Source organism: Notolabrus celidotus, chromosome 15 (assembly GCF_009762535.1).
Source record: "Notolabrus celidotus isolate fNotCel1 chromosome 15, fNotCel1.pri, whole genome shotgun sequence".
Taxonomy (NCBI): domain Eukaryota; kingdom Metazoa; phylum Chordata; class Actinopteri; order Labriformes; family Labridae; genus Notolabrus; species Notolabrus celidotus.
The window spans coordinates 21029761-21318118 of record NC_048286.1 but is presented as its reverse complement, the minus strand read 5'-3'; the positions used below and the strand labels follow the sequence as shown (position 1 = coordinate 21318118).

The 288358-nt window shown below is 40.9% G+C and overlaps 3 protein-coding genes and 2 long non-coding RNA genes across 5 annotated transcripts; 3 read left to right on the top strand and 2 right to left on the bottom strand.

Annotated features, from left to right (window-relative positions):
* The first annotated feature begins 26542 nt into the window (after nt 1-26542).
* On the top strand, nt 26543-31129 carry LOC117826547. Its single transcript, XR_004634061.1, has 2 exons — nt 26543-26622; nt 29740-31129. It is a non-coding gene; the product is annotated as an uncharacterized LOC117826547 (long non-coding RNA).
* A 78479-nt stretch (nt 31130-109608) lies between these two features.
* epha4b (eph receptor A4b) lies at nt 109609-229748 on the bottom strand. The gene is made up of 19 exons (XM_034702670.1): nt 229562-229748; nt 208225-208289; nt 199203-199403; nt 197476-197583; nt 195545-195896; nt 167284-167439; nt 163119-163454; nt 161144-161256; nt 157786-157948; nt 153435-153543; nt 136438-136505; nt 134346-134471; nt 133894-134079; nt 125018-125079; nt 120370-120579; nt 117658-117807; nt 117305-117498; nt 114937-115077; nt 109609-114700 (listed from the first exon to the last, which is right to left on the bottom strand). The coding sequence occupies exons 1-19, from the start codon at nt 229674-229676 to the stop codon at nt 114601-114603; spliced, it is 2955 nt and encodes a 984-aa protein (XP_034558561.1). The 5' UTR covers nt 229677-229748; the 3' UTR covers nt 109609-114600.
* Nucleotides 229749-259184: 29436 nt separating this feature from the next.
* On the top strand, nt 259185-260730 carry LOC117826546 (regakine-1-like). Its single transcript, XM_034702673.1, has 3 exons — nt 259185-259420; nt 259539-259653; nt 260281-260730. The coding sequence occupies exons 1-3, from the start codon at nt 259354-259356 to the stop codon at nt 260525-260527; spliced, it is 429 nt and encodes a 142-aa protein (XP_034558564.1). The 5' UTR covers nt 259185-259353; the 3' UTR covers nt 260528-260730.
* Nucleotides 260731-266463: 5733 nt separating this feature from the next.
* On the top strand, nt 266464-270347 carry LOC117827317. Its single transcript, XR_004634186.1, has 3 exons — nt 266464-266568; nt 269236-269250; nt 269731-270347. It is a non-coding gene; the product is annotated as an uncharacterized LOC117827317 (long non-coding RNA).
* Nucleotides 270348-281275: 10928 nt separating this feature from the next.
* Nucleotides 281276-283552, bottom strand: LOC117826942 (C-C motif chemokine 8-like). The gene is made up of 4 exons (XM_034703370.1): nt 283414-283552; nt 283188-283305; nt 281923-282000; nt 281276-281803 (listed from the first exon to the last, which is right to left on the bottom strand). Exons 1-4 carry the CDS (start codon nt 283535-283537, stop codon nt 281656-281658), a joined length of 468 nt encoding a protein of 155 aa, XP_034559261.1. The 5' UTR covers nt 283538-283552; the 3' UTR covers nt 281276-281655.
* Between the last annotated feature and the right edge of the window lie 4806 nt (nt 283553-288358).

Sequence of the window (288358 nt, the reverse complement as noted above, 5' to 3'; positions counted from 1 at the left end):
TGCTCCTATGTGTGTCTCTGCTCCCCCCTCCGTCACGGCCAGTACGCCGCTAACTCTCCTTATTCCCAGGCTGGCAAATACAAATGAATTGAATGCTACGCCCCTTTGCTCAGTGTATTAGTTCCCTCTTCTGCTGTCCAGTCTGAACTCAGAAACCAGAAAACAGAAAAGAAAACAGTTGTCCCGGTCATGTTTCTTCCATTTACGAAACATTGCTAAACTTAGGTCTGTTGTGTCACATCCTGAACTGGAAATGATCATTCATGCTTTTGTTCATCCCGACTGGACTATTGTAATCCACTTTTCACCTGTCTCAGTCTTCCCTCCATCGTCTTCAATTAGTTCAGAACGCTGCTGCAAGGCTGTTGACCAAGTCCAGCCAGACAACCCACATCACTCTGATTCTATCTTCCCTACATTGGCTTCCAGTTAGATTTAGGATTCATTTTAAGGTTCTTGTTTTTGTGTATAGAGCTCTGCATGGTCAGGCTCCTGATTGTATCGCCGACCTTCTCTATCTTTACCTCACCAGTAGGTCACTCAGGTCTTCTGACCAGGGCTTGCTGGTTGTCCCTCAAGCTATAGTCTAAGGATAAAAGGTGACACATTTATTTAAACAGGCCTTCGACTCACCTTGTACAGACTAATGTTTTAATTATGCTATTGTCTGTTTCCTTTAACTGTTTTATGATTTCATTTTAATTTGTATATTTTTCCTCTGAAGCACTTTGGGATTTTATTCTATGAAAGTATACTAAATAAAATGTACTTACTTACTTACTTACTTTGCAATCTCAAAGATATGAACACAATACATTTATGTCTGTTGCAGATAGACTGCAGATGAAGGAGAGAGACCACTGGTCCCTTTATGTTTTCTATTAGTCCCTGACCTGTGTATTGTTGACACAGAGCTTCACATCAGAGAGACACTAATAAATACCAAATTAGTGTGAAAATGTTGGGTGTTGGGTTATGGACACAGGTATCAATATTCTTTGATTTCCACTAGTGTCATGTTGAAGTTAAAAATTCTGGTATAATGACAACTCTAATGCTCATGTAGCCCCTGTCATGGCCATGGACTTTTAGCCCTCTGAATAATTAAGACAGAGCCTGGCTAGAAACATTTAAAGTCTACGAATAATCATGCAACTTTTTGGAATGATGGAAATTGACATGACGCATTAAAACACACACATGCACAAACAAACAAACAAATGCCATCGATCAGGGTTAAGCTTTGATCCCTGTGTGGGAGCATGCCACGGTCGATCGATAACTTTAATTCGGCCACCAGTGTGTGTTTGCACGATTCTTTCTCCCACGCCTCGCACTGCTTTACACTTTTTAACCCTGCGCACACATACAGAGTCATAGTCTCCCTTTTGTCAACCCCTTGCACACAGAATTAAACACACACTCAACACACGCACATACACAGCAACCTGATTAGGTGAGCCACAGGGGTTAGGCCTAATGACAAACAAACTCAGTGTGTGCACAAACACCTCTGCTTCTCAGATGAAATATAGATTTTCCTCTCTCCCAAAAGCTGATGGGTATTAGGTGAGGGCATGTATGTGTGTCAGGGAGTTATGCATGTATCCTTGTGTGTGTGCGTAATCTTATTCTCCAGATTGTTTCTATGGAAAGAGGAGGCACCAGGGAGAATTATGTAAGTGATTGGACACTGCTTTGTTACTGTTAAAGACCCTCTCTCTTGGGAAATAGTGGGTTGAATAACTATGAGTCTTCTGTGTGTCAGTGTGTGTGTGCTCAAAGGTGTGTTTGTCTGACAAATTAATAGGACTTCTGTCTTATCCCAGGGGAAATGCATCGGTATTGTTTTTACTGATGGTTAGTCTGTCAAAATTACTTCAAATGCATCAACTGTTTATGTGTGTTTGTTTATGTACCTCTTAATATACCTTGTTATGAATGAATTAAAAACAAGTGGGCCCTTAAAAGCATTGCAAAGTGGCACATGCTTGATATGAAAGAAGCTTTCATTCACATCAAGTATATTTCACAAAAGGTGCATCAGAAAGGTGATGCATATAGTAAGCTAATCTGCTCTTTAAATTTGCAGTATTGAATTCAGTGGTTGTTTATCTTCATGACAAGCTGTTAAAAATCAAAAAACAAACATGTTAAATAAAAACACTGGAGAAAAGGTTCTTGAGTCTGTCAGGAAATAAACAAAAAGCCATTTCTTCTCATGCATCTGAAAACTAGCCCACCAAAAGTCTAAAGCACACTGCTTCAATACATTTCATAAGTTAGAGCCATGCTGAGCAATATATTATAATAAAAGTGAATCACAGCTTTATCACTTCTATGAAAGGTGTCACTCTCGGGTGCCAAACTCAGAGGATAACCGAATACGGCATTTCCCCTCAGCTCCACAGAGCAGTCTGAGCATTCTTGAGTTACTGTGTCCGGTTTTACAGTAGAGGTGTGAAAAAATATTGATACAGCAATATATTGCGATATTTTCACCTCCAATATGATATTAATATTTCAACTCTTAAAATCTATATTTTTGTAATAATAAAAATGCACATTTTAGCCGAGTTGGAACTAAAATACAACTTCAGTATTTCAAAAACAATAAAGTGGAAAAGTTGTTTTCAATCAAATAGTTTTGACTTAATTTGTCCTTTCAATTTTGAGTAATATTGTGTGATTTACATATACACCATCTCTATTTTTCTTAGTTTACTGTGTAGAATATCACAATATATCACAATATTGTGATATATATTGTGATATACAATATTGTGATATCATGATATAGCATGATACTATCGTATTGTGACCAAAGTATCGTATTGTGTATCGTATTGTGAGGTTCTTGGCAATACTCACCCCTATTTTACAGCCAGCAACTTAACTGTTTGCCTTGGTCTTACTTATCTCATTCGTTAAGTTTGCTTCTTCAAAAAGATTTTTGTTTTAAGCAAGGAAAGCCCTGCAGGGCACATCATAAAGCAAGCTTATCATACCCCAGCATTCTTTGAGTAAGCTGGCTCGACAAAGCCAGACGCTTCAGTCAAAGGTGTCAAGTATCTCAACTGCTTATGACTTCTGTTAACTCAGGCTTTCTGCTTTAGGCTTTGTGTATGCAATGTTTGTGTACAGTTAATTCATTGATTTAATTTAATCTGTGATAAATGCCTGTAGTCTAATCAAGTTTATAATCTGTGTTTTTGTGGGAAACCCAGCTGAGTTAGATGGGATTTCCAAGGAGCAAACAGGGCAAAATGAGCAAAGGAAAAGTTGGGTTATGGGGGGCAGATTATTTTTTATGACTTACGAAAATGAATTTGATCAGATCTAATGCATTTAGGATGTAATGCAACTGATTTCAAGCTACAGCTCTGAACAAAGCCTGGTCATGAGCTATGGCGATTTAACATGGTTAAAAGAGAGCTTGCTTCATGACATAGAAAACTCTGACTTAAAACTCAAGCTTGCATGATGATTCTATCTGTATACTTGTGAGGTAAACCACTAAGAAGGTTAGCAACTAGCTGATTACCGCAGTGAAACATTTAGTATCCAAAACTATGTATTTTTAAGGCATGTGGAGACCAAACAGAGCTACAAGAACAGTAAACATGATTCTACTATGCGTCGTGATGCCTTTAATGACTCTTCATCAACCTAGGACAACAGCACATCGAACTCATGTGACACCTTCACTTCAACTCAAAACCGTATCACCCTAAGCAACCTTAAAGAGGCAGTGCAATATATGAAATAGAAGTCTTTTGAACTTCATTAAAGAACTCAATACCAATAATAACAATAATACCAATAAAAGTCCAATTAAATAAGGACTATTTGGTGACACTTAGACCAAAATAAATCTCATCTTACAATACATTAAAATTGTGTGTATAACCTGCGGTACTGCCTCTGAGTGGTTTTACATATGAAGTAACATAACTTTATAAAAGCCTCCTTCAGTCAAACCATTACAGACACAGGATACAGCGACTGTATGTGCAAATTTGTGCAGTAATATCTGGTAGTTTTTATAGGAGGAATATGGCACATGGCAAGAATGTTGAAGTTCCTTTAAATGAACTTCTCAATTAAGCTGAATCACTGTCTGTTATAAAAAAAATGACAAAGGAGCTTATGTTCATGTTGTAGTATTCAACTCTTAACTGTTCTTTTTGTAAATATTTCTAAGTTATGTATTTAATCATTAATTTATAATATGATTTCTCTATCAATATATGACCCTGATGTCTTTTCTGCTAGTTCTGCAATAAAAACGTAAGAGTTAGCATACGAATTAAGATGATCTTCACCTTTTATTTTAATCCATAATCAGTTTTACTTGCACGCCGGCAATCATTTTGTAAAAGTCAATTTTGGCTCTCCCTAATGTTGGGTATCTTAATTTGGAATTAACTCTTCAGACTGTTCTAAAGCATCCAATATCAGTGTTGTGATGTGTGTAATGTCTTTTGTGTAATTGTGTGCTTGTGTTTGAACATGCTCAGCTAACTATAGGTTAAGCTAAGTGGCTGTCTGGCACAAGCATTCTTGATTATCCTTATTTATCCTTCCCTCCCACTGTTTCACTGCTCACACACACACACACACACACACACACACTAACACACACACACACACACACACACACACACCCACACACACACACACACACAGACACAGACACACAGACACACACACACACACACACACACACACACACACACACACACACACACACACACACACACACACACACACACACACACACACACACACATCCTGCTAAAAAGCTAATCTTTTTGTACTAATGAAAGGTATTGGGTTTCCTAACAGGCTTTTAAAGGAAGGTGATGGATTGAGGGATGGATGGAAGGTGGGTGGGGAGAAGGGACATGGGGAGGGGAAGAAGTTTGGTGTCAATAAGCACATCAACCTGATCCCTTTCAGACTGCAAGGTGTGTATATGCTGCTAATGTATGCATACACGCACACATACACACACACACACACACACACACACACACACACACACACACACACACACACACACACACACGCCTTTGGTCACTCATAAATCTCCGGGAAAAGCATAAAAGCAGGTCTTTTGGTGCCAATAAGCTGAGTGATGGATTGCGTGAGATGTCTCCACCTTGACCAGTGCTGTGATAAATGCCTGCGGTTGGATATGCATACACGCCAATGTATTACATCAGTTTGGAGCTGTTGCTGTGTGCAAATTGGTGCAAATGTACTTTTATTAAATATATTTTGTGTTGCAGAGAGGAATTCATTATTAGATACTTAAAAATCTCACCACATTTGCAGATCAAGAAACACATTGCTTCAGAACAAACTCCAACTACATAAAACAGTGAAACATGTTAATAAATGATGGCCATTTGAAATGCAATGCTGTGGGCTACATTCAATACGTGAAAATAATGTTAATCTCACAAATAATAAACAACAGAATAATTTGAGGACCTTGGATGATCTCCAAAGTCCATAATTATTTTGAGTTTTAGACCTTGGATGGTGTCCAAAGTTGAAAAATCATCCCTTTCTCACGTTTTTAGATTTTCCTCTCTGGTCCCTGACACAGTCAGGGGGGTTATCCTGGGATCCTGAGCCCCTGCCCTCTCCTGCTCTTTCCCCTCCCTAATAAAGCAGATAATCATTAGTTGCCCAATCGTATTAGCATGCCAGTAATGAGAGGGGTAAGTCAACCATTAGAATATGATCCATAATTCATTGTTGACTCCCGTTCATTACCCCAAACTCACTGGGATGAATGTTTAATAGGTCTGTGTTTGTGTGAGAACGTGCATGTGTATGCATGTGTGACTTAGCATCTCTGTTTATCGTCTGGGGCACAGAGGAGTGTCAGGCTGCAATGGATTGTTTGTGCTGATGGAAATTTACATGATGGACTGTGTAATCTCCCTTTTTTTGCTTATGCATTACGTAACTTCTGGATGACGCAAGCAACATCTTTAATTGGAAATATATGCAAGGGTGCATTATTGTGCATCTGTTAAGGTGTGTGAGTGTGTGAGAGTGTGTCTGTTACCCTCTCTGTCTCTCACTTCCTGTCTGTCTCTCTCATGAGTGAAGCAGACAGCCGTTATCATCCGCTGACAGAATCCTCCCATCACCCTCCTCCTCCTCCTCCTGTCAATCACAGCACATTGTCACAGTCGCCATTTAAACAGCCTCTTTTCCCTCTGTTTACTCAGGAAATATGTGTGTGTGTGTGTGTGTGAGATTGTGTGTACAAGAGTGTAATGTAAAAGCTCTGCCCTTGCTCCTTTCCCCTCCTCTCCAAACACTGCAGGTTGATAACTACAAAAAAAAAAAATCCCCAAACACCTTCATCAGATTCCCCGTACTGCAAAATGACTCCCTTAATAAATAAATAGTTGTTAAAACCAGCTGGAACATCATTAATGTCCGGCTCCCAGCCAGAGGAAAAGTTGCTTCAAGTGAGTGTTTGTGTGTGTGTGTGTCTTTTGGCAACCTCCTAATGAGATGCCTGTGTTTCCCTCCATTAGTAGTTTATTAGATAGCCTGGGTCGCTGAGGTTTGTAAAATACAGTAAGCTTAATTTAGCACATTTGGCACTACGGGGGCATAGGGGATTTAAGGGAGTATCGAGGGCATGGACAACTGTGTTGCTTGGGATGTAAATTAGAGCTGCTAGCAATAACAGGTGAGCTGTTGGGCAGAGCATTCATGCCCTTCAACAAAGCATTTACTTATTAAACTGCCTTGGAGGTGCTGATGACTGTGGATCTAATTATGTAACTGCAATTTAAGCCAACTGACAACTGCTACTTAATTTTATAGTGCTACGATTCTAAACTCTCTGCTATGGTCAGAGAGATTACTGATGAGGAGACATTGTGTAGGTGGTTCTCGTTGGAGCAGTGCACCAGTGCTGCTTAGGAAATATGTAGAATTATTTTTGGAGATATTAAGTGTGGCTCTTTTGGAAAGACTTACCTGACAGTGGATTTTAAAAAGGCATAGGCAGCAACAGAAGCAAAGAGGGTAGGGATGCACAGAAATTAAAATTCTTGGCCGAAACCGAAAACTGAGAATGAAGAAACCAAGGCCAAAAACCGAAACACAGAAATAAATAATTATGCCAATTATTAGTAGGGAGACCGGGGACAGTTGTAACATTTCACTCCTTGTATTTGAGATTAAGGAATGCATTTTCTGTTTGTGTTGCACAGGCATTTTCTAGGCCATTTATTAGCAGACACTTGAAGCTAGTTTGTGTAGCAGTTTGAACACACTGGGTTAAAAGAGCTCAAAGTTATAAACAGAAATATCAAAAATGTTACAACTGTCCCCGGTCTCCCCTACCATTGCATTTATGGCTATGACTGTGTGCTAACCTCACTAAAATCAAGGATCTCATTGAACATATCAGACAACGAGGGTGCGTGGCCCTCATCTGGTTCAGAGAGACCAGTCCTTTTTTCTGTTCTCCATCTCCTGTGCTGTGCACTTCTCCGTCTTCAATCGGGTTCTCTGCATCCATCGCAGCCTGGATCATTTCACGTGCACGTTGCTCTATTCCCACATCCGAGTCATTATCTTTATAACGTGGATCAAGTACAGTCGCGATGAAGTGCAGAGGATCTGAATAGATCTCAGTGAAGCGTGTGCTGACAGACTCTAAGAGTGTACTTTTCATTGTTTTCACTCCATGGTCCGTCTCAACCTCTTTGCTTAGAAGACGCTTTAGTGCCGAAAATACACTTCTGGACCGGTCTATAACAAGTCTACCAGTGCTAATGTGCAGCAGCACAGAAAAAAACCCTCAATATCCTTCAGTAGGGATGAAGGAGAAAGTATATAAAGTGATTTTTATAGGTAATAATTTATTGTTAACATTCTGGGGATGAAAGAAAGATACACCCTGTTTTCTTTGTCCGTTTGACCTCAAACAGACTCACACAAGCACACACAGGCACACAGCATCATTTATAGCGAGCTGGTAAGTGACAGATAGACCCATTTTCTCCACCATTCATGTAACCTTTTCTGTCTGGGACTATCAAAGGTCACTCCGTCAGGCCTGATTTACTGTAGGAGCACAGTGCTCCCCCTCTCTCTTCTCTCCCCCCCCCCCACCCATTTACATTAGTCTGTCCCTCTAAAGCCCCCATTAGACATGCACTGTATGTAATTCATAAATGCTCCGTCAATTTAATATGCTGGTGTCAAGTTTAAAAAGGACCCGGAGTCATTGTTATGTAAAAGTCACTTTGGCAGTGTGCCTACTTAGGATGCATTTCTCTAACATTTGCTGCTCAGCTCAAATGACAGTAATGGGTCACATTGCTTGTGAAGGTATGCCTAAGATTACACTGTTCTCATAACAGACTGAATATGTGGCGTTGTAGCCACGCTAGCAACATGGCCTAAGGGTTATGTCCTTCGCTTTCTTCATTCCATACTCCAGACTCAAAAAAAAAATTGATGGTTCCGAGGATATACCCTCATGACTGTTCACTGACTTGCAGCACCATTAGTTTGACTTTTGTAGTTATTTAACAAATGTTCTAGGAGCAGCTCGATGGGTTATCAGAAGCTCTATAATTAGCTCAAAGTTTTCTGTGGTCCATTCATCTGGTGAATGTCCACATACCTGCAAAACAGTCCAATCAGTGTTCGCTATACTTTAGTGCAATTTGACAAATAATTACAAACAAATACTCAAAACTAAATGATTGACATGGTAAACAATAAACACGCTGTTTGACCAGACAATAGATAGCTAGCTAGCTTACTATTAAAAAAAACCAGTCAGAACAGTCAGAATTAAGCACAATTAATTTAATACGGCTTAAAGCTAGGGATGGTAGTCACGGAAAACTAACATGAATTTGAATGTAGCATTTCCTTGGGTCTCCGTCTAACCCCTCCCCCCCTATCTCCGAGCTCCTCCAAAACGATGCCCCCGCTCACACCCATGAGCGCCGCTGCTTCGCGACCATATGATGGTGACTGATTGAAAACCGGTCCTCATCACATCGGTTGTGTTTTGAACTACGTCAACTCATGTCTCACTCAGCGGTAAGACAACACCAAAACAATATCATACTGAAAGTCAAAAACTGAAACAAACATGAAATGTACTCGCGGGAGGCGGGCAGGACGTTAAGATGGGATTTGATTGGTTTTATATTCCGGCTCCTGATGGCAGGGATTGGTTGGTGTTTTCCCAGGTTTACTCCGGCTGTAGATAGCAGCTTTTTTTCCCGCTCTTTTTTAAGAACACATAATGTATTGATTACCATCGGGACATAAAGATCATTTTAACCAGTAAAACAAAAGTGTATCTAAATCTGACTACCAACCCCAGCTTTAACACAGAGTCACAGATGCAATATTGTCAAATTGATTTGCTGAGTGTAATTACCATCAGCAGAGCTAGCACCACCAGAATTCAGTCCGCCTTGCAGGTTAACATTTACATGCATGTGCTGGTGATGCATTGCTCCTGTCAATATGCTAGTTTAACCAGACACAAACAAATGTATCTCCATTTTTTTTAGATAGAAATATTGCCAAACTGTGCCGCTACAAGACGCCATCTCTCATCTGTGCTGGTTTACATTCAGGTTGTGGAACATTAGAGCAGTTTTGCAGTAGCCATTAACTGGAGCTAAAGCTTGACTACTGGGTGGTTGCTGTGCTACAGATTAGACACTACATATGACCATCATTTTGGGCTTACAATAATAAGAAAACAAATGTCAGGTTTGTGAGTGAGAAAGAATGCAGGCATTAGTGTTAAGCTTGGCTGTAAACTTTTAGTCCTTTTCTATTAGAAAAACAAGAAAGAGACGTCATATTGTTAATGTGTTAAAGCACTGATGTGGAAGTGTCAGTTTTCCTCTAAATCAACACTCTTTTAATGATTGCAAATGCTTCACGAGGATTGTCATTTTTCATTAATTGTGCTGTCTTGTCCTGTAATGTGTAAATTGAATTATTAAAGGACTTTCACACAACATGGATCCACCATAGTTTACCTCCTTTACCCTATGCTTACATCCTTTTCCCCTCCTTCTACATTACTCTTTTTCCAATTCTCACCCTTCGCACATATTTGCCATGTCAGCTATTCTATCTCTCACTTTTTTCTCCTCCTCTCCGCCATGTGGGGAAGTTGTTTTTGGAGGAAATACGAGCAAAGGTGTACTCATCACTTATCTGACAGAAGGAATGATGGGTACAGTGCCGAACAGTACGAGGAGCAGAGGGGAAACAGCTGAGGCAGAGAGAGGCAGGATTTAAAACCAAACCCTTTCATCACTCTAATAGTTGCGTCTGTGTTATGTGAGCTGGTTTGATTAATGCCACTGCAACACAATAACACAATTGACACGTCATTGTGTGCTTTAATAGAAGAATTATACTTGAGCTAAAGTAGTAGTAAAACTCATTCATGCACAAAGCTGTACAGTTCTTTCCATCACTCATGATGTCTGGAAATGTAAGGCAGCAGTTAGTGTACAAAAAAAAAATTGAAAGTATTCTCTGGGTGACAAAGACATTTATTTCCTCTCTCAACACATGTGAGATTACTATGTTGAATCCTTACTGCTTGGGAGTGTTGCAACAACCTTTCTACATGGTGTTATCCTGGTTGGAGCCTGGAGCTAAACAAATACAGTCTGATATTTTAAAACTGAAAAGAGCAATGTCTGACTGCCTCCAAACGAGAAACAGAAAAGCTTGTGTATGCATGTTTGTATTGAATGTGTGTGAAAAAATGAGTTGTGGCTTTATTGGATCTAAATACTGTTTGCCATTGACAAAGCTATAACAGTACATCTGTTTTAAGTGACATAAGGAAATGCAAAAAACCCATCTCATGTTGATGGAGAGCTGTTTGCACTCTGCGAGAATGGAGCCAAGAAAGATGGAGTTGATGGAGGAGAGGAATAAATTTGGCATTACTCATCCTTTGATGCCTCCGTCCCTCCATCTCTCGGTTGCATCGCCTCCTCTGATGTCATGCTTCTTTGCATCTCATCTGCATCCATTCATGTCCCATTTGTCTCTTTTGACTCCTTTCTCAGGATCAGAGGCATATGTGTCCTTGGATTTTCTTCATTACCTCATTGCATCATATTTTCTCCCCTGGCTATTCCTCCCTTTTTCTGAGTATTGCAGATCTTTCGATATTCACAAGGTGTGGCCAAGGCCTTTCAGAGCTTTAATCTCCTTAATCAACTTGTGCTTCATTCTCTTTCATAATGTGTGTTTGTGAGACTTTTATTTTCTTTGTTTAGGATATGTGCCACATAAAATTACTTCATTTGGAGTCTACTGCTCACTTAGCATATTGATTCATCAGTCAGATCTTCACATAGAAGTCTGTTGCTTTTATTTATAGTGTTTTCTGTTGTGTAGGAAGTTTCCTCTAGCTGTGTCAGGAATTGTCAGTCTACAGTATGTGTGGGCAACATAGCTTCCCCCTCAGTCTCTGGTCAACTGCCTCCATGCCATAAAAAACCTTGATGACAACTAAACTTCTCAAACTCAACAGTAAAAAGACAGAGCTCATGGTTGTGGCCCCCAAGCCACTGCTCAGGAAGGTTGGAGATCTCCTCCTCCATGTGGATGGCTGTTCCATCTCCCAATCTCCTGAAGTCCGCAACCTGGGTGTCATTCTTGACTCCACCCTCTCCTTCCAGTCACACATCAAATCAGTCACCAAGTCTGCCTTATACCACCTGAAGAACATCTCCCGCCCGTGTCCATCTCTCTCCGATTCAGTTGCCAAGACCCTCATCCATGCTTTCATTACCTCCTGGCTGGATTACTGCAATGGAGTCCTGTTCGGGTACCCAGCAATGCCTTGGACAGGCTCCAATACGTGCAGAACTCAGCTGCCAGGTTTCTCACGCACAACAACCCCTGGCAGCACATCACCCCCACTCTCATTCACCTCCACTGGTTCCCTTTTAAGTACCGCATCTCCTATAAACTCCTCCTCCTCACCTACAAATCCCTGCATGCCCTCGCCCCCCCAATACCTGGCTGACCTCCTCCACCAACACACTCCATCCCGGAACCTACGGACTTCGAACCTGGGTCTCCTCTCCAATCCCCCAGACTAAGCTGCGGACTTGTGGAGACAGAGCCTTCAGTGTGGCAGCCCCCACTCTGTGGAACTCTCTCCCTCCCAACATCTGCAGCGCCCCAACCCTGGACACTTTTAAGAAAGCAGTCAAAAAACACCTTTTCCTCAAGGCCTTTCCCCGTTAGATAGTGTTATCCCCACCTACCCCCCCAGACCCCCTACCTGACCCTGTGAAGCGACCTTGGGTTTTATGAAAGGCGCTATATAAATACCAGTTATTATGCTCTGTACAGTTCATCAAGCTGTGTGTGGCGTTGGGATAGCACAATAAGAGCGTCATTATGGTCTCTTGTTGAGCCTTCCTCGGAGTAAACAAAAGCATCAATAGAGCACTTGTTGAGTCATCTGCATCCTCTAAGCTCCAACACAAGCTTACATAAAATTACACTCCTACAGATTTCCTCTATTGTGGAGTATAGTGTGATAACTAAGAACTGTGTATGTTGGTGTGGGAATGTGTACATGTGCTCTGCATCAAACCACTATTCATTAAAGAGGAAGCATGTGACATTTATAAAGAGCCCAGCTACTTAACAAGCAGCTGCTCTCAGACTCTCTCACTTTCCCTCTTTATGAATTATTATCCCTTATGGGTCGAAGTAAGTCTTTGAAAAGGCAATATCGCAGAAACGCTATATTACACCATTTAGTCCTGATACATTTACACGTAATCTATGAGACTGTTTAATGTGAGACCTGTCCCATAAATAACTATCAATACTTCTGTTCATTGGAATTATCGCACTGAGTGTTTTGCGTCAGCAGGCTACCTCTGCCAAAGCAATCTACGAGGCAGAGAAGGACAATCTGTCACTCTACCTTACAGCTCGGTCTCCTGAGACTTTGTGAAACGAGCTCAGTGTCCTCAAATGCAAATGTAAACTTCACACACAAAGAGTGTGAAATGTACCCATCCTGAAGGATTACATGAGGTTGGTAAAACCAAAAAGGGGTACAATTTGACATTAAATAAACCCTGGGGTGAGATTAATATAGTTGATGGTAGAGCTGGGCGATATTGAAAATGATGTTACCATGATAAAATATTCCACATCAGTCGATATCAATAATTATCATGATATATATCAAATCATTATTTCATTTAACTTTAAATGCAGATTTTTGGTCCTGAGTGAAAGTTGAAGAAACCAGACAGTTTGTTAGTTTGTATCTGGATTTAGTTTTTTGATAAACTTCTTGAATCCATTATTTGTGATGGTGCTAATAGGAAGCAGGTCTTTTGTGTAGGATTAGATTTTTGTGAAGTGTCGCTCGTCTCAGCTGTGTTTACATTCCGCTCTGAACGTCTTTAAGCCCCGCCTACCTCTTACCCTGAGACATGATTGGCTTTCCAATGCTGTCTTCTTCTTCTGTCAAATGTTGGGTGGCAACTAGCGTTCAAGGCTCATTAGCCCAAACTTTGCAGAAGAGTTTAAAGATACCTTAATGTCAGTAGTTTCCTTTGCTGTCAGTTTTCTAACCTTACTGACCTGCTGGGATTAGGTGTTTCAAAACTGCCTGTTCTGTCATTGGAATTAGCAGGGCAGTTTCTTAGATGATAGTTTTTGTTGCTGTCAGAAACCTACAATCTGAAAGTGATTGCCCCCGGCAACTGGCCATGCCTGTAGACATGCACACTGGGCAAGATTCAAAACCTATCTTCAGTGCGATATTCTGTCATTTAGTGTAACCACTCTATCATCATAAATGTCTTTGAGGAGAGATGGTCCAAATGAGAGGGTCACTGTCTCATCATTTGTTTGATGGATCATGTTGAAATGATAAAAACTCATTGAGTGTTCTTTCCAGTAGCTACTCTGGATCATAGACTGTATAAGATATGGATCCGTGACGTCACCCATCTGTTTCTGAAGAGATGTTTTGAGGCCAATCGTTGGCGGCAGCCATATTGCTGCTGTGGAGTGATTGTGAAGTAAAGAGGCGGGCTTTGAGCCTACTAGCCAACAGCTACAGTGTTCCCGCAATTAGCTGTGCCTCTCATTTGAAGAATCGTAATCGCAGTATCTTCGAAATTGCTGCGTTAAAAAAAAAAAATCACCCCCGTACAGTGTGAGCCGATCGAGAAATTAGCTATCCAGACTACACTTGTCTTTTGTACCAGGCTGTAAACATGTTTATTTCTGCTGTAAAGATCAGCTTTTTGCCATTCATGTGTATGTGACTTCCGGTACTTCCGGAGCCAGCCTTAAGCGGATCCTCGATGGACTGCAGTTTTTCACAACCGCATTGGACTCATATTTTTAGACCGGGGTTTGCCGCTTGGTTCTTTCCAGTAGCTACTCTGGATGTAGCAGCAGCTGCTTAGTTAGCATAATTCACTGGAATAGATGGCTTCATTTCTGGGCGTCATCCAATTTAAAATGTTTTTTATACAGTTTTGACTCAGTTGCCAATTGGTCTGTTGTATAGTCAAGATTTAACATCACTTATCTTTTACATCAGCAGTTATAAACTGAGTATAATTTGAGGCAGAATGCAAACATGCAAGTAACTTAGCATTAGCAACTCTGAGGCTAAAATGTAGGAAGTGTGAACATGTTTTCATTTTAATTGTGATCAGTTGGGCGAACCCAGAACGCTTGGTTATAATACCAATTTGATATGACATATAAAACCTAAACATACAATGGAGAACTGTGCATTCACTAAAGCAGCAGGAAAGGAACAAAGTCTGTACTTTAAAAGGAAGGACAAATATCAAGAGAAAAGGCAAAGAGACCAAAATGGTTTACAGAGAAGGAGGTTGAATAAATTGCTTTTGACATATGGACCATCTCTGGGTTAGAGAATGCAGGTTTTTGTCGTCCTTTGGATCTTTGGGATCTTTTGGATCCATGGTAAACCCTGCTTATTTTTGGGACTGAATATGACTGGTGTCTCTGTTAACATTTTACAGCCAGCTCACTCAGTCTCTACAATGTTCTCTGTTCCTGAATTTCACAGCACTACACACGCATATCTAGTAACTGTCACAAATGTTACTTTTGCTGCTGGATTTTAATACAGTTAGAATTTTTCTTCTTCTGTTATTTCATGCAGAAATCAGCTTTGAGAATTGTATAACAATCAGGTACCGGTTAAAAAAGGGGAAAATTATTAACCGAAAATTAAAATATTATTTGCATTTACTTTATGATTTTTATGAATGAATTAATATTAAATTGTTCGAAAATCATTTGAAAATGAAACCCTATTATCTATACAGATACAATTATATGTATCGGCAGATATTCTATATTGAAAATTGGATCAGAGGCAAAAAAAAGCTGACTGGTTCATCCTTCAAAACTGGCTTTCATTACTTGTCTAATAGCAGATGAGTGGGAATTCCTTTTTGGCTGTAAAGAATCTATTTTTAGATTTTTCAGACTATACTGGAGCAAAAGAATTTGGATTTTTTAAAGATGACTAAAAGAAACCTGATTTTATCCAATATAGCTAAAGTGCATAGAATAACTGAGTGGGTCTAAAGTAACATCCATCCCAGACTCACACAGACACACTCACACACAAACACGTACACATGATGGTCATACATAAAGCATGGGTTTTCGGGGCGCTGGTGGCCTAGCGGTCTAAGCGCCCCACATACAGAGGCTATAGTCCTCGTCGCAGGGGTTGCTGGTTCGATTCCCGGCCGGTCAACCATTTCCTGCATGTCATCCCCCACTCTCTGCTCCCCACATTTCCTGTCTCTCTTCAGCTGTCCTCTCAAATAAAGGCAAAAGGCCAAAAATATAACTTTAAAAAAAAAAAAAAAAAAAAAAAAAAAAAAAAAGCATGGGTTTTCAGAGTCAGACGGGTGCATCGAGTAAAGATGTAAGTCATTTTCTAAATGTCTAATGTGATGTCCAGGGATACTGTCTCAGCTTAAGGCTTCATGTTTTAATGGAATCAAGTATTGCACTATTCAGCATCATCTTTTCTTTTGTTGTTTTGACCTGAGAGGTCCTACCTCAGAGTAGAGGTATTAATTAGCATCTGTAGCCTGGATATTACTGTCCCTGCGCCTTGGTAGGAGATCCAATCAGAGATGTGTCGAACAGAGCCTGAGGTGACTTCACCCTCTCCATCTCACACTCACGCTGTTGCTTCAAGGTCAGTCTTTATGTCAAGACGTCTCTGTTTGTCTCTGTTTGTCTCTGCCTTTCTCTAAAAGGCTCTCCCTCCATCCTTATCTCTCTGTTTCTGCCTCAGATCAATGAGCTGGATGACTAGAGTAAATCTAAATGGTCATGGTGTGTGTGACAAAGTTTAGATGTTTGTGTGTGTGTGTGTGTGTGTGTATGAGAGAGAGAGAAAGAGAGAGAGAGAGAGCGTGTGTGTCTCCAGTGCAGGTGAAGTATTGCTCACTCAGCACTGTCCTGCCCCTTGGGCACCACCACACGCCTGCCTGCCTGCCTCCTGTCCAGCCACAATCAATTTCACAGTCCCAAACACACACATACCCACACACAAGCTCACAAGACAACACACAAACTCCCATTTTGTGATTGTATTTACAGATCCACGACCATATACAAACAATATTATTGTTAACAGGAATCTAGTTTTTAAAACCGATGCAACAACATTATGATGGACATGAAACTATCTATAAACGAACTCATGCGTTTAATTTTCTCTTTTAATTAATGTGACATTATTGGATTTATTTCATTTGATGGAAAATTACCTACTGGCTGTTAATGATTTCAAAATTAATGATTACTGCAAGCATGAAATGCGCACATTAAGACTGTATCGATTCAATTAATTCTTGCTGTCTGTGACCTGCTTTAATAAATGCAAACCTTAGATTTAATCTTTTTAATTTGAAATATTCCTCCTGATACACAAAGATAACTCTTATGACTGTTGACACAAAATACCCTTACTAGTCACTAATCATATTTGTTCAACTGCGTAAAGTAATTAGAGATATTTCTAAAATAGAACTTGAAACCATTTGTAGCTTTAAACACTTAAATTAAAAATGTTCCATATTGATCTGATTGATCCCCATCCGATTTTTCAATATTGAATTTTTGTAGATACCGATCTGATACTTGTGTTTGCCTAGAATAGATAATAGTTGCACAAGAGTGGTTGCATGCCACGGTATAGAGAACTAAACCGCTATTTTAGGAGCTACATGCCACAAGGTTAATTTTGTAGCCTTTTTGAACCATATGTCCCTGGAGAGTTACCGTAGGATGCATAGAGCAGATGCTTTTTTCTGTAATGTGTTTGGCGGTGCACATGCAAGTTCCTCAATAAAATTTAAATGATGGCTTGAGTTCTACATCAATGTCCCATTTATTATTTTCTCATTATACACAGCTAAGCGAACTAAGAATGCTCAACTACACTTGCGCCTTCAGCTGCAAATTATGTTCAGGGACAGCTGACGTAAATGATCGGATGAGATGATCGGCTCGGGCAATTAAAAAACGTCCAGATCGGCTCCGATCCGATAGTTGAGATCGGGATCGAGACATCCCTATTATCTATTATGTTCTCAAACCATTTGCAGTGAGGCTGAGAGGACGCTGGCGCTGCTTGTTCATCGCTTCTCCACTTTTCTGCCTCTTTCACCAGGACAAAACTTAAAAAAGGTTACGGATCTCCCGGTGTTTATTCTGTGCTACAGCACGCTATTTAATGAAGAAGTTATATCTGTGAGCGGAACTTTACATGACAACTTGACTGCTTTCACGGGCTCTGGCAGCTGCATCTTACCTGGTGCTATCCCTCTCCATCTTGGACGGACACCAGGCTACGGAGTTAGTTTTTATCTGACCTTCCCTGCTGCTTTACTTGTTTTTATTCAACTACAGTGTCTTTAACAAGTGTCTACATTTTACTGTTGGTTTTTTAACCCTGTTTTTATTCTTACTGCCCTTTTATTATGCCCTGTAGCACTTCCAAATGTAAAGTGCTTGATAAATAAAATATATTATTATTATTGATATTATTATTATTAATATAACAATCATGGTATTGTTAATATTTTCCTACCTATTGTTGCACCTACAGGAAGCTGACGGAAACACAACTCATAACAGGATAAATCTCCAGTGAACTTTTTGTTTGCTTCGATTTTGCGGCCCTGTGGACAAAGCGGTACTTCTAAAGTTGATGCTGATCTTTTCCCTAACATGGGTACATCATGTTATCTTAAGAAAAATCAACAGAGGCCTAAACAAATTTCAAGCATTGCTACAGTCAGATTTTAAAAAACAAAGATGAAAATGTGTGGTCTTGGTTCTTATATGGTCTGAAATATTCAGTTTATAAAAGTTTTGCCAGATATGAACAAAGCTGGCAGTGTGTTTTAAAGACCTAAGGTAGATGTTTATGAAGTCTCGCTGAAAAAAGCACTTTCTACATTATACTTTATTCTATGACACCTCCAGACTTAGCTTAGTTTTAAGTATGTATATATTCAAAGTCACAGACTGTTTGGAGTTCCAAATGAAAGGTTAGATACACAATTAAGATTCGGCATACACTGACGAATTCTAAGAGTTAACATCTGATTTTGGTGTTTTCTTCATGTGAGTGTGTGTGCAGCGAGGCAGCTGCAGCATCTCGCCTCTGATTTTATGATTATCACATTTCATATTTCCTGCCCATAATTGTAGACTAAGTCTTTGCATATCTATATTGGTCTGTGAGTGCACTCAGCGTGGGCCCTCGCTCCAATCAGTCAGAGTTTTTACTGTAGACAGATCTTCATCACATGTAAGTGAAAAAGAGCCTGATGAGCTGTAAATCTGCCTCATCCTGAGGAAGACAGAAATACAGAGTGAGAGACCCCACTGTGAAAAAGATGGCATGGGCCAGGTGGTGTGAGTGCAAAGTGAGATGAGTTGAAAGATGTGTGTGTTAGTGTGTGCGTGCGTGTTTGTGGGGTGGGGAGTGGTATTCAGCGGGCACCTGGTGCTGACAGGCTCTCATTGAAACTCTGAGATCCAATTCAGATTCGGCCCCCCTATGTTGCTTTGAAGGGCCTCGTGACAGCTAATTCCTCTCCTCTCCTCTCCTCTCCTCTCCTAGGTCTCATCCGTCTTCTCTCCTCTACTCTGTCTCCTCCACCCTCGTCTCCTGCCCTCTCCTCTCCACCACTCTACCTCTCTATGGGGGTCCCATCATTACCTGCTGATTACAGAGCTGTCATTCCTTGCATCTGACAAGCTTGCTGATTGGCATGACTGTGTGTGTGTGTTTGTGTGTGGGATGGATTCGGTGTGTGCTAATGTGTTTGCTCCTGCCCACATATGATGCCCTTCCTGCATGTGTGCTTCCTTGAGTCTAATTCAAGTGTTTTTAGCCATCTGTGTGGGCACCTGTGTGTGCATGGAAGTGTACCTGTCCCTTCCTCTGATTGTGATTGCAATGTGAAAGAGTGTTGGAGCCGTGGAGGACAAGGAAAACAGGTGAAATTAAGCTTTTGTTCTTAGGAGAGCATCCTTTGGGCTAGCATTGTATCTGAACATTTGCACTGATGTAGGACTGGGCAATAATTTGATAACAATAATTATCGTGATATAATTTTTCACAGTAGAAACATAACAAATGTTCGATAAAAATTTGATCTATGTGAATCTGTAATTACACCCCCCGATTAATAGAAAGGGAGAGGGCGCTCATGTGCCTTAAGCACTAGTTGCCGCCCAACATTAGATAGAAGAAGAAGACAGCATTGAACAGCCAATCATGTCGCAGGGTAAGAGGTGGGCAGGCTCAAGCGGAATGTTAACACAGCTGAAACGAGCGACAGCAACACTGAAGAAAACACAAAACATACCAGCTCAAAGCAGAGTCATTAGTCTGACACGGTGCTGACTCAGCGTTAACTATTAACTAAATACACTTCATTAAATATAATTTAAGGATGTAGGTAAAGGAAGAGCAAGGAGACAACTTCTACTGTGCATTTTCAACATGTTCAATGTCCACCGTGACCATAATGAATAACCGTGATGCCTTCACTGCACTGCGATTAACTATATCACTCCGCCTTTAACCCTTAGTAACCTTAAAGGGGAGTGCACTACTCAAAACAATACTCTAAATCTGATACACAGGACACAATTTGATATACATTGGTTACGGAAAGTATTCAGACCCCTTCACTTTTTACAAAATGGATTAAATTAATGTTTTCCCTCAACATTCTACAAACAATACTCCATAATGCAAAAGTGAAAAATGTTTTGTAGAAGTTTCTGCAAATTAGTTACATAAAACATTCAAATATTGCATGTACATAAGTATTCAGACCCTTTACTCAATACTTTGTTGAAGCACATTTGGCAGTGATTACAGCCTCCAGTCTTCTCAGGTATGCTGCTACGAGCTAAGCTCACCTGGATTTGGGGAGTTTCCCCCATTCTTCTATGATCCTCTCAAGCTCGATGAGGTTGGATCGGGAGTGTCAGTGCACAGCTATTTTCAGGTCTTTCCAGAGATGTTCAATCAGGTTCAAGTCTGGGCTCTGGCTGCGCAACTCAAGGACATTCAGAGACTTGTCCTGAAGCCACTCCTTTGTTATCTTGGCTGTGTGCTGAGGATCGTTGTCCCGTTGGAAGGTGAACCTTGCTGAACCACCTGCTTCCTGTAAGCACCGTCAAAATAAAGGATTCAAGAAGCTTATCAGAGAACAAAATCCCAGATACAAACTAACAAACCATTTGGTTTCTTCAACTTTCACTCAGGGGCAAAAATCTACCTTTAAATTGAAATGAAACAATTATTTATTGTGATAATTATCGATATCTGATATGCAAAAATGTTATTGTGATAACGTCTTTTCAATATCACCCAGCTCTACACTGATGTCAAGTTTTTCTGTCTATACTGTAGAAGTGTTCCCCATCAGTTTCATGTCATTAATTATGAACGCACTAATTTGTTGTTTCAATACAGAATATGTGTTGTTCATGTTTTGACAGATTACTACCTGAACAACATGAAGAAGGGGGAAATAATTTGGGCCTATATATAGGACACTTATTAAACTGATATCACATCTTAGTGCAGAAATTGAAACATAGAAATGTACATTGTGCGAAGCAAATTGATGTACAAAGGTTGAATGAGAACGCAACATTAAGCATCTCCCAGGGATTCCACAGATACCCATCTCATTAATGTGTGCCACAGCAAGGTCATTAAAAAGTGCCAGTGGAGGGAAGTGGCCTGATTGGCTGTTTGACCTTTAAAGGGTAATTGCCACTTTTAAAAACTAATAAAGAGTCTGGGAGGCTGAAAGGAAGCCAAAGTCATTTTACTGGACACAATAACCCCAAACAATAAAGGTATGTTTCTCAATAAAAAACATGGAGCAAGTTATTGGGAAATGGCTCTTAAATGGAATCAAAGTGAAAACTGCTCATTTTTTATCCCCTCTGTGTTCCTTTACCTTTAGCTCTTAAATATTTCAATCACATAAAGTCAAACTCCTGTATGTTGTAATGTGCACTGTTCTTATTAATAGCAGAGGTTGCTGCATTTTGGCAAAGTTAACTCTTAAATACCTTCCTCTGTGTTAAAAAGATTAGTTCCTCAAAGCATAATATCTCATTTTCCTGTCTTCCAAAGTGAATGGGAGATTTAAGTAAAAAAATGTCATGACGGTTTTAATGGATCTGAGTTAAAAGGTGCCCTCTATTCAGCTAGCCTGAAAGTCCGACTTTGAAAAGCAGTATTTTGGAATATAGATTGCTTTCAGCACATTGACCATTGTCGCTTCAAAGCTGCAGAGTTCCCTCTTCCTCATCTTTGGCTCCCCAGCCTTGGAAATGGGTTCTTGTAAAAGAAGAATAAAAATGGCATGATATCAGACTGGGACCAGGGATGATAATGGCCTGAAACTAGAAGACAAGAAGAAAGAAAGAGAGAGAGAGAAAATTAGTGGGGAGAGGATGGTCAAATTAATGATGGAAAATAGATGACTTGAAGGAACTTGAACTGCAGTCGACAACAGGGTCTCAGAGGAAATAGTCATGTTTTCAGAACAACCTTAAAACATAAAAGCCAAGAAGATAGAGATAGGTGAAAAGATACACAGAAGAGGAGCAGACAAGGTTAGAGTGTACCTGTGAGGCTTCAGTGAGTAAGAATTGACAAGAATAAAAAGAGGGTAAAGGCCGAAGATGAAAACATCTACAGCTAAAAAACGTCCTAAGCTTATAGAGAGACATAAGGGAGGGAAACAAAACAGATACCAACACAGCAATCTCGGGTGTTGAAAAAATGAAGTCAAGTTTAAAAGATATCTTTAACAGATTTGGGAGCTGGCGTTGACTTAAAATCAAGCCTTGGATGTTTGGATGGATTGGCTCCATCTTGGTCTGCAGTTTCACCTGTTTCAGCTGTGTTCCTAGTGCTAGACTTTCAGGCAGCTAGCTAAGTAGATGCGTCTTGTTTGGTTAGGTGCTTCTTGAGATTAGAGTTTCTCTCCTTAGCGATGGAAAATGTTTTCCTTCCAGGACATAGACTACATGTCACCATCAAGCGGCAACCTCCGACCGAGAGAATTGAAACCAATGCGGAAGTGTTAAAAACTGCAGTTTCTCGAGTGTCCGCTTGAGGCTGGCCCTGGAAGTACCGGAAACCACATACAAACCAATTCAAAAAAGACGATCTTTACAGCAGAAATAAACATGTTTACAGCCTGGTACAAAATAGTAGTGAAGACTGGACAGCTAATTTCTCGATCGGCACACACTGAATTAATTTGGGTGAATTTTTTCATAATGCAGCAATTTCACAGATATTAAGATAACGATTTTTCCATTATGAGAGGCACAGCTGACTTGATTGACAGGCAGGAACACTAACTGTTGGCTTGGAGGCTCAAAGCCCTTCTCTTTACCTCACACTAGCTTGACAGCAGTTGGGTCGGGTTCAGCATTTCCAATATGGCTCCCACCGACGATTGGCTTTAAACAGTGCTTCGGAAATAGATGGGTGACATCACAGATACCAAGTCCATTATTTACACGGTCTATGGTCACCACTAAATTCTTGTCCTTTACTTCGTGGAGGGAAAAATAATGCAGGTATTCCCACAACAGAAAGTTCCCTACTGAATGATCATCAGTCAGTATGTGTGTTCACTACATCTCCCAAGATAAACCCCTAGATGTCGGATATTTGTCATAAAGTGACAAGTAACAGGTCCTTAAAAATGTCTGTAATTAACAGTGTTAGTACATTTAAAAGCAACTAGATATAAAACTAGTTACTGCAGATCAGATAGTAGTAGAGTATGTGTTACTTATGGCTCGTTTCCACCAAGTGGTCTGGTATGGGTCAGTACAGTTTGGTACAGGTCTGATCGGTAATGTCGGATCCTGTTTGCGTTTCCACCGCCAACTGTGCCCTACTTGGTAGGCGGCGTGTAAGCCGGATGCCGATAGCCGCATCAGCTACGTAATAGTGTGACGTCATGGCAGCGCGACATAGTGTACCCCGCTAATAAATGCAACAAAGAAGAAAAACGCGAGGAGTCTGCAACACCGCGGTCAACCATGGAACGCTGTTTCTTGACGCCATTTTCCAAACAAAAAAAGTTATCTTCCCGAAGTCCACCGGAGATTTAAACATGGCGGGGTTATGTGTTGTTCTTTATTACTGCTGTCGCATGGGAAGTGACGATTCTTCCGACCAATCAACGGACTGCAGTGTTTCTAGCTCCACCTTCCGGGGTCGGATCGGTATGTCTGGCACCCCAACAGAAGGGTACCAAAAAGTGGGACGGTACGGCTCTGTAATTTGGGGACCTGTCCTGGTTTTAGTTAATGGAAACGCTACAAAATGCGTGCCGTACCGAGACGAACTGAACTGAACAGCTTGGTGGAAACGGGGCTTTAGTAATGACTTACTTAAACACTGTTCATATCTCCTCTTCAGAAACCAGTGGGCGACTTTTCTGATTCTAAAAGGACGACAGCTTTTACAGACTTCAGGTTGGCTGGTGTCACCCCTCAATGGTGTGCCTGTGCCAGTTCAATAATTACAATCTAAGTGTTTCTCCTTAACTGTGCCCATGACAAACATCATCACCACTGACACTACCATCACTAGAGTGACTAGCGCACACCCTGTGGTGGTGATTCAACATCATTAGTGAACATGACTGGCTGTGGGCATTAGAGATGCAACATTACACCGTACCATGCCGGTTGCTAATGTTCTGGAAAACTAGATACCATCTCCTCACTTGCCGATACCATTCTTCACTTACTGAATCCTGTTGGAAAAAAAAAGAAAGCGTGAAGGCCTGGCAGGAAAGAGAGGACAGAAGAAACAAAAGGGGTTTAATATAGATGGTCAGGTTTTCGTGTTGCAGAGAGAAGAAAACGGACAACCAGCACATGCGTAGGGTTTAAAGTAATCCACAGATGCATCTAGTCCTCAATGTTTTCATTTTGCTGAATGTTTCCTCACATCTCTTTTTCTTATCCTCCATCTCCCTCAATCATAATGTATCACACACAGGTAGCCTCCCAAAGAGTCAGCCTGCTGTCTGCTAGATCTGTCTTTAATGGTGCTCCTCCCTGCCACTAGATGCAACATCTGTGAAATAGACGAAATAGTGGAAAATCCCATTTCCAAAAAGACATCACAGCTTGGGCTCACTTATCTGTAAGGACTGATACAGCAAAGGCATTTAAGCGTGCATGTTCATGCGATTGTGCGAGTGTGTCGGTGTGACTCCGAGTACTTCATACTATTCATTTTCGCCAGACCCAGCTTGTTTGCATATGTGTGTGTGTGTCCGTCCGTCTGTGTGCGCATGCATGTGTGCACAGGAGCACGCCTCAGCAGCTCACAGTAAGCACTCCCACGTCAAAGCTATCATCATCTCACCTCCTGCTATTATCACCACTTCTGACAGCCCACTCCCAGCTAAATTAATTTCCCCTCGTTCCAAGTGTTCGGCCCCTCTCCCTTGAATCTCTCCCCCCTTTCCATCAGCACCCTGACCAACGCATTTGTGTGGTATTTGTCCTCGTTTTCTTTCCTCTTTGTAGTTTCCTCTGTGTCTGACAATTCAAGGAAAAGCCAGTTTTCCACTCTGTTTTCCTTTCGTTTGTACCTCCCTAAGAGGTTGCTACGCTTTATTGAGATGTGTCTGTATCCAGAGTCCAACAGTACCTGCTGGACACGCTCCTCATCAACAGACAGAGAAGAAAAAAAAGAAAGCAGAAATAAAGATTGGAATGGTGACAGGGATTGTTTGGGAACCATTTGGTTGTTCTGGCTATGCGGAAACCCATTTGCACATCATTTCCATTAAAAAGCAGTAGACAAAGACACGGATGGTGGCTACACAGTTGCTCAAGCTTCTATAATTTACATGTTTTCAGGGACTCTATGGAATAGCTTTTAATTTCTGTCACATGCCTATTCTACTGGAAAACCCACTTATGACTGCTACACGTGCAATTTCTAAGTAAAAATTAAGTCAGAGACGGCTAAGAAATGGGATCCAGCTCAGACAATTAGATGCACCATCTGCCTCGTCTTCCACAAGTCCCCCATGTGGTACCAGTAAATACCAGCCAAGTTATTTAAGTAAATGCCACAGACCCACTGGTTTATGCTTGGAATGATCAGCTGAATATGAATAAGGTTGTATTTGTTGGTATGTTTATATAAAGTAAGACTCTGTTTGGTAATGTTTAACGAGAAAGGCGGAGGAAATAGTTAGCTTGATTAAGCCGAGCCATATGCTCCAGTCATGACGGAGGATCCGAAAACAACTGAAACCAAACAACAGCCCTGAATCACAATGAGGATGCATTCATCCCACGTCTGGCCACAGTGGATGCACTGGATCAACAAAGGTCTCTCTGCCTCTCTGTATGCCTTTATTTGTGGGCTTTACTCCTGAGCTCGTATGTAGTGCAATATGTAGCTGAGTACCAACAAAGTAACATTTTCCTGAGGCTGCCCCATGTTTTTCTTTATCTGTGTTCCTTTTGTGTTTTTGTGACTCTTCCCCTGTGCACCAATTTGGGGGATGAAGCACTGTGTAGGGAGTGTGCCAGAGGCTCACTGTGATCTTATGTCAAGGTGAATCAACTTTTTTGGTAACTGCTGCTTGGCTGCTTGGAGTAAGTCAGCTGGACAAAGCACACTGTGCATTCATTTTTCAAACTACTGTCATGGAGTTAAAGAACTTTTTGGTGACAATGTTTTAATGATTTGTGACAATCGCTGTAGGACATAAGGCAAAAGACATTGGATCAGAAGAATAACTATAACTCTTGTTATCTGATTATGTTTACATCTATGACCCCACTTTCACTTAATACTGTCCTGCATAGGACAGTACACACTTGGAAATGGGCTTTTGGGACCTTCCTCTGCAAGGCAGGTCGGACTTTGTTCAACTGGAAAAGAAAACCTTAGAGGTAAGGTTCAGCAGGATCCATGTAAGGGATAATGTATAGTGAGTGAGTAGGTGGTTATGTGAATTAAAATCCTGACGGGCTGAGCAGGACTCAAACTTCTTGCAGAAATGAACATTTTTGCCAGTGTCAACAGGTGAAATGTGGGTTAAGACCAATCAGAAATAGGGTTGCAAAATTCCAGGAATTTTTAAAGTTTGAAACTTTCCATGGGAATTAATGGGAATTTATGGGAATAAACCAGTAATATACTAAATTGAAGGTTGGCTCTTAATAAGGGAACTTAGGAAGAGCCCAGGAAGTGCCTTTTGCCTGAAAGGGTTTAGCAAAAATGCAGAGGCTAGGCTTGAGAAGCTTGAGGGAAGATGCTTTTTTATTTGCATGTTGAATGGGACTTTTTTTGGAGGGAGAGGGGCTCTTTTCATTTAACATCTTGAATGGGACTTTGTTGGGATTACATTTTTGTTAATTTTTGAATGGGTTGGGTCAGAGGGATGAACTCAACATTCATTTTTTTGTTCTTCAGTGAAATAATTGATTGTTCAATAAAATATTTAACACTTGATAAAGTTCTACTTAAAGTTCTAAATCTGTTTTAATTGTATTATTTTGGGTGGAAGTCTGCTTATAACAAAACAAATATTTATGCTATGATATGATACCTTTCCATTAAATTACCCTCAATTCAGACTCTTTGCTGCAGAGATTTGCCTAGCACACATAACCCTCTCCCCATTATGGATCTGTCAGTAAATCATAATGCAACATTGCTTAAAATGAATAAAATCATCTGATCCTGATTTGATATTCACAGATGATATATTCCTCCTTATTCAACTCATTGGTGCTGCAGGCAGGATTATCAGCAGATATGAAAATGTCAAAAATAGAATCCCATGCTCGCTGTTTTGTGTGCTGTTGGATTTGCTTGATAGTATGTGCCATGATTTATGCAAATAAGGAACATGTCTCTTTCTTATCATGTGTTTCCCATCTGTCTGTGTCCTACAGTTTTTCCCTTTACAAAACTGAATGTGATAGCTGAGTGTTGGCATCAGTTGACATTGAGTACTGAGCAGGTACAATTGTGAGACTTAAAGAATACCAGCTGCTCACTATTTACTATTGTATGTGCTATAAGTGCTATCATTGAATAGATCTATAAGACCATAAACTATTTTTTATATTTGTTGGCTGCAACTCTTCCACTTGTGTCTTGTGAGCATTGGAAGATAGGAATGGGATAAATACAACCTTTTTTTTGGAATAGGGGCAGTAGATGACCGTCTTGCTAATAATCCATGATCATAGAATTACTGTATCATAATTTTGTCATGTGGGCAGTAGGGATGCACCGATCCGATCCTGGTATCGGATATCGGCCAGATCGGACTCAGACAGCTAGATCGGATATCGGTGACAAGGCGCTGATATATAGTGCCGATCCATATGGCAGATCTATTCATCTCAGTTCTATGCGTTTCTGTGTTTACAACAGCCATGTGCGTCTCTTGGTCATCAGCGCCTGCCGGTCTGTGCATTTTTGCCCGGTGGAGCATGATGGAAGATAACTACAGAGACTCTGCAGTTTAGGTGCATGCTTCTTTTGCTAACAACTCCGCCGGAAACTTGCAACATGTGCAGCGCTAATGTTCCGACGGATGGCAGTCGCGCTGAAAAATATAATGAAAGCCCAATGAAGTTTACGTCAGCTGTAGCCTACTGCAAAGAAGGAAGAAACCTTCTATTAATGGATTCAAAGTGTGAGAAAACTGACAGGTTATTGGATTTAATTTTTCCGGATTCTTGAAATAAAGGGATTCCAGCCTCTGGTTTAGTACTTGGAACCCAGGTACAGTTCACCATCACGTAAATAATGTTTCTGACACTGCTCTGCCTGAACCCCAGCCTACCTCATCAAACTGCTGGTACACATATTATTTTATTTTGGTTTACAAAGTCAAAAAAGCCTGAAATTGCCTAAACATTATTCTTTCCTCACAAGGAATAGAGATTGTTAAATCAATACCGGGATCGGATCGGCTAGTATTGGTATTGGCAGATACCAAAGCCCCGGTATTGATATTGGTATTGGGACCTAAAAAGTAGGATCGGCGCATCCCTAGTGGGCAGTGTATTGGACATCAGTTACCTTAGCCCTCATGGCATACTGGTATCATAATCAGAGGCACTTTCCAATACAGGTACTTTATCAACTCTAGTTTGTTGTTTTCTTTTTGTTAATTCCTTACTTTCTGCTTTATCACATTATTCTTTTCGCTTTGGTTTATGTATTATACATTCTTTCTACACATTGCAACCAAGCGTGCCGGATACGGCCCTGGTGGTGAGGCTTTCAGCCATGTGTCTGCCCCCTGGTGGCTGGCTGCAGTATAGGTAAAAAAATCCGGTCAAACTTTAAAAAATAAATACACGTCGTGCGAATGTTTCTCACATCCGTATGCTGTGCTGATATGTAGTTAGTATTTGACTGTTTTGTGTCCAAGGCCTTTTTTTTCTGAAAAGTTTCTTTTTCGTTAGTTATTAGAGTTTAAAAAACGGGGTTTTACTTCCGGGTTTCCTTTGATTCACAGCCGCCGTAGAACGAAACTTCAAAGGACACACAGCGTCTTGTGATGTTACGCTGTAGGGTGGAGCTCGTTACAGTGGCTTTACAGGCTCTGGCTGCACAATGGCTGCGCCCAGGAGTAGGATTTTTTGGCTTCAGAACTGTACAATGGGAAGAGGCGGAGCAACGCTGTCCATTTTTATTTACAGTCTATGATTGCAACACTTTTTTCCTTTGCGCTTTTAGTGTAGCTCTACCTCGATCTCCCTTTCGTCCAGCGCTTTATGATGAATTGGGATGGACGACCCTTTCTGAGGAACAATACCATTATAAGCATGGATGCATCCAACTATATGTTTGCATATGCATGTGCTTGTGTGTTTGTGTCATACAGTGACTGTGGGCGTGCAGTCACACAGACTCATCCTAGGGGAAAACACGGTTGCAGCCCTTTTGTTTTTGCTCTTGTTTCACATTACAGTTTGCTTTATTAATGCTATGGTAATCTGTTTTCCCCTCCTCCTTTTGTCCCTGCTCCTTTCAAAATGGAGGAAAGCTCAAAGGACACCCATTGATCTAAGCTGCTCCAGAGACCCGTGCCACTCAGCCAGATTCTACCGTGTCAGTCTTTCATGAATGCTGCTGGAGGAAAGTGGCCGCTGGGGAACCGCTGCAGACAATATGCTCAAAACAAAGGGGCGGGAACAGAGAGGAGCTACCTTTGGAAAGGCCAGACTTCTGTGTACCTGCATGGCCAACTTGTTTTTCATTATATATGTCATTTGCACCACATATTTACAAACTGATTTTCAAAATGCCCAAAAAGAAACATGAAGCATTAACGCTTTGGGGGAAAAATGATTGGTTTTAGCTGCTGTCTTACCCCTGTTAGTATCAATTAATTACTGGACATTTTTAATGACGGAAAATATAACCTCAAGAGAGATGTATTTGACTTTTTAACTGACTTGTCTCTACGGTTTTAGCACAAGTTGTCTTCATTAAAAATGTAGAGGGTGTAAGAGGATGGATCCCCGGTTTAACCTCCAGAATATTCACATGCACACACATACCCTTCCACACACACTCAGTATTGTGTACCAAGAAAAACACCTGGAGTACACAAGAGTGCATACAAATTTGCACGTGCACATATAAAATCATCTTTGCTTATTTGTCCCTCTTTATCTACTTATCTTTTTCACAAAGCATCTCTCTATCTTGTTTTCATTTCCCCTCACCTGCAGAAGACAGCCTATGAAATATTAATTACGATGCACCATCAAGATGATGTGCTTAGCCTGCTGAGGAGCGCTGTGTGTGTGTTTGCATATGTGCCTTTCTTGGGGGCTTGTGTTCTGCCTGCTAATGACTACTGTTTTCAAGACCTCTTGCCCTTTCCTTCTCTTCTCTTGTCTGTCTTTCCCTTTTTCTGCCCTTCTCACCTCTAATCGTGTACCTCAGCCTCCTGTTTCTCCCACCACTCCCTTTCTCTCCCCACTCCCCCCCGCCTCCCAACTCAAGACGCAGGTTTAAACAACTAGCTTTGAGCTGCGCTGACACCTCGTCAATGCAAATTGAATCTCCTCCAACTCTCTGTCTCACTCATTTCTTTTCTGTCTCACGCTCTCTCTTTTCACTCCCTTTCAGAGATTATGTGGTAATGAGGGTGTCTTGCTTGTACAGTGGGACCTTGCTAACCTCCCGTTCTTTTGCTCTCACACTTGTTCCTCTCTCTCTCTCCTTTTTCGCTCTTCCTTGTTGTCACTCCTGTGCTGTCCTCTCCTTCTTTCTCCTTCTTGTTACATCAATTAAGAGTGAATGTGGACCACACATGACCTGTGTGCTCTTGGGCCATGAGACTGGTGGCTGCTCTGGCTCATCAAGTGTTTTCCAATGTCTCAGTGTAGAGTAGACTACAAAATAAAGCTATGAAGCTTGTTTATAGTTCGCTGTAATTGAGAAAGCTCAATTAAAATGGATGGCTAGACAGAGCAAAAGCTTTGGAGAATACAGCAGGGAAGAAATTACCTTGTTTGCCTGAATATGGGACACCCTTGATTCTGAGACAACCGCTCATCCAGCAGGAGATATACGTTGGTCCAGTGGTGCCTCAGGAGGGTCATCAAAGACTTTACCCACCTTCACAACAGCCTGTTCCCCCTGCTGCCCTCAGGTCGGACTATACAGGAGCCCAATAGCACCCCCAAGCATGCTTAGGAACTTCAACAGGCTATAAGACTTTTTAATAAACAAAACTTAATTTTTTTCATATTTTCTGACGTACATATCATCTACATTTGTTTGCTATTTGTTGACAGAGTAAGCTACAGCGGCTCAGCATAATGAACCCAAAAAATATCAAGCACAGGTTAAAAGAAAATACATCGACTGGAGACTCTCTGCTTCTGTTCCTCATTCATCCCGACAACTGGTTTCAGCTGCGGGTGCACAGCTTTTATTAAAGACCCCCACATCATGACAATCAGTCAATCAATCGGTACCAAGTCAAACTCAATTAATAAACAAATCATAACATTAGATTTGCCGTCATGAACACAAAATAACAAATAACATTTAATATTCAGAGCACTCACTCAACACCCCCACTTGATCTCATATTATTACATCAGATCAAATGTACACTTTTTTTCTTTAGTTATTTCCAAACATAAATTTTGGCAAATTTATCCAACTTAAATTTTGTTGCAGGTTTTGTCATCAAATCAGCAACCATTTGATCAGTGGGACAATACTCCAAGAATAATTTCCTATCGTTTACAGTGGACTGTATAAAGTGGTACTTGATGTCCACATGTTTACATCTCTGTCTACTGACAGGGTTTTTGGCTAAAGCAACTGTGCCTTGGTTGTCCTCATATACCTATTATTATCTTTCTAACTGCTTACTTGTAACAATTTGTGTCAAGTTAAACTGTAAAAATAAAATAAGTAACAATAGAAAAGATTAATTAAGTAGGCTTTAAAGCTAGGGTTGTGTAGTCACGGAAAACTAGCATGAATTTGAATGTAGCATTTCCTCAGGACTCTGTCCAAAGATGACTGGACTCTATTTTTTATTTTCGTATATCTTACATGTCTGTTATACTTATTATTTATACTCTCAAATGGAGCCTACCTGCAAAAGATTCTGCACACGACTGTACCCACTTTTGGGCTGACTATAAAACTTCTTGAATCTTGTAAAAGACTGAAAATGTGAGCAGAGTGGGAATACAAGAGCATTTAAATCACTGAGAAACAGTGATATGAGTACAGGAACACTTCACATAGATAGCATTGCACACATTTAGACACTGACTAAGATAAGCTCTCTCAGACACTCACACACATACTGAAAGTGTAGTCGATTCCTGATATGAGTCAAGTGACTCACCTCTTTTGTTAAGAGTAAGTTCCCTAATAATTGAATGTGAAAGCAATATTAAAACAGTCCTCGTAGAAAAACTATCTTTTTGAAAAAGGCTTTTTACAGCTTTTGTTGAATGATGGTAGTGGAAAGCCCTGCTATTGAGATACATGGAGATGAATTTTGATTTAATGTATTCAATTAGAATCCCGTCTTATCAGGCAGTAGAAAAGTTACATTAATAAGTCACACCTCCAATTTCTGACTGAAACCGCCAATTTAGCTTCTAAGACAACACCCTGAGATGAAGAGTTATCTGAGCTGTACATTATTTAAAGCTACTACAGAAGAGTAGCAAAAATCCTGAAAATAAGCATAATACCCCTTTCTTTAGGATTCAACTGTGACACCAAAATTACATTCAAATGTAACCAAATTAGATATTTTTGGTACTAGCATTAACCATTGATACCATAGATAACATGTAGTATATTACTCCATAAGCCAGCTGTCACTGTTAAAAAACAACCATATGTAGCATCTGTATTTTTGCTCTATTAGTGGGTAGGGATGCAATGATTAGAGATTTTGGTGGTACGATTATTGGGAGAGAAATAATCACGATTTCACGATAACCCTGATTATTATGCGTTATGTTTTATTTTCAGACACAGGTGTTATAGAGACGACCTCACCTGTAGAGAATAAACGAGACGCATTCTGCAGAGTGTTTATTAGGTCCCTTTTCTTCTTGGGCAGTTTTGGCGGCACCTTTTCTGCTGCACTGGACTGGTTTCAATAAAACGCTGCGAACAAGTCATTTTAATGTTGCAGTTAAAACTGAAAACTGTGTGCTTTATGAAAACACCATCTGATTCTGATGGGATCAGGGGCGTTACAGAAATGGGCGGGGGCGGCTGCCTTGCACTATTAAATGACGGAGAAACTCTGCAAAGGTGTCACTCATTTTTCGTTTACAAGTTGCGCCGAGCATAATGTACCGGTCCCTTTTTGACTGAGACATTAGAAAAACTCGGTGTAGCGGAGCCTTCACGATTAGATTAACCGTGACATTCTCCTGCCAATGTTATCTTGGAAGCAAATGCTTTGAGGGCAACCATGAGATTTACTCTGCCTTTAAGCTTTTAAAGACAGCTTTTTTTGTTTCCGCCATCTTCAGACATACTCTGTGACATCATACTTTTGGGGCTGCTTGACATTTGTTTGATGTCTCTTTTGCACTGACAACCATTATCTTAAATTAGGCATCATAACTTCCCATTGGTTATTAAATCATTTGGCCTGCTTTTGCACCGCTTTGTTCTGGACGATCACTGTGACTCTCCTCCTGTCATCCATCTTGCACTGTAATTGTGAGCGACAGATGGTACACTCACTTTACAGATAAATGGGGCAATGGACTGTCGTTGAATATCTATCATCATTAAACGCTCTAGACACCCATGTCTAGAGTTTAGAGTCTACACTCCTGCTTACAATGATACCTGTCTGTCCGTCTACTTCTCGTGTCATCTGTGATGAATGGCATTTGTCTTTGTTTTACCGCTCTCTAGTGGTCTGGTGGTGTAGTGCCTTTACTTTTTATTTCCTCCATACGTCACTGGCCTGATTTGCACAATCTACCCGGGACTTCAGCCCCGTGGTCGAAACGTAGACAACAATGGGGGGCACAGAACCTTTTAGATCAGGGTAAAGTAGTTCTGGGGGCTGAAAGACCCAGGAAATCTTGGTCAAAATTAACCTTCATATTCTCAACAATATGGTAATTCAACTAAAGGCAACATACTTATGTTTGAATACACAGTTTTGTGTTGGTATGTGATGCAAGATTGTGAAGTGCTTACTTTTCCTGCAAGGTAGTGATTTTAATTGGCTTAATAATCTCTTTGTTTGGATTTTGAACATCTAAGATAGTTTCTATCGAGGCTCTAGTCTCATTCTCAGCACAAGGACTTCTCAAAGATACATTTTCCACCCAATGCTGCCTGTGTGAAACCACATCCCAGTAAAAATTCCATTACCCCCTCCCTTTTACATATAAACACACTCTGCATGCTATTCACAATAAAGCACTGAACTGATACCCAATGTGTTTTTGAGTGCCGTCTGGAGTAAATAGTTTTTTTCCAGTTACTCTGTTATCATGCATTTGAATCCTCAACAAGAGGCTGGCTCAGTATGGTAGAAAATGTCACCTGTCACATTAGATGATAATTGTACCAAGATGAAGGCAGCAGCGGCAGAGGCCCCGCTAAGCTATTCAGCTCTTATCTCCAGCGTGGCGTCATTAGAAATGTAGCATGAAGGATTTGCAAATGGCTCCCCACATAGGAAAACAAACCAAAAGATGATGTTCTTGGTATGGTGGGGTTTAGCGCTATATGTGTCTGAAAGAGATGGGTAAGAATGGAAGCGATGTTTTGAGGGTAGCTCATGTCTTCTAAAGGTTTCTGTGTGTTTAGCCTAATCCATGTTGCTCTTTTAGCATAGAGCCAAGGATTCCCATCGTGATCAGGGTCGACTGACGGTCACTGTTTTCAGCTGATGTATGACTTTCAAGTGTGTGTATGTGTGTGTGAAGTATGATGGGTTAATTAAGGTCATAACCATGTGCGGAGAAGCTGTCACAGCACAAGATGCAGTGAAGAATGTCTCTTTACATATGCATGCATCTATGTGAGTGTTAGAGTGTTAATATACTGCATATCCTTTTAAGAACTACCTCTTCTTTCCTGTAAGCACGCCCTACTCTCTCCACACATGTTGTTAATGTGCAGCATTAGATCAGGAGCAGATCAAGAATCTGTCTTACTCTCCTTGACGTCATTAGTCATTAGTTAATGTGTGGTTCTAGCAAATTCAGCAAGCAACCCTCTGACTGATTCTCTCTGGGTTTTGTGTATGAGTAAAGGGACTGCATGAAATGGGTGTACAAGTTGTCTGAACACAGTGAGCTTTTTCTTATGGAAAAAGTTAAGACGTCTATGGCCACCTCGACAAAGCATTGCAACGTTTATCACACAGTCACGTAAGACTTTTAGGTCATTATTAAGTAACCTCTTTCGTACACAATCACCAGCAGCGGGAGCAATTTGGGATCCAGTTTCATGCCCAAGGACACTTCGACATGTGACTGCAGGGGCTGGGATCCAATCCCAGACCTTCTGACTGAGAGACGACCAACTGAGCCACAGCTGCCCAGAGGAAGAGTAAAGCAGATGTATAGAAAGACTTAATCTTTTCATACTCTATATTATCTTAATAAATCATAATCTGTTCTACATCTCTAGGTTTTAGATAACATATCTAAAAACTTGCAACAATTAATATCTTAATTTATTTTTTCACTTCAGATCTTAAAAGTCCTGTGCACTTTTGCATTGTGTCACCTGAGCTGAACAATTGAAACCACTGTTCTGTCAGTTCAAAAAGTTGTTTAAACCTAGTTGCCATGTAACTTATTTACTGCATTCCCTATATGAAGTCTTAACTGTCCTCCTGTCATTACTTAGAGAAAGATAAAAAGCATATGTGAAGAAAAAAAAGAAGTCTGTCAAAAAAAGCTACCCACAACCATTTTAGTGGGACACTGTGTTAACAAACACTATAACTTTTCCTGTATCCCTCATTCTGCCCAAGCGTATACACTCAGTTGCCAAAAAGGTTCACTTTGCTTGGCTGAAATAATGTCAATGTATCACAACAGTGCTGCAATAAATCAGTGTGAAAGAGTCATCACTGTGTGTAAGTATGAACTGACAGGATACTCTCTTTATGTCCTAACTCATTTATCAATACAAGGAAACCATGCCTTTTCTTGGTAGAACCTAAATGATTCTCCTATGATACTGTCTCTTCATAAATCAGAGCATGTGTGCCACACTGGATGTTGAGGCCATTCAGACACTTGGAGTTGTGGCATATGTCTGGCTGGAGTTGGGGCATCTCTGTATGTGTGTATTCAGTTATTGTGAATAGTTAAAGCATGCTGATGAAACCAAAATGCAGCATGTGTACAGAAGTCTGCAGCCATTTGCTTTTCATACTTAAAGTTTACCCATTGGTATTGAATACCTGAATTTCTCATAAGCCTTGTGAGCATTGCCCGGCTCCAGGGAAATCTAAAATACATCTCAGTAAGAAATTAGCTTTTGCAGATTATAACAAACACAGTTGTGTTTGACGCAGGAACATGTGTAGACATATTGCTCACCATGCATAGTCAGGAAATGTTGTTTTGACTGCATTGCATACAAATTATGTGGATGCAATTGTTAATCCAGACCTGAAAATGATTGCATCTTTTAGGTAGCGGAACTTCCACATGAATCTCAGAGCAGCAGAAGGGCTATAAGGTCAACATTTTTATGTCGTTCTCCAGGTTTGGCCTTGTGGAGGAGTCATGTGCCCCATGTACACAGGGCTATGGTCCTCAAGCAGGTGGCCCAGGGTTTCATTCACAACTATGGCGCCTTTCCCACATGTCTCTCTCTCTCTCTCTCTCTCTCTCTCTCTCTCTCTCTCTCTCTCTCTCTCTCTCTCTCTCTCTCTCTCTCTCTCTCTCTCTCTCCACCCACTGTCCTGTCCTTTCTGATTTAAGTCACAAAAGCCCAAAAAGAAAACACTGACGCTGATACTAATGAGTTGAAATTACTAGCAGGGATGCTGATTATGCACTGAACCGTTTATATCCTTTGTCCTAGTAAAGACTCTGAGTGAGAATCATGGGATACCCAAGCGGCAACCTCCGCTCTCAAAATATGAAGCCCATGTGGAAGTGTTATGAACTGCGTCCACTAGAGGCTGGCTGTAGAAACAACGGAAACCACATACACACCAATTCAAAAAATACGATATTTCAAGGTTCAAGGTTAATTTTATTTTCATTCAGTCATATAAAATATATTTGCAGCAATGATAAACATGTTTACATCCTGGTTCAAAAAACGGTTTATCGGCACACACTGTAGGGGTGGGCATTTTTTACAACGCGGATTATGAGTTTTGCCCATTTAAGGTCATGACTGACTAGACTGACGGGTGGGGACACTGTAGCAGTTGGATAGGAGGCTCAAAGCCCGCCTCTCTACCTCACATCAGCTCGACAGCAGTTAGGTTGCGTTCAGTATTTCCTGTATGGCTCCCTCCGACAATTGGCTTCAAAACAGCGCTTCAGAAACAGATGAGTGACGTCATGGATACTACGTCCATATTTATACACTCTATGGGGATACCTTACGATACGATACCTTATAGATATCCCACAATTACAAAAACATCACAATACAGTATTTCTGTTATGATTAATAAAGGCAAGGCAACTTTATTTGTATAGCGCATTTCATACACGAGAGCAACTCAATGTGCTTTACATTAAAAGATTAAAAGCATTGGAAACATTCAGACAAGCATAAAATAACACAATTAAAATGACAAACATAATAAAACAGAAAAGAAAAGGAAAATTAGAAATATGTTAAAAATAAAGTTCTGGCTCGTCCAGTCATTGATTTGTTTACTCAGTGTTTGTATGACTATAATCCCCTGGTGATATGGTGATGTAAATGTGTGTGTCATCTGCATAGTTATGGTATTTTATTTTGTTTTTTCTTGTTATCTGACCTAAGGGGAGCATGTAGATGTTGAATAGCAGAGGCCCCAGAATGGATCCCTGAGGTACGATTTTCATCCGCTCAGATGTGTAGTTACCTATAGACACAAAATAGTCCCGGTCATTTAAATAGGACTTAAGCCAATTTAGTACTGCACCAGAGAGTCCCACCCAGTTTTCAAGTCTGTCCAGTAGTATCTTGTGGTCAACTGTGTCAAAAGCAGCACTAAGATCAAGTGATACCAAAACTGAAACTTTGCCTCTGTCTGTGTTTAAATGAATATCATTGAGGACCTTGACAAGGGCGGTCTCTGTTCTGTGATGTGATAGGAGTCCTGATTGGAAGACATCAAAACAGTCATTTATCATTAGATAATTGTTCAGTTGTTGAAAAACAGCTTTTTCAATAATTTTATTTAAAAAAGGAGGTCTAATATCGGCCTTTAGGTGTTCATTTCGGATGCATCTAAGTTGTTCTTCTTCAGGAGTGGTTTCATAATTACTGCTGTTTTCATGGACTGGGGGAAGACACCAATACAGTACAAGAAGATCTAATAATGACTTATCATGATATCTGGCACACTGAAGAATACTAAATGCCTGTAAAAGGTAAAGTGTTGGATTAAAGTCATTAGCGCCCCCTTAAGAATCATCAAGTAATGACCCAGTGAGTCACATTGAGCAATGTATAGTTTTAAAATGAAAATACCAATATTTGGAGCCAGCAGTGCAGTAATTGTATTGCAAGATTTAGGTCAACACAATACTGCTGTATCGACACTTTGTCCCATCTCTCCTGTTGACCTTTCATTTTATTCTAACAGCTCTGTTCCTGCGCTACACCAATAACAACTTCACTGCTCTTTGTGTCTTCTGATCTTATCTCTTGCTGTACCTCGAGTATACAACACAAGAGCAAATGGACCGTTGCAAAAGCAAGAATGACTAAGTCAATTTCAACAAGGTGTTCATCACCTGGAAGAAGCTCCTGTAACAGAGTGAGCATTTAACTCTGATCACATCACATCAGAGGACTCATTACTGTGATTGCTTGTCAAGCGTTAAGACAACAATCAAACATTTCATCACAATAAGGCCCTTTTATTGAGCCTCAGCGGAGCATAAGGCACATTGATGGTCACTTTACGCAGACACTGTTGTGTATAAAGCTATCAGACAAGCAAATCACATAAACAAATGCAGAGAGGAGCATGCAGATGCACAGCTAATCACTTAGACTGCAGGAATAATTGGCCAACATTGATTGTTCTTATCTGGCCTTCCATAAACTCAGCTACAAAGTGTATTGTGTTTGTGCCTGTGTGTGTGTGTGTGTGTGTGTGTGTGTGTGTGTGTGTGTGTGTGTGTGTGTGTGTGTGTGTGTGTTTGTGCCTGTGTGTGTGTGTGTGTGTGTGTGAATGTGAACGATAGAGTGAGAGCATGTTATTTCCCCTGAGTTTTCAGCTTATTTGCATGATGAATCTGTTTGTCGTTCCACGGTGAGGCAAAAGATCAGAACAAAAGGAGAATATTTCAATTTCAATTTGCTTTCACTCGATTCCCGCACCTAATATGGAATAGTATCAAACTCAAAGAATAATTTCTGATCATTACAAAGTGAGTCTTCAAATCAGAGTTTTCCTTTTGGAAATAATAACAACGTAGTCTAAATTAACTGCTGAGAGCTGAGAGAACAACAACATTTAATGTGACAGAGATGAAAACTACACAGCATATCTTAATTGTAAAAACAAAACAAAATGTATGCTTTAAATTTGTCTTAAAGGTAATAATCAATCAGATTTTGCCATCATCTTTTCACAGCTTATTACTTTTAAGTGAGTCCTTTTCGACTGGAGGAACTTTACCCCGGAACTAGGAACTTTACCCCTGAACTACGTGCGTTTCGATCGACGGACCCAGGTCTAAAAAGTAGTTCAGGGTAGATAATCTCCCCCCTGAAAAGCCCCTGCTAGGGGGGTAGTACTTTTCAAAGGTCCCAGGCTTTTGAGGGGCAGGGCCTGCAATGCTGAACGTGTCTGATTGGTAGATTAACTGCAGTGTTTTTATTGCGCCCACCGTCCACAATAACATCGCACAGATCTGTGGTTCATTTGATTTCTCTTTCTTTCATTTGTTTTATCTTTATTGTATGTGTGTGTACTTTTCAAAAGAAGAAGCTGTGATTCACTTGATTTAGAAGCTTGTAACAGTAGTCTTCTCTATACCCACCACAAATGCGTCTCTCCCGGTGTTACGGTTTTAAAAGTGACCCTGTAAACTGGAGACCTTCAGCTGAATGTAACAGTGTTTGTGAAGTTTACACAGCTGTTGAAACACAGAGTGAGTTTTAAGATTCAATATCCTCATCAGATAAGTATTTAATGATCGTCTAAAAATGTTTATGAGGGATGCATCCGGCTGAAAGTCTCCAGTTAACAGGGTCACGGTTTAAACCAAAACACAAACCGATCTCTTCCAAGGCCTTTTGACTTAAAAATGATTTTAAAGCTGCGTTGAAACATATTTGCTACTTGCGCTTATCTCCTCTCACGTGTTGATTCTGTGAATCCATCTGTGATGAAATATAGCACAATCTAAAGCAGCACAAGCTGAGTCTCTTCCATGCTAACAGGCTAACATAGAACTTCTTCTATGGTGTCATTTGTGATGAATGGCATCTGTCTTTGTCCTACTTCCCTCTACTGGTCTGGTGGTGTACTGCCTTTACTTTTTATTTCCTCCATACGTCCCTGGCCTGATTTGCACAATCTATCCGGGGCTTCGGCCCTGCAGTCGAAACGCAAACAACAATGGGGGGCACAGAACCTTTTAGTTCATGGTAAAGTAGTTCTGGGAGCTAAAAGACCCCGGAACTCTTAGCTGAAATGCACCTCTTGTGTCACTAAGGAAGGCTGGAAGCAGAATTGTCTTCATTAGGGGTGACCAAAGTATGGATTCAGGAATATAAAGTTGTCCTTTTTCGCATTTGTGTATTCTTCAGATATCCTGATGTATCAGTGTCTATTGCATCAGTTATCACAGAATCAGTGTACCACTATATTACCGTAGTGGAGGTCAATGTATCAGGTAATGTATCGTGAGTTATTCTAGGACTTCCACTCTTTCATCAAGAATGAGAGTTATTTTTATTGGAAGGGTATTTCAAAAATGTGAGTTTTCTTTTTGCAGCGTTTCCTAGAAAGAGTGAAAAAGAAGCAGAATAGGAGGCAACAGAATAAATAAATCAGGGTCATCCCGCTTTTGCTCCCTTTGCTCGGGGTGATTCATGAGCTGGTTTCACCTCAAACAGAGGCTCCGCATTTGAAACCCTTGAAGACATCTCCGTCCTCTCCCACGGTAGCTTGCATCCACTGCCCCTAATGCACAGTGAATAACCACGTTTACGGCCAGTTCAGGTGTGCTTAAAAAGTGGAGGAGGTGGAGGTGGCTAGACTAGGATGCCAGAGGATGTGGCAGGCGGGAGGAAGACTCATGAATAATGGATGGAAACAGAGAGGCTGTATTGGGCTTGAATATGAATGGCCTTCCCTGCAGTCACCTGGCTTCACTGTGGCTCATACTTAAACCTGAGAGATGTGTGTTGAATGTTAACTCTCTCTTTGTTGAAGACCATTTCACTGAATCTGATTGTTATTGGTTCCTGACTGAGGACGGCTGTGGTTACTGTTAGGTGTTCCACTGAAAGTAGACCCTGCAAACGGTAAATTACATTCAGGAGTTGAAAGAGTATGAGAATATTCTACTAGTTACTTTTATGTGATTTTACCTAAGTCAAACTACCAGTCAATAATTAACTTAACTTTTTGATTTGAGCGTTAGCATGTTTGTTTTTCTCTGCTAGGTGTAAGTTCAACAGGCTATCAGGTGGTAGATGTCAGCCAATCAGCTGGCAGTCACACAGTTAATTGATAGCCTGTGTCCATTTTGCATTTTTCTTTACTTTTTTACAAAAAAAACTGTGAAAGTGAAATTACTGCTTTTAAAAACAACTTTTAATGCACAGTACACAAAAGGCTGCCCAGTTACAGTAACTTGAGTAAATGATAATAGTAAATTCCACCCCTGGTTACCTTAGAGGACACTTTAGATTGATAATAAGCATGTACTGATGTTTTAGCAGCTTAGTATGACTTACTTTAACTCAAACATCCATCCATCCATCCATCCATCCATCCATCCATCCATCCATCCATCCATCCATCCATCCATCCATCCATCCATCCATCCATCCATCCATTCAGCCATCCATTTACCATTGATCCATTTACCATCCATCCAATTGCCATCCATCCTTCCATCCATCCATTGATCCATTTACCGTTGATCCATTTACCATCCATCCATCCATTTATCATCCATCCATTCATCCATCCATTTCCCATCCATCCATCTATTTACCATCCATCCATTTACCATTGATCCATTTACCATTGATCCATTTACCATCCATCCATCCATTTACCATCCATCCATTCATCCATCCATTACCCATCCATCCATCTAATTACCATCCATCCATTTACCGTCCGTCCGTCTGTCCGTCCATCCATCCATTCAGATGAGTCTGATACTTATGCTAATGCACTGTGGCTACGATAGGTTCGCCCATTTATCCATTCCAAATGAATTAATGTAACCATCTATCATCCATCCATATTTCATCCATGTACTCATGTATCCATCCACCTGTTCCTTCTTCTTTTATCTTCTTTTGCTGTTTGCGCATACAATAAAAAGTGATAAGAATTTGGATTGATTTAACAAAAGCGTTAATAGGATTTTACCTAAAAGGGAATATTCAAAAAGTTGAGAGGATAGATAAACTGTGGAACTTGAAAAACTTTTGCTTCAGTGTTCAAATTCAAAACTGTTTTGAAACACTCTGCAAATACATCCTTATTGCTTTAAATTAACCTTTGTCCAAATCACATCAATGTGTTCTCTCCTACTTGAAACCCTGCTCACCCTGTCTGCTTTTGCCACAGTATCACTAATAGAATACTTTTGAAAAGTTCAGTGTTCACCGTTTCAAATTGAAATCACTTAACAGTTATGTATAGCAAGAGGTCTTCTTATGTTTTATTATTTGAACAGCTCAGTGCTCCAGACAGTCAGTCACCTGGTTGTGAATCACTGCATAAAAGAAATAAAAGAAGATATGCAGACAGGTTTGAGTGGTTCAGTCATTGCCAAAGTAAATGTTAAAACTCACGAATATGATATGACATTGACATTACTATACTCAACTCTGTCACGTTGATAATATGAAATAGATGTTGTAAACTTTATCAATAAAGAAGGTGTTGTTGAATGGTTCTCAAGAGGAGTTTGTTAGATGTTTGATGACATTTAATTGTAGATCAGTTTTAATGAGCTGGTCTGGACTTGTTATAACACACTTTGTGATCAAAAAGAAGCAGGAGATAGAAAATGTTACACCATCTGCTCATTTTTTTCAGAACATAAAAACATATTAACAGACTGACATGGTTTGTCAATATAAAACCAAAGCCATACGTGCTCACATATGTCCCAGTTATTGGGTAAACTAGGGCATTAGTATCACTTTGGAGTCAGGGCGAAAATGGTCCCGGTAGAATCTGTATGCCCATAGTTAGAGAACTTTACAGAGGAGAAACCCAAGAGGACTGAGGTGTCAGCTATTTTAAAAGTAAGAATAAAATAAGCATTCATTCTTAAATTCAGTCTCAAGTCAAGTATTAAAGGTAGAAGAAGTCTTTTGGTGTAACACATCATCTAAAATGTTAAATAGTCTCTAGTTTCATGCAAGCGGCAAACTATGAAGCCCATGCGTAAGTGTTATAAACTGCAATTCATCGAGAATCCACTTGAGGCTGGCTGCACAAACACCGGAAACCACATACACACCAATTCAAAAAAGACAATCTTTGCAGCATTAATAAACATGTTTACAGCCTGGTTCAAAAAACAGCTTGGCTCTATGTAGCTAATCTGTCTATCGGCACACACTGTACAGGGGGTGAATTTTTTTCTAATGCGATGGTTCAGAAGATATTAAGTTTCAGTTTTTGCCCAAATAAGAACTTCACTGACTCGACTAAAGGACGAGAACACATAGCTGTTGGCTAGAGGGCTCAAACTCCGCCTCTTTACGTCACACTTTGACTGGTTGAGTTCTGCATTTCCAATATGGCTGCTGCCGTCAATTGGCTTCAAAACAGCGCTCAGGAACAGATGGGTGACGTCACAGATACTACGTCCATTATTTATATTGTCTATGGTTTAAGGCTCTGTATGTAAAGTTTTCAGCATTTTGTGTTTCATATAATTTTATATGAGATGTCTTTGTGTTTTGAACCAATCATTTTTGAAAACAAAGCATTTTAGGATTTCACTTGAGAGTACGGGAAATTTTCTCAGACATGCCTCACAGTTTGTGTCATTTCATAAACTTCAGTAAGGAATCGAACAAAGAAGAAATTAAATTTCTGTGATCTCTCTTTAGTGATCTTACTGAATCCTCGATTCAAGGTTGTCAAAATGTTTGATGCTTTTCAATACCATGTGCTTTCAGTGTTGCCAGATGTTGGGCAGGTTTTTCGTTTTATTATACATTTCAGTATGTTAAGATATGTGTGAGGAAAAAAATATTTAATTAAATAATCTAATCCAATCCAATCCACTTTATTTATATAGCACATTTAAATTAACAATCCAGTTGTGCTGCACAGTGTGGTAAAATACGTTAAAATACACAGAACATCGGGGCACTGGTGGCCTAGCGGTCTAAGCGCCCAACGTACAGAGGCTACAGTCCTCGTTGCAGGGGTTGCCGGTTCGATTCCTGGCCGGTTGACCATTTCCTGCATGTCTTCCCCCGCTCTCTACGCCCCACAATTCCTGTCTCTCTAAAGGCCAAAAAACACAACCCCCCCCCCCCCACACACACACACAGAACATAAAACGCTGTCAGAAAATGAAATAGAAAAAATTTAAGAATCAAACAAATAAAACAAATAAAACACTTAAAAAAAAAAATAAAAAAAGTTGCATCCAGTCACTAAGCACAACATTCTTGTGGGAGGAAATAGGTCATAGGTCCTAGGTAATAGTAGTTACTATTACTTTAACGCTCTCCCAATTGTGACGTACATTAGTGATGTAAACAAAAACACAAACTATTTGCAATGTCATCTCCCAGTTCCTTCCCGATGCCGAAATGGGGAAAATACAAAAAAGCTATAGAAGCGCATTATATTGTTGCTGCATTGACATGAAAATGATAGATCTCTGCCGTTATTTTGTTCAGCTCTGTCAGACTTGCCGCTTGTTAAGGAATAGAGAAGCGCAGCAAATTTTGGCAAAGCTATTTGATGACTCTTACATTCATACGTGGAGGGTAACATTTAGTCCAGAAGGTTGCGGTAATGGACCGGAAATTGGTATGCTGCGAAGGCTGGAAGCTGCTGTATGTCATTATTAGAGTTTTTTTTTATGTTTGCTTTGGATGTCAGTTCATGTTTATGGTGTATTTTATGGCAGTTAAAATAGCATTACAGAACTTTATATTGAATATGTATTTTGGGCGTTTTTTTTGTGCACTTTTTGTGGTTTTTGGAAACGATCAGCTCTGGCAATGCTGCGTGCTTTAAAACAGAAAAGTGTAATTTATTTTTATGTTTGATGATATCAAAACAGATCAAGAGTTGTATTTTCCCCGTAAAGCTGCTGAGGGAGAGCGGGAAAAAGAGAGAGAGAAAGAGAAAGCAGCGGTGGTCCATTGATGAAGATAAATTAAAGAGAGAGATTGACGCTGAAGAAAACAAAGCAGTCAAATGAAGAGAATTAAGGTATTACTTAAGTTTAAAATTCTGGTGTTGTGACAACCCTTCCTCTATCTGCTTTTCTTTTGGTTAACGAGTTTATATTTTGTGAAATTATACTTGGTAATGCGGCATAAAGAGATGAAGCGGCCAGTTGATCCCTCTTTCCCAGTAGGTGCACATGCAAGTACACAAACAGCAGAGACACAGGGATTAGGTTTTTTCGGTCAGAGGCCCCTGATTACAATATGTTTATTACTCTGCAAGCCCACTGCAGAGCCCTTATCAAACACACACACATGCACACACACACACACACACACAATTTTTGCGCTGCTTGTGAACTGCAGAGTTCTTATTAAAAATTGATCTGCAAGCTGTTGTGTGTCGCTGCTCTGCTGAGGAATTCATTACCTCTTTGCCATGCACTGCTGTGTCTCACATACATGAGCATACACACAAACACACACACACACACACACACACACACACACACACACACACACACACACACTGTCCTCACGCACAGAACGCCTGCAAGCAATCCCGACCTGTCAAGTAAAACAACACGTCACGTTTAGAATATTTGAGATGCAAACAAACAAATGCTCCGGTGGGAGAGAAGGAGATAAGAGACTAAAGCAGAGTTGGGCTGCAGAGAGAGAGAAACAAACAGGCACCTAGATAGTGATGATGAAGAGGCAGATGGAAAATGGTGAAGAAGAAGAAGAAGAGAGTCTTGAGAGCTTCTCTTAGTATCACATAATTGTTTGATTGCAGCCTTTAAAGGTAAGATTGGTCAGTGTATGTGACAGTATACACCTCTCTCTTTGCATTTCACCCCCTCATCATTCTTCCTTGTCCTCTATATGGCGCTTTCATCTTCCCAAACCCACTACTCCCTCAAATCAGTACTCTATCTTCTTCAATCATGTTCTTCTTTCTATCTCACTCTCCCTGTCTCAATCCATTCTCTGTCTCTGCCTTGACAACCGCCACTCTTCTCCTCACTCGCCTGTTTACTTTAGCTCTATTTTCCAGCCTCCAAGCTGTGATCGTGTATAAACAAGACAGAGCTATAGAAATTGAATTTTGGGTTGAATGATTCCCTCCATCTTTTGCCTCAGTTCATGTGTGTTAACTAAGACAGCCCTGATTGAAATTCAGCCCCATGCCTTGGAACCTGCCAAGTGTCCCTGAAAACCTTGTTCAGAGTGGAGTGCAGATGAAGACACAAAGAGAGGGAGATAAGGGAAACGGAGAAAATGAGGAGCGAGACCAGCCGGTTTGTCTGCCTGTCTGTTCCTCTGTCTTTCAGTCTGCCTCCTTTGGCTGTAATGACCTTTCCATCTGATCAATGCACCTCAAAGAATAGCCGTTCACCTTCTTGTGGCACTGTCATTTTCCCTCTGTCTGACACTTCTAAGTCACTTTCCTTTTTCTAGTTGCTCTGCAGCCATTCTGTCTGTCTCCTTGCCTCCTTGTTTTTCTCGTATTTTCCGTCCTTTTCCTCAGTGAGCCCCTTGCCCCTTTATAACTCAGTAGGCCATGTTATATCTCAGTATCTGTGCGTGCTCCTTTAATGTAAGCCCACATCTCTATAAATCTGCCCAAATCTATCGTTCTGCTTGTTAATTCAATCATGGCGTCCTAATGTTGACTAAAAACTTCCCTTAACCTATCAGGAATGAGGCTTATTTGATTGTTTCATAGTATTATGTGAAGACATGAACTTCTATTCCCCTGCTACAGCCAGGGGCGTTTATTTAAGCATGGCTTCAAGACAGGAAACGAGGAAACAGTCAGGCTCAGTCCAGATGTAAAAGTTCATAGATCTAACAAGGGGTGTAAAGACAACAGACTCAAATTAGTACTGATCTTGACGTCCAAGTGCATTGTTTTGGGGTACCCTGGATCGTAGTGCTGGGCGATATGGCCTCAAATTAATATCACAATTAATTGAACAACTTATCCTTATTATGATGGTCTTTTTTTACCCTGCATAGACATTGTTAAGGACATGACCGACTTGATTGACAGGCGGCCACCCTGTAGCTGTTAGCAAAATGCTAAAGACCCGCCTCTTTACCTCACGGTAGCTCTTATGAAGTTTGGTTGTGTTCCGCATTTCCAATATGGCACCCGCTGACGATTTGCTTCAAAACAGATCTCAGGAACAGATGGGCGACTTCATGGATACTACGACCATTTTTATACTATGGTTCAAACTAGGGATGCATACAATTAATTGATTATGGATTAATTGATTGTTAAGAAATTACTCGAAACACACATTTTTGTTTTCAATTTTCCGTCACGTGGATCAAACATCCTGTGGTCTCATATTACACTCAGCTATCAGGGAGGTGTTTAAAGTTTAAAGCATGTTTTGATGTGATTCAACTGTTAAGGTGTTGCGCACAGGGGAGATTCACAGCTGGCGGCTGCGGCTGTGCGTCAGGTCCCCACGTGCGCTTTTTACAGAGGATCAATATGCAACTGCTGCCAACAACGACACAGACACGAAGGTTGACAACTTTACACAGGACAGTTCCACCTTTAGATACAAATCCAACAGACTGGTGGGAATTGCTAGTATGCTATGTTTGCAGACCAGCAACATCAGAGCTGGCTGAGCTTTTCTGCAGCTGGACTGATTATGACCCGGTTGCGCTCCCGGCTGACACCTGACCGCGTCCACATGTTCATTTTTCTCAATAAGAACAAGTAGACAGAAAGCTGGACACTGTGAGTCTGAAGTACTTTTGTTAGTATTATGAGCCTTCACTTTATAAGATTATGTCCGTGGAGAATATTTTTATGAGCCTGATCGTTGATAATCAATGTTAAACATGTATCCGTATTCAATCCAGTCAGTTATATGCGTTTTGTTACTGTAGAAAATATAATCTAGGGGGAAAAAACGTATTTGGCCTTGTTTTTGACATAAGAATAATAATGTTTTTTGCATTGATTTATCACTAATTGATCGTTAAAATTTCCAAAAATCAATCCCGGAAAAATACTTAAAATGTACATCTCTAGTTCCAAGTGTTAAATGACCAATGGTTGTTCTTTGGCCATGTTGCTTTGATCCTTAACTTTTTTCCTCACTGAGCAGTTGCAGAATTTTGATTATTAATATTAATTTCAAAGCGTGCCATGTATGTTTTTACATGTTTGACAACTGTCTTCTGCTTGCCATTCAGGTATATTATTCTCTTCTAAAGCACCCTTGCATATATTGTGTTTGTTCCAATGGTTCATGATCATTACTGGACAAAACAACAGTGTCTAATAAGTGTTCAGCCAGGAAACAACAGATTAGGCTCCATTGTTTCAACAATTACAAATCTGGATTGCAAAAAACTGTGACTGAAGATCAACACTCTGATCTCCTGTTGCAATAATACAGCTTTGTACATTTATTTTCTACAAGATAAGCAAAATAATCTTGATCACAAGCATATTCCACACTCCCGCTGGATTTTCACAGCATGCTTTGATTTGGAGCTGATTAGGAGCTTATGAAATGGATGTTGAAGCTCTTTGGTATGTATTCTTGTTACACATTGATCTGTAGTGCTGGCTGCATGCTGCATTAGAGCCGCTGCTTATCTACAAAGCCAAGGGCATGGGAAAATCTGCTAAGTCAACCTCCAGCTGACTTACAGTTGGAGTGGAGAGGTCCCACAGTGCCACAGTACACCGCTGGTAGAATTGGTATGAAGTATGGAAGTCTACAGTTTCCCCTTGTTGCATCTGCAATGTCTTCTTTAGGGTATGATTTTTACGGGCTGTGAGTCATGCTCAACTTTACAAACATTTTTTGGCAGATTTGGGGGATTTTCAGTATTCTCAGTTCAACAACACAAGAAGCTGTGCAACTTTTACAACTCATTCGCATAGCAGAGAAAACTTCAAATTCTTGTCCACAGTTTCAAATCTTTGTGCCAGAAGTCTGATTCCTACATTGCCCAGAAAACTTTGAAAGCTTACTGGCAAGGACAATTCCCAGATTTTGAAGCAGTGGCCTTATAAATATTCCACTGTCATTGATTTTAATTTCACAGAGTGCGAGGTGCCATTTAGCGTCTTTGTACACAGATGAAGGAGCACACATTTTAAAGTTTGTAGACTTTCTTTCTTCAGTAAACAAAAAAAGCTTTTCTGTGTCTTAAAGAAAGATGGAAATCACCCAGAGGAGAGGCCCTGGCATGCTAAGATAATAGGATCTCTGCTCGCATATGTGCTGGTCTTTGGTCTTCACGTGAGCCTAACCTGCCACACTAAACACTTCTGCCTTTCCCCCCTCATGAAATATGGATTTGTGTACAGCCGGGCACAAATGCTAATCATCGTGCAAGGATGTGTGTGTGTCTCTTTTGGGGGCGCTGTTTAAATTTGTGGGACTTTGTGTTAAGTATATGCATGCGTACGGCGATGCACGTGTATGTGTGTGTATCGCCAGGCCGAATTAGATTTGGGTTTCGAGGCGAGAAAGGAAAGAGACGCATGGAGGAATTTAGCTGTGAGGCTCATAAATAGTTTAGCCACCCAGAGCAGATTCATCAAGTAGCGTGAGGGATAAATCATATTCCTCCCCTCCTTCTTCACTCCTCCTCCATCCTTCGCCTCTCTCTCACCCTGAGAGAGGGAATAAAGGATGTTGGATGGTAATCCTGAGAATTGAGAGAATCTAATACCTACCGACACTCCTGCTGTTCTGATCTAAGATATGCGTCTAATTGTGTACTTCGATCAGCTTAAGCACATACACATGTATAGCACATATAAGGGGAAGGCTATGCATCCACAACCACACACATACCGCTGTAAGGGATTAGTGCACCTTCTGGCCTTGTAAAGCTGTATCAGGGAATAGGATTGGGCAATATTGACAGTAATGAAAAAGCATCATCATCAGCATATAGGTTAATAAACTCCCATGTCTGCTCCCACACACACATAAGAGCTGACTTCACACAGCAACACCTTCCTTTGAGGCATGCCACGTAAAACCTCAGTCGAAAACCCAATCGATTGTGATCTGTTGCCCCGCGTCGTCCTGTGACGTGACAAATATCCTCGTAGGTTGCCGCAAGCAACAATTTCCCCCAAATTGAAAGGCCCTGAGGCCCTTAAGGCTCTGGTGTTATTTGGCTGCTGTTTTCCCCCTCATGGCCATCCATGAAGGATGAACCTCTCTATATATCATCTCTGTCTCTTTGGATAGAGACCAAGCTCCATCACCATAGCAATGGGCGCTTAGCCTACGCCCCAAGAGACACAGTCATTCCACAGATTGCCTGAAAGAAAGAGATTGTACGTGTGGCAGTGGATTTTGAGGCTTTCAGAGTGTGTGTGAGTGTGTGTGTGTGTGTCTGTGTGGACGTAGCTTTTTGTTTCTTCTGGTGTTGCCTCCATTTGTTGTTATGAATTATGGATCAGGATGGCCATGGATTTATGATAGATCTTGAAGAGTCTCCCGGTCACACACCTGAGCCTTCGCTTCCATTCTGAAGCAAGTGGAAACGACTTAAACGCACACTGGTCCAAAAGAATAACGCTCATGTGGCTGCATGCTTCTGCTCCCGAAGCCAGATATCGCTTCTCCGTGACTCTTCAGGAACCCTGCTCTCCTGCTACACCCTAAATGTGTAATGCATGCAAATGTCTTTACATCCATCATGGCACCTCTTTTCTCTCTTCAACCCCTCCCTTCTCCTGTGTCTCCTTTCTTTATCCCCTGCCTCTGCCCCTGTTCTAGCAGTCCCAAAGAGTCACCCCTTTTTCCAAAGTGTGCGCCTTAGAGCTGTTTGCTCCTTCATTACTTCATTACTCCTTCACTCTCTCGTTCCTCTCTCTGGCCCTGTCTCTCAGAGGACGGCTGCAGTGGGTTTTCATTACTCAACGAGTCAATCTTCATCATGGTGTCCTCTGTGTACTTGCATTGACTCAAACACACAGTCGCTCACCCCTGCATACAGGTGGACACAACCTGAAGTGCCCTATGGCCAGTCCCTCCAAGATTTTGCAGGGTTTTTTGGAGATTTTTCCGGCCCAAAAAGCCTGATTTTGCGACATCTTTTTGAAAAATTGCGGTGAAAGTTGCTATTTTTTTATTTATTTTTTATTTTTCCCAATAAAATCTCAGGGGCAAGTAAATACACTAAATTACAGTTGTTTTTAGAAAACATTCTGGATTTGGCCACTGTGACTGTATTTTGATTCTCTTGATCCACAGAAAAATGCCATGAAAGGACTGTATTGCACAATTACGGTGGTCCTTGAATGTTCTTTCATATCCTTGAAAATTAAATCAAGCTCCAGACGCGGAGCTTTTTACGGTAATAGCTGCAACAACGTCAAACCTCAAATAGTAAACAGACGTCCACCGGTTGTGTCTTTGTCACTAACGCACACCGGGGTTAAAATCCTCAATGAAGATAAGACGGATGCATTGAGGCGGGGAGAGCTGGTTCATAAAGCACACCTGCTGCAGGTAGAGACCAAGCCCACACTGTGCCCCTTAAATAATAATTCTAGTATCTATGAATAACAACGTAGTCATTGTCACTTGTCCTGCCTGCTTTCCTCGCTTTTCACCCATTGCTGTTGAAAAGTGCCGATCAAGTGAGGACTTACGTTTATGTTCCAAGGAAGTGAAATTGATGACAAAACCGATGAAGCACAGGGGCTGAGGTTAAGGTAATTGGTCAAATTTGCAGGAAAGTTGCGGTGATTGTATAAAATTGCAATGCCGCGCAAAAATCACGCTGATCGATTGAATTTGCGTTGATAGTTGCGATCGTGAAATCGCAACTTCCTGGAGGGACTGTATATCTGAGTGCAAACTCTGAACTGCTGACTTTGTTTCATCTTTTGATTCTGATGATGTCCACCGAATCCAATAAGAACAGGCAAATTAGTGAGAAAATTAAAACAAAATGCAGATTTGTGTGAAACTTCTCACTAGATATTATAATGGATTGTATGCTAATATTGAGCTTGATGCCTTCTCCCAGAAATATATGATGTTGCTGTTGTTGCTGGTTTGCTTATCGGCAGTCCTGTTTATTGTAGCTGTGGGTCTGTGGGGAGGTAAGGATGCCACATAGAATATCAATGCGGACACAACCTCATGTAAACACTCGGTCCCTTTTCTCTGCCTGCACAGAGGCATCATCATTCAAGCTTATTGTTGAATCAGGGAGCTGATTTCAAAAGCTGTATTATCATGCATGTCTTTTTTATATTTGAGGATATGTGTTTTTGGTTTTTTTTGGGTGTGTATTTGTGGGTTCTTTCAACAAAAACACACACAAACACAGACTTTGTGTTTATTTGAAATCTGCATTATTTTTTTCTTTTCTCTGACTAGGAATCACTGATGGAGAGAAAATAAAATCTTTTTAAGCCCGTGCCAGAGAGTGACCAAGAGACTGAGGTTGTGAAAATGCAAGGGGACGAAATCCTGCACCACACACACATAGAAACACACATCAATTTTATGTCCCCTTGTGGAGTGCCTCTAGAGAGGAGACAGTCTGCAGCCGGCCAGTGGTTTACTCCTGAGACAGATTCTTGTTTAGCATTTAGATTGGCTTGATCAACCACCAGTTAGCCAATATACTGTGTGTGTGTGTGTGTGTGTGTGTGTGTGTGTGTGTGTGTGTGTGTGTGTGTGTGTGTGTGTGTGTGTGTGTGTGTGTGTGTGTGTGTGTGTGTGTGTGTGTGTGTGTGTGTGTGTGTGTGTGTAAAGGCATCTATGAATGTGCACATGGGATTGCACACATGCACTTTTTTAGTCCATTATGCTGCAGCTTTAATGTCTGCCTCTTTGTGTGTATCTGTGCTCACATGTGTGCATGTGTGTGTGTGACGAGCCATGACTAACAGCTCTCAGTGAACACAGGAGACCTACTGTACTTTGCCAATCAGACTTAGTGAGGCAGTGAGCCAGGGTCACACAAAGTTACACATTAATCTTTGATAGGGAACCCCACTACCATCATTACCTACAACAACACCACACTGTACCAGATATTTCCCCGTACAACAAGTCCTCCCTGAATTCTTTATTTCCCCCTAGAAATATCTTGTTTTTTTTTCTGAAGATGTTAATGTTTTTGCTCTCCATGTTTTGGATTTCCTTAAAGTATCATGTGCCGGATGTGTAGGCTGACGGAACTGTGTGGCCTTGTTCTGTTCAATAATTAAAAGGGGATTTCAGACACACTCAATCATTCAAACTGTATTTAAGCATGGGGGGCTCTGAAAAGGTTAATGGGATTCTGACTGTGAGCTCTGACGTCACATGTGTGCAAACACACACAGGCAGGATCAAACTGAGGGGCTGTTTCCGGCCTCCTGGGTGTATTTTTAAATTAATATCACATCATATCAGATCAAATTGTTCGGGACCATCTGCATTGTGTCTCCAAGAACCTTTGTGCCTTGTGGGTTTCTGTGTATTCGTCCTGCTTCTCTATGGTGTGTGTGTGTGTGTGTGTGTGTGTGTGTGTGTGTGTGTGTGTGTGTGTGTGTGTGTGTGTGTGTGTGTGTTTGTGTGGATCCGCTCGTGCATGTGAGTGCCACTGTCTCTCACCTCTCTTTTACCCCGAGTTCAACCAGAGTTCACCATCTCCCCTTCACCAGTACTTAATGTGCGTTGGAGAGGAGAGAGAGACACACACACATACAAAGTGTGTGCGTGCGTGTGCGTGTGTGTGTGTGTGTGTGTGTGTGTGTGTGTGTGTGTGTGTGTGTGTGTGTGTCTACAATTCACTGCCTGGAGTCTCCCCAAAAGCCACTTATGTGCTCACAAAGTTATGACTGTGTGGAGAGAGACAATTAGTGTGTGTGAGTGCGTGTGTGTGTATGTGTTCGCATGTGTATTTATGTCTGCGAATTTGTGACAGATGTCCAGCCTTTTATGACTTGGGGTAGTGTGATGTCGTCGCCCCTGAGTGTGTTTTATAGCCCGATGTGACATTAAGGTTTCAGCTCTATTTGCTGAAGGATGTGTGGTGTTGTGACAAACTGCGTTACCCTCTCTCTGTACGACGACAACAGCAGCATTCAACCTGCTAACAACATCAGAATCAGCCACCCCCTCTCCATCCGGATCGTGTAATGTTTCGCCATAGGGTATACGAGCTGTGTGTACAAGGGGGGTGATAACACGAAGAAAAGGTGAGGATAATTCATTTATTGTGTCTGCATGCGTGTGTCTGTTCGGGCTTAAATAATTCAGCCCAGAGGTGTTGTGCTGATAATGGTGCCCCCAATAGCAACCTACCTTTCCATCCTTTCAGAGAAACACACAGATGCACACCTGTTGTGGCCTTTGGGGAGACAGACAGCTTGTGTTGATGTGTGTGTGTGATGGCAGCAGTGTGCAGACAGGACTGAGAGCTAAAGCAGATTTGACAGGCTGTCCTAGGCACTAACTCTACAAATGGCTGCCTGGATGGAAATATCTTCATCATCCCAAACAAATAGGATGTCAGTCAGCGCTCCAAAGCTGCCATTTCTTCTCAGTCTCTCCTCCTCAGTCTCTTCTGCAAACACATTTTCTGTTGATGTCATCACTTCTTTTATTTCTTTATTCTAATGTCATTCTCCTTTCCTTTCCTCTGGAGTGAGAGCAGTCCCCCTTCTCTGTTTCTGAGTGTCTATGTGTGTGTAAGAATGTGTGAGGGAGATCATAAATGAGGCTGTAGCTTGGCCTTTGTTTGAAATATGAAACAGCTTTCAGCTGTATAATATTACAGCAATAGAACAGCAATCAGATGTTAATTGAATCTGGGTTATGACTTTTCAGTGTTCTCCCTCAGCTGAGTATCTCTCCCGTTTTCCCACTCCATCTTACTTCCTCCCTCTTTCCACCCTCTGTGTGACTTTCATTTCCTTATTCACACTGTATCCCTAACTAACCCATTTTCTGTAGCCTACTATCCAATGTACGCACCATAATTCTAATGGCTTGTCTCACCTCGTGCAGCCTGTCAACGCCTCCCTTCCTCTTTCTCTGCTGTTAACTGAGGCCGCAGCGAGCAGCGAGACCCCCCTCTCTGCCTCTCTTACACCATTCACGTCCCATTAAAAAGCCCTGTGGTGAAATGCTACCATCGTAACTCCCCTTCGACATGGGACACTGGCTTTCAAATGTAGAAAAGTGATGTGTGTCCATACGATGTAAGTGTGCATGTTAGGGCCCACATGTGTGTCACTGTCACATTTTCTGTTGCTTGGTATCTGCAGCACATTTGTGTACCTTAGATACTGTTGAGAAAAAATATTAAAATAAAGCCGGCCGAAAGTGCTTCTTCAACTGTAAGGATTTAGGTAATATTACAGGCAGTCTCAGAACCCTTTGGCTATTTTGTGACGATGATATACGCCTCTGGGAGCCAAGGCCAACTAGTCGGGCATTCTGCTGTAGCGCATACACAGCTTCCAGCATAGAGTACCTTTTCTGTGCTCTGCATTGTTTATCTAATGAGCAACTCAAGAAGCCAGTGTGTTCAGATCAAATGTGACATGAATTCCACTCCCCCTTCATACAGTATATGTCTGCGAAATAAACTATCATTTCTCGGTTCATTACAACTGCAGAAGTCGTGCCATAGGATGTGTTCCTGATGAGTCTCAGCTTCACTGTAAATAGTAAGTAACACAGAGGTTTCACTCTGGCTGCTTTGGACTGTGTTATTCTGGCTTACACAAGCTTCAACCTCCGGTCTCAAAGTATGAAGCCCATGCAGAAGTTTTAGAAACTGCAATTCACTGAGAATCTGCTCGAGGCTGGCTGCAGAAACACCCGAAACCACATAGACATGAATGGGAAAGAGACGATGTTTACAGCATTAATAAACATGTTTACAGCCTGGTTAAAAAAACAGCTTGGCTCTACGTAGCTAATTTCTCTATCAACACTGTTCGGGGGGTGAATTTTTTTCTAACGCGACGGTTGAAAAGATGTTACGATTATGAGTTTTTGCCCAAATAAGGACATGACTGACTCGACTCCCAGACGGGAACACATAGCTGTTGTCTAGGAGGCTCAAACTCCGCCTCTTTACGTCAAATTCTGCCTGGTTGAGTTCCGCATTTCCAATATGGCTGCCGCCATCGATTAGCTTCAAAACAGCGCTCAGGAACAGATGAGTGACGTCACAGATACTACGTCCATATTTTATACAGTCTATGGGCTTACATCAAAGCCAGCTGTTATGTAATTGGCCGATAGCACTTGAACTAAAAAACTGGAGCACTGCTCATACTAAAATGCAGAGCCCTTCATTTGTATTCCACATGTGTTTAGAACCTGTGCATAGAATATTCTAATGTTTAGGCTGAAAATGCTGTGTCAGATTTTCAAGTCAGACTTCTCTGTAAAGGAAGTCGATATATTCACTGACCGTACTTGTAAGCCTAGTAATGCTACTTATCATATGCTTAAGTGTGTGTGTGTGTGTGTGTGTGTGTGTGTGTGTGCTCCCTCGTCTTCCTGAAACGGGAGTCTATCTATCCAGTCTGACCTTTTCCTTAATTGGTTGGTTTGGGTTCTGTCTCTGCTCTTTCAGGAACAGCAGTCCCCCTGAAACGACTGCTGACTCCAGATTGTCTCTGGCAAAAAAAAAACTCACTTTACCTGTCGCAGCTGACAACCCACAGACCCACTTCTAAAATTACACACATTTTGCCAGAGGTGCGGAGACACTTCTGCATCAGCTGTTGCCTGGGAAACTAGAAAGTAAGGCAATTTTGTTGTCAATGTCACTCAAGGTCGTATAAAAAAAAAGTAACTATACAGCATTGCTTTATGTAAGAAGGGATTTATATTTTCTTTGTGTCCTGCTGTTCATAGAAATATAAAATGTCCTGTCCTTGTTATTAAGGTTTCCTTCTTATCATATATCTTTTGCTTTGTCACACACTCAAGCCTCTGTGCTGCCTCACTTACTCCTAGACTTCTCTACAGATCCAACCTTTACAATCTCAGGAAAGAGCTATGATGAGATAACATTTACTGAACAGTAATGACATTTCAATTCGAGGCATATAATGGTCATCAAAGGTTCATTATGCTGAAGTAAACTGCACCATATTAGCCATTTCCTCATACAGTTTCTTTGTTACAAAACCTTATTCAAGAGTCTGTCCCAAATTTTGAATTGTCGGGACGCTGGTGGCCTAGCGGTCTAAGCGCCCCACGTATTGAGGCTAAAGTCCTCATTGCAGAGGTCGCTGGTTCGACTCCTGGCCAGTCAACCATTTGCTGCATATCTTCCCCACTCTCTACTCCCCACGCTTCCTGTCTCCCTTCAGCTGTCCTGGCAATAAAGGCAAAAAATGAATAAAGCCCAAAATATAACTTTAATTGTTGGCTGTACTATTAAGAGGAAGGGGGAGTAATGGTAATTCAGCTGCTCCCAGCCAGGTACCGGCCTTACGACTGAATCATTTTCTGGCATTCTAGAAAATGTTGGTCATCATTATTAGGCTCTTACACAGTTTGAGCAGAGCCATGGAGAGATCCCCGAAAAATGTTCTCATTGACTTTGTTAAAATGTACAACTGAGATTCTTAATGTGTAATGGCTACACTATGCTATCCCAAGCCACACTTTCCACATCATTTACAAGTCTACTTAACCAGTGTCTCTTCTCTTTTTTAATCTGTCTTTGTAACACACAGGATGACACGGTTAATAAAAGCAAAGCATGGAGCTTTCAACTGAATCCTTATTGACACCTGTAGTCTGAATAAAGTTCCATAGCATGGAGTGTAGAATAAGATGTACAACATAACAGCTCCCCAAAACTGAAGCCAAACTATTTGGAGCTCCCACTACTCTTTAGCTTCAGTATTGGCCATAAAGCTGATCTAATCCATGTAAACAGAGGGGACATCGATCAAACTATACACCTCAAAGACACTTTTGTCAAACATGGTTTGTTCTGTTTATTATTCAAGAAGTTTGTTGTTCAGTGCTTAAGGCCAAATTCCACCTGGTCCGTCTCCGGTACGTCACTGATCCGTCATGGCACCGGATCTGATAGGTTTCTATTCTAGTCAGTCTGTTAACCCCCACTGGATCCACTCCGTTGCGTTCCGGGTGCGTCTCTGATCCGGCAGGTCGGAACGCAACGGACTTGTTAATTTTGTCGGATGCCGGAGCACGAGGCAACAATTCAGCACAGAGCAGATGGAGCAGGACAGGAAATCCGGCACCAAAACAAAATAAAAAACAGGTTAATTTTCAGAATAAAACACTGTGTTATCGTTGGATCGTTTTTAACTTAACTATGACAAAAAAATGTCATTTAGAGTAGAGGCAGGTCTGGAGTCAACAGGTCAGAGGTTTTCATAGGCTGATAAAGACAACATGGACGAGGAGAGGAGGAGGAGGAGAATCCTTGATTCAATGATTGCCGTGGGGAAACCTTGGTCACATGACTCCAGCTCTCTGGCAGTCCTGCTCTGTGCTGCGTTACGAAAACGCAACCAGTAGGTGTTGACGGACGAGAGAGCACGGAGCCGGACCACAGCGGATCGGAGACGGACCGGACACAGATCTGGTGGAAGCCCCGTGTTAGGATTACTACTTATGATGAATTTATGAACAGCTCTACTGAAGAATGTGGCACCTGTGTGTAGGGATTAGCAGAGTAGAGGGGGAACGATGAGAGACAATGTAACCAACACCAACACAAGAGTCATTAAACTTTCCATAATAGTGAGTCTGCGTCTTAAAGCCAACTTAAAGCTGTTCTGCTGTAGACTGTGCTGATCTTTACAGTTTTATCAATAAGTTAAATGTGTTTTTTTGGTTTGTGGAGAGGTCAGGATTTCGTTATGATGGTCTCACCAGCCTGCGCTGGGTGTGGGTACAAACCATTGAATGTATAAAATATGGAAGTAGTATCCGTGACGTCACCCATCTGTTCCTGAGCGCTGTTTTGAGGCTAATCGACGGCGGCAGTCCGTCCGGGAGTCAAGTCAGTCATGTCCTTATTTGAACAAAAACTCGCAATCTTAATATAGCAATAGCAATTTTATTTATAAAGCACATTTCATTACACGTAAGTTCAATGTGCTTTACATGGGGAATTAAAAACATAAAGACATTTTTCCAAATAGAATAAATAAAAATAGAAAAACAATAGATACACCCAACATACATCAGACACAGCAATCAAACAAACAGAAGTTGTTGCTGCACATGCATCCATTCACAACAGTCATATCATTCATACGCTTGTGAAAATAAGTATGTTTCTGTCTTTTTTTTAAATTGGAGACAGTTGTGATGGACCTGAGGTCAGCAGGCAGTTTGTTCCAAAAATATCTTCTGAACCGTCTCATAAAAAAAAATTCACCCCCCATACAGTGTGTGCTGATAGAGAAATTAGCTACGTCGAGCCAAGCCGTTTTTTGAACCAGGCTGTAAACATGTTTATCAATGCTGCAAATATCGTCTTTTTTGAATTGGTGTCTATGTGGCAGCCTCAAGCGGATTCTCGATGAACTGCAGTTCATAACACTTCTGCATGGGCTTCATCGTTTGAGACCGGAGGTTGCCGCTTGGTACAAACGTCATCACCAGTGCAATATTTTATCGCTTAACATTTCATTATGTTGGCTTCACTTTTGTTCAAGAGAACAAGGTGGAGACACATTGTCCAACTTTAAATACAGTTAACAATCCACAGGGGAAAATGAGCTGCTTTCAGTAACCATACAGTGGCTTTATAAAGTACACAGTTTGCTTAGAGAAGTTCCTTTAACACAACATTTCTATTTTCTTTCACGTTGGCCCAATTTTTGCCCATCCTTAGGAGGGAAAGGTTGGCATTTTCTATTATTAAAGTTTCTCCAGTTTTTCTGACTTCAAGTTCTTATCCTCTTTTCAATTGATTTTGACAAGAAATTTGTTTGAATGTCCTTTAAAATACCAATTCTACACAAAAACCCAGCAAAAAATGGCTAGTGTGAGATAAACGGAGAGTTTATCTAGAGGTGAATAACAGATTACAGTTTTTTTGTTATCTAGTTTTTTGGTAATAAATGGGTTAGAGACTTTCTGAATCTTTGGAAACATTTTCAAAATGTTGCTCAAAGGAGCAAGAGGAAATCTCTTTGTCAGCTGCTCTACTGGAAGAACGTATGTGCCGAACTGAAACCAAATCAGCAGGCTAGCAAAAGACATCACTAAAAGGTACTGAGATTTAGTGAAAACTGAAGCAGAGAGTTATTAGCAAGGTCAGCTCTACCGGCTGCATTAGAGAGAGAGAGAGAAAATGACTTTATTTGCCATACTTCCTCCTTTGCTCCTTTAATCATTATTCCCTGGCTCTGGCTCTGATCAGTTTCACTTCAAGAGGCAACAACTTTCTCTATCCACTCCTCTTCTAAAGTGAGCCTATAACCTTTCGCTCCTCTCTCAGCCCACACAGGAGCCAGTCTCTGATCAGCTTTCTCTTTATTAACCCTATTAGCTGCACCTGTAGCATGCTGCCTCCAGCTTTTTGCACTGGCGCCAACGTTTAATCTGTAGAAACCCAAACCAAGCTGGGGTGTAATGCTTCGGCTGATTATGAGGTTCATCTGAGATTATGGGCATTAATCACAGATGGAGACTCCACCAAAAAATTTAATAAAGCTGTCGTCAACCATGCTCTATACTTGCCAAAATGACCCTCTCCTGACTCAAAAAGTTCAATAAATGAAGTCCGCTTGATGTGTTGTGGGTCCGAGTTGATTACCTGTAATGATCTGTTTTGGGATTGAATTGAATTCCTTCAGTTTGACTCTAACTACGTCTACTTTGAGTCTGAGCTGAATGATTTCTGAAAGGACTACAACACACTCAGTAGGGGAATTGTCTCGGCTTGTGTTCACCTCCCTAAATGAGCATTTCAGCACTGCCAGCTTACCTGAGCTGTGTGTTCACTATCTCGTCTTCCCCTCTTCCTCTGTCTGGCTGACAGTCTAATTGTCATGTGGGCAGCCTCCGCCGCATGGATTTAGTGTCGCGCTTGCCTTAATTTAATTGAAAAGCTGCGGAAAGGAAGGAGGAGGGGGGAAAGGAGGGAGGGGATGAAAAACAGATAAATAAAAAGTGGAACCAATCTTTGCCGGGTGCGTTGGGCGGTAAAATGGCTGTGTGCGGTGAATAATGCATGGGGGAGATGGATAGGTCTGCGTGGTTAGAGCCTAGGACTGCTGGCGCTTCATTACCGAGGTGTTTGTATGCTGATGCTGTGATGCTGGCTCCCTCACTCTAAGAAGTGGCTGCAGAGGTGGCACCTCCCTGAGCTATCTCTTAGTTTTTTATTCACTTTTTCTTTTTAAGCTCTTTCTCCCTCTCTCTCCTCTTTTAACACTCTGGCCCCAAACACACCCTTTCCTATTATCTCTTTGTGTTTGCCTGGTTGTGTGTCTGAGTCATCTCTCTGTGTTTGGATAGCAAAGCACAGAGGCAGATGGTATTTAAGCCTTCCTCTTGTTGCCAGCAAAACACACACACACACACACACACACACACACTGAGATCCTGTTGGTTTACATGAGAGATAACCTCTGAGACACGAGACAACTTCTGTCTCTGACCTCTGACTCATGCACCTGTCCTGCCTTTCCTACAGCTGTCCCATAGATGTTTATCTCTGCCTATTACTACTGTTGTTAATTCTCTTGTAGAGGCCCGATAACAAACGGTTGTCATGTTTATACAGGGCTCTCATCTTTTGATAGAGCTACACACTGACTATGTGGATTATTTGCTTTGGTTTAAGCTCTACAGGAACATTTGAGGAACATCAAATACCTCCTTTATTTATTCTCCTTTATCTCCTCAATCATGGAATCTGTCTCCCGAAATTGTCTCTAAAGTTACTTAAATTCAACTACCTAGTTACAGTATCTCACAAAAGTGAGTACACCCCTCACATTTCTTCTAAAGCTGATGCACAAGAAAGCCCGTAAACAGTTTGCTAAAGACAGCAGACTAAGGACATGGGTTACTGGAACCATGTCTTGTGGTCTGATGAGACCAAGATAAACTTATTTGGTTTAGAAGATGTTAATCGGTGTTGGGGCAACCAGGTGAGGAGTACAAAGACAAATGTGTCTTGCCTACAGTCAAGCATGGTAGTGGGAGTGTCATGGTCTGGATCTGCATGAGTGCTGCCGGCACTAAGGAGCTACAGTTCATTGAGGGAACCATGAATGCCAACATGTACTGTGACATACTGAAGCAGAGCATGATCCCCTCCCTTCAGAAACTGGGCCGCAGGGAAGTACTCTAACATGATAACGACCCCAAACACACCTCCTAGACGGCCACTGCCTTGCCAAAGAAGCTGGGGTGAAGATGATGGAGTGGCCAAGCATGTCTCCAGACCTAAACCCCATAGAGCAGGGGTTCTCAAACTTTTTGGAGCCAGGGAACCCTTGCAGGTGAGAAAATCCAAGGACCCCCTCATAATTGTAACACAGATTAAGCACATTAGTGATGTGTCATGATCAAAAGCTGTGGCTCTGAAAGCCGATGCTTTACAACAGAAGAGCCGGCTCGCATCGAGAGAGAGCCGGCTCCCAGTTTTTTCCTTTTGCTGCTTAGCTCTCACAGTGCTCAGCCCCAGCTCTGCTCACAGCAGAGCTTTGTTTTGATTGGTCAGCATGGCGGCCATGCGGCCAATCACATGTGAGGATATAGGATACAGGTGATGGAGGGGAGGCTGTGTATCGTGGCTACATCTGTTCCTTCTGAGAGGGTTAGGGTTCTTCTCAAAGACAGGGCAAATTCTCACTGAGAGGATCAGCCAATCCAAGCTGGGGCATCAGATTTTTCCTCAATGCCAACCTGAGGACATTAATAATATTTGCTCCAGTTTGGTTCTGGTTCTGTTTGCTTGAGTTTGGTTCTGGTTCTGTTTGCTTGCATTTGGTTCTGGTTCTGTTTGCTAGAGTTTGATTCTGGTTCTGTTTCCTTGAGTTTGATTCTTGTTCCTGTTTACTTGTGTTGGTTGTGGTTCTGTTTGCTTGAGTTGGTTCTGGTTCTGTTTGCTTGAGTTTGGTTCTTGTTCCTGTTTACTTGTGTTGGTTGTGGTTCTGTTTGCTTGAGTTTGGTTCTGGTTCTGTTTGCTAGAGTTTGGTTCTGGTTCTGTTTGCTAGAGTTTGGTTCTGGTTCTGTTTGCTTGAGTTTGGTTCTGGTTCTGGTTCTGTTTACTTGAGTTTGATTCTGGTTCGGTTGTGGTTCTGTTTGCTTGAGTTTGGTTTTTGTTCTGTTTGCTTGAGTTTGGTTCTGGTTCGGTCCGGTAACCCTAACCTGAACCCTAATCCTAACCCTAATCCAAATCATAACCCTAATCATAACCCTAGCCCTAACCCCCTAACCCTAATCCTAACCATAATCCTACCCCTAACCCTAACCCTAACCCTAAACCTAACCCTTACCACTTACTCTTAACCCCAATCCTAATCATAACCCTAGCCCTAATCACCAAGGGGCCAAGAAATGTGACAGAGAAAGAGCTCTTAATTGCTTGAAAAGTCTTTAAAATGTCAGAAAACCAAGCTTCACTTCCAAGAGCCTGACAGGCAATGTGTGAGACAATTTTGATGACTTTGGATATCAAAATATCTTCACCATCGTGAAATTAAATTTCAGAATAAAACCCATTGTGTTGTCGCTATTTTACTGAACAACAACATCAAACGAACAAACGTTCTAATGAATGGCGCCAGGCCTGGAATCAACAGATCTGAGGGCTTTAGAGGTCCATAAAGACAATATTGATGAGGACAGGAGTCGGATAATCGTTGATTCAGCAATGAAAGCGGGTAAACCTAGGTCACATGACTCCAGCTTCCCTGCTCGGTGCTCTTTTCTGAAAATGCAGCCAGTGTGTGTTGAAGGATGAGAGAGAGCTCAGAGCCAGACCCAACGGATCAGAGACGAACCGGACACGGATCTGGTGGAAGTCCGATGTCATCAAATCAGCCAAATTAAAGAGTGAAATTGGCCCTGTCCGCCTGCTTTCTCAACAAGAATGCTAAGCTGACTGGGATCCCCTGTTAGTAATACACTTCCTCCTATTGACAAGTACCTCACTCAATCATACCTCAGAGAAAGAAAGACCTATCCCTTTAATATTGCAACAATTACTGAAGAATTTCAGTAAAGGAATACCAGTCTATCAAAAGTATGTTTACTAGAGGGTATTGACAAGTTGGTTCTTTAAAATGTTCTGATAAAAGGACCAGCTTAGAGCAGCTATAAATCTTCTTTAACTTCTCACCTTGATGTTGTGATGAAGATATGCACCTAGTAATGTGTCTGGACCTCAGAACATCTCTGTTCTGGTTGTTCACAGATGTGTCAGCTGCCTTTTTGAACACTACCAATCAGTGTTTGAACATTATGTGCTTGTTACTCATGACTATCATTGAAATCATGTTATTTAAAAAACAAAACAAACTATATTGATATTTTTTTTTACAGTTTAATAATCTACTTCTTCTTTTTTAGTAAACTATTCAGACTACAGAGGTATTCACATGAAAGGCATATGTAAATTTCCAGTGTATAAATGCTTAATGTCAACAGTATGAGCAATATCATTAACAGTATGAGAAGTGGGGCGATGTTGTTGTCTCTGTTGTTGTGGTTTGAAGGATCTCTCACCTCATTTGTTTTTGTTGCATGAAAGGAAATTGCAAGGAGCTCAAATATAAAAGGAGGTTGTCATTTTGCCTTTATCTCTGATCCCAAAACTGGTAGCTTTTAATGATCTTTGGTGCATCATTTTATTTAGGTGTCATCCCCATAGACTGTATACAATTTGGGCGTAGTATCCGTGACGTCACCCATCTGTTCCTGAGTGCTGTTTTGAAGCCAATCGGCGGCAGCCATATTCAAAATACGGAACTCAACCAGGCATAGTGTGACGTAAAGAGGCGGAGTTTGAGCCTCCTAACAAACAGCTATGTGTTCCCATCCGGGAGTCAAGTCAGTCATGTCCTTATTTTATTTTATTACAGTGTGTGCCGATAGAGAAATGAGCTATGTAGAGCCAAGCTGTTTTTTGAATCAGGCTGTAAACATGTTTATTAATGTTCATCCCCCAAAAATCTATACCGATACACGCAAGTTGCATTTTTCTTGTTCCTTCTAGGAGCATACAACAGGCGATGTGATCCCCCAAAAGCACAACATCAAGCTACTTAAGCCTAAAGAATTATAAAGAAATAAATTATCTTCCGAAGTCGCAGAGGAAATGTTATGTGAAGCTCTTGGTGTGTTATACTGGAGCAGCAGGTCTCTAGAAGGCCTGGCCTATGACGTGCCGGCATCCTGTGTAATGTATTCCATTTCATTATATTCAACCTCCCAGCCTGCTCTCATCAGTGGATCAGGAGTGTGCCGTCTCGCAGGCAAACTGAGATATAATTACATTCTAACACATGAAGAGCAAAGAGAGGGGAGAGACTGAAAGAGAGAGAGAGAAAGAGAGAGAGAGGATGAAGGAATGAACAATGAAGTTTAATTATGCTTTATGGCAACAATTATAGAACGAAAACAGAAAGTCAATAGGCAGAAACATCATCTCATTTTCTCTGCTGAGGTGGACCGGGTTTTGCACAAGGCCTGAGGCAAACAAAAATAAGAAACAGTCAAGAGGAAACAAAGAAAAGAGGAAGAATATGCCTGATTATATTTATTGAAGCAAGAAGGGAGCTGGTGCAACTCCAAAATCCTCCTGTGATTTCCCTCCTCTCATATTTCTCTGTGCAAACCCATCACACCACTTCACTAATTGCAACCTTTGCAAGTAATTAGGAGACTGTAATGGATTCCACTTGTACTCCCTCCACCTTGATAATTGTAGATGTCTGGTTTTACCTAGCCTTTTTTTTTTTTTTTGAAGGTCAGAGAAAAAGAAGAGTGAGGAATTCAAGGAGCTCCACATGTGCAGCTTCAAACTCAACCTGACATTTTTCTTTTTCTATCACTCACTCACAGGAGTATCAGGATCAGTGGGATTAGCAGTCTGATTACCATGCCTCGTTGGCAACACACACACACACACACACACACACACACACACACACACACACACACACACACACACACACACATGCACAAACACCCGCTCAATCAAGAACAGATTGATTAAAAGGAACAGTCTAATTAGTGTCATTAAGGAAGGAATAATAAAAAGGCTTGTACATACAGAAGAGAACTCAGGCAGGCTGTCTTTGTTTTTACACAAACACACACACACACACACACACACACACATATGCTCGGGTATACTCCTAGAACTAGAGCACAATGAGAACGTCATCAGGGTCCTTAGGAAAGAAAAGTCTATCGATGTGTTTAATGGTGTTGAATCATATTTAATCATTGAACCATTACATGGAGCAGGATTACCCTCTTCTCCTCTCTTTGTGTGTGATCATGTCTTTTCAAGTCAGGAAGGAGCAGACAAAAGTGGACACAACTGAGTTGCCATGAGCAACAAGCCCTCATTGGAAATCTGGAGTTACTCAATCGCAAAAAAACGCCTTGGGTAGAGTTTTGAACAGAGCAGCTACAGGAACCAATCGTTAATAGATTAAAATTCACAAGGACACAAACAGGTAGATGTGACTGCACAAAAAATACAAAAGAACACACACACATGCACGCACTCACTCACACACACACACACACACACACACACACACACACACACTGGCTGGGGTTACAAGAGCCAAACGAGAGTCAGTGTTGGGATGCCCTGTAGCTCTGTACCTCGGAACACTCTACTTTCTTTTCTTCTCTACTTGTACTCCCTCTCAGGCAGCCAGGAACAGAGAGACCAACACACAGACACATGCATACACACACAAACCCGCACACCTGATTTTATGCTAGAGGCTGCATAAATATGAATCAGGGGTGACAATGGCGTGCAGAGTGGAGCCCTGTGCATCCTATTTTCATCATTTACCCTAGGCTAAATGGATTTGGAACACTGTTGGATAGCTCACCTCTCACACTGGTTTGCCTACTTAACTGTGAAAAATGGTACATTTACAAACTCAACTCAATGTTCTTTCATTTTTTTCCCAGCACTCTCACTCACCTCTGCTCCAGAACCCACTATTGCGTGACCCGAGGAATTTTTTGTAAAAAGAGAACCAAAAAATTGCGGTGTTACACAACTTAAGAATGTGTTCCTAGAGAGAGAACTAGTTTTTATTAAATGTGAATTTTATCTGTATTCAGAATTTAAGTCCACAATGGGAAATTGAAGAAATGAGGGAAAAAAAAGTAAAACAGTCAGGCCACCTAAAAAGTGTTGTTTCAGCCAAATTGCCTGAAGCATATTTTCTATAATCTTCACTGCTCAGTGTGTTTGGGCTTTATTTGCCCTTACTTGTGAAATCTTTCTCTCTGGGATTTATGCCTTCACCCCAATGCAATGGAGGTGACTGTAATTTCATTTTGTAGTATAGTGGATTTTCCCAATGTTAATTAACTATTAATTAAATAACACGAAGACAGGATCAACTTGCAGCCTTTGCAGGTTTATTGAAGATACAGCATACAGCTCACATCTCTGATCATCCTCGACAGACAGACAGACAGACAGACAGACAGACAGACAGACAGACAGACAGACGGACCCATACCCAAGAAAACCCAAAAGAATCCTTTCCTCTACTTTTATGGTCTTCCAGTGACGTCACTGTTTTACATTCACCCTGATAGTTACCATGGCGACAACCTTTCGGCATGGAGGTCTTGCTTCATACTTGGCTCCCTTCTCGTATCCTGTCAACATATTGTATAACTATCTGTATCTGTTTGTATCTGTTTGTGAGAAAGTGAACTAATGAACCCCTTTAAGCACAAATTGAGGAAACATCTGGTTTTTGGGAAATCAACTTTTTTAACGTTCTCTTGCACATCTCTGGGAATTTAGATCAGTGGAGCCCACAACATTGGGAAATGACATTTAAGAAATTGAGCAGTGACATCTCTTAGGACTGGGTGTCTGAGTCTCCTGGTTAGAGTCACTATACAGAATTTTTTTTAATTTTTTTTTTATCAGAACTACACTTAACAGCTCTGACGAATGTAAAAGTCAACAAGGCTATTGTTTTCAAAAAAGCTGTTGATATTTTAAATATTTGCTTTTTTTGAATGCTGAGCAGCACCCACTCAATTTCATTCACTCCCATTGTATCACATTTAGACCTGCCTGACAGGAGACAAATATGCAATGTAAGATAACACTGTTTAAAGGGCTAAATACAATACTCAACTCAACTCAACTCAACTTTATTTATATAGCACCTTTCATACATAGAAACATGTAGCCCAAAGTGCTTCACAGAGTAACAGACAGTAAGAAAACAACAGCAATGGTAGAATTATAGAAGGCATGAAAAAAGAAGAAATACTTAAAAAAGAAAAGAAAATCAACACAGTAAAATTAATAAAATAAGTAAGAGTGGAAATAAAAGTTAAAAATAAGGTAGAGTTAACGAGATCAGGTGAACACAATAAATAAATAAGATAAATAAATACATGTTAAAACAATGGTTTAGATAATAATGATAAAAATAATAAAAATGATAATAAAATAATAAAATAATAATAAAAATAATAATAATAATGATACTGATAATGCAGTCCAGGGCTAAAATAAATTACTCCACATTAAAAGCTAGATTAAAAAGGTAAGTCTTAATATGGCGATAGATAGTGATAGATAGTGAAAGCTTCGTCTGACTAAAAATGTTAACCAATACAAGGATAGCGATATCATTGCCGTTGTTCCTTCCTAATTACATTTGATTCAGACTGAATTGCTATTGCAATTTCATTGTTATGGCTATATCAGCGTTGTTTTATTCACTCCATATTGTAACTACAGTAATGTTATCACATCAAATATCTTTCTTGGATTGTGCAGGCTTAAAACCCTTAAAGAAAGCAGAATGGTGCTGATGTTGCTTTAAGTACAGCTGTGACAGGAAATAACCATAGACTGTATAAAATATGGACGTAGTATCCGTTACATCATCCATCTGTTCCTGAGAGCTGATTAGAAGCCAATCGACGGCGGGAGAGGCGGAGTTTGAGCCTCCTAGCCAACAGCTGTGTTCCCGACCGGGAGTCAAGATAGTCATGTCCTTATTTGGGTAAAAACTCGTAATCTTAATATCTTCTGATCCCTCGCGTTAGAAAAAATTCACCCCCCGTACAGTGTGTGCCGATAGAGAAATTAGCTTTGGAGACCGAAGCCGTTTTTTTAACCAGGCTGTAAACATGTTTATTAATGCTGTAAAGATTGTCTTTTTTGAATTTGTGTCTATGTGGTTTCCGGTGTTTCTGCAGCCATCCTCAAGTGGATTCTCGATGAATTGCAGCTTTTGTTGCATCAAGTCTTCGGTCAAAGCAGAAAATACAGTGTCGGCATCACAAGGTAATGTAGCACAAATATGATCTTGCATGAATCTGATAGGTCACTCCAGCTTCTTGCTGTATGACCCTGTGTTTTCTTGCGTGAGCCCCCTGCAGCCGCTTTCAAATGTTTGTCCTTACAGGGCTAAAGTCACTCTAAATGTGGCCTTAGTATGGCTTCCCAAACCACAGAAATAGATATATCCTGGGCAGATAAAATTGAACCACTCTGCATGGCTAGATAGCACTTAGCATAAGTAAGAAAATATGTTTTTCCTAATTTGGGTAAACTGATCCTTTAAAAGCAAATGCCCTTGACTCCGTACACATCTCGTCTCACTTCTTCGTGGCTCTGAGTGTAACTATTTTTCTCTTCCCTCCTGTCTCCATCAGCTTCTCTCCTCCTCTCTACCCTTGTCCTCAGTCCTCCCTGTTTGCCCTTTTTTTCAGGTCCCCTCTCTCTCTCTCTCTCTCTCTCTCTCTCTCTCTCTCTCTCTCTCTCTCTCTCTCTCCACATCTCTTTCTCCTTCAGCTCCTCCTGATGGCAACATGTTTATCTATTATTGATATTCTGACTAGGCTCACTTCCCGCCCCCCTGTCGCCCCACTTTCCAGCAGCCTGCCCTACTTCACTGGAGCCCTCACGAGACACACACACACACACACACACACACACACACACACACACACACACACACACACACACACACACACACACACACAAATATAAGACAAAAGTTGTGTGTTTATTGAGGTACGTGTGTATGTGTGTGTTCAAGTCAGGGAGACAGAAAGAGAGAGACTAAGTGAGAGTCCACACACAGCAAGAGGAAAGACACTATATTTAGATCCATATAAGAGACTGTTCCCAGAATCCAACTGTGCACGTACAAAGCTCAGCAATACATTACAATCTGGCGCTCGACCGCCATACAGCATTGTGATGCTGGTTGTGTGTGCACGTCCTCCTCTCCTCCACATGGCACTAAAGTAAAGCAGCTTTTAAACAAGTCTTTGCCAAGTTTTAATTTCCCTCGTACCATTGATCTCCTCAGCTTCTTTTATTTTGAAAGGAATTAGTGTAAAGTGTGGTTCACAAAGTGTCCTTCATTTGACTTAGTGTTCTTTGGAAAGCTTTTGGAACATCAAGTGTTTGCTAGTTTTTTTCTGTGTTCCAGCCAATTAGCATCTCCAGCATTCTTTTTTCTATTACATTCAACTCCCCTGGCATCTCATATACCAGAGACTGTGTGTGTGTGTGTGTGTGTGTGTGTGTGTGTGTGTGTGTGTGTGTGTGTGTGTGTGTGTGTGTGTGTGTGTGTGTGTGTGTGTGTGTGTGTGTGTGTGTGTGTGTGTGTGTGTGTGTGTGTGTGTGTGTGTGGATGCATGATCAAGAAGCGAAACCTTCAGAAAAACACTCACGCATTCGCAAAGGCTGCAAGAACACACTCCACACATACTGACTCACATGCACGCGCACACACGCACACACACACACACACATACACACACACTCACAGAGTTTTTGAGCTTTGATAAGGCAGACTGTGGAGTGTATTAGTGTGTGATCCTTTGAAGAGAAAACATGAAACCGTTTGTTGTGCTTGGAGCAAAGGTTTGTTTGGTGCTGTCGCTCGACTCGGCTCCATGGGGCCCTCGCAGTAGTAGGTTTTTTTTTTGAAGCAGTTATCAAATAAGATTTCTCATCTGCTGCCTTCCTTCAGCACCAGATTGGCTCTAAGCTCTGTTGAATCCTCTTCCACATTATTATGTGAGTAGGTTTTGTTGTTTGCATGTGGGAAATGCCTTCGACTTCTCCTTGAATGTCCCCTTGATTGTGTGTTGTTGTGCATGCATGTTTGCTCAGTGTATTCATTAGTGTGATCTACATGCATCTGCACTCTTAGCGGTGTTGCATGCCTTGACCATTTTAGGTGTATGTGTGCATCCATGTGTGTGTGCAGAATTTCCCCTGTGTTGCCCTGTAATTGTTCTGTGCCTCTGAGAATGTGTTCAGTTTAGTCCTCAGCAATTGATCTAGAGAATAGCGGTCAGAGGAAGGCCCCAGGTCTTTTGACCCACTGTCTAAAACCCCTTATAATTACCTCTGAGACCACCTGCAAGGATGAAGAGAGAGAAGGAGAAAGATAAGATGACTGACAGGTAAAAAGAAGAACCAAACTAATAGATATACAGCATTAATATATGAGCAATCCAAGGAACACATGCAAGCCTCATCGCTTGGCCGGGAAAATTCAGCAGAATTAAAAAAACAGCAGATGGGTATTAACAAACTTTTGCCCAGATTTTAGGACACTTAATTTATTATTTGATGTATTTTGTGCTGAAAGAACACACTAATTACTGCAGTTCATCGCTAATAAGGTCTTAGTGTGACAAGAAATGCTCAGAAAAGGTTTCTGGTGTTAAAAATTAACATAAAATTGCAGAGAAAAGGGCATGTTATAAAATCACTTTAGGGGAGAATAAACAGAACTAAATGGTTTAACTGCAGATTTGTTGTACTACGAAAACTTTCAAATAGAGATGCTCAATATATTTGGATTCGATAAAAAAACAACCTCACCTTCTAAAAAGTTGGGATGCTGTGTAATAATTAACTTCAATTTGATGCCAGATGAACATTTCAATAAAACTGGGACAGGGACAACAAAGCCCTGGAAAAGTTTTGTAATGCATTAAAAACTGGATGAACATCTCCCAACTTTTAAGGTCAATTTGAAACAGGTTGGAAAGATGACTGAGTAAAAAAAAGGGCACTCCAGAGAGGCTGAGGCGAATGAGCAAATAATAAAACAGTTTAAGCACTTTGTAACGTCTGTTTTGATAAGTGCTTTATAAATAAACTTTATTATTATTTTTATAAGAACAACTGAGCGTAAAATTGTAAAAAGAAAATTAAAAAGTGGATATTTTCATCGACAATCCGTTATATTTTTTAAAGATTCAGCGAATCTGCAGAGTCCCTCTCTACTTTCAAAAGACAGCTAAAGACCCAGCTCTTTAGGAAACACTATGCACTTAGCTAGACTGTCCTCCACTGTTGTCCCCAGTGGAAGATCGTGTCTTCCAGCTACAGTTGACTCGCACTGTCCTGCTCTACTCTGGGAATCAGTGTTCAGCTCTGGAGTGACCCAGCACTTGGTACTTTGGTCATTATTGTGGTGATGCTAATTGTTGATGATGATAATGGAGGGCCTTAAATAGTTTGGTTGCTTCATTGTAGATGTTACTCATTTTACCAAAAAAAAAATATATATAAAAAAATTCTTATTTACTTTTGTGCATTGCCTTTACACTGCTTGGCAGAACCTGCATCCAAATGGACTTGAAGCACTTTGTTACTCTTACTGATCTTGTTTCCTCTTGTCTAGATCTTTGCTTGTGTTGTTCTTGTTCTCGTATGTACGTCGTTTTGGATAAAAAGCGTCTGCTAAATTACATTGTAACATTGTAACATTGTAACATCTGGAGACATCTATGTACAGAAGGGACAATGCCAAAAACCAATACTGAGGGGCTGTGATCTTCACTGCATGATCCAGAAACACTGGTGACTTCTCCGGCTCGAGCCCATTTAAGATGGACTGTGGTTAAGTGGAATAGTGTCCTGGGATCTGACAGATCAAAACTTCTTTTTGGAAATCATGGACTCCACATCCTTGGCTCTAGAGAGGAAAGGGACCACCAGACTTGTTATCAGAGTACAGTTAAAAATCCAGTATCCCTGATAGTATAGGGGTGCATGGGCCCATGGAATGAGTAGTTTACACATCTGGGAAGGCTCAATTAATGCTGAACAACATATACATGTTTTAGAGCAACACATGCTGCAAGCCAGGCAATGCCTTTTTTAGTGAAGACTTTGCATATTTAAACAAGACAATGCCAAACCACATTCTGCACTTATTACAAGAAGACGGCTGCATAGTAGAAGAGTGCTAAAGTGGCTTCCATGCAGTCCTGACTTGTCATCGATTGAAAACATTTGGCACTTCATGAAGGAAAAGGTAAAACAAAGGAGACCTCAAACTCTTGAGCAGCTGAAATGCTATAACTGGCAAGAATAGGACGATATTATACATTAAAAACTAGGGGTGGGAATTGATAAGATGAAATTAATGTCAACGCCATTGGCGATTCTGCTCATCAATTCAATTTGTTATAAATTCTCCTAACGATTCCAGAATGTTTTTTAGGGGGAAAAAAGTAGTTCTACACAGTCTTCCGCACCAAAAGGAACCATTTTATTTTTTCCAAAATTATGTCTGCTCAAGACTGAACATGAACATGTTCAACTTACTGAACAATAGGTTGACCTCATTCTCGGCCGCATGAGTCCGGACGTGGACCCTTGAGCCTGGATGTAAAGACTTTGAATTTGGAGAGGAAAAACGCTTTTCCTCCGGAGGTCAGGTATTTTACCCGCTCTCGGTGCCTCATTTTCGGCCGTGTGAGTCCGGACGTGGCCCCTGGAGCCTGATGGGAGGTGTCCGGATTCCGAAAGGGGAGAGGTAGGCGGGAGTTAGCCTCCCTGATGCGAACATGTTCACCTAGAACCCTTCTCCACTTCGGCCCGACGCAATCCCCAAGCTTCTGCTTCGAAGAGTGTGTGACGTAATGCGACGTAATGCAACGTAATGCAACGTATCGCGGCGCGACGCAACGCAATGCAACGCGACCGTTAAGAAGAAGAATCGATAACATTTAAGGTGTACAATTCCGATGGAATTGATCAATTGGGACTAGTTCTAAGTTGGATCCTGTTTTTGATTCCCACCCCTAATAAAAACTCCAGGAATTGTTCTCCTTGGTTCCCTCATCTTGACAGTCATTAATAGAAGAGGTGATGCATCATAATGGCAAACATGCGTCTGTCTCTACTTTTGTAAAACATGTTTGTGGCGTCAAATCTGAAATTTGCAAACCATCAAAATCTGTTTTCAATGAATTTTACAGCACTTCGTGACCCAGCTTTTTCCAAGGAAGAAAAAATGCTAGTCCAGTGAGTATGCATAGTTTGACTCCAGTCAGGACAAAGACTTTAACAGGACAAAGACTGTACTGCATGCAGGAGTGCTCTGGTTCAGTTAAAAAGATAAATAATGATTAAAGAGTTAGAAGTGCGCTCAGTTCTTTGTGCGTTACCAACAGTGACTTCAGTTACAATTGGTAAAATTAGAATATGAACGGCAGGTGCATCTTTGCTCACTAAATCTAAGTCGTGCTTACCTTCAGGTTGTGCATAAATTACTGATTTGAAAATACAAAAATATCTGTAAACGTTTCTGTATTGGCCACCATGAGCAGGCTATTACTAGTTGTCAGTATCAGCTCAAATAATTAATATATACCTTTCAAAAGTTTGGTTATAGATCATTCTTTTTGTGTGTGTCCATTAATCCTGTTGGATTTCAATCCTTCAATTAACAAATCTAAATCTGAGTTTATAGTACTCTCTCTCTCTCTCTCTCTCTCTCTCTCTCTCTCTCTCTCTCTCTCTCTCTCTCTCTCTCTCTCTTTGTGTGTGTGTGTGTGTGTGTGTGTGTGTGTGTGTGTGTGTGTGTGTGTGTGTGTGTGTGTGTGTGTGTGTGTGTGTGTGTGTGTGTGTGTGTGTGTGTGTGTGTGTGTGTGTGTGTGTGACTGCTACAAAGGGGCTGTATTTTGTGAAGGCAGCCTATCAATCTGTTAGTGGATAAAAGTCAGTGTCAGCATACCAGTAAGTCATTTTAAAGATCTGCCATGTCTCCACTAAGTTGTTAAGCTGTTAGCAGTGTAGAAGCCCAGGCTGTGCGTGTGTGTAAATGTGTGTGAATGGAGATCCAAGCAACAGGAGACATGCTTTTTGCAGGCAGAGGCCAGACACAAAAAAACACAGGATCTGGTGTTATCAGTGCTAACAAGGGAGAGGCTGCAGCAAGCTCCCAGCAGAGTCGCAGCTTTTGGAAAAAATGTTTAAGGTCATTGTTATTTCTTTGTCTGCCTGAGCATACTGTTTTCATTCTGCAGCACAACATTCAAATCAGGGCTGATTCAAATCTAATAGAAAAAGGACCGGATTGATTCAGCGTCTCTTGCAAAAGCGATGATGCTTGTTTCAGGGGGTTTAAATATAGACACCAACCCTAGCACGCACAAGGACAGGCATACAGATAACTCTCAAATGAAGTTTTCACCTGCGAAAATGAACATCATCATTAAGTACAGCAGCACAGCAAATAGCTTTGTGTCTTTTTTGAGGTATCATCATTTCTCTTCTCTCTCGTTCCGTAGCAACAAAAAGATTGCATCTGAGAGAGGATGCGTATGAAGCAGGGGAGCAGGGGAGCAGGAGAGCAGGGGAGCAGGGGGATGGAGACAGCAACGGTGCTGAAATGAAAACAGGAGATTACTGATCAATGCATAACACAGGATGAATATTTGATTTGGCCTTATGTGATGTTTTCTTATCTAAAGAACACATAATACTTTTATATTGGTGTGTTCCAAACACGCAGTGCCGCGGGTTCAACGCAGACGTAAAGGATTATTGTCTGACGGAACATAAAAGCTGGCAATTCTCAGAGTTACTGCACTACGGGAGAGGCTGTATTGGTGGCATCATGGTGAAATTGTATTTCATCCCACAGAGATATCACTTAGTGCTTTTGTTCCCCTCTGAATAAAGAAAGCCTTCTGGGACTTTGAGTCACTTAATGCTGAATCTTCTGGACTACCAGATTGTTGCTGAAATCACTTGTGCCAACGTGAGAAATATTCACAAAATTCACCAAATAAAGGGGTCTATGCTGTTTTGGGAAAGCGTTATCGCACTTAATATGTGTGTGAGAGAGTGTGGATCACATTAGATGGATAAGGATTATGTCCTTGTACAGGAGATCATCAGTAAGCAGCAGTGCATGTCCTCAGGCTGATAGCATTTTAAACATTGATGCGACTTTGAAAATACCACATTAGAAGTTTATTGGCTTTGAGAGGTAAATGCTGGCAGGTGTGTGTGTGCGTACCTACACACACACACACACACACATACACATTCACACACACTCAGTAGATAGCAGCGTCCTTGTAATTGCTCCTATCATTGCCGGAAGGCAGCGTGAGCTGGCATATAAGCTATATAATAAAGCATATTATCCCGGCTGGTAATGCATTTCTGCCTCCTCCAGCATGATGACAGCTGGAATTGAGCTCTGCATGTTGCAGAAGGTAATCCATACTAAATTCCTCCAGGCAGCATGCAGCTTTGTGTCACAGCCCTGACCTTCTGGTGACAACTAGCATAATGAGTTTTGAAATAGCAACGTCTTCCATGAATGAGGGGGGTTGATGTTTCGGTTTTACTTTGATGTTTACACATTCAGGACTGGAGTGTGACCCTACAGCCGGTCCAGGAGATGTTTACATTAAGCGGCTGATCCATTTTAACAAAGCAGAAACTTTCCCTCCATCATTGATGTATTCTCTAAAGAGTAATCAAACGTTCTTCTCCCCTCAATGAAGACTACTAGGGGCCTGCGATATGACGATCTTAGATCGAGAAGGATTAGAATGTGACGACGATCTGCCAAAGCACAGAGATCATAGAACCGGCTGTAGTGCACATTCTATCTCTCGTTGTGCCGTGTCTGTGCCTTCAGTCTGTGTGCCCATCCAAATTTGTATTTCTCTCTGCCGAATCACACCATTTGTTAGTCCGCTTCATGTATGCACTACAGACACACGGATGCACCAATCAGAGCGAGCTGTAGGCAGTGTCTTGGTTTGTTTATTCCCATTTTGACCCAACTATGTGAGAGAAAGCATGGCTGCTAAAGAAAGCAAAAGTGAGGTGTTGGTCCCTAAAAGAAACTCTTCCTCTGTAATATGGAACTGCTTTGGATTTTCCCAAAGCGACACAACGCAAACAACTGTTATTTGCAAAGTTTGCAACAAGAAGGTCTGCAGCTCGGATGGAAACACAACTAACCTTATTTAACCACCTGAAGAGACAGCACCCGAAACAGCATGCAGAAAGTCAAAAGACGAGGAGACCGGTGTCGTGCCGGCATCCACACAGGCAAAACAAACAAATTTGACACAGGCGTTTGATAAGGGCGCTCCGTATGAGAAAAACAAGTAAGCTGGAAAGATGTAACTGAAGCAGTAACGTTTTATCTTGCAAAGGACATGATCCCCAAGCAAGTGTGCACCTTACTTTAATGTTGTGTTTGAGTTGTTTTTAATTTTGAGTTAAGAAAAGAAAAAGACTATGACTAAAATAACTTGAAGTTATGCATGTCAATATTTTTGTTTGATGTTAATTGTACTTGGCACAAGTATTCTAAATTGCTTAACTAAATTTGAAATTGTTTGAACAGTATCCTGTCTTAAATGACCTTATATCAGTTTGAGGCTATGATTTTAAAGAGGTAAATTGGTTTGTTTTACTGGTAAATGACTTGTAAAATAGTCTGAATAATCTAAATTAAAGAATCGTGATAAAAAATTGTGATCGTGATTTTGCAAAAAAAAATCTTCATATGAATTATTTTTCATATCGCACAGCCCTAAGTACTACTGATGACATTTAAAGGCAGCAGCAACCAGATAAACAAAGTTAGATACTCCACTCTGCTCTTGTCTATTTGTTGCATCAGGATCAGCGCCAACCCACCTGCCAAGTTGTGAAGGGAGTAGGAAATAATGTTCTCCTGCCACTCACCCTGAAATCAGCTGTACCAACCAGATGTGCTTTGACACACTACAATACTTTTCCAGGGAACAAAAAAGCCTGCCGTTTGGCATTTCTTTGATCTGAGTGAAGAAAACTGTCAGCTGTGCCGGGATGAGTGTTACAACCATGAGACAGGTGAAGTCAGCCAGAGACGGTTAGAATAATGGCGCAAATAAAGTATTAATACCTTCATTTTAACATGAAAAATACATAAAATATGATCGATCTTTGTAAATCTAACCTCTTATTTATTACTATGAAGTAGGTAGTGGGAATTGCTGATGGTAACAGAGGAAGAAGTTATATAACAATGCATTGTGATAATCTGATTGGGTGAAGAATACAGAATAGTCCTAAAAAGGCACCTTGTTTACCTTCTATGATTAACTGTAAATTATAAAAGCCTTGATTTTAAACTCCATGACAATACAGCTGAGTCTTTTTCACCCAGCTTCCATTCCTCTGTAGCATTCAGTGAAATTTCCGCCACACGAGCACCGCTGTAAGACACGTGTTAGTTTGTAGCACGTCAGAATGCATTTCCTTCTCGTTGTCAACAAAATGAGCAGTAATTATCACGTAGCGCTCAAAGGACCGTGAAGTCCACACATCTCAGGTGAGTGACACTCTCTGCGGATTTGAGTGCATCCTCCACCTTTCCTCTAGATACAGCAACAACTTATTTCCCTACTGTCCTTCATCCCGCTGTCATCTTCCTCTGTTTTGCTGCTGTCAACTTCTTCTTCAGCCAATTAACTAACTCTCACATCACCCTGATTCATATCATACGCTGGAAGTGAGGAGCCACGAGGAAGTGGCACAGTGAGTGAAGATAGCAGTGAAATCTGTTTAAAGGGCAATTTTTATACAAAATGATCAATATTTGGTGCTGGTGTATGATAATTGTATCACATAAGTTGGGACGAGGATATATTGCCATGTTGATATTTGTCCCACTGCTATGTACCTTGGGGGACCGGGCCTTTGCCATAGCCGCCCCCACCCTCTGGAACTCTCTCCCCCACACATCCGTGCTTCTGACTCACTTCATTCATTTAAGAAACAGTTAAAAACTTACCTTTTCAAACAGGCATTCCCCACACATTAATTATTCCACCTCTTCCCTTGTCGTCTGCTTGTCTTATATGTCTTTATTGTATTTATTTATTGTCTCTCTTGTAAAGCGTCTTTAAGTTCTTGTAAAAGCGCTGTATAAAACTTAGGTATTATTATTATTTGAAGCAACTACACATTTTGTGACAGGTGCTCTGGTCAGTGAATCAATCAACCAATCAATCAATCAATCAATCAATCTTTTATTTTTATAGCATCAAATCACAACAAACGTTATCTTAAGACCCTTTCACAAACATAAGAGGTCGAGACCACACTCTATGTTAAATTATTAACAAAGACAGGATACAATCCAGTCCCCTCTTACTGACAGGACTTGATCTTATCTCATCTTAATCCAACATGAGCATTGCACCTCACATTATTTAGCTAGTTAGAGTGGCGAGGAAAAACTTCCTCTTAACAGGCAGAAACCTCGGGGCTGAACCAGACTCACGCTGTCTTCTTCCTGTGCTTGCCCGCATAATTCATGTATTGTCTTAACTGCATTATACTTATTAATGTATCAATTTATTCCATCAAAAAGGTAGTTATTTACTTTTTAAACAATTGAACATTGAAATAACCGACTAACCTAACTACAGGATGTTTCTCATCATGTTTTACATCATCACACTAAAGTTTTTGGTGGTTTAAGTTGAAATACTCAAGTTATATTTAACATCCTACAGATGAGATAAGTTATAAATCATGTATTCATATTGTTTGAAGAAGTTTTCTTATAATACAGTCTAACAATTGACCCTTAGATTAAATCCATTTACTGGGTAAGTGGATCGTTGAGTGTTATTTTCTGCACACAGAGCCCTGCTTGTCCTCCAAAAGTGTTAAAAGCAAAGTGGAGATAGTAATACAGAAGCTGTGGGAGACTGTGTGGAGAAAAGAAAATCCCATTATAAAAAGAAGTGTGGCTGACACCGAGTGTGCTAAATTTTTCAGAGGGTGTGGAGAGGTGTGAATCTGTGTGGGCTAATTTTTACTTGAGCAAACTGATACTTGTGTAAACTTCTGTGGGTGTGTTTTTGTGTGTGTGTGTGTGTGGGTGGGGGGGGTGAACTTTTGGGCACATTTTTAGTGTGTGCCATAAGAAAGTGCTGCAAAGAGAGCAAGATGAAAGCATGAGAGGGAATGAGTGTGTGCATGTGTGAGAGAGAGAGTGCGGGAACAGGGGTTATTTAATGATCAGAGCAGTATAATTACCTCCCAGTGAGGTTCAGCCTTTTAGACAGATGATTATTCAAGGGGATAAATCTCATTTGCATCTTGTACAGTAATATGTAAAAGTGTTCACTCTACACTAAATTAAATTGCCACATTGATTTTTTTTCATCCTCACTAAAAGTACATTTTTGTCCTTTTTCAGCAGAATTATGGTTTTACACGCAAATTAATTTATCTGTGAGACATAAAATAGAAGATAGTCTATCTCTGTCCTGGAGTGCTTGTATCCAGTCATGTCTCTGCGGCTCATGCAGATCATTAACAAGGTGTTAAACACACTGTCCTCTGTAATAAGATGGGAGGCCATGCAGTGAATAGTGTGGTTTTTAGCCGTAGCTCCTCAGAACAAAGCAGGGAGTATCACTTTGAACGTGTATTTGCTTGGTGTAATTATCCAAACTATTGCAACACTTAAAACAGCATTTCTTCTTCTTCTTTAATCTCTTTTTTTGACATACTGATTACACACACTCACCCCTTTCCTTGGCGAACACACCGCTGGCTATCACTATCTTCAAAGTATGAAATCAAGGGCTGTGCTTTTCAGTCACAGCACCCCCAATTACAGTGGGAGCAAAATAGCACAGAGTGAGTGTAATGACAGCAATCTATGCCGTGTGAGGAGTGGGGGGGACACCTGACTGAGCTCATGTCATATTCACTGCTGTTCAAATGGGAGTGTAACCAAGGGATAAAAGAGATTTAGAGTGAGAGACAAAGAAATAAGAGAGTAAATAAAGATGGAGAAAATAGAGAGACTCCCAAAAATGATTGACAGAGAGCCATCTGTTGATCTTCATGCTTATTTGTGTTGCTTTGTGCCTTTCCCCTCCCCAAGTTGTCCCCTTGCGTAGCTGACTGGGGGTCAGCTGTGACTGATAGTCCTCGCTCCTGTTTTCGGCTGACAGATGGGCGCAGGGACCGACTCTGGTGCAGCTTGAAAAAAGGATTCTCCATGCCTCTGTGTGCTGCCACAGCCATTTTACTCAGCTGTCAGTCACAGGCGGCACGGTTGACGTTATCAGTTGTACCCCGCTTAACGGTGGAGGTCTGCTTCTGCTTCGAGCCGCTGCTGCAGCTCAGAAGGAGCTGGCGGGGAGAGGAGAGTGAGGAAGGGAAGATGGGAGACAGGGGAGTAAATTGGTGGAGGCAAAAAATAAAGAAGAGAAAATGGGATCTGCAGAGGTTAGTAGCATGAGGCAGGTCTATAAGGCGAGGAATAATAAAGAGAGGGAAGAAGAGGTATGGTGTGCAAGATATGAGTGCAGAGTAATTAAAATGACATCAGATGGAGGGGCCACTAACACCTTCTCTGCCCGTGGATGGACACATAATGAAGATGGCTTCCAAGGGCCTTGGCTTGGCACCAAGCGCAAGAGCAGAGGGGCTAAAGATGAAGTGCAACAAGAGAATCAATTCTCTCCACCCTCCTCTCCTCTTCCACTCAGGGAGAGATTTACGGGCCAAGTTATGACAGCGCACAATAACGACAGCCATATTTTACTCCGGCAGTCTGACAACAGCATCCGTAGCCAATCAAATCTAGCGCAGAACAAAGTTGTTATCTCCACTGTGCGTGTTGAAAAGTGCTTGTCATCGCTAAATGTGATTGTGCTACATCGAGTCGATCCGCTCAATTTATTGCTCTCAGAGATAAGGGATTCTGAGGATAGCTAAGATGGACTTTTATGGGAACTACATTAGAGAAAATAAACATCCATAAAAGCACCGGTTTCACTCACTCAGAGATAAATAGCATAGAAATATAATCAGGAAATACGGCATGCTCTTAAGAGTTCACCTAACTCCTTAAATAGGGGCTGGGGGAAATGGAGAAAGTAAGAAATATGAGAGTGAGAGAAAGAGTAATGGATGATTTAAGCCTAGGCAACCACAGCAGAGTGATGAGAAAACAAAAAAGGAGAAGTGGAGACAGAATAAAGGGGCTGAGGAAACCAGAGAGTTACTTAAAGCTGGATAAAAGTATGCACGGATCAATAGATATGGATGAGAATAGGGAGACTTTTAAATAAGCCTCTTGCTCGTGTCCTCTGATCTTGTTTCACAAAGAAACTCTAACTCTACAGATCAATACCCGGCTCGTCTCTCTGGCCTGTGTCCTGTACAGCCTGTAGGCACGGACTCCTCTTGTTGCCACTGCCTGTGTGTCTTTGTGTGTGTGTCTGTTAACAGCACTTGAAACCCACTCAAACAGCCTTTTTTACCCCTGAGGCCCAGGCTTCCCTCAGCTTCTACATTACCTTTGCCATCACCTGGATGTTTGTCTTTTTTTTTTTTTTATTCCTCCAAATCTCTGCCAAGTTACAAACTGCCAAGTTTTCCTTTCCATTCAAGTAAATCACAATCCGGCTATTCTATGTCTGTGATGAGATATAACAGAAGCAATAAGAAGTCAGCATGTGCCCAACTGAGGAAGCATTTTCTGTTCACACAATTGTTACTGGCTCAGACATTTCCTCAAAGGTTATTCGACCATTTCTTGCTACATTTCTGCCAGAAGTATAAACTCAAGCTGTACTTAAAAGGAATAATGCTTCATTTTGAAAAGTAAAAAGTTGACTCACTGCTTGTGTCTGTGTAGAAGGATGTAGGTTTTTTTGGCTTGCTGTGCAATCTTTGTGTCATAAGAGGTTGCTAGGTGTTATAGATACTGCATTTCTCGACTAACAGTTTTAACATTCTGCTTTGCGTGAAGGGAATACACAGTCGCAAATTTGTGTTAGAAAATACCATTGGAGTTGCATTAGGCGTTTTTCAGCCAGAGGGACTTTAGGTCTTGTGGCTTTCGGGTGGCAGGGCGGCAGGCTGCACGTTTCTTAATGGTAGATTAACTGCAGTGTTTTTATTCCGCTCGCTGTCCACAATAACATCACACACATTTGTGATTCACTTGATTTCTCTTCCTTTAATTTGTTCTATCATTTTTATATGTGTGTGTACTTTCCAAAAAAAGAAGCTGTGATACACTTGATTTAGCAGCTTGTAACAGTAGTCTTCTCTCATCCCACCGTGAATGCATCTCTCCTGTTGTCACCCTGTAAACTGGAGACCTTCAGCTGAACGTAACAATGTTTGTGGAGTTTACACAGCTGTTGAAACACAGAGGGAGTTCCTGGAAATGCATATTTAATGATCTGTATTTAATGATGGCCAAAGACGTTTATGAGGGATACATCCGGCTGAAGGTCGGAAGGTCAGTTAACAGGGTCGCGGTTTAAATCAAAACACCGGCGATCTCTGCCACGGCTTTTTGAGTTAAAAAGGATTTTAAAGACATGTTGAAACGTTTTTGCTACTCGCGCTTATCTCCTCTCACGTGTTGATTCAGTGAATCCATCTGTGATGAAAAACAGCATGATCTAAAACAGTGAGCTGAGTCTCTCCCATGCTAACAGGCTAACTGTTGAGTTGCGCATATGATACCTGCCTGTCCGTCTGCTTATATGGTGTCATCTGTGATGAATGGCATTCGTCTTTGTTTTACTGCCCTCTACTGGTCTGGTGGTGTAGTGCATACCTTTTTTCCCCCTACATACGTCACTGGGCTGATTTGCACAATCTACTAGGGTCCCCAGCCTGCGGTCGAAACGCAGGCAAGTATGGGGGCACAGAACCTTTAAGTACGGGGTAAAGTAGTTCTGGGGGCTAAAAGACCCCTGAACTCTTGGTCGAAATGCACCTAATGAAGATATTTAAACTTGAAAGAAAACCTAGCTGGCTGCTTAGTCCCATACTGTAAGCTAGACTAAGTGTCTGCTAGCTAATTCACACATAAGAGTCCTTATGGTACTTTTATTTTTTCTCATTTTTCCCTCTTAAACAGAATGTAAAAAAAAAAAAGAACATTTTCCAAATAACAGAATTATTTTTGTTCAGTGGAAAAGGCTTTACTGTGGACACTTGGAGGACACTTGATTATTTGGAAAGCCTTTATTTATAGCAAGGAGTCTCATTATGATCATGCCCTATTAGTCATCAGACCTGTGTCCAAAAAAGCAAAAACATGTTGTTGTTTTTTAAATGTAGGCAGACAACAATCAGACATATACAAAAAAAGTAGACTCCATGAGGAGTTTTTGCTGCTAGCATGATAAATAATGAGTTTAAAAAAAAAAAAAAATGACCTTGACCAAAATTGACTATTTTCAAACACAGTTTTCATTCACTCCTGAATAGATGTGTGAGTCATGGATAGCTGTAGGACATGTGTTACTGAGATGCAGACACAATGCCAATTCCGGGTTTAAACAGACACTGTGCTCGATTGGCTCATTGTAGCCTCTGGTCAAGTGAGTGTCAATATGCTGAGAATGCTACATTAGAGCTTTGTTTGACCAGACAGGTTTGAAATGAGGTGCATCTGCATAAACTGGTTTGTGTGTATGAATATTGTGAACATCAAGTGCAAGATTTTGTTTCTGCAAATCCAAAACCCCAACTCTAAACATAAGGATGCTAGGCTTTCCTCTCATTTCACCCCCTCCTTCCTATTTGTCTCGTTAGAAAAGGGAGACTTTGTTTGTCATTATGCTGCCATGGTGTGCCCCCCACTGTGAAAATGTCACCGTAGTCTTCTCCCCATGTCACCTCTGTCTGCTCCCTGCCGCCCCCTTTGACACCCTCTCTGCCCTTTTCTCAGACAAGGAACCCTGTTGGTAATACTCGCACACACACACACACACACACACACACACACACACACACACACACACACACACACACACACACACACAAACACAAACAAGCATTCACACCTGCAGACATACACGTGTCGGATTTCACATGTCCACGAGCACACAGGGGAAAATCTCACAACAACATCCTCAGACAAAGATACATGCATCACCACAAAAGACATCCAAAATATGACATATTGTGCTTCTGGTTAAACAATGTTCAAATGCGTCAACTGATAATGTTATGATGTTAGTTAAACAGGCTATATCCATTCACACAGATGCTCCATCCTCGTGCATTTAAGACTCACTGCAGGAGTAGCTGTTCCTCCTCCGTTAGTTACACTGTATAGATCTGTGATGTAATTCAGATGTTCTTTTTCCTTGAATAGCCTCTTCTTAAATAACGTGGAGAGCATCATTTCCATTCTGCCTGCTAATCAGTTGATTGCATCTGAGCTGGATGAGTACTGTATGTGCATGGATTTACAAATGGTCTTTCAGTTACAGGACAAAAAGACCCTGAAGCATGTTACAGTGTGCATAAGATGTTGTGAAAGCTGCTATTTTTATGTAACATGCTATATTCAACAAATGCAGCAACAGCTACTCTTCCTCTTCGCACTGGGCTTTCTTTGAATGTCAAGCTTTTTTTCTGTAGCCTTTTACTACACTAACAGGCTGCAAGAGCTCTCCATGAACGCTCACAGTCTGATAGCAGTAAATGAAAATGCTTCTACTAACGTTACATCGGCAATGACAACAAGGAAGGAAAAAAACTCCCACGGCAACCTCAGCCGGAAACAAATCCTGCCCTATGTTATTTACAGAGAACACTGCAAAAAATCAAAATCTTACCGAGTGAATTGTCTCATTTTTAGTCAAAATTTCTTATCCCACTTGATTTAAGATACAAGTAACATTTGAGCAAGATAGAAGGACTTGTTTTAAGACAATGCATCTTAAATATCTTAAGTCAAACAATCTTGAAATTATCTTGTTTTGAGTTGTAATTTAGAAGAAACAAGGTTTATTTAACATTTCATACATTTTTCAAGCTGAGATCTTATTTGTAGAAGACGGATAATCTTGATTTAAGTAAATGCATTTTATTGGAGAATCTATCAGAAAACTGCTCCATTGATAAAAGAAAGAAAGAAAGAAAGAAAAGTTGTTGGTTTTAAGGATGGGTTACAGTTTTCGGGCACTGTTTCTTCTAAATCAGATAAAAATATATATCCTCAAACTACATGCACACAATGAAACACCTACTTAGCATAGCTGGCTTATCCTAAAAAACAACATGACTGAATATTAGTATATCCAGTTAACTATGAGAAGACATTATATCTCAAAATGCTCAAATTAAACTTTCTTATCTTATTAGTACAAGATGGTCTTAAACCTAGAGAAGTGCTGCTATAATACAACTCAAATTAAGGTGAATATATCCCAAATTAAGAAGTTGACATGAAATTTATTAGTGCAGAAATCTTTTTTTGAGTGTAAAAATACTAATTGTTAGCATTCCTGGCTTATTCTGAGACACTAATCTTTAAAATACTGGTAAAATATTGCTTAAAATAAGTTTTCCCTGCTAATTTTAAGATCACAGTTTTCTAAATATTACATCTTATTTTAAGAAATCTTACCAAGAAAATTTTCACTTGTTCTATTGGCAGATCTTTTTGGTTATTTCAAGGTAAAAGTACCTTGAAGGTAAAAGTACCTTGAAATACGTTTTCTTTTTCTTGTTTTGGGGCGGCATTTTTTACAGTGAAGGTAGAGAGGACTATTCTTCCTTTAAGACTGGGGTTTACATTCATAGAGGGAAAAGCTGAATAAAATTGTGTAAATATTTAACTTATATAATTTGTTTGAACAGATAAACATCCAAGCATGTCATTCCATTAGTGCTAAACCATTATAAACTATTTTTCCCCATTAAATTTGATAGCAGAATTAGATCAGGGAGATTTACTTTTATTGTATCATATTGTTTTCCTCTCAGCATTGTTTGTAATGCAGCGGGCGTTTGCTGCCGCGGGTAAGGAGTGAGAGGGAGGAGATACACCTGGGTCGTCTCCCACTGGTTGCTAAAGGGAGATAAGTGTTTGACTCAGACAGTTGATCAAAGCCTGACTGCTGGGTAGCATGCCCTTGCAGTAGTCTGGTTTCTCGCCTTCCATCTTGTTCATCTTGGCGGTGCAGCAGCAGCAGCTGCTCAGAGCGGAGTACAGAAGACAAGAGAGCTTTGGGGGGAAATCTTGCTCAGAGCGTTTGGAGCTGCGGGAGAGTGGAGTTCAACGAGAGTGAAGATTTAGATATGTGTGGTGAAGAGTTCATTCAGAGAAGAAAGATCTGTATTTTAATGTGGATGAATGGGAGAAGTCTTTTAATGAGATCTATTACTTTGTGTTAAAAGCAAACAGCTGGTGTAGCTCAGAGAAATGAGAAAAAGAAGACATTGTTAAGGCATTATAGAGGGTTATCTTCTATTATGACTTAGATGATAACAAGCCTGTACCTAACATGCAGTATGACAGCCTCTAATGGGTTGATTCTTGAGTCATCACTGGTTAACAATACAGAAAATGAACCTTTTATTCCATTTTACCTTCATTTAAACAGAAAGTTCCATTGAAATTGAATTATCTTTTACAAGAGAGGCCTGGCCAAGGTAACAGGCACACAAAACAACAAGTGCATTAAGAAACAAACAAGAGGAAATCACAAAAGATATTCAAATGCACTCTGGGCTTAAGATTATTTCATGTCAAAGGTGCATTATTGGAAAACGCAGTTTGCCCCACATCTGTCAAATATCTGGATACAGTGAAGAGCAGCAAATAAGAGGATCATAAATGGCATAGTAGAGCTTGGATAGTGAAGGGAACAAAGGTAAGATGGCAGTTTTCCTAATATGGCTTTGTAAAGAAAAATAAACCAGCGCTGTTCTCTGTGAACTGCTAATAATGACCAACCCACCACCCAGAGAGAATTCACTGGTGAGTGAGGGGTTTTGTGTTAGTAAGGTAGCAAAGAAATGCAAGATACACAATCAAGGGGACTGTACAAAGGATAGGAATGCATGTGTAACAATATCTCATCAATACCAATCACAGACAGTCATGTAACCTTGGTACACTTTTTCTTGGAATTGAAAGTAAAGCAGGCTTTATCTCTAATAGAAAAGCCAGTCTTCACTTTGAGCTTTTAAGTGTATTTGTAATATCTATAAAATGATGATCTCCGTATGTACCAAAGTACTTGTAAAGGCTGATTTATACTTCTGCGTTGAATCAACGGCGTACCCTACGCCGGGGGTCCGCGTAGCTCCCGTACCTACACCGAGGCCTATGCACGTAGCTGACGTGCACCTCCTCCAAAATGTAACTCCCCGTAGGGCCGATGCGGACCGCAAGCTCTGTGATTGGTCCGCTCGGCGGCTTTGTCTTTCCCGCATTTACAACACTTCCGGGATCCCGGACATCGGCCGCACATCGGCCGTGTATTTCATCTCCTCCTCTCTATTCTTCATGTAATCATGTCTGTATGATAAACAGCAACATGTATCAGCTGTAGATTAACATAACACGCTCTGAATCGCTGTGGAAAAGTAAACAGAGATCGTAGCGGGACCGGAAGCAGGCGGCCGGCTATCAGAGAGACCGCACTGCCCTCAGGCGTTTCGGCTGAGAATTGCTGCGCGACACGGACACACCGACGCACAAGTATGTGGGGCTCATGTCCGCGTCAACCCCTGCTGCGTAGGGGAGACGCAGAAGTATAAATCAGCCTTAAGAGGTCACATTTTCAACAGGTTTACCTTTAGAAATAAGAATATTAACATCTGCTGTAAAAGTGAGCTTTTCAGAAGACCATGAACTTTGTTTTTTGAGCTTTTAAAACATGTTTATTTCTGCTGTAAAGATCGGCCTTTTCCCATTCATGTATATGTGACTTCCGGTACTTCCGGAGCCAGCCTCAAGCGGATCCTTGATGAACTGCAGTTTTTAACACTTCCACATTGGACTCATATTTTTAGACCGGAGGTTGCCGCTTGGATGATCATCTGCATAGACCTGTATTTTTCCGTTGATGTCCCTACCGAGGTTATATATAAAGATAAAACTTGTGCCTTCCTAACATCAAACATAGTTAGCTGTTAGCGGTTAGCTTGTAGCAGAGGTGTTTCAGCTAAAACGACACATTTTCTCTCAAGAGCTTATAAAGAAGAGAAAGGAAACTGAACAGTTACTATTGAAATTAAACACAAACATGTAAGATAACACTGCTTGGGGACATGTACGCACCTGTTTGTCACCATAGCACCTTAATAATTTGATAATGTGTCAGGATTGATATGTGTTGCTTTTAAAGGGCAGTCAGATTTTATTTTAATTGATTCTTTACTTAGTCTTACCTGCACAATTTAACTGCTGTTACTTACATTGTCCTTTATTGAAGAGTGTCTTATCTCAAAGAAAAAAACAACAATAACAAATCTTACATTCACCAGTTCAGAGAAATCCACAGAATACGGAGCTGAATTGAATAAATAAAAATAGAAGAGAGAGCCAACACAGACTGCCAGAAAGTAATGGATTCCCATAACTAAGTGTTCATTTTTTATAGCTTTTCATTGTGTCCTTGTACTGAGTAGTCAATACTGTTTGTTATCCATAAAAATAACACCCAAATGATGTCTTTACTTGCAGTGATGAGTGCTACAGAATTGGTTGCCCTCAACTAAAACAGATAGAAAGAAAGAATGCAATAATTGCCGGTGGTCTGTCGGGGGTCAATTATTCCTTATAGAGTGAACATGAAGAGGGAACGACAAAAGAGTGATTTCTAGTTGTGTTTAATGGCGTATTAACCTTTCACCTCTAGGCAATTATGAATTTCCTTGCCAAGTTTAATCAATGTTATCGATCGCTGTCGTTAGGTCCGTATTAATTGGACTTGTCAAAACATATAATCCTGGTCGACGTCAGCCCAGGAGAGGTTATCAGCAGGCATCAGACTGAATGGTAATGAGGGTGTATGGGCGCAGGAGATAATGCCAGAGAAGTGTGTGAGCGTGTGTGTGGAATTTTAATGAAGCTACCAACTAATGTAGATTGCACTATTGTTCACAAACATCAAGATTCCTCTTCACTCTTTCTGTTTTCTCATTTTGAGTGTGTGTGTGTGTGTGTGTGTGTGTGTGTGTGAGTGGCTCTTGTGTTAATTCAGTTGTGTGGACAGATAAATATTCCAATCAGTCTTAATTAAAAAGCGTTCTTTTCTTTCTTTTATTTAGAACTAGTACCACTAATTGAGAGAAAAGCTGTCCCCCAAAATCTAAACCCTTAAACGTTAAGGTCAACACTAGAGAGTTGGCTATAGCTAATAATCAATATTTCTATTTGAACATAGATTACATGACTAGTTGTATGTGAGATGGTTCTCACCGAGGTATGAACCTACAGGGAATTTTCTCCCACATCTGCAATTACCCTCAGTCTCAGACACATGTCAGCACCTTTTGATTGTTTTACTTAAGCAGCCTATTACGTCTGTATATACTTTCCACTCTTATCAGAGTCCTCTGCAGAAGGGATGAGCCTGAATCATAAACTGTATAAATAATGGACGTAGTATCCGTGACGTCACCCATCTGTTCCTGAACACTGTTTTGAAGCCAATCGACGGCAGCAGCCATATTGGAAATGAGGAACTCAACCAGGCATAGTGTGACGTAAAGAGGCGGAGTTTGAGCCTCCGAGCAAACAGCTATGTGTTCCTGACCGGGAGTCAGGTTCAGGTTCAGGTTACTTTATTTGTACCCATAGGTAAACTTGTTTTGCAGCCAGTGAGATGTTAGGTCGATACAAAATTACAAGACAGACTTCAGACAGAACAATCTACTTAATGTGCAAAACATACAAAAAATATCCTAAAACTAATCTAACACTAAAAATGGTAAAATGAATAGACATGATAAAATGATAAAATGATAAAAGTGCTAAAGGTTCCATTTAAAAAGCATATCAGAAAACAGTCAACCAATAAAAACGATAGAATCACATGAATAAATAAGACAATCTGGGCTCAAGTCATAAGATTGGGGGCTGACTGTGTGAGAAAATAAAAGCTATTGTTTGTTCAGCTCAGTAATAGCAGCAGGAACAAAGCGTTTCTTGTGACGCTGTGTCCTGCACCTTGGAACTAAAAATCGTCGTCCAGAGTGTAGAAGCTGGAAATCACTGTGCAGAGGGTGAGGCATTATTTAAAATAGAGGTGGCTATCCGCTGTAACTGATTAGTGTACAGGGATGCTGTGGATGCCTGTGGCTCACCAATCAACTTGCTTGACAATCTGGTTTAATGAGTTCCTTTCCTTTAGAGTGATTTGGCCAAACCACGAGACTAAAGAAAAGGACACAACAGATTCGATAAAAGAATGGTAGAACATGGTCATGATTGTTCGATCACTGTGAAAGAAAGCTAGTTTTCTCAAGCAATGCAGACGCTGGTGAGCCTTTTTACACACTGCTGCAGAGTTTGCCTCAAAGTTCAGTTTCATGTCAATGATGGTCCCAAAGTATTTATAAGTTTGCACAGACTCGATAGGCTGACCCTTGATTTGAGTCACTTCCCTCGTGATTATTCCTTCTGAAATCAATAACCATGTCTTTGGTTTTAGAAACATTGAGCTGAAGGTAAGACTCCTCACACCACTCAACAAACTGATCAACGACTGGACCGTGGCTGGTTTCATTTTCATAGAGCAGACTAACAATGACAGAATCATCTGCATACTTTATAATGGATCTGTTTTCATGTCTGCTCTGACACATATTAGTGTAAAGGATAAACACTAGAGGTGACAACACGCACCCTTGTCAAGTCAGTCATGTCCTTATTTGGGCAAAACTTGTAATCTTAATATCTTCTGAACCGTCACGTTAGAAATAAATTCACCCCCGTACAGTGTGTGCTGATAGAGAAATTAGCTACGTAGGGCATAGCCGTTTCTTTTTTTAACCAGGTTGTAAACATGTTTATTAATGCTGCAAAGATCATCTTCTTTGAATCGGTGTCTATGTGGTTTCCGGTGTTTCTGCAGCCAGCCTCAAGTGGATTCTCGATGAATTGCAGTTTTTAACACTTCCGCATGGGCTTCATAGTTTGAGACCGGAGGTTGCCGCTTGGCCTGAATCCAAATATGAATATGTGAAGGCACGGATAATGAGATGCATATGGATATTTCTCACTTCTGAATATGCTCTTTATTTTATATGTTATGTGCTTCACTGACGCAGAATGTACTGCCTGAAGCCTGCAGCTTCAGTCATCTTCCTTCTGCTCCTCCCCGCTGGATTCAATGAGCCTGTGGCTTCATTGAAGTCAAATCTCACCAAAATACATCAGAGGAAAGCTAAGAAAGTGTCCTTTTAGCTGAATTACATCCATTTGAAAAAAGCCCCAGTCCAAAGTTATTTGATTTAGTCCACTTTATTGAAGTTATTCACTACATATAATGAACATAATCTCTCTAGTTTCAGGCAGAGGGCTGCACACTGGCAGTATATGCGTCTATCACTGTATTGCACTTGGAGAAGGAACGTCAAGTAAGGCAGTGAAGCTAATTGCAAAAGTGTTGCAATAAGAGCCATACATCTGCTGAACTAGTGGTGGCTTGATTGCATGAGTCTTTGGCTATGTTCACACTTTAGGCAAATCTGACCCAAATCAGATTTTTTCAAATCCGATTTAGACCACTTCCATATGTGGTCCTGAATAAGATACAGATCTGATCTTTTCAATGCGACCCCAGTGTGAACGGCCAAGGCGGATTTGATGCGCATTTGATACTTTCACGTCACTTTATAGATGGAGATGGAGCGCCTCAATTGAGTATCCTGCCGAAGGAGTCTTGGGGAGAGCCGCTCACAGATTTAATTGAAAGTTGCCCTCGACATCTGGAAGTTTTGAATAAACTCTGTCCTCGTGAAACTATTAACGTTGCAGACCCACAACTCCTGACTCCGTGTCCGCATCCACATAGACCTTTCAATCGTATTTGCGGCCACAGCTCCACAAAAAGCAGAAACAAGCAATTTGGCTCTCTTTTTCTTTATAGTTGACCTCCTCCACACCTGGTTATTCATTCTCCGGCTCCCACTGCACAGAAACTTAACAAAGGCGAAAATGCTGACTTCCTCCATGTTTACGTTTGTGAAACAGCTGCATGTGACGTCATTGTTTACTGTTCTTTTGCACATGCGGGGCAGTTCGGATCCGCAAACAGTTCATACTGGAATCAGATACAGGTCACATTATAGATGGTAATGTGAACAGGCAAACAAAAAATAGGATCTGAACAAAAAAATCTGAATTGAGCATTAAGCCTTGCAGTGTGAATATAGCCTTTGACATCAGCAGGGGGAGTGTATGTAAAAAGGAACAAATAGGAAACATGTACATTGATTTTTTTTTTTTTTTCAATTGTTGGTAAATATGGATTGATATTACTTGCACAAAGCTTCCTCTTGCTGTCTTCATGTAGGCTCAAACTGATGATTCCTTCCCTTGTGTATCAGAATATTGATGGTGTTTTGTAGGTTTCGCTTTCAAACAATCTGCAAGTTGTGGTGAATCTGATATCATACTTTTGTGTTTGTCATTTATTGACTCGACTGTGGTCAGAGACACTTCATCTTCAGGCTTTGGGTCCTGTAAAAGTCTGCCTCTGTATGTGCAATAACTAACCCCTCTTTCACTTTTTCTTTCTTTATTTCCGGACCCTCCTCTCTCGTTTGCTCTGCTGCTCTTGTTGACTCATGCACCCACACATGCATGCACATGAACACATGCTCAACTATATACATGGCTGAAATTTGATCAGGTGTCTTTAAACCCCTGTTCCAGCTGCAGGGCCCTAAAATCAGCTCTAACCATCCATCATGCTTTATAGCACACTACACATTACTTCATGACAACAGTCAGAGAGACTGAGAGGAGGAAAATTGTGAGACAGCTACAGAGGGCGGGCGAGTATTAAAAGGAGCCAAACAGCAAGGGAGAGGTGGAGGGAGTGTTAGAAAAAAAAGCGAAGCGTGGGATGAAAAAAAAAAAAGCATCAACCTTTTCTAATCAATATCCATTTCCCAGGGCTGTCATGTTGTTGCGAGAGTGGCTGTTGCATTACCAAACAGCGGGCGTCTGATCCTAAATAAAATATCACCTTCAATCCAAACCATCCCATTCATCTTCATTTAACAAACGCTCAGCTTTTGGCAATACCTTTTATGCACCCTCTTTGCCATAGTCAGGATGAATATGTCAGAATGACAGAGCTGGCACCTACACACAGGCATATTTCTCCCCAGCAGACACTTTTCTGTTGCAGGCATTGTTGCACCACACAATTCAGAGGGGTGATTCCACGGGGATGAAAAGAAACATGCGATTAAATGCACAGTTTATGGCTCGTTAGTCGATGACAAAGGAAATTCCAAGAGGGTGATTTTTAGAACACATGACTACGGAAGTAAAACCAATAGAAAAGAAAAGAAGAGTAAAGTAATCGTATTGAGTGGGAGTACGCTGTAGCTGTGTAGAATGAAATGAAAATGTGTGTTAGACAAGATCAGCTTCAAAATCAGTTTGTGCATATTGCAGCGAATGTGTCTGTTTTTTTGCGTATCCGCTCCTTTAAATAAGCGGAGACTGACAGCTGACCTTATCAGCAGAAAGCAGGACCTAATTTATGTGATGATAAGTCTGAGAAAAACATGTGAATGCACAAATTGGCTCCCTTCTCGTCTGTCTCTCTATCTCTCCTCAGCTCTCCTGCTTTTCTCCCCCTTGTGCTCTCCATTCTTCCTCTTCTCTCTGCCTGTCATGAGTCTGCATTAAGTAAATCATCTGACTGTGTACCAAATGATAAAAGAACAGTGTAATGTCATTACTGACAGTCAGTACTGCCCGTCCTCCTGATTCTCATGGCTCTCTATCAATAGACTCTAAGTTTTCAACGAGAGGACGACAGGCTGTGGACTGACTCCTCTGAACTGCCTCGCTTCTTGGAGTCCATGGCTCAGTTTTGTTCTGCTTGCTTTGCATGAATCAGAAAACATTGGCCTTGCATTTTGCTGCAGATGAGGAAAATTAGTCTCTGGGAAACAATGAGTTTGTTTTTGCTGTCTTTGATCACTCATTTTATGTGTCAGTATACAACATCAAATCCAGCTGTTGTCAACTCCCACATGCATATTTGTTCACAGACTCTATCTGAATGGAGCCATAGACATAATTTAATTCAACTCTTTTCCATATTTCCCACATCATGTTGTCAAACCATTCAATAAGCATACAAAATGGAGTTAATTTAGGCTTCATCTGCAACCTTTGAAATTGTGTTGTACTTTATGTGCTGTGGCAAACACATATCAATTGTATCCTGACTGATTCAGTATTTCAGGCTTGTTTAGTTGCTTGATGACAGAAACAGAAGCATCCATCAGAGAGTACAAATACGATTATATAGCCATTGTTTAACATTGCGTAAGAGGCGAAATGGAGTTTAAATCAGCTGAGACTGGCTTAAGTAACAGGACTATGTCTGTTCCTCTATTTAGCAGATGTTGGCTCTGATTCGTCAGCCTTAAAGAGAGAGTACGGTGGCCCTGAGAGCTCACAGCCCTGCAACTTAAGAAAACACATGCAAAAAGACAAAACACAAGCAAATTAAGAAAACATCTTCATCAATTTGACAACACATGCAGCATTTAGAAAAACACGCTGCAAAGACCACAACACAACACATTAGAAAAACGCGCTGCAAAGACCGAAACACAACACATTAGAAAAACGCAATGCAAATTGACCGCAACACAAAGGAAGTGTTTCCAGAGGACACTTAAAAGTGATGCAAACGATAGTTTGACAGCAGATCACTGCAATAGGCTGAATCATGCGATCACAATGGTAAAATTAATCAAAAACACTTACTTTTTTATCTCATTTTCCAACACCACTGACGGTAAGAGAACCTTAATAGTGATGTGACTCAAAATCTGCATCAACAATAAGTGTGTCCGAAGGTGTGCATCACTTTTAAGTGTCCTCTGGAAACACTTTCGTCGTGTTGTGGTCTTTGCAGCGCATTTTCTAAATGCTGCGCATGTGTTGTCAAATTGATGAAGATGTTTTCTTAATTTGCTTGTGTTTTGTCTTTTTGCATGTGTTTTCTTAAGTTGCAGTGCTGAGCTCTCAGGGCCACCGTAACAGAGGGTTTGTCTGGCTTCCTATTGTTTGGATGTCCTTGATTAATCGGTGCTTTGGTGTCTGGGTGTAGACAAAGATGATTTGAAAAAAAAAAAAGCCTGAAAACACACTTTGTGGATGCATGTCATTTTCACAGACAGAGAGGAAAAAGGGAAAACGTGTGGGGAAAGGTCTCATGTCATCTCATTTGTCTGTCTTTACCCTCTCCTCCTCCTCCTCTCTCATGGCATCCTGTTGCTCCGTGCTCTGATCTGTGCAGCCGTGACAGGAGCCTGATCCTCTGAGCTACTCCTCCACTTCAAACACTGAGGCAAATGACCCGCCGCAGCGCGGGAGGGTGGCACACAGGATTATATGCAGGCGGAAACACACACACACACACACACACAGAGGCACACTTACACACCTTCACACAGATATATACGAGTGCTTGGGATGTCTTAACTCGTCCTTCGGGGGTCCGCCTGAGATGTCATCTCCTCCAGCAGCTGCTAACAGTCCATTTCAGCCTCTAACCCTGCCTGGGGCCACAGCCTTACAGCAGAGTGCTAATGATCTCTCTGCCGCAGTCTGTCCTGCCTTCTCCATCCGTCCATCCCTCACATGTTCCTCGCTGCCTCTATCACACAAATGTATCTCCCTCATTTACTGCACTGTCTCCTCATTTGTGCCTGTCACTACCTGCGCTTACTTAGTATTCCTGCTCCGGAACATGCCTGTAATTGTATGCACGGCTCTGCTTTTGCAGCTGAGCACGTCTTTGTAAACCCATTGTCCATTAACACGCTGTTTACTGTCTGTGTATCATTAAGAACCAGGGACGTGTGTCCTAGTAAAAGACTAGGACATAAACTGAAGTGATGTAGCCACGGTCAGAGTCACATTATTCTCTGTTCTATTTCCATTGCTGCCTGTGAGCCTAAAAGCCTTCATAAATTACTCTGTTATTTGGGTCAAACCTCTGTTAGTAAGCAGGCGGCTGATTTAGAGCCTCATCTGCCTCCCCTTTGCTCAGTGTTTGTGCTCACAACCACACACACATACACACACACGCAAAGACCTCCTCTTTTTGTATTATCATAAACAGTTAACTTTCCTTCATATCATACAGAGTAAGACAAGGCTATCAACGCAGGAAAACATGCTTGAACTTTATTCTCTTCTGTACAGACCACAAGTTGAGTTTGAGTCTGCAAGCACACACTGTCAGGAGCACATCTTGTGTGGTCAAACATCAACTATCACAGTGTGTGTGCTTACTGCGTGTGGTTATGGAGAGTGTTCGCGTGTGTGTGTTTGTGTGTGTGTGTGTGTGTGTGTACATATGTTGGTGTTGGCCTCCACAGTTGCTGTGGGGTTTCCATGACATCTCACAAACCATGTGATTGTGGTTTTAAACGACAGAATCCAACCAGCTGGTTTCTCTCTTATGCTTGTAATTTAGCTGGGCTGATGGTTTTCTCTGTTTATTTTCACCACTTCTCCTCAAGACAGTCTAACTACTGTTTTTAAATTTAGTTTCTACAAAGTTTACTTTGTTTAATTTAATTATCTAACAGTTTGTTTAGAAACCTTTATTTCCCAAACATAAAATGCAACCCATCTCCCAAGATGAAACTTTTGTATCCAACCTCTCATTTTTCATGTAAAACATGAAGTCTGTTATAACTTTACTTGAAAACATCTTGATTAATAGTCTTGGAAAAGTTAGTTGCTAACGTGCACAATGACAAAGCTTGTGCTGATATTTAACAGGTAAATGGTTTAGGATCTATTTTATTATGTTAGCATGATTACATTTGCTTATTAATACTGAAGAGAAAAACAGAAATGAAGCTAGCATTTGGTAAAAACCAACCAACTCTTCTTCTGGTTAAAACGTTGGTGAGTGGATATTTTTGGCTCGACCAAAGTTTAGAGAGGCCAGCTGACAATAGGGTTGGGGGAATAAATCGATTCTTAGATGCACAAATGTCCGAATTCAGATTATTTAAATGTTAAATAACGTAAAATAGATGGAACGAAAAGGTGGAACTCAGTATTACAGCGCGTCGTCACCCGGAGACTTTGTGGGGATCACATAACAAATAAGCATGGCTGACCGCGAGATCCGCCCAGCTCCACATGGATTAAAAGCTAGCGTATGGAAGCACTTTGGCTTCTACAAAGTTGACGGCGAAAGTAAACTGGACAAGAGCCACACTATATGCAAGCTGTGTCACACCAAGATAAAATACTTTGGTACCACCACAAACATGAGAAGCCACATAACACATTTCCACCCGAAGGAGGAGGGAAGATGCCCGGCTGTTGTTGCGACTACTAATGCCTCTACCAACCAGAGAACAATCGAGCAAGTAGTTACAAAGCTTTCACCCTCAAAAAAAGGCGAAGCGAATCACAAAGTCCATAGCAACATTTATTGCCAAAGATTTACGCCTGTATTCAGTAGTGGAGAACCAGGGCTTTCGAGCACTGCTGCATACATTGGAGCCGAGATACAACATCCTATCCCAACGCTATTTCACTGACACTGCAACACTCTACAACGAAACCAAAACAGAAGTCATGGCCTCACTCGTGAAATCAGGTAGGATCGCAGTAACGTGATGCTTGGACATCTCTTGCCACCGAATCATACGTTACCATAACTGAGCACTTTGTCAACGATGACTGGAGGCTAATGTCACAAATGCTCCAAACAAGAGCAATGAATGAGAGCCACACGGATGCAAATGTGGCTGAGCTGTTAAACAGTGTTGCAAATGAATGGCAAATCACCAAGAAAGACATTGTTTTAGTTACAGATAATAAATTGATGATTGTTTAGAATCGAATTGTAGCACCTGAATCGTAATAAAAAAATTGTGAACAAACCTCCCTGCAAAATGTAATAATGTTTGATTGGGTTACATCAAAACCTTTACAAACATTAAAGAATATTTTTTTTGCAGTGACAGGAGGAGCCATTTCCATGGTGGCCCATAAAGCTAATAGATCTTCATCTTCACACCAAGCAGGATAACCTGGATAGATGAATGGATGAATGGATGAATGGATGGACGTTTCCGTTGGACAGCTTGCTATTCTAGAGTTACCACTGCTGTGTTGCTCAAGTAAGCTACGACTCTCAGTAAACAAACAGCTAGGTTTACTCAAACTCTCTAATATCCCCCGAATACCTCTGCAAGCCTGAAACGTGTTGTAATGTCTCGATTTGCAGCGTTTGTCTTTTGTAGTTGTTCTTGAAACAGAGCCATAGCGGATAAGTGAACCTTGTCTGCCACTTTACATTTCATATGCAAAGTTCCTGGATTGATCAAAATGGATTTTGTTCTTCAGTTTGATTCCTGCATTTATTTTCATCTTTAATAAATCCATTTTACATAAGTCATCTCAGGAAAATGTGCAAATTAAAATAATTTCTAACGTCCTATTTGATAATCAAACCTTCCTCAGATGGGCCAATTTAAATGCATATGAAGAGCAAAATGACTCGGTGAGGTTATTGACCCTTGACCAACAAAATCCCACTCATCAACTTCAACTCATCGACCTGCCCGTCACACACGCTGATCGATCTCTCATTGTGTCCTCCTCTTAATTCTTCACATTTCTGAGAAGAGTCACAGCTGGCTACTTGTTTTATTTGACTGAGTAACACAGGTCCAACAATACAGCATTTTGAAACAATCAATTTTCCCTTTTTTTTCTCCTCAATGTGAAATTTCCTCCCTGGCACCCAAATTTTCCAAACACACCCACGCAGATTCAGAACAGCACTGCTCAACCATGCCCTGTTTCCTCTTATGTCACAAGTCCAATCCCTACTGACCATCACTAATCAATGCCAAGTGGACATGCCCACTTGTCAATGGCAGCCATTACCTAGATGACAAACAGGATGGGGGAAGTAGAGGAGTTAAAGCAGATGGGATGGGTTGATTTAATAAGAAGGGACTGAAGACCAAAGGATGAGTTGTATGTAACTGATTTGAGTTGCTCTCCACACTGTAGACAAAGCCGGAATAATAAGACCCCACGATTCTACATGTTAAAAAAAAGTTTTACCAAACTTTCGAAAAAATTATGTTGGCTTATCGAAGACATTTTTTTAAAGCCATTTCAACAGTTGAAAAACGAAAACACCCACAAATGATTTAAAATATCTTATCAAATTGAAGCAAACAATCCTCTTTGACGCATCAAAGCTGTAATTCAAGACAAATTAGATTCTTGGAGAAATGTTTGGTGGAAATAATCTTTTGAATTTGCATTTTCAATCCTTGGTACACATGTATTGCCTCTTTCAGGATTTTGATAGATGTTTGATTAGTTTTTTCTATGAGAGTGCATTTTCATTTGAAATGAGAGCCTTAAAAATTGTACTGGAACCTTGGTGTTAGGTAGATGGAGTGGGTTGTCTTTTAGTGACGTGTCATGATCAAAAGCTGCAGCTCTGAGAACCGATGCTTTATCAGAAGAGCCGGCTCGCATCGAGAGAGAGACGGCTCCCAGTTTTTTCCTTTTCCAGTTTTTTCCTTTTGCTGCTTAGCTCTCACAGTGCTCAGCCCCAGCTCTTCTCACAGCAAAACTTTGTTTTGATTGGTCAGCATGGCGGCCATGCAGCAAATCACATGTGAGGATATATCAATCAATCAATCAATCAATCTTTATTTGTATAGCACCAAATCACAACAAACGTTATCTCAAGACGCTTTTACAAACATAGGAGGTCTAGACCACTCTATGTCAAATTATGAACAGAGACCCAACTTCAAGACAGGGTAAGACTCAGTCTGACCCCACCTTAATCCATCGTGAGCATTGCACATCGCAGTATTTAGCTAGTTACAGTGGTGAGGAAAAACTTCCTTTTAACAGGCAGAAACCTCAGGCAGAACCAGACTCATGTTAGACAGCCATCATGCCTCGACCGATACAGGATACATGTGATGGAGGGGAGGCTGTGTATCGTGGCTACACCTGTTCCTTCTGAGAGAGTCTTATCGAAGACAGGGCAAACACTCACTGGGAGGAGAAATCGGATCAGCCCATCCAAGTTGAGGCATCTGATTTTTTTTTTAGACATCTGGGGAGTTTTGGTATACTGCAGATTTTGCTCTTGTTCACATACTGCTTACTACAGCCTGAATTTTGGCCAAATCAGTACGTACTGCTAGTATAGTAGGGCGGTTTCGAAAATAGCCTATGATCTCAGCTAACATTGGTTACACCAACTAGCAGTCCATGTAGAGAGCAGGAGTACAACACATTCCAGGGTAATGCAGTTCAAGAAGCCATCAGCTGTCAACAAAGATTTAACTTCATATCTTTAAACCATTGACTGTATAAAATATGGATGTAGTATCCGTGACTTCACCCATCTGTTTCTAGTTTGAGGCAAATCGTCGGCGGCAGCCATATTGCTGCTGTCAAGCCAGTGTGACGTAAAGAGGCGGAGTTTGAACCTCCTAGCCAACAGCTACAGTGTTCCCGCAGGCAACTGTGCCTCTCATTGGAAGAATCGTAATCTCAATATCTTCAAAATTGCCGCGTTAGAAACAAATTCACCCCCCCTCACAGTGTGTGCCGATTGAGACATGAGCTATCCTGACTACACTCGTCTTTTGCACCAGGCTGTAAACATGTTTATTTCTGCTGTAAAGATCGTCTTTTTCCCATTCATGTGTATGTGACTTCAGGTACTTCCGGAGCCTTCATGAACTGCAGCTTTTAAAACTTCCGCATTGGACTCATATTTTTAGACCGGAGGTTTCTGCTTCCTTTAAACAGATACCTTCATGCAAGTACAACCAACAATGGGAGCATAGATGTGGTTTCTCAACACCAATTCCATACCTGTTAAGAACTTGTTGGACAACAGTTGAAAGCAAACCCATAGAAAAGGAAGTCTTGCGATCTAACCGCTGGCTACACCGAAAGCCCCAAAAAGGTGGTTGCCACTCAGAGTAATATCTTCAGTGGTTGAATGAGTTGTCATATATTTAAAGCACTTAACCAAAACAGCCTTTTAGCATTTGTAACTTTTTTAACCTTATATTTCGTCAGCCTATTAAAATAATGGCCTTAGTCATTTTTTTAGTTTTTGGGAAAACACAAAAAACCTTACCAAATGCAGAGCATATGATAATTATGAATCAGTTCAATCAAAAAGGCCTTGACAGTGGATGACTGTTGACATACATAGAGCGTTGTGTCTCAATTATGTAACATAAAAGAATAAAGTGACTTAGGCCAATTTTGGAACATTCTAGTGTGACTTACAAAACTTTAAACCTGGCTTAAACTGCCCTTTCATTCCATAGTGCAAACTCAAAACTGAAATTACCCTGAGTTAAATTAAACAAATGTCAGGTAAATCAAACTGGTCAGGAGGTAGTCCCTTTCCTCACTTCTCCAGGTCTTCTTTGCTGGGTTTTTATTGAACTTAACCCATTTCAACATCCGGTTTTGACAACTTTTTGAAACCTGACTATTAACTGTCCTTTAATTCCATCAAGGAAACTCAAAATGTTAATAACTCTAACCTAAATTGAACAAATGTCAGGTCGATAGTAAACCTTATCACTCACCGGTAGAAACTGATACAAGAATCATGTTTAGAGCTTCTTCTGCACTTCAGATTCTGTTGCTTCTTGAAGCAGCTGCCGTCATGAAAGCTTGTTAAATTGCCCAAGTCAGACATTTTATCCTAAAGAATCAAAAATTTTGACTTAGGATAAGAATAAAATGGCCTAAGTCCCCCTCTTGACATAGGCCATTGTCCTATAGGGCATAAAGAGCATAATCCTTTCAATTTAGGATTAAGGCGATTTTAAATCATCAAGAGATGATTTAGGCCAAAAACTCATTTTCGTCAAAAAATGACTTAGGCCATTATTTTAATAGGGTGACGATTTTGAAGAATATATTATTTTGACTCATGATAAAAGCACCAGTATTTATGTCTGTGTATGCCTTTGTCTTTTGAATGCAAACTCACTGCTATGTATTCTTTCTCCCCATAAAAAACAAAGCAAGACAAAAGTAGTTGATGATGAAGAAAAAGAAAAGGATGATGAAAGGTCCATGAGTATGCAGGCTGATTCTCAGATTTGAACCATATTGCTGTAACACTTTGATGTCACAGACAACTGTCTCAATAGAGGCCAAGATATTAAACAGTTCTATGAAGTAACCACATACCTGCTGGGCTACATAATACACACAGTTATCAGCAGAGCCCTGAGCTTCTACACCTCTGTTCATCTTAGAAAAACATTTCCTTTGCATCCACCAACATTAGATCAGCTCCCCCCCGGCTCAGTCTCGGCTCACAAGACAGTTGCAGTAGTTTCTTGGCTCTTCCTTCAAACATCAAAGCTTGATTGATGGCACTTGAGGAGCTGCGTTTGATTATAGGGGATAGGAAATGCACGTAAACACATGGTGTGTACAGAGGCACACTCGTGTCTCTGCTTGGCCCCTATGACATGTACACAGAGAGGCAACATATGCAGGAAATCATGCAACGTTCTGCAATCATTGTCACACAATAGGTTCATAATGGGATATCAAAGAATGGCAAACTACACTTTCAGCATTTCAGACAATGAGCAGCATCCTTAAGTAATCAAGGCTTTAATTCATTTTAAACACTAAGAGATCTAGGCCTTGCTACATTTGCCCTGAATTTAGATTTTCATAATCTTTCCATCGCCAGTGAAGAGCACGGCCTGAACGTGAGAGAGAGTTTGTCTTTGCTCAGAGACCCTCTTGAGTCATCCAATAGCAGTTCAGCATGTCATGTCTGCCAGGCATTAAACAGCGATTTCCACATCTGTGAGGGATTATGTGGTCAATATTATCTCAGTCCCTCTAAGCCCCTCCAAGTTTTTCTTCACCTTTTTTTTTCTAACTCAAACACAATTTACTCTCCTCCCCTCATATTCAGTTCATCCTTTATCTGCTTATACACCAATTCAAAATACGTAACTGATTTCAGGTGGTGACAGCTGTCCAACACAGACACTATTCTCGCTCATTATTTTTTTCAGGCAACCTATTTGATTTAGGTCGGGTGATATCTAAAACACTGCAGTTTTCAGCATATGTGGAACCAGCAACTGTGGGCAAATGATGTGACAATGAGCCCTTGTGCAAAGTCTCCTGTATTTTTTTTTCCATGTCTTTGAAGCAGTTTTATTTATCAACAGATCTTTTTTCAGATCTTTCTGTCTGTACACTTTTAATTTGATTTCAATAACTTTGTTGCCATGATTATCATGCTTCATTTGTCATCTCTTTGTAGTTGTTGTTTCAGTTCCTTGCTGATTTGCTTACTTTTGTCTTTCTTTAACCTTGTTGTTGTTTTGCTTCTTCTTTCAGCTGTTTCATATGAATGTTTCTGTTGTTGTTTCACTACTTACTCTTTGTAATGTTTGTCTCTTTGTAGTTGTTTTTTGTGTCTTTGATGTAGTTTTGCTTCTTTTTTTTTGTATTTTATGTCCTTTTGTCATCTTTCTGTTTTCCTCTGTGTTTGTTTTGTGTCACTTTGCTGCTGCTTTGCAGGTCTTTGTAGTTTTTGTACTTAACATTGTGGCTTATAAGCTTTTTTTTTTTACTTCTCTTTGTAGTTATTTTGGTATTTTGACTCTCTTTAACGTCTCTTAATGAACACTGCTTGTTTTTGTAGTTTTTTTTTAATGTCTATTTACATTTGTTTGATTCCTTTTGTGGTTGTTTTGTCTTCTTCAGTGACATATAGCTTGTGAAGAAAAGAAACATACTTTATTAATCCCCAGGGGGGAAATTTAATTTCTTCCACTCGTGTTATTTTTTGGTCATGCTACACACACTGTTTGGTGTATAAATACAATTCTTTTTTATGCACAAACATGCAGTGGACATGCACTTAGGGAGAGATGTCAGAGTGAGGATGCTGCCAGCATCCAGCGCATCCCGAGCAGTTGGGGGTTCTGTGCCTTGCTCAAGGGCACCTCGGTAGTGCCCAGGCAAGTGAACCAGCACCTCTCCAGCCACCAGTCCACTTGCCAAACGTTGTTCATACTGGGACTTGAACTGGCGCCCCTCCAGTTCTCAAGCCAAGTCCCTATGGAGAGCTGCAAGTGCGACTATTGTTGCAAAACCGTTCCTCAGTGAATAGTTAAGAGCAACTGGCAAAGCTTGCTGTTATAGAAGAACTGATGACTTTCCTTGGAACATGTATAATTCTTATTTCTGCACATTATACAAAAGAGCAAAGGAAGCAGTGCAACGAGGCCAGAGGTAAAGGTTCTATTTTATTGGAGCATAGCATAAATATAATTTGTACCTCTATAAACTGAAGGTTTAAGGTTGCGTTGCCTCTAACAAACAATGAAGTCAACCAGAGACGTGCCGTCCACCTTCACTGCCTCACTTGTTTTTAAGGAGCCTTTTCAATAAAACTGGCTCCCCATAATGTTTATTTACTCAACAGCATATCATTGATTTCTCTTTGGATGATTTGACATAATGAGAGAGACATTTTCAAACAGTGGGGCTACCAGCTTGGCTTGTGTTGCTGGATATCCCAGAATGCTTTGCGCTGTGAAGCGGACAGTTGCAATACACAATGACTGGGGATGATTTTTCAGCACTGGCACACTGTGTTCAGTGGGTCTGTACTATAAGTAGGATTAAATATTGGATTGGATTTGGTTGAGTTCCCCTGAACCCTTTGACAAAAAGAGTCATCCTCACCATTTCACTTTACCTGACTGTATCACTCATTTGAGATGTACTGATGCAACAAGTCCATCTATCTTGTGTCCAATTTCAAGAAAACAAAAGTAAAGAATAGCTTCCTCATACATCCAGACCCTGGTGTGTTATCTTTATTGTCCTTTCAACATTGTTCCCTCCTTTTTTTTGGATTATCTGTCCCAGCAAAACAAAATCGCATGGCTCAAATCTCAGCTATGTCAACATCCATTTTTCCGCTCCACTCTATGCACAGGAACACACACATACGAGGAGACCGCGAAGCAGACGTACACCCAGGGTGGCGTCTCGTTCCTGTGGCTGATGAGAGCAGGCATGATGGGAGTGAGGCATGTAATGTGATTTATAGAGCTCGGCTCACTTTTCAAATTCAATCAGGAACTTTGATTACTGATGAAAATTTGAGACAGGAAATCGCTTTGATAGCAAACTAAAACCTCATGAGACAGAAAAGCACTGATGTGTGCATTTGTGTGGTTGTGTGTTTTTGCAAAGCCAAAAAATACTGAGCCCTTCTAAAGTCAGCCATGCTTGATTAGAGAGGACACATGCAATGCAATCAAGAGGGACAAAGCATGAACATAAGCAAATTTAGCCAACCACTGATAGAATCTTTCCTCTGGTTTCGATCGTATCTCTCTTTTTGCTTCCATTTTTGATACCTGAACCACTTACCCGCTCCCACACGAGCATCTGCTTTGGGCTCACAATGCATTAGGAGCACACAGATGCAGCATCCACACAACTATGAACACACACACACAGGCGCGTGTGCATATGGCTGACCCTGCAGAGGTCACAGTGGATCTATGGCTGTTTGGTCTCTTGTGTTATTTTAATGTCTGCTGTTGCACACGAGGGGACACTCAAACCGTCACCCGACAGCATGACAGAGGGGCCCAATTACCATTCCCACGAGACTGTGTGTGTATGTGTGTGTCATAAAGAGCATGTATAGAAAAGAGGAAGACAGAGGAGGCATACATGTAGAGGGTGAGAGACGGAGAGCTTGTGCATGTATGTGATACAAACATGACAGCCTCATCAGTCACCAGTGGCCTTTTTAAGTGTTCTCCATAGGGACACCTGACCTTTTCACATGATGCCAATAGCAGCTGCATGATGAATCAATCGCCTAAGCCTTTGGCTCCCACTCGCCTCCATGTTAGCCAAAGTAAATACGTGAGGTGACATTCTATCCACGATGACACCAGGAGACCAAAACCCCTGGCTTGGATCTGTGTTTAATGGCAAAAGAGAAAAGGTGAGACAAAATGGGCCTCAAGGAGACACTGAATGTGCAAAATATCTGTCTTGATATATTGATGGATGGATGTAGAGGGGGAATTAGATGAGGAGGAGAAAAATAATGGTGCAGTCGAGGTCAGAGAGCTCGCCACAACCTTTTTTTGTCTAAGGATGGATGGGAGAGGAGAGAAAAATGGGGATGCACAAGGCCACCAGAAAGATTAAGAGGAGGACAGTAGAAGGAGATGAATACTGAGGAAATGGAGAATGGAGGCCTTGAATATTTGTATGCCCTGCAGTGCATCTGGGGGGGGAGGAAGAGAGACGAAGTGAGCAAGCGATAGGGGAATATGGACCCTAATATGATGGGCTAAATGAGGTGTAATGGCGGTAACATAGAGTGACAGCAACTGGGCCAGTGCATTAAGGGGTTAACCAAGGCCAGGAGTCACTGACCTGCCCCTTCCCTCGAGACAGAATTATCCCTCAGTAAGAAGCACCCACACACACACACACACACACACACACTCACACACACACTCACACACACAAACTCACACACACACACACACACACACACACACACACACACACACACACACACACACACACACACACACACATACACACACTACACACACTGATAATGATGTGGTTCCAGGAATGGCCATTTTTTACCATTCAAGAATGTTATGATGAGAATTTCACCACCACTATCACCATTAGAGCAGAGCTGGAGACAAATGAGACTCCCCTTAAATTTCCCAGTCATGCTCACCAAAACAAAATTTGATACCTTCAGGCTTTGTTACACAGCAAAAAAAAAAATAATTAAGCGAGGGGCTTCCTAACACTTTTTATGGAAAGACACTTTGAATATTTATGCTGTCCTATTCTGCCGGTCCCAAAGTAATTTTACTGTGGAATTGGGGGGAATGAACAAGTGTGTGTGTACACGTGTAAAAGAGAGAGAAAAAGCAGAGAATGTGTGAAAGAAAAATACACTGCAGGCTTCAGGTGAGAAATTAGAAATATTAGCATATTTATTACAGCAACATGAAAGACATTAGAATGCCTACACTCTTTACAACAAGCAACGCAGAGGAAACTGGCATGGGGACAAAAAAAGGATTGTACGGGGGCCAAAGAAAGAGAGCAAGAGAAGGGGGAGAGAGAAAGAGCTGAAAGCCTCGAATGAGAATCACTCATGAACATTTACAATACAGATCTGGTGGGAAATGGAGGACAAACACTGTATTTTGGATCAGGCAACCCACATAGCTGACCTTGAAAATGGTGATTAGTGACACGCATTATTGAGAGTGTGGGTAGGACTTCAAAATGTTTTAAGTGGAAGTGTTAAATAAGCCTTAAATAGAAGAGGACATCATCCTTTCTATCATTTTCAATCCTGACATTGCATGAGAAACCTTGCACATAAAAATAATTCTGCAACCAAATGCACCCTTTAAAGTTGTAAGCCAACCATATCCCTAATATATTCAAAGAAAAATAAATAAGAGCGATTCCGTCAATATCTGTCAGGTCTTACAGGTAATCAGATTGAAGATTTTTCACATTTTTTTGTGAACAAAATGTTTTTTATTTTCATTTATTTTTATTTTTAAAGAAATAAAAGTGAAAGTGCTGTTGGAGGGGTTCTCTGGGATGTACAAAACCAAGGTGTTGATGTGAGGTCATCTTGAAGAACACATAAATACTACCTGTACATACACTTTACTCTTAATATCCCCTCTATTGGGCAACAGAAAAGAACAATAGCTCATTAAATAAGGCATCTAAAAGGCCAGCGGTCAAAGGTAGCCCGCTAGAGTGAAATCACAGAGTTAGCATGAGTAGAATGTACCAACACTTTCTGACTCTTGATTTGTGGTAGTTGTAGTTCTGTATGTGAAACATCTGACAACACAGCAGTTTACAGTTTTGTTTTTAATTTCTTGTTTTGTTGCAGTTGCTGAAAGGTGCGTAGTTGTTTACCTGTATGCGTAACACATTTTATGCCTCTTTTTTCAAAGAAATGTAGAGCAATGGGACAGAAAAACCACAACTCTAAGCCTTGTGCTGCCTCCCCATCTAACTTTACACTAAACCTGGCAGCAACTGATGCTGTGTCTGCCAAGTGTTTGATTCCAAAGTTCCTTTAATATATGATAAATGTCACTGTCTGTTTTTCAGTAACAACTGGGGTAAAATATTTGTCACATACATATCATTTAAAGGTAGAAAGAGATTTTGGACATGGACCAAAGAGAAAATGTTTTAACCGTGTTTTTCAAGGAAGTGTACCAAAAAAGAAGCAAGGTTTGTCTTTATCAGATTTCCATCTACTGAAAGCAAACATGCAGAGGCATTAAAAGGCAAACAGCTCTGCAACTGTAAAAGGAAGAGTTATCCAATCAGTCTCCCTGTCAAGCTTGAAGGCTTGGCAGCAAATGCTCGGATTTAAAATTCATGTTAGCATTAGTCAAAAAGAAAGACACTTTGATTCCTTAAGCAGTATGTGTGGTTTAAAAGCATTACTGCAGAGCGGTAATATTGATAGTGGTAATTGCTTAACGTCTAAGGATTGTGTTTAAGTTTAATAGGTGGTGTGACTTAGCTGGGGGGAACAGGTTCATCACATGAGCTAGCAAAAGCAGCACATAACACAAGCACAGCAGGAGTGTCACGTGTACGCTGATGATTTTCACTGTAATAAAATTAACTCAGGAATTTGTCTTGGAGATCACTGCTGTTGGTTCAACACAAGCAATTGATGTGCAACTGAAAATAACAGTGGCAGACTCGTAAACAAAATTCACTTTTAATATTGTACCCTTAAATTTGATGGTATCCAAAAAAGTGGCTTTGACACAGTCTGAAATACAACACTGATCTGACAAAAGCTTTGTTTGTCTAACCTGTATTTTCCCAACAAATGATAGACTGTAGGTGAATTGCTATTCTTTTTACCTTCTTCTTCATTTTTTTATTAAACAAAACAACATAAATGTCCAAACTAGGGATGTACACAATTCATTGATTAATTGATTGTTAAGAAATTACTCGAAGCACGCATTTTTGTTTTCAATTTTCCGTCACGTGGAACAAACAACATGTGGTCTCATATTACACTCAGCTATCAGGGAGGAGTTTTAAGTTTAAAGCATGTTTCGATGTGAATCAGCTGTTAAAAGTGTTGAGCACAGCGGAGACGCTCAGCTGGCGGCTGCGGCTGAGTGACAGGTCTCTGCTTTTTAAAGAGGATCAATACGCAACTGCTGCCAACAACGACACGGACACGAAGGTTGACAACTTTAAACAGGAAATTTCCCCACCTTTAGATACAAATCCAACAGACTGGTGGGAATTGCTAGTACGCTATGTTTGCAGACCAGCAACATCAGAGCCGTCTGAGCTTTTCTGCTGCTGGACTGATTATGACCCGGTTGCGCTCCCGGCTGACACCTGACCGAATACACACGTTTATTTTTCTCAATAAGAACGAGTAGACAGAAAACTGGACACTGTGAGTCTGAAGTACGTCTCTGTTAGTATTATGAGCCTTCACTTTATAAGACTATGTCCACAGAGAATATTTTTATGAGCCTGATCGTTGATAATCAGTGTTAAACATGTATCCGCATTCAATACCGTCAGTTATATGCATTTTGTTGCTGTAGAAAATATATTTTTGGTGGAAAAAAGTATTTGGCCTTGTTTTTCAAATAAGAATAATATAAATATTTTTATTTATTGATTAATCGATAATTGATCGTTAACACTTCCAAAAATCGATCACGGAAAATACTTAAAATGTACATCCCTAGTCCAAACTCTTAACTTGGTGCTTACCAAGCAGATGCCAATCGCTTTGTTGGGTTTAAAAAGTGTGAAACGTGACAGGTCTGCTGTGCCTTGTTAGGGTTGCTTAGCTCTGATTCAACAAGACGTGTGTTTGGGGAAAGGCTAAGTGTAAGGTCAACTTCCTTTTGCCATGTCTTTCACATCCAAACAGGCATTAATCCAAGTTGTGTTGTGGTCAGACACATGTTTAAAAAAAAAGCATGTTCCCATTGGTTGAGAAAGGTTTGCCAATGAAGCCAGTGTATCAGTAATGAAGGTCCATTGCACTCATTCTAACACTATGTGAAAACTGCAGTCACTGTCACCTGTCAATCACAGCCGAAGCTTTGCACCATGCTACATTCCTTTGTTCAGACCAACCAATCACCTCTCTTCACTTGTTTCCTGTATGACCCGCCCCTCCAGAAATCTCGTTTTTCACAATAAAAGTACATCATAGTCATCGTCATTGTTATCATTACAAACATTCTAACATTGGAAATCAACACTGTACATATTTTACACTATGATACAATCATATATACTGTACTTTATGCCACTGCTGGTCCTATAGAGTACCACATATATTTAAACAGAGCTCGGGAACACACTAAAGCAGGTTCAGTGCCATTGATGCAGTGCACACAGAGAGGGTACCATCATTTTAAACCCTGTATTCAAAGTGAAAAGCAGCAAGTGAAAACCAACCAATGTATTTGCTTTTGCTGTAAACATTGTCTTCTAAATACACCTCATGGGTGCCTGTTTGAAAGTAAGGATGCTTAAAACAGGTTGGCATGGCTGATAACAAGAAAGTGAGACATAATTTATCATTCTAAGTGAAATTTACCCTCTTGTAGTGGCCACAGCTGAAAATCCACACAGCATATTTCATCTCGGCAGAAAAGGGTCCATTCTGATGCACTTTTCATCTAGCAGACTATTTGGGAAAACCACTGTTATGTTATCACAACCTCTGCCCTTGTGTCCACCATCCGGCCTTGGGAACGATAAGACTTTTCATATGTGGCCCAGATGAACATGTCAAGGGAACTGTACATGGTACAACACTGGAAAAACAATTCACACGCTCATAACAGTGTCAACTCTATCACGACCATGGCACAACCTTTGCTTTACATGAAAACACCTGAACTTTTCTTTAAACACCTGAAACATAGAAAGGCAAACTCTTGGGCTGAAATACCCCCCAACAACATCATACTGCAACAGCTGATTAAAAATATGCTGTTTGGAATAGACAGTCATTTATGGAAGATTATGATAAATTGTGCTGTTTTTGTGCACTGTTACAGCTGAAGTACAAGCAGACTAGCAAACGTGCACTGGAGCTGCTATGGAAGTGTGTCTGACTGTAGTGACGAGGGCACCCCTTGTCCCGGTCAAATGAATCACTATAACTGATCGTACTACTGTCCTGCATGAGCTAGCAAAATCTACATCCCTGCCTATCTCTAAAGGTCCATTTTCCTGTTCCCCTCACCTCACACATTCATGTCATTCAGACTCTTGGCTCATTCATTGTATGCCTAAAGCAATGGAAGGGGCCATACATGTACTGGATAATGACTCGTATTAAGGTTGAGCGATAATAAAACCTCACCAACAATACAAACGTTAGGTCCATCTCTACGGTTGTGGGACACACAGCCCATATAAACATGTATCTACACATATACATATCTTTCAACCCTTTTTAAACTCTTCAAGGTGAAAACAGAAAGTAAATGACAGTAAAAACCAACTGTACACCTCACAGACAGTGATGATAATTATATTCTAATTACTTTTTTTGTCATTTCATTAGTTAAAAATCTTTTTTTTCTTCTATTGTTAAGCTGATATGGTGTGAAATGGTCTGGGTTGTTTGTCTAGATGTGGCATGGTTGTTGGACATGTGTCTCTCTGTGTGGTGCTTGAAGCAGGTAGTGCCCATCGAAATCGAGGATGGGAAGAATGGTGAAACTGCAAGAAAGTAGTGAAGGAGTCAAGCGTCCATGTTGTCTCCATCTCAGTGTGTCTCTAAACCAATGGGAGGGCCCGAGCACAGAGTATCCGTTGCAACTCCCATTTCAGTGGGGAAACTCTTCACAGGAGCATCCGTTTTGGCTCTGTCCCACTGTGTGTGTTTATATGTAAACTGTTATACTTGGATGTGCGTCCCCTGGGTCTGCAGGCCCTGCACGCTGGACAAAATCTTCTTCTGGTGGCCCGCCAAATTTACACCCATCTTGGCCAACTCACTGCAATGAAAACAGAAACCGTGAGAAAAAGACTGTTTATTAATGCCACTTTTAGAGGAATAAAATATTTCTGCTTTAAATGCCAAGCAGCTTCTGAGTTCTTTTGTCCATGATACTGAAAATCCCCTTCTTTCATTACAAATGACACTCAAGTGGAACAAATTTGTCTTTCACTGACAGTGTTGACCTTTTTTGAGTGTTTGATTTAGCTGGGATGAATCACCAGCAGCTCATACCTGACACTGATGTAGAGTATTGAGTCCATGCTGACATATCCAGCGCTGGCAAAGTTCTCCTTGTACTGGCCCATCTTGATGGACTCCAACCACTCATCTACTGTGCTCACACTGAACTCTGGGGTGGACAGGTCCTCCTTGCTGGGATACGAAACACACACACACACACACACACACACACACACACACACACACACACACACACAGCTCAGTGAAATGTTGCCTTGCTGAGTGGCGTAAAAACAGTGCTACAGTAAATTATACTGTATGACCTTGGTGAGAAAAGTTCCCCTCTTGCTTGTTAAGTGAGAGATTACAAAATAATCAAAACTGTTAACAGCACACTTTAAGAGCCACTTAATGCTCATTCATGGTGACGGTTCTGCAGTCAGACAGAAAAGCTTTAATTTGACAAAAACCTCAGCCTGACATCTCAAATCTACTGTGACCATAAACCCCCTAGCTTGAAAAGTAGCCATTAGTGTGTAAATATGATTAATGACTGATTCTCCCCAGCTGTGCCCCTCGTACACAGTCTTCCAGCTGTACTAGTGAAACCCTATGACTTGTTTGCTTGCTTTCAATTGTTGCATGTTTATTCATTTGCATGCTCAGACTCACTATAACCCTGCATATGCTGCTTGGCTAATTCAATCTGCACTTACATACAATGTACACAAACACAGAGCTCTATTGTTTGTGCATCCATTAAAGGCACTGTCAATTATTGACATGTTTCTGACTAGGGATGCTCGATATTGGCTTTTCTGCAGATATCCGATGTTCCGATATTGTCCAACTCTTAATTTCCGATACCGATATATTCAGGCTTTTTACACCAAAAATGTTTGGTAACGACATAACATATCTATTGTGGAATTAACACATTATGCCTAGTTGTATTGTTATGCCCCACTGGATGCATACATAAATGCAACATGGCTTTCCAAATGTACACACTGTTTGTGCAAAATAAGAGAACAACTTCAACTTAAGTTATGGAAAAAAGTGCCAATATGGCACTGCCATATTTATTATTTTTTAGAGATTTTAGAGAGAAACATTTTGCCTCAACCAACACTACAGACAGTATCAAAACAAGGAAGATGCATATGTTCAGGCCAGAGTAGTGAACAAACATAGTCCTCTTTTATTCCAAGTTCAATGAATGAATAAAGGGCCATAACTTGGCAAATAATAAAATCATTAAATTATAAACTGGGCTCCATGGCCCTGCTCTCTCAAAATAGTGCAAATAAAATTAAGAGAGATTCTTCTTGAGATGGGAGATCAAATTTGATGTATTAAAGGAAGACGCCTTGTTTCCTCCTAACATAACCTCACATAATAGTTTCGATTTTTATTAGCTAGCTAAGTAGTTGTTAGATGGTTGTTAGCCTTGATGCTAGCAAAAAATTCCAGATGGGGTTGGTCGTCACATTCTCTTTGGGGTTGGTTGTCACGTGTAACAACCAACCCATATGTTGGCAAAATCATGCATCATGGTGAAATTAGTTGGAGTGCGCAGACCCTACAATTGCCATCACTAACTCAGACAATGACTACGTGTAGCCTAGTTGAGTAGGTCATTATTGTTAGTCCTATTTGTTTTGTTCTTTATGTTGTTATATAGGCTGGCCTAAAGATGTGTTTCCTGTTCATGTTCCTTGCTCATTTTATGTTACATAAAGTTATGTAGGTCTATCACTTTTCAGTGCAATTAAACTTTCAAATTTAGTTCTGCCTTCTTGCCTTTTTAAAAAGATTTTTCCCATTGAAATACCATTGTGACAACCAACCCCATAGTGTGTGACAACCAACCCCATAGTGTGTGACAACCATCCCCGTGATGGGGTTGGTTGTCACAATGTGTCAGAGGGTCTTAATTGCCTCTTTGTTACAATGAGTTGGAAAATGAGAGGGATACACATTTCAAGCCAACACCGTGAGCTTCAATTTAATGTAGGAATGACTATTGAAAGATGTTTTGATGATGAGCAATCATCAAGACAGTAAAAAGTGTGACAACCAACCCCGTTCTCCCCTATTCTATATTATTACGGTGCATTTAAAGTCAATGGGAGACTGTAGACAGGCTAATCTACCCCACAGCTTTGTAGTTACATCTTTTTACTGCCTAAAGTTACTTTGATGAGAGAAGATAAGACTGCTGAAAAGAATGACATTTCCTTCCTTTGCCCAATTTTCCTACCTGACAAAGCAGATTTATAAAAGTAGATCAGAGACAGTGATTGTGTCTTAAATGCATCCACCTTCCAATAATCTTGTTAAAGTATCTCAAGACTTTATGATGTGTCAGGGAAAGTGTTTCATGCACAGTTTCAGTTCCTAACTTTCTCCCACTGACCATGCTGAGCTGTTGGCCAGCTCTCTCAGGCTGGCTGGGTTTCTGATGAGCTTGTCCAGGATTGTGACAATCTGTCCAAACTTTGGCCTCTCACTGCGCCCCTTCTCCCAGCAGTCCAGCATAAGCTGGTGCAACACCACAGGACAGTCCATAGGAGCGGGCAGACGGTAGCCCTCGTCTATTGCTTTGATCACCTGCAGGGAGAGAGAGGCAGAGATCGGGCTCAGTGATGGATGCAAATAAAGTGAATTTTGATTCACTGCAAAGAACTGAGCTGAAGATTAAGAAAAAAAAAATACATGTTTGGTTTTAGTAGCTGGAAATGAATAGTGATGTATGTGTTTGTGACTCACATCCTGGTTGGACATCTCCCAGTAGGGTCTCTCTCCATATGAGATCACCTCCCACATGACGATGCCGTAACTCCACACATCGCTGGCTGAGGTGAACTTCCTGTAGGCTATTGCCTCTGGAGCTGTCCATCTGATGGGGATCTTCCCTCCCTGGAGATGGTCCACAACACAGTCAACACATTTTTATATAAACTCAATATATCACCCTGTGCAACATGTTTCAGCCTGTCTGTTAATGTAAATATTTAAAGGTTTTATCAATATGTTTGTGGCTAAATGCTATCACAAATCAAGCTGATAAGACAGATTACACGCTGGTGCCTGCAGAGATCTTGGTGCAGAGCAGCAGAGGAGATTATACACCCTACTTCAGAAAACAGCACTCCCTTCTAATGTGCTCACAACATACTTTGGCTCCACTGTTTGTTCTTACATTGACTGTCTTTTGCTGTCAGTTTCATCTTCCATGCTGCTCCTGCTTTTGTTGTGATGCACAGATCAAAGGGATTCAATAAAGCTCACTGTATGGGCGCAAAAGGAAGTAAGACACCTCTGCTCCCTCTCTTGCTCTTTCTTTCTCTCCCCCTCTCTCTTTCTCTGTCTACTGCACACACACAGACACACTGTACCTCTATATGGCTCGGTTCAGCTTTTTAACATGCGGCAGCTGCCTCTGCACCACCTAGCATTCCTCGTCTCTGCTTGGTCAAAGTCAAATAAAAGACAAAGCTGCCAAGTCACTCGGCACTGTACTTTTGTTCCCACCGCCCCCTGTCCACCCCATCCCCATCTCTTTTTTTCTTTTCTCTTAACTGCTCTCACTGGATCCTCCCCCTGCCTTCCCTTATTCTCTCTCTCACTCTCTCTGCCTCCCTCGATCTCAGTCTTATTTGATACCCACTCCCCTCCTCCACCATCTCCGCCTTGGCCTCCTGCTACCCCCCCCCCCCCCCCCCCCCCCCCCTCTTCTCCCAAATGCCTGCAGCTCTCCATCTAGGTCTCCTGACATCAGTGGGAGTGTGTGTGTGTGATTGCAATAGAGCAGTCAGCGGCTGATACACTCCTCCCAGGGCAATGCTAATGCCATATTAAAAATAACATCCCCAACACTTCCATGAATATGAATAATGCCGTCTCCTCGTGGGCATTTTAGATGAGTTACTCCGTTGTGGTTTAACTCACTGACGTTTGAGTTTTCTTCAGTCTGTCTCTGAGCTCTGGGAGAGGATGGGCATGTTTGCAAAGGCAACATTGATTTGACTATATAAAGGCAAAAATATGGAGAGGGAGAGGAGTTAGTATGTATGCATTTATACTTTCAGTGTACTGCGGCCTCATGTCTTCATGATTTGAGAAGCATTTCAAACTTCAAGAGAGGGGGTAGTGTCACCTTACTTTTGGATGGAGCGATTAAGGCGAGTCACAGATCCCTTGGGACACTTATTAAAGTGTAGCTCTTTTTTTTGCTGTTTGTTCATTTTAGTAGCAGTGTATTGTCATGCATCATTTTTCAAGTTGCTTATTTGAGTTATGTAATATTTGGTAAATTGGGGAGATTTTTAACCAAATAATCAGACCTAACAAGAACATATGGTCGACTTTGAAGACATTTGCATAAACTTCTCCATGTTGAACTTCTATTTTGGTCAATTTGTGAGCCCAAATAGCCCAGGAAGGTTATTTGTAGGCTCTATTAACAATCAAATCATTTGATTTCATACCTATAAACTTTATAATACACTTTATTTATAAAGCACTTTTCTTAACAAGGTTACAAAGTGCTTCACAACAAAAAAGCAGAGAATTACAAAGCATAAAAAACGGTACAAACAGGGGGAAGAAAAAAGACAGATGCAAAACAAGACATCTGAATACAGAGCAAATTCAAGAATTAGGGGTGGAGAAATGCCTTCTTAGCTCTGATTGAAAAGGCCCGGTCACCTTTTGTTTTAAGGCTGGATCTTGACACAACCAGCCAAGTGAATGATTGTAATACCTGGGTGGATTCAAATAGACTTGCTTAGCTCTGATCCCGTTGGGAGTCAGGACAAAAATGTAGGGGGAAACTCAAACATGGCAACAGCAAAGCTCCTGTGAGGAGGTTTTAGCTGGTTAGACATATTGAAATGAATACTAATGACTCCTCATGACTTGCAGAGGCCAACCACATACTAGTGACAACCTGATGATTCCTGCAAAGTTATGTTTAATAACTGTTGGCGCTGCCACCAGGTTAGTGTCAAAGTGGGGATTTACAGAACACAGACTGGGTTAGGGTTCACATTTTCGTAAAAGATGTAAAATGTTGAGTGGCACGGCCGATTGTTAGACTAAGGCGTCTGGAATATTTTGGGGTACTTAACATTGCAAGTGCATGTATAGGGTAGGGCAGCAGAAACACAAGAGGTACCACTTTGTCTTCAGGGGGTGCCAAGATAGACGGCAGCTAAAGGTTAGCTTGCTGTTCTCTCTATTTCAGTCTCTTTGTGTCCATATTTTTGATGGGGTCTGATATCCTCAGGTTGATTTGCATCAGTCCCCCTTGCCCTCAGGGCCTTTTGAGATCAGTGCTCTTTCTTTGAAAATGATGTACAACATGTTGATTTTGCTGTTGGACTAGATTCAGCCATGTGGAGAGGTCAATGGGTGGATGGACTGTACCAAGAGTAACATTGATGTAAGACAGCTGCAGCCTGTGGGAGTGTGTCTTACCCTTGTGGTGTAAGCAGCTTCTGGGTCGTCCTCCAGAACTCGACTCAAGCCAAAGTCCGACACCTTGCACACCAGGTTGCTGTTGACCAGGATGTTCCGAGCTGCCAGGTCTCTGTGAACGTAGCTCATGTCTGACAGGTACTTCATACCTGAGGCTATGCCACGCAGCATGCCCACCAGCTGGATCACTGTGAACTGACCGTCGTGTTTCTGGAGAGAGAAAGAGAGGGAGAGAGAGATGAGAAGGATGAATTAATACTCAGCAGAGAGGGTAAACGCTGCAGCAGGGAGGCAGAGTGATTACAGCAGGTTCTTTCAACAACCTAAGCTGGAAGTGAAGGTTCAATCCAGGATTCAAGAATGTGTAGCATCAGCAATCTGCACATCTGACATGTCCCTGATCAAGACTGAATCCCTGCCAGCTCCTGCTAACCCTGCGTTTTGACCTCTCTCTTGAGGGCCGGCAAGCTAAAAGATGAATTTCTCCACCCAGGGATCAATGGAGGCTCACAAAAAAAACACCCCACTCACAGAGGATTGGATCTGACAGAGAAGACAAAACTTTCCTCTCTAACACTGACCGTGTGCCCAGGCTGAGCTCACTGGACTCCAGATTTGAGCTGTGTTTGGCACAGACAGAGCCTGTTGATCGATGACGGTCCAGCTCACCTTCCTCTGCCAATTATTTCTGCCCTGGGCCAATGGTCCCCGTTAAAAAGCCATCCATGTTATCAGTCACCCTCTCTCCTTTATATCATCTCTCCTTCCCTCTGCCTTTTTTCCTCTGTCCATCCATCTCAGCCTCTGTCTCAGAGAGAGAGAGAGAGTGAGCGAACTCTGTGTTACTTTGTTCCAGTCTCCATCTATCTATCTATCTTACTTCATCTTCCTGCATCTGTGAGCCGTTCCTCTGTCGTTCCTCTCCTCTCTCCCTAGGCAGCTGTGGAGTAAGTTAATTAGCCGGTGGTTTTGTGAGATGCTGATTGATTGGACTGTCTAACAAACCTACAGACTTCCTCTATCAATCTGCCCACCACATCGCATTGCCAGGAAGAAGAAAGGACGACTGGGCAGGGCAGGGAAAGACAGAGGAGACAAATGCAGGGCAGACAGGTTAGACAAGGAGGTGAAGGAGACAGATGAGAGAGGTGACGATGGAAAATGGTACTTTTTGGTTAAGTTTGGCATATGACTCAAGTTTACATTCAGAAGCTGAAAGAAGATATAACACAGAGCAGGAAAAGCTCCACACACTGAACAGTGGTTTTGTTATTTCTGAGGGACAGCTGCTTAATAAATGGTCAGCATAATTAAAGACACATATGGATGCCAGGAGCACGGCTGAGCTGTAAAAACCCATAAAACTGATCCTGTAATTATATTGAGCCACTGCGGACACTCTTTACGAGCCTCATTACAATACATACTGTAACACACAACATGCGGAAGTGTGTCTCTGTGTGTTTCAGGACTTTATGCCATTTTTTATCTGTCGGATTTCATTTCATTTTGCGTCAGTGTCGCTGATGGGATTGGTGTCTATTTAGCGACAGGCCTATCATCACAGGCTTAATGGCTTTGGAGCGGTGCTGTGATTTTACTGGCTGACAAACAAGTCTGAATATGAATCAGGGGGACTTTAAATGTGAGGCACACCAGCACTGCAACAAGCCTTTCATCTGGCTGTACACGTAAAACCCAATTCAATACAGCACATTTGCTACCTCTGGCATTTATTTTGAATGGAGAAGAATCACAAATCCTACATTTATAAAAAAAAAATGCACGGCACCATCGGCTTCCCTACGACGTCTGCCAATGAAAATAGATTCATACTTCTGACTCACACTTTGAAATTACTTCAACACTTCCTGTCAATTTTGAGCAAAGACATTTAAATTTCCTCAGTAAGTTTAATGTGTCTGTTTGGTTTGTGGCATGTTTCAGACACAAAGGTCCAATTCTTTAAAACATCAATTCTTATAATTACATATTGAGTGACAGGCTGCCCCTTCAATAATGAGGCAAATCCTCCACAGCCTTGCATGGATTTTTAAAATCCGTTTACTGATAAAAGGTTCAGCTATAACCTTGAGTAATATCTGCTTTTCAGGACTTACTTTTGTAATACTTAGTCATGGGTTTAAAACTCTTTCTTCCATTACTCGCTCTACAAATTGTGTTTTTCTCAAACCAGCCCCTCTTTTCTGCAAACGTCTCCTTGAATCTTTCTGCTGACTGTGTTTTTCTCTTGGTCATGATAAAGCTTATTAATAGCATTTCGGTGGTGGAGGTGATTTTCTGTATTTCGTTTCCTTACCATCTTGACAACCTTATCCCTTTTATATTATTACATCAGATTTAAAATGAACTTTTATTTCTGTATCCCTTGATGGAGCAAAGTTTTCGCAAGGCAATACACTTTTCTTTGTTTTATTAGCCATTTGTCAGCAGACTGCGGCTGTTTCAGCTCTGGGTTATAGACACTAAGTGCATTTCATAAACCTAGTATCATACATCATGCAATTAAATTCTGTGTGTGTGAGTGTGTGTTCATACTTGGCCCATCTTCACAAGGGCTGTTCTTGAATAAGATGCCTGTGAACCAAATTGGATTTGTTTGTTTTGATGAAAAACTTTGAAAGCCAGTCCTTTTTTTCATTCTTGAAAGATGCCCACTGGCTGTCTCCAGGTCATGGCTGTCAGCCAGTACTCTACAAGTAGCTGCAGCTCAGCTCCCAGCCCGCATAGTTCTGCTTAATAGCATTAAACAGTTTTCAAGTGAAAACCAGTTTTTTTTTTTTTTTTTAGTTAAATTATTTTTTATGGCTTTTTGCCTTTATTGTATAGGACAGCTGAAGAGAGACAGGAAATGTGGGGAGTAGAGAGTGGGGGAAGACATGCAGGAAATGGTCGCGGCCGGAAATCGAACCAGCGACCCCCCAGAGGACTGTAGCCTCTGTATGTGGGGCGCTTAGACTGCTAGGCCACCAGCGCCCCAGTTAGTGTTTCTTGACTAGGGATGCACCGATCCTACTTTTTAGGTCCTGATACCTATATCGACACCTGGGCTTTGGTATCTGCCAATACCGATACTAGCCGATCTGATCCCGGTATTGATTTAACAATCTCTATTTCTCAATGTGAGCATAGAATCATGTAATATCTGTTGGTTTATGAAGATTAACTCACCAAACTGCTGGTATATATTTATAATCTCTTGAATAATGATACTGTCAGTTTAAAAATGTTCATTTTATTTTGGTTTACAAAGTCAGAAAAGCCTGAAGTTGCCAAAGCAGTTATCCTCCATCATGCTCCACCAGGCAAAAATGCACAGACCGGCCGGCGCTGATGACGTAGGAGACTCACATGGCTGTTGTAAACACAGAAAAGCATAGAACTGAGATGAATAGATCTGCCACATGGATCAGCACTATATATCGGCCCCTGGTCACCAATATCCGATCTAGCTCTTTGAGTCCGATCTAGCCGATATCCGATACCAGTATCGGATTGGTGCATCCCTATTCTTGACAAGGTTTAATTAGTAGGTCCATTTGTTTTGGAGAGAAGAAGCCTCTGGTAGGATACATCTTGAATGAAAAACCCTGAAGAAATCAGACTATGCACTTAGTCGGCAGCTCAGCCCCCTCTGACACATGATGTGCGCTGTAGAGTATCAAGGACAAAAGTTGGTTTGTCTGTCAATTCCAATTGTCAATTTTTAGGGGTCTGCCTTGGTGCTTGCAGAAGAAGAGCTTCAGTATTTGTTGATGTACTTAATATATAGACACAAATCACGACTCCTATTATCATAGACAAGTACAGTTATGAAAGCAGTTTCTCGCAGATAAGATAGCTTCTTTTCTTTCTTTCTTTTAAATATAGTTCAATCACTTGAACTCTTCAACTCATACAATAAAAGACTCATACAGTTTATCTTCAAGGTTCACTCTACCATTAAGTAAAGATGACCCTATTTTATGTTGAAAAAAAGAGAAGAATGTGGAATTTGGCTTTTGGAACAGCGCACATTAATCTGTAAAGAAATCAGTTATATTTTTGATAGTTTTGTTCCCCTTCAGACTGAGTTAAACTGTATCTTTGGGCGTGGACTTGGCCTAATGGTTAAGGCCCAGGTTTGAATCCAGCCTGCGGCATCTGTCCCACATGTCATTCCCCCACCCTCTCCCAGTTTCCTACACTATCCACTGTCCTTTCCTCTATAAAATAAAGGTGTAAAAGCCCCCAAAAATATATATATAACTTTAAAACTGTATCTTTTACACTTTTAATGAGGCAATGTGGTGAGACAATAATGCTCAAAGCACGTACATTAAGTCTAGTCAGCTGATTTGAAGGATAGTTTTAACTTCAGCCGTCGATTGAGTCCTTTGTCGACTTTGTTAAAGTGTCATAAATCAAATTTTCCAGCTTTGAAAGATGAAGGACAATTTAAGTGAGGTAGCTTTTATGAATCTTTTAAAGAGTGTGCCTTCAGGAACAGCAATTTTGGCAGAATCAAGTCCTCAATTTCAAACATTTTACAGCTGGGACATCATTTCCTACACGGCCTTCGTAAAGACTTGTAGCCCTGACCTTGGGAGGAAATGTGAGCGCTGTGTTCCTTCAAACTGTGACTCACCTTGAGGAAAGTGTCCAGAGATCCGTTTTCCATGAACTCGGTTATGATCATCACCGGCTTACCTACGGAGGCACATAACAAGGCTGCTGTTAGTGGGTCAGAGTTACAAGGAAGAAAGACACCATCTATAAAAGAGCGGCGGACAGATGAGAGGCAGCAAAGTCCGCAGCTGTGACCAGCCTTCCTCTCTGTCTCTCTGCCTCTCTCTGGGGGATAACATGGCATGTCGTCATCAGTCACACTGACAGCTTCTAATCAGCTCTCTCCATAAACGCCAGGAGATAATTAGAATGGACCAATCCACCACAATATGTGTGTGTGGGTGTGTGAGAGTAAGAGGGCCTCCTGAGATCTCATGAATACTAATCAGCCACAGGGAGGGAGGGACGGGGGAGTTGTGGTTGGTCGCTGTGCACCTGTACCTGCATGAGTGTGTGTTTATGTGCACAATTGTGGGATGAAGGGGAGGTTGACTGACAGGCCCAGTGCACTATGGTCCCCTGCATGGCATCTGGTCAGGCTTACAAATGATTAACAAAGTACCTGCAACCACACTTACACGCACACACAAACAGACAGACACACACTTACACGCACACACAAACAGACAGACACACACTTACACATATACTCATGAACCAAAAACAGCAGTTGTGTCTGTTTTACAGGGGTCGCTTTAGTCGCAATCCCCTTCAACAGAGCTCTGCCAATCACAAACAAACACACAATGTGCAGCACAAATGATGATGATGATGATGATGTTTGTGTGTGTGTGTGTGTGTGTGTGTGTGTGTTTGTGTGTGTGTGTGTGTGTGTGTGTGTGTGTGTGTGTGTGTGTATGTGTGTGTGTGTGTGTGTGTGTGTGTGTGTGTGTGCATGGCTTGTAAACACAGGGCCTATGTCAGCTGTGATGAATAGGTCACATTTTTCCAATCAGCCCTCAGAGATGCTGGGAAAAACCCGGGGGAGAGATAAAGAAGGAGAATAACAAAAACTGAAGAGTGAGAAACGGGAAAAGTTGCTGGGATGTTTCCCTCAAATAAAAGAAATGACAACTGAAAATAACATTTTAATTTAATCAGAATAAACAATACTCCTTTCTTCTTTTCTCTCTTTCTGTCTGTCTTTCCGTGTGTCTTTTTCTATCTTTATTTATTTCCTTCTTTTTCTTCCTTTCTATCCCACTCTTTCTGTCTCTAACCCTCTCTTTTTCTTTCTTTCTTTCTTTTGGCATTCCTTTCTTTCTGCCTTTCTCTTTCATTCTTTCTTTTTCTTCCTTTCTTTCTTTCGTTGTTTCTTTCTTTTTCTTCCTTTCTATATTTCCATCTTTCTTTCTGTTTCTTCCTTTGTGCATTTCTTTCTTTCAGCATTTCTCTTTCTTTCTTTCTTTCTTTTTCTTCCTTTCTGCCTGTACCTTTTTCTTTGCATTTCTTTCTTTCTTTCTTTCTTTCTTTCTTTCTTTCTTTCTTTCGTTCTTTCTTTCTTTCTTTCTTTCTTTCTTTCTTTCTTTCTTTCTTTCTTTCTTTCTTTCTATTTGTCTTTATTTTTTTTCCTTTCTGCCTCTATCTCTTTATTTCTTTCTTTGTCTTCCTTTGTGCATTTCTCTTTCATTCTTTCTATTTCTTTCTTTCTTTTAATATTCTCTAAAGGGATCTTTCATTCCCTCCCTTTTTCTTTTCCATGTATTTTTTTATAGACTGCTGACTTCCATAAAATAAATTGATTCATCAAATTGATCGAAGCTTCATTGCAATAAACATCAAACTGAAAACAAACCGAAAGTTCAAACAGAGTTTGAAGAGGAGAAAACAATTTTGGAAGATGAAGGGGTGAGGAGGAAAACATCCGTTCAACCACAGAAGCAAAGGTCTACAAGATAAGAACGAGATGAATAGAGGATGGTGGACAAAGAATACTTTAAAGGAGAGCAGAACAAGGAAGGAAAGAAAAGTTAAGGGAAAAACGGGAGAGGAGCAGGGAAGGAAAGGAGAAAGGGGGGGGGTCAAAAGCTTGTCGAGAAAAGGCAGGAACAACACCAAGGAGGGCTACAGTGAGATTGTAGGTAAAGACAGCAATACATCACCTTAAATGAATTCACTATCTCACTGCGGCAAACACACACACACACACACACACACACACACACACACACACACACACACACACACACACACACACACACACACACACACACACACACACACACACACACAAACAGAGTGGCCTGGTCTCTGGTGGTGGTGTCTTCTTTGACAGTAACATTAGTCTCAGGGATAAAAGTGAAAGAGAATTGGATTTTCTTCTGCTGGGGGTGAGGACTGCTGGTCACATTTATCTCCACATGGGGCCTGGCTTGTGTGGTGTGCTGCTGTGTGTGTGTGCAAGAGAGAGAGAGACAGAGAGAGAGCTGGTTTCAGGGCACAGCAAGTTGAAGAGATGGCAGGATGATGACCTCCTGATTTAAGCTCTGATTAGAGGGGTTGGCGGACGTGTGTTTTAGAGTGTGTGTGTTTCACAGCAGCGGATAAACCAGTTGATGGGATTGATGCTGACTGAAGGGAGGTCTCACTCGTCACAGCTTTCTGTCTACCTAAAATGTGTGTGTATGTGTGTGATTCCTGTGTGTTTGTTTGTGTTGGTTAAGTGTGTCTCTAATAAAAGACCCCATGAATTAGAATTTGAATGAACCTTTGTTAATTTGGGCATCTTGACAGAACAGGCGGGCATCCATACACCCGGATGTCATATTCTACAAAGCACACTGCAATGGAATGAAAGGCTACCTCTGGAAACCAATTACATGTTTCAGCTACATGTGTGTGTCTGTGTGTAAGCCCATTAATGTTAGCAGTGAAGGAGAATATTACCCGCAGCCTCACGGTGTTGGAGCCGGTCAAGGGAGACACACAATACAAAACATTCATCCTGTTGTGTCGGCTTAGAGCACCATGTGAGCCTGGCATGAACACACACACATGCACGCACATTTTCTGATATCTCTAGCAATCATTTGGACATCTGCCATCAATCATTTGGACACCTGCCATACAGAATTGTCCATACAACTCTGAAAGATAACAGAGGTAACCAATGAAACCTCACCACATGCACTCATGCTGCACATTAGCTCATTTCGTCTCTTTTTTTGTCAGTTGCCGGCGCAAATAAACACGTGCACACACATGTACTCAAAGAATCATTGAATCCCTTTCACTTCTTGTTGCGATATCATCACACACACACACACACACACACACAAACACACACGCACACACACAGGCTGGTCGGGATGGAGCCTCTCCAACCTCGTCGTGGAGCTCCTCTCCGCCAAACAGTCACTAGCACTCCTCAATTTCCTCCTGAAAGCACATAATTAACTAATCACATTCACATTCATTGGAATTTATTTCCTTTCATCGCTTTTCAGAAAATAACACAGCCGTTTGTGGAGAGTATCGCTCGATGTGTGTGTGTACGTTTGCAGATTGGGTATTGATGTTCTGCCAGGTGGAGTGTGTTATGGAATGGATCAGAGAGGATTTTGCTCTTTTTTCGCAGCTCTTCATTAAGCAGAAAATGTTGTCTTGGATCTGGTGGTCTCAAGCAGGGGATCCCTCGGGCCTTGCTTGTGTGTGTGTGTGTGTGTGTGTGTGTGTGTGTGTTGAAAGTGAGCAGGGTAAAGTATATACATTTTATCTGGTAGATTTCATTATGACGGGCTGTTTCTGTGTGTGCAGGTGAGGGTAAAACCTACGTGATAAGAGTCTGTATACATCTCCGCAATTGCATTGTGAGCAGCTATCTGTGTGTACCTGACCAGGCTGCATTACCGCGTTATTGAATGAGACGACCCGAGGTACCAACGGGAAAATGAAATAACTGCTCTATTGATTAATGTAAAGGCTCTGAACTAAGTGATACGATGCTTTTAACACACAGGACGAAGCTCTGTTCTGGGAAGCTCCGTGATGTGAGGGTGCAGAGGGGGCGGAGATACAAACTCAATAACCTTATCTCCACTTTTCTCCTCGCTTTCTCATCTCCTCTCATTTCCTCACGTTTGTCTCCTCTCCATCTCTTCCTCCTCGTCCATCCGCCCCTCTTCTCCTCAAATCTCCTCACACATCTCCCACCCCCCTGCTGCCCTCATTTGTTCTAAAGCCCCATCTTCCCTCGCTGATTTCCTATCTCCTCCATCCATCCTTCCCTCCATCTTGCACGTTGTCACCTTTCCTCTACACTCCCCTCTAGTTTGATGCTCTTCCTCGTTTGTCTCTTGAGTCCAATCTTTCTAATCTGCATACATATTCAAAATTCTGAATAATTTCAAACTGTCTGACAGGAAACATTGAAACACTTATTGTTCAGCGCACAAAGACACGCAGTTAAAACTAATCACCAGTTTCTTCAAACAGAAGACGGCTGGAAAATATGTGTGGCTTTTTCCACTTTCAACAGCACCTTTGTTGCTGCTTTTCATGCGTGTGTGTTAGTATGTTGGTGTGTGTGTGTGTGTGTGTGTGTTTGTTGTGTGTGATGTGTGTGTGTGTGTGTGTGTGATGTGTGTGTGTGTGTGTGTGTGTGTGTGTGTGTGTGTGTGTGTGTGTGTGTGTGATGTGGGCCGATGAGATGGAGCTCGGTAATTGAGGGTTTTCCAAATGAGCCGATTGTTGCAGCGATTGTAAAACACATAAAAGACGGATGGATAAAATGAGGGACTGGGGAGATGAAGGGGAGATAAGGAGATGGAGGATGGAGGGGAGGAGATGGGGGACAGATTGCTGCACTTTCCTGATGTGTAGAGAGACAGATAGAGAGGGGGGAGATCTATTTTTTCCTCTTTTTCAGCATGTGGCGCTCTAATTAGCATGACAAAAGCAACAATCAGGTGACAGACAGCAGAGGAGGTTATTAGAGTGGCACATGGCAGGGGCTGGGGGCTTATGAGGTTTTAAGCGGAGTGAATACACACACACACACACACACACACACACACACACACACACACACAAAAGGAAATGAAAAAGGAAAATGCAGACAGAGCACAAAATAGCTGCTCATGCACATACATGATAAAAAAACTCAACTATACAGAATAAAAATTAATTTCAATAGAGACCTTAGTCCTACCACAACCACCACTGTTGCCCATTGTTAAAACTACTATGTTGTTGTTGCCTACACTATGGCTACTGAGAGCAGGTCTGATATGCAAACAACAAAGACTAGACTTTATTGCTTTATGAATAAGAACCCGTATACCCCCTTAAAGCAGTATTACTCCAATCTGTACTGATTAAGTAAATAGCAACAACAATGAGTCTATTTGATAGCCACAATTCATACAAACAGACAAATCTTGTATATATATCGGGCAAACGTTGCTTTGTTTTTGAGACACTTTGAATCATGGGGACTAACAGATTAGTCAAAAGAAAACAGCTGCAACTTATATATTTATAACAATACATAATTTGAGTCTATATAATGCATAATGGGTAGTGACTTTAGAATTAATAGTAATGTGGTAAAAAGTAGGTGTTATAATAAATGTATAAAATCTAGAATGTGAAGTTGCCACTACACATTTTAGATTTCCACCTTAATCTCAGTACTCTGAGAATACCTCACTAATAAGAGAAAATACAAAAAGTTGTTTAACCTTCCTGTTATGTTCGTTTCTCTGGCACAGCAATTATGTTCCTGGGTCAATTTGACCCGGGGCATATTCAATTATCCAAAAGCGTCAGAACCCCAAAAAATCCCAATACACATTTTTAAATCTAATTTTTAACTCCATTACTAACCATTTAAATCAAGATTTAGTCCATTGGTGTTCTTTAATTCTCACAGATCATGGTTCAATGAGGATAACTCACTTGTTTTTCATTAAAATTAATGTTAAAACTTTTTTTAATGTACATTGGAAAGCCCTTAATAAAAATACAGCAGTTTTACATGACAGATTTTTGTTTATTTTATTTTAAATTTTGAATTTCTTGTGATGATGATACATTCACTCAACACCTCTTCGGTCACATGCTGCCCAGATTTTTATGCTGCATTTAGCTGGTTTGGAAGGCATATATTGCCTAAAATAGACTTTAAAAAGGGTCAACTTGACCCGCAACATACCAGGAGGGTTAAATTTAAAGAAAAAAAAGATTCTTAGGAAAAAACTGAGCCGAGAATGTAGTTTTTATATTCTGAACATACAAGTATCTTGCATTTATTTTGTTGAAATATAACCTTAAGGAAGATGCTATAACTGAACCACTTCAAACTCTGAAGTACATCCAAACCACATTATGTTTTTGAAAAACAACAGTGTTACTCATTATCAAGTGCTTCTTCCTTTTTTATAGAAATACAGTTAATTGTTTTCTTACTGTGACACTGATCGATGGAAACCACTCTTTTCTGTCCGTTTAATATGAAGCAACATCTTGCTACTGGTTAGCTAACAGCTCCAGGCTAACTAGCTAACATTCACTAACACTCACACTTTTTTAGCTTTATTTGAACCAAAACGGTGTTTAGATGTTTGGCAGCAATGCTGGCTGGTTTCCCATGCCAACTTAAACTAACAGTGTCCTGATTAAAATGCCATATTTAACAAACAGATATGAGTGAGTAGTTTTCTTTTTCAATATGCTGTCAGTCAGGTTAGCTTTTTTGTAGTTCACAGCCTGTATGTCAGGTTTTTTCCTGGCCCAAGCTAATCTAACAAACATGAAAATGCTGTTCTCCCCTAAATCTAAAAAGCAAACTTGGCATGTTTCAGTGAAAAGGACTTAGACTTATTCTTGTGTGATGTCCTCCCACTCAAACTTTTGCTAGTGCTGTAATATCTCCTGCAACTGATACTGTTAATGCCTCAACTTTTGCTTGATGCCACCACATCTACTTTAACTACTGCTGACATCTCCCCACATCAGACCCGTGACAACAGCAATTATTTCAAGCACTCCAACTAATATCACTCCTCCAGCTGCCTATTCTGCGTCTTCATACACCTACACAAACCAATCCAACACACCTGAGCCCTGAGCAGTCAGGGTCAGCCTGCCTGATTAGACTGAGGCTGGTGTGAAGGGACCAGCTGGTGCTTGAGAAAAAGGCCTGGAGGAATTATTGACCCATCTCAACTCTCACCCCCTCGCTCTCACACACACACACGCGCACCCCGGGCTGTGACCTGTGAAATTACTGCTCTGCTGGTGTGATTTGTTTCTGAGGGGCTCTATCAGCTCCTCAATGTGCCGTGAAGGCAGGTGAGAAGAGGTACACAAAGACACGCATGTAAAAGTAGACAGTCATTACAGGCATGCAACACAAAAACAACACACACAAACAACATTTCATATTCATGGAGCCAGCAAAGTAAACAGCTCCTTATTATGTTTAAGTAAGTTGCTTGTCAAGCCAATTTTCTGCCTCTTAGCTATTTCTCTGTCAGCCCTATTGTCCTCTGAAACTAAATTTCAAGGATTTGGCAGTAATTCCTGAATTTATTCCAGTATTTCTAACCAGAATAGTGAGTGTGCCACCAGAAAGAAAGTGCCATAATTACACGTCTGCCTGTCAGAGGGCAAGGCAAAAACACACTTGATTTAGTTTGTTGCTGTAGCACTTCTACAAACTGCTTCAATCCCACTAATCAAAGGTCATGGCTTACATCAAGCATTTATAGACAATGAGATATAGAGAGAGGAAGAGAGAGAGAGAAAATGGGAGTGACCATGAATAAGAAATGCAGTGCAGTTTCATTCTTAATATGCAAGTCACTGAATATTCATGAAGCTAAAAAACACATCCAATTAACTTTATGAATTATTAATATTCATGGTAAAAGCCTATGCATATGCATTTGCTCTTTTATTGTTGGCCTAAGTGCCACTGAGCACCGGTGTGTGATAGACTGAAGATTTTGTGTGTGACAGAAAAGGGGGAAGCAAGATCAGTGGGAGTAGGGGTTTATTTGTCTGCCTGCATGTTTACAACTCTCCACGCCAGGGTGGGAACAGAACAGCAGGAGAGAGAGAAAATGGCTCTAAAGCTGAATTCAGCGGATATTTCTTAAAATGAAGATTGCACAAAAAAATAAGTTGTGGAGTTTTAGTATATTGATGTTTTCCTAACTTAATTTCCTGAATGAAAGGAACATTTGTATCTGTTTTAGAAGCCTTTATTGATATTCATTTTGATCATGTGGTTCCTCAAAAACTAAAGAGGCAAAATTGTGGTGCTTAAATGTGATGGTTGGACCAACACTTAAGAGAAAAAGACGTGTTGTCAAGTTAAGCTGGCTCACTGATAGAGGCAAAGAAAGAGAGAGAGAGAGAGAGACAGAGAGAGAGCACTCGAGGGACAAGAGGGACCGGGGTTTGCCTTCAACGGAGACACCGAGCATGTAGAAAAGAGAGAAATGTGGAGTGATTGAATGAAAAGATTAGACGGACCCTGACAGAGGGAGAAGCAGGAGCATGCGATAAGGACATGAGAAGAGAGGGATGGATGGACAGAGAGAGAGAGAGTGTGTTAGATGGAGCGAGCATGGCCCTGCGATAACAAATCAGCCATCTTGTTGAACCAGACCTGTGTCCATGAACACACACACACACACACACACACACACACACACACACACACACACTCACACTTGCTCTAATTGCTAACACAATCACATGAAGTAAACAAGTGCCTGTTTAAGAGGCAGACAATCATCTCTCACATGTAACCTGCCATGCGTCACCAGTATGTTACCATGGTAGTGGAGCTTTTATTTGATCCAGGGTCATCGGATCTGCTATGTGACAGACACACATCATCAAGACACACACAGGATATAGTCAGGTTTTTTGTTCAGCACTCACATCTTGTGACGACCCCCTCCAGCCTGATGATATTGGGATGGTCAAACTGTCCCATGATGGAGGCTTCTGACAGGAAGTCCCGCCTCTGTTTGTCTGAGTATCCTGCCTTCAGACTCTTGATGGCCACGTAGATCTCCCTCTTTCCCTGCACGCGCAGCCGACCGCTGCACACCTCCCCAAACTCTCCTATACACATACGAATAAATCAAACAGAACTTGTGAGATTTGCTGGAAATTGTAAAACAGATAAATGCCTGAGCTCTCTCTTTTTTAACATTACCATAAAGGCTCATTTTATAAGCGCTGCAGTGCTTAAAAGTAAAGAAATTACTGCAGACATAACTTAAAGAAGCCTTAAAAATCTAAGTACAGTTGAGGTACTTTGAGTTCCATTTAGTGAAAGTTTTGTTAGTTATTAATATCGTCCACTCCTGTCTTACTAACCAACTCACCAGCCCCTATGACTCTCTCTATGCGAATATTGGAAGCATCGATCTCTTTGGCAAAGTCCCTGACAGCTTGGTTTGGGTCTTCGTAGGTGTGAGGATGGATATAGGTCCTGCTGCCTGGAAGCTTCACTGGATGAGAGGAAAAGGGCAGAACATGGGGAAAGATAAATAAATAAGATAAATGCAAGATGTACTGATAAACAGCCAGCTTTTCCAGGGTGAAGAGTTTTACTTCAAAGTTGTAATAGTGCCTCCATGGAAATGGTTTCCGGATTTCTACCCAGACATTTGAGCATGAATTTGTGTTGCTGAAAGCTCGAGCGTGGGTGTTTGAGTGACATTACACATTATTACATAATTGTACACATATCTACTTTTTGTAAGCCATGGTGTTAAAATGAGTCATAATTTTAACAGGAGCCCATAAGGAGCTTTACTCTGCCAGCAAATATTTATGCAAGGAAGTGTGAAACAATGTGGTTTCTTTATTATTGGAGGATGCTAGAAGGACTGAGACTGAAGTATACATCTTAGTACTCTGATGACTCGATGATACACGTTTGTCCTTTTCATTTAGCCTCATTTAGTAAGGTTGAGCTAAGTTTGTTTAATTGTGATCTCTTTTACATGAAAGATTTAAAAGCTTGACTGTAGGATGAGGTAATTTTTCAGGGTTTTAAGAGGCTTCAAAACCAAAAATGAATTTCCTTTGGTAATAAAAGCAGAGGCGCATCCAGAAGGTGACTATGCACCTCCTTAAAATCTGTATGGACACCCCAGAATCTTAAAACTGTTTTTTTTCCTCATTCAATGTGGTACCTAAGTTGAACTGTTTAGGCTGCGTTGCAATAGGCAGATGGCCAATATAACATATTTTCCTTTGTTAAAACTTTGGGGACTCTTGACTATAATGTTTATTTTAAAGGTACAGTGTCTAGATATGGGAATTTTAAGTAATATCTAGTGGTCAAATTCTAGATTGAAACACTCCCATGCTCGCCCCTCAGTTACGGAATGAAGGCCTTCGAGGAAAAGAAGCTCCTGTGATGCAAAATTGTCTATTAGTGCAAATTCTTTCATGCAAAGCAACAACCACTCTTTTCCTCTTTGTCTTCCAACTGGTGCATTTTGTGCAGCAGCTCACTAAATACAAACAAAGGCATGTTACTTGTTTGTCCAATATGTGCTACTGTTGAAAAATGGTGGTGCAAGATGGCGGCCACCATGGAAGGGGACATAATAATAACATTTAAATAATAAATAATTTTACTTATATAGCACCTTTTAAAAACATGTTTACAAAGTGCTTTACTGAGTGCAAGACATAGTGAGTGAAAACACACAAGCACATGACAAAGGTAAGGAGAGCTAAAATGAGTTAAGTGAAAAACAATAATTCGAACCATGCAGAAATTAAAAAGTCAGTGATGAGTTAAGAAATAAAAGCACATTTAAAAAAGTGTGTTTTTACAAGAGATTTAGAGACATGCGCCTTATGTAGAGAAAAAAGTCTCATTTTAATAAAGTGATTTCTATATTCAGGTGATTATTCACTTATCCAAACATACTAATATTTTATTCCATTTCTAGCAGCTCTGCCAAATATCACTAAATACTACACTGCACCTTTAAGCAAAGAAGATTAAAATATTGCTGCTGTATTACATGACTTTTTAAAGTAAAAACAAAAAAAGTATACAGGAGAATAAAACCTTTTGAATACTCTATAGTTAGTAGTTAAAGAATGTAAAATGGTTAGTAAATGTTGTTTGTCATGTGCACACACCCACTAATGCCACTCTTGCAAAAGTCAGTGCCCCAGTTTGGCCACCCCAGTAAAAAGAGCCTGGCTTCACCCCTGGGTGAGTGGTGATGCTAGAAGTTTTGTTTGAAGACAAGTTATTTGAGGGATTTCATAAACCTCCATTAAAATGCATCATTTACATAAACGTTCAAATATAACCTTTAGGTGTAATGTTATAATTCTGTGATGATGTGAGGCAGATTACTTGTCAAAGTGAAACATTCACATTTTTGAAACATGCAGACTTCTGTGTGTGTATATGTTACACAGTATGTGAGTTAGTGTTTGTACCTCGCCCATGTTGGAACTGCATCTTCTCCTCATCAGGGTCCTGCTTGGCTTTGATATACCCACAGTGCCTGAGAAAGAAACACACTGCTGGATCAGGATCCTGTACACACACCTGTATATTTTCCATCACACCGATACCAATATAGTTTTATAGCACATCGGAGGTAGATCCCATATCCTACATTTCTCAAGTGTGTATGTGAAATTGCACTCAGGTGTTTTTGTGTTATATTAAACCTCAGTATTTCCAGGACATACTCGGAGCACAGCCCTCAGGTGTGTGTACAAACAACCAGATATTTCCTTTTGTCTCCAAGCACCCGCTCCTCTATATCAGATGAGCCTGGAGGAGAAAAAAGGCTTCTGCTCCTCTTTCCTGTGATTCTAGCTTCTGGTTTCCTCTAAGTTGTCACGCCTAAGGTTGAGTGAATGAATGAGTGTGTGTGTGTCACAGATGATCCTAAAGAAACAGATCTAAACTTAGAATACCCCTCTCTTTACAAATGTACGGCCCCTCTGGCTGTCGACCACTACTCTCTCTCACTCTCTCTCTCACACACACACACACACACACACACACACACACACACACACACACATCTATGCCCCACTGCACACAAACACACGCCCTAGGGCATGGGTCAGTCCAACGATCAAGACACAATATTGACAAATTGATCAACTTCAACCGGCCGTCCAGCTGTGAGGAAGTTTCGACTTATTCTGCTTCAGAGACATAACGGGGGGGGGGTTGTTGTGTGTGTTTGTGTGTGTGTGTGTGTGTGTGTGTGTGTGTGTGTGTGTGTGTGTGTGTGTTTGATGTTGGAGGGTTGTATCTTTTACTCTGTCAGGTTGAAAACACTACACAGTGTTTACTAGCCATAACACTGTCTCTGACATTTAGAGCACCAATATTTTGAGACAAAAACATCAAATTTAAGAGCTGTTGTATATAACGATCAACTGAAGATGACATCAAAGCCTTCCCTTTTTTTTACCCCCTCCTCTCCCATTCCACTCAGACATTAAGAAACAACCAGTCAGTTAGTCCATTCATCATGAGGATGCATTGATTCAGGCTTACAGCCAAGACTAACTGGGAATCAGCTGCTCAGACTGATTTAAGAAGCATTGTAGAGAATGACAGGAACAAAAAGCAGACATTTTATCTCACCAACCAATCAATTTTATGTATCACGCCCTCAAATTCAAGTTAATATATAATATGTTATGACACTTACATTGAGATCAGGTCTAGACCCTATGTGTTGTAATCCACCAATGAGCCATTACCTTGTGTTGGTAGCAGGGAAACTCCCTTTTAACAGGGAGAAACCAAGCGGCAACCTCTGGTCTCAAACTATGAAGCCCATGCAGAAGTGTTATAAACTGCAATTCATTGAGAATCCACTTGAGGCTGGCTACAGAAACACCGGAAACCACATAGACGCCAATTCAAAAAAGAGGATCTTTACAGCATTAATAAACATGTTTACAGCCTTGTTCGAAAACGGCTTGGCTCTACGTAGCTAATTTCTCTATCGGCACACATTGTACAGGGGTGAATTTTTTTCTGACGCAACGGTTCAGAAGATAGTAAGATTACAAGTTTTTGCCCAAATAAGGATATGACTGACTTGACTCCCGGACGGGAACACATAGCTTTTGGCTAGGAGGCTCAAACTCAGCCTCTTTATTTCACACTCTGCCTGGTTGAGTTCTGCATTTCCAATATGGCTGCTGCCGTCGATTGGCTTCAAAACAGCGCTCAGGAACAGATGGGTGACCTCATGGATACTACGTCCATATTTTATACAGTCTATGGTGGAAACCTCAAGCACAGCTATAGTTGTTTGTACAGCCATCTGCCACAACTTAATATGCTCAGAAAGACTGTTCTCTTTGCTATATTACTAATTAGACCTAATGATAAGCCACCATGAGTAAGCACCTGGCAACAGTAGCAACATAAACTTCCTTTAAAGGCAGAAACCTTGAGCAGAACCAGACACATATGTGGACAGCCATCTGCCAGAATCAACCAAAAGAAGTGGGATGACAAAAATGAGAGAAATGGACCCAGATAAACGGACAGGGAGATGTACACAGCTACAAAAATCACAACAGATACTTCAGAATTAGCATAGCAATGTAATGTAAAAGTAGAAGTATGTCTACTGTAGCAATAAAAATGAAGTCATCAATATAAAAGTGTAACTAATTATAATAATTATACAGAAAAGGGATAAAGATTAGACGAGGGAGAAGTTAGAAAAAGACAGAGCAGACCAAATAACGGAATAGGGTAATAAAGAGTGAAAAAGAAACTCTATAAACCTTATGAGGGTGAATAAGAGAGAAAGGTTGGGTCTCAGTGGGCTCAGTAAATCGAAGTCATTTGGTGTTTAATCCTTGTGTTGATTTTACACAGCTGAATGCATGGCAAAACCCAGACATCAATAGGCTGTCTTGGGAATTCACACAGACACACACAGACACACACAGGAATAGAGACTGGTTACTGGTTTTTGGGGATCAAGAGGAGGGGGCTTAATGTTCCTATAAAGGGGGGAGGTAGGCCCCACCTGGTTATCAGCTGGGCTCAAGCCAGTCAAACACCAAGGGACTATCATTACCCCCTTGACACACAGCGCTCTGGGGCATGTGTTTAGAGCATATGGGGAATGGGGACATGGGTCGCACCTCTGCTCCAACTGTGATAATCCCACGGGAGCAGACTCCCACACACAAACACACACATGCATGTTCAGCACAACGCCAAAAACCTTCATTTGAATACTTCCTCATCAATACTGGTAGTGTAACCCTTTTAGTGTGTGTGTGTGTGTTTGAGTGTGTGTGTGTGTGTGTGTGTGTGTGTGTGTGTGTGTGTGTGTGTGTGTGTGTGTGTGTGTGTGTGTGTGTGTGTGTGTGTGTGTGTGTGTGTGTGTGTGTGCGTGTCTCCACGGGTGCATGGCTGCATATGCAAGTGTGCGTCTGATGGGAAATGAACACATTTCCATAGTAATTACAGAGCGACTCATTTCTCCTCTCCAGTTAGAAGTGTCATGAATCATTAGTGCTGCAGTCTTAAACATGGCCCAAAACCTGACATGGCTGTAGCTTTTGTTCCCCCCCCTGACAGCTGTGTCTATGTCTGTGTGTTTGTATGAAACAGATCTTTCATGTACTACCTTTAACTATATGAAACTGACCTGTAACTCTTCTGAGGACTCAGGATGACAACGTGGAGGCAGTTTCTTGTAACTCTTTTGGTTTTAAATAATTCATTTATGTAGAGTTCCCACATTTGAGAGTGGTAACAAGTGGCACTTGAGCAAAACAACAGATACCAAATAAATAATCATGGGGTAACCCTGATTGTACATGTGTTATTCCCATTTGCAAGTATCCCATGTTTAACAATTAGGCTGCTGTCTTCAAGAAGCATTACACAACACATGACAAGAGTCAACCTTGTTTTCTAAAAAATGTTAATTAGAACCAAATGAGCAGAAATAATGCCTCCCCAATTATTATCAACTGCAAAGCATACTCTACTCCTAGCTGCTGCTGTCATCCAGAGCATTGGCTAGACTTTAATATTTAAATTTGGGTGCTCAAAGCTCCTGGTTTGGGTAAGCATATACAGTGCCAAATAAGCATTTAGTGGAAATTTGCCTTAATTCATTTTAATTTACTCAATTTGGTATCTTGACCAAGCGGCAACCTCCGGTCTAAAATTATGAGTCCAATGTGGAAGTGCTAAAAACTGCAGTTCATCGAGGATCCGCTTGAGGCTGGCTCCGGAAGTACCAGAAGTCACATACACATGAATGGGAAAAGGACAATCTTTACAGCTGAAATAAACATGTTTACAGTCTGGTACAAAAGACGGGTGTAGTCTGAATAGCTCATTTCTCGATCGGCTCACACTGTACGGGTGGTGAATTTTTTTTCTAATGCGGCAATTTCAAAGATATTGAGATTACGAGTCTTCCAATGAGAGGCACAGCTGACTTGATTGACAGGAGGGAACACTGTAGCTGTTAGCTTGGAGGCTCAAAGCCCGCCTCTTTACGTCACACTGGCTCGACAGCAGCAATATGGCTGCTGCCGACGATATGCCTCAAACAGCTCTTCAGAAACAAATGGGTGACGTCACGGATACTACGTCCATATATTATGCAGTCTATGATTTTGAAACAGAAATCAGCTGAGAGCGATGTCATAGGACCTCATGGCTTGCTCAGCCAATCAGAGACTTTTATTGTAGAAACTGTCCTTTTTGCCAACAGTTGATGTGCACATTTTGAAAGCTGATGTAAATACAGACATTTTAGGCTGCACCAGTTACTGGAAAGCCTGCACAATCATGCATGGGCTGATAAATTGAAAAAATTGCCTTTTATTTGGCATTATCCAAAATGCTTTTCTGATTATATTGATATTTACCTAAAAAAAATTTAGTTTTCTGCAACTAGTCACTCCACGGTATTGTTGAGTTGTTATTCTTCAGCTATTGATTTGGCTTCCACATGAGCATTCATAGCCTGCTGAGCTGGATCAGACTCTATAATGAGATACAGTCGTCCTCCTGCATTGCCACTGGCTGCTTCTTTATGCTGCTGTACTGCAGTGTGAAGTTAGCACTATCTGTCACTGAGGGAGGAATCATTGTTCCATTTAGCTGCCATCAAATCGCGCTATACTCTGCAGTTTCATCCCACACACACAGACACACACACACCAACACACACAGCTGTACAGTCATGCAGATTTAAAGCACACACACCTGCACCAATCACGCAAAAACACACACTTTAATGGAGTGCGATATCACTATCACACCCGGGCTCTCACCTTTCCCTCTGCCTCTCTCTGTTCCACTTCAGCGAGGACAACAGGCTATCCCTGTCCTCCAAAGCCACACACTCCACATTTGCATATCAATTTACTTTTTAATATAATACTCTGTCACTCGAGACCCATTTTTCATTCTGCTAGCGAGCTTCCACCTTCACAGAACTCCATCCATATATTACTGTCGTCGTAGCCCCTCCTCCATTTTCCTCTCTCTTCCTCTCTTTTGCTGCCCTTTATCTCTCCAGGGTGTTATATTCCTCTTATTCTTCCTTTAAGTAAAAACATTCCCTTGTCAAATAACCCATATCCTTTTTTCTGTTCCTCATGTTTCCATCCATTTTAATCTCTCCCAACAGGCCCCTGTCCTCTGCTCTCTTTTGCTTTGCGCCGTTTTTTGATAGAAAGAGTGGACACCAAGCGGTGGAAAGAAAGAGGAGAGAGCAAGGTGGAGAGGGAAATGGAAAAAGAGAGTGCTGACAGGCAAGAACACACAATGGGGGTCCTAGCCTGCATACCAACTAACAAGCAATCAGATGGAAGGGGAGAGAGCGGGGGAGAAGGGGGAGGCTGCCATAGGGAGAGAAACTCTAAGGTTAACATATAAAGAAAAGATGAAGAAGAAGAAGAAGAAGAAGAAGAAGACGTGTTAAGAGGAGAAAGACCTAAATAGAAAGGGAGTGACAATCAATGCAAACAACATGTCAGCTCCTTACAATTGGAATGCTGGCTTGCTACATGTGCAGGTGAGAAGAAACAAAGAGGGTGTCGCATAATGGCTGCACGGAGCGAGGAATACAGAGATGAATACAGTTGCATCTTCAACAATTAGAGCATTGTGAAAAAGCTCATCAGTCAGCTGTGAAACTGACAATGTAATATATTGTAGGTTCATTTATAGGTAAACAAAAAGTCTTCTATCATTTTTTTATTTTGACTTAGAGCCTACAGCTCAAAAAACATCTCAAAATATACAGTATAAGCACGGTGCAACTCTTAGTCTAGTTCATTTCAAGCAACCACAATCATGGGCAAGACCGCTGACTTGACAGTTCTCCATAAGACAATCATCTACACAGAGAGGGTAAGCCACAGAAGGTCATTGCTGAAAAGACTGGCTGTTCACAGAGTGCTATATTGAAGCATATTAATGGAGAGTTGACTGGAAGGGAAAAGTGTGGTGGGAAACGGCTCACAAGCAACAGGGGATGACTGCAGCCTTGAGAGGATTGTTAAGAAAGGTTGAGTTCAAGTTGGGAGAGCTTCACAAGGTGTGTACTGAGACTGGGGTCAGTACATCAAGAGCCACTATGCACAGATGTGTTCAGGAAAGGGACTCCTGAACAAGAGGCAACATCAGAAGGCTAAGGAGAAATAACTTGATTGTTGTTCGGTGGTCCTAGGTCCTCTTTTCAGATGAAAGTCAATTTAGCATTCCATTGGGAATCAAGGTCATAGAGTCTGTAGTGAGAGTGGAGAGGGACAGAAGCCAAGGTGTTTGAAGTCCAGCATGAAGTTTCTGCTGCCTGTGATGATTTAGTGTGCCATGTCATCTGCTGGTGTTGGTCAACTGTGTTCAACCTCCGATCTCAAACTATGAAGCCCATGCGGAAGTGTTATAAACTGCAGTTCATCGAGAATCCGCTTGAGGCTGGCTGCAGAATCACCGGAAACCACATAGACACCAATTCAAAAAAGACGATCTATCCAGCATTAATAAACATGTTTACAGCCTGGTTCAAAAAACGGCTTGGCTCTACGTAGCTAATTTCTGTTTTGGTTCAGAAGATATTATTATTACGAGTTTTTGCCCAAATAAGGACATGACTGACTTGACTCCCAGACGGGAAAACATAGCTTTTGGCTAAGAGGCTCAAACTCCACCTCTTTATGTCACACTATGCCTGGTTGAGTTCTGCATTTCCAATATGGCTGCCGCCGTCTATTTGCTTCCAAACAGCGCTCAGGAACAGATGGGTGACATCACAGATACTACGTCCATTATTTATACAGTCTATGTTTTTTTCAAGTCCAAAGCTGACATAGCATCTACCAAGATAATGTAGAACAACTCATGTTTCCAGTCACTGACAAGCTTTATGTAGATGACGATTTCCTTCTCCAGCAAGTCTTGGCACCTGCCCACGATGCCAAAACTTCGACTAAGTGGTTTGCTGACCATATTACTGTACTTGATTGGCCAGCCAATCTTAACCCATAGTCTGTGGGGTATTTTTAATAGGAACTTTAACTTTCTCTGCAATGAATATATTAATAAAAACTTTACCTTTTTGAATTAAATTAGAGAGAAAATAAACTTTTTCACAATATTCTAACTTTTTGAGATGCACCCATTTGATTGATGATGGGGCAATGATGTAGTTGTAGCAATCAGATCATAGCTCCCCCTGAAGGAGTGTATGAGCAAGGATAAGAGAGCTGATGGACAGATTAAGAGCAGATGACAAAGAGGAGAATGTCAGTCAGCAGTATGGCTGCAGGTCTTGTCCTGATTAAGAGTGAAAGAGGGAAAAAGGAACAGACTAAACCACTGAGTGCAAAAAGCGGTAGAGCAAATGTTGCCTGAGTGAAAGGAAGTACTTGAAAGAAAGCATTTATAAACTTCAAGTCCTAACACAGAGTTCTCTGCTGAGAGCAGAAAAAGAAACCAACTCAGGCAGGCTGCCAGTCCATCACAAGGTGAACACAAGACAAATAAACACATTCAGGCAGTGTGGAGCTTTCAGTCCACATGATGCAGGCAGAGAACACTGAAGTCAAAGCCCATGAACTCAGCTGCTAAACTAAACTTTAGACTGCATTCTTGTCAGGTGAGACCTTTAACCATAAAAATGATGCTGACAGTAGAGTCTGGCCTCACTGGCAGAAAGAAACTGTCTTCCAAAATATCATCATTGTTGTTTCAGAAACTGAATTATAAAGAGGCATATTATACTGGACATATTCCCCCTCAGGTCAGCAGAGTGATTCACTCTGTCCTCTGTTTTCCTTGGCCTTGTCTCCCCCATTGTGAGTCCTTTGCACTCGCCTTCACATTTCCCATCACATCCTTCACATCACATTTACACAACTTCACTTGCTTGTGCCACATTTTATATTTTTTAGCCATGAAAAAGAGTTGCCCTTTTACAGCTGCACACTACACACATACAGTATGCCATTAGTATTTTTAACAGAAACGTATGAGCATGCTGTCTTGTATTTCACCGCACATACTGAGGAACTGTGCTGCAAATTAAACTTTGAAATCTAAGGATAGTGTCTAATGGTGGTCTGGTTCCAAGCAGTCTCTATTTTTTGAGAATCAGACTGTATGATCTTAAAGGTTTTACTCTACTTTAGACAAGCCATTATGCTACGAGAATGACCCATGTCAAAGGTCACACCAAGTCACACCATAAAACCAATTCTGCTGTACTCTCTTATATAAAATGTTGAAAGTATACACTCTATAAAAAGAACAACTGTGATGTCACACATTGATTTGTCGACTACTGTTTTGAAGCCCAGACTTTGGAAATAAGGTTTTCACCATCTTGCATTTATGGTGCCAAAAGTGACATCATTTTGAAAGGACAAGTAGAAACAGACTCAAAAGGTCAATATAAGTGACTTTCAGATGCTTAGTAGACAGCTATCAGCACCCATCTGTTTACATCAAGCGGCAACCTCCGGTCTCAAACTATGAAGCCCATGCGGAAGTGTTATAAACTGCAATACATCGAGAATCTGCTTGAGGCTGGCTGCAGAAAGTAGCAAATTTCTCTACAGACAGAATATGGGGTGAATTTGTTTCTAACGCGACGGTTCAGAAGATATTAAGATTATGAGTTTTTGCCCAAATAAGGTTATGACTGACTTGACTCCTGGTCTGGAACACATAGCTGTTGGCTAGGAGGCTCAAACTCCGCCCCTTTACGTCACACTATGCCTGGTTGAGTTCCACATTTCCAATATATCTGCCTCCTTCGATTGGCTTCCAAACAGCGTTCAGGAACATATACTATGACCATATTTTATACAGTCTATGGTTTACATGCAGTATTTATCTTTATAGTATTACCATTGGTCTGTTATAAAGACACTGGGGCTGTGTGCTGAGCATTTCAAAATAGAGGTCTATGGGGATTGACTGTCTTTTAAAGCTAGCCCCCAGTGGACAATTTTTGAACTGCAGCTTGTGGCACTTCTGTGTTGGCTTCATTTTTCCACCCTGGAGGTTGTCACTTCATTTAACACCACAACAGCCTGCAGCTCCCAAAAGTTCCCTCTCATAAACACTTTCTGCTAAGCCACAAGAAAGTGAAAATAAGAGGAGGAATTTAAGATTTAAGAGGGTGGATGACTGGAGCAAAAAAAAATAAAGGGGAAGAAAAACTACTGAGAACAGGCAGTGACAGAAAAGAAGAGGTATGTTCAGAGCAGATCAAACGAGAGGAAACTTTGGCAGGACAGGTTGAAAAATGAGTATGCACCTCAGGAAAGAGAGAGGAGTGGAGTAAATATTGGTGGAGGTATAACCTTGAAACAAAGTAGGAATAAGAAAGTGACCAAACAAATCTGTTTGTGGATCATGATGTGCTGGTGACGAGAGGGGGTATAATAGAGTGATGGAAAGAATAACCTTGGATTCATGTTTACCTGAGACGTGAAGAGGACTAATAAAGAGTGTAGTTTTTTTAGCAGCGCGGTTTGTTTTCTATGACCGGACACTTTTTATTGGATTAGAGGCCGGCTGCTGGCTGAGAGCAGAAATTGATACGCTTAGAGACAAGGGAAGGTCAGAGGGCATCATTCACACATAAACATACTACGCTTCCTCTCCTTTTCCCCATCTTTTCTATTCACTTATCCTTTCTTTCCTCTCCTCTTTCATTTCCTGGCTGTCCACATTATTTTCCCACTGCTAATCAGAAAAATGAAATCAGTAAATCATTAGTCACCCCTCTGGCATGACACAAAGAAATGACACATCTATCCTTTTTCTCTCCCCTCCTAACCCACCTTTATCACATCATACACACACCCAGATACACACAACCCCCGCTGCTCCCATCATTACTCATGATAATGGTGATTCCATTTAATATCAAGCTATTAAATACAAAATAATTACTGGGGGGGGGGGGAGAATCAATGGATTAAATTCAGTCTCATTATTTCACAGCAGAATTAGGCCTTGTTCACCAACCTGGAGCTCAAACCACATTTACCAATAAACTATGAGGTTCACATAAACTGATTTTGGATAATTAATTAAGAGGCAAGACAGCATGAAATAAAAAAAACAAACTCTGGGTGTTGTTGTGGAGGGCGTTCAGGAACACAAACGACTAAGAATCCCCCTCTCTCTCTCCTTCTCCTTCTCCCTCAGTCTTGGCAGTGTCTGGCACGGGCTCAGCACTCTCTGACCGCACTGCAAAAAGATTTACTCTGCTCAGGCTAATTATTAGGAAAGGGAAATGATTAGCCGAAGAGTTATGACTAATAAATCTGTCTATGTTTCATTAACACCCTGTTTGGAAACATTTCATTTAGCTTCTGCTCATTAAAGAAAGTGGTAATGAAAGGAGAGGAGAGAGGAGGAAAGGAAAGGAAGAAGGTGGTGAGCAGTAATTGGTATAATGTTGCCCTTTTTTTTTTTTTCAACAACCTGGTGAGAAGGTCAGAGACGTGAGACTGAAAGGAGAAGAGGAAGGAGGAAAGGAGCGTGTCACCTGAATCATTATGTGAAGTGTATCTTTATATTTGCTAACAGATCAGTGTGAAGCTAATTCCCTTAATGATGCTACAGCACCAACACAACTTGATTAGGTCAGGATCGTAAATGGTTGCACCTGAGCACGAGAGCATCTCCCACAAATCTATTCTAATATGCTAAAAACATTAAAAACCCTGAATTAGTCTAATGTTTATGGGACATTTTTTGATCAATCCCACTGCAACATCTGCTCATTTGCATACAGCCTGTGTGAAATAGTTCTGCACCTGCGGCGACTAGCTGGTATTATTGCACTTGTTTGCAAGCTTCTTTCGAGGTTTTTCTGCAGACAAAGCTGTATTCAGCTACACCCTTCAGCTTTTGCCGCATTAATTGAAAGCACATGCATCCGAGGAACACATACAAATCTGTCTAATGACATTAAACACACTTCATTTGGTCACACACACACCTTCTCATCCTGGCAGATTGGTGAATACAGAATCTCCTTGCAGCCAAATCATTATAAGCACCATTATCAAGCAAACAGACCAACACCACCCACAGGGAAGAGGTTGCATTGGCTGCTTTGTACCTCCAACACATCCCAGTAAGAACCAACTGGCGAACATGAGTATTTTTTTATGCTTATGCTCCTGTTTTTTCTCATTTTTGTTATTTGGTGGTGCATATCGAAGCTAAAAAGCCCTTACTTTTGTAGTCTTTTGCGTCTCTAATTTCTGCTTCTCACATCTCCTTTGAATTCAAAACAAGCACGCACACACACACAAATATTTTGCAGCTTTTTTTACCCTCAATTAGTGTTCTTCAGTTTCTCACAGGCCGCTTTTTTTTCATCTGCTCCATCCTCTCTGAGCAGTGTGTTTTCATCAGCGCTTACTATCCCCCACCCCCCTCCTCCCCATGCCCCTCTGTTTTTTTCCAACCTTCCTCTCCTCATTTGTGTCATTAAGTTTTTAAGAATAACCCTGGGCTGCGTAACAGATGCTGCAGAGGTAAAAAGAGCTTACACACGCAACACATACACACACATCAATAGGACATATTGTTGTACGAAAGGTAGAGCTGTTACCGCTAGCTATTAGCGACACTGAGAAGTCTTTCTTCTAGAATTAGCCACGTTTTAATGACATCTTACTCTCCTGCATTGCTCTCTCTTTGCCTTTCACCCTCTATTACTCAACACTCCCTTATGAAAATGGTTGTTTTTCTCCCTTAGAAAATAAGCCACGTCCTCTGGAAACTTTGTTGAAGATAAAAAGTGAACCATCAACAGATTTGCGTTGCTTATCCTGACGCTGCGTGAAGAATAACAAGTAATCTGTACATCTTATTTTGCAATAAGCATCAAATGAATCCCTTATTATTATCTTCGAACTTCAGACATTTTCCTTAACAGATTGTGGCTCTTGACTCCCAGCTGAGTATCTCCAGCTCTGACAACAGATGTACTCCATAAAGGCAGACTTTGAAATACATAACAGACGAGACGGCTTAAAAGAAAAACAAAACAAAACAAAAACAGGCCTCACATGGATGGAACAACTTCCCGCTGACTTCTCACAGAAACTCCGACATTAAAAAACATGAACATAGAAAAACACACGAGAATCTGGCATGTAACCAAAGCCCGCAGCTACTTGAGGAAGAAGATGGTTGTAAGGCTGGAGAATCATTAGACTGCAGACAAAACAGACACACACATACACACAGATGCTGGGAGGCAGAAGCTGTTTAACAAGGAGCGAGAGAAAGTGAGGACCAAAAGGGGAGGACGTGTTTTTTGAGTGAAAGGCCATCTGCTGAATCCATGGCTATGCCAGTCGCTCGCTAGCTTCCCATCGCTCGCACCTGCCAGCCTGCCAAAGCACCCTCAGGAGAACAAAAGCACCAACTTCACACACACACACACACACACACACACACAAACAGTCTCATGCATGCACTCGCGGAGCAATAATGGCACGCACACGGCAATAACTGGTGTGATTTGTCAGCGGCGTGCTGCGTTGGAGGAGCTTTCCGACATTTTTTCATGTTTCCCCTCCTGCGGTAACAATAGCATAACAGCACTTTATTAAACGAGAACAGGACATAACAGAATGGCCTGCAAATCAGCCCGTTTATGAGGCGTAGCTGTTCAGTACCCTGCCAGGAAAGGCTGCTGGGACGGTGTGTGTGTGCCACTGTGGGGTTGTGTGTGAGTGAGGATGAGGGAGACTGTATATGAGTGCAGTTATTTCATAGTTAAGCAACAAATCAGGGTTTGCAGAATTGTAGATGTAAGGCGTAAGACAAGGAAAACCCCCTCCAGCACTTCTCTGCAGTGATTATTGGGGGGATGATTTAAACAGCAGGCGTTTAGGGGGGGAAAAACAGAACCTAACAAATGTCTGGTGGGAAATCATTTCAACCCAGGCCTACACTTAGAGTCAATTTCAATTCCAATTTAATCTCTGTCCACACTGAACCAGCCGTTCTCAGCAAATACATCACAGTCTTGATACGTTACAGGTTTCATCCAGATGTAAATTTCAAGAACGGAACAGGAAATGAAACCTCGAGAGAGCTAGGGACGGGCAAAATGAGGAGAAAAGCAGCAGCAGCATGGGAGCTGAACAGAATGATTGACAGATAAGATGGATGAAAAGAAAAAGAAGGAGGAGTGGACCGATCCTTATTTTTGTTAGATTTTCCCAGTGCCTCCAAAACCTGAAGTCTGACTCTCCTATTGCACCTTACCCTGCAATTGCCCACCCATCATCTCTCCTTGTAATCTACCTTTTCATCTTTTCGTACCTTCTTCACTCTCCTCCTCCTCCTCCTCTCTCTATCAATCACCTGTTCTCTTCATCTCCCTCAACCCTCTTCCTTCTCTCCTTCCTCTCTATCACTTTCTCTTTCACACCATCTCAGCTCTCCAGTGGCGCTACCATATTTCAGACGTTCACCTCCCCCTCCTCCTCTTCCTCGTTTCAGTCTGTCATTCCTACTGCCTGCCTAATGTGATCTCATTTTATCCTCCACTTGTGTCTCTCCTTTACCTCACTTCTGTCCATCTCCCCCCCTCCCCAAGCATCCTCTTTCTCTCTCCTTCTCCTCCTCTTTTCTCTCTAGTGGTGCAGCTTTGATCCTCGCCTAATTCCCCAGTTGCAAACACACTCCACCTTTGCACACATACACGCTCGTGCACACTTTGACAGATGTACAGATGTTGTTTAATAGAAAGCAGCAATCAAAGCTACTTCCTCCCGAGCTTCCCCACCTCTTATGGGAGAAAAAGATAGATAGATGGAGGCAAACTGAGAGGAAGAGAGAAATAAATAAAGGGAGAGACGAGGAATTGATGGCGGCACATCGACCCCTCAGTAAAACCTAGTTAACACCTCCCCAGCCTGTGAAACCTGATTAGTTGAGTGTGTTTGTGTCATCATGTGTGTTCACAGCGCGCTACATTTAACAGGTTGTTTTGCTTCCACACACAACCTCATAATTCCCATCTGATTAAAATAAGGTTGATGTTTTCCCTAGAGTGTGTGTGTGTGTGTGTGTGTGTGTGTGTGCGTGTGTGTGTGTGTGTATGTATGTGCGTGTGTGTGTGTGTCTGTGTGTGTGAGTGTCTGTGTACACGTCTCCACTGATTACATCCCTCCTAGTCAATAGTGAATAGAGCACTCAGCCTGATAAGCAATCACCCCAATCAATACTAACGTTTTTTAGTGTGTGTACATTATTGTGTGCGTGTTTGTGTGAGCATATGTGTGTGTAGTTCCTAAACATGTGGCTAATCTAGGAACTCAAAGACGATAAACATTTAGTTACAGGCATACTAAATCACAGATGCCTGTCATCCCATCTTTTTCCTTATTCCTCTCCTTTTCACCCCTCTCCTTTTTTTTCTCCGTCCACTTTCTTCTCGGCCCAAAAGATCCCTCTCCTAACTCCCATCCTTTCATCTTCTCGCCCTCTCTGAAAATCAGCATTCTTTTATTTTCCTTCCTCCCTCTCATCTTCCTCCTCTCCTCTTTGGCCTTCTTTGAGTCGCAGCATTAACAGCAGCCTAACCTTCAAAGCGAGTGATCATAAGGAGTCTGTGCTCTTCACACACGGAGTAACACAGCCTTTAGATCGGCTTTGGTTGCAGTAGAAATGTCAAAGTTGGAGGGCCTTGCTTGTGGCACAATAACACACGTTACCCTTCAGAGAGATATGAAGTGGGGGTTCAGCTCTTTGTATTTATGTGTGGTAACTCGTGTGTTTAAACCATAGACTGTATAAAATATGGACGTAGTATCCGTGACGTCACCCATCTGTTTCTGAGTGCTGTTTTGAAGCCAATCGACGGGGGCTAGCTTTAAAAGACAGTCAATCCCCATAGACCTCTATTTTGAAATGCTCAGCACACAGCCCCAGTGTCTTTATAACAGACCAATGGTAATACTATAAAGATAAATACTGCATGTAAACCATAGACTGTATAAAATATGGTCATAGTATATGTTCCTGAATGCTGTTTTGAAGCCAATCGATGGAGGCAGATATATTGGAAATGTGGAACTCAACCAGGCATAGTGTGGCGTAAAGGGGTGGAGTTTGAGCATCTTAGCCAACAGCTGTGTTCCCGTCTGGGAGTCAAGTCAGTCATGTCCTGATTTGGGCAAAAACTCGTAATCTTAATATCTTCTGAACCGTCGCATTACAAAAAAATTCACCCCCGTACAGTGTGTGCCGATAAAGAAATTAGCTACGTAGGGCCAAGCCGTTTTTTGAACCAGGCTGTAAACTTGTTTATTAATGCTGTAATGATCGTCTTTTTCCCATTTATGTGTATGTGACTTCAGGTACTTCCGCAGCCAGCCTCAAGCGGATTCTCGATGAACTGCTGTTTATAACACTTCCGCATGGGCTTCATAGTTTGAGGCCGGAGGTTACCGCTTGGTTTAAACAGAAGCAAATACATATTTCATATGTTATTACAGACTGTGTTGAATACTTGAATCTGATTGGTCAAAGCTCCATAACAAAGTGATTGATTCTCAACAGCAAAAGCGATGCCAGGGACAACCTGATTTTACAGGACATATCGTCTGGCACATTTCACCTCTTGCTGTTGACACTGTGGCAAAATGTTGTGTTTTTTTTCTCAGGCTGGGGAGAGTTGGATAACAATGACAGGAACCAGGCACAGATGTAAGAGCAGCCTGAGGAGCTACCAGGCCCCAACTATCTCTGACTGGGAAAACTGACGCAAGATACTGCCCTGCAATCCGGGAAATAGCAGCAGAGCTGGTGAGTGCATCTTTGAGTAGCCAATCACTACAAACTCACTTAAACCCTAATAGGTACTGTTACTAGCAACAGTGTTTAAAGTTCAGTCAGATAACTCACTTTTACTTAAATGCAGACATTTAGGAGGAATGAGATAGGTCTAACCCCCAGAGCCCGCAGGTGGATGCCGGGGAGGAGGTGGGTATGAAATTTGCACACAGCGCTGAGCAGGACTGATCAGGACAGCAGGAGCACTGGCAAAGCAGAGGCAGAGACAGGGAGACTTACAGCTTAAATAGACCGCCAAATGAGAGGATGTTGAGATCAGCTGATAGAGAGGATGACGTGTCAGTATGAATCCGGGCAGCTCTAATTGTCTGCCTGAACTAGCAGGCGGTGCTCCATTTTTTGACATTTGCCTCATTTATGTTTAAAGCTGATTTAACTGCAAAGTCGTGAGAAGAAGCAGAGCTGAAAGTGGACAAAATGTCAACATACATATTCCTGCAGAAGTCCTGTTCCCCTTGTAATATAATATAATGTTAGGATTCTTATTTGCATGACCACCTGAGCACTATACACCATCCCTTACTAAGAGGTTGAGTAACTGAGTCAAATCAATGCAACTTCTCTGCAAATTTGACCAATCACACTTTTATGTTTTATGGTGGCACACATGAAATATTCAGTTAATGTAACAATTATGGATCCTCCTGTTTACAGATAGAGAATTGTACATGCGCTATGAACAAAAAGCTATTCACTGTAGCTTTAATTGGTTTTTACACACTTTGTTTGGGATCCTGACAGCCATCTGGAACTGATGTCAGAAGCAAACAGCTGGCTCGGCCAATAGATGGCTCTATTTACATGTCCCAGTCTGTCACAGTGGATGAGAAATGTGTGAGAAAAATGCATTAAAAAATCTCGACTGGTACAGTGATTCTGTTAGAAGAAGCTGCTGTGAAATCAGGTATTTTGGGGCTGCAAGAGACTAGGAAAAATACCGTTTGGAGACTGATTTACCTGGGCTAAACTTTCCCTTTGCACCCATGGCTCTGCCTCATAGTGTGGTGCATACATAAAGGCTGCTTATGTATAGAGGATTTAATTGTGTCCTCACCTTCCGCTGACAACGAAGCAGGTCACCAGAAAGATAAGCAGCACGATTCCCCCAGCGATGGACACAGCCAGAATGGTGGACTGGTTAGGGTCGCCGATGGCAAAAACATCTACGGAGACAAAACAGGGAGAACGTTACATTAACAAACAAAAGCATACAGAAGGATAAAAATGGATATGTTCTGCTGTAGGTTAAGTGAGAGGAAAAAAGACTAAACTATGGAAGCAGTGAAAAAGACAGCAAGGTGAATGTGGCAGGGGAAAAAGTGAGAGAGAATGAAATATGATGGTAATAGAAAAGGAGATAAAAGACAGAGGTTGAAGGAGAGGGAAAAAAGAGAGAGCTGCAAATGAGTAAAAGAGAGAGAGGGAGGCGGATTGAATAGTAAGTAAGGTCCTTGATGAAAAGCGCTCTCCCTCTTTGCATCGTCTATGAGGCTATGAGAGTGGACGTGAAAGCCATTCCCATTCGGCCACGCTGTCCAAATGGATATGTTAACATTGCACATAACAAGGCTGCCGCCGAGAACTTTCTGCAAAGATGCATTGATTTTTACGCCACACCAATCGAGCCATTACTCAAAACAAATACCCCATTTATCTGGCTTAGCTAAGCATGAGCAGACGCGTGTGTCTGTGGGTCTGTGTGTGTGTGTGGATATATGTAAGTATGTGTGTGGTGAGGAGGCAAATGAATGCCCTCAGGCTGACTCAGATAAGCATTGATCTCCTATTACATTTACAGGCGCACACAAACACACCCTTCTTCAGCAATCAATGAGATTGATCTGATCAGATAACCTTGATATGATTGCTACAGGCTCCCTTATCTTTCAGCATTGCACTTGAATGTAACCCTGTTGTTTGGAGGTTCAGTAACATCTCTATACAGAAGTGATACCCAACATAGGTCCAGAAGCTTCAAGCAGATTCTTATCAATATTTTCCTTATAGATGTTGGACATAAAAGAGAGCCTGCTTTGTGGTACTTTGATTGATTATTGAATGATTAGTAGGCTAATGTGTTCCTGTTGTATGCTACTCAGATAATCTATCGCCCTGTGCTATACATTTACTGATTTATCTCCCTGCGCCTGCCTGTCTGGGAATCAATGTTCACTTTAAAGAGCACATTATGAGGCCTCTAAAGCAGAAAATCCTCCAGCACATAATGAAGCGATAATGAAAGTGGATGACAGCAAACAGAAAAGAGGACGAGTGACAGGGAGCCTGACAACAATATGACAGAGATACAGAACAGTGAGGACCAAGGCTGTTTGAGAGGCAGGGATCAAAGAAGAGGCTTCACTCTCAAGATTCCCTCTCTTCTTTTCTATAGTTTAATTATGGGATATCTTTAAAGTGTAAGTTCCTGACAAGAAAATAAAGTCTGCCCTACTCAGATCAGTGGTGCTCAAGGGGGAAGACATTGGTTAGGGTGAGGGATTGGTATTTTAAGCAAAAATACTATTCATCAGTGACTATGATGTTTCTCTGAAGCCCCTCCTTCAGCTGTTTTAAAGGGTAGAAGAGTTAAGGTTTCAAACTCTGTAGATATTCAGTTCAGTTTAAGTACTTATGAAACAATAGCTCTCTCTGTGTATTTATTTGTTGAGTAACAGCTCCTTTATTAGGGACAAGGACAGCATGTGAAGTGGGTGAAGTATTAAGCAGAGCTCTTTCTCTCTCAGTTATGTGTCATGTTAAAATACTTTGGGATAAAGCAGCTGTGAATAGTGGCCTTTTCAATCTTTCTAGAGCATAATCGCCATGTCAGAGGTTATTTTCATTTATAATTTAAGTAACTCATACATTCACCTTATTTTGAACACATAAATGACACGTAATTTTTATGCGGATGACACCATTTTGTACTCTTAAGCGTTGTCCCTATCAAGTGCAATTAACAAACTGCAAGCTGCATTTAACACAGTACAAATAAATCTTTGTAAACTAAGGCTGGTTTTAAATGCAGACAAGACTAAGGTGACGTATTTCTCAAGTCCAAGAGGACGGTGAAAAATGACTAAGATTTTTACCTCCACAAATGAGGAAATCGAATGTGTCCCAACATTTAAATACTTGGATTTTTTCTTGGATGAAAATCTTTCTTTTAATCATCATATTGAGAGTCTAACTAAAAAACTGAGGGTGAAGTTGGGTTTCTTTTATAGAAACAGATGCTGTTTTTCCTTTGCTGCGCGTAAAAAGCTCATTCTAGCAACCTTTGTATCTGTAATTGACTATGGTGATGTTCTTTATATGCATGCTTCCTCAGCCTCTCTGAAAATGTTGGACTCTGTGTACCATGCTGCATAGCAGATGGTTTCTGGTCTAGGTTTCCGCACACATCACTGTATCTTGTATGAAAAGGTAGGCTTGTCTTCCTTATACAACAGAAGAATGGAGCATTGATATTTCTTTCTTTATAAGGCTGTACTCCATGATCTGCCGTCTTATGTATGCTCCTTATTGAAAGTTGTCAGTGGCTGTCTTCTTCGGTCCCATGGACACTTTCTTTTTGTCATTCCTCGGACTTGCTCTGTCTTTGGTAAAAGTGCTTTTAATGTTTTTGCTCCCTCTTCTTGGTTTGAGCTTCAAAGTCACCTGAAACTGGATTGTTTAATTTGATTGGAGGATTTTAAAACTAGGATACAGGATGTTTTAAAGCTTAACACTGCTAATTTATAAATTGATGTACTAGTTACTTGTCACTAAATGTTTGTCGTCTTCTATTTGTGAAACTTATTATGCTGCTGTCTTGGCCAGGACTCCCTTGTAAAAGAGACTTTGTATCTCAATGGGACTATACCTGGTAAAATAAATGTTAAATTAAATAAAAAAATAATTTAAAAAAACACGTGTAAAGGTTTTGATGATCAAAATGTCCTGGGTGACCCTTCAATGAATTTAAATATGCCCTTGCAGTGTCTACATTGATGTTGCTGGTGGAGAGACTGAAAATGGTGTGAAATAAAAGTCCATAGAGCAAGATGTCAAGTTTAAATGGTTTTACTGGATGGCTAAGAAATACCTGAAGTATTCATGGCTAATATCATAGGCGTTTGTAGCCCATTTTTGGAGGTGCTGAAGCACCCCTAAATTGAATCCCTGCACCCCTAAAAATTGAGAGATTTTTTTTTTTTTTTTTCTGTATGTCCTTTTTAACAAGCTAGAAAAGTTTCAAAACCATACAGTACTTGGTTGAAACGTGATATTTTAGCTCCACCGAATAGTGGCACGCAAAACGTATCAAATTCTATAATACAGACAAGAAGGAAAAAGGCAGAGAAAAACATTGCAAAAGTAAATTTCTGTTAATGTGTTTAAATGTTGCATTGCATTTCAAATGAAAGTCCAAAAAATAACTCCAATGTCAATGTTTGGTATTTTTGGTACTCACTATAGGGGGCTGGTTTACTCCAGAAACATACATACTGTTTATGTATATGTTGAGGAGCTGCTGTATCAAAATGAGTTGTAATTCCCCAGTTACCATATGTTTCTTTTATGATTCCAATCCATTTCTCTTTTGCTGTGGCTCAGCATTTAAATAACCTTTATCAGATTTGATGCTTTAGTCACAGACTTTCCCAAAAAGTGTTATACTTTTCTTTCACAAATGTGGGAATGAAATTGCATTAAAATGTACAAAACAGTGAAATTAATCTTGCCCGGCCGGGCAGCTCTCTGCGTGCTCAGCACCCCTAAACATCTGATCCTAGAATCGCCCCTGCTAATATCATGAGTTCTTCAAGTTACAGAGATAGTATCCTCCAGATTCTGCTCTGGCTGTTGGTTTCAAACAGAAATCAACAACCTAGGAGCTCAGATTCTTATTCCTTCATTGTGAAACTGGCATGCCTTCTTTCTACCTGGTTTGTATTCTAGGACTCTTTCAAGCTGCTGATTCAGATAAAATGACATCCTGTGAGGCTGCCGAGGTATTTCTGACTGACAACGGGACAGAGGAAGCCATCAGGTGGAGGAGTGAGCTATTTTATAACCATCCAGTGGATTGATTTGCACCGCAGGAGAGATGATTCAACTATTGAGGATATAATATCCCAGAACTCCTTGCTCCAGAGTTTATCTTTGTGCTTCTTGTAAGCAGAGCCATTCATCCCTAATTTGGATAAGTATTGGCAACACGGGGATTGCAATTCAAGAACTAGCATGTCACTTTTTTTCTGTGCCGGCACTGCCAAGCTTTGAGCTGAAACCACAGGGACATTTTAAGACATGGAGAACAGTTAAACAGGAATTTCACAGAATGAAAACAAAACAAACAAGCAAAAGCTTAGATTACTCATTCATTACATGGAACAAATGCTTTTTATTTATCCCTCTACCTTCGTGGCTGGTTTCCAATTCGATCTCTCCTCCGTAGCTCCCGTAGCCCCCGTCGGTTCGAGCCCTGACCCTGAACACGTAGGTAGTTCCTGGCTTGAGCCCGTCCACTGTCATCATGTTGGAGCGAGTTTTCAACACGGTGTAGTTCTGCTCCCGTTGATTCTGAAGATGGGGGAAAGAGTGAGAAGCGAAGATTAAATGCTAAGTTCAGCGGATGATAGAGAGAGTCAGGGGGATGAAGTGATAGAGGATGAAAAGGGCTGAAATTATAGATTTATTCTAAAGGCTATATAAAGAGCAATGGGCTTTGGTATCAAGTGCAACAGGAGAAAAAGGGAAGTCTGAAAATAATAGAAGGCTCAAATGGTTTAATTTAAATGTCTCCAGGGGCCACGTCCGCCTCGCTCCCTTTTCGTTTGTTCATTGCTGGACCAATTGCTCTCATTTATACATGAGCATCTGTCAAGGACCAAATCTTATCCTTTTTACACTTGGGGGCAATATGTGGTTACTTCAGTCTCGCTTTGTTTCCCTACACAACTACCATGTAGGTGTGTGTGTGTGTTTACAAATAAGTGTGTAGGAGGATGAATAAAGAATAAGTGTTTCTGTCAGTAAGCTGATTCCCTGCAGAGAGGCTGATACTCTACCTAATGGAAGACACTCTACAACACGGATTAACACTATTTTACTGCTAATGCCTGCCACCACACACGCACACACTTGTGCGCACGCACAGGAGCTTAATTTCATCACCTTGGCCGTGTTTTACGAGGTTTGTTAAACAGATGTGTGCTTAATTGGCTTGGTGTGAGCAGTAGGGGAGACGTGCGGGACGCAACGATGGAGGGGCTGAGATTTGAAGAAAGAGAGAGATGTTAGTGATGAGGAAGTCATTACAGACGTGCCCTAAGGCTAAACTTGCATCCTACGAGCACAGACAACGCGTAGTTGAAGAGAGGATAGAAGAGAAACATGTTGCATAGGGTTTCTCTGAAATAAAAAATTAAGCACCTCACTTAAAGGAATAGTGTCACAGACATTACATTAGGAAATACACAATTTAGAACACACAGGAGATGCTGGACAGCTCCGCCCCTTTGTTGTAAAACCAGCACAGATGCAAGACTTTCAACCACTGCAGACAGGGTCAACTTTGCCAGGTAAGAAACTCCCAAACACTACTGTCAGTGTTAGTGTGTACTCTATTTAGAAATCTTTCAGCCCTTCACTGTCAGGAAGTTTTTGCACTATTTGTAGAAGCGACACATACATGTTCATTTGCCTGTAGTGCACTGATCAGGATGGAAGAGACTCAGTGGACCAAGGAAAGGAGGGAAAAAACGTACTAACTGAAGAGCAGAAGGGATCCCACGTTAGCTGGTTGTCCAGGTGTGTAAACTGTGAGCCCATGAACCCAGAGAGTCAGGAGTGGGACTTTGTAACAACAATTGTTCAGGACGTCTCTGAATCCGAGGATACCAGCAGCTCACACACGGCTTAACCTGAACCACTCCACAGTTCCCTGCTCTAATGACTTACTGACTGTTTCATCCACTTTTTTTAATTCTCAGAAGTTAAATCAGAGAACCTGTAAAGCTCAATGATAGTGTGTCTTTAAAGTAAGCTTTTGGCTCTCACTGTGTTTTTTATTGCATAATGATACAACCCATGGTTCTCATGAAATGTTTACCATATCAAATTACACTGTGTTTGCTTTTGAAGGGGAAGCTGTTGAAGACTACACTGAAATAACAGACTCTACAGCCAATTATGTGTCAGATAAAGAAAGGAAAGTTGCAAAAATTCATGGAAAATTTATATCAAGCTTGAAAGTTTCTGGTATAACTATGGGTGTGCTGAGAAAAAATTTAAGTTGGCTTGATTATAGACCTGAACAGCTGATCAGTGCACTGCAGGCGGAGGAACATGTATGTAAATGGTAAATGGACTTGTACTTCTATAGCGCTTTTCTAGTCTGTCTGACCACTCAAAGTGCTTTTACATACTACTCGTCGCATTCACCCATTCATATCCATTCACTCACTGATGGTAGAGGCTGCTAATGTAAGGAACCATCAGTATTAGCTGATCTATCATTTGTGCACATTCACACACCGCTGAACAACATCGGGAGCAATTTTGGGGTTCATTGTCTTGCTCAAGGACACTTCGACATGTGACTGCTGGAGCTGGGATCGAACCACCAACCTTCCGATTGTATTCTAGTCAATGTGTTAACTTCCACTGGATCCGCTCCGTTGCGTCCCGGCTGCGTCTCTGATCCGGTAGGTCGGAACGTGACGGATCAGATACGCAAGACTTCTATTTTTGCCGGATGCCGGAGCAGAGCAGATGAAGCAGGATAGGAAGTCAGGCACCAAAACAAAATTAAAACCCAGTTAATTTTCATAAAACACTGTGTTGTTGTTAGATCGTCTTTAACTTAACTATAACAACAAAATGTTATTTAGAGCGGAGGCCGGCCTGGAGTCATCAAGTCAGAGGTTTACAGAGGCTGATAAAGACAACATAGATGAGGAGAGGAGGAGAATCCTTGATTCAGTGATTGCCACGGGAAAACCTCGGTCACATGACTCCAGATGTGCGGCAGTCCTGCTCCGTGCTACGTTCTGAAAATGCAACCGGTGGGTGTTGACGGATGAGAGAGCATTGAGCTGGACCGTAGCAGATCAGAGACAGACCGGACATGGATCTGGTGGAAGTCCCGTGTTATACACAAAGTGGCTGTCTGATGGGATAATAGGGTGCTAAAACGTTTCTAAATATAGGATACACTTACACCAACATTGGACTTTGGGTTTGGACTTTCTTAAAATGAGTGGTAAAATTGATCCTGTCTGTAGCAGTTGAGAGCCCAGCTTCCGGGCCGGATCTCTCGCTAGTTTATTAAATACTAGAGCTGAGCTGACCAGCATCTCTTGTGTGCAACACACTAATTACTGACGAGTTTATCATACAACCCCACTTAAAAAAAGGTATCCCTTCAATAAATATTCATCACACTGAATATTGTGTGTCAATGTGTGAGCCTTAAAGCTCTTTCCCTCTGGTTTCAAGCCTTTGTGCAAAGCTAATCTAATCAGCTGTTAGCAAATAGCATCATATTTACCTCACAGACACAAGAGTGGTATTGATCATCTAATGTCCCTTTTGGTAAAGCAAAAACCTCCACCAGTGCGTGTGTGTGTGTGTGTGTGTGTGTGTGTGTGTGTGTGTGTGTGTGTGTGTGTGTGTGTGTGTGTGTGTGTGTGTGTGTGTGTGTGTGTGTGTGTGTGTGTGTGTGTGTGTGTGTGTGTGTGTGCGCATGTGCGCATGTGCATGTGTATCTCTCACCTTCTCATAGTAGATGACCTCATACTCCACTATCGCTCCGTTGGGTCTCTCTGGACCCTGCCAGGCCAAAGTCACACTGTCCTTGCTCCGCCTCTCCTTTAACACCACGCTCACTGCAGCAAACAAAAAGGAGAAATTATGAGCAACAGGAACAGAGTCAACAGAAGTTCAACAACATGTGGAAAGGAGAGAAAAATGAGATACCTGGTGAGCTGTAATGAGAACAGTTATGTAAATGTGCTCATTAGAGAGCTTGAAAGGTGTTTTATACATGTGTGATCACAGAATTCAGTGGGTGCATGTGTGACCTGTGTGCCATGTGTGAATTGATGGTGATACTGATGTGCAAACCCCAAAGCCCTTGACTGATCCCCAGCTCTCTACACACACTTTTTTTTTGTGCTGCTTGTGCGTGTATAAATGTGACATCAGACTGTAGTCGAGTGTAACACGTGTGACATCTTAATGAGGTTAACCACCTCCTACACCCTCCTCTCTCCTGTTAGTACATGCACACATCCATAGTACCAGGAGTGTTAGTCATCAGCACCTTGTCATATGCACTCCTCTTGCACAAATTTCCCACAGTCCCACACTGTGAAAGATGCACGCCTGGCTGTGTGTGAAGGCAGACGTGCAGAGGTGTCATGAGAGTGATGCAGCACAGAGGTGACTTTACAGTTGTCATGCAAAACAGGCTACTTTTTTTACTATTTGTGAGCACACTGTAATAAGAAGACAACTTTGAAAAAAGTACCAAATTCACTTTTCTTGTTTTTCCCTCACATTTGAGTCGAGGATTTTTTCCTCCCAGGAGAATTTTGTTTTCTTATCAGTTTTTAAATTTGTATGTCAGTGAAATCCTGAAGAATCCTTTTTGACTGTAATTCAAATCCTGAGCTACACTCTGAAAAAACCTTCTGTTGCTAGATTTTGGAAACCAACTTTTTCCTTACACTGATTCAGATACATATATCTTGGTAAAACAAATCAATATGAGTACCACAATCAGCCCAAAGATTAAAATAAAACACGTGTATACTTATAATTCTGTAAGGATGTGGTCTTGTGGTCTTGCTCATTAACTGTATAAAAGAGAACTTTCTTTCATTTATTCGTTGACAATCATTTAAACACAAAGAAAAGAATTCATGACATTTCAATTTCAAAAATAACTCACACTTGTCAAAAGTGCTGGAGAAACAGTTTTTTTTAAAGTGAGAGCATTTAAAAAGTATTGAAGCAGGTTTTATATCCTTTGTTGTGATTGTATTTAAGAGTCAGAGCCTTCTGTAGATAAATCACCTTTGCATTTAAAAAACCTTGGAGGCAATAAACAATAAAAAACTACAGACTCAGACTGCCAACTGGCAACTTGTTTAGGCTTTATCATTCAGGAACAGGCAACTCTATCTGCATCAAAACATGTTTGTGTTCCGATATTCGTGAGATCAAGGTGTTTCTTTAGCAAACATTATCCTTAGTACTAGGGATGCACCGATCCAATCCTGGTATCGGATATCGGCCAGATCGGACTCAAAAAGCTAGATCGGACATCGTTGACAAGTGGCCGATATATAGTGCCGATTTTAATATCCCTCCTCCCTGCCACAGGTACAGGTCATTCTGTGGGAAACACTATGGAAACAATACGTTGACCTATTTTTTATTTTCTATACAGAATATTTAATTCCTCTTATCCACTGCTGAGGTTTACATTTGAATTGTAATATCTGTTGGTTATGAAGATTAACTCACCAAACTGCTGGTACACATTTATAATCTCTTGAATAATGATACTGTCAGATTAAAAATGTTTATTTTATGGTGGTTTTCAAAGTCAGAAAAGCCTGAAGTTGCCAAATATTATTCTATCCTCACATTAAGGAATAGCGATTGTTAAATCAATACAGGGATCTGATCAGCTAGTATCAGTATCGGTGCATCCCTACTTAGTACGCCTCTCTTCTCTCACCTGTCTGCGATGTCGTCACATTGATGACCACAGTTCCCCTCGGTGTGGGGCTCAAGTCAGACACTCCGTTCTGGCTCTCAACGGTGAAGCTGTAGTTTGAGTCAGGCTGCAGGTCGGTGACCAGCACAGAGGCCGACATGAGACCAAACTGCCTGGGAACGAAATGGACGCTGCTACCACAAGGGGTGCACTTCCTGCCGTCACCAGTGCACTTCCTGCAGTGGAGGCTGTAGGTGATGTCTCCGCGGCCTCCCGTGTCTCTGGGTGGGGACCACTCCAACATGACGCAGGTCTCGTTCACAGTAGAGATTGGATTTTCTGGAGCAGACGGAGGACCTGAGGGGAGACAGAGGAGTAGCGTTACTTTCTTTAAAATATGAAATACATTTAAAATCTTGTCAGTAAAAATAGAGTTATATGCTGCATTTAGGGTCTCCCAGACCGTCCTGAAGTTGGGAATGTGGAAACGTGGAGTCCTCGAAGATGTTTTAAATGTATTTGCTCAGAACTAATCCAAATCACTCTACCTGGACACCAACCAGTAGTGATATTCTAATGCTATATTACAAGCCAACAATTGGTATGCAGTATGTACATGAATCAGGACCATATCTGTCAACTGAGCAAGTTGGCGACCAAAGTTTTAACTGACTTTCCAAGTCATTACTCCTACTTGAGGGAGCTTCATGGTAAATTTCCCATTTGAAAACCCCATTTCAGGTTATTAAAAACACCACATGAATGCAAGGTGAGTCTCAAACAACCTCCTGGGAAATGACTGGAAGTGAACGGAGATAGTTGTGTTTTTATCCTAGATTCTGAATCGCATTTCTACCAACTTTTCTTGCCCATTCTTCACAAAGTGATAATGGCAATATCATAAAACCAAAGACAGGACGATTTGAATCCATGGCACAGCTAGAGCTCAAAATCCTTGTTCCCACTACACCGTGCTATCCCAGCATGCATTGGGTGAACTACAACGTACAAGCTCCATCAGCCCATTTCAGCACCAACTCATCAAGCACTAACCTATAAATATTATTTATCTCCCCAAATGTCCTTCATCTGAAAGTCTACACTCTTTATGTTCATGAACAATCTTATTTCAGTTTCTATTAAACAGAATTCAAATGATTTCAATTAAAATTTAATTAAATTCTTCTTCACCCAGCAGTTGGACACTTAATGCTCCATTAATTCATCTCTATGGAACAAACTGTGATTGAATAAATTGGCTGATCATTAATGTGACGGTCGGAGAATATATGACACATTCAAAGTTTGAACCCGTCTTTAAAGAGTTGATGCATAAATGTAAAAAAAAAAATGTAACCATGTGATATTAACTGATCCTCTTCAGGGCTATACTGCACACTATAAATTCAGAGTGGACAATGATCTAGAATATAGAAAGTGCCCAGAGTCATTTTCTCATGAGTCAGGTACAATTTATGATTTAGAGGATTGCTTGAAATTGCTCTGAGCTTCAACTGAAATGATTAGTGTCTAAAGAGTGTCACTTATCATTCTCATGAAGCAGAAACACAGTGAGACACAGGTGGTCTTTCTTGAACCTTCAGTTGAAGACTCACTTATTCATATTATGCACAAACTTGTATATTAACCACACACTCATCAGTAGAGGTGTGGACTTGAGTTATGCGACTTGAGCTCAAGTCAGACTCGAGTCACAATTTTGATGACTTTGGACTCGACTTGACAATATCATCAAAGACTTGGAACTCGAATTGGACTTTGGCATCAATGACTCGGGACTTGTTTCGGACTTTAGCCTGATGACTTGAAAATACTTGAGATTTTGAGTTTTAGATGAGTTAAAATGACTGTACAATGTCTTCAGAAGTTAATTTGTTGTTGCAACGCGTAGCACTGATTATATTCACTGTCAATGAAGTGGTCTCATTCAAATGAATCACTGGGTTGCATTTCATACACAGCCCTATTCACTATCCAGCTGACCATATTATAAAGCAGGCACAGCAGGTCCTGGCTTTGCTCAAAATTAGGCAGTGAAATCATAACTTTATCTTCTAGGCATACAATCCAGACTAAAATTGTGGGCGTGGCAGACTTTCAGGCGATGCATCAAACACACATGTCTCGCCATAAACAGGAAATGGGTATTTGGGGGCTTTAAAACGCCCCAAATCTCACCAAATCCCACACACTCATCAGGCCTGGGGAAAAATGTGCAATTCTTTGGGTCTCGCAGAAAAAATTGTCAAAAAAGTGCTCAGTAGCGCCCCCTAGAACTTTCAAGAACCCCTCCCCTTAGAGTTTTTTTAAGCTACGTTCACGATTTCGGACATGCCGATTCTGGGCATCAAGACGCACAAAAAAGCCTCTTACACCCATATCCAAAACTCAACAGGATGAGCGCCACCTAGCTTTGAAGATTCAAAATGGCTCACCAATAAAGGGTGCATACCTTTAAGATCTCAGCCTAGGGCTTTTCTCAAATTCAGTCCCAACAAGGTACATTCTTTAGTAGACACATTGACGATTCAAAGTTGTTAGAGGCATAGAAGACAGCCACATTTGTGCCATTTGAATCATTTCTCTTTGTCAGATCAGCTTTTAATATTGGAAAGGTCAATTAGAGCAAATCACAACCCTCCAACACATCATCAAGTTAAGAGAGCCAATCTAATGGAGACTATGGATTATAGCTACCCACAGCATGATGCAGGTATCTCAACCATATGGAGATTTGTCAGTAGATGCCCATTAAGCCTGACATCTCATCAGGACCTGGCTGAGCAGATAGCCCCAAGGGGGCCGCCTGCAAAGCCTGGGACTTTCTTGATTAGCCCTCCCAGTGGCGAGCCTCTCCAAAGAGGCGGAGGATTGAGGGGGAAGCTGGGCATATGAGGGTTGGAGGCCATGCTGGGGATAATTGCAGCTGTCTCTCATATATCTCCTTAAAGGGTGTGCTGAGTGAACCTTCTAATTCTATCTTTGTCCCTCCTCCATCCACCCTCCTCACAGGCCACACTTCACTGTCCATCATCATCCTTACTGATCGGCCTTTTATGACATTTAGATTATACGCCTCTGATGGTCTGCAATTTTCTCCCGCTGTTCTATTCTTCGCCTGTGTCTTTAAGTGTCATTCTCCATCCCTCTCCATATCTAATTCTTTCACCTTTTCACCTTATTTCCTCTTTTTTTTTTTTTTTTTGCCCTCTTCATCCTCCACAGGGCTCTTCATGAGCATGTGTGAGCGCATACAAATCTGAACCAACCGTTTCTCATTTCCAGCTGATAACACCAACCGTTACACATCTCACCTGCTCCAACGATTAATGAGTGTAATCTAGCATAACCTGATAATGGGTGCGGGTATGTCCGTGTGTACACTTGTGTGTATTTCCTCTCTCTCGTTTAATCCCTCTCCTACCGTGTCACCATCCTTTTCCACCCTCATATCCCTGTGTCTATCACCATCCATCTTTCTGTCCCCCTCTTTCTCTCAATCCTCCCTCTTTATCCTTCCTGTTCTCCTCCATCTCTGTTCATGAGGATGTGGTGCGATCCCCCTGGCTCTGTGTTGCTTTTGTGTGTATGTGTGTGTGTGTGTGTGTGTGTGTGTGTGTGTGTGTGTGTGTGTGTGTGTGTGTGTGTGTGTGTGTGTGTGTGTGTGTGTGTGTGTGTGTGTGTGTGTGTGTGTGTGTGTGTGTGTGTAAGAAGCACACAAAGAATAAGATACTTCATCAAATTTCTACCAGAGTATCACTCATATCAGTGTTCTCATTGGAGATATCTGTGGATCATAACCACAGCAAACACATGGAACTCTGTCTGTGTGTGCGTTTGGTGTGAAGAATGTTGTGTGAACCAGCTGAGGCAAAGAAAAAAAATGCACGGAGGGATTATAGATAGAAAAATGAATAAATGGAAAGCAGCCATGCAGGATAAATTCTTGCAGGAAAAGACTGCCACTAAATTAAATCAAACATAATCCAATCATTGTAACCTAATACCATTTTATGACATAAATACCTGAACAGCCAAATGCAAATATGTGACTACAGTGAAAACACTGATTACACAATATGCTATGAAATGATCTTCTAACTGTATCACTCTGTTTTTAGCTGATGAGATGTGCATGTGTTTGAGGTGGTTGTTGTTCACTCACGTGTGCAGGCCATGGAGCGTGGGTCGCTCTCAGCTCGGTAGAAACCTTTTTCACACACGCACTCGAAGGCTTGTTCCTGCGGGGACGAGCTGTGAGGAGGACATTTGGTGCAGTACGCATCTGTGGCTGAAGCTTTGTAGGTACCAGGTCTGCAGGCTGGAGTGAAGAGAAACATGAAGACAAGGTTAGAGGCTGTAGTCATTCAATCAACCAAAACAGGAATTGAATTGAATGTACATCATTACATAAACCAGAAAAGCACTGAGAAATGTTTTACTCAATGAAGTGACACCTATAAATACTTAGAAGAGTTAAAAGTACAGTAATGCTGTGAAATAAGTTCAGTTGAATGCTCCTTTGTCATAGTGTGGTAAAGAAAAACAAATGGTCTGTATTTTGTTGCATAATAACCACGATGAAGGCTTACAGTCAGGTCCATAAATATAGGGACATCGACACAATTCTCATCTTTTTGGCTCTATACAGCACTACAATGAATTTGAAATGAAACAAACAAGATGTGCTTCAACTGCAGACTTTCAGCTTTAATTTGAGGGTATTTACATCAGGTGAATGGTGTATAAATTACAATAGTTTCTATATGTGCCTCCCACTTTTTAAGGGACCAAAAGTCTGGAGTTGATTCCAGGTGTGACATTTGCATTTGGAGTCTGTTGCTGTCTACTCTCAATATGAGATCAAAAGAGCTGTCACTATCAGTGAAGCAAGCCATTATTAGGCTGAAAAATCAAAACAAACCCATCAGAGAGATAGCAAAAACACTAGGTGTGGCCAAATCAACTGTTTGGAACATTCTTAAAAAAAAGAGCTCAGCAACACCAAAAGACAGGAAAGACCACGGAAAACAACTGTGGTGGATGACAGAAGAATTATTTCCCTGGTGAAGAAAAACCCTTCACAACAGTTGGCCACATCAAGAACACTCTCCAGGAGGAAGGTGTATGTGTGTCAAAGTCAACAATCAAGAGAAGATTTCAACAGACTGAATACAGAGGGTTCAACCACAAGATGTAAACCATTGGTGAGCCTCAAAAACAGGAAGACCAGATTAGAGTTTGCCAAACAACATCTAAAAAAGCATTTAGAGTTCTGGAACAACATCCTACGGACAGATGAGACAAAGATCAACTTGTACCTAGAGAGTGATGGGAAGATCAGAGTATGTTGTGTCGATGTCCCAATATTTATGGACCCGACTGTAGAGGCTTAAAGTTATGGCTTGAGCTTTGACCATTTTAAAACTATTTCCCTAGACATGCCAAAAAGTCCCAATCTCCAGAGTTCCACTTCTTTTTTTGTTGGAGATATATTCAGTCAGTTATCATAACATTACACTTTCCACAGTAAGTGCTCAGCTCTGGGAACATAGCAACTTTGTTTTAAAATGATCAAAAGGCAACAAATCTGTGCAGGCTGATGATCAGACATGTTTTAAACAACCCTTATATAGATGACATGACACTGATGACTCCAACATTGACATGTACTAAAAAATAAGAGCAGTTGAAAGAGATTCTTAAAAGGGCTATGGGATGAAGATTAAGCCTAGTGAATCAAGAGGCATTTCATTGTTCAGAGGGAAGATGATAGAAAGGAAAAAATATTTGTAGATGGGGAAGAAATTCCTTCAATGAGGGAAAAACCAGTGAAGAGCTTGGGTGGATGCAGTAAGGGAGGGGATAGCTAAAGAAGTCAGGGCGCTAAAGCAAATTAAAACTGTGTGTTTTGGATTATTCCCTAGGTTGATGTGGACACAGTTAAGTCAAGTCAAGTCAAATTTTATTTATAAAGCACATTTAAAAACAACCTCAGTTGACCAAAGTGCTGTACAGTTATTAAGATACAATATAATCATACACAAATATAATGATAAATAAAAACCATAAAATAATAGTAAGAGCTCAATTTAGGAAATAAAAAGAGTAAAAAGTAAAAAAGCCAAGGATTCTTGCTTAGCTGGGACTGAACGCCAAGGAGAAAAGATGGGTTTTCAGTAGTGTTTTAAAGTGCTCAACAGACTGTGCAGCTCTAACCTGGAAAGGTAGGCTGTTCCACAGCTGTGGGCCGCCACTGAGAAGGCTCTGTCCCCACGAGTAGAGAGTCTGGACCGAGGTACTGCCAGGAGCAGCTCGTTTGATGACCTAAGTGCTCTGAAGGTACTGTGAGGCTTTACAAGATCTGATAAAGAAGACGGTGCCAGACCATTTAAAAACTTAAAAACAATTAATAAAACCTTGAACTGGATCCTAAAGTTAACAGGCAACCAGTGCAAAGATGCAAGGTCAAAGTTCGAATTTCAAAGGTAAAAAGTCTAGAGAGGTTGGTGTCATTGTACTCCAACTACCAATAACTAGTATTAAAGAGGAGTTCAAGTATGCAGAGGTTAAGAAAGAGATGTTGCTGCTAGAGATCAAAAACGTGGTGCTCAGTAACTGGGCCCCAAATCCAACCAGAGGGAGGAAATGGAACCCAAAACAGGCACTATGGGATACAGGAGGCAGCTCTGGGAGACACAGAGATTTTAGGGAACATACAGCAAGCCTGCAGAGGCTGCAGAGGCTTAGGGCTTTGTTCAGGCAAGCCAGCATGGAACAAAGCAGGTCCTAAAGGGACAAGGAAGCTGGTAGTGGAGCATGTACGTCGGCGTAGGTGCACAAAGGCAGTGACTCAGGCTGAGCAAGGACAAGTTGAATTGGGAGAGAGTAGAAAAGAGGAAGCTTAGCAGGTGGTACTTGTGGAGTATGGAGGAGAGTAAAACAACTCCTGATAGGGGCACAGACCTGGGATCTGTCATAGTGCTATGGTAGATCAGTCAGCGGAAAGTTTATTTCATTACATTGACAGTGCCCTGGGATTATGCAACAGGACTTGGTGGAGGAGGCCTATGAAGGAAAAAAGTTTAGAGCTGGCAGCAGAAACTGAACTGCAAGGATGGAAAGTTAGGGTTTGTCCAGTAGAGGAAGGATGCTGAAGGTTTGTAGTATGATTAACTATGTCATTACTGAGAGAATTGGGTTGATAGAGTTTGCGAAACGTGGTAAAAGAGATGTCAGAAGAAGCAGTAAAAACAAGTCAGTGGATCTGAATGAGAGATAAAGTCAGTTGGGAGCGAGAAAACAGTTCATTTCCTTTTCTCTCTTTCCCTTTCCCCTGCAAATGAGAGAGTAGGCGTTGAGAGATGCGCACAGCCTAACCCGGCAGGGATGAGATTATCGCCCTGACACTGCTTTCCCTGTGACTCTGTCTAGCATTTCTCTTTTGTTTTTTATTTAACCTTTATTTAACCAGATGAGAAAAAAGAAAGGCAGAAAACCAATGAAATGTTTTATTTTCAAGGTCTTACTTCAAATGTAACTACTGTTTTTGTCACTATTTTTTTCAGTAATAGGTAAAATATGCAGTTTTTAGATTACTTTACAAAAATATAGTAATTCTGGAAGAAGACCCCCCACTAGACCCCAACTAGTGTCTGACGACCCTCCAGGGGGTCCGACCCACACTTTGGGAAACCCTGTCATAGAGGACTGGACAACTGGCCTTGGCAAAAGACTGTGCTATTTAAGTGCTCTCCTAGTTATTGATAGAAAAGATGGATGAAACTACAAGAATAATACCAAGCTTCTGCATGGTAAAACTTGATCTACACTAAACCTTTGTGAAGGGAAGAGTTAGGAGACTATAAAAGCAAACAGATATTCCAAAAGGTAGACAAGCTACAACACACCCTGATCGGTCATAAGATGTTCCGTGCAGTACCCATGGCAAGGACCGAGAAAACAAAGTTTGATGTAATATCTTGTGACATTAGGTCTACGTGAGATCCTTTTACATCAGGCTGAGGGCCCGTATAACCACAGGGCCTTACAGTGCAATAACACAGTGCAACAACAGATCAACTGTCAGTCCTGTTATATACGCTTTAGATCTTCAGGCAACCGGGGGAACAAAAGTACACAGCCACAGCAATAATCACAATAACATAATATGACTATTGCTACTGCTGTTTCAGTGGCTGCATATTAGTCATTATGTGCAGTCATAAAACTGGGGAGTGAGAACCGTGCTACCGCTCAACAGGAGCAGCCCGCTGGAGTAGATGGGAGACTTGAGTGATTTCCCTTTTGCATCCAAGGCAGTAAAATGGAATTTCTGACTTTCCCTTTGGTAATCTGAATATAGATTACGCATGTATTTATTTATACATTCATAGGCCTGGTATTCTCATCCTCACATGCCTTTTCACCCTCTGCGGTAAACAGTATTACAGCGCACAAAACCTCATGTAAGGAAAATGAGGGTGCCTCGAATGCAATACAAAACATAGATGCTCTGTGTATATGCATTTAAATGTGTACGTATGGATGTGTGTGTGAAAGGATTGGATCAATGACGCTATAGAGCCCGCCAGGTGCTGATTGCATGTTCGTGTGCCGAGAGCCAGCGTTGGAGAAGGTGTTAAGTATTCGGCGAGTGTGTGTGAGCGTGTGTGTTGGCTTGCTGATTGCTTGTGCTGGTGGTGAAGGTCACGGATTTAATCAAGCTGCACGTCACTTGTCCCAGAAAGGCTGTAAATTACCGCGCTAACACACACATTCACAGGCACACACACACACACGTATGTTTGGCGCCGGAGTTAACCCGCCGGTAGAGGAATGGAAAAGTGGCCTAAAAGGAGTGCGATTTCTCACTGTGGAGGTAAGTTCTTCCACCTGGACGCTGTGCTTGCTCGGATACAGACAGTATTTTTAGGCAAATCATTCATCATAGGGGAGCAAAGTCCACTAGCACAATCCCCAGAAGACCTGAGAGAACACTGGAAAAGATGTGTGTTTGTAGAGAAAGAATGAGAGAACGAGAGAAAGAACGAAAAGAAGAAAGAAAGTAAAGGGAGTGATAATTCTCAGAGGATTTCTGCTCTCTTTTCCCCCTTCCTGTCAGCTTCCAAGGTAATGGGTGCCTATGTGCTGCACTGGAGACTGTGTGTGTGCATGTTTGTGTGTGTTATGTGTGTGGGATGTGTGTGTGTGTGTTCCTGTTGGCTGGGCTGAAGGAGCAGGGTGGAAAAGCAGCTTTTCTCTAGGGACATTTCATCCGGAGAGTCCTGGCTCCAGGCTCGGGCCAGCTCCAGAGCCACAAAGGACCCCGCTGCTAGAGGACAGACAGGGCGGCCCATGCCAGGCCTGGCGTCCGAACGACGCCTAATCAAAAACTTTCTGCAAGAATGGCGGCTTGGCTGCTTGAAGAGGCGCTTCCTTCTCCTGATCTGCTTTTTTTTTTTTCTCTGCTTTTCCAACTCGCTCTCACTCCCCCCCCCCCCCCCCCCCCCCCCCCCCCCCCCCCCCCCCCCCCCCCCCCCCCCCCCCCCCCCCCCTCCCACTTTTGTTGCCTCTTTTTTTCTCCTCGAGCTACTCCCTGTATCTACCCCATGGGAAATGTGTGACTTGACTTGGTTCCCTTATGATTAATGATTTACCATGAATATAAAAAAGGGACAAGAGGGCTGAGGTAGTCAGACAATGCTCTCATAAATACAAACTCACACTCAAAGCAAGCACACTGGAGCACAAAAGTTTAGTCACAAAAACTATGTTGAACAACTCTGAGCTAACTCTTCATTTGCATCATCTTGGAAGTGACAGTTGACAAGGCTGTACAGTATACAAGATGCGTGTATGCATGTATGCTCCTGCTAAAGACAAAGAGTGGCCTAAGATCCAGTGTCTTATCAAATATTTATTCAGTCACCAGAGAGACTTAGTGTATTTATGCCAATCGATAGCTCTTAGATATGATATAGTACCGCTGCTCAAGACACACCCTCAGTCACCACGTGCTGATTGAGAAGGGAACAGCCCAACTGCCTCCTATGGGACACTGTGAATTGTTTTGGTTCTGCTCTTTTCGACTCCATTTTAAAGACTGGAATTAGTGTTACTTTTTTTTATTATTACAAGATGGAAAATATTTAAGTACATCTATTAAAGGATTACATATCAGCCCCGCTCTCGCATCCCTCTACTGGCTCCCTGTCCATTTTAGAGTTAATTTTAAGATTTGAATGTTTGTTTTTAAGTCACATAATGGTCTGGCACCTCAGTACATCTCTGACCTCATACACATCTACACCCCCTCCAGAGCACTGAGATCTGCTGATCAGATGTGTCTTGTCGTGCCAAAAAGCCGACAACAGACGAGGGGTGACTGAGCTTTTTGAGTGGTAGCTCCTCAACTGTGGAATGAGCTACCCACCCAAGTCAAAATGACCCCCACCCTGGCTACTTTTAAATCATGTCTTAAAACTCATTTTTACTCCTTGGCTTTTAATACAGCATGAGAGTTTGTGTTGTTGTCTCTGTTTGTCTTTTAATTTACTGTATTTAAATATTATTTATTTCTACTGTTTGTATTTGTTGTGCAGCACTTTGGTAACCTTGTTGTGTTTAAAATGTGCTATATAAATAAAATGGATTAGATTGGATTAATAGAACGTTTCTGGGGTTCAATCACGATCTGTCTCTACAATGGTGACGCTCATCTTAATAAACACAGAAAACCTGTGTCTTAAGTCACCCCCAATTCTACAAAGATTTAGCATTTTTTAATGAGTTTTATTGGTTTAACTTTTACACCGCTCTGATTGATTCTAACCACATGTCCATTCAGCCACAGCAAGCAAAAGATTCAGCTAAGAAGCTTTTTATAGCAACAGCTGTTCACAAGTTTTACAACAATGACAGCAGAGAGGGAAATACATAGCATGTAGAAGCAAATGTTTGTCTGGTGACCAAAATAATGACAGTTTGTTCAAAGGGTTGATAGATATAACCTAAAAGGAACAATGTGTAAGTGTTGTTAACAGCCTTTTTTGCTCTATTGCAATGGCTGAAAAATGTAACAAAGGTAAAAATCAATCAAATAATATTCATCACAAAAGTCATGTGTACATTTCTGATTTAAATTACAAAAAGCAACTTTTCACATTATGAAAGCTTTAGTCTGTTTAAGTTAGAAGCTACGCAACACACAGAGAAAGTCCTGACTAAGTTTTGTTAAGGTTTTTTTTTTTTTTCCTTTAACCCTCCTGTTATGTTGCAGGTCAAATTGACCCTTTTTAGAGTCTATTTTAGGCAATATATGCCTTCCAAACCAGCAGCATAAAAATCTGGGCTGCATGTGACAGAAGAGGTGTCGTGTTAATTTATCAATATCACTTCATAAAAATAAAAAAATTCAAAATTTAAAATAAAATAAACAAAAATCTATGTCATGGAAAACTATTGTATTTATATTTAGGGCTTTCCGATGTACATTAAAAAAGTTTTAACATGAATTTGAACCATGATCTGTGAGAATTAAAGAACATCAATGGAATAAGTCTTGATTTAAATGGTTAGTAATGGAGTTAAAAATAGATTTTAAAAAATGTGTATTGGGATTTTTTGGGTTCTGACACTTTTGGTCATATTGACCCAAGAACATTATTGCTGTTCCAGTGAAACGAACATAACAGGAGGGTAAATGAGAGCAAAGGAGAGTGAGAAAGAAGCAGGGAAAAGAGTGAGGTCTGTCTTGCAGCAAAGAGCAGGTTTGAGTCAAACCCAGGTAGCCTGCGTCAAGAACCATAGCCTCTGTACGTAAGGGCACGTGATTTAACCAGTAGGCAAAACCTGCGCCCTCATCTAAATGACTTTCTATTGATTCATAAATTCTATCCTGTGGGCTTTTGTTCTTTTTCCCTTTCACACTGATTATTCTTCAACCAGGCATGCCTGTGATCTTTGAAAACACGCTTTGATAGAGACATAAAGGAGCCGACACAAACTGTGCTGAGACAGACAGAAGGTAATTTTACACACAGAGCTTTTACTTCATTTAAATTATACTGTTAAAGGGTAATGTCTAAGTAAAGAGTGAATTGATGGTTTAAAAATGCTCGTGTTAAAGCTCATGACTGGCACACTGACTGAAAGTAGGCTGCAATTTACATTCATTCAATTGCATGGTAGATGACACTTCAGACTGACTTTACCTTTATACTCAAGCTGAATTTGGACATTAATGGCTACATGTAAAGAGCTAACCGTGTGAATAATAGCAGCTGCTGACTGCACTGGGGAAGTTTGGGAAATATATTCAATTAAGGCTGGAAAGGGCCTGTACTGATTCCAACACCAGAACATGAAAAACCTGGTAGCTCATAGTCTGAATCAATACATTCTAATTACATTCAACTAGGCCGATTTGTAAGTTTTTAAAATCCCATCAGCTGCTCGTTTCTGAAACAAACACTTCCTCTGACTGGCTGGGGGGCCTTCTTCTCTCTCCTCCTTTCCTCCTCTTTCCTTTTCTAAAGCTCTTGCTAGTTTAACTGTTAATTGCTCTCTTCTCTTGCTTTCTCTTGCACTTGCTTCAAGTCAAACATTGGCTCCCCGCCGGCTTCACCATAAAGGGCAGAAAGAGGAGAGGACTGTGTGTGTGTGCTTGTGGCCTGGTTGGAGTGGCGCTGGGGTGGGGGGTATAGTGAGTGAGTGTGTGTGTTCTGTGGAGAGGGGAAGTTGTGTAAAGCTTGCTGGCCCACGGGAGATGAGCTCCATAATGGTCACCATGGCAACAGGCTTTCAAGATGGAAACCTTCTAGTACCCCTTGAGTGCCACAGCTCCTGGAACACAGGGCGGCCTGTGTGTGTGTGTGTGTGTGTGTGTGTGTGTGTGTGTGTGTGTGTGTGTGTGTGTGTGTGTGTGTGTGTGTGTGTGTGTGTGTGTGTGTGTAGGTTGCCCAGGCGTTAGCTGAGGCAAGCTACTTAAAAATTGATACATCAAGCGTCAGTGAAGAAATCTGACGAGATTGAATCTGACGTCCTTTACGGCCACTGGGGTCGGGTCTGTACGTGTGTGTTTGTGTGTGTTGGTGCCCATGTGTACATGTCCGTGAAACATGCTTTTGTTCAGCTTGACATGTTTTCATAGTAAACTAACTAAGGGGAAAGATAGAAAAAAAATATATATAAATTGTGCTGTGTAGATGAAAAGCATGCAGATTAAAGCAGGTAGAGAAAAAATCAGAAATTAAATTTCATGTTTACATCTCATCTCAGTCAACTGACCCCCCTGTGTTAGCAAAGCAATGCATCTTTAATAAGCTGCATTGCTCTATGTTGTCCACAATTTCTCATGTTTATAAGTGGAAGTGCTTTGTGTGTGTGTGTGTGTGTTTTTGTGTGTGTCTGTGTGTCTGTGTAATGAGGAGGTTTGGTTGGACTAGTTGGAATAGAGATGTCAGCATCAGAGTCCTCCCCCTTGCTGCAAACCTTCAATTCATTATCAGGGTTCATACCAGCCTTTAACACTGTAATGGTCACAATTACTACTAGATCCAGTAAAAAACAAACAAATCAACGCTGCATCACAGACTTTGAAAGCAGTAAATCTATGTTTTTGTATAGTGAGTTCTTTTAAAGTGAAAATTTTCCAACTACAAACTCAAAATCAGCGAGTGCATATTAATCACACAAATGCTAAAGCCATCTGTCTTTCAATATATGACCAGAAGGTTCCCACAAAATTCCATACAAAACACAAAAAAACTAACAAAATCTACATTTTTACTCAACAGAACAGATTTACTGGAGATGCCTCATTTGCTGTGATGATAACCCAAACAAAAATATCATCAAGCTGTCTCTGTTACATCATTAACTCCACGTCTCCAGAAGCATGCACTATCTTGAGAAACACTCAAAGACATCATTATTTCCATAGCTGTCAGAGAATAAAAAAGATAGCAAGTCTATATTAGGATGAACCTGGGAAGTCTTTGCAGGGTTCCCTCTTTTCTTGTGATCATTTTCCAGGACTTTTTCAGGACATTTAACTGACAATTTAGCTGGTATGACAGGTATGTTTCCCGCCTATACCTCATTAAGTGGTGTCTTTAGCATTGACACAGATGGAAAATTATACATTTCATGTCATGATACCAAGCGGCAACCTCCGGTCTCAAAATATGAAGCCCATGTGGAAGTGTTAGAAACTGTAATTCATCAAGAATCCACTTGAGGCTGGCTGCAGAAACACCGGAAACCACATACACACCAGTTCAAAAAAGACGATCTTTGCAGCATTAATAAAAATGTTTACAGCCTGGTTCAAAAAACAGCTTGGCTCTACGCAGCTAATTTCTCGATCAGCACACACTGTACAGGGGCTGAATATTTTTCTAATGCGACGGTTTAGAAGATATTAAGATTACGAGTTTTTGTCCAAATAAGGACATGACTGACTTGACTCCCAGACTGTTGGCTAAAAGGCTCAAACTCCGCATGTTTGCGTCACACTATGCCTTGTTGAGTTCTGCATTTCCAATATGGCTGCCGCCATAGATTGGCTTCAAAACAGCGCTCAGGAACAGGATCCATGACGTCATCCATCTGTTTCTGACGCACTGTTTTGAGACCAATCGTCGTCGGCAGCCATATCGCTGCTGTCGAGCAAGTGTGACGTAAAGAGGTGGGCTTTGAGCCTCCTAGCCAACAGCTACAGTGTTCCCACAGGCAGCAGTGGGAACACTGTAGTATCTTCAAAATAATATCTTCGAAATTGCTGCGTTAGAAAAAAAATTCACCCCCTGCACAGTGTGTGCCGATCGAGAAATGAGCTATCCAGACTACATTCATCTTTTGTACCAGGCTGTAAACATGTTAATTTCTGCTGTGTAGATCAGCTTTTTTGAATTGGTGTGTATGTGGTTTCCGGTACTTCTGGAGCCAGCCTCAAGTGGATCCTCGATGAACTGCAGTTTTTAGCACTTCTGCATTGGACTTATATTTTTAGACCGGAGGTTGCTGCTTCGTACTGACACTTTTAAAATTTGTCTACCAGCAGATAGGTTGGTAATGACAGGTAAACCAGTTTGAACTAAGTTTACTAGTGATCCTAGGGGTCTGAATATGGTTGTATCTGCAAAAGCATTAACAACACAGTATGTGAAAGCCATGAGTGATAATCATTCCTTAAAATCAAGGTTTAACAAGGATTAAACATCATAGGTGTCCCTGTTGTCTGCCACCCAAACTAAATAAAGGTGTAGGTTTCTTTTTAACAAATGTAAATCTCTGTCAGATCCTCTGGTTCGCTCAGCCTTATAAGGGAAGGTATTTTTCCAGTGAGCTGAAAGAAAATAGTCCCTCATACTATCTGTGACCTGAATCATTTCAATAACCAGGCTAATTCTCACTTAATTTAGTGTGCGGTATGTTTGGAAATTACAAGCCAGTAGAAACACGGACCCAGTATTGTACCAGCACTTTTTTAATCTTAATTAAACCCTTACAGTTCATGTTATAAGACACAACAAATGTGACGTAACATCTTGTAAACTCGGATGTATGCCTCTTAAAAATATATACTTCTGTAAAGCAGCAGTTATTTAGTGGAGGACGAGGCAGGATCACATGGATTCAGGGATGACGTGAGATATGAGGCATGTCCGGGCAAGCTGAGGACATAGATCTCCATGATTGACACCTCAGGACAGACCCTCACTGTGTTTAGAGCATCTTATTACTTCTGTAACCCACACACACTCACACTCACACACACACACACACACACACACACACACACACACACACACACACACACACACACACACACATACACACACACACACACACACACACACACAAGCGTAGTCAGACCGGATATGAAATGGTTTGTGATGTCCAGTACATGAAGCACATGAGTACACTCAGGCTTCTTCCTGATCTGCTCTCCATCCTCTGGATACCAGCCAATTACTGCAAGCGGCCAAGGATGAAGCTCTTCGTCTTTGCCTTCCTCATTGTGTCTTTTTTTTGTCCATCTCCATCTCTCCCCCTCCATCTTACTCTCTGTTTATCGCCCAATCTGTCCACGTCCACATCTGTCTCCAACCTATCCGTCTTTTCTGGCTTCCTCTCTGGACATCTCTTTATTTTCTCTATTTGTGTGTGTGTGTGTGTGTGTGTGTGTGTGTGTGTGTGTGTGTGTGTGTGTGTGTGTGTGTGTGTGTGTGTGTGTGTGTGTGTGTGTGTGTGTGTGTGTGTGTGTGTGTGTGTGAGTCTGCCTTTTTGGATGTGTGTCTTATTTCCCAGTGGGCTGTCTGTCATACGTTGACCCTGACCTTCTCCAGAGCTCCTGCACAAATATTTACTCTCTCGCTGACAGGCACACACACATACACAGACACACAAGCCTTAAAAAAAATCTGAGAGCAGCAGAGAGAGCTCGATTTCATTGCAATTAAAGCAAAAACACACACGCACACACACTTTTCTGGTGGTAACGTAAACTGATGGCTCGCTAATTTTGAGCTGGGATGATTATCCTACAAGTCTAAAAACAGATTAAATAGATACCAGGTGCATGTGTGTTTCTGTCTGTGTTAAAGGGGTCATGGGCGAGGGACAGAAAGAGAGAGAGAGAGAGAGAGAGAGAGAGAGAGAGAGAGAGAGAGAGAATGACAGGCCTATAGAACAGGTCTGTTGGGAGTTTGGTTCACAGTCTGAATAACTTATTCTGTGTCTGTTTTGTTATCCAGATGAAAGGCCAGAGAGACACAAGGATCCAGCTTCTGCCTTTAAACACACACTCACACACACACACACACACACACACACACACACACACACACACACACAGTCTACATACACAGATTTAAACTTTCGACATGATCGCAAACATCCGTTCCCGCGGCACAGACCTAGCTTAAACATTTTATCTAAAACCAACACTGCAAATACACACACATCTTATACCTCGGGTACGCTCACACACGTATGCACTTTAGCAACAAACGTGCCGGCATCATCCAGCCCCGTGAGCGGCAGAGTGTGTGTAGGAGGAGCGTTTCCTCACCGACGTTATTTTCAGTTCATCACTCTCAATAATTCATTCTCTCAGGCGGAGGAGGGTAGAAGAGCCCCGTGCTTTTTACTCTGTCACTCACACACACACACACACACACACACACACACACACACACACACACACACATACTCACACAGATGTACTTCTTAAGTGTCTCACTGTCTTAATCAGTGGGTGGGCAGAGGTGGACTCTGCATGATTTGATTTTAGGAGGAGTGATGGACACTTCAGAGTTGCTCCTTTAAAACAAACTAACAAACACAAGCAGAGGAACAGAAAGAGAACGCTTAATTTCTGCCTTGTGTGTGTTTGCATTGCATTCCTCAGTACATCGGAGCTAATGCATACCTGTACGTTTATATTATGCGTGTCCCTAAGTGGCGGCTTCCACCTGACAGAGACTGTATATGAATGAAGAGCTCCTTTAATACACCTCCTTGACTCCACAGCACCCTTTCAGCACAGTGCAGGAAGTCAAGAGTGTCACACACAAAAGAGTCCCCTTTGGGAAAATTGCAGCTGCATGCTCCTTATGATCGCTCCTGCAGTCATAAAATCTGCACCCATTCAGACCTGAGGTAGCTTTTCATCTGACAAATAAATATTGACAAGAGAATCAGATCTATGGGCAGATCTGCTTAAGAAGCAGCCTTGAAAGGTAATGACACTCGTAGCTATCAATGATGGTTTCTGCATAGTGATGAATAAAACCAGCTGGCAAATCACTTTGAAGAGAGTGGCTTTTCAAAGTGGCTTGCATAAACACTTAAGATTTCTGTTTCAGGCACTCATGTTTTATATGTCGCATGTTGTCTTGATGGTGAATATGTTTCCTTGAACCTGCACATCTTTGTAAATTGTAAAGTTGTGAAGAAGTTGCTCTTCATTTATTCGGCAGTGTGACCTGAATCAAATATTGGAGGGTAGAACTTTTTTAAAGTCGGCCAATTGAAAGTTACATTTTGGAACAGGCATTCTCCCAGTTTCAATTCAAGCAGTTTGTTGTCGTGTACACAACAGTTAAAATGTAAAGAGAAGCAGACGCTCAAACATTACATTTTGCAGAATGACACTGAAAAACAACAAAAGAGCATGATATTAACACAAGTAATACAGCCAAATTAGATATAATTGAAAACTGAATAAGGATGAAAATCACCAGGTAACACAATACTATACAATACGATATCAGACACAGTACCCTTAATAATGGTAATATCACAATACTGCAAGTCTGTGATAACTGATCAATTGCAAGACAATTTTATAATGACACATCACAATACCTGATTAACTGAAGTATTCAAAAGTGCAGGATTAATGTCATTAGTCCCACCATGAAGAGTCATGAAAAATTGATGAGTTGAGTCAAACTTGAAGTCTGTTAAGAGTGTTGTATTGTTTTCAAAATAATTCAATTTCAATAATTGTATCACACAAGTCAGGACAGGGAAGTTGCCATATTGATTTCTTGTTCTTCCCCTAATACAGTTTTCAGTGTGTGTGTGTGTGTGTGTGTTTTTGTGTTTGTGTACAGGAGGTCACTGGACACTCGATTACAGGATCTTAGATATACAGTCCACTTATACATTATGATGCTAATATAACTTGTACACTGGTCTGAAATAGATACATTCATACATACCGCAGTGTATACTAGTAAAGACATGTAATTCTGAAACAGGAGGCCACTAGTTAGTGGCCTCAGAAAAACGGCATGTCTCAATGACATGCAGAGGAATTGGCATCCTCAAAGGTATGCCAACTTTGCTATTAACAGTTTCTTTGAACTGCTGTGCTTGTGAATATATAGTTACATGTCTACGCAAAATCTGCGTTTGAAGTTGAAGAAGTTGTGAAGAGTTAGAAAAGTTCTTGTAACTAGACCAGTGTGTTTTCTTTTTTACCTTGACATGTTTCAACTACAAAGAAGTTCTGAAGTAGGCCCATGCAATATATCGGTATTGACAATAGCTATCTTTAAATATATATATATTTCTTTGTTCTTAAAATGGAGAGAAGAAAAAAGAAGCAGCAGAAGAAGAGGGCTTAATAGTCAGCTAGCTAGCTTTTACTGCAGTGTGTGGCTACTATTGCAGCGCAAACAATACTGGAGTAGTTGGCGAATGAAAGTGAGGTAGTCTGCCTACACTCAAGAAATTATAAGAAGCTGAAATTATACGAAAGGTTACTCATCCACAAGCCTTATCTTCTCCAGCTTTACAAAATGTAACATGTCTCTAATCCACTGTGGAGATGTTGGAGGGTTACAGTCTTTCCATCTAATCAATATCTGTCTTCTGGCTACAAGTGTGGCAAAAGACAGACAACTTTGTGTGTAGTTTTTCAAAATTAGATTTTGTGTCACCACACCAAATAGCGCTATAAAGGTAGACAGTTCTAAAACTCTACCTATAGTTTTGGTTAGTACATCAAATATTCACAGCCAAAAATGAGACAAATCCCAAAACATGTGAAATAAATTGGATTCGGATTGTTTACGGCAATCACATATGGGGTTTATATTGGGCACCAAATGAGACAGTTTAACTTTGGTCCAGTGTAGTCAGTGGAAAATTTTAAACTGCATAATAGTGTGCATCATACATATCGGGGATGTATGTATTCCCCTCATCATCTTAGACCAAAGGGTCTCTGATATCTTTGTATCAAGCTTATACTTTGACATGTCTTCATCTATATACAACACAATTTATGATAATATAAGTGATTCTGATTATAAATGTGTGCATATTGTATGTGTGTGTCTAGATTAGACTGGGTTATGATTCAGTTAAGGACTTTCTCTTGCAAGCTGTGTCAGTCAAAGACGAAGAGTTTTACAGTGCTTTAATTACCTCCATGAGCTGAGGCAGCCACTGCTGCAGCTCAAAATGCTGACAGCGTTGATAAGCTGGCCAAATCAGCACGCCAAAAATGCAATAACTAACTTCCTGTTGTTTTCAGAACACTGGCATGCACCTGTCTCTTCCACCTTATGCAGTAGTTTTTCCTCACAAACAAATATCATTAAAAGCACATGTGTAGCAGGTGTATTTAGCTACATTTTTAAGATGTCTCCATCTATAATTGTACGATCCCTGCTTCTGTACAAATGTTTGTTATCTGTCACATCTCTCATCATGCTCGGTGTTGCCAGTCTTTTTTCTGGCCCACGTTGGGCCTGAGACGTCTATTTGAACTCTCAGGATGGCTCCTTTTGGCTGTAGAACAACAGAGCAGCTGCACTGCGTACGAAAGCAGCAACAAATTGGACAAATTTGACCACGGCTACATCTGCATGTCGTGTTTCAGGGCTGAGCAATAACGCCTGAGCAACGATCAGCCCAATCAGTGTGTCAGGCTGATCGTACATCTGGAAGCCATCCATAAAGCAGAAAGAAAGAGAGGGTGGGGGGGGGGGGGGGGGGGGTCAATGGCTGTCTTCCTGTTCCTGTGTTTCCTGTTCTGCAGAGCTGCCGGCTGCTTGCATGCCCCCTTTGCTCACACATGCACCTTTTTCCAAACCTTCAGATCTTAAGTGGAGCAAACTCAACACTCATTCAACACTATAACAATGTGAAAATTATGAACTTTCCCAAGAGTGCACACATGTTTATCCCAAAGCATATGGAACACAGCCAATTAATGGAGACTGTACCCAAAGGAGACAAACTCTCCCTCTTACACCTCTCTCTTCTCTCTCTCTCTGCGTCTGCCTGTAGGGGATCGTGCTATATAAGAACATGAGGAGCTGAAACATGCGTTAACAGTTTCTCAGTCCTTGGCCTGCTTTTTCCTCCATTTCTCTGAGGGTTCGTTCTCACAGCTCAACCCACTGCACCAGACTCCGTGGAGTTACGCGAGGTCTTTCTCGAAGTCCTCGGGTTTCGTTGCGGCTAACACGTTGCGGTGCTAAGGTGGCTGCTGGCTGCTCAGTGTATGTCTGGAAAGTGATCGGCCATGGCGAGAGACTGGAGCTGTGAGCTGGGTGGCTCCGTGTGAATAGACATTATCTGGGTCAGTGCTGTGAGGGTATGTAGACGGTGACTATGGTGTGTAGAGGATATAAGCCTTTGTGATTTTGTGTGTCATTTATTCAAACACAAAAGGGAGGAGATGAGGAAGAGGGAGAGGGAATAGGGAGGGAGTTTAGGAGAAACATGTGAGGGAGAGGAGATAAAGGGTACAAATGGAGTAAAAGGACGGACGGCATTATTTGAAAAATGAGGGAAAAAAAGTCAGTGAGATTGAAAAGCCGGCTGACAGAGAGACAGGTAGAAGGACAGCTGACTGGCCTTTGCTTAGCCCTTATATCCGTTGTCCTTTAAGAACATCTGGTTAGTAATAACACCCTGCTGCCTGATACTTCAACAGCTTAATGCCCTAATGCCTGCAGCAGTGTACACACAACCACATGCCTGCATACACACACATGCATGGACTGTATAGACACTAAAATCTCTTGACTTGCTGTCTGAATCCGTCTGTTAGCCGCCCACTCCTTTCATACCTGCACCTTCACGCTCTCGAGCTCCCTGAGCTGCCACTAAGAGAAGGGCAAAGAAATGAAAATGTGTGTGTGTGTGTGTGTGTGTGTGAGTGTGAGAGAGAGAGAGAGAGAGAGACACAGAGAGAGAGAGAGAGAGAGAGAAGGTACTACATGCAGGAGGGAGCCTTTGACCTTCAAAAGTCTGTGTGTGTGATCAACATAAAAATGCTCACTTTACCGACTGTACACACACGAACATGCACACACACCTCTGCTGTAAGGCTCAAGGCAAAGATCGACCTCTGTGTTGGCGAGGCAATAAAGAAAGCAGGTTCCCTACTGAGCTTTTTAAAACACACACACACACACACACACACACACACACACACACACACACACACACACACACACACACACACACACACACACACACACACACACACACACACACGCACATGCAGAGCCCTTTGCAAATGAGCTCAATCTCTTTCACAGGTGTGAAGATTAGTCTTTTCCTACATCTGTTCCCTGCTCAAACCTTTCATTATGAACACCGGCTGCAATCCTCTTATGAGGTATAAAAGTCTATTGTGTGTGTCTGTGTGTGTGTTGGTGTGTGTGCTTAAAGTCTTTTTTTACATGTAAACGGTCATAGTCTAGAGTGTACATCCGGATTGAGCCCCAACAGGAGGACAGGTATGGAATGACTTTCACTTTTCTGCACAGTGTGTAAGTTCTCTAGCAGAGAACAAACAAAGGCTGTTACAGTAAATCGTCTCCTGCTGCGCTGTGGTCACAGTCAGGTCTGATCGTCTGAGCGGCTGAGCACAGGCCTTTGATCGCATCGCTGAGCAGACAGAAAGCCAACATTCCCCCTCATAGTTTGAGCACATTTCCAAAATTATGATTTTTTTTCCCCCCTCTCCTGACTGTGATATTGTACAGCACTCTGTTATCCCGCCCAACAGTTATGATCTCATAGTTGTGGTCAATTGAGGTTTGGAGTGTGTAAGGAGCTAAAGCTGTGTGATGTTTTCCTGGCTTTAAGGGTTACATGGCTATGCCTTAAAGGAATAACTCAACATTCATCATCTGGTCCACACTTATGTGAAGTCTCCAGATACAGTCAGTGAGCACAAATGTTGTGTTTGATCTCTGTGCAGGCACAGTGAGATAAATCCAGGCAACCTAACTGAAAACACAACCTTAGAATGTTTCTGTGCATAGTAATGAAACATTGCACAGCTCTTGGTCACTAGGTCACATTGCAACAGGTTGTTTTACACTCGGAAGCCAAACGACGGCAGTACATTGGGAATGCTGACTTAACCTAACTTTCAATCAACCAGAAACAGACAAAGGGGTGGAATTGAGGCGGGTCCTGTCAAACAGCTTCATCACACCAGACTGTTAGCCATGCCGCATATTATGAAAATTCATGCATAACTTGTAGTCTTAATATCTTAATAACTTCAAAATGTCACTTGGTATAATTGACAAAACAGTGTGGTGAGTAAGTCTGATATCAATCTTATCAGTTGATTCCCTGCTATGGTGCAGATAAGTGAATGGTTTTATTGCACTTTTGCAACTTTTGCAACTTTAAAAAAGGACTCATGGTGTTAAAAGAGCAAAAAACTGCACTTCCTTGAGTGTCCACTTGAGGCTGGCTGCAGCAAAGTCAAGGAAACCCCATTAACACAAACTGTACGTCCATCTTGACAGCAGAATTTAACACGTTTACAGCCTCATACACCCCAAAAATAAACTTTATTACTAACAGGTTCAAAACTTTTGGCCAATTGTTGGTGATTATTTTCATTTGATTAACATTGACAGATAATGGAAATCACTGAAATTGAAAATGCTTTTATTTACTGAGTAAAAAAGGAAAAATAAATGCAACTGTGTAAATTGGCTGAGTGGCTGAAATGAAATGAACATCAGTATGATATTAAATTAATCTTTTAATCTTACTTTAGAAGATACAAGGAAGAATATTATTTGCATTCCCTGAAAGCATTGTTTCAACAGGATTGTGTTGTTTCAGTCTCAGGCCTTTTTCAGAGTAGAAAGGGCCCTCTATAAAAAAAACGGTAAAGTCTTAGCTTTTTGTATAAAATCTTAGTTCACATGACAACAATGTGAATAATAATCTGTGTGCACATGTATCACCACACCCACCCACCCCGAAAAAAAAAGACTGAGATACCTTAGTAGCATGCCAGGCCAATAGGTTGGCAGTATGATTTTGTAATGAAGAGCACCACAGCCTGCACATAAAGATGTCCTTCATCTGAGTGGTGTGTACAAACAAACATTGGCATGTGCGGATCAGGTGTGCATGGGGCTATAATGTCAACATTTTCACTGTTTTCAGTTGATTACACAGCAACAGAAGGGGTGGCATTTTCAAAAGATTCTGCTCTAAAACACGAAGTCAAAAGTTTCTGTTTACCCGCCTAAAACAATTTCAGTGTAAAGGAATGGCCAAAATGCGACAATCATTTAATGTTTTCTATAGAACACGTTTCTGTGTGGACAGCCTCTAATAGTCATTGGATCTGTCTACACACACTCCAAACTAACACATAGCTGACGAGACAAATCACACTGGATCTGATGCATGTTGGACTTGTTCTTCAGTGATTCACACTTTGGTTTGAGTCCAATTTAAGAAGTGAAAAGAACAGCAGGAGAGCTGAGTGAAGTCAGTATTACAAATGAAGTGTGACTTTGAAAAGTTCCTCTTGTAAGATAAGATCTTGCTTTAGATTGGCTGCATCAAACAGACAAATGAATATAAAGAGCAGAGAAGAAAACAGCCATTAGACAAGTGTGGACGGACAGAAGTGATGCCACCCTATATTACTTTAGCCAGCTGAGAAAGAGAGAGAGAGGAGAGACGAGGGCGAGAGAACTTGTGTCGAGGTGACAGGTGTCTGTCCTTTTCCACTCTGTGTCCTCCATCTCCCCGGCATCTGAGGCAGTAATTGGTGCTGTCAGACATACACACACACACACATACCCACACACAAACAGAGGAGGACAGGACACACGCATTCACACATACACTCCTGCCCTTCAGCATGTACCCCTTGGGCTTAAAGCAGGAGAGGTTTTTGAGAGGAGAATTCACTACATCCCCTACCAGCTGTGAGACAGAGAGACAGCAGGGGCGGGCGAGGGAGTGTGAGGTGGAAATGGATGGGTTAGAGGGAACAGAGACAGAGAGAGAGATAGAGAGAGAGAGAGAGAGAGAGAGAGAGAGAGAGAGAGAGAAGAAAGTAAAGAGAGTGGACGAGGCAGGGGGCTTTGGCTACACAGACAGAAGACTACATGGGGTGGAGGAGAACTGACGAGGCTGTGCAAATGTAAGTGACAGAGATAGAGAGAGAGATAGAGAGAGAGAGAGAGAGAGAGAGAGAGAGAGAGAGAGAGAGAGAGAGAGAGAGAGAGAGAGATTGAATAAGAGAGAGATTATGTAACTCTAGTAGTGACCGATCAGATGAGGATGATTTCATATGACTGAGCAGCAGAGCAGCACTGTCCACGCGGAGGTTCACATAAAAATGAAAGGTGAGATAGACAAATATGTATATTAGCTGAGATTTGAAAGATTTATAACATTGTTTGTGATATCACTAGTTTCTTTTTCTAGCTGTCAACAAACTGTAAACACATTCACAAAAAGCAAACTGCAATGATGCTTTGGTGCTTACACGTTTTGTCTTTGTAGAAAATGTAAAATTCTGACAAAGCTTCATTCCCCTGAAGCTCATAGTTGTCAAATGAAACAATGTAAGAAACATCAGTGACTCCCACCATGGCTCTAGTTACCATTTTCCTTAACGACAATAAGCATGGGCCCCATCTTCAGTAACTCCTACGTCTGCTGTCTTGCTGGGTAAATACTATATAGAGCACAAGTTGTGTATTAATCCGCTGCTAAAAATAGTCCCCGACAAAGCACTCAACAACAACAACAATGTCGCCTGCTGACAGCTGTGCTGGAATAACTGGAGCTTACTAAGGTACAATAGAAAACTCATTGTGCCCTCAAGACAAATTGATATAAAATGAAAGAGACAATGCCTTTTTTAGAAATACAAAAATAAGAAATGGTGCATGACACATTTATTAATGAGTGTTGTAGAATTCTTTAAATTGTAACTTAAAGAATGGCTTTGTCTTTGTTCAGAAGGTCATCAGAACACTCAAGTGTGTAATCTTCCTTGCTGTGTAGACGTTACAACAATGCAGGTCTGATAACTAATAAATGCCAAAACAGTTTTGGTACAAAGTATTGACTTTATATTTTCACACATGCACAAAACTCCAGAAAAATCCTGACTTTATCCAGGTGGGCTGCATGTGTGAATGCAGCAGGTAGTATTCAGGAAAATGTACTGTGAGCGAGTGGCAGCAATTGCTCACATTTATGCCATTAGCTTTTCTGTTCTCCAGTGTGTTCTTTCTCACTCATGTGCCACTGCTGTAATATGGTTACACTTAATAGTGACATAAGTTAGATTTTGGGCCTTTTTTGTCTTTATGTGATCGGGCAAATGAAGAGGAGACAGGAAACTGGGGAATTGGAGACCAGGGGATGACGTAGCAAAAAGATGGATAGAGTCAAACCAGAGTACTCCCATGAGGACTATATCCTCTCTATATAGAGCACTGCAGAGTGAAACCATCGCCCTGTAGCACTGATATAAAAGCAAATCTGTCGGACTCTGTTGTGTTGTCCGTCTTGGATATGTTAAGAATATTACACTGTAACTCCTCTGGAGTCCTTTTTACCTCATTTGGTGCCCCCCAGTTGTGAGTGACGTGTGAAAAAGCAACTCAGTAAGATTTCAGGGATCAGCTGTCTTTACATTTTCTAGAAATTTTCAGCACTGCATGTGTGAAAGGGCTTTAACGACATAAACCCTGTTTTTTAGACTCTGGATTTGGAGCCACAGGGCTGCAGAGAAGACAGAGAGTATCAGGAGTGATCTGACTATTTTTTTTATTTGATTTTTTCACCAACAAGAAAACCTCAAGTGATGTCTGTCTTACCTCTAACATGATATCAATCACACGCTCATAGCTGCTTGTGATAGTTTGGTATGACGTCATTAGGTGAATTTCGACCAATAGTTCCGGGTCTTTTAGCTCCCAGAACTACTTTACCCTGAACTAAAAAGTTCTGTGCACCCCATTGTTATCTGCGTTTCGACCGCGGGGCCGAAGCCCCAGGAAGATGTGCAAAATCAGGCCAGTGATGTATGGGGGAAATAAAGAGTAAAGGCACTACACCACCAGACTAGTAGAAGGCAGTAAAACAAAGAGGAATGCCATTCATCACAGATGACACCACAGAAGAAGACGGACAGGCCGGTATCATCATGAGCAACTCAACAGTAGCCTGTTAGCATGGAAGAGACTCAGCTCGCGCTGTTTTAGATCGTGCTGTTTTTCATCACAGATGGATTCACTGAATCAACACGTGAGAGGAGATAAGCGCAAGTAGCAAAGACGTTTCAACACGGCTTTAAAATCCTTTTTAACTCTAAAGGCCATGGCAGAGATCGCCGGTGCTTTGGTTTAAACCGCGACCCTGTTAACTGCCGACTTTCAGTTGAATGCATCCCTCATGAACATCTTTGGACGATTATTAAATACTTATCTGATGAGGATATTGAATCTTAGAACTCACTATGTGTTTCGACAACTGTGTAAACTCCACAAACACTGTTACGTTCAGCTGAAGGTCTCCAGTTTACAGGGTCACTTTTAAAACTGTAACACCAGGAGAGACGCATTCACAGTGGGCTGAGAGAAGACTACTGTTACAAGCTGCTAAATCAAGTGAATAGAACAAGAAACCAAGTGAATCACAGATGTGTGATGTTACTGTGGGCATAAGGCAGAATAAAAACACTGCGGTTGAGCTACCAATCGGACACGTTCAGCATTGCAGGCCCTGCCCCCCGAAAGCCCTGGGACCTTTGAAAAGTACTACCCCCCTAGCAGGGACTTTTTAGGGGGGAGATTATCTACCCCTGAACTACTTTTTCACCCTGGGTCCGTCGGTCGAAACGCACGTATTCCAGGGTAAAGTTCCTCCGGTCAAAAAATGCCTATTGTCAAGATGAATGGTAGCTTCTGTCATAATCTAGTGGACCACATTTCCCGCAAACCACATCACTGTCTCTTTCTTAGTCACTTCCTGCTGAACAATTGTGAGCGTGAACTGTCATTTCCTAACTTACAAAAATGTATCAAGTGAAATAAAGAACATGAGTTCAAAGGATATGCCATCTAAAGAAGTTGACCCAAGGATTTAAGGACATTTCTACAGAGAGCAGTGATTACTGCTGTCTCACAGCTACAAAGTAGCATCGCATCACTGTGTGACAGGGAAACAAAGCACTGGCAGTAAATACAAGCCAAGTAACCCAGGGATGACAAGTACATTGTACAGGATAACATGACTAGTTAATTTCACATTATGTTCTCAAATTTCTATGTAGTCTGGGCACTTGGCTTTTTTTTTGGTTCAATTTACAGTGGAAATATCCCTTTATGTGTCATGAAACAATTCTCAGGATTTAATTCAATCTAGCGTCCAGTGTTAACATTAAAACACACACTCTTTTAACACTCTTGGTGGGAATAGGAGCTCGGGGCGGGAAATAGAAAAAAAGAAAGATGAACCCGTGATCTATAAATGTTTAACGAGTACAGACAGAGGAGACGAGACTGTGAGGACGAGGCGGAGGAGGAAAAGGGAGTATGGAGGACAGAAAGAAAAATGGTGAGGTGAAAAAGGAAGACAGGATCATAAAGGATGGTTGAGGAGCGAAATGGGGGGCTTGTGGGGGAGAACAGTCCCATTATAGAAGCAGACACCAGAGCAAGGTTAGAAAATAGCAGACAGGAGGGGAGAAAGAGCCAGAGATTGAGGGAAAAAGGGCTGTAATTGGAGGTGTCTGGTGTTTGTCTAACACAGAGAGGCTAGTAATGATTCCATTAGCGCCTCACACCGAGAGACAGAGACAGGGACACAGAGAGAGAGACAGAGGGAGAGAGAGAGAGGGAAAGGGAATGACACAGACAGAGAGAGAGAGAGGCTAAAGAGGCCAAAACAAGACAAGAAGATTCACACAGAACACAAACACAATGAGCAGCAGAGCAGCTAAAAGGAAGAGAAAGACACGCACAAAAAGAACAACGCACTGCTTCCATTAAAAGGCTGGTTCACCTGCACGGTGATGATGATTACAAAACCCCCTCAAGCTCACTCTTCCCCACCTCACCTCTACATCTCTTTGTGCGACAGCAAACAGGGGAGAGAGAGAGAGTGTGTGATTTAAATGCATTAGTCGAGCATGTGTTTTCCCTATGGAAGACCCACAGACTATGTCAGGGCAGGAACCTTTTGTTTGGTGCTGACGCCGAGCGCTGAGAGGAGTCTTTTAAAAGCCTGGCTCTTGTTCTCCCAGGGACACATTATGGTGCGACGCCAAGGGTTGTTGTTCTTCTCTGTGTCCTCTCACGTCTTTGTTAAGAGCAGGCTGATTAGAGATGTGGAAGGGAACAATATAAAGAGGCACGTGCAGGTTTTTTTTTCTCAAAAAGTACAGGCACGGTCACGTTCATTTGCACAGAAGAAAGCTGTGAGAAGTTTGCATGGTTTCACAAACATGAGACATGTTCAGTTGACATACGTGGGACAGCGCATTCTTATGCAAATCCTCCTGAGATCACACAAAAATGCTTTTCCTGAGAGTAGGTGGAACAGACGACCCTGCAGGCAGGAAACCGTCAATTTAGCAGGAAGGAATTAAAAGTTATTGGAAAACGTTGGTTGATTGTTTGCACAATAATTGCTCTGCCAGAAATGAATTCTTAAAATGAAAAGAAACCAAACTTTGATTTCTTTTGTCTACTGCTCTTACTGGACACCTGTTTAGCCTTCACAAAAACACAAACACACATACACATTCAAGAGATGTGCATTTTTACTCAACTGAACAATCAAACATAGTTACCCTTGTGAGTCAGCACAAGAATTACTTATCAGTTAAGCTAACTGGGGCTGTAGCTTCAGTTAATAGCTACTGCCACAATGCTATACACTGGAAAAAATGCCCCTCCAAAACAAGAACTTTGAAATAAGCAAAAAAATCTGCCAATAACACAAGTGAAAATTTGCTTGTTAAGATTTCTTAAAATAAGACATAATATTTAGAAAACTGTGATCTTACAACTAACTGGACAAACTCATTTAAGCAATATTTTACCAGTATTTTAAAGCTTAGTGTCTCAGAATAAGTCAGGAATACTAACAATTGGTTTTTTTTCACTCAAAAAAAGATTTTTGCACGAATGAATTTCCTGTCAACTTCTTCATTTGAGATATATTCACCTTAATTTGAGTTGTATTATAGCGGCACTTCTCTAGGTTTAAGACCATCTTGTACTTGAAATAAGATTACAAAGTTTAATTTGAGCATTTTGAGATATAATGTCTTCTCATAGTGAGCTGGATATACTAATATTCAGTCATGTTGTTTTTTAGGATAAGCCAGCTATGCTCAAAAGTAGGTGTTTCATTGTGTGCATGTAGTTTGAGGATGTATATTTTTATCTGATTTAGAAGAAACAGTGCCTGAAAACTGTAACCCACCCTTAAAAAAACAGAGATAGATTCTCCAATAAAATGCATTTCTTTAAATCAAGTAAAGGGTTTGTCTTAAATCAAGATTATCCGTCTTCTACAGATACATTCTCAGCTTGAAAAATGTATGAAATGTAAAATAAACCTTGTTTCTTCTAAATTACAACTCAAAACAAGATCATTTCAAGATTGCTTGACTTAACAAGATTTTTAAGATGCATTGTCTTAAAACGAGTCCCTCTATCTTGATGTTACTTGTTAACTAAATGTCTTGATATCTTAGATCAAGTGGAATAAGACATTTTGACTAAAAATGAGACTATTTCACTTGGTAAGATTTTGAGTTTTTGCAGTGTAATACTCAACTACCCAGATATGAACCAGCAGAGATAACAGATCCTATGTTTGATGTAAAAAATAAAGCTGAGATAAAGTTATATGTAGGCTGTGTATTGTTAAAACGGTATGTAACAACTTGACCGGAGCAATGTGTAACCATCACAGGCATGTGGACGATAACCTTGACTTTGATTTTCTCATCTTTAGTGTAATGAGTCAGTCAGAATTTCAATTTGGTTCAAACAACTGAGAATTAGCTGCTACAGAACATCCCTAACACACATCTGCAGTGACCACACATTATTAGACCAGAGATGCATATATTTCCTGACCTCTGACCATCAGTCATTACCTCTAGCACACACACACAAGCTGTCACAGGGTTAAACTGGCTTGTTAAAGGTGCTTACACCATTTTATTTTCTCTCTGTGGAGCAATAAGACCCAGAGAGCAGACTGATGAGGTCACAGGGATCACTGAGGTCAACTTGCTTTGCTGCATCAGACTGACTTGTGATCAAAGTTTGAATATAGAGAATGTGACATTTAGCGCTGCACGCTGAATGTAGAGAAGTTATTTAAAACCCCAGTCAGTGAGTTTCTCTTAAATGTTTTGTTTTTACATGAGAGACGAGCAGCCTGACAGTCTGCGTTCTGTGATTGAGATGCACTCTGAGTTCTGCCACAATCTGTGCACATTACCATCCTGCATACCACAGAGTACAGCTTCTGTTCCCATTCGCTCGTCTCTAAGGCCCAACAGCCAAGTTTCCTGTGTGTCTTGGCTGCTACTTCCTCCAAAACAACTGAGATTGCATTATGTGCGCTGATTTCCAAGTTTGCCGTGATGAATATCTAAGATTCCATTTTCTCTTTTGGGGAGGGAGTGAGCCCGTAGGGACAGGTGACAGCGTGAATCTAATACAGAAGCACACAGATTTTGTTCAGACACACACACATACACACACACACACACACACACACATACACACTAACACTGCACAAACCATCTGCAGAGTTTTACGATTCAATAATCTGCTTCCTAAGGCAAACCTTCTCCCTCTACTACAGAAACACACATCAATGAGCATTCACACACACACACACACACACACACACACACACACACACACACACACACACACAAACACACACAATCGTACCACTCTCCTTTTCTCTGCAGAGAAAATTAGATATTCAGCCCTGACAAACACACACACACAACAAAAATGAGATGCCTCAAAGCAACTCCTACCCCTGTGTTTGCTAGATTTGTCCCAGCAGCTGTTTCAAAGTCACTTAGAGTAAAAACACCTACGTATACTCACAAAATTATCAGTAACCTGAACGCACAGAATCATTCTAAGATTCACAGTAGAACTCAAAATGTGCCAAAACAACTGCACAAATACACATATAATGCACAGAAGCACACGCACATCTTAATAAATACATTAATATAATCTCACATACACACTGATGGGAGCAGGAGAGATCTGATAGCTGTGTTTTGTTTTTAAGAGCACTTTAGTGAGCTGTAGAGGAATCTCACATTCTACACTGTGGCACTCTTTCATTTCACAAGGCCAGCCTTTATGAGATGTGTGCATACAGTGACACACACTGTAAAACATGCTCTTAGGTGTTAATGTGCAACAATAAAGTCACTTTCTGTAGAGACAAAAGCTTTAAAGCAAATACATGAAAGCACAGTGCATGTTTCTCTTATCTCGCCACTTTTGTCCTTGTGTGACTCTGTATTCTCACTTAAAAATAAACTTCACACATGCATACACACACACACCCCAAAAAAACCTCAGCCTACTCACGTTGGCAGACGTCCTTGTTCTCCTCAAAGCCCGGCTTGCACACACACCTCCCTATGGGGACCAGCCAGCCTCCGTCTGCGCTGCAGTACATCTTCGGAGCCTCGAACTCCTCCGAGGCATTAACACACGCACCATGTACCTCCACCAGCGCTGTGTCTCCGCCTGTGATTGTGTCGGGGAACTGGGCCAAGTTAAGCACAGTGAGAGGACACTTCTTGTAGAAGACCCTTACTGAGACTAGAGCGATGCAGGCACCCAGATCCTGGAAGGCCAGGTAGAAACCTTTTTTACTCAGGTTGCTGATGTCCCGCACCTCCGTGTTCAGCTTCATCACTCGGTCACCAACGTCCACCTGTGGAGCACAGAAAAGGCACACCTTTCAGTCCATTTTGATGGGAGTGTTCAAATTGAAGCACTTTTTCCAGTCCAGAAACCTGCAATCAGTATTGATCAGTGTAGCTGAAAGAAAGCACATAAAATCAAGTTATCTTCCAGTCAATTTTTCAAGCAAAAACAAAGAGTTATCTACCTTCTAACATAACATGTATTGAGAATTATTTTCCCATGGATGATGAACTTATTATTGAATGCAGACCTTCTGTTTGAGAATCAAATATTGTCAGAGTGTGCTTAATGCTCTAAAGGATCTAAAATCAAGAGAGAAGGAGAACTCTATACCCTTAACAATGGTGATTCATTCTCAACAGCAAAAGTGATAACCTGATTCCACACATCATATCAAATCAATCGGCAGAAAGGAGTCTGACACATTTCGCCTTTATTTGTTGACACTGTGGCAACAAAGTTTGTTTTTGTTAGCACTCTGAATTGGTTCACATTTGCCCATCTCTGAGTAATAAAAGTGGAACAAGACCCTGTCCTGTAATCCAGGCAGCAGAGCTGGTCAGTGCTTCTCTGAATTGCTGAATCCCTACAAAGTAACTTAGACTGCAACTATATTATCGAGGTAGTGATAATATCAACAGTGTTAAATTCATGTTTACAGGTGCTGGTGGTCTAACAGTCTATGTGCCCACATACAGAGGCTATAGCCCTCATCGCAGAGGTTGCCAGTTCGACTCCCGGCCGCGACCTTTTACTACCTGCATGTCTTCCCTCACTCTCTACACCCCACATTGCCTGTCCCTGTACATCTATCCTATCAATAAAAAGAAGGCAAAAAATCCCCAAAAATATAACTTAAAAAAAAAATCATGTTTACAGATGTGTCAACTGCAAAGCTCTGCAAAAGTCCTGCTACACCTAATTTCTTAACTTGACTGTAAATTAAAATGTTCAATTAATGTTATTCCCCCCAAGGAGGCTGATAAGAACCTGCCATTGGAAGCACTACCGACAATGGAATAAGAGGGACTATTATTGAACTATATAAATACATCATTTTTAAACCAATAATTCTTTAGTTGGTTTCTTAAGGTGTCTGAGAATGAGAACCTGACATACATCTGCCAGCTGATTTGGCAGGCTGATATAGGCTTTTTGAAGATATATTGTACAACTATATTTTTCCCAAAAGCATCCTTTCAGAGCATGAAAAGAAGGAAGTACTTAGGGGGGTTCTTTGTTTTATAGTATGTCCAGGAAAATGACCACGACTTTGCAATCTCAGCACAGCAGCACATGTATTTCTAGAACTGGTTAACAATGTTAAAAGTTAAAGTTCTTTGAGAAGTTCTTTCTTAAAAGAGGTACACAATACACGAAGATAAAGTTTTTTCATTCTAGTTCATAAGTTTAATATATCAGCCAAGGTGGTCTAAAATCTGCATTGGTATTGGTCCCATTCAAAGCCCCAAATCAGTTCGACTTCAGTATGCATCCACAATCTGTAGCTTTTTATAAATATATAGTGCATGCTAGTGCGAGTGTGTTTCTGCTTTTTGAGTGTGTTCATGTGTGTGTGCCCATACCTGTGTAAAACTCTCATCTGCAGCAATAGTATCGATCTTCACATACTGGCTCTCCTTGATGAACCACAGGTTTGCATTGTTGGACTCGTAGTAGTACATGTTGAATGTCTGCAAAACAAACAACCACCATCACATTCCAAACTGCAGATACAACAGATCAGACACGGACGATTCACACAAAGTAAATCTAGACAGAAAAAAGTGAGATGGTCCATCTAATGTGGAAATCTAACAAGGTCTCTGCAGCTCTCCAACTACTCTGCTGCTTCTCTTCCAATCACTGTCCATCTGTCTGGACGGCCAGTCGGAAACACTGTCTGCAGTTACATGAAAGCCTGCTCTACACTGTCTCATACAGTATTATCTGCACTGCTCTATTCTGGAGATGTAATGAGAGTGAAAAGAGAGCAGAGGCCAGACAAAGTAGAGAGGATTGAATACAGAGGAGCAGCAGTATCGGGCAGATATGGGAGACTGGGGGACAGTAAAAAAAAATTATAATAGAAGTTAAAATATACGGGGAGCCACAAAAGAAGCCTCTGGAGCATCGTCTGTTTCATTGTGCAGCCATCCTCTCATGTCATTCTCTTCCTGCCTCGTGTCTATTTATCTATTCATGAGGTATCAAAGGGAACTTCCATCCGTGTGTTTGTATTGAATGGAAGAGACGGAATAATGAAAATTAAAAAAGATGTAAAATGTCCTTTTGCTGCTCTGTGATGTGATGTAGTACAAAGAGCAGACAAAGCCTTGATTTCATATCAAGAAACTATTATAGCAGCTACAAACACCTTTTTATAGGGATGACATTGATGTATATCTGAGCATACCTATACATATAATCAATGCTTTGTTGGCCTGAGAATGAAAACATGGAAAAGATGGAAGGGCAAAGAAATCTTACTTCGCAATTATTTACTGTTATTATCGAAGCTCTAGTGTAAACTGCCTTTATATATTTCCCAACCTTGTCTAAGAAGAAAATACATCGCTACGGTTGCTGCTCATTATGAGTACGGAGACTTTCTCTTGCAGTTGAATCAAGTAAATAACATTTCACATTTGTATTAAATATAATGCAGAGGTCAGGCAGGTTCAAATGAAAAAGCAGAGCAGCATTCTTGAAGTTAATTTGTTGGTTAAGTTAAGCTAAGTGTGTGAACTTAAGTGGCAATCTTGACTGCTTTCAAGTGATTCTGTAGCTATTAATGAATGCTCTGCTATGTTCTTGAATTAATTCACTGATTTATGACAAAAACAATATGTTTCAAGTAAGTACATTTGATAAGTAAAGGGTTATTTCATAGTTGCATTCATTAAATCTGAACGGCTGAGAGCACTGCAGAGTCAGAAAACTCTTTGTTGCCTTGCAGAAATGATTTTCCCTCAGACAAACCCCAGACTTCAAACAATGTCTGCACCCGCCATGTTCCAAGTTAAACTCGCTACTGTGCTATTGATCTTCAAAACAGAAGTGTGTCTTTTTTTCTCCCATCTCTCCTGCAGAAATTCACACAACGCACACAGCAATACAGGAGCACCCATGGAGCTGGTCAAAACTCAATGTTGTGCTCCCCAGAAAATAAGACAAGCAGCACAGATGTAACAACGGGAAGGTTTGTAAGGACATTTGTTGTTTGCCACCAAACCGTGTATGTGTGTGTGTTCGTACAAAAGCTTCCATGTTGTGTGCTTTCCTCTGTGTGTTTATGTGACGTGATACACACCTCTTTGCAGGTACCAGGGACCCCAGGCAGGCTGTTGCAGTCCCTCAGGGTGAACTTGATCTCAATGTAGACCCTCTGTGCTCCTTCTCGGCTGATGTGGCGCGTCCTCAGCCAGTTGTTCTGATTGGCCTCCATGACGTTACACACCTGGTAGGTCCTCATCGGGGTGTTCCTCTCATCCATCACACTGATCTCCTCCCACTGAGGGAAAGACATAGGAGGTGTAGAAAGAAGAGTCGGTTAAATTGGATCAAGGGTCTTCCACATTTCCCATGTGTCAGTGTATTTAGAAGGAAAACTAAAATAACTGATTGTGTGCCCTGAGCTATTCTTTGAGTTACAGTTAACATCTATTAGTGTTTCTTAAAGGATGAATGTGTAATTAAAGCTATGAAATTGTATATAGCTAATATTTGACAGAACTCATCTCCCTTTAAACAAATTGATGGCCTAACAGGCCTAAAGAGAAGGGACATAACACCAAATAATCAATCTCTCTCTCTCTCTCTCTCTCTCTCTCTCTCTCTCTCTCTCTCTCTCTCTCTCTCTCTCTCTCTCAATTCAATTCAATTCAATTCAATTCAAATTTGCTTTATTGGCATGAACGAGATATTATTGCCAAAGCACATAAATTCATACAGTACATTATATATATTCACAACACACTACACTCACCATATATAGATTAATCACACACCATATTCATTACATATTATATTCATCACATACATATCAACCATATATTACATATTTTATATGCATTAATGAACGATGGTGTCACCTATACAGCATATCTCAATGTCCTCACCCGATGCGGCGCGCTCACAAAACCTCCACCCAAAATCAAACCCCATGGGATGGTGCGTCCTTCAGGCTGTGCGTCTCTCTCTCTCTCTCACACACACACACTCCTACCTTTGGAGCGCTACACAGTCACTCTAGAAAACACACCCGCTCTGTGCACTCGTATGGCATAGACAAAGACGGCAGAAAAAATACAGGCAAGTGAGGCAGACACTGAGTTAAGATAATCCACTAACCACACATCAATGGTGTGGTTCTCGTAGGTAAAAATAAACTTGATGTGATTACATCCCCTCCAAGTGTGGATGAGAAAACATGTTAACACCAAAGGGACAGATATGAAGTCAATATCACCTTGACCTCTGACTTCATTCAGTTGAACCTGCTCATCCTGGATTCTGAGTGTTAAGCTGTGCCAAAGTTGAGGATATCCCTTCCAAGGAGCTATCTGAGTTTTCTCTTTTTTAGAAGTGACTTGTACTAAGAGAGCGTAGGAGTGTTTTCCTAGACATTACAATGTACAAGTGAAGGAGTATCAGCAAATGACTTCTTGAGTTATGGCCGAAAAATTCTTGACCACTAAATTCTTTTCAGTCTTGAAGTCAAAGTTTACATTTTGCCATATTTGAAACTATTTGCTACAAGCATTCCTTAACTGTCTCATTCACAAATAGGATGAATGGAAGAACATAGCAGAGAGGGGTATTTCACCCAAAAGCATAGTGCCTCCGGGCAAAGCTGTCGTTGAGCTGAGGCATAACAATGGAAACGGAAAGGAAAGGACGACTAAGTGAGTGAAGGAGGTAAGAAGATGAAGAAGGAAAAAAGAGAAAGGAGAGAAGCAAAGAGTGAAATATAAAGGAAGAGGGAAAGGAAGCATTGACAATGACAAAGGAAATCCTTTCAGCTAAAACATACCTAGCAAATCTAACACTAAGTGGCCATGTTACCAGGGTGGGAGTGATGTTCAGGAGCACGGCACCAGCTTGACAACAGCTCCACTCTACTGCGTGATCGTCTCATTTCATCGCTGGGCAATGAACAAAGGAGAACTCAGTCCAAAGATTGCTCATTGGAAACTGGGTCCAGGTTCAATGTGCTGTGGTTTACGTGCAAACCAACATTAAACCAGCATGTTCTGTTTTCATGTCTGGCTGAATATGAGTGATGATCTGTGTCAAGATGACTGAAGGGCCGTCTTTGTCTATGCCATACGAGTGCACAGAGCGAGTGTGTTTTCTAAAGTGAATGTTTAGCGCTCCAAAGGTAGGAGTGTGTGTGTGTGTGTGAGAGAGAGAGAGAGAGAGAGAGAGAGAGAGAGAGAGAGAGAGCGAGAGAGAGAGAGAGAGAGAGAGAGAGAGAGAGAGAGAGAGAGAGAGAGAGAGAGAGAGAGAGAGAGAGAGAGAGAGAGAGAGCAGGAGTAGGTAGGACAGAGCTACTTTGTCTCCCGTCATCTGCTACCATCTGTTTCCACTTCTGACTAAGGCAGTAATTGAGAACACTTCTCGCATGAGCAGAAAAACATTTCTATCTACATACACACACACACACACACACATGCACACACACGCAGGGACTGTCACACACACACTCAAAGAAAAAGAACATTTCTATTCCTTAAAGAGAAGAAAAATAAACCAATGTGGTTTCAGTGTCTCAAGATATCTGATCCATTCAAGGGGAAGCTTACTGGATTTTCTTGGATATACACACATGCTACGACACACACACACACACACACACACACACACACACACACACACACACACACACACACACACACACACACACACACACACACACACACACACACACAAACTGGATGAGTCCTGGTTTGTGGGGAAGGATGAGTGGACCACCATCTTTGTTCTGAGCTCCTGTCATCTTCCTAAAGACTGAAGCTGTAATCTCCAAAATGATGAGCAGGTATCACCTTACAGAAGTCCAGACCCCAATACACACATACAAGCACCAGCACAAACTGTGTACTCGAGATGTTTGGAATACATTTCATCCTTTCTGATACCTGAATTTGTAATTTGTAAGACTGAGTACCAATCTGAAACCAGTGCAAGGCTTTAAAGTAACTGCTGTATACTACACATTGTGTGTGGATGAGATATGATTTTTTTGAGGGGCTTTTTGGAGCCCAAAAAGATAATAATAAGAGTAAAGGACAGTGGTTTGAGTTGAAAACATGGAAAAGAGAGTGAGGAGCAATGTACGACAAAGGGAAAAGGGTGGGAATCAAAGCCAGGGTTGACAGCCAGTAATGAACTTATGGTAAAGGATTAAAGTCCAGGGAAAAATCATTCTGGATAAAAAAAGACTTGTTTGAAACATCTGCCTAAAGTGAAAAGGGTAAAGGCAAATGTTGATTAAGCTGATTAATTCAGTGTTTTTACTGTTCTTTTTCTGATGAATGGGCCTTTTTATTTAGGAGACCAGAACAACTCTACTAATTACCCAGCTGTGTGAAATACTTGATTCTAATTGGTCAAAATATCAGGGTTATATTCTCAACAGCAAAAGCGATGGACAACCCAGTCACACACATCATATCCAATCAATTCAACACTTTTCACCTCTGCCTGTTGACACTGTGGCAAAAATGTTAGTGCTGTGAACACTAGCTTTTAATAAATACTGTATTTAATTAGCACAGCTTTAACCACAGGAGCTTCAACATCAACACCACGATGAGATTTATGTGATATTCACTGCTAGGGCTGCATTGTTGTTGGTTGACCGGATATAAGATTTTAGCGCTACTTTAAAACAGTTCATTGAGGTGGAAGTCATTTTGCATCTATGGTGGTAGCACAACAAAACTTGCTAAGGCTACTTTTTTGGAGTGCCAAAAAGGAAATTATTTTGAGGGGGGAAAATATGATTTTATTCAGGGTTAGTAAATGTGATAAATGTGTATTTTCCATAGACTGTATAAAATATGGACGCAGTATCCGTGACGTCACCCATCCGTTTCTGAAGAGCTGTTTTGAGGCCAAACGCAGCCATATCCCTGCTGTTGAGCGAGCGTGATGTAAAGAGGCGGGCTTTGAGCCTCCTAGCCAACAGCTATAGTGTTCCTGCCTGTCAATCAAGTCAGCTGTGCCTCTCATTGGAGGACTCGTAATCTCAATATCTTCGAAATTGCTGCGTTAGAAAAAAAATTCACCCCCCGTACGGTGTGTGCCGATCGAGAAATGAGCTATCCAGACTACACTCGTCTTTTGAACCAGGCTGTAAACATGTTTATTTCTGCTGTAAAGATTTGCTTTTTTGAATTGGTGTGTATGTGGTTTTCGGTACTTCCGGAGCCAGCCTCAAGCAGATCCTGGATGAACTGCAGTTTTTAGCACTTTGGCATTGGACTCGTATTTTTAGACCGGAGGTTGCTACTTGGTATTTTCTGATATTCAATCTCTTATTTAGGCCGGTTTGTAATGCATCTTGATTCTGGTAATGCTATCAAAGCAACTCTACTGTAGTCATCCACCCTTACCCAAGAGTAAACTATCCTTCCGTGTCCTAAAATTCAAATGAATGACATGAGAGGTGGAGAGAAAAAAAAAGGAAGAAGACAGGCCAATAAAATCAAAGAAAGCAGCAAAAAAAGGCAAAAAGAAACTTCTAAACAAGTGGAGTCCAGACTTAGATTGGATCCTTGAGGTTAATCTGATGTGACAGCCCAACAACCGGGCAAAAGCCTGACGCATTTCACCTCCGCGTCCTGAGCACTAAAACAGACCCACATAAAAACACACACATTCTCACATAGACTCACACTACCTCCCTCTCCTCTCGCATACTCAGATGCTTTTAATCTCCTCTGCTGAAACATCTACTGTGTATGAATTGGAGCTACAACACAAAAAGCCGCTCTCTCTTGATCATGACCCAACAGTCCTTCAGACAGAGAGAGAAAGGAAGTGGCAGAAACAGGAGAAGAAAGGAAGAAAGAAATTAAAATAGGCAGAAGATTGTTTAAGCTGTTGCAGGCAGCTGACAGAAATGTCCCTGACAGCCAGCTTTAGAGTTTCACTCTAAAAGGGGGGTATCGCCGGAGTCTTGCTCGACATTGCGAGAGGCATTGTGATCACCCTTGCGCTATTCAATTAAAGAAACAAAACAGAAGACGGAGGGAGAAAAGAGAGAAAAAAAAGAGGGAGAGGAATGAATGTTGGTAAATTACAGGCACGCCTGGCAGCTAAATAGATCCATCTGTGCTGAGCTGAGACCAGTCGGACATCACAGGACGGTTGCACACACTCCCACACGCACACATGAACACACAAATCTGTGTCCCCTGGGAGCGGTGATTAAAGCATTTATGGGAATAGTCATTGAGGGATAAAGAGAGCTTTGTGATGTCTTTGTTTACTTCTTTGTCGGCAGAGTTTGGAGTGGCTGGATTACTGCAACTTCCTGGTGCGCTACTCGTATCCCTCGTTGGCAAGTCTGTTCATCGTCACATTTTCGGTGTGAGAGCACAGGTGTGCGTATGAGGGCGGAAACAACCTGCTCGCCTCCATCTTTTGCTAATGATCCACCGGCCGCTTGAGAGAAATTGAACCAGAAACACAACTGGGACAATGTTTGGATAGGCTGAAGAGTTTAAGCTCTGGTTCCCTAAACGCACACACAAAGTGAAAACTGTTGAGTGTGTCGCTTCAGTCTAAAGACTAATTAACATTCAGAAAGAAACCCGCCTTCTGCCTGAACCCTCAATCACCTTGGCCAATCAACAAGGAGCTCGCTTGATTGCTTTGAAGTGAAGCAGAGACGTCGGATCAAGGTTTAAGTTCAACCATCCACCAGCTTAACATAATATCCCTCCTTCTGCAATCATCAGATGGGTACACCTACGAAGACGACGTAATTGGCCTCCAAACTCTGAAACAAACTCTGCTTTAAAGAGGGGAGGGGGAAACAGACGTGGAAGATGAAGAGAGAGGGAGGAGGAGAAGGAGTGGGGGGTAATGAGGGCTGAGGAGCCTGTGGAGGGAGTCAGAGATGCTGTTTGGGGGCCTCCCATATTTAAACATCATTAAGACGTATCTGTTTTGTGTCCCTCACAAGGAACACCCCCGCTCAGTGACAGAAGTGGGTCGCTCCGCTCAGTCTCAGATACATCCGGCCCTGCACGGCTCGGATTAGGTTTGACCTGCAGGGGTCAAGTGTGGTTTGGACTAATGCAGGTAGACAGTGTGCTCAGCTTGGTGGGAATTGCTTCTCGCTGTGACCAATCTTTGGGGTTTAAGGGTTAAAGGTCAACTAGATAATCCCCTTGATATGAAACATTGGATCTTCTCACATCCTTGACACTTTTATCCCTCTCAGTCTGACACTTTCCTATCTCTTTCTCCAGTAAATCATGCTTTCTTGTTTGAAGTCATTCCACTGTAAAACCAGATAAGTCAATTCAACCTGAACTATTTTGGGACACCAATGGCTTTGAAGCATGTTAAGTTTATTTTCTCGAATCATTTAAGCAACTGGATTGAGTATAACTAACTCTTGATTAAATTAAGGTAACCCAATTTGATAAATGTACCCATTTCATCAAGGGAGTATTTTCATTTTCTATAAACTTGTTTTTAATGTTTCAGTAGTTCAAATCAGTCGAGGTGAAGTTAGTTCACAAGTTTACCCAACTTAAAACTTTGTTGTGTCAATGGTCACAATGCCAACATATCACAGTGAGCTCTTCCACTTAACTACAGCAAATGTTCAATTATTTATAAAGGCCCCCATCAGTCATAGGCTCTTAGAACTTCTCTCCATGCGGCACCCTTGCTTGTGTCTTATTACATTTACGTAAGTACTGATTGTCTTAAAGTTTTAAGTTGAACCAACATAAATACTTTCAGCTGACTCCATTGTAAAGCAATTCACTCAGTTCAGTGCTGAAATGTGTGCACGGAATGATACATACTTTGTTTCAATATGAATAATTATTCCCCCCTGCGTGATTCACAAATAGCCTCTTTAACCCTCCTGTTATGTTCGTTTCTCAGGAACAGCAATAATGTTCCTGGGTCAATTTGACCCGGGGCATATTCAATTTACCAAAAGTGTGAGAACCCCAAAAAATCCCAATACATATTTTTTTAAATCAAATTTTTTACTCCATTACTAACCATTTTAATTTATCTTTCGTCCATTGCTGTTCTTTAATTCTCACAGATCATGGTTCAATGAGGATAACTCACTCGTTTTTAATTATAATTCACATAAACACTTTTTTTAATGTACATTGGAAAGCCCTAAATAGAAATACAATGGTTTTACATGACATATATTTTTGTCTATTTTATTTTACATTTAGATTTTATTTTTATGAAGTGATGTTGATAATTTTACCCGACTCCTCTTCTGTGACATGCTGCCCAGATTTTTATGCTGCATTTAGCTGGTTTGGAAGGCATATATTGCCTAAAAAAGACTTTTAAAAGGGTCAATTTGACCCGCAACATAACAGGAGACACCTTCTTAACAATCAGTAACAAATAATGTGTTCAAATTCTTTATAATATTAAAGTATTAATCAATAAATCTAGAAATGTAACAGTACATTGAAAATAAATGTCCTTTATTCCCCTCTCAATTTTTGTTACTATTTAGTAGCTGTAGTTTTGCTTTTTTCTCCATCGCTTTTGTTTTCCATTCAGGTTTAGAATAAATATATATATATTTAATTATGGCAACTCACAGCCGACATGAATAAACTGTCTATTTCCAGATTTGATTTAGCCTTCTGCATTTGTCATCTTAACTGACAATGACTTGATTTAAACAGAGCAATGGCCATCATGTTTATCTAGGAGGAAGATATCATCGCAACCACGTACCACGAGACAAAACAGGAACCGCCATGACAGCGAAGACTGCACCATCTTTAACCAATTTCATCATTTCTGTGGTCAGATAGAGCAGCTGATAAAAACCTAAGCCTGACCTCAAAGTGAAGAGATGCAGGGAGAACACTTTTGTTTAGACAATTTCTCAGTCAACACTGCTTTATCAGGAATCTGTTTGTCCCATTTATTTGACAGGGGAGATGTGTGCATGCCCATGGAGCCGGTTTCCCATCAATGTCTGTACACATTCATTGAGGTGATGCCAGATCCCTGCTTTGTTGACAGCCCGTGAAAAAAGATATTATACAGGATGGAGTTTATTATATATGTTTTACTTGAAGCCAGTACTTTTTCTTTGAGGGTAAACTAACAACACATGTGCTTTTGGTGGCCCCTCTCAATAAAAGTAACTTGTGTACTCGTCGCTTTTCAAAATAAGATTCAACTTTTCTGCTCAGCCACACATGGAACACATCTCTGCAATAAGGACCTTAATGGGAAAAAAAGGAGAAACATAAACAAACATCCACAGTATGGCCGCACAATCAGAGCATTTCAATAAGGTGAACTTGATACCCTTGTCTGCCTGAGAAAACAACCCTTGCTCTGCTCTCCTCACTCCTCAGCTACACACAACCATGAAACCGCGTGTGGCATCCTGCAATTTAACACACTGACGCTGAATAGTGGAGAGGAAGTGTGACTCAAGGGGAAATAGAATTAATTCAGTGCTATTCACCAGCTCCCGACATACAGAACCAGCTCTTATTTCTTTATTGGATGCAGTTTGTCGTGCTTCCTCTCCCTGCCCTGTCCCTCTTCCTCTCCTCTCACATCTCTGTTGTCATTTTCTGATGCACGCTTGCTGCACTCCACACTCCCTCACAGGTCCTTATACCTGCAAAAAGGGCAAGTTACGCAAGACCCCACTCACACAAAAGCACACCTTCAAATAACACCAGCATGTACACAGAGCATCTCCACTTATGTAAGAATATCTACCCCTCCACCCTGTCGCCTCACTTCACTGCAAAAATCGCAACCCGTAATAAATGGAGGCTCCACTGCCACGGCGTTTCAGCGCAGCGGAAATAATTTGTAAATTCCCCCTGCAGACTCCCGATTTAGAAAGAAGCTCTGAAGAACTCAGTGCTCTCTAAAACACACACACACACACACACTCAAGTGCTGCAGCTAGAGTCCCTGCTCCATCCCTGAAAATACGACATGTCAACACAACCCACTAGTCGTGATCAGATTTACTTCTGGTGGCACAAAGAGAGAGTGCTTTTTTCTTTTTTTGGTACCAATGCGTGCTTGTATGTGTGTGTTTTTGCTGTGCTGAATACACTTACCCCCTCATTTGGATAAGCCTCCCAGCCTAGGTCGGCCAAAGCTGACATGGAATCCAGTAACGTTACTGCAAAACAAGACAGAAAAGAGAACAAATAAGTCAACAAAAGCTGTCAGTTGCTCTTAATGTCTCAATCTTTCGGCGTTTTTCTTCCATCTTGAAGAGAAAATGCTAACTTTAAAGCATCATATGACATTATTTTGACCCTGAAACATAACAAAACGATATGTATATGTATTCATTGTTGTGTTCCAGTACAACAGCAGTGGAATCACAAGAAGTGGTAAACCTATAATTTAAACTATAAGACAACTGCGGTTTTGCTGCAGCTGTTACTGTTCAAGGGGACACAAAGACAGTCAGTGAAACAGCAAAACAAAAAGTTTATTTTACACTCACTTTTACATTTTTTGACATTAAAGTGATAAGTAAAAGCCCTCATTGGAGTATCAACCAAACACCTTTAATTCCTGAAAACTAAACCAACAACATCAACAACAAAAACAGCTCTTTAAAGTCTCTTTGATGGGGAAGGAGACCATGGTCAAGTTGGGTTCATTGTGGTAATAGGGAAGTTTTCATGCCACATCAGACATTTACAAATCTTCCCCCACCACACATGCAGAACAACCTTCTACTTTGCTTTTCATCTGTATGTGCTGTACATTTTTAGCAGTCACATTTTGTTATACTGCTACATAAATGATCATCACCCTGTGAAGACTATGAAGAGCAGGCACAGGTATAGATTTTCACGAATACAGCGATGGTATATGAGTCTAAACTACTCTATTCAAGGAGGTCCAAGTGAGGCTGGATAGAAAGTACTGATAGAGTGGGAAAGTTTTCAGGAGTATCTAATTTTTTTTTTTTTTTTCAAAACTCAGCTTCTAAGATCTAGAGTTTAATGCTTTGACTCCAAGCCCCAGGCACAATATTTCCCTCTTAAAAGGGTCATTTCATCCAAATAGCAAAAGAAAAAAAAACAACAGTTCATGGCTTTTACAGAGGCAACACATTTTTCAAGGTGTAAATTACCAGGACTTTTACCAACCAAAATCAAAGGTTGTTAATGGCACTCTGTAAAACTAAAAGAACGAAGAATAACACAAACCCAGCAACAGCAGCAAAAATCCATTAATCTTTCTTTAACACTTTCATGACTCCACACCAAAAATAGTTCACTAATAGCGTGCTGACAACACAGTCTGTGAGATATCCAGACATTGTTTCTGGAGGTGGTAATCTGAAAGCCTGCAAATGTCAAACTAAACCTCTCTTCAAGGCTTAATAGACATGTGAGAAAATATGTCTTCCTTGTTGTATCTCTGAACCAAACCTTTTATTGTCTCAACAACTTCCAAGCCTGAAAATGGATCAAACACTACAAAAGATTTTGTTGAAGTGTCACTTGAAAAGAAAAATGTTATCAAGGACAAAGTGCATGAGTGGGATGAATGAGCATTTGACTGCAACTTACACAAGTTATTTCCTGTGTGTGATCTCTAGGTGACAGGAGGAAGTGAAGGGGAGGAAGCAGAGAGGTGAGAATGAAATGTGAAGAGAGGAAGGTGACCAGCGGGGCGGCATAATGAAAACCTGCTCAGGTCCTGAAGTAAGGTCCTCCACCTGTGTGTATGTGTGAGTGCATGTGTGTGTGTGTGTTTGTGTAGCCCTTGGCTCAGTCAGGCCCTAATCAAGCCTTCAACACCGCTGACCATCAATATTTAATCAGCATCCATCTGTGGAGGCTGCTGCCTCTCTCTTTCTTCTTTCACATGCATTGTGGCTCGCTCAGGTTATCCTCGCTCTATGGGAATCTTTGAACGTACACTTTCAAACCACAGAGCCCAGATCAGACGGGTGAGTCGCTGACCTGAAACAAGTTAAACTGACTGCATCACTTTAAAGCAGCACATTTTATATCCCTGACAAATTTTACGAGCGGTGACCTGGAAAAACTATTCCAAAGGAAAAAGAGTGTGCCCTCCTGAATGCAAATGAGGCTGATCACTCCATGAAGTGCCTGTTTACAAGCCCCTCTGTGTTTCCATACTGCCTGTAGGTGAAACAAAAGCACTGTAAAATCAATCCACCCTCCTCTTTTTCCTTTTTTTCCGATCCTCTTTTCTTCCTCTTGCGGTCATTAGCTCTCACTGAATCCAGGCTATCACCTCAGCTCAGCACACCATGACGGCAGGGGGGTATGTCATGCTTTATTAGTAAGCATACACATGTGACGCACAAATCTACTGTATGTGTGTTTGCAGCCTGAGTGAGAGAACAACTGTGGAGAAAGTAGTGCTCATGGTATAATGAAGCAGAGGGAGAGAGGTGGATTAAATGAGAGGGATGACACAGTAACAGCAGAGGGAAGGTGCTGAGCAGTAAAAGGTCAGAGGCAGCCTCCAGCTTATGAGTGTATTCACACACACACTAAAGACCACTTAGACTGCTTTCCTCAGTTCATGGGCATTTGAATGGGGTACAGAAATAGGACATAATAGCATAATAACCTGATTTCAGGACCACACCCTGAGGCACACACTCACATTATTTCTACTCCTAGATAAAGGCCAGTTATCATCAATCTTCTTGAAATGCAACAAAATTGTTTCACATACAGTTCTGATGATTGTACTATGTCAGACTCACTTATTGTAATACCCCTTTCAAGTGTTTCACAAAGAGTGTAACCGAGTAAATGTAGGATAAATTAAAGTGTTTGCTCACCCGAATCAAAATAGAAAATGCACTCCATTACATTCAGTAGATGGGTTTACAAAGAGTTTTTACTTTGTGTTCTTTTGTTTTCCTACCTACAATCCAGTCCAAAATATGAATACAATTTTCAGTCTTAACACTTTAAGATTATCCCACCACCATTCACATTCAATAACAGCACGTCTCCCAAAGCATAATATCCTTGTTCTTCTATCGAAATAATAGAAAGGCTTCGCTGTGATCATTTTTCTTTGAAGTGCTTTCTATGATAAAAATGTCCCTGATAAGGCTTTTGAAAGTGTTAGATAAGACAGATAAACTTTCATGTCCACTTTAGAAAATCAGCTCTCCACACAGCGCTGTAGCCACACAGAAGATAAAGACAATAACAGAACACAATGATAAAAGAGAAATCTTAATGTCTCCTGGAATATTATGTTGAGTGAAGAATTGAATCCGACAGCTAAACTGTCTGTTTTTATTCACTCCAGACAGCAAATTTACCGCCTGTTGCCAACAGATGTTAGCTGTTAGCAAGCTAGCAGTGTATACACTGACCATGTGTGTGAGTGTGTGTGGGTTTTAATATCAAAGCTCATCAAGTTCTCGCTGTCATTTTCTATTTAAGTCTGTCTCCATACTCCTCTTTCCGTTTGTGGATAGAGTTGGAGTTGATAAACCACCAGTGGAGTCATTTTCAACTGGAGCTGAAACACTTTCAACTTTCAAGTCTTAGTAAACATTTTGATAGAGTTCTGTATTTTTGAAAGCAAAACCAAAACACTTTCATAAATCTTTATAACTCACTTTTTTGTCGAAAGACAGCATTAAATTCAAAGAAGGTTAGGCAAGCCTAGCTTTGACAATGGAAACAGAGCCAGTGTTGCCAACTCCTTAGTAAGGAAAGTAGCTATTGGCTGTCCTAAAAGTTGCTAGAAGTCGCTAAATGACGTCAACGCCTAATTTGCATAATCTGAATTGTAAAGGACGCTGCAGGAGAGACGTGTAACATTGAGGGGGAGACAAAAAGATGTTAAAATACACCCTAAATATGTTTATAACTACACTTAGGAGCCTGCAACAAATCATAGTATAATATTTAATTTTTCAACCATATAATTTTCAAGATATTTGTTGTATACAATCTACATTAACTATATAAATGGAGCAAAAAGAGACAGTAGGCAGGATCAGCCAGCGGTGTCTTTGTACATGCGTGACACATTAGTCTGGATGCTGTGGGATGATCGCCTCCTGCTCTGAATGCAGCTAGGAGGGACTCACGGCAGCATCCACTGCTCGTTGAGAAGAGTAACAATGATACATGCTTTCACGTCAGTCTCCAAAAGTCTCCATTTAACACCAGAAAAAGTCGCTAGATTTGTCGCTAATCGCTTTTTTGAAAAAGAGTTGCTAGAGGGGTCTGAAAACTTGCTAAATATAGCGACAAAGTAGCTAAGTTGGCAACACTGAACAGAGCTAAATAGTTGCCTTGCTGTGTTCAAAGTAAAAAGAAATAAAGATACAAAACAGATTAGCTCTCCAACACCTCTAAAGACAACCAACTCACATGACATTTATTGTATTCATTGTATGTTCCTGTATTACTTCTGGTTAGTTTACACAAAATTTAGAAAGGCTAACACATTGTGGTTAGAGGCTTAACTTCAAGTTTCTTTGCTAGCTAATTTCCTGATGCCATGCTAGCTGCACACCCTGAGCATTGTAACGTTTTTCTCAAAGCCAATGAGTATTTTTCCCAAAGCTGTACCTTCCTGGGAGACCATGATAGTCCATCAGTCTTCAAACATAGTAAAATAAAACTATATGCACCTGAATAGACCTTTTTCCTTCTTACAGTGAAAGGATACAGATAATTTAAGATACTTTTTTAATGTCTGGAGTCACTCTTCATGCTTAAATCAGCCTTTAAATTCTGTTTAGTAAGCGAATGTAAAAAGAGCCCATTACATATTCTGAAGCTATTTTGTATCCCCCAGGGAAAACACTCACATACATAATGCTACACATCGACACTTTTTGTATCCTCCTCACACCTCCTGTCAATACCACTTATCACTTGTAATCAATGACTAGACTCATCAATTATGTATTAGCTATAGCTTCCTGTATGCTGACACAGCTAGTGTGCATATACAATATGTATTGTATGTGTGTGAGCGTCTGTGTGTTTGTGTGTCAAATTAAAAAGAGTAATCGTGATTACAAATCTTCCTCAAAGAAAAACAAAGCCACACCACTATCTGTTTTTCTATTAGTCTTCTTATGCTGCACCCTGTTTTTCCTCTCGCTCTGTCTTCTTTTTCACCAGGGATTTGGCTGGATTTTTGTGTATGTATCTGTGTGTGTGTGTGTGTGTGTGTGTGTGTGTGTGTGGTGTGTGTGTGTGTTTGTGTGTGTGTGTGTGTGTGTGTGTGTGTGTGTGTGTGTGTGTGTGTGTGTGTGTGTGTATGTGTGTGTGTGTGTGTGTGTGTGTGTGTGTGTGTGTGTGTGTGTGTGTGTGAAATCTAAGCCTTAGTCTGGCATGCTTTGGTCTGGGTTAAAAAACACCAAGCTCATCACTCAGTCACTCTGACCAGGCTCATGTTCGATCTAATGACCGCTCTCTGTCTCTTAAACACACACACACACACACACACACGATACACACACACACACACAAATCTCCAGTTTTATTAGCTGCTAAACATGACAAATTGGTCTCACAATGTAGCACCTTCCAAATTTAAGCCCCACTGACAACAGAGAAACAAAAATCTATCTGTAATCATGGTTTTCCCAGCCAAACCTTTCACACAAGCAAATTCTCACACACACACACACGCACATATCTAATTTTACCAGAGCTTTCCTTTGCGGGGAATAAATGCACTAATCCATACACAAGCACGTGACCTGCTTACTGTGAGAGTTCCTCGCTTACAGAGAGACATGTTGTTTTATTGATTTTCAGCACCAAACTATGAGGTTTACATTGTGAGAGTGAAAGATGAGGAGGAGGAGGTGGAAGTATGGGGGGGTTGTAGATCAGACATTCCTGCAGCAACACAGCAAAATGCTGGAACCACAAGACTTAAAGAAGCATGTGCAGAAAATATTTCCACTTTCTTTGTCTATTCATCTCCTCCTTTCGTCTGTCTATTTCTCTTCTCACTCCTGTTTGCACCCCCTGGGACATCTACTCTCACTCTTCCTGTCCTCCTCTCTTTTTCTTTCTCCTTTTCTGTTTATGTCTCTTTACCACTCTTCCTCCCTTGCTCTCTCTCTCTCTGTCTTTGGTATCCACTTCTTCAGCTGGGCAGCAAGAAGCTGTGATCCACCTGCCAAGAATCAAACGGCGCTGCCAACAGCCAGACTGGCGCACAAAGACACCAGGATGCTTACACACACTCACTCACTGGCACACAAAGCGGACTCACACACCCTCGTATGGTGCCAGTGCTGCAAAGAGAAAGACTGCTCAATAAGACCACCACATAGACCCAATATAGAGCACAATATGTGACTACATAATGAGCTCTTGTCAGCTCAGAATACAAATACTACACTGGAAGTGAAAAGTCTATATATATTATGAAAGGGTGTTCTGTCACATTTAGCTGCTGATGCACCTCTTGAGTTTTTCTTTTGCTTCTGAATGTGAAATTAAAAAAGATTTTTCAAAAGGCCTCATCAGCACAAACAGTCGTTCACCCAGGTTTTATGTCCCCACACACCCCAAAGTTGTTCTGCTTCCCCTTGCAAGAAAATGCTGACAGCCACAGTTTACAGTCATCAAGGTAATAAAGTGAAGAGAGAAATGGGGAGAAAATGCAGATAAGATGCTGATCATTGCTTTTAAGAACAAAATTATTTCTTTGCTGCAGTGGTTGCTTTTACAACATGTATCAAATAAAACTTAGCAAAGCACTGCCAAATTAACCAGAATGAGAATGCTGTTTATTTAAAACAAATACAATAGATTAGTTCAATCCAAGCTACACATATGTTTGTGCGCTAATATAGCCAGCAGCTGCTTAGCTTAGTTTGAATTACAGAACAACCAGCCCAGCACACTTTACAGGTTTAACTACTAAAGCTGCTGTTGGCAGGAATGGTGTAAAAAACTGTGCTTTTTTTTCTGCTGGGTTTGGTGAAAAGGTCATAATACCAATTGGTTCTCACCTGTAAGTAGAGTAATTTGAGATTACGGCGAGATCTCTGTGTTTTCCGATGCCTATGTATAAACCAATGGCATTTTTCCCCTCATTCCCGTTATCAAGGACCAATCAGAGCTACTCCCCGACCCACTGTCGCCCTGATTGGCTGGGAAGCCACTAATTCCTCATAGAACGTACACAGTGATCTTTTGTGGGCGGGGTTACGGGAGCAGAGAGTGGACGTGAGTGAGAGGAAATCTGGTGGGAAGAGATAGTATTGACATTCGAAATTTCTCTCCGAACTGATGTTTATATCACGACTTCCAACAGTAGCTTTAAGACATGACTTTGCATTAAGTGAGATATATACTGTAGATGCTGGATTTTCAGGCTGTTTGCTTTAGAGGTTTCTGGGCCTTTTTTTCCTCATGTTTATAGCACTAATGTTATGCTGAGCTAAACTAAGCAATAGCTTCAAATTTACCCGATAGACTCCAGAATTCAATCAACTTTCACAAAAGACAGAGTACCAACCAGGATTTCAACATAAAAATTTGATCAAAAGCACATTTTTTTAGAGTCTTCTAGTTAAAATCTGTCTTTGCAACAACATAATGTCAATGCATTTTATTTCTCAGAGCAAAACATAACTATGCCGCATAATAGACTTTGCAGTGTTAACAGGAAGGTTTAGACGCATTATAAAGGAGCAGTTTTGAACATTCCCTACAGATGAGAAATCCATGCATGTGCAGGCACTTATGTTGTTCAGAAACTACAAAGGCAGAAAGAACACTGGATGCTGACGTAATTCATCTATACGAAATACAATAGCCGTTATATTCAAGGATACCACTTTGTGTGTGCACAAGCGTTGACTTTCAAAACAGAAAATCTATTCACGCACCAGCAGATGAGAGTTTCTCGAGCAGGAGAGCACAGGGAAAACAATCACATGCTCAGTCCGCTTCTGCATGCGCTCAAGACGTAGTTTTCTCCTTACAGGCTGCAAAATTGCACTCACGAGAGGGGGAATGTTGCATGTGGCTGCTGTGAGAGCCACAGGGCTGTTTGATTTGTGTGCAGGGCTCTTTTACATCCTAAAGCAAGAATCTCAGATGTTCTCGCCTTTTTTTTTAGCATATTAACAATTTTTTCAGCAGTAGACGTATTCTTTTTTTTCTTTCAATCTTCATGATAGAAAAATGCTCACTATAATCTCTCATTAGGAGGGCCAATAAGATTGTTTGAAGCAGGTTAAGCTCAGCGGCTAAAGTGTGCCCAAGCGGCAACCTTTGGTCTAAAAATATGAGTCCAATGCGGAAGTGCTAAAAAACTGTAGTTCATCAAGGATCCGCTTGAGGCTGGCTCCGGAAGTACTGGAAGTCACACACACATGAATGGGAAAAAGGCGATCTTTACAGCAGAAACAAACATGTTTACAGCCTGGTACAAAAGACGAGTGTAGTCTGGATCGCTCATTTACTAATCAGCACACTTCTCACGCAGCAATTCCAGTCTTCCAATGAGAGGCACAGCTGACTGCGGGAACACTGTAGCTGTTGGCTAGGAGGATCAAAGCCCGCCTCTTTACGTCATAATCACTCAACAGCAGCAATATGGCTGCCGCCGCCGATTTGCCTCAAAGCAGCGCTTCTGAAACAGATGGGTGACGTCACGGATACTACGTCCATATTTTATACAGTCTATGAGTGTGCCCCATGTATAGAGTATTTTGCTGCATGTGGTTCTCGCTCTCCCTCCCCATGTTTCTGATTCTGTCCCATCCAAAACTGCAAAAGGCCTACAACATGATCTTTACGGAAAAACAGAGAGTTTCCTGTATTGGTTAACTGATCATTTAAGCTTACAAGAAAAACATTTCCACTGATATCTAAATCTCTTTTTCAAGACAGCAGCTCTTAACGATAACAGAAGTAATGCTCAGTACAATTGAACAACATGCTGTAGTAAAACAAGCTTGCAGCTCGCCTTATACTGAGGCCGACGACTTACTGTTCTCAAATACAGCCAAATGCAATAAATAAAACAGCTATACTACTCCACACCACACACATACACAGACACAGACACAGACACACACACACACACACACTCAGACCTCCCCCTACTTCCACTCCACTGAGAGTGCAGTTGAACGGCTGAGAGTGTTGTCAGGGCAACAAACGGGCCGACGGAGAGCAGGATGAAGGAGTGGGAAGAGTTGAGCTCTGAACTTTGGGAGCAAACTGCCGTCATAGCGAGTCTTCTCCTCACGCTGTCTTTTCATCAGACGTCTCTCCACTCATCCACAAACCACCAGAGGCTCTCAATTTCTCTCCTCTCTTCCAGTTCTCTCTCTCTCCTTCTGCGCTGTCATCTTCTGTTCAGACTATTTTTATCAAAGCTGTGCGTTAGTGTACGTCCTTCCTCCCCTTACCTCAAGTGACTTGAGCTTTCCATTATTTTTTTATACACAAGCTTTTTTTTTCTGTAATGCTTTTATCCAGCTTCCTCCATCAAGACATTATTCTGTACAGAGGAAATATTGAACACATGCATTAACCCCCTCTGTCAGGTGAACTCTCAGCCCTCCATCCTTTTACACCCTACATCTTAAGCTTTACTGAAATCCTCTATATAATCCTTTTAAGGCTGTTTTGTACAGTAATTCTCACATGAATACAGGTGGAACTCAAATCAGTTATGATGAGGGGTTTTCACAGCAAAACTGCACACATTTGTATTCACACCTCCCATTCTCAGGCTCCATTATGTGCTGTTTGTGAGCGTAGGATGTGTTTTGCCTAGAGCAGCCACAACCCAATTTGAAATATTTTTAATTTCATGTTTTAATAACAGTTTTTGGTGGGAAGCGGTGGGATCTAGCGGAATTTCAGAGTAAAAACATTATTCTCTTTTGAGTATGATAGCTGTCTGCAAACTGAACGTGTCGATGAATAATTCAGCGGATTCAAATTAAATTCTAATCCTGATTCTTCTTTGATTCAGCTCTATTGCCCTGCTGTATAACTTTCCTCATCTGTTCTGGGAGATATGTTGATCCTCTACACTTGGACGAACACAAAATTAAAATCCAACTTTACGTTGGACTTAATTGCATAAATTAAAGACAGCCATACATGGAGATCCAAATGAGCAACAGACAAGAGCAGATCACTGAAGGTTAAGGCTGATACTCGAAACCCAACAATAAAATTCAATTAGCTCTTTTACGCATGGCTAAATGCAAACTGGGTGTCTGAATCATGAGTTGATAGAAAAGGGCATCAAAGCTTGTAATTACTTATCTATTGTTAATGTTCATTTGTTTTGACATAAACTGTTTAATATATTAAGTTTTATTCACTTTTGTAATGAAATTCAAGCATAATGAATCTATGAGTAGGTTTTAGTTACACATCATAGTGTACACCCACCATATTTAGCAACCATGGATAGATGCAAAATTTACCACCAGGGTGTAGAATGAATTTACTGTCACCAAATCCATGTGCAGAGTTTTTGTAAAAAGAGAAACTTTCACCCTGAGGTGCAATTATTACACATGAGGATACGATTTTGGAATTTAAAAGGGTAAAAGGGACATAAAAGCAGCTCCTGTTGTTCAGTGAAGTTACTATAAGGTTGAATATTTGATAGTCATAACTCCTGTCCAGCCTTAAAGCTCATTTTAACTTAAAATAGCAGCCTTTATATGGTCGGTGTATGGGCCACCAAGTCTCTTTAAGATGATTTTACACTAGCTGTGTGCATTCTTTCACAGAAAAGTCATAAAGTGCTGCTTTTATGATGTATATTTTTACCCGGTTTTCTTACTTCTTCTTACCGGGCTGTGTTAAATACTTGATTCTGATTGGTCAAAACCCCATAACAAGGCTTATAAGTTAGTTAGCAGAAAAAGCAACAGCAAAGACAACCTGATCACACATCATTTCAAATCAATCTGATTTGGCACTCAACACATTTCATGTCTGCCTGTTAACACTGTGGCAAAAAAAAACAAAAAAACGTTTGCATTCATCATTGATAAACATCATGGCAAAATTTTTTGTTTTCATCTCAGCTTGGTTTCGAGAGTAGGAAAATAATCACAGTTGGTGAGCACAAATGTGGAAGCAGAATGGGTCCCAACCATCTCTGATAGGGAAAAGTAGAGCAAGTTCTTGTCCTGCAATCCAGACGATGGCAGCAGAGCAGGCAAGAGCATCTCTGAGTTGTCAATCGCTACATAGAAACTTAAAACATAAGCAATATGGTGGGGTATTGCCTGCCCTGTTTGGGAGTCTCATTTGCATAAACACCTGTTCACTATACATTATCATTTACTACTGTGTATCTGCTCCGTATCAGGTGTTGCATTGACTTTTCCTCTCACCCTGTCAGCATTTATGTGACAAGTATCAGCTGGTGGTTGCATGAGTAAAAACCTGTGAAATGATCCAGACTATACGTGTTGTGAATTGTTGCACCCCCAGTAGGCTTTATATGCATACCAGCCCACTGGTTATACTGTAACCAGAAGCTTCAGGGATCACATCAATGTGTCTGTGCATTTAACACCTTATCTAGAAATGGAACAGCTCTGATCATGAAATACACTAAGGTTTTTACTGTCCCAAGTATAAATGCTTGTCTTTTAAATAAACAAACAAGATTATCAGAAATGTGGATAAAGACTCAATTAAATGTCCATAAAATATGAAATGTCAGATTTAAATATGGTGAAACAAGTGTGAATCTACATACATTCAACAAGATTTTGAATCACTGACTTTTATTTCTGCCAAAGTGTTAGACTTTTAAGATTATTGTCACTGTCGAGCAACAAATGTGTTAAGCAACACAGAGAAATATGTTTAATGTCATTTGGTGGCCTCATCTGACACAAGGCATTTTAGTGCCGTTGTTTAACGGAAAAATACTTGAACCCTTTCAAATTAGACAGAAGTAATGAAGGTTTGATAAATGTAAGAGATGTCAATCACATCACACTGGCTTCATGTGTTGACTTTATGTCAGCAAAGCAAATTCAACTCTGAAAGCTAAAGTATCAAGACAATCGGTTGTTAACAGATTGTGTGCTGTGCCTTCCTTGATAAACATAGAGGAAGCCTGGTCTTCAGACAGGACAAGCATATCTTTCTTCAAAAAATAAACCAGTACATCAATTTTAACAGTGATGATGGATTTTCTTAAAAGGAAAAAGGCAGCTGAAATGATCATGTATCCCTGGATCACACAGAAACAGGTCAAAATAACAGCAGTTAGTGGAATAAAATGGTAAGGAGAATTGTGGTGACTGTTAGGAAATCGCTTTTTCAAGGCAGCTGTTCTAGTAAAGTGAGTTTTGAGAGGGATGCCCATGGGGAAATAGAAAACCTCATTCTCCAAAGCCTTGAGAAAAAAAAAAGTCAATCTAAAAGGCAGATGGTGCACAAAGCACAACATGTTTATGAAAATAATCCTGTGCATGTAGAACTGTACCACGTTGAGTTTGCATTTTTAGACCCAACCCCTCCCCCATCACTGTGACAGGAAGTACATTAGTCGACTCTGCTGTTTCAAATACACTGGCAGCTTTAGCTGAACAGAGAAGATGCCATGCTGACAGACTGTGACAGGAGCTCTGCCCTAGTTTGTCACTTGAAGAGGCTCCGGAGTGAGTGTGTGTGTGTGTGTGTGTGCGTGTGTGCACCCCGCGTGTGTGTGTGTGCGCGGCCGTGTGTGTGTGTGCATAATTGAATGCCTTTAGTGTTGAACTGTGACTCCCAGACACTTGTTTTTTTTAATCAGCTTCATCCACCAGTACATACAAACTACTCATCGAGGGCAAGGAGCAACAGACACATACACACATGTAACCATAACAACACACACATACAGTATAGAAGCATGCACAAACCGGAACCTTGAACATTCAGAAACGACTTGTCGAGAGATACACCTCCACACAAGCTCAAACTGTGACGCATCCCACCATTCATTTAAAGAAGGGAATTAAAAATGCTTGTGAGGAGTGAAGAGTGAATGAAGAGTGAGAGATAAGGCGTTTTCTCTTAATAAGACACAGGACGGCGTATTTGTCAGGAGAGTCTTGAAAGTCTCTCCCTTTTAGCGTGTGTATGTTTCTCTTCACAGGCTTTTCCTTAACATTTTTATGCTTTGTTAGTAATTTGACATTTCTGCTGATGGAAAAGGCACACACACACACTTACACACTTACACACACACACACACACACACACACACACACACACACACACACACACACACACACACACACACACTTGCACGCACACACTTTCACACACACACACGCTCTGGCCTGTCACACAGTGGTTGGTCACAGGAGGGTAAATTGGCCGGGGATCTCAGGAGTGAGCTGCAACAGTGGAGGCGGTTAGCAAATCACATGTCAGATAAGAGAGTGCCTGGACATGTCTGCTACTGTGGAGTAAACATTGATATAACATATACACAAACACACCAACTCTGGTTGTCTGTCTAGTAGCTTGTCTGTCTGCCCTGCTGCCTCTGTCAATCAAAGTTAAACCAATTTACATTGACATTGACACTGCAAACAGAGAGGAAAAAGAGGCACAACTAGCAAAACACTGTATAGCTAAAAGGATGAAATGCTCGCAAAACACACCAAACTTACATAGCAGCATTTGTTAGCATGACACTGTTTCCCACAATTCATATTTGGCCTGGCAGGACTCATAGTTTTAGCTAGCTTCCATGTAGTGTTAGGATAGGCTAGAGCAGGGGTGTCAAACATAAGGCCCGTGGGCCAAAACCGGCCCGCCAGAGGTTCCAATCCGGCCCGTGGAACGACTTTGTAAAGTGAAATATTACAGAGAAGACATTAACTCCATTTTTCAAAAAAAGTAACAACTATTTCAAATTTGTCCTCTGGGGGTCGCATAAAATCATAGTGCTGACAGAGCGCACCTGAACAGTACTTTTTTTCTCAAAAAATAGATGACTTGCTGTTTGTAAAATCCTGTTGAGATTCATAAAGACTTTTTTAGAGCACTATAAGATGATCCATTAACTACTAACACTAGCACTAACCCCCTGCATACAACCCTGTCAAGCAAGCAAACTGTTCATGCTGGAGCTGAGGGGTCCACAATAGTCAACTTTACCTTCTTCATTATTATAATCTATCTGTTCTTTTGCAGTAAACATTTCACTCTGTGTCAGGTGAATGGGTAACCTGTGTGTTTGGTGTGTTTGCAGCAGGTTTCAGGGCTTAAAGAGTAAAATATCGGCCCCACTATGAGACTCATCATGGAATAAATAAATACAACAGCTGTTTTTGTAGAAAGATAGTTCATGAAATGTGAACATTTTCAGAATGTACTTGTACTTTTTTTTTGCACTAAATCAAAGGGAAACATTTAGAGTTGTCATTATTTATAGGTTATTATGTTCTGATTTTGCTGGTCCGGCCCACTTCAGATCCACTTTGGCCGTATGTGGCCCCTGAACTGAAATGAGTTTGACGCCCCTTGGCTTGAGTCTCAAGACAAATGCTTAGAGGAGAAGGGTCAACAAATTATCTGACAGTTTTTGCACACAAAATTAGGCTACCATTGTTGCTATTGTCATAAGTCGCCGACTAAGAAAACAAAACAAAAGTAATTAAGGTTCACAACTGACACGCTGATTTACTATAACTGTTCAGGACATCCAGTATGACCATTCTCTAGTTTCTACGTTAGATCCTAAAACTGATAAAAAACATAAACTTAACTTTTTTAGTGCTGGCTAGAAAAATATCTTAGTTACTTTTACTGTTAGCATTCACCACTACAGGGCTACAATGCTCTGATTGTCAAATCAGTAAATCTGTTGTGTGATTCGAAGCAGTTCAATTCCAGCTCCCACACTCTTATCTACTCTGCTGTCATAATTTACCTTCTTACTCACAAAGGTCCTACGCCATTGTTCACAAGCAGAGAAGAGATAGGAACACTGGTCAGCAAACATCCTATTTCTGCTGCTGACCCAAATCCAAGGCTGTTTGTTTATAAAGCTGGCTAAATCAGCCTTTCCCAGCTGCTGCACGAGCCAAACCCGCAGAGCAAACAACGAGAGAAAAACAGAAAGAGAGGGAGAGAGGAAGAGAAACAACCAAATTCAATTTAGCGATATTAAAGGTCAGAGAAGGGGTGCAGGCTGGGAATGAGGAGGAGCAGGGGAGATGAAGAAGTGTGTGTGAATGTGTGTGTGAGTGTGTGTGCCCGTGCGTGCATAGAGCTTGGTCAAGGTCCAATAATCAGTGATTTGACCAGCAGTTAAGGGCTTGTTCAGAGGGGGAAGGGGTCAGCAGGCATATTGGAGCCCCTTTTATTCTAAAACTTCACTACAACCATCAGGCATAACACACTGCAGGGCTTCCTTTGACATTAATCAACCTAGAAGTCATTCAAGCCTAAACACGTCTTCAACGGTTTAAGCTGAATTCAAGCTGGTGAAGATACAGCTGATGATGCTAACCTTAGTGGTATGGAAAGTGAAATAGTGAGTTAAGCTTTATTATTGTAAATCTACCTGTGTCTTAGAGGTTTGGATACATTGCACCAAGCTGCCAGTTAACACTAGATGTAAGAAAGATTAAAACCTTTATAGTTTTTCGCTTTACAATTTTGTTCTATCCTGTTCTCATTTGGCAGTTTACACCATAGACATATAAATAGCAAACGCCACATTGGCTGCTGGGGCGCAAGAAATACAGCCGCCACCTTGGTCCGGTCATCCTACCCATGATTCTACCTGTAAACGTAAACTGAAGCAGCAGAGACTTCAAGATGCCAGAGCACTGTGCGGCAAAGTACCTATCATACATCACATATATCAAATATCAGAATATTCTATTACTGTTAAGCCCTCCATGAATATTAAAATACGCCGAACCATGTGTCCTGTATCATAACTACATGTATGACGTTTGCAGAAAAAAAAACCCGCATGAAAATCAGTTTAGTATTCAGCAAGTTATTATGGATTAAATGCGCTGACACTTAATTGCGCCTGCCAAACAGATTACACTGAGTGGAGCGGGTGGCTGGACCAAGATGGCGGCCCCACGGCTTGTCAGCGCAAATAAGTAGTAGCGGTCGATGCGGCGTCTACTCTTTATATGTCTATGGTTTACACAGTTAGCATGATTTTGCACCAGTCAGTTTGGGTGAGGAGTTGCTTAGATTTAATAGTTAGCTTGATTGTTGAAACTCCAAAGAGTTATTTGCATCGATTAAAAAAAAACAGGACATTTTGATGAAGTTGTTGTTTTCCCTGAGACATCAAGATTTCTCCTAGCTGGTAAATATCAAGCTACAGCCATGAAATTGTTAGCTTACCACAAAAGTCAGAAGAAGGTTAAAATAGCTGTACATGCATGTCAAGTTTTGTTCTTGGATTCTTACAGTTGGTTTAGTTAATAGTCAGATATTTATAGGTTTATGAGGGTAATTTGCCAGGTAATTTCTTGGCGAGGCAAAGAGACTTCCTGGAGACATCACAATGTTGACAAGACTTGAGGAATTTGCCAGAAAGTCCCTGTAAAGCCGCAAGCTAGCATTTTTTTTTATATTCGAGCACTGAATCAAAAAACAATATATATTCTACATGTGTTTATTACTGAGCTCTAAGGTTTCTAGCAGGTAATTTTTTGTTATGCCTTTAACAGAAGCTTTTCTTGTTTTACCTTATTTTTTTCGTCTTTAAAATATGCTAACAAAGCGTGTATTTGCTATACATTAGTACTATTATTCCTTTTGGTTGGAAAGTGAAACCGAGTGACACTAACACACCAAAACAGAAAAAATGAATTGAATTTGTATACCAAACCATCTTAAGCACATCATTAAGACTCTGTGGGTGTTGGTTTGTGGGCTCTGCTCGTTGGAGCACGGAGAAATGAGTGGGTTTCTCCGTTTAGAACAATGTCTGTTTCTTTGTTCTCTTTCCCCCACACTTTTTCTTTGTTTCACAGGTTCTCTCTTGTGGATTCGTATTTTCTTCTTTTATCTGTAATTCCAGTTTCTCTCTTTGTGTCTCCCCTCACACACACAGACACACACATACACACAAAAGTACACGGAAACACATTGAATGCATGAGGTGAAGCCCTCACAGCAGAATCCTTCTATGTCACTGAGCAGTATTTATAACCCCATCTATCAGCCTGCACAGGGAATACGTGACACTATTCTCTGGACCAAGACCACTAAACTGCCCCCAAGTCGTACATTACTATAGCATGAGTGTACACGGAAGGCATTTGTGCATGCATGCACACGTATGTCTGTGCTCACAGGTATAGCTTTTGTTAAGCACATATATAGGAGCACCACCTTGGCTTGTGGGTCATGTCCAACTGTTACACTGCCACTGGAGATCAGAAATAGAAAGAAAGGGAGACGAACAGAAGAGAAAAGGGGAAAAACAAGCAGGGAGTGAGAGACGGGGGCTGATAGAAAATTGAGTAGGGGATTAGAGTGGAGGAGGTAGAAAGGAAAAACAGGAGGGTGCTTGCGCTTGCTGTCTCTGCCGGATGAGAGTGGAGATCTCTATCCTCTGCTGTCCAAGGTCATGGTTGTTACATGGGAGCACTGCAACCTCTGAGACTCTCACACACACACACACACTGACACATACTTAATGAGGTATGGCTCTGCCGATAACTACAAGCAACCATTATAGATTAAAGCAATTAAACCAGAGGCGACCTTTGACCCAACATTATACCACAGTCAGTATCTTGTGTGAATCATAAGAAGGAGGGCATGCTTTACATATGCTTGCCTCTGCACTAACTGCTCACCCTCATGTTGACCTTACAAAGCACTACAGTAATCCCCCCTCCCAAAGCACCTTGAGGCCAATCCAATGAAAAGTGTACTGGAGTTCCAGGACCAATTAGAGAATACAGTAAACCTCAAGACCATAATGTAAACCACAGATGAGTCACGTTATTACCTCGTTTTGTTGTTTTACCTCTGTTACCTGGGCCTATTTTCTTTATTAGAAAAATATAAGCATGTTCTGTATTAACATTAATTAAACGGTAGTTGTAAAAAGGGAAAAAAGGGAAAGCCATTTGTTTTTTAGCATATGTAAAGGGAATATACAATGATGGTTTTAATTTACTTAACGATGCAAAAAATATGGGCGATCAAACACAATTCAAAGCAATTCTTGCCATTGTCTTGATTATAGAATCAAAAGAGGGCAAATACATTTACTTTATGATCTTGACTTTTAGATTTCTTATTCAAATAAATGCTGCACTGCAAAACCCGTGTAGTCTGAAACCATGGTTTAGAGGTAGAAGACAGCCTCAAAGTGCTTATTCTGTGAAATACAGTTTATTTCACTGTTACACATCAGGAAATACTCCGTAGTGTATGTGCAAAATACCCTCTCACTAACTGAAATCAGTCTTAGCTGCAGCTGTAAGCTTTGCTTGTATGTGGTAGCTACCAGGAGTAACTTTCACTTTTGTTTATAATTGCTCCCTTGTGATTAAAATGGGACATCTAGTTATTTTGCTGATATTATCCTGTACATATGTAAGTAGAGTTTTGTGACATAAAATAATAGTCTTGCTTAATTTTACACACCTAATGTGACACACATGTAAACAAAGGCTGTTTTGGTTGCACGCAGTTTATCACCTTGTCTGACATGTACCCATTGGTAGTAGCAACAGGCATTAAAATAATAATATATAAGTAATCAGTCTCATTCCTGATGCTTTTGTATGCTTAATTAATTTCAGGCTGTTTCATAACCAGCTAAAAACTCCTCACTCTGCTTTAAGGGCCACACAGAAATAAGAACCCAGCCCACTCTTGATTATTAATTAAATTATAAATCCATTTCCACACTGCCTTCAGGAAGAATTTGGACTTGCAGTATTCATTTACCTCTTTAAGTATACTCCAATAAACAACCCCTCACTGTGGAAGTTAGCACAGTGCTCTATTTGTGCTGCTACAGAGTGTTTTCTAGGATTGGGGGGTATATTTAGAGTCAGCGGGAAGACACAGAAATAGAAAGTAGTGATGCTCCTCTCCCCAACTGGGTTCTGCTTGAGGACGATGCAAAAAGGAGGAGTAGATGAAAAATAGAAAAGGAAAACAAACTGAGTAAACACATGCTGTGTTCCTGTGTCAGAAGATGGCATGAAGACAGTGGGACAAAAAAAGGAACCCTGGGAGACCTGCGAGCACCCACCCTGCTGTTACATCAGCGTGCCCTCCGGGTGCAGACAGACGGGGATTTGGGCTCCCTCTGCTGGTGCACAAAAACTCATCCACTCCTCTTCCTCTTTCTCTCTCTCTTTAACAAAGACCTCCACAGGAGGCTCTTCATCACAACAGCCTCTGAATGAACCCATTTCAACTCAATCTCCTGTTCTGCAGTTTGTAGTTAGTGACAAGTCTAAGGAATCTATCACTCCTCCAAAAGGTCCACTTTCACAATTTTATTTCTGTTAAATGCCAACTATGTATCGGCCCACACGAGAAGCTCTGGTTGTAAACTAAGCTTGTTGACAACTTAACACTATCGGCTCTATCAAAAGGCCTGTGCTCTTAATTGAACCTTGAGAGCTGTATCTCTCCTTTTTATGACAGCCTCGCTTCTGCTCCCAGACACACTTGGAGGGAGGATTTCCTGGAATAACTCGACTACGGAGATGCGTGGGTGGAGAATATGCGCACTCATAGACAAACACAAGGTACGCACACACATATACACACCAAAATACGCACACACACTGGCACTAAAGAGAGCAATCCCTCTGCGAAGCGGACAGTCACAGCAGGAAAACTGGCAGGCCGAAAGGTAAAAACGCAAAGCAAAGAGTGCAGGGCGGACAAAAATGGCTTCATTGGATTACTGTCCCATCGGGGCACATGCACACACACACACTCCACATACACACGCACAAGCTGAGCAATGGACTTAAAGGTGCCAATTAGGCCAATAGTCTGACACAGCAGGATAAAGAAATAACCTGAGGATGAAAGAACAAGTGAGTCACACACTCACACACCTGCCTGGGAGATTATTTAAAAAGTGTGTCTTTGTGATGAAAAACCTCTCTAACCTGTAAATCACTCTCAAGCTCAACATGTAAACACACAAACACACACATAAAAGATGCCCCTCCTGTCCATTTGTCTAAATCAACAGGAGTTTCCTTCAGCTTCCAGTTGGTTCATCACTCCTGCTCATTTTAATGAATATTTCAGCAGTGTGTTAGAGTCACCCTCACATGCGTTGTCTCCCGCTGTTAAAACACTCCTCTTTACTCCTCCACTCTCGCTCCCTAACTATCCTCAGGAGCCTCCTTTGTTCTGTGTGAACTCCTCTGAGCTGTGACATACATTCAGGGCCATGTATACGCACACACAGGAGATATCCCATGGTAAGCTTGTGTGGTCTGCTAATGTGTGTGAGTCCAGTTTGTTTAGTTTGACTGTTTAATGTATGCCTTGAACGCTGGAGTTGTGGTGTGTGACAGTGAGGGAGAAAATTTCAATGGAAGGGGTGGAGAGCTGTGTTGAGCTGCAGATCAGGACTGAGTGAAGCTTGGGTGGAATGATCCACAGACTGACAATCAAGTCACATGCTGTATCATCTGCAATCAGATTGTCTGACAGGTAAAAAACCACCACACAGACGCATCCTTTACTTCAAATATCCTGCTTCAGAAACCTGCAAATGTGGATGTAACTTTTACATGCTGCTCTTTTGTAGTGCAACTCTCCATCAAATTAAACAAACCAGCTCTCCATGTTTCAGCCCAGCAAGCAGTCAGGAGTAGTTAGTGAGTAAATGCATTGGCTCATTTAAGGCCGAGCATCAATGTTAATACAATAAGTGAGAGAGGCTCAGCAGCAGCGTGTGACAAATTTAATGTAATTGCTGCTCCTCATTTGCAGACTGAGGCAGTCCCCAGAATCGATCAGTGTGTTTTAACACAGATATCTCTAACTAAGAAAGATTTTGGCTGAGATGTCAATGTTATCATTATAAGTTAGGCTACTTTAAAGCAAGACCAATAGTTCCACAGATTAATACAATTGTCCACAGCAGGCTCCTCTATCTTCAGCATGGCAGGACTCCCTCTGAGTATATATATCATACAAATTTAATGTCAACGTCCTCAGAATAGAAAAACGTGACCAACAGTGTTTTCCCTCCCTTTTCTCTCCGCTTTTCATAATGCATGATTCATAACCGAGCCGAGCACTTAACGGGAGTCTCCACCGCCTCGCTCTCTCCTTCCCCGGCGAGAGGAACCGCGGGATGCCCGGGCTCCCTATCCATCTAGCCAGCCAGCCACGGCGCACATACAACCACCAAGAGACATATAACACAGCGACCCCGTCACAGGGCACCCACCTTCATTTTCTGGGTAATTCCGTAAAGCTCGGCTCGGCGACAACGCGTGAAAAAGAAGCAGGCAGGACAGGAGGGAAAAGGATGGATAGATCCACAGGACGCGTGGTGTTGCCATTTTTCAGGCTGCGCTGCGCCCTCGCTGCATCCCTGTTGGCGGTGTCGAGTCGGTGAGCGCAGCCTTGCGATTGAGGAGAGAGAGGGAGCAGAGGAGAGGAGAGGGGAGAGAGAGAGAGGGGGAGAGAGAGATAGCAATAGAGAAAGCGCGAGAGAGGAGGAGGAGACGCTGGGAAGGAGGGTCCACAGTCAGCCAACTCCTGTCAATCAACTGCCTGACTCAGGGGTGGTAAAGCGGCCTTTGGAGACTCTTCACACGAGGTTACACTGTAAAAAAATAAATAAAGTACATTTGGAATTATATTGAATGTAGAAATATAATTTGCAGGGATTAACACTTGAATAGAGATATTTTGTCTTTCCAAACAAACATGTAAACAACACTTTTCAAAGACTTTCAAACTGATGACTCTGAACATCTGAGCTTCAAGCGTTTGTCCAATTTAAATAGAACATTTAATGAGATTGATGGTTTAAGGTGGGGACTTTTCTTATTAATCTCTAATATTCAGATAATAAAATTGTATAAAATAAAAACAACGATAAAGGCTGCTTTCATGTACTTGCAACATGCTACACATCAGTATGTGGCAATATCCAATCTGTCACTGCATGCAGAGAAGAAGAACAAGCACAGCTGCAACAAGCTGAAAACAGGGTACAAGTGGCATCTCCTGTGTGTATGTTTTAAACTGTGCCAAGTTCCTCTCCATCTACTGATGTGATTCACTGCATACATGCACTGCTATCAAAGGAAGGAGGGGCCAGTATATCTACTGTAAGTCAGCTGCTCAGTTTAGGGAAAAGTGCTACATTTGAAGAAACAAAGCCAAAAAGGAAGACTTAATGAAGGGAACTAGATGAGTGATTGGTGTTATCCCAGATGGTATTAGCTGAGTTAGAATTTTCCAGCATCTGTCATCAGTTTTCCCAAGTGTTTTGATAATGTATTGGCTTTTTATTCCCAAGTAAATCAACAGAAAGAGCAGGGGAGAGCAAGTGTTTACTGGCAAGCGGACCCAAAAAATTGACTGTACGAAATGAGTGACGGAATTGAAGAAGTATACAACAGGGGCCACAGCTAGCATTGGCAACAATAAGACTGCAAGTGCCATAGTGCTGATTCAACAGGCATTTTTAGAGCTGCAGAAAGTTTACCAGAGACAACCCTGCTGCTATTTTGCAGATGTGTCCCTATCTGCCCTGTATGATGCGATTTCTACACATTAACAGTCTAATCCACAATGTCAGTGACCTAAGTGCTATCATGGACATGCAGACTGCTGACATTGGTACAGGGAGTATGCTTAGTTTGAAAGCATTGACTGGATGAAGACTTAAACATGAAAAAGACTTTATTGCATGCAAAGGAGAGCTCCAGTTCACCATCAAAGAAATTGATGACCCTTGAAGAGTTGGAATGTGCTTTGGTTTTTTGTGTGTTAACAAAAGTGATTTTAGCCAGAATTGTTAAGTATGTTTTTGTTCACTACATCTTAGCCTTTCTTACCCTCAGGTGTGCATAAACTGCACATTCAAAATGCAAAAATGTTAAAGACAAAATTGTAATCAGAATATTTAACAGGTTGTTATCTATTATAAGCATTTGCTAAATCAACCTCATGCTTCCCTACTTTTAAGCACACTGCCAGAGTGTTAGCACATTTAATATAGAAAGCGTAATCGGACCATGTTTAGGGATGATACAGGAAATTCAACTGATAGATCCACCAAGAAATACATCCCAAGTCAAAACAAACCACAACAAATCAAAACATCTCATTACTGATCCAGAATATTTGGTATCTATGAAAAATTCTGGTAGCACCAGGATAAACACTTCCATCTGACTGTAGAAAATACTGTCAATTATTTTGATAAGCAACATGGACACATGGCAATTACTGGATAAGCGTCAGCTCAGGCATGTCTCTGTGTCTCTTCTTGTTGTTGAAATGGTTTCTGGAGAAGCTTCCAGAAGCAGACAACACTGACATGCACAACAGATTCCAATCAAACACTTTATGGAGATTTATTCAGCCTTTACATGTATTTGACTGAATTTTGGACATCAGGAATAACACGTGGGTGTGTGTGGGAGAATCTGAGCATTGGTTTGCCTTGAGCAGAGTGTGTTTAAACATGAATAAATAACGTGTGCAGCCTGTCATATGAAATGTGCGAGGAGGAGCTGAGGGTGTGCAAGGTCAACCTTTCAATCTTCTTCCTCTTCAGCAAGGCCTCCTGACAGAGCTCAAACCTCTGTCCCCTGCAGAGAGAAAATACACAGAGGAAAGAGGTGTTACCTCTCGTGTTACCTCTCGCTTCACCACTGGAGAGGTTGCATGTGTATTTGTGATCATACAAAATATGTTGGGCTTCTCATCCCTCTAGTGCCTCTTGATCTGATTCTACCTGTGTGATTGCCTGTTGGTTGGGGTTGGTTGGTTTTATTTCTGTTTGGGGCGAGGGGGTTGATGTGTTACAAATGTTACAACTTTTTTTTTTAGAATATTATATTTTGGGGCTTTTTGCCTTTTTTTATAGGACAGCTGAAGAGAGACAGGAAATGTGGGGAGTAGAGAGTGGGGGAAGACATGCAAGGGATGGTTGCAGCCGGGAATCAAACCAGCGACCCCTGCGACGAGGACTGTAGCCTCTGTATGTGGGGCGCTTAGACCGTTAGTCCACCAGCGACCCAAAAGTTACAAATTTAAGTTAAAATGAGAACATTATATAAAAAATATCAGGGCTGTCAATGTTTAAGATGCAATTAAAGTCAGAAATTAACAATTATTTTTCTATTTAATCTCACAGTATTTTGTCCCTTTTGGCACACTGTAATTAAGTTGCTGCAGCTTCCTGCTTCTTGCTGCCACTGTGACAGCCTGGAATGGTACATCTACATTTCACTTAAAAAAACTGCCAGAAGGCTCAGTTGAAGACTCAAAGGTCATAATGCACTTGTGTCAAACAGAATCAAACATCACAGAGGTACTTTGAGTTTGAGCTACCACCTTCTGTATGAGCTAAGCATGCCTGTGCAGCTAACCAGACTGATGTCAGAGGGCAAACGCATCACAAAAGCTGGCAGAGAAATGTTTTTGAGTGTGCAAATCACCAAATTAACAATTGCAATTTGGCAACTGATTCCAATTTAAAAAAGCAATAGTTATACAGACACCCAATAATATTTAAAAAGTGTATGAAACACTTGATTGTCCCTGATGTCAAACATAGCAAAATATACTGTAGTTTGGCTACAATCCAATCCAAAGAAGCAAGGAGTGTTACTGCTATCATACACACAGATTCATGCTCATACTGTAAGATATACAGCTAAACCTAATAGTCTAACTGTCTCTTTACTGGGTACAGTTACTTCCTGAGTTCCTGCTTATTGCCATTCAAGTAATGTATCAGGTAAAAATGTTAAGAAATTAGTTTAAGGGAAGCTGGTGGGAAAATTAAGCTGCATTTAAAAAGAGTCAAGATAGTTGTTACCTTTGTTCTCAGTCTTAATGCTAAGCTAGCAACTTTCGTCACATAACAGTGCACAGATGCACAAATTAGCGTATTTCCCAAAATGTCAAACTCCACCTTACAGTAGTTGAGTTCTCATTTCAGTGTGTTCTGTTGAATGATAACTGGGCAGAATCGTAGTGTTATTTCTAATTTCTCTTGCTATGAATTCTCTTCACAGCTGATAGAATAGGGTAAAGAGATGCCATAGGTCTCAGATGCATTGGGGGCTTTTTTTCTCTACAGCCTGCCGGTTTGTGATGTAACCATGCTGTGATTTATGTTAAGATCATGACCACAATTATATTTACCAGGAGCGGCGTTCTTCTATCACGCTTCTGTCCCAAATGAGGCTCCTGAAAGAGCTATAAAGCTGTCAAACATCCCCTGATTTATGCTGAAATTCTATTTTAACCGCTCTCTGCAGTGTGTGAAGCTTTTCGCATGCCGCCTTTTGTGTTTTTTTTTCTCACGTGTATGTGCAAAGCAGCCACCTCCACAGATTTGTTAAGGCTCCAATTATGGTGATGATTTGTTCCCTGCAATGGCTTTACTTGGATGACCTAATTTCCTTATTGAATGTGGGGGGAAGAAAAAAAAAATACTAGTTCCTTTTTTCTTCTCCTCCTTCTCCTTCCTTCCCTTTTCTTTCCTCCTCTTCCTCTTCCTCTTCTTCTTCTGCTGCTGCCATGACGCTGCATTCATCCGTTCAGTGACAAAACATTGCTGTCATGCATTCCAGTGGTGACAGTGTGACACGGCCCCTTAAACCCTTGTCACTCCCTCTACCACACACGCATGCATGCACCCAAACACACACCCACATACACACACACACACAGACATCCGGCATCCCCTTGTGGAAGAGTGGTCTCGCCAGGGTTTGGCACCGCTTTTACATAATGACATTTTGAGGCTTCACACAGACACACACACACACACACACACACACACACACACACACACACACACAAACACACACACGAGCAGAGACGAAGTGACAGTAACCTGCTACTATTATTGAAATTAAATCATTTGATTTGTTTTGCTCTTATTCACAAGTTTCTGTTGTTTTCCTCATGTTGTTTCCACCAGGAAGTGTTAATCGCTCCTTAGATCTTTCCCTTTAATTTCAAAAAGAATTCCTCTTTCATTCATTATCCCTCCTCTTTCGACCTTTAGACTCTCACCCATTCACCCCGCTCTGCCTAGATGGGTCAGCTATTTTCTGGGCAAAACCCTACCTCCACCCTAAAGCCTGAGCACTTTAAACCCTCACAGCCTTTTCTTGTCTTTTAATGTCTGAGTTTGTGGGTCTATCAAGGCTTGAAAAGTTATTAAAAAAAACTGAACACACTAACATGGCATTTTTGATTAACTGGAAAAAGCCACACACCATTTGTCTAAGGCAGGGGTTCCCAAACTTTTCAGCCCATGACCCCCAAAATATAGGTTCCAAAGACTCGCGACCCCCACTGTCCCTCGAAGTGATTTACTGTTGCTTCATTAAGCTGGTCTGCAGAAAATTTGCCTACCTATATGAGCATGTGGCTGTGTTTGCTGTGCCTTTATGAATTAACCTACTGCTACTGATGCTTTTGATGGTTAACTGTTCACTAACCCTAAACTTAGGATTCATCTGGCAAAAAGAAAGGCAGAAAGCTCATTACATTTTCTATTTTCAAGGTTTTATTTGAAATTTAGCTACTAACTGTGTTGATACTTTTTACTATAATGGGTTAAATGTAGTGTTTTTAGATAACTTAAAAAAAAAAAAGAAACATTCTAGCAGACATCTCACGACCCCCCAGGGGGTCCCGACCCACACTTTGGGAACCCCTGCTCTAGGGTGTTTGTGACCTCTGTTTTAGTGTTTGTCTATATGTTTCAGCAAAGTTTCAAGAGTCAGGTAGGCTACTATGGTAAATATTAGAGGATATTTGACTGACAATGAAACATACGGAACCACGTTAACCAGCAGCCACATTTCCTCTCATTATCCTCTTTCTCTCATGCACTCCTGAACATTTCTAGAAATGAATGTAGTTATTGTCTTAGAAATTATTCTCCTTCAACCTTGAATGTTTTTATTCAACCTGTTACATGTTGTTCTTCCAGGTGCACACTGAGGCATTATGTGAGTGTCACCACTCCTGCTAACAAGCTTGTGGTGAATTTTCTAGAATACTATTCTCATGTCAGCTACTTCACCTCTTGCTGGAATGTTACTATGGGGATGGCATGAAGATGTCCGAGCCCATCTTGAAAAATTGTGCGACGTTTTCATGAGTTTCGTGGATGGGTGGTTACAGCGGTTTAAAGTGAGATTAGTGTCAATGTCAATTTTGTCGTGGGCTGAACATTGAGGCGATGTTGTTCCACTGCTTACCCAGAATCAGAGGTAATGACAGACACGTAACTGAGACAGTGGGATGCAACTGTGATGTGTGTGCACGGGTCAAAGTGTGACAAGGCACACTCACATTTGACAATCCGTCTTGTGCCCAAGAACGTTTCGCCCCCAAAGGTCCAGTTTGTTTGACTAATGTGAGTGCTTTGTACCGTGTAAAGGCATGGTATACTCCTGGCCCTGGCATGGTTGGAAGGGCGTGGGTTTGGAAATATTGTAGCTGCTCACCTTGCAAAATAGATATATACAATAATAAATTGCTGTACTGGTCCGACTGCAATTCAAGACTTTTTTCCCCCTTTAAATACATGTGATCAAGTGGGATCTTCTATTCAAGATCTACACTTCTTTGTACCAACATAGGCCACCTGTACGTTCATGATGGTGCAGTGAAGCACTTGAATCTTTTACTTTTTTTGGAGGGCTGGACAGAAGTAGCTATTTTCTCACCACTGTCACTATGCCATTGTTCTTTTACATTGAGCCATACAGTGGGGAAACATTGATGTCCCATTGTGTAATTTTACACAGCATGACAGTTTTGTGGGTTCAAAAAGCCCCAAAATGTATGCTAAGCAAGCTTCACATATGCATCAAGCACTTTCCTCTTCTACCAGCTCTGGTGTTTACAGTATAACCATTCCCCAATTCATTCTGCCTCCATGACTTCAACACTCAGAGCAAGGTGTAACAGAGGTGTAACAGTCTCGCCTTGACCAGGCAACATAAAAGGGACTAACGTTCCACATAACCAATTAAGCACACAACTCTTGGCAAGTCTTTCAGGAAAGTCTGCAGTCTCTCAGAATTTGGCAGCAAAGAGTCTGCATGAGTGCTCTCGTGCAGTTGATGACCAGCAAAAAGGCCCACAGCCCTCAAACGCTAAATGGTAATGGACGTCAAAAGACTGTGAGTTTGTGAGTGTGGAGAAGGGGACTCGACCTCTTTATCTGTCCTAGTCGGCTAACCAGCCATGCTGTTTCTCCCTCCCCATGTTTCCCTCAGAGCGCCTGTCTAAGAAAATAAAAGACTGTAACCAAGCAGAGATGAAACTAAGATGAGGCGGTGCAGCAGGATTGTGTGCAAGTGTGTGTGCAAGTGTGTGTGTGTGAGTTGCATGCATGTGCCATGGACGTCGCTGGCTTGTTTGACAAGGAGCAGAGGTGATGACAGGGTCGTCTGCCTTGCCAGGAACTCCCCCCACAGCCACCACCCTCTATATACACACACACCCTCAGCCCTATTCAGAGCCACTCACTCATGTGGTAATGTCTCTATTGTGACAGCCTGAACGCTTTATGGGCAACAGCTTGGTGCTGGCATTTGGGCAGAGGCATTAGTGTGCACAAGAGCATGTGCGTGATTATGTGTGGAAGTGTGTGTGGCTCATCTGCTGTGGAATCTGCCCATGTAGAGTTTGAAGCATTTAGACCTCAACTCCTCCGCTCCAGAACGAAGAGAGACAAGCTGAGAGTTGTGGGACAGAAATTTGGAAGCAAGAGGAAGCTTCAGGCTTCAGGATGAAAGGACAAAACTTACACACATAGTCCTATGAAAACACACATATCATTCTTCTTCCAGCCACTCTTACTTTTCTACTTCCAGCGTCTCAGTTAAGCAGCCGGAGCGATTCGTCATGTCAGAGAGCCTTGGTGCTGCCATACAACAAAAGGTGAAAGGGAGTGTGGGAAAGGGCTGATGCACAAAGCCCTCCCTGCCCCCGTCTGTCTCCCTTGCATACGCGAGGCTGAGAGATCCCCTCAGAAACCCCCCAAAACTGTAGTCCTCAAAGCCTTTATCTGCAGTAAGACAGCCAATCTCCTAGCTGCTTTACACATCAATTTCCCTAGTTTTGTTTTTGAATTTGTGGCATGTATAGCACCGTATATTTCTGGCTGTAACACAGACAGAAGTAAGGTTAACATTTTTACTGTAGCAACCAGTCATAAAACCTATGACTTCATAGATACTGTCCACAGAATATCTCAACATCAGCTCTGTGGAGACCCTAAAAAGAATCCTTTAGCTCAGTCCAGACGGCCATTCATCCAAAAAGATAGAGGGAGGAAGGGACAGGGGCACAGAGGGAGGGAAAACAAGATAAAAACAGCTATTTAGGGAGGAAAATTCTGGCAGTGCTAGCCACAAAAAAATAGAGGGGAGAGGAAGAAGAGGAGGAGGATCTCCTTGAGAGTGACACCAGCTATGCAGACGGAGCAAAAGAACAAACAGACAGACGGACAGATAAAGAGGAGGATATTCACTCTGTTCCAAGTCTATTCTCATCAGGGCTGTATTTCTTGCGGCTGAATTTTCTCTGGATGCAAGAGAGGAAATATTGGGGGTACACACACACACACACATACACACACACACACACACACACACACACACACACACACACACACACACACACACACACACACACACACACACACCCACATAGACTAACTGCTGACTAGAAGCCAAAGTGAATGTTGTCTGGCTTCTAGCTGAGCCCAGAGGAAAGATATTTACCGTAAGTCTGCAGGGGGAGGAAGAGCAGTCAGTGTTTTACCGTCTCAATCGTGTCCTTCTCAAACAGAGAGAATGATTTAACAATCAATGAAAACCGACCTTGCCTTCCTGTATCACATTCCTGTCGGAGCCAATCTATAATCCAATGACGAGACAACATGGAGATTAACCAGGAAAGGTGAGGTGAGCGACGGTTGGAACAAGGGGAGACGAGGTCATTTTTAGAGCTTTAGAGCTACTTTTATTCCCCTGACAAGTTGATCTTGAATGTGTAAAAAGGTGAGGGCACTTGAGGACGTTCATGTCATGTGCTTCAGCCAGTGTCACATCATATCAGAGGCGTTAAAAGAGAGAGGGATGGATGGATGAAAGGAAGTATGGACTCATCATGACGAATTGGACTTTGCCCAAGCAGAGACAGTCTGTTGGCAGAGAGAGGAGGGAGAGATGCCCGGCTCAGAGCTCAATCATTTCCTTGCTTGCTTTAGTGCCTCACATCGATAGCTCTGCAGCGATCACAGGGAATATGAATAGGGATTTAAGCTTGACTGTCATACATATGGATCACACAGAACTGCTGTCATTAGGGCTCCAATCTTATTAGGATTTGAGGCTGCTGATGCCGTAGTGATGGTTAATCCTTGGTCGTGTGTAGTGCCAGGAACCATGCAGGGCAGGGATAGAAGAATGAGGACGCCGCTGAGGGAAAAATCTGCCTTAAATGGTGATTATTTCAGTGAATGGGAACATTTGGGATTGGTACAAAAGGCTCTTTTCAAAGAAGGCATTTAAATATTTTGCAGAAGGGAAATTACAGGTTGTCTAAACCAATCAGCCATAACCTGCATTGCATTGTGTATGTCACCCTCTCATCAGGTGAGTCAAAACAACCCTGACCTGATGAGACATGAACTCCTCTAAGACTTCTGAAGACGTGCTGGGATATCTGGAGCCAAGACATTGGCAACAGATCTTTAAAGTCCTGTAAGTTGTGAGGGGGGATCACCACGGATCAGACTTGGTTGTCCTACTAAACTGTATTGTGTTCTGGGGATTCAGTGTCCAATCAACTACCTGTCTAGCTTTGATGCTCACGTCTTCGTAAGCATTTTCAACGGTAAACCGGGTTAGCATGGGCACCCAAACCAGTCTCAATACATCGCAGTTTGAGCGTATGCGGCTATACGCACAAAACCACAATGCACAGAGTGTTCTGACCATTGACTGTATAAAATATGGACATAGTATCCGTGACGTCACCCATCTGTTTCTGAAGAGCTGTATGAGGCCAATCGTCGGCGGCAGCCATATTGCTGCTGTGGAGCCAGTGTGACGTAAAGAGGCGGGCTTTGAGCCTCCTAGCCAACAGCTACAGTGTTCCCGCAGTCAGCTGTGCCTCACATTGGAAGACTTGTAATCTCAATATCTTCGAAATTGCCGCGTTGAGTGTGTGCCGATCGAGAAATGAGCTATCCAGACTTACACACCAGGATGTAAACATGTTTATTTCTGCTTTTTCCCATTCATGTGTATGTGGTTTCCTGTACTTCCAGAGCCAGCCTCAAGCAAATCCTCTAGAACTGCAGTTTTTAGCACTTCCGCATCGGACTCATATTTTTAGACCGGAGGTTGCCGCTTGGTTCTGACACTTCTGTATCAGAACCGGCATTAACTTTTTCAGCTGTTTGAGCTGCAGTTGCGCTAATGTTGGATCAGACTACCCTTTACTCCCCATGTGCTTAATCAAGCCTCTGCTGCACATGACCATATCACTGGTTCAGCAGTTTTCCTTCCTCAGGCCACTCTTGGATGGCACTGACCAGTGTATTGGAGATGCTCTGACCCAGTTGTGAGGCCATCACATTTCAGGATTGTCAAGTTGCTAATTTTTCTTGTTTCAAACACATCAACTTAAAAACAAAGGTTAATTTGCTGCCTAACACATCCCTCTCACTGACAGGTGGCACTCTAACAAGATTATTAATCTTATTTACTTCAGCTAACAGTGGTGAGGTTGTGAGGGCGGGTCTAAGGCTAGGGCTATTTTTCAGTGTGTTGCCATTCTTTACAGCCAGACCAGCAACTTGAGAAGGGAGACACCTGACTTCCAAGAGCTGTTAACTGTGCTAGCATGCATATATCTATTTAAGGACATTATCTGAAGCTAAGTAATTGTCCCTAGATGACAGTGGATGGTATCCAGGATTGCTCTGTGGTAAATTGTGCTGCACTTCTTTTACTCTCTGAGGACCTCAGCTTTTTTAAGCACTAGTCCTTATTGAGAAAACACTTTAAGCCCCAAAACAATAAACAAAACCATCAGAAAAATGCTGTTCTTTACACATTTCCATAAAACTACAGTTATATTTTCAGTGCTTTATGAGTGTCCAACATCTCAGTTAACCTCTTTAATTTAAAGGTAGAAAATGTAGCACATATTATGGACTTTGCTTAAGGAGGTGTTTATTAATGTAATCAAACAGAAGTAAACAGTCAATGGGAGAAAAAAAAAAACTTACATATTGTGATAAATGCCTGCAGTTGTTGCTGGTGTTCACTGTGTCTCAGGAGCAAGATTCATTGCAACTGCACAATCTGTAGTTCTTCAAGCACATACACCTTAATCTGACATACTGTAGTGGCCTATAAATTTCCCAGTACTTGAATTTCAAACTAGCTACGGAACTAGGCTATGATAAACAAAAAATGTCACCCCACCACATGAGCCTTGGCCGACTCAAATAATCAGCTGTTTTCATTAATAAAGTCGGGGAAAATGCACTAGAATAAGGGTGTTGCTTCTTGTGTGAGATGCATCTTGGTATATGTTGTCACTGCCAACACATTTCTGCATTTGTGAGAACTGAGCTTGCCCTCTTGCTGCAACACAATCTAAGTCCAATAAAAGATTTAATCCAAACACACTATATCCTTAAAGATCCAAGGATTCCTTCAAATCTACAAAGTCTGTACTCTTGCTCAAGTTGTCTGAGATCCATCTTACCATGCAAGAGCTGAGTTTAGATCCTTCTTCTTTCTCAGGTAAACAACCTCAGTGTGGGTGCCCCCGACACCTCAGTGTGGATGCTGTTTGTTGCCACAATTCAGCATTCCTGCAGTGGTCTGATACTGTGAAAATCATGATGTTAAAGAAACCTATATCAAACAGAAGTCAAAGATTTGCAAACTGTTTTTCAAATTAACTTCCATTTTAAGTAACACCGATAGTTGACGTTTAACGGGCATGTGCCCAGCTCTTCTTCCATGTGTCCTTTACAATGAGATGGACTTTAAACATTGCGTTCACTAGAGGGCACTGAAACCATAGACTGTATAAAATATGGACGTAGTATCCGTGACGTCACCCATCTGTTCCTGAGCGCTGTTTTGAAGCAAATCGGTGGCGGCAGCCATATTGGAAATGCGGAACTGAACCAGGCAGAGTGTGACATAAAGAGGCGGAGTTTGAGCCTCCGAGTCAACAGCTATGTGTTCCGGTCCGGGAGTCAAGTCAGTCATGTCCTTATTTGGGCAAAAAACTTGTAATCATATCCTCTGAACCGTCACGTTAGAAAAAAATTCACCCCCAGTACAGTGTGTGCCGATAGAGAAATTAGCTACGTAGAGCCAAGCCGTTTTTTGAACCAGGCTGTAAACATGTTTATTAATGCTGCAAAGATCATCTTTTTGAATTGGTGTGTATGTGGTTTCCGGTGTTTCTGCAGCCAGCCTCAAATGGATTCTCAATGAATTCCAGTTTATGACACTTCCACATAGGCTTCATAGTTTGAGACCAGAGGTTGCTGCTTGACTGAAACAAATTTGCCTTGCTTGGACTTCCACTTCACCTACAGACATTATGTGCCTGTCCAATCTCCACCTAGTTGTTCTCTTGTAGTTGCCTGTCTCTGTGCCCAGGCGGAGTAACATGATTTCTACGTTCAAACCAACTCCAGCAATGTTTCCTCAAAAAGTTCTGCCATTTTCTAAAGTATCTTTTTTGTTGTGCCTTGCTAGTATCGCTTGAAATGTTGGCTACACTGCTCCACACTGCCCCCATGAATTCTGGTGGTGCTGCAACATTTGGTCCATATCCATGAGCTTCCATATGATGTGCAAACTGAACTCAGAGTACAGGCAGAAGGCTCTGTCTGTTTCCGTACTTGTACCAGACATAGAGCATAATGCCTCATTTTCACACGTGAATATGACTGATGCCCATCTGTAAATATATGGATGGTTTCTCTTGTGCCCAACGTGATGAAGTGCACTTCTTTACAGTTAGGTAGAAAACTACCTGTGGGGGTAGGCTGCTTGTTTTCCACCACCCAGTGGTTTGGAATATGTGCATGGAAGCTGTATTTAAAATCAAACTAACAGAAAATCTAACAGAGTTTACTTATTAACCATTTTTCAGCAGAATAGCAATACTCATTTTCACAGGGTCTTAAAACTTCAAAAAGAAGTTATTTTTAATCATATAACTTATTTAACAATCACCATAGCCTGTTAGCTAAGCTAGCACACTGTCTTATGGTCTCTCCAAAATCTACAGCAAAGGTTTGATTTTTGAATGGACTCAGGGCAGCTTCTGGACCACAATATTACAGAGGGGAGGAGTTTGGAGGGCACATTGGATATCATAGAGTTTCCCCTGTGAATGGACTTCAAGTTGACTCACCTCCATATACAGAGGTCAGTAAGAACTAGGTGTAAAAGGATATACTCATCTCTTGCGCTCGTTATTGAAAGACCATGTAGAATAGTACAATTATTTAAAATACTAAAAATCAAAAAGAGTCTAATACTGGAAAAAATATATGTTATAGTTTACAAAATGTTCATAAGGAAATAGGATAAAGATTTTGATCAAAAAAATATGATTCCGTGGGCAAAAAATAACTCACATTAAATTGTTTTTCAGTGGTTGAAGCTGCATTGGGTCACTTTGGTCTGCGGTAGAGCAAAGAGTTGTGTCCGTACAAATATTAGCATTTACAGGTATGAACCACAGACTGTATAAAATATGGAATTAGTCTCCGTGACGTCACCCATCCCGTTTCTGAAGTGCTGTTTTGAGGCCAATCGGTGGCGGCAGCCATGAGAGTTATTGCTGCTGTTGAGTTATTGTGACGTAAAGAGGCAGACTTTGAGCCTCCTCGCCAACAGCTACAGTGTTCCCGCCTGTCAGTCAAGTCAGCTCTGCCTCTCATTGGAAGACCCGTAATCTCAATATCTTCGAAATTGAAAAAAAGTCACCCCCGTACAGTGTGTGCCGATCGAGAAATGAGCTATCCAGACTACACTCGTCTTTTGTACCAGGCTGTAAACATGTTTATTTCTGCTGTAAAGATCAGCTTTTTGAATTGGTGTGTATGTGGTTTCCGGTACTTCCGGAGCCAGCCTCAAGCAGATCCTTGATGAACTGCAGTTTTTAGTACTTCCGCATTGGACTCGTATTTTTAGACCGGAGGTTGCCGCTTGGTATGAACAAGGCGGCAAGGCTTTTAGCTGTGCTTATATAATTACATAAAATGATGTGCAGGTGTACTTTTAGTCAGTCTGATGGTGAATATTAGTGTGAGTATGGAAAACTAAAACAACAAGCTCAGAGAGTCTAAAAGCTGCTTTTGCGTTACGTATATCTTATTAATCTAATGTGGAAATCCAAAGAAGCATGTCTAACCTTTAAACAAAAACTCTCCCTGGAAGTGCCACCTCTTCTTCTACCTTTCTTCCTTACACAATAAACACAATTATGTACACGAGACAGACACACACAAATGTCGGTGTGATTTGTCACCCTCTCTCTCTTGGCACGACCAGGCCTGTGCTAATGGACAGACACTCTTTGTGTGCTAAACAAATTAGCTCCATTACTATGAGACAGGCAGCGAGGGTGAGAGGGACAGATAAAGAGAGGAAAGGAGAAGCAAAGGTCCAAAAAAGAGGGGATCGGAAGATGAATGCAGTGAGAGGTGAGTATAAAGAGGAAGAGGCGCAGGAAGGAGATTTATGTTTGGTGCACATGAATAAAGAGGGGAAGTCGTCTTATCAAACACATTTCTGTGCAAGTGTGTATGTGTGAGCGCAGCTAGACATCTAAGCCCTGTGAGAGAGGCTAAATGTGCATTATCGTCCATCCATCACTCACTCATTACTCATTCACTTACTTACACTCAGACACACACACACGCACACACAGCACATACATGAATGCTGATACTCCCTAATACGTGCACTTAACACCAGACTGGATGCGAACGAGACACATTTATCTCCATGCAAGTGTGTGGAAATGATACTGAGTGCCTCTGAACGTGTTTGTGTGTGCATGCTTGTGTGTGTGCGTGTGTATAAGACGAGAATGTGATCCCCCAAGTTCCAGGTCAAAGCAATCCTCTGTCAAATGATTGGTCCATAATCTGATTGACAGGCAGACTCCCTCCTCTTCACTGTCTTCCCCTCGCTCTCTTATCGTTCATCATCCATTTTCATTTCCTCTCATTATCCCGCCTTCACTCCTCCTGCTGTATACATTCCTCCATTCCTTCCACCTGTCTCCTCTCCATCCATCCTCCCTTTTTTTAACGTCATGTTTGTCCTCCCCCTCCCCTTTTTCTTGATACTCCCCTTCCTGTCTCACTCTTTATCATATAAACTCATCATTCTGTCTGCGCCTTGATCACATTACCTGTGGTAAAACGTCGCCCACAACTGCAGCACCTCGGCCATCTGCAAGACTGCATTTGTGTGTGTGCACGCTTGTGTATGTATGTGTATGTGTTTAAGCTCTTCTATAGAAACAGGTATAGCAACATGTTCTGTGTGGTCAGTGTGAATGGAAGCAGAAGCACAAGGACTCCTGTCTCTGTGTTGATGGACTGTAGTAACCTTGAATGTTTTCTCTGGTGTTACTACAGTCCCATTGAGATGTGGTAAGTTGAAGGTTGATGCTTTTCAGTGCTGACATGTGGTGTGAATACAGAGATATTATCAAGACCACCCAGTGAAAATCCAATTTTAAGCACAGCTCACAGTGTTCCTATAAATGCTCACCTGGAGACATCTCTGGCCTTTTGAAAGATTATTTCTGGGGCTTTACAAACTTGAAAGAAGTTATTTATTCACAAATCTTTTAATCTTTGTGATGAATGTTACATTTAAAGGAGTGTTTGAATATTGCACCCAGGTGTCTCAAAGAGGCACATCCTCTAAAAAGACTTGCCACATATCATCTCACCTGTCTCTCCCTTTTCTTAACTATTACAGAGAAAAAAAGAAAAGTACAGTGTAGAGAGGGCTCCATTCTATCACAGATCTGCATTCACAATGCCCAGAACATTTTGTGTTGCCATTTTAGCAAGCCCAAATGCTTTCAGTTATGCTAATTGCAGAGCTGCAGGGATAAAGAGAGAGAATATCATACTTTGTAAACCTTACCCACCTTTGAGGAAAACACAAATCTGCACCACAAAAGTGTATGACTACCTTAAATTGATAGTTTTCAGCTTGTCAAATGCTAAATCTTTGCTAATCTTTGTCATCCAGCAGCACAAAGGTATATCCACGAACTATCCTCAAGGTGGGGGGAATCCAAGCGGCAACCTCCAGTCTAAAAATATGAGTCCAATGCGGAAGTGCTAAAAACTGCAGTTCATCGAGGAACTGGAAACCACATATACACCAATTCAAAAAAGACGATCTTTACAGCAGGAATCAACATGTTTACAGCCTGGTACAAAAGACGAGTGTAGTCTGGATAGCTCATTTCTTGATCGGCACACACTGTACGGGGGATGATTTTTTTTCTAACGCAGCAATTTCGAAGATATTGAGATTACGAGTCTTCCAATGAGAGGCACAGCTGACTGCAGGAACACTGTAGCTGTTGGCTAGGAGGCTCAAAGCCCGCCTCTTTACGTCACACTCACTCCACAGCAGCAATATGGCTGCCGCCGTCGATTGGCCTCAAAACAGCGCTTCAGAAACAGATGGGTGGCGTCACAGATCCTGCGTCCATATTTTATACAGTCTATCGGGGAACCCTGAGGACAGCCAAGCATGCACTCTGTGCATAGTCATGTGGAGTGAGACGATAGCCAGAAAGCTCACCGAAGCAGGAAGCATCACAAACAAAGCCATAGAAAATAGTAACAGCAGAGCATCCCATCATCTAACATGTTTGTTTCAGTTTTGTTTTTCTTGTTTGAATGAACAGGTAAGATCCTGAGTATAAAAGAAATAGCCACCACTGCATCCTACATTACATCCAACATTAGCTTTAAATTTAACAGTTTTCTGACCAAAATAGTGGAAGTCAGGATCACACAAGTTCCGCATTTCTACATGCTTATGCTGAACATCCCGTACATCCACTCTCTTGGTCTAAAGATTAACAACTTATAAAAGTTACAGCATTGGTGATCACCTGACTCTTGTGCTCCCGTAATATTAATAGTAATAATAACTGGTATTTATGTAGCGCCTTTCAAAAAAACCCAAGGTCGCTTCACAGGGTCAGGTAGGGGGTCTGGGGGGTAGGTGGGGATAACACTATCTAACGGGGAAAGGCCTTCAGGAAAAGGTGGTATTTATCATTGTGACTAAAATGCCTCCATTACTATTTGAAAGATTGCCCTTGGAGTTGGAACAGGTATTTATGTCCCCCTCAGGAGGAATTGTAAGAACACTCAAACTGACATTCACTTTCATTTAGTGTCATCATCCAGTGAAAGTTTCAATTTGATTTATAACCATATTTCATTAACACTTATGCAATTCCCACCAGCCTCAAATGGTAAGATGTTACCTTGGATGAAGAATATGGTTTTGGGAGAGATGTTTCATTTTGAACATTGTAGCTGGTGATGTCAGAATGTAATACAAAGCACTGATGTGCTAACCTCACAGTCAGCTAATCTCACAGAGATGCTTGTATTGCTGCAGACTTAGATCAGTGAAAGATCTTAGTTTTAAATTCAGTTCAATAACAATCTTGTTTTAAAGCAGGCTGAACAACTAAGCCAGCACACAGTGATGAAGATGGCTATAAACACAATAGTGATAACTATACACTTCATTTAAATTTCACTTGCCTAAGTGGGAAACAGTTTGAAGGGGAACTGTGATTTAGTAAAGCACTCTAATGATGTTGCCAGACTCATATAACTGAAATTAATGTGAAAAATAGTAAAACTTAATGCAGCTGAGGTTGAAACATTTTGGCTTTTAGCTCCTATAATAAGTCAGGTTTCAGATACTTCATCAGACCACATCCTGCACAGCATTCAACTAAAAATGGTGGATTGACCTTTAAGGGAAAATTGTGACACTTCCTTGTAGGAATTACATTTCAACATCGGTAATCTTCCTTCTGCATTAAATGGTGTTGACAGTCAAAATTGCTGCCCAGCTTATGTTCAGGGACAAAGTTTCTTAGAGTGAAGCAAGAGCTAAATTTATATACCATGTTGTATTTTGAGGTTATTAAAGAGGGTGGCAGGCACACAGAGTTCAAGACTGTAACATCGGAGTCCAGGGTGAACATCATCATCAACAACAACAACAGAATTATGATTAAGGCTGGTGAAGATCTTCATTTTATTCAATGTTTATTTGTATTCTTATTCTGAAGTGACCTGCAGCTATTTTAGTTTTAAACATGGCCATATACAGTTCAATGATGCTGGTGTAACTGCATGTGGATATTTCAAAGTGCCAACTTTTTTTGAAACACAGAGTACTTTGTCAGGAAACATTTCACTAACTTCCAGAATCCATCTTTAAGCAGTTTGTCAGTTAAATGAAAACTTCCTCATAATGTTAATGGATAATGTAGGTCAACTAGTCTTCAATCTCTATTTATAGATTCTGTACAAAAATATTAAATCTGTACACTGAAGTCTGAAGTTCAGCATGGGAGGTGTTCTGGTTTCTATAGCCTGAGTAGTATTGACCAATCATGTGTCAGCAGGCTTTAGTGTATGCATGTAAAATAGGAGAGCAAAAGCAGGCCGCCACAACCTCCCTGCTCTCACTGGCGGTAATCTGCAACAGTTTATTCATCTTTGTATACAGGTATCTGCATGCAAGTGCTGCTGACAATATATTCAAGATCAAAAGTTTCCAATTTCAGTGACAAACTTGCTTGATGTGTTGCAAAATTTAATCAGCATTTAGATTTCTGACACCCTGGAATGCATCAGAAATGATGGATCTGATCCTCACTCAACAAACACACATTTTAAAATGTATTTCTTCTTCTCTTGAGGACAGGCCTGACAAAGCTGGCACTTTTTATAAATCTGCATCATGTTGTTATTATTTTGGATAACTTAAGACCCATTAATAATGGATTCATACCCCAGATCCCACCTTTTCAACCGCGGCAGTTTCAGGGCCGGTTTGGAGCTGGCGCTCATATGAGAATTGAGTTTTTCGTATTTCAACTGCGAGTGAACCGGCTCCTGGCCGGGAAAACCGGTTCCAGAGCGGCTCCAACTCTTTGCTGATCTAGAACCGTGAACCACTTATGTCGGGGGCGAGGGGCGGGTTGCCGTTTTCAAAAACACAAACCAAACATATTTCCGCCATTGTCCTGCAGCGAAAAAAATAAAAAGACTAATAGATTCCAAGGCAAAGCAGTCGTCAAACAAGGAGACAAGCTGCCGTTGTCCGCCATCGTTGTAGTTGTGAGGGAAAGTTCACGCTAGCGCTGCTTGGAAAAGTGGTCACGTAATTCTGATGTCATGATGTGCCTCTTCCACGGGCTCGAGCGGGTGGAAAAACAAACAGGTTCCGTGTTGGTTCAGGAGTTCAACCAGCTCCGAACCAGCGTGTGCACCAGCCAGGAAATACATCCCGGTTTGCGTTGGTCGAAAAGAGGTTATATTGAAGCTTCTGTGGAACTTACTCTTAACAGTGAAACTAAGACTCATGACAAGCAGATGAAAGGACCCTAGTGGTTTGTATTAAATGTGGAGTATATAATGTAATGTAATTTCTGGGCAACAGGGCTGCTGAGAGGATAAATGTCAGAATCAAACACAAGATCAAACTTCTCTCCCAGTTGATGTTCATGTGTGGTTCCCATAACCAAACAAAGTAGTTTTGCTTCCTCTTGGCAATGTATGTAAGTCTTTCCAGATCAATACAATTTGTAAGCTCCTCTATACTCATTCTCAGTGATGGAGCATATACACTTCCAACAAAGTGTAATAGCTCTCCTGGCATGAATCAGTCTAAAGTCCATGAGTTTGGTCTGTCCCTGTCTCTCTCTGTATTAAGTCCTCTGGATATATTCCAAGCACACAGTTTTACATTGAAAAGGATTTTGATTTTAAACACTTCTGACAAACATTTTACAACACCCCTCCACAAAATCTGAATCTTAGGACATTTCCACAGACAGTGAAGAGGAGTATCTCTCTTATTTAAACCTTACGTGGACACATCTTGAACATTAGCAGCCATATGACAAAGTTTGACAGAAGTTACAGTATATACATTCTTATCAGCCATTTGTGTTGAAGTAGTTCCCCCCTAGAATGTACAGTCTGCCTCTGTGCTTTTCAACAAACTTCATTACCATCAACCTCATCATTGTCTTCTTTAAATTACCTTTCCAAGCATTAATTTGACTTAGCCATGATTCTTAAGAGTATGACATCAACATGTTGCATAAGTGAACCTTCCCAGTCTCAAGTCATGTGTTATATCCTCAAGTGTAGTAGAGGTGGAATGAACATAATCTGTATAGATTTTAATGACATTGATTTTTTTGTTTTTTTTTAAGTTGGATTTTTTTGGGCTTTTACACCTTTATTTTATAGAGGGGAGGACAGTGGGAAACTTGGGAATTACATGCAGGAAAGGGGCCGCAGACTGGATTCAAACCCGGGCCACCTGCTGCATGGGCGCGCAACTGAACCATTAGGCCAAGTCCGCACCCGACATTAGGTGTTTTAACTGCAAGTATTTAAAAAGATGTTTTGGGGGAATTTGGTATCTTTCTCATAACATAACAAAAGAAAGCAACCATCTTCTCCTTTGTATTCTGGATGCCCTTTTTTATTCCATGACTTAAATCCTCCATCTTTTTTTATGACAGTTAAAAACTGCTTCTTACCCAATATGAAGGAACTGTGATATGATATATCTGGAACAGACTTTTGCTCAAGCTAGAAGTGCAAAAAGAGTGTGATGCTGATGTCAGCAAGTCAAGGCCCCCCCCTATACCCACCCTTGTAAGGCAGATATACTAGTTTAAGGCAGAGCCTGGCCTTTCCTTCTTTCAGCTTTGACTTTTTCCTTGTTTGAGAGGAAATCTACAAGACATTCCTCTGAGGTTCAAGAGGAGCTCGGCCTTTGCACTTCTGAGCTTGAGGTCACTGTACTCAACACAAAGTGAGGGTAAATGATCATGGTCCTCTATTAGTGCAGGCGTATTTACCTCTGGCCTACCACCCTCTAACCTCTGTGCGGATGTTCCACTGATGGAGCAGGGAGGGAATGATACCGACATTATAAGGAACACAGACTTTAAAAGATAAAAAGGGAAAACACTTTAGGAGAGTTTCCCTCGGCACTACCACAGAGATTTAATGATACGTTTTAGGCCTCATTTAAACTCTTAGCAGCTGCTTGGAATCTATACTGCCATGTCACTCAACAATCAATACCTCTCTTACACACAAACACACACACTTTGATCTCACAAACACACACACACCCTAGGAGGAATCTCTCTTATCGGGAAACATCAGATCAAGCAGATACACTTGAATGGCTATTGGGGCCAGATTGACTCACAGTAAGGGGACGCTGGATCAATGTTTTTGCTTGCAAGTCAAACTCCTTTTGTTGTGCGTGTGTGTTTCAGCGGGTGTGTTTACCTGCCCAGCCAGCTGTCTGTTAAGTCACGGCATATTAATGTAAGGATGGCGCTCAAAGAGGAACCAGCAGACCTCAGGACGGGCCGAGTGCGTCCATGGACTTGCCTGACAAGAGAGGCCCCTGATCAAGCTCCCCCACTGGGCTCTGGAGACAAAGACAAGTGCCTGTGTTTCCAAACACGGGCCCCTCTCACCACCCAGAGGTCAGCAACTTAGAATAATCTAGCCAGAGCAGGAGGGACCATGCTTTCTCCTGCACACACACAGAAACACACCCATTTAGGCATATAGGCTTTAATATGACCCTGCTTAACCCAACAGAGGAGCAAATAGGGGGGTGTCACGGGGGGAAGAGAGGGCTTTGGGCGGAAGGTTTCTAATGGTGGGGGGTCTATATAAGCAGAAAGACAAAAAAGCAGTTGTAGTGGGGATGAAAAGGGGCTATCATGGGACATATGCTCGACAGACAGAGAACAGACAGAGCCAGCTAAACGCAGGGATGCTAGAAGACAGAAACATGAAGCAAGAGGTTGCGATGTGGACTTAATGTACTGTTAGATCAAAGCAGACAAATAAATCGAGAGATGAAGGGCGAGGGAGACCTTGCCGCGGTGAGTAATGAATGAAGTCTGTGGTCTAAAAGGGACACAAGCTCTTTGATCCCTCCTGTAATAATATTCCTCAAGCACAGCCTCTTCTGAAATGCCATCACCAAAGGGAGACAAATGAGTGACGAGCAGACACAAAAATCAATAAGTGGCTTCATCACCTGCATGTTAAAAGACACATGTCATGTTTTCAACACTTTTGAAAGCGCAAATGTTACACTAGTAGCCAAGTCTAAAATGGAGAGCCTAAATTATTCTAGGCCTGCTGACATTTGTCTCTTAACCTCACAGTTTACTGTATTGTCATGGAGAGCAGAATAATGTCTTTGGTAGCTTCAGGGTTGCAGTAGTTGTATTTTTTGCCACTGTAGACCACAGGGCTAAATTTGGATGACTCTCTCAGAGCCTGTCAAGCTCACACTCAGTTTTGGCTGAGTGTAGTGGAAGTACGCCATCTAGTGGATTAGTGTGACAGAGTAAAAAGAAAGGGAAAATAAAGAGGAAGGAAGCATTGTGTGAATTCGGCATTCAGTGGGGATATGAGGTGCTTTATGAAAACTAAAGAGATGTTGTCTCATACATATTTTAAGTCCTCATAGACGAGCAGAGGAGCTGTTTTAAGTCTCTGTTTATGAAATAAATCCCTGCTTCATTATAAAACATACAGATAAGTAAATTATTTAACAAAGCACAATCCAAAAAATAAGGCAACACAGAATCCCTGTCTGGGAGGCATAAGACACAGCAGTCCTCCCTCCAAGAACCTTTCTCCCTCTTCCAATGTCCAGACTGAGGTTTTAAGCTCGTATGTTACTGTTGGAACATCAGTTGATTCTCCTGCAGGGATACAGACAGCAGAGGGGGGAAGGGACAAATAGAAACATACGGTTGTAACAAAATTCATGGTGTTATGTCATCTTTAAGAGGGGAAAAGTGGGAAAATTGGTTACTTTTTTGAACTGGTTATAAGAGTGAACCTTGATCCTCTAACTGGCGTAGGTCAGTGTTTTTCAAAGTGGGGGTTATGACCCCAAGGGAGAGGCAGAGGATCGCCAGGGGACGTTAACGTGTCATGGAAGCTTGGAGAGGAGAAGTGGAACAAAAATAAAACTCATCTAGTAGCATTATTTGTGACAATAACAATTTAATAGAGTACGTCTTCTTAGATGTTAGCCACTGTTTTTTGTTTATTTGCAAATAGTTTCATTTCCAAATTATCGCCTCTTAACATGGAAATATTTCTAAAAAGAAAAAGACCAAAAGGTGACAGACTGAACATGACTTAGCTGAAAAAGAGATGCAACCATGGGATGCCACCTGGACATCTTGAACTGCTAGCTATGAGCCAGTAAAGAGAAAGTATGGCTTCATTACAACATGTAAAACTGGCCATGATGTGCCCAATGTGTTCTCATAAGACTCTTTTATTATAAGAAGAAAACAATGTTTTATTTCTTTTGTACAGAAAGATCAGAACTTTTATATAATTGTAGACCATCCTAATTTCCTCTATCAAACTTTCTAAAGTCTAAACTTTAAGTTAAATGAACTGAGAGCTGAATGCTGTAGTTCTTTTAACAAAAGAAAGCACCAGGCCTTTCCTCTCTGACAGCACAAAGCAGCAACACAAAAGAAAGAAGTGTCCAGCGCCTCCTTACTAATCAACCCATTTTACCAAAGCTAAGAGGAGGCTGGACAATTTGCTGTCTATAATAGCACTGGCCTAAGGAGACAGGTTACTGAGGCGGTGAATCCCCTCTCCGTCTGAAATGATCGTGCTGGATCAGCTGTGGTATTGCGCATCTCCCAACCGTGAAGAACTGTGGGCCCGAGCGCCGCCGTAATTAAAGCGCTTATTGATTAGACTTTACGCACTCCCGCGTCTTCTGAACCGTGAGCCGGAGGCACGGGGCGGGTCACTCCCTCTCACTATGCTAATGTCTATGGTAATACAGCCCCCCGGTTTGAGTCGATTATTGACGCCTTCCCTAAATGGACGGTTGATCCACAATTGAAGCTTTGTGCCGAAGGGTCAATAGCGGTGAGATTGATACCGGGGCAGGAGGTCAGTTTCATTTCTACTTCACCAATTTCAGGGAATGAATTGAAAATGGCTTTGTTAATTGAAATATTAATTGGAAAGTAAATGACATTTCACAACCCCAAGTGGGATTTCATCTCATCCCCTGGTATTGAGTTGAAATATCTAAGATCCATCTCTAGAGGCCCCGGGGAAAGGGCCAGAGGTTCTCATTTGTTGGGGATCAACTTCTCACTGATTTCAGTTAGGTGGTCTTTATGTCTCTCTTCATATGTTTTCACATTAGACTACTGCTTAAGCAGAAAGAACCTGCAGTGCCCTGAAATGACCACTAGAGGTTGGGATCAAAGGTGATTCCATCTTCATGAGTTATCATATTAAAATCATGGACTGTATAAAATATGGACGTAGTATTCGTGACCTCACCCATCTGTTTCTGAAGTGCTGTTTTGAGGCCAATCGGCAGCGGCAGCCATATTGCTGCTGTGGAGTGAGTGTGACGTAAAGAGGCGGGCTTTGAGCCTCCCAGCCAACAGCTACAGTGTTCCCGCCTGTCAATCACGTCAGCTGTGCCTCTCATTTGAAGTACCGCGTTAGAAAAAAATTCACCCCCCGTACAGTGTGAGCCGATCGAGAAATGAGCTATCCAGACTACACTCGTCTTTTGCACCAGGCTGTAAACATGTTTATTTCTGCTGTAAAGATCGTCTTTTTCCCATTCATGTGTATGTGACTTCCGGTACTACCGGAGCCAGCCTCAAGCGGATCCTCGATGAACTGCAGTTTTTAACACTTCCACATTGGACTCATATTTTTAGACCGGAGGTTGCTGCTTGATTAAAATGCTCAACTTCAAAGCAGAATTAAACATGTTTACTGCCCGGTACAAAGATGCTGTTGGTCTCTTCAGCAATTTTCTCCCTCTATTACTGCCAACTGTATAGGGGCTTACTTTTATGTAGTCACATAAAGTGACATGTTGACCTTTTATCAGGCCTTAGAGTTACACCTAACTGTTTGTGTGAGAACTTTGAGTTACAGACGAGCAACACTAGCTGCCAGCTTGAGGTTGACATAGCTAATTGAATCACTGAATTTAGAATATCTGCATATTTTTGTTGTTGGTGCAACACAGTGTTGCCAATGCAAATATCAGGGAAAGTAGTTTGGCTAGCTGTGTTGTTTCTCATACAAAAGGTGCATTTCAACCAAGAGTTCCGGGTCTTTTAGCCCCCAGAACTACTTTCCCCTGAACTAAGAGGTTCCTGTGCCCCCATTGTTGTCTGCGTTTCGACCGTGGACTGAAATCCTGGGTAGATTGTGCAAATCAGGCCAGTGATATATGGAGAAAATTTTTTTTATATTAAATAATATTTTGAAATCTTAATAAAAAACTAAACTAGTTTGCATTCCCAGGAACTCCCTCTGTGTTTCAACAACTGTGTAAACTCCAGAAACACTGTTACGTTCAGCCGAAAGTCCCTGGACCTGCAAAAGTACTACCCCCAAAGCAGGGGCTTTTCAGGGGGAGATTAACTACCCCTGAACTAAATTTAGACCCTGGTTCCTCCAGTCGAAACGCACATAGTTCAGGGGTAACGTCCCTAGTTCCGGGGGAAAGTTCCTGCTGTCGAAAAACGCCTAAACTGGTTTGCTGAGTGTGGCTAATGTTAGCAGAGCTAGCACCACCAGCCTTTGGTCCACCTTGTAGGTTTAAGTCCACATGCCAGTGCTAGTTACACATCCCTCCAATTCCTCGGTGTAGCCACCATCACTTGTTGGTGGGTGGCTGCGCTACAGCTTAGACCCAACATAAGACCAGCATTTTTGGGATACATTGAACAAATATAAATAGTTAACTTAAACAACTAGTTACTCTGGTGCAAGCTAACAAGGGTGATGAAATTTGATTTTTTTTGTCAACTAACCAACACATCCTAAGACAGACCATCAACAAAGGTATGTTCATTTTTTAATACAGTAAGTGTTGATATAAAAGAAAAGGTCAAGGCACAAGCTGAAAAGCGGTCATACCATTCCTGCTGAAACACAGAACAACAATGCTTGATGTTTGATGGACCTCTGGTGGGCACTGGTGCGGAGGGCAAAGCAAAACATCATGCAATCACTCCAACAAAGGTCGGCGTATCGATCGGTGTGTTTGTCTCCACTGTAACATATCAAAAACATCTCTACTCTTCCCAACACGTCTCCTCCTCTTAAGACGACCTGAAGTGCACTGCTCTTTACAGCAGTCCATCCCCAGATGGCTGTTTGGCCCGTCATGTGGAGGCTCCGGCGTCTCACAGACTCAAACACCAGACACATAGGTCTTTGTTGCAGTGCACCTGGCCTTTGTGGAAGTTTTCTTCCATGGAGTTTTTTTTTTTTTTTTTACTCCAGGTGAACTTTCCAGTGTGTGTACACAGACAGATATGAGACAGTGAGAGTAAATCAGGTTCTATGATCTTCATGAGTCTCCTAAAGAAAGGAAGACAGAATCCTATTTTCTTTCAAAATGAATCAATAAATGTGTCAATGTTGCATTAAGGATAAAGTTAAACCTTGATCTGTCTGGAGCTCATCCTTTATTAAACAGTGAGCGCAGACAAAGCCAAATATATCCATCTGATGAGACACTTCTTTAATTACCGGTCTCCTTCTAGACGTGTCACTCATATTGTATCTCCGCCTTTAGGGCGTGTGTTTGCTTTGAGCAGCACCACCAAGTTATATGTTTCATTTCAGAAAGTCCATTTTCCTGACTTAGACTGATTCTAAAAGCACTGTATTCGATGTTTAAGTCTGGCATGGTGGCTTTTACAGAGACAACCATAATTTGGGTTGTGAGTCATGCATGAGTTGGTGTGAATGCGTGGAGTGTGATTGGAAAGTTGTGGTTATAAGGGGTGAACTTTGACCTCATCATGTCTTTTCTCACAGATGTATACATGGTAATGTGACTCAGCCATATGTAAATATGTTCTTTAGTTTGCCCTCATGTACAGGGGCTTGACAATGTGCTTCTCATTCCCATTTGTGATCGATATCGGATGGGGATATGAGAGTCAGTATTGATTGTAATTTCCTGCGACGCTATGTTCCACTCTCTGGCTTTATCAGGAGACTAATTTCAATCAGCTACGCTGTCGGCCAACCAACAGCCCGGGCTGCTGCCCAGGACAACAACTAATGAATAAGGGAGGAACGAATAATACAGCCAGGCATTTCTGGTCTGACAAACAGGTTGCTACAGGGATGACAATGATGGGGCTGGGATATTGACTGTGGAAAAATGTGTGTGTTGGTGTGTGTGTGTGTGTGTGTGTGTGTGTGTGTGTGTGCCTACTTACCTTTGTGGGTTTGTGTAGCATGTTCTGTAAAATGTGTGTATTTGTGTGTTTTTATCCTCGGTTAAGGCAGGTTGTCACTGGTTTTAATGACCAGACATTTGGGACATCAGGTGTTTGTGTGTCTCGGGATTTGCTGGTGTTGACAGAAGGACTCAAGGGCGAGTTAACATTTGTTTTCCATCCTGACAGCAGGTGGACGGCCAATCAGGTGTTTATTTTTTTGCTGTCATTGCTGAGTAGGTATAATGATGTAGCACAAGGCTCAGATACACACTTTTTGCACCATGTTCCACCATTTTTATTCGTTTTTCCCTTCTTTTTTTTTTTTTTTTATCCCTGCTGTGTTTCAGTTTTCTTTCAACCCTCTCTTAAATGTATTCCAATGGCTTTCCTTTATTTGCCTTTCTGATTCTTTATATGTCTATCACTCTCCTCCGCTCTATATATCTCTTTCACACCCTCCTTCCTGATATCTCTCTTTCTCTCTCACTCCTCTCCTTTCTCAGTTTAGTCTTTGAATTGAGTCAATTACATTGTCAGATTACTTGGTCATATTGATGAAAAATATAATGTTAAAACTCAGAGGTTAATGCATTCCCCCATCTAAATACAACATTCATTTATGACTCATTGTGCCCTCTTAACTACAAAAACATTTTACCCATGGGTCCTAGCTTTTCTTTGGAATTGGTGTATGTATAAGTTGTAATCAATCATTGCTGGTACTAGTATCATTAATTGATAGTTTAGGGCAGAGGCCCTCAATAAGTTTGCTGCTCAAAGAAAAGTGGACGGTGAAAATCAGCGATTGAAAGAAGAATGGAGTGAAACTTTTGAATTCACTCACCCTCCAACCACCACAAGACCCATGTGCTTAATATGCCAGGAGACTATAGCTGTACTGAAGATGTCAAATTTGAAACGGCATTATAAGACGAAGCATAGGAATTTTGAAGAGACATTTCAAAATTCAGAGGTAAGAACTACAAAATAAATGCACTGAGATCATCATATCAAGCTGCAAGCAGGACTCTTGACAAATCTATGACACAAAAACACACAACAACAACATTTACAGTTGTGCTCATAAGTATAGGCCTATATACCCTGGCAGATTTGATGATTTCTTGGGTAGTTTCTGTTGTCATTATGATACAAAAAGAGTAAACACAGTTGTTTGATAATAATTTGCTTCACCCAAATGCTACCCATGAGTGAAAACAATGTTTTTCTCTTATCATTCATATTCTCTGAAAAATGGCCAAAAAAAAATCACAAATTCTGCCAGGGTATGTAAACTTTTAAGCACAGTAGTTCATATTTTTGTTGTTATTTTGAACGGAAAGGACATTTTGTTTTGAATATTACAGTATTATTGCATATGGTCTGATCAACCTTATTAAATGGACCTTTGGCTCATTGAAAAAAATATTTGTGGCCCTTTAAGATTTGTATTTGAGTACCCCTGGTTTAGGGCTTCAAAGCACATAATAGTTGGAAATCAAGTGGCACTTTCCATTCAATATACAGTTAATGATCTTGACACATTCACCAAGATGAATTGGTCTGGTGATGCCAGGCTATGGACAAACCATTACTTAGATATTCTGATATAATGCCAAAGTTGTAAATTTGAAATAGCTGCAACTAGCCTTAAAGTTTAGTAGATGTTATTCAAACATTTTTACATACCAATAACTTGAGAGAAAAGCTGATCATTTCAATAGTTACACAGCACTGTTAAGTAGAGCTTGGCTGAGAATGTCATTGACATTTTATAAGATAGTTAACAGATTGGTTGTGGTCGTGTGATGGTTAAAAGTATTTCTAATTCAATTTTACCAAAAGAAATCCCTCAGGATCCTATTGAACGTTTTGTTGAACTTCATTTCTCCTCTCAGCGAACACACTTTGAATACTATCAGGGACTCTAATACAGAAGCAAGTTGTGGCTTTCAGAGTGAGTGTATGGGAAAGTGATGTCTGTGAGTTTGTACTCACACCTCTGTGACGCTCAGTAATGACTGAGTTGTGGGCTGGTCTGTGGTGGTGAGTCCGTTTCTCACCCAAGCTTGTAAAAGGTGAGATCATTGTTTCCTTTCTGACTATCCTCCATGCTAATGGGGGAGCGGTGTGTGTAGGGGGGGGAGGCGGAAGGGTTTGTGTTTTATAAAAGACAAGATCTTGAGTTGAATCATCAGTGAGACGGAGAGGACTTTAGAAACTGGAAAAGTAAACTAATACTCCTGCTGTGTGTGTCAGACTGAGTGATCCAGATTGCATGACCTTCTTCTACACTCAGAGACTCAATAACAAAAACAAATTTTGAAGATGAAATCCTGCCTGGTGTCGGTCGCTCTTCTCTGCTTCACCACATGGATGAGCCTGGTCAATGCAAGTAAGTTCTGCAAAAAAAACCATAAACTTTTATGTAAAAATGTGAAGCTGTGATTATGTGTACTACAGCTTAAATCAAAGGTAGTTAACCTGTGTTTGTTTTTGTCTTTCTTGTTTAGCACATGGACCAATGACAAACTGCTGTGAGCAGTGGTCCACCACCAAAATCCCGTTACATCGAGTTAAGAGTTACACCATTCAATCTGGCGGCGTCTGTCCAATCAAAGCTATCATGTAAGTGGCCTTTAAATTTCACATTATTAAGAATTCAGCATAGATGTTCAGTAAGACCCAACGTACACTGTACGGTTGTATAAATGTTGTGGTGGAATGAAAACTCACATGAACTCACTCAGACTCTAAGTATTGAATTGGGAGGGAGTATTAACATATAAATAAAGTTTACTTTAAAAATAAAAAAAACCGCCTACTGTATGCAATCTAATTCAATCCAATACAAAAGCTCTCTCATAAAATCTACTTTTACAAAGCTTACTGGAGATGAGTCACGATTTTCAAATTTAAAAAAAAACTGAGGAGACGTAATCAATAGTCAAACATTTTTGTGAGAAACTTAAAAAAAAAAAAGGTACAGTGCAACCTTTGCCAGGACAAATTAACATACTGCAAATCTATAGCAACTATTCAAAGAGAGTGCAACACCCAGCAGAAGGAAAGGGGGACTATTTAGTTGGTCATCCAATAGTTACAAGCCACTATCAAATTGCATTTTTGTTTGAAAAGCCGTGACCTACCCTCACATTTTCAACTTTTGTTGACATGGAAAAAGAGCTGGTAACTCTACTTTAGATTTGTATATATTTACTGTTTATTAATAATTGTATTCATTAATATTCACAGGATTCGGACTCAGAGGGACATAACACTTTGCTCCAACCCTGATGACGGCTGGACTAAAAAAGCCATGCGTAAGGTGGACGAGGAGACGAAAGCGCTGCTGCAGCAGTTGCAGATTGAAGAAGATGGATCAGCTACTATCATCACACCAGCTGCAGTGAAGGCCTCACAGAAGACAGGCAGGAGAGGAAAGAGACCACAAGGAAAAAAGTCAAGGGGAGGAAAGAAGGGCCGGAGACAACGTGTTTGAGGAATCAGAGAATAAATCAAAGCCACCACAGACAAATATTCCTGTCTTCATTTGGACTCATCCTGATACAATACATTGAGCGTAAAGACACTTTAACGACTTAAACAGACTTTATACATTTTAATATTCATGATTAAATATACAGTATATTTTGATAAAAAATGACCCCAGCTAGTTGTCCTAAATGTATGTATGTCAGTCTATTTCAGAAGTTTTATAATAAAGATCTTTTGAATAATAAACATTGTTTTTTGTCATGTGAAGTGGAATCTAAAAATACACTGCTATGTTGTAGTGTGGTAAACTGTATTTACATACCTAACTAGTGTGAACACTCAGATAATTGTGACCTGCCAAGGACCTTAGACGTAAATTAGCTTTAAGCTAACTCTGGTAAAATGCATCAAATAGTAACAATTATGTTCAATTTTGTACATGGTCACTTTATTAATAAATAAATAAATAAAATTAAATTAGATGATTAATAAGTGAACAGGAGAAAACCAGTCAACATAGCAAATACAGGCAAAGATGGGCACAGACATAGATATAGCAGTTATGTGCACAAAGTATGTACACACATCAAAATAAACAATAACAGCTCAACTCAACTTTATTTATATAGCACCTTTCATACATAGAAACATGTAGCCCAAAGTGCTTCACAGAGTAACAGACAGTAAGAACACAACAGCAATGGTAGAATTATAGAAGGCATGAAAAAAGAAGAAATACTTAAAAAAGAAAAGAAAATCAACACAGTAAAATTAATAAAATAAGTAAGAGTGGAAATAAAAGTTAAAAATAAGGTAGAGTTAACGAGATCAGGTGAACACAATAAATAAATAAGATAAATAAATACATGTTAAAACAATGGTTTAGATAATAATGATAAAATAATAAAAATGATAATAAAATAATAAAATAATAATAAAAATAATAATAATAATGATACTGATAATGCAGTCCAGGGCTAAAATAAATTACTTCACATTAAAAGCTAGATTAAAAAGGTAAGTCTTAAGTTTACTTTTAAAAACTTAAGACTTACCTAGCTCAGAAGACAAATACTGCACATTTGGTCATTTGGTGGTCTGCTAAGTTTCATTAATGAGCAACCAGTCCATGATAAGGAATCAATTTAGAGTGTTGCTTGGAGGTATAATACCACTCACAGGTATGGTTCTCTTTCCATGTATTTATTGCAAGAGAGAACTGCACTTGACATAACATCCATTCATAATTCATATTGTATTTAGTCACACTTTAACAGATAAAATAAAAGGAACTCTATGTTGCTTTAACATTGCTCACAGCTATGTGGTAAGAGCTGTTCTGGTGTCAGGGGTCTGTGTGGATTTACCATACTGTTTGTTAAGATTCAGACATTTGCAAAACTCCCAGAACTGAACAAGTCACCATCAATAATCCTTGATCTTTCTAACTCATCACCTGGCTGTGTTAAATACTTGAGTCTGATTAGTCAAAGCCCCTTGACCTTCCCTTGGAAGTGGTTATTAACTCTGACTTATGATGGGGGTTTTCTTTCTTATTAGATTCTGTCAAGCAATCCTCACAACAGCAGCAAAGCAGGTGAGTGCAACTTAAGGTTAGCGATCACTGTAAAGGAACATAAACCATGAGTGGTGGTGATGATAGCAGCAGTGTTAAAAGGTTTGACTTTTGCATTATTTATTATTTATTTTTTATTTTTTTAAGTTATGTTTTTGGCCTTTTTGCCTTTATTTTGATAGTACAGCTGAGGAGAGACAGGAAATGTGGGTAGTAGAGAGCGGGGTAAGACATGCAGGACATGGAATTGAACCGGCAACCCCTGCGACGAGGACTGTAGCCTCTGTATGTGGGGCGCTTAGACCGCTAAGCCACCAACGCCCCAGCCTTATTCATTTTTAAAGGTGTGTCAACTGCAGGGCTAAGAAAAGAAGGAGAGCTGAATTAGGCCAAAAGTTAACCTTTATAATGTTGCTGAAGACTTGTTCATCTTGTCTAGTTTAAAGAAATGTTAATGCAATGTGAACATCACAAATAAGCTGGTTTGTGTTTGACCCTGACTTGACTGTGAATTTAATTTTCAGTTTAATGTTAAATGGACTGCAACAGGCAGATAAGAATCCTTTGCCATGGAACTCTAACTGTTGTGGAATCACTGGGTCAATCAATGTATGGTGAGCAAGTGGTTATGCAAAATAAAATCTCGACAGGGTGAGACAAGACCCCGACACGAAGCGGACCATACATTTTCACACACTTATCAAATTGAGAATCTGATTGTAATGCTCCATATCACACCATCTTTTCTGCATTGAGCCACAAGCAGCAGAGCAAAAAAAAAAAAAACACTTAGTGTCTGCACAATATGCTGAAGCTGGTTTGGACAAGTTGTAATTAATGCAATATGCACATGTATTAACATACATTTTGACTTATTTATTTATTCACTTGTTTATTTGACAGAGGCACATATGTGAGACAAGAAGTGTATACCAGTAGATACCAAGCATACAGGTGTCCGGCCACATGAGTGTGACTTCTGAAGGAAACTCAGAAAGGTAAACATATCACACAACCACATTTTTTTCATAAGATAGAAGATAATATCTTTTAAAAATGCTAAATTTCCTCAATAATATGTAAGCCTTAATCATGTGTAGTCTTATGTTGATGCATTTTGATGTTTGTAATACTATTGTCCTTCTGTTTATGTGAAACTGTGAGGCGCCGTAAAACCACATCCACCACTTCCTGCATGCCGAGTATGTACTAGCTTAAGTTTGTGGTTAATTCAACAGAAAAGTATTAGAAGTGACTGCGTCCTTGTTTCTAAGAAATCTAACTACGACATTATGAAATATCAAAATAAAAAATGTTTCTAGGCAGAACCTTCCATTACACACATACTACATTGGAAAGTATAAATGTCAATGTGTATTCATATGAATACTTTAAACTTGATCCATGCAAAGTTCATGGAAATAAAGAAATCACTCTTTGTAATGAGACAGGTGTTGTTTATATTGAAAATTATCTCTTGACTCCCTAAACTCAGTGGAGCATTATAGCATATTTTATCTCATTGTTATTGTTTTATGTTTGGTTGCTTCTCTACACTGTAAACTAGCTTATACGAAGCAGCAGCAGGCAGTAAACAACTCTGATAGAAAACACAAACACTGCATACTACCCTGCACAGCACCCAGTAGACAGACAGTCAAAAAAAAAGGCGCATTTCGACTGCAGAAACCTGCAGAACTCAGGACTTTACCCATAAACTATGTGCTTTTCAACCACAGGAACCAGGGTCAATATTTAGTTCTGGGTAGTTAATCAAAACCTGAAAAGTCCTTTCTTGGGGGTAGTACTTTTCAAAGGTCCAGGAACAATGGGGTGAGGACCTGCAATATGGCGTCAATTCTGTGCCAAAATCTGCATGCATAAAACCATCATCAGCGCACATTAAGACGACTCTCTGCGCGCTTGCTGTCTCTCTTTTCACGCTCGCTGTCACTCTCTGCGCGCTTGCAGTCTCTCTTTTCACGCTCGCTGTCAAGGCTGATTTATACTTCTGCGTCGCCCCTACGCAGCAGGGGCTGACGCGGACATGAGCCCACATACTTCTGCGTCGATGTGTCTGTGTCGCGCAGCAATTCTCCTCCGAAACGCCTGAGGGCAGTGCGGTCTCTCTGATAGCCGGTCGCCTGCTTCCGGTCCTGCTACGATCTCTGTTTACTTTTCCACATCGATTCAGAGCGTGTTAAGTTAATCTACAGCTGATACATGTTGCTGTTTATCATACAGACATGATTACATGAAGAATAGAGAGGAGGAGATGAAATACACGGCCGATGTGTGGCCGATGTCCAGGATCCCGGAAGTGCTGTGAATGCGGGAAAGACCAAGCCGTCGAGCGGACCAATCACAGAGCTTGCGGTCCACGTCGGCTCTACGTGTAGTTACATTTTGGAGGAGGTGCACGTCAGCTACGTGCGTAGGCCTCTGCGTAGGTACGGGAGCTACGCGGACCTACGGCGTAGACTACGCCGTCGATTTGACGCAGAAGTATAAATCAGCCTTCACTCTCTGCACGCTAGCAGTCTCTCTGTACACGCTCACTGTAACTTTCTGTGACTTCTACGCGCTCGGCTTTGCTGAGTTTTGGCACTCTGGGGGCGGGCATTGAATAGACAGCCCCACAACCCCTCCTTTCTGTTTCGTCACTTTAAACACCTACTGTCACCAGGTCAGAGCCAATCCGAGGCACAGTAGGTCGGGTCATCATGGCAGCAGAATTCGAGAATTCATTTGGGTAAAGTTAGAAAGATATTCACAGATTCGACTTTCTCGGATCAATAACTTGTTAACGAAAGGTGGTAAAAACCCGAAGTATACCTCTTTCCCATCAGTGTAAGACAGACAAGGAGCTACAACTTACTTTTCATCAATATAGGCCGTCTTCCTTCTATAACTTTTTTTATCCATCTTTTTTTTCGTCATGATACATTTACAAAACCAGGTTGTCTAAAAACACAACCTGTGATTCATTTGCGTTTAACACTTCTCTGAGCCCAGCACAAATGCGTCACTGTCACTTTCCGGTGTTATGGTTTTAAAAGTAACCCTGGAAACTGGAGACCTTCGGCTTAAAGTGTCAGTTTACGCGGTTGAGTTTACAACAGCTGTTGAAAGACAAATTGAATCCTCGGTAAAGCATCCTAGTTTAGTTTTTATTAGAATATCAAAATATCCTGATCAGATTACTATTTAATGATAATCTAAAGACATTTGTGAGGGATGTATTTAGCTTGAAAGTCTCCAGTAAACAGAATTGCTTTTTAAACCGAAACACTGGTCGATCACTGCCATAACTTTTAAAATTCCCTTAAGTTGAGCAATACGCAATTTTAAAGCTTTTTTGAAACAGTTTTACTAAGTGCACTTGTCTTCTTTTAACGGTTGATTCGGTGGATCCGTCTGTAATGCAATAGAGCACGATCTATAACTGCACAAGTTGAATCTCCCTCATGCTTCCAGGACAGTTGTAGCGTCATTTTTGTTGAATAGCCTTCATCTCTCTCTTACTGCCCTCTATTGGTCTGGCGGTGTAGTGTAAGTATTTTTTTCCCCTATACGTAATTGGCTTGATTTGCATAATCTTCCTGGGACTTCAGCCCGCGATCAAAATGCTGACAACAATGGGGCCACATGAACCATTAAGTTCCTGGAAGAGCACGTAGATTGAAGCATTTAATGACTAAAGAGCCAGTCATTCCCCTCATTACACACAGGGGAAGTACTCTGTTAATCAAGTGAACAGCAACATGATTCCAAATTAGTGCTGCTCTGTGCCTTTTGAATGTTTAAATGATGCAGTTGTTGCTATCCAGAAATAAACAGCAGTTTCTTGGACTATAACATGCACATGCAGTGTTTGCAGTATGTTACAATTGTCATATGCTCGCTCGAATAAATGAATAAATGAATAAATAAATAGTGCAGAATAAGAGGACTCAACAGCAAGAGTCAAGGTAAATATCAACTAACTCCTTTGAATGAGTCGTTCTGTCATTCTGTTCAGTCAAACAATGAATCCAAAAAATATTCACAAAAAGATGGTTGATCTGAAAAAGCATTGTGAGCACACTTAATGGGTAAACCAGGGCCAGAACTTCCCTACAGAACCTGTCTCTCAATCTGTTTGTAGGCTTCTACAACACATATATATCAAGTTGGGGACCAAGTTTACTTTCACATGTGACATCTGTTGGTGTGTGTGTGTGTGTGTGTGTGTGGGTGTGTGTGTGTGTGTGTGTGTGTGTGTGTGTGTGTGTGTGTGTGTGTGTGTGTGTGTGTGTGAGCGAGCGAGCGAGTGAGTGAGTGTGTGTGTAGTGTTCAGGTGGTGGAAAAGGGACTGCGAATATCATCATATCTGACATCGAGCAAAGTTCAATCAGACGCTTTGGGGCACCAATAAAGAGTGAGACTGCACTTCCCTTCTGATAGGTTAACCACAAAGAACCTCTCCAGTGCGTGTCTGCCACACACTCACACACACACACACAGAACTCGAGGATGTAACAGAAAAAAACAAAACACAAATGAGAGCCAGGGAAGACCCACAATCCTTTGCAAACACGGCCCAAACAACAGATTACATCATCCCATGTAATAACACACAATTTTACGCTGATTGGTTATTCCCACAGCAGCCTTTGTCTTCTGATTTCAAGCCAAGGTGGAGATTCTAAAATACTGATTTAATGTAACATTGATGTTTACAGGTCTGCCTATTGTATAAATGTAAAGTATGACAAACTGAAATGCCAATTTTTTAATTATTATTCATGTTGGACAATTGGGAATGTTTGCTATCAACAACTTCCTAACCCACACATGTTAGGTATAAAAGGTGTACTGTAATATTAGTTACTTCATGGAAATGTTAGCTAGCTAAGGTTATGTTTAGTAGCTAATGGTAAGCTAGGATAAAGTTCTGTACTTAAGTCTGTTATTACGGTTTAGCCAACATAGGCTTGATGAAGGATCAAATATACGTATGTTTTACCTTGAAATTTAGCCTGATGTTGCTCCAGACTTTCACAATTGTTGTCTTTTTAGTTGATGATCATTTTAAAAGCAGTGAATAATATCATATGAATTGTTCCATGAGTAAGGGATGATGTTTAGTAAGCTGATAGGTTAGTCAAATAGAAACCTGACTGGGTGAGACAAGACCCCAGAGCAAAGCTACTGAATAAAGTCACAAACAAAATGACAATAACTATTCATTTAAAAAATATTTGATTGATTTAAAAATTATATATGTACAAATTAAAAAAATAGTCCTATGGTTAACAGCATGGTTAACACAAATAAAGAATAAACATCCACCCAGCCTCACAACAATGGTGCACATCATCCCACATACATACACACTGGAATGAACACACAGGACACATATATATACACTGGACACATATGAAAACACTGGACACATATAAACACATCGGACACATATAAACACACAGGACTAATATATACACACACCGGACACAAATGAACACACAGGACACATATATATACACCGGACACATATGAACACACCGGACACATATAAACACAAAGGACACATATGAACACACCGGACACATATGAACACACCGGACACATATAAACACAAAGGACACATATGAACAAACCGGACACATATATACACACCGGACACATATGAACACACCGGACACATATATACACACCAGACACATAAAAACACACTGGACACATATAAACACAGAGGACACATATATACACACCAGACACATATAAACACACCGGACACATGTAAACACAGAGGACACATATATACACACCAGACACATATAAACACACCGGACACATATAAACACAAAGGACACGTATATACACACCAGACACATATAAACACACCGGACACATATAAACACAAAGGACACATATGAAAACACCGGACACATATGAACACACCGGACACATATAAACACAGAGGACACATATATACACACCAGACACATATAAACACACCGGACACATATAAACACAAAGGACACATATATACACACCAGACACATATAAACACACCGGACACATATAAACACAGAGGACACATATGAAAACACCGGACACATATGAACACACAGGACACATATATACACACCAGACACATATGAACACACCGGACACATATATACACACCGGACACATATGAACACACAGGACACATATATACACACCGGACACATATGAACACACAGGACACATATATACACACCGGACACATATGAACACACCGGACACATATGAAAACACCGGACACATATAAACACACCGGACACATATGAACACACCGGACACATATATACACACCAGACGCATATAAACACACCGGACACATATAAACACAGAGGACACATATGTACACACCAGACACATATAAACACAGAGGACACATATATACACACCAGACACATATAAACACACAGGACACATATAAACACAGAGGACACATATATACACACCAGACACATATAAACACACCGGACACATATAAACACAAAGGACACATATATACACACCAGACACATATGAACACACAGGACACATATATACACACCGGACACATATGAACACACGGAACACATATATACACACATTACATGGGCATTTTATTTAGCAGTGCTATGGCCGACGGGAGAAAGCTTCTGCCAAACCGGGCTCACCTACAGTATGAGGATCTGTATCTGAGACTAGATGGGAGTAGTGTGAAGACTGAGTAGAGGGGGTGTTGGGGGTCCAGTGTTATAATGTGTGCTCTTCACACAGTCTTTGTTGGCAGCGTTTGTGAATGTCAGTGGTGTGTTGATCAAAGTTAAGTTTATAATAATCATCTAACTCAATATTTTGAATGGGGAACATGACTTCTTCAGGAATGTTTCTAGCTTTCTTATTCTTCACAGTGAATTGAAAATTTCTATTGACACTTATGTGATACAAGGTCAACAGGTTTTCTGCAAGAATGTAAAATGTGGCACAAATCACAAATTTTAATACTGTTGCTATTATCAACCAACCAAACCAAAAACCAACCAAAGGATCTATGTTTTTTCACTGAATTTTTAAAAATATAATGCTAACAGATATTTTTTTTCCTTCCTTAGTGCCAACAAGCAGAGGTAAGATGTTTTGGAACTCTTTTTGACAATGACATGTCAACTGCTAGTCTATGTCGTTTATTAGTGCTTTTGTAATGCAGAATTATCACTGTTGTCAATGAGTATTGACCAATCAGAATCAAGTATTTAATGCTGCCAGGTGATGAGTAAAAAGACGGATAATAAGATAGTTTCATGTAACTTGCAACCTGGAGCTCAGCAGTACAACATTATAACACTAATAACACTTGAGCCTGAGGGGAAATGGCTGCTATATGAATATGGTGAACAAGTTTATATCACACTTGAAGTATATTCACTCTTAATTTTTATCAAGATGCAAGTAACTCTTGCATTAGTAAGTTGCATAGTGGCAACAATGGTGGGCCACCAGTTGATGTGAGGGGTGGGGAAAAACCATTACCCTGTAGTATATGCAAACAGTCACTAACCTCAAGCATGCTTTTTCTCTTGGTGTTAAACCCTCCCTCCACACCACAGCGGAGCTGTACTTTCTCTTTCTACCCACGTAAGCAACAGTTTGTGACTTCTATGCTTTAAACCACTCATCATTGTGTTTGCACCACCTCTTAATGGAAACTTGTTAGCTGGAAGCCCCCACAGCTTCCACCTGGTCAGCCTGAAGCCCACCATGTCACACGATTTCTGTGAGGGGAGATGGAACATGGTGGCTAGCTACCGCACTAATCAAACTGAGAGTGACTCATTCATAGAAGTCCTACATGGATTAGACTTCTAATCAAAGAAAGCTGGGTTTGACATTTTATTTAGTGAGTCAGATCGGTGCCATTTAGATGTGTGTGGCTAATTAACTGCTCTGTGAACCCTGGGAGGCATAGGTTGAGTTTAACATTTGGAGAGACATAAAGTATAATGATAGTTCAAGCCCGATACAAAATGAAACAGTAATGTACGTATATCTGTATTTGTATGTTGTGCATTACCACTATGTTCTGCAGTTGAAAAAAAAACTTTCAATGCAGAACATAGTGGTACACCATAACCACCGTGTTCATAGAAAAACCTATACATAGATTTCAATACACAAATGTTTGACTTTGAAAATGTAATGCTTCACTTATTGTTCATAATCAAGATTCAGTATTAAGAGCTTTGTTCTTATGTCATTTTTTTTCACACAGGTAGTGTTGCAGTTTTCTATGTTGAAATGATGAGAAACAAATATAGAACAAATACCAATCAGTCAAATAAACAAATATCTTTTTAAATTTGCATCTTTGTTCAGAACATTAACTAGAGTTAAGATAGCGTTGCTTAGTTTGTTTTGGGTATTAACTTCTGTATATACATAGTATGATTATACTACATATATACCCAGTATAGTAGGGGAGAACGGGGTTGGTTGTCACATGGGTTGGTTGTCACACTCGTTATATCTTGCCACCTTTTTCATGTCAAATTGTAAATATTCAGCTCCTCAGTATTTTTCTTCTAGGCTTTTAAACGATGGGTTTATAACAAAACAAGTGTTACCCTTACAAAGTGTGAGGGGAAAGCTATAGTTTAGATTTTTATTAGCTAGCTAAGTAGTTGTTAGATGGTTGTTAGCCTTGATGCTAGCAAAAAATTCCAGTTGGGGTTGGTCGTCACATTCTCTTTGGGGTTGGTTTTCACATGTAACAACCAACCCCTATGTTGGCAAAATCATGCATGGTGAAATTAGTTGGAGTGCGCAGACCCTACATTTGCAATCACTGTGACTCAGACAGTGACTGCATGTAGCCTAGTTGAGTCGGCCATTATTGTTCGGCCTATTTGTTTTGTTATATATGTTGTTATATAGGCTGGACTAAAGATGTGTTTCCTGTTCATGTTCCTTGCTCATTTTATGTTAAAATGCATTAAGTTATGTAGGCCTATCACTTGTCACTGCAATTAAACTTTCAAATTTAGTTCTGCAGTCTTGCCTTTTTTAAAAGATTTTTCCCATTGAAATATCATTGTGACAACCAACCCCATAGTGTGTGACAACCATCCCCATAGTGTGTGACAACATCCCCATAGTGTGTGAAAACCATCCCCGTGATGGGGTTGGTTGTCATACTGTGTCCGAGTGTCTTTGATAGTTAATTGCCTCTTTGTTACAATGATTTGGAAAATGAGAGGGATACATATTTCAACCCATTACTTAAGCTTCAATTTAATGTAGGAATGACTATTGAAAGATGTTTTGTTTTTTTTTTTTGGCCTTTTTGCCTTTATTTGAGAGGACAGCTGAAGAGAGACAGGAAATGCGGGGAGTAGAGAGCGGGGGAAGACATGCAGGAAATGGTCGACCGGCCAGGAATTGAACCGGCGACCCCTGCGACGAGGACTGTAGCCTCTGTATGTGGGGTGCTTAGACCGCTAGGCCACCAGTGCCCCTATTGAAAGATGTTTTGATGATGAGCAATCATCAAAACAGTAATAAGTGTGACAACCAACCCTGTTCTCCCCTACTCACAATTAAATAATTGATTCTTGTTTTGTATTATTATATTCAATCTTTGTACTATTTGATTCAAAGCTGAAGTTTGTAGAAGTTACAGATAACATGAAATATAATTTAGTGTTGTAGATTATACTCTCAAGCAGCATCCAGCAGCTGATATCAGCTCCATGGGGTGCAGAGTAGCTGAGTTGGTATAGTCTGTGCTCCTATGTACAGAGGCTAAGCCAGGGGGATCACCTTTCCTGTCAAATAAAGGCACAGGCCAAAAGAAAACTATCAAAAAGAATGAAAACAGCTCAACCATGATGATGGAAAATGTGCTAGAGTAATTCAACAGTGTTTTCACTTTCAACTCTCTATGAACATATGGATGATTAAGTCACGCTTTTACTGAAGTGCCATTTTCAGAAGTGCAAAATATGTCTTTACCGTTTGGTATTGCTGTTTTCAATGTGGGCTCTGAATGCATCCTCCAACTGCTATGTATTCATGTCTCGTCTTATCATAGGAGATTCTTTGGATGCTCTATGACTCAAGAGTGTATCCAATCTTTCACTCCATCTAGAGAAGTATGCTCAGTGACTCAATTTCTTTTACCACAGTGAGTCTCTGTGATTTTTGTAGACTTAAATAGATATAAGACACATATAAGAGGCAAGGTATAGAGATCTAAAAGTAGAGGCGCTGCTAGATGCTGAAATCTAGATGTAGCTTTACTCCAATCACAAACTCTGACATAATACAGGCTACTAGTACTCTGCAACTTAAAAAAAAAAACACAACACAGCCATTATATTGTGATCATTTTTAATTTGCTGATATCACTGGGCGTCATGGTACAAATAAAACATTTCTCCAATATTTAGAGAGAGACAACATAAGATTAATAATGATGAGTAAACATCTTAAAAAGAATTTAAGTTAAATAGAATGAGGTAAGATATTTGTTAAAAATATAAAACATTCAGAGACTGTGGAAATCAAACAGTGGTGCTTTTTAGTTTTAATTAATAGTGTAGTCCTTTTGTCTGAGGGTGGATATTGTGCCAGTGATGGTATCACTGTATTTGTTGGATTTGCCAGTTCTTTCCATCCAGATAGGCCATGCTGGTCTTTGTCCACACTCTGCTGGGACTGGAGCAGATTCTCTTCCCAAACACGGTGGTAAATCTATTAAAAATTAAAACACAAAAAGAAAACATTCAGTGATATATTGCAACAATTTTGAACATGAGTTCAAGTCTAAAAAATGTGTTGGTTAATTCCGAAATGCAGACTTACACCACTGCATGACAAGGGCAGGAAGGCTTGTATTGTATGTAGTAATTTTTCAGCCGATCACGATGGACTTGAGTGGCTGTAAGTTTTCGACAGCAACTGCCTATCCCACCTTTGAGTAAAGACACAAGAATTATCCTCACCATATTTTCACAATTTTACAATGAAAAAAAAACATCTTATGATTTTTTAAATGTCATAAGCAAAATATACACGCATAAAAATATTCATACTGTGCTTACCTTGACCTGCAGCTGTTAACACCATGATAGCTGCAAGAAACAGCAAAACAGTTAAGTTGAACCTTGCCATCCTGTGTCTTTAGCTCAGTCAGATATGAACAGTAGTCAACTCTGCAACCCCCTTATAAACCCTGCGACATAGTAACACGTTCAGTTATTGGTGATGAATTTAGCATGATGCACCCACAGATATGCAACGCTGGAAAGTAGTGTACATGTTTCCTCCTACTGTGGTCCTCTGCTCCCCTCTATACAAATTTCCGGTGGTCTGAGGGTGTTGATACGCTTTCCATTGTAGGGGGATGTGGTCTTTGCATGTTATGGGCCTATTGTATTATAATTAAAATGAAAAGAAGTGCATTGAAAAAAACTGTTATAGGTTTACCTTTGCTAGTGTTTCAAAAGGATAAATGAATACAAAGGATAAACCTCTACATATAACTGTGAATGTCACGGGTTATTCTTTCAGTTTAAGTCTTTTACAAATCTTGCTTTTGCACACAGAAGCTTTCCCCAGTAAGGTTTCGAGGTTTCTTTGTCTACTACTGATGCGAGCATACATGTTTCTAAAACCACACTGTGCACAGGTAGAAAAGAAAAACTCCCTGTGCCTTGGTGTCATGACATTTGAATGCAAGTGTAAGTTTAGCCACCACATGGATACACCACTGCATGTTCTTCTGTTCCATTCAAACACGCATGGTTCGTTGCCTCGCCTCCTTTCATGCTTGAGAGGAAAAAAAATCATGGGTGCAGAAAAATGACCTTAGTGTTTTGAGGTGATGTGTCTTCAGCTTCTTTCTCATGACTGACTTTACGGTTGTGTAGTGCAGCTTTTTTCAGAGATGCTGTAACAGTTAAGTATAAATGATCTGAACACTTTTGTATGTGGTTAATACTGGAATAGAGAACACAGACTAGCACAGCACAAGGATCCTCATTCTATTAAAAAAAACAAAAACGCATCTAGCATTGAAAATATTAAAATAAAGACTTACTTCTTAACATCAACATTAACAACAAAAGACAAAACACTAAGGAAGGCCTGTCTGTAAGACTAGACCTGTATTATAGTGCTTATTCTACAATAAGATTAAGGAGTGGTATGTGTTTTTTTTGTAATGGGCATTAAAGGAAGCTGGTAGATAACAGGCAACACTTTCATAAAAACAAGACATCTTAAATTAGGAATGATTTGATGAAAGATGAACAGCCAGCAAGTTATGAAGCCATTGTTAGAAAGGGTAACAACATATTTTTATGTAAGGACAAAGTACAGGCTAAATCTAGCACATGTTGGTCAGGGTAAGACTTACCTTTTTAATCTAGCTTTTAATTTGGAGTAGTTTATTTTTAGCCCTTGACTGCATTATTATTATTATTATTATTATTATTATTATTATTATTATTATTATTATTATTATTATTATTATTATTATTTTAATTATTATTTATTTTTATTTTTATTTTTTTTAATTATTATTTTAATCATTTTTATTTTGATAATTGCTTTAACATATATTTATCTACTTGAATTATTTATTTATCTATTTATTTCTTGTATTCATCTGATCTTGTTAATGCTACCTTATTTTTAACTTTTCTTTCCACTATTACTCATTTTATTAATTTTACTGTATTGATTTTATTTATTAATTTTTTTAAGTATTTAATTTATAATCATGCCTTTTATAATTTTACCATTGTTGTTGTTTTCTGACTGTCTGTTATTCTGTGAAACAATTGGGCTGCATGTTTTTATGTTTGAAAGGTGCAATATAAATAAAGTTGAGTTAAAGTTGAGTTGAGCTGATCTATAGTTATAAAGTAGCTAAAAATAGCATCACTTTGCACATGTCCAACAGAGGGCGCTAGGTAATGGGAAGACATCAGTATTAGAAAGGAAAAGGTCAAGATGCAGGCAAATAAGATTCAAGAGAAAACAAGTTGCTGTTTAATTTAATGTTTCTAGTTTGACTGATAGACTGTATAATTAATAGACGTAGTATCTGGGACGTCACCCATCTGTTTCTAAAGTGCTGTTTTGAAGCCAATAGTCAGCAGGACCCATATTAGAAATGCTGAACTCAACCTAACCTCATAATCTTAACATCTTCGACACTGCTGGGTTATGAAAAAATTCACTCCCCTTACAGTGTGTGCCGGTCGAGAAATTAGCGTTTCAGATTAAACCCATTATTTGTACCAGGCTGTAAACATGTTTATTTCTGCTGTAAAGATCTGCTTTTTTGAATTGGTTTGTATGTGGTCTCCGGGATTTCCGGAGCCAGCCTCAAGCAGACACTTGAGAAACTGCAGTTTTTGAACACTTCCGCATGGGCTTAAATTCTCGCAGCCAGAGGTTGCCACTTGGTTTGAATGGACCAAGTTTTAGATACAATTGTTTGTTTGAAGCCTTGAGTATTTGGAGATACAAGGTGAATATATTTTCCTATTATGAGTGATAGCTAATCACTTAGTTAGCTGCAGCTTCTTTATGTTTCCTAGGTGTACTGCCATGACTGAAATGGAGGAAAAGAAAAGAAAAATGTTATATGAAAGAAAAGCTTCTGAAGTTTGAGAGTCCAAAGAGAGATGTAGATATAGAGAAGTGGGCATGTTACTTCAAGCCATATTTTTTTTTCAACTCCAGTTCAAATAATATTTGTTTTGTTCCTTTTTAGTTGATGGTTATTGATTAACAACTGAGAACATTTTATGTGCTGTATGTCAAGTATGTTGTGTTTCATGTAGGTTGTTTTGTGGTTGAGCTTAAAGAAAGTGCCTAAGACCTACCAACTAAAACTACATGAAACAGGAAAACTGGGATATATGACTGATTTGGATCTCAGGTATGCTCTAAAAGTGTACCGGCTAAAGTGATTTTCAATTAAGTTGTAATTTAAGCAAAAGCTAATGACTTGAATAAAATATGTCAAAGTACAGAAGACTGTGAAATGTCAGGATCAAGTTGGTTAGTTTATGGCTGTTAATTTTTCCCTTCAACAGACCAAACCAATAACTGTGGTAGCTTTAACAGTTCAGTCAGTGGAACAAACACACAATTGGTGTGATGTTTCTCAAGCACCAAAATACTTCATTTATCACCATTTGCAGGAAATAACAACGTGAAGAGTGACATTTGCTAACAAGTTCACCATGTCAACCGATGAGGTGAGATGCAATGTGGTAAGCCCCCAAAAACCTGTTACTGCTTCATTATTCAAGGAGTAATTGTGCATAAATCTAACACTTATTAGCGGTACATCAGAAAAACTATGCAACATTGTTATCATTTTGTGCCACAAAGTGCCTGCAGTGCAATGATTAACTTCTACCAGGTATTTATGTGTGACTGTAATTAAAAAAGGATTGACCAAAACTTCCACTTGAACAGATCACACCACCCGGCAGATTTGAAACCTTGTTTTACCCATAGACTGTATAAAATATGGACGTAGTCTCCGTGACGTCACCCATTTATTTCTGAAGCGCTGTTTTGAGGCCAATCGTCATTGGCAGCCATATTGCTGCTGTCGAGCGATTGTGACGTAAAGAGGCGGGCTTTGAGCCTCCTAGCCAACAGCTACAGTGTTCCTGCCTTTCAATCAAGTCAGCTGTGCCTCTCATTGGAAGACTCGTAATCTTAATATCTTCGAAATTGCCGCGTAAGAAAAAAATCCACCCCCTGTAAACATGATTATTTCTGCTGTAAAGATCAGCTTTTTTGAATTGGTGTGTATGTGGTTTCTGGTACTTCCAGAGCCAGCCTCAAGAGGATCCTTGATGAACTGCAGCATTTAACACTTCTGAATCGGACTCATATTTTTAGACCGGAGGTTGCCGCTTGGTTTTACTCTTACAGGCTCTAAAGACTATCTGGGACCACAAAATCAGCTTTTTCAAAGAAATGTTATTTTCAATGAAGTGCCAAAGAATTTGACATTAAAACCCAGCAACAAGATCCCTGTATGTGAACGTATTTGTCCAATATAAATTTTTACTGTGACTTAACATTTTGAAGTTATATTTTTATGGCATTTTCAGCTTTATTGGATAGGACAGCTGATGAGAGACAGGAAACAGGGAGAGTAGAGAGTAAGTGAAGACATGCAACAAATGGTTGAGGCCAGGGGTAGAACCAGCGACCACTGCAATGTGGACTATAGCCGTTGTACAGGGCCCACACTTAAACCGCTTCAATACTTCCTCTGGTGTTCAAAAACTAGTTGTATGTTAAAGTAAGCATCATACCATTAAATGCAACCCCATCTCTTTACTTTCTAATTTGAGCTCAGTGTGTGATAAAACAAGACACAACTCCGGTCACAGATAAATTCTTGCCCATCAAAGACAAATGATTTAAGACAATATATAGCTCTAATTAACTGTATAAAGCATTAATTTAATTTAAATAAAACATATCCAATAGAGGAAAGTCAAAGCGGACTGATTTGCTTCATGAACCATCTAATTTCTTTTGGGACTGACTAGCAGCCTTGTTTTACTGGCACCAAAGAGGCTGATTTTTACTGTTTTGGCAATTCCTTGGTTTTGGCAGTATTTAATAAAGCTGCTAGTAAATTGGCATATTCAAAATACTCGGTTCATTTAATAATGAATTTATCAAGAAATACATTTCTACTAACAAAGTAGAAGATGTTTTATATTGTTAGAGTTGTTTTAAAAACATAGAGTTGACATAAGTTGAGACATGTCACTAAAATGGCTAAACAGTCAAAGACAAGTGACCAAATCAGAGTAGCGAATACTCGGAAATTTGTGCTTTGTGGTTAAAAGGAGAAGGATCACCTCCCTTCCTTTTCCTTTAAATGCCCTGGAACAGATTACAGCAGTCAGGATAGAACGAATAAGAGGAGTTGGAAGAGAAAGAATAATATGAGAGTGATCAGCTTATAATGTTTCCTTTACATTGCAGCTGAAATCAGCAGGATTTATACCTGAATGCAATCATTTGAAACACAGTCAGATGGAGGTTATATTTAACAAGGCAGGTTGAAAGTGAATCTGCAACATATTTTGAATACCAATCCATTCATTCAACGTGTTTAAATGGTCTTTATTCTAGCTGACTATAGTCAGAGCCCATTGGGTGACAATACTAGACCCTAAAGCAAAACTTTATGATCTATTGTAACTTAACCCGTGATGTTTTACGTATGCTCTATGGCCATGTATTTTAAACCTTAACCAACAGACTATTTAGACAAGAAGAAAACAGAAACCACCATGTACATCTTGATGAGACTCCAAACGCTTGTGACAAAGCATTGGTGTTTATCGACTTTGCATGATAACGCATAAAAAAGACGGCCCCCACTCAACCATGGTAGAAAAATGCAAGCTCATAACAGAATACAGTATGTATCAGATATAACATTTAGGTTGTGAAGAGTTACAGAACAAAAGTGAGTTCTGCTCCTCTGCTAAGTCGGGGAAATCAGTCGACTCCAGCTGCCAGGTTGATCACTCATTTTCTTCGAAGAACCTCAGGAACATCTCATGCAGAGACCATGTAGCTGTGCATCATAAGACTGGCTTGCCTCACTCTGGTTTTGTGGTCATGGCAGCAATGGCTGGTAAGTCACCTATGAGAGATTCTAAAAAATACTACAGTATGGGCCTTCCCCAAGACAGCTAGAGTACTCATAAGAACTAGGGTTGGAAGTCACCGAAAACTAGCATTAATTTGAATGTAGCTGACCGTAGGACTCCGTCTAACCCCCCTCCCCTCGGAGCTCCTCCAAAACGCCCCCACTCACATGCGGCTGATTCACGACCATATGATCATGACTGATTGGAAACCGGTCCTCAGCACATTGTTTGTGTTTTGAACTATGTCAACTCATGTCTCACTCAGCTGTAATGAAACACCAAAACATTATCATAGTGAGAGCAAGCGGCAACCTCCGGTCTAAAAATATGAGTCAATGCGGAAGTGTTAAAAGCTGCAGTTCATCGAGGATCCACTTGAGGCTGGCTCCGGAAGTACCGGAAGTCACATACACATGAATGGGGATAAGACGATCTTTGCAGCAGAAATAAACATGTTTACAGCCTGGTACAAAAGACGAGTGTAGTCTGAATAGCTCATTTCTCGATGTCCTCTCACTGTGAGGGGGGTGAATTTTTTTCTAATTCTGCAATTTCGAAGATATTGAGATTACTAGTCCTCCAATGAGAGGCACAGCTGCCTGTGGGAACACTGCAGCTGTTGGCTTGGAGGCTCAAAGCCCGCCTCTTTACGTCACACTGGCTCGACAGAAGCAATATGGCTGCCGCAGCCGATTGGTCTCAAAACAGCTCTTCAGAAACAGATGGGTGACGTCACGGATACTACGTCCATATTTTTTACAGTCTATGAGTGAGAGTTAAAAACACAAACAAACATGAAATGAATGCGCAGGAGGCGGGCAGAACGGCAGGACAGGATTTGATTGGTTTCATATTGTGGCTCCCAAAGGCAGGGATTGGTTGGTGTTTTCCCAGGTTTACTCCGGCTGTAGATAGCAGCTTTTTTTCGCTCTTTTTTTAAGAACACATTATGTATTGATTGCCATCGGGACATAAAGATAATTTTAACCAGTATAACAACAAGTGTATCTAAATCTGACTACCAACCCCAGCTTTAAATGTTGCTAATGAAGCAGATGTAACTAATCTTTGTTTGTTTTGTCTGAAAATCAGAAATAGTGGACGGGCGCTGCAAGAGCATCACTGATCCCATCTTTGGGTTGGCTATAGGATCCGGAGGGAGAGGCCCTTATGTGTCGACAAGAATCGCACACTTATCATGTTAAACAGATATCTGATATCAAAGGTTGTTAGGAGGTTATAACGAATGCTTAATTTGTTCACACCCAGATTTGAGACCACAGAAAGAGGAGTGTGCGGCCACATTCAACAGGACTGTTTGTTAAGATTGGTGAGTCAGTTTTTTTATCTCAGTTATGTTGTCCCAGGAGTACTCTGGGTCAGCACAAACGTCAATGCTGTAAGTGATATTTCTTCTTTGTGCGTTTTAAGTGCAGACCCACAGAGCAAAGGAGTATTCCACCCCAGCTACATCTGCTGTGACTATGATGTGTACTACAACAACCTCCAGCCTTTAAAAAGCATCCATTCAAAATACTCCCTCAATATTTAATGGAGATGCATGCCATGCTTTTCTCAGGTACGCTTTTAGTATTAAGAACGCTTCCTAATTTATTCATTTTTTGTATGTGATTTTTTTGCAATTTTTTGTCAGCTTACTTTTGACTAAAAAGAGATAAAAGATACTGTACTCACAATGTGCAGTACATTTGTACATACATACATATCCTCATACATGTAACTGTATTTTGTTACTACTTATAAACAATCTAAACCACCATGTCTCAACACATGTTGGTATCTCTGTTTTTTATTGGTTGAGAAGCTTGTTTTTATTTTCCTATGACACTCAGGACCCCCATGATGTAGGTGACACAGGTTTATACAGATCGATTGTGCCATCTAGTGGTGACATGAGGTCACTTCATGCCATGAGGGGAGTGTGTCATTGAGAGAGTCACCTTGTCTGACTGGAGCAGCAAACCCCTTGGGGGGCTGATCTGAAATAGCACAAGAGACAGCCTCCCTGTCACTCATGTCGTGCATTTGCATGAGCTCGGGGAAGCAGGACAGCTCATCGAGAAGTTTTCAGGCACCTTCCAGCAGATGTGCTGCCAGCATCTTTTTCTAAGTACACCATACAAACATGTCACGCCACCAAAACACACAGCATGCACAGCAGCAGTCTGCTCATTTTGCACAATTTGTTGGGTTTCTGTCAACTCTTGTTTGGTAATTAAACCTCTTAATTATGTTAGGGCCTGTCCCATCCATGTCCCAGCGTGTTACTAAAAAATGGTGTGAGATTGGTTTAGAGTGCTTATTATTGTAGACAGTGAATTTTTAAAGTAAGTTAGCTATGGCTACATTGAAAGATACATGACACACTTAAGTGAGATAGGGTTTTGGTTTCATGAAATAAATACAGATAACAATGTCAGAGTATTATGAATTACATTTATTTGATTAAGACGCTTTATAACAGCGTACTTTAGCCCATTAACCTGAGTAAGCAGCAGAATAAAAACATGAGTAATACAAAATAAAAAGTACAATTGTACACATTAATATTTGTTATCCAACAAAGCGCAAAGATTAAGCTCGCCTCAAATCTGGTCTCCTGATGTCATGATTACTTGGTGATGAGACGCTTGTTATATATAGAAGTATAAAATTTAATGCTGCATATGTGAAAGCAAGTTATTGTAATAAGCAAGTCGTTCTTTTTCCCGATATGACTGGATCAAAGCAGGTCTCATTTTTCTACTACCCAAATTGTTTAATCTGATTTCTATTAAAAAAGTCTCAGCCTGGTTTTTACCAATACAATCCATCCGTGCTGCTTGGGATGGTTTCTGCAGTGCTGGAGAAAGTTTCACTTCCATCATTCAATGATGAGATTCTCTTCTGGCTCGGACTTCCACGTGCATCAGTGACTGGCTTTGCCATCATCTTCAGTTTTGCACTGTAAAAGACAGTATCTTTTTTTAATGACACATAAAACCTAATTCTCAAGCAGATTTCATCAAGTCCATGTCAAAATTAAAACTAGTTTGTATATAGTTGTGAGGAGAAATGTCAAACCTGAGGAACTCCAGAGCCCTGTCCACCCACTTGTCGTCTCGTTTGGCACAAATCTCTTTCCTCATTTTGGTGTAGAAACTACAGAAATGAGGCACATGACAGACACACAAAGAACACTTTACTGTATGTGTATTACAGTAATATCTGTAAGTGCAGTCATTTAACCCTCCTGTTATGTCTGTTTCTCTGGAACAGCAATTGACCCGGGAAATATTCAATTACCCAAAAGTGTCAGAACCCCAAAAAATCCCAATACACATTTTTTTAATCTAACTTTTAACTCCCTTACTAACCATTTAAATCAAGATTTAGTCCATTAGTGTTCTTTAATTCTCACAGATCATGGTTCAATGAGGATAACTCACTTGTTTTTCATTAAATTCATGTTAAAACTTTTTTTTTTATGTAAATTGGAAAGCTCTACATATAACACAATAGTTTTACATGACATAGATTTTTGTTTATTTTATTTAAAAAATATATATTTTGATGAAGTGATGTTGATAAATGAATACGACTTATGTCACTTGCTGCCCAGATTTTTATGCTGCATTTAGCTGGTGTGGAAGGCATATATTGCTTACAAAAGACTTTAAATGGGTCAATTTGACCCGCAACATAACAGGATGGTTAAACAATGCTTTTTGATTACGTATTTGAGAAATTTAAACCTGATTTTGTCTTTTTCCCCCCTTTTTTAAACAAATTAAGCAAAGTTTATCTTTAGGGTCTATGTATGTATGACAAAAACACAATGTACCACAAAATAAAGTCAATGATGTGTATCATGGTCAAAAATAAGTAAGGAGGACTTAATATCTGACTAAGTAGTGTCTGATTTTTGACACTGACACAAACTTGCTCCCAAACTTCTGTAGATTGATACCCAGATTTATTTTGATATTGAATTTTGTCAGTCATAAAGATTAGACAGTTTGTGTACACAATTTCTAGAGATTAGACACAGACTACATATCTGTCTGTCTAGAGTTATGAAATTCAAACACTGTTTATAGCAAACAGTTGTCACAAACTTAATCAAGTGGCTTGCTTTTATGGCAAAGAATTCTGCAGAAACAGCATCAGAACTGCTTCCCACACCTCAATCATTTGGAAAAAATCATATCAGTGCAATCAGCCTTTACCAGCGATCTTGGAAAAGTTTGACACTTTAGGACTATAATGTTTGTGCATTATAGTCAGGGATTCTTACTAGGGCTGGTTTACTGTGTTGTATGTTTGAAAGCTTAGTTGGAGAGTCTTACATGATGGCCTTGATGCGGCAGTTTTCTGTGCCAGATATTTCTCTGTAGCCCCGGATACGCTCGAAGGGTATTGGCTTCTTGATGAATTTTGTACAACAGGTCAAGGCCTTCATGGAATCTGTTACAAACACAAACACACATCAAATGACTGACTGATCACTTCTTAGTACGTTATACGTTTTCAAATACATGCAAGGAGTGAAATGTAATTAGTGAACAAACTTACTGGCAGCTGAAGCTGGACCAACCAGATCCAGTGTGATGCAGAGGAGAACAGCTGTGACGGCGATCAGACTGGTTGGAGACATGCTGATGGTGTAAAGAACCTGTTGTGGACTCACTGGAGACATGGCATCACATATATTTATACTCTTAGTGGGACTAGTTTTTTGTTTACCTGTGGCTCCTAAATTGAGGACAGGAAGCCCACTGTTGCATCATAGCAGCAGACATTTCACTTTGATCGTAAATTAAACCCTCACTGTGCCATTTAGCAACACCTACTGTAGATGTCTCAGTGTGGGCCTGTGATGGTTTCACTGTGGACTGATGCATTAAGTTCACACAGTCTCCTTGGGCTGTCATCTATATTTATGCTTTCTGGGTTAATAATCATGCTGTGAAGCTCTTCTCTAATTGTCACACATTCTTCGCTTCATTTAGATTTCTCCTTTGCTGCAGTAAATTACTGCATCTTCTGCTCTCAGTGCAAATACATGCATAATTAAACTTATATGAAATTTGTTGCACAAATATCGCCCTTTCTTGCTTCATATATTTCCAAGTGCTGACAAAAGGCACTCTAATATCCATTGTCATAATTTGATGTTATAGCTTAAAGCTACAGTCAGGGTGTTTTACATAATCAGCAATCTCTTGGTTGTTTTGTGGTGAGGACTGATGGAGTATGAGCGCCTTGTCAAAACCCCCTCCTCGTTAGCATGACCTATTTAGTGTGCAGAAAGCTGACAACTCCAAATCTTGCTCAGCTGACCTAGATAGACACAACATCTTCAAGATGTAAGCGCACGGGATCATACAGTACATGTAAAAAAAAAAAAAATGTATATATACTAGCTGAAAATAACTAGTTGTAAACATAAACACTGCTGTCAGAGTAAAACTGTTTAAGCAACAGTCATGAATGAATGCGTGGACGATTTCTGCAAAGTCACCGCAGGTTTCTGTTCCCACATTTACAACTTGTCATTGACTAAAGCAAGTGATTTTCTTTGTACGCTACTCTGAGTGATACTGAGGAGAAATCAATGTTTGCTACCCTTTGCTCTCAGAGATCTGGTGTGTGAAGGCCAGCAGCAGATTGGGGCCACTTTAGCTGACAGGGTTTATTTGTTGTTGGCTAAAAGGCACCTCGGAAACGTAGGTGCCTGCTGTGAAAGCATGGAGGCTGTGCTTTAGCTATGATTAATTGGTGTATTCATATGCCAGGAATTTGTTGATTTTTTTTTTACCTCCCCCGAGTATTAACTGAAATGTCTTTGCTTCATAGTAACTTCAGTGAGGACTCAAGACAAGGTCGTCTGTTATGGGATGGCAAGATTAGACTAGATTAGATTAGATTGAAAAAGATGGATGGATGGATGGATGGATGGATGGATGGATGGATGGATGGATGGATGGATGGATGGATGGATAGATAGATAGATAGATAGATAGATAGATAGATAGATAGATAGATAGATAGATAGATAGATAGATAGATAGAAAGAAAGAAAGAAAGAAAGAAAGAAAGAAAGAAAGAAAGAAAGAAAGAAAGAAAGAAAGAATTAGTTGGAATTGTAAATGGTGTTCCACAAGGTTCTGTCCTAGGTCCTGTTCTTTTTATTGTTTATATAAATGATATTGTGTCTGCTGTTTCATATTGTAAAATTCCCCTTTATGCTGACGACACAATTTTGTATTGCCCTGTTGCTAATGCACAGTCTGCTGTGCATTCAGTCCAATGTTGCTTCTCGGAATTAGAAGCTGCACTCACCAGACACACTGTAGGTTGGTCTTAAATGCAGAGAAAACCAAATTCATGATCTTTTCCAGGGCCAAACATATTGATTTGAGAACTCACCTCATCACTTCTAATGTAGGCACAAATATAGAAAGGGAAAAGGGAAAAAGGAAAAGGAACAAATCCTGTTTCCTCTGCACTAAAGGAAAACCCTGGTTGAGGCAACTTTTTCTATCAGTGCTTGACTATGGTGACATTTTGTACAGGCATGCTTCAGTCTCCACCTTAAAACCTCTTGATGCTGTTTTTCACTCTGCACGGAGATTTATTACTGGTGATAGTTACAATACTCATCACTGCATCCTTTATAGAAAGGTGGGATGGTCCTCTCTGATTGAAAGGTGTGATTTGCACTCATACCTCTTTTTTTTTTATAAAACGCTTGTTGGGATGCTACCCTCATATTTATCATCCATGCTAGTTTGGTCCTCTGGATCACAAAACACAAGATCTACTAATTGGCATACTCTCCAGGTTCCTAGAGTTAATTCAGAGCTGGGAAGATCTGGTTTTGGCTTTTTTGCACCATCTGCATGGAACTCACTTCAAAGCACTTGAAAAATGAATGCACTGGTTTCTTTTAGTCATTTTAAATAATTAGTTTTACACTTTTTAACCTCTGATTGCACCTGTATGAACTGAAGTTGTATTAACATTACTTTTTATTTGCTGTCTGTTTTTGATTGATCATCATTATTTTAAGGTTTTATCTTTTATTTGCTTATCATGTATTTTAATGTTTCTTTTATATGCTCGAAGTCATTGTAAATGAGGGTTTTGCTCTCAATGATTTTCGAGTTTAAATAAAAAAATTGAAATACACATTCAGGTTTTAAAAAAAACAAAAAAACAGGTCAGTGAACGTCTCGTTTCCTGTGGTGTAGTGTGAGCCTCTAGTCTTGAATAATGAAGACAATCCAGAAAATTGTGTGAATTGACTATCTTCATAAGCAAGCAGCAATTGTAAACCATCCACAGTATTGAGATTTATGTTTTTATTGGCCACAGTATTATGATGAAGTGAAGATAGATTTTCATGTAAGCATGTATTTTAACATAACAGCACAGAACAGACATAAACTGGTAGCCCAGCATGTAAGCACAGGGGCAATACGTTTAAACATCAGTTGCCATGTGCAAATTGAGGTAACGATGTCAGAGTTTCTCAACTCTTTCCTTTATTTGCTGTCCACACAAATACAAATAGAACTCTGTTTTTTAAATCTCCACCTTGGAAGGCGTTTTTCGAATACCTCTTAAGGCAAAAAAACAGAGGAAAGTCTCAGTCTATAAGGCCTTAACAAGATGTTGGCGTGTAAATGAGGCCTTGACTTAAGTTATGGTTACTTATTTCATATACAGGCTTTTTTTGTGCTGATAGTTGTCTGTCAGACCAAACACGTGCACAACATGCTCTCATTTATATTGCTGTGAAGCTTATATAATTAGATATGTATGTATGTATTTGTGTTTTCCACCACCCTAAAACGTATCCTTGTCTGATCTGGTGTGCTTAAATTAGTTTTGACTGCTGTGGGCTCTGTCATTTCGTGACGATTTGAAAAGACCATGACTCATTATGTTCTCGTTATGACTTGCCCAACTTGTGGCCTCCTTGAAACCTCCTCTGCCCTCCTACTCGGCAGTCTCAGTTTAACACATCACACAAACCCATGTCTCGTGTCCAACAACAGTTCCTTCTCCTGCTACCTTCACCCATAGGGGGGCAGTGTTGGCATGGGCCTCTGATGGATGTGCAGTAAGACAAGCACTAGTCATTTGTTTCAGATATATAGTGTCTCCGTGTTTTCTGAAGAACAAAGGTTCTTATTTAGCACCCTGGCAGTGTGTGTGTGTGTGTGTGTGTGTGTGTGTGTGTGTGTGTGTGGTTGTGTGTGAGACCCGTTGTGACTGCTAATAAAGTCAAAGGTAACCTGATTAACTGGACAATCGTCTGGTTTGCAGCCTAATCCCTGCTAATCCTGTATAAAACACAGACTCTTATCACCACCCGGGCCCTGCTTGATGAATGACACACAGCCACTGGGAGGTTATAGTGCTGCAACAAATGATTTTTTCTCATTTTGATCACTAAACTGTTTTTTTTTTAGTTGTATGATTAATTGTTCAAGATCAGACACATTTACCATTTCAATCCTTTGACCAGAATAAAACTAATATGGAAAATTATGGTAAACTGTTCATCATAAAGGATTTTTTTTAGGGATGGATTCCTTTTTAGGGTTCGTTGTGTTATACTACAATGGCATAAGTGTTATTTCTAGATAATCAATAATAGGAAGAACTGATGATAAGAAATAATACTCGTTAAAAGCCTTGAATCAGTCAGACAAAATTTAAATAAAATATATCAGAAGTTAGCAGGCATCCAATTTGTGAATTAGAAGCAGGTCTGTCAGGAAGGGGAACACTGTGGAGGAATAAAACCCACAAGGCCAGGAAGTAAAACTAAAGAGAACTACAAAATAAAACAGGAAACACAATAGACCAGAATAAAACACAAGAAAATACACAAAGGAATTAGGTCTTGAGAAGCTAAATCCGATTTTTTTTTGTAGTAAGTAAGTAAGTAATTAAGTAAGTAAACTTTAAGTATAGCACCTTTCACAGACATAGTCACAAAGTGCTTTACAGAGAATCACTGTTGACAAGACAATACCATGAGCAATAAATAAGATAATAAAGAAAGCGAACAAAATGGCATCAAATTACAACAGAAGGTCGAAAGCCATAACAAACAAATGTGTCTTAAGCTGCTTTTTAAAGGTCTCAGTTGAATCAGCGCACTTGGGGCAGAAGACTGTACTGTTTGTAATATAAGTTTAGTTTTAGTTAATGTGCTTGAAGTTGTTCATCACTTTAGACAGGGGGACCCATTGTAACCCCAACAATGCCACATCGTAACCTTATCTACTGGATTTGCTTACATGTTGGCAAATGCAACAAACATGTAAGTTATATATGTAGTTATCTGTTGTCTGTCAAACCAAACAGATAATTTCACATCAAACAGTCATCAAATCAATTGTCAATAAAGATAGTGATAGGTGCAGCTTTAACAGTTAATCTCCCAAGAGAACATGATGCTTTTATTCTGCAGTTTCAAAATATTGGCCAGTGTGTTTGC

Bases quoted from the DNA above. Each gene is read 5' to 3' on its own strand.
- epha4b (XM_034702670.1), bottom strand. From the start codon at position 229,676: ATGGCAACACCACGCGTCCTGTGGATCTATCCATCCTTTTCCCTCCTG. The intron at 134,080-134,345 runs GTGAGTTGGTTA...GTATGTGTATAG, and splicing joins AGAGAGAGTCATAGGGGCTG to GAGAGTTTGGGGAGGTGTGC. The intron at 125,080-133,893 runs GTGAGTGCTGAA...GTGCCTCCGTAG, and splicing joins GGAGGGGGTCGTCACAAGAT to GTAAGCCGGTGATGATCATA.
- LOC117826546 (XM_034702673.1), top strand. From the start codon at position 259,354: ATGAAATCCTGCCTGGTGTCGGTCGCTCTTCTCTGCTTCACCACATGG. The intron at 259,421-259,538 runs GTAAGTTCTGCA...TTTCTTGTTTAG, and splicing joins GATGAGCCTGGTCAATGCAA to CACATGGACCAATGACAAAC. The intron at 259,654-260,280 runs GTAAGTGGCCTT...TAATATTCACAG, and splicing joins TGTCCAATCAAAGCTATCAT to GATTCGGACTCAGAGGGACA.
- LOC117826942 (XM_034703370.1), bottom strand. From the start codon at position 283,537: ATGTCTCCAGTGAGTCCACAACAGGTTCTTTACACCATCAGCATGTCT. The intron at 283,306-283,413 runs GTAAGTTTGTTC...TGTTTGTAACAG, and splicing joins TGGTCCAGCTTCAGCTGCCA to ATTCCATGAAGGCCTTGACC. The intron at 281,804-281,922 runs GTTTGACATTTC...TGTCTTTTACAG, and splicing joins AGGGCTCTGGAGTTCCTCAG to TGCAAAACTGAAGATGATGG.